The sequence below is a fragment of the Balaenoptera acutorostrata genome, chromosome 6 (assembly GCF_949987535.1).
Source record: "Balaenoptera acutorostrata chromosome 6, mBalAcu1.1, whole genome shotgun sequence".
In the NCBI taxonomy this organism is placed as follows: domain Eukaryota; kingdom Metazoa; phylum Chordata; class Mammalia; order Artiodactyla; family Balaenopteridae; genus Balaenoptera; species Balaenoptera acutorostrata.
In genome coordinates this window covers 45519645-45808002 of record NC_080069.1, presented here as the reverse complement: position 1 = coordinate 45808002, position 288358 = coordinate 45519645, and positions in this window count along the sequence as shown.

Genomic DNA, 288358 nt, shown 5'->3' with positions numbered 1-288358 from the left:
AAGCTATTTACAAAGAAAATGCATGAGTCCTGGGGAATGGAGGGGAGTATACTTATTTAAAATTACAGCAGTTGTGAAAAGAAATAAATGAAATATCCTGTCTTTGTCTTTTCCACACACACACAAAAACAACCTGTAATTTTGTCTGTGTTAATTCTTATGTGAATAATGCACTAGACATTCTGTGAGAGTTTGCCTGGGTCATTTTTTTTTTTTAGAAAAATCTCAGTTACACAGCAAGTAAGAGTAGACAATTTTACCATAAAATTTTTTAAAAGTTAAGTGAAAATGCATACATATATATATATGACATTGTTTGCATTAAATATGATTAGTGTGAAAGGGAAAATGAAAGCAGTCATGGGAGTTGTTTGGAAAAACCAAATAGATTCTGAAGCTTTGGTGAAAATTGAACTTGGAACTATTTTTAAAGAAATGCAGTTCTGGAAGGACTTCATCAAGCCTAGAGCTTGATGCTTTGGATTGAATATATATTTTGTAATTAGATTGTTTTAGGTAAAACTCATGTTTAAAGTTAGACAGCCAATCTCATATTATTTATTCTGGCTATTTCTCTTCCTTCGTTCCTTCATTCCTTCCTCAACCCATCTCTCTTTCTTTTATTGGTACACTGGAATTGCAGAATGGAATTAATCATAGTCTCTTCTGCATCAAATACTTTCATTACTGGTTCATGCAAAGCTCCATTCTCTTTTTCTTCTTGCCTTCCTCCCTTCCTTCCTTCCTAACTTCCCCTATTTTTTTCTCTCTCTAATTATGTAATGTTACACCATTTAACCCTTCTTATCCTCATCTTCTTGATTTGTTAAAATCAAAATACTAACCTCTATCTTACTGAAATGCTATGAATATTGAACTAAGTGAAGATTTGCTTCCTGCCTTGTGAATTGGCTGATGTGACTGGAACAAGTGTCAGAGCTGGCAGAGTTGGGTGCTGTGAAAGAGATTACAGTCCCCTAAGACACCTTGGCCATGGGTCACTGGGCACTTATTGAGCAAGCCCTAATAGCCTATTCAGTCCTGTTCAAGTCAATTGCAAAACACTTACCTTTGAAAAAGAGGAGGCCAAAATAAAATCTGGACTGAGAATTTATATTTATTGCCCAGCTAGACATCTGTTTCCCATTAGTCAATGACATCCATGATATAAAGCAGTTGCTTGATATCATTCTCTAAATTATCATGAGATTCAACTTATCATGGCTTGTGTTATTCTTATTACAACTACATACACTGTCATGTGTATAAGGGGGAAATCACCATAAAGACACAAAGAATATTGTATACTTTGCTATGGGAATTAATCATAGACAAAGAAACATTTTGATCAGTTCTTTGTTCTTGAAAAATATCTAAATACAGTTTATCTTCATGTTATTTAATTTTCTGAGAAGTCTAATACATTAACTTCAGAGTTTATGAATGTACAGATCACAATTGAATGTGACTAGCAATTTCCATTCTATGTCCTGACTGTGGCTCTGCATGCTGGTGTATGAGCATCATTACCAGACTCTCAAAATGCCAACAGTATGTCTCTTTCCTACTCTCTGTGCCAGCAGCAAGCTATGTAAACAGTGGTGCTGAGAAGAGCCACCCTCATCCTCAAGCCCCATGGAGATTTGAACAGGATGGGATACCTTTGCTAAGCACACATGCCCTCACCCGCTTCCTATTTAATTGTTTATTTTTCACCTACTTGTATGTGATTAAGAATGAAATTTGAAATGTAAAAACACATGAAAAAGGTTTAATTGAGTATATATTCATTTAGAAATTTTTAATCAACATCTATTAATTAGAGACCTCATTTAAAAGACTTCTTGTTTAAATCCATTTGGATTAAAGTGACAAAGTGATAATGTCACTTATTACAATTTATATTTTTGGCCACCACCCTTTAAAGTATCCCTTGTGCTATATTAATTTAATTCCAAAAAATGTGTTCTAAGTCCATCTGAACAACTTTTATCAGGAATTAACTCTAATAGTTACTCGTTTTCTAAGCATAAACCTTATCTTCCGTACTTAAAAAAAAATCCCAGACAATAAATATGATCAATTATATAAATGCCCTGTATTTCCTTATTGCTATTCATCTATATTTTGCATCCCCATTTCTAAAAACAGCATACGCTTTGGAGTGTCCATCTATTCCACATTGTACTGAAAGTTCTATCCAGTGAATACATGAATAAATAATTAAGAAATTAAAGACACACCACTTGAAAAGGAAGATAAAAATCTATCTTTAGGCACTTCAGACATGATCCTGTATTTAGAAAATCCTAACAAATTCACACACGTGCACATACTTGCACATGCACTCACACAACTACTAGAACAAATAAGTGAGAGGATCAAGGTTGCAAGAACAAATTAACATACAGAAAATAAACTGTCATCCTAAATACTAGGAGTGAACATTTGAAAATTCAAAATCACAAGAAATAATAAAATACTTAAGAATAAATTTAACAAAAGGAGTACAAGACTTCTACATTGAAATTTACAAAATACTGTTGAGAGAAACTGAAGATGATTTAAATTAGTAGAGGGATTTATTTTTTTCACGTTCTCAGAACTTTATTAGGTGGAGTTTGGGCAAAAGAGAAAACCTCTGAACAGTCACCCACTTGGTTCAGGACGACCAGAATAGAGGAGCCTTTGCTTGGAGAAGTGCTCTCACTGAGATGAAAGCATATCTTTGATTTTTTTAAAAAAGGGGAGCTGATGGGCTGAATATCTGTGAGCACAAATTCAGATTATTTTAAAAATGGTCATCCAGAGGAAGGGGTGAAAGACTCGGTTTTATAATGTTAACAATTCTCCCCAATTGATCACTACATTCAACACAGTATTTCTCAAAACCACAGCAGGCTTTGTTGTTGTTGTTACTGCTATTGACAAGCTGCATCAAAAAAATTTATATGGTTTAAAACATCAGTATGATACCACTACTCACCTATTAAAAATGGTCAATATCAAGAACATTGACAATATCAAGTGCTGGTAAGGATGTGGAACAATAGAAACTCTCATTTATTGCTGGTGGAAATGCAAAATGATACAGCTACTTTAGTAGACAGTTTGGTGGTTTCTTGCAAAACTAAACATACCCTTAACATGCAATGTAGCAATTGTGCATCTTGGTATTTACTGAGAGGAGTTGAAAATATATGTCCACACAAAACTCTGTACACAGATGTTTGTAGTAGCTTTTTTCATTATTGACAAAACTTGGAAGGGACCAAGATGTCCATTAGTAGATGAATGGATAAACTGTGAATACAACCAGACAATGGATTATTTTTCAGCACTAAAAAGAAATGAGCTATCAGGCCATGAAAAGACATGGAGGAACCTTAAATGTGTATTACTAAGTGAAGGAAGCCAGTCTGAAAAGACTACATGGTGTATGATTCCAAATCCATGGCATTCTGGAAAAGGTAAAACTATAGAAACAACATAAAGATCAGGAGTTGCCAGGAGTTAGTGGGGAGGGAGAGATGAATAGGCAGAGCACAAAGGATTTTGAGGGCAGTGAGACTACTCTGTATGATACAATAATGGCAGATACATGTCATTATACATTTGTCCAAACCCACAGGATATAGAACATCAAGAGTCAACCCCAGTATAGACTCTGGACTCCAGGAGATAATGATATGTCAATGTAGGTTCGTCAACTATAACAAAAGTTCCACTCTGGTGGGGGATGTTAATAATGGGGAGGGCATAAATGTGTGGAGCAGGAGCTATATGGGAAATCCCTGTACCTTCTGCTCAGATTTACTGTAACCTACAACTGCTCTAAAAACAGAATCTAATAAAAAATTATACAGACAGGCAAAGGACTTGGAACAGCCAAAATAATTTTGGAACAAACAAATACTACATGATTTCCAAACTTACTGTCATAATAATAATTATATAAATCAATGGAACAAAACTGAGAGTTCAGAAATAAATCCACATATTTCAGGTCAGTAGATTTTTAAGAAAGGTGGCAATGAAAATCAATGGGAAAGGATGGTCTTTTCAATAAATGGAACTGAGATAATTAAATATCCATATGCAAAAAAATAAACTCAGAGCACACACAAAATATTAACTCAAAATGGACCATATGGGGGCTTCCCTGGTGGCGCAGTGGTTGAGAATCTGCCTGCTAATGCAGGGGACACGGGTTCGAGCCCTGGCCTGGGAAGATCCCACATGCCGCAGAGCAGCTGGGCCCGTGAGCCACAACTACTGAGCCTGCGCGTCTGGAGCCTGTGCTCCGCAACGAAAGAGGCCCGCGCATCGCGATGAAGAGTGGCCCCCGCTTGCCACAACTGGAGAAAGCCCTCGCACAGAAACGAAGACCCAACACAGCCAAAATCAATCAATCAATCAATCAAACATTCGCATGATTCAAGATCCTCATTAAAAAAAAAAAAAAAAAAAATGGACCATATGACCTAATCGCAAGAGCTAAAACTATGAAATTTTTAGAAGAAAACATAAGAGAAAACCTTTTGACCTTGGATAAGGCAGTCTTATAAACAAAAAAGAAAAACAATGCCCAATCCAAAAAAAATTGGACTTCATTAAAAAAAATATTTTACATGCAGCTGTCCAGTTTTCCCAGCACCACTTATTGAAGAGACTGTCTTTTCTCCATTATATATTCTTGCTGCTTTTATCATAGATTAGGTGACCATAGGTGCTTGGGTTTATCTCTGGATTTTCTATCCTGTTCCATTGATTTATATTTTTGTGTGAAATTAGAACACTCCCTAACACTATAGACAAAAATAAACTCAAAATGAATTAAAGACCTAAATGTAAGATCAGATACTATAAAACTCTTAGAGGAAAACATAGGCAGAACACTTTTTGACATAAATCGCAGCAAGATCTTTTTTGATCCACCTCCTTGAGTAATGAAAATAAAAACAAAAACAAACAAATGGGACCTAATGAAACTTAAAAGCTTTTGTACAGCAAAGGAAACCACAAACAAAATGAAAAGACAACCCTTAGAATGGGAGTAAATATTTGCAAACGAAGCAACCAACAAGGGATTAATTTCCAAAACATACAAACAGCTCATGTGGCTCAATATCAAAACAACAAATAATCCAGTCAAAAAATGGGCAGAAGATCTAAATAGACATTTCTCCAAAGAAGACATACAGATGGCTAAAAAGCCCATGAAAAGATGCTCAACATCACTGATTATCAGAGAAATGAAAATCAAAACTACAATGAGGTATCACCTCACACCAGTCAGCATGGCCATGATCAAAAAAACTACAAACAATAAATGCTGGAGAGGGTGTGGAGAAAAGGGAACCCTCCTACACTGTTGGTGGGAATATAAACTGGTACAGCCACTGTGGAGAACAGTATGGAGGGTCCTTAAAAAACTAAAAATAGAGGTACTATATGATTCAGCAGTCCCACTCCTGAACATATATCTGCAGAAAACCATAATTCAAAAATATACATGCACCCCTGCTAGGACAACATGAAGTTAGTCAGCTACATTTTTCAAATCCCCTTATGCATCAGACCTTATTCTAGATACCTAAGAGCAAAATAATATAAAAAGGCCATTCTCTAAAATTTTTATGTTCCTGCTTCATTTAATGTCAATGGAGACAATAAATAGATGAATAAAGAAGATAATTTCAGGTATTAGCTAAGGCTGTGAAAGTAAAAGAGAATGATATGGAAAAACACCGGATGGGTTGCTTTTAATTAGTTGATCATGAAACACCTCAGTGGAAGGTAATATCAGAATTGAGGATAAATGGATAAAGAAGATGTGGTACATATATACAATGGAATATTACTCAGCCATAAAAAAAGAATGAAATAATGCCATTTGTAGTGGCATGGATGGACTCAGAGATTGTCATACTGAGTGAGGTATGTGAGACAGAGAAAGACAAATATCATATGACATCACTTATATGTGGAATCTTAAAAAAGGGTACGAATGAACTTACTTACAAAACAGAAACAGAGTCACAGATGTAGAAAACAAACTTACGGTTACCAAAGGGGAAAGCGGGGGGCGGGTGGGATAAAATGGGAGATTGGGATTGACATATACACACTACTATGTATAAATAGATAACTAATAAGAACCTACTGTATAGCACAGGGAATTCTACTCAATACTCTGCAATGACCTATATGGGAAAAGAATCTAAAAAAGAGTGGATATATGTATATGTAAAACTGATTCACTTTGCTGTACAACAGAAACTAACACAATGTTGTAAATCAACTATACTCCAATAAAAATTAATTTAAAAAAAAAAGAATTGAGGGACAGCCTTAAAAGAGGGACAAGACTTCCAAATAGAAGAAAAGTGAATGCAAAGTTTCCTAGAAAGGACTAAATTTCGTGTGTCAAATGTCTCTGAGGTTAGTGAATGAGGGGGAGAATGAAAGGGGACGTTTAGGGGCCAGCAAATGAAAAGCATCACATGCTTTACAGGTTAATGAGATGGTGAAACAGGTTTTATTCTGTTTTCTCTTAAGAAGTCGAAGAAAATTATCAAAACATTGAAGGGCCTTTTGACTCCACAATTCCTCCTTTCTTCCCTTCCTTATTGAATGAGATGTCATTATTTAAACTAACATCAGGGAAAAAGTTTTAAAGTTCTGTATAGCTCCTAGTCATCAGTAGCATTGATTGGGAAAAATTTAGGCTTTTGGATGTTGGCTTTGTTATGCAAAATATATAAATATAAATAAAATATAAATATGCAAGACAGATATATATGCAAGATATATATGTATATATGACATATATATTCACAATATATATATCTATGCCATATATATGCAAGATAGATATACATATACACAAGATATATATATCACACATATATAGAGGATAGTCCTTTTTATAGAAAGAAATACAGATTCCAGATCAGGTCAAATAAGATTCTTGACAAACCAATCTCTATTTACTTTCTAGCTCACTGTTCTCCTATCTGTTCCTCATACTTTATGCTAAACTAATAATGGATTTAAATTAATTTCTATTATGCACACACCATTCTATTATGGACCTATATGGGCCTTTATCTTCTTATGCTGAATGCTAAGCAGACTGGCTCTCCCACCTTCTACTACTTCCAGCACACTTAGCCATCCTTTAAGATTCAACTCAGGCACTATCTCCTACTAGATGTTTTCCTTGATAACCTTGCCTAAGGCAAACACTTCTTTCAGACCTCCTATGATGCCATGCCTAGTTCTCTACCACTACATTTACCCCATCGAAAGCTTCTGGTTATCATTGGTTATCATTCTATCCTAAAAAGAGCAACTTGTTTGCATTTCCGGTCCCAGCTGTGATTGCTGGCACATAGGAGCTCCCTCCCTAATGTTTGAAAGATGAACAAGTGAGTGAATGAGTGAGTAAATGATCCAGAGCATGGTTAGACCAATAGGCAATGAGAAATCACATTTCTATAAGACAGGAGGAAAATTATTTGCAATCTCATGTAGAAACCAGAATAATATATTCTTATTTGCTTTCAATTCCCAGGAGAGTCATTTATAACATTCTATGCTATGGACATAAGAAACTTAGCAAACTGACTCTGACAGAGAATTTTGTGCCATGGCAAATGCATCCTAACTCATTTGCAAACTGTTTTTTTTTCCTCTCATTCATATGCTAGATTTATTTCATACAACTATACCAATAATAAACACAAATATTTTTGGGGCCTCACGTATTTGCACTTTTTTTTCCTGTTAAGTCCAGCAAAACTGGATAATTCCTGTACCTTTCAAGAGGAAAACAAAATATCTGATATTACCAACTATTTTAATTAATTGTCCTCTTATGCCCCAAATTACTACCACTCAATAATTAAGAGAAAAAAGAAACAAAATAAATAATAAAATGTAAAAACCCTGCCATAATATTTCCTAATTTGAATCTCTAGCTATTAAATTAGGTTTTATGGGAATTCTTCAATAATAAAATGACAAAATATCAGTAAAATTGTAAATAATAAAAAGAATAGAAATATTGTGATCTATTTACTTTACTGTACACCCATTACAATTTTTATCACAGTCATGAGGAAGTCACTATTGTGTTTTCTGAGGTGTATAAAGGCAATACCCCTTTTTATTTAATCAATAAACATTTCCGTCATGTTTAATATTTTAAGCAATTTATTCATAGAATATTAACCATGGAATGAAATCACTAAATGTGTTTCTAAGAACTTAACATTTTCATCTTTTAGGCTTAATGTTGCACTCTGCATTAAATGTGGAATATAAACTTAAACATACATGTGGATACGTTATTTTTATAGAATGTGTGGCTTTTCTGTTTATCTCACCAAGTCCTTTGATTTTTCCTACTCATGAATTGGTACACCGAGTCAAATTCTTAATATGTTGAATGAGCACTACATGAATTTAGAAAATCTATATTTCTCACACAAAGCATCTGTTTCAAAACTCTTTTCTGGTTACAGGCTGTAGTTATTTCCTAGCCCATAATGCCAGACAAAAATAGTCCTGAAATATCTGAGATCCAAAACAGACAAGAAACAAATTTGTTCTATTCAGAAACTACGTATATTTCCTATTTTAATAAGACTTCTGGCTTATTTTTGAATGTAAAAGGCTGAGAGAAACATGATTTAAGTGATAAATAGAAATACATCTGTTATTCTAGAATAGACATCTGTCTATTCTAATACATGTCCCTAAAATCCTGGTTATTCTTAAAACTATGTCATTGAATAAATTAATCAATATTGATAGTTTCAGAGTCATACATTGCATAAATCCAGAAAAATACAACTTCATAAAACAAAGCAACGATTTGAATAGATATTTGGGAAGCAGGTTTGTCTAATTTATTATCCTTTTCCCCTCCACCTGCCGGAAGCACAAGATTTTTCTCTTATATTCACTGTGAGAACCAGGTCTAGCTCTCAGAAGTAAAACACACAAAGGTGTGGCAATCCCCCTATGACCGGGTTCCCTAGGGTTTTAAACTCACAGAGATGTTCACAGTGAGACTCCAGCAATTTCTCAATTACAGTTCAGACTTCCTTATGGCAGTGGTTTCTGCGGAGGCTTCTGCTTATGGGTCATGACTCCTGGAAGTCGTGATTCTCAGTAGTCGCCTGTAGTTCTCTCCACGTTGGAGGCAGCCATTTGCTCCATGACCTCACTTCTCTTATGAACCTAAGAAGCAGTTGATTTTTCAGTTTGTTCAGCTTCCTACTTCTTATTAGGACAGAGTGGAACTTCCAAGGTTCTTTCATGCCAGACTGGAAACTGGAAGTACCTTTGCCCGGCTTTGAGTTTAAGATGGTACCCCATTTACCCACTGTCATCTATTTTCTAGAGTTTCTCCTGAGATGTTATAATTGGGCTCTTTTGTGTATTTAACATTTGCCTCTTGCCCTGTTTTGTGTTTTACACACATTCTCTCTCTCTTGCTCTCTCCTCACACACACACACACACATTCTCTCTCACTCTAAATATTTGAGAAAAATATATATGTATTGCTTAACTTTCAGTCACATAGTAAAGTAGCATGAAGATACTTTCTACTACTTTTTCAAAGAATATAGTTAACCCATAACTTATTTGAGGTTGTTTTTGGAGAATATACTCCATCAAAATGACAAAGTAAATCAGGAAAGAAGAGAAAGTTTCCAGAAACTATAAGGCAACACGTAATACAGCCTGATTAAATATCCATATTGACAAATGTACAGCAACTATAGAGAGTCATCAATGCAAAGTGTAGCAGAAGGAAGCAGGAAAACAAGGCATCAGTGGGTTATCCAACACATTTCTCCACGTGGAAAATTACACTGAGAAACATTTAATGAAGCTGTTAGACAAAGAGAGAAGAAAACTGTAAGGACAAAAAAAAGAATATGAAGAAAAATGGGCACTAATAGCATCCATAAAAACTAAAACCTATAATCAAAAGCAAGCATAACCATAAGAAACATATTTCTTTCAGCAGTGATCAAAATTTATCAAATCATTATATTAACTTACTGAATAGTTACAATATCATATTGAGAGCATAAGGGGGGAAAGAGAAGGGGAAAGAAATGTAAGAAAAATAGGTTTAAGGGACTTAAAATTCTTAACTACTATAAGATAAATTAAAAATATAATGCCTAAACGAGTAATAAAAATTTCAGTATATTCACATTAAAATATGGAGAAAACTATGAAAAATAATAGCTAATATTATGATAAGGGTTACCTCTGGGGGGCAGGGTGGAGGTGATTGTTAGAAGCTGGCTGAATTTAGTTTAGCCTTGTAGCAGTAGTAGCATATAATTTTTAAAGTATATATGTATACACTTATTAAAATAATCATTAAGGGCTTCCCTGGTGGCGCAGTGGTTGAGAATCTGCCTGCCAATGCAGGGGACACAGGTTCGAGCCCTGGTCTGGGAAGATCCCACATGCCGCGGAGCAACTAGGCCCGTGAGCCACAACTACTGAGCCTGCGCGTCTGGAGCCTGTGCTCTGAACAAGAGAGGCCACGATAGTGAGAGGCCCGCGCACCGCGATGAAGAGTGGCCCCCGCTTGCCGCAACTAGAGAAAGCCCTAGCACAGAAACGAAGACCCAACACAGCCCTAAATAAATAAATAAATAAATAAACTACATTCCTTTAAAAAAAAAAAAATCATTAAGAATACCTCTCAGGGGCTTCCCTGGTGGTGCAGTGGTTGGGGGTCTGCCTGCCAATGCAGGGGACACGGGTTTGAGCCCTGGTCTGGGAAGATCCCACATGCCGCGGAGCAACTAGGTCCGTGAGCCACAACTACTGAGCCTGCGCGTCCGGAGCCTGTGCTCGGCAACAAGAGAGGCCGCGATAGTGAGAGGCCTGCGCACCGCGATGAAGAGTGGCCCCCACTTGCCGCAACTAGAGAAAGCTCTCGCACAGAAACGAAGACCCAACACAGCCAAAAATAAATAAATAAAAAAATAAACAACTTAGGATTTCTTAAAAAAAAAAAAAAAAGAATACCTCTCAGATAACCAGGTGAGGAATCTCTCACTGTAGTCTAAATAAAATACTTGATTTCAGAATAGATATTGGCATACCTCTCTTGCCGAAAATTGATCCTCATAACTTCTCCATTCCAATCACCATTTTTACTTTTATCTAGATTTCTGAAACTACATTAGCCTTAGGCTTTTACCTCTGCTTCCTTGATTCTGGGCAGACCGTGTGTGTGTGTGTGTGTGTGTGTGTGTGTGTGTGTGTGTGTGTGTGTGTGTGTGTGTGTGTGTGTGTGTGTAAAAAGAAAATACAATACGTGGTTATACATTTTGCTAGGTGTTTGTGTTCACATAATTGAATAGTGCATAGATCACTACATATAAGCACAGAGTCAATCTTCTTTATCAAGAGTAACTAATATTTGACTGTGAATATATCTTAATTCACTGTATATTACTTCATATGAAGATGGCTTTTTTTCTCATAATATCTTTTCAGAGTGCTGCAGTTAACAACTTTATTCATGTTTTTAATATTTACACAAATATTTAAATTTGTGTATAAATATACACAAATATAAAAATATTTATATTATACATAAATATATGTATATTTATATTTACACAAATATGTGTAAATATTAAAATTGCTAGAAGTGGAATTGTCAAAGGACATGAGAATTTTTAAATTAGATCATGTTTTCTAAATGCCTTTTATAAATAATTGTAACAATCCATTTCCAATCAACATAGGTAGATTAGGCAGATTTCCTGCCTATTTCCTCATACCCTCGCTGTTACTACAAAACATGTAAATATAAGCCCATCTGAAAGTTGAAAATAGCATCTAATTTATTTTGTATTTACTTAATGATGAGTGAAGTTGAGATCCTTTTAATATGTTGATTAGCGATTTTTATTCCTATGAACAATTGATTCATATCATTTATTAGGTTGTATGAGTCCCATTAATTTTAATGCCAGCCTCACTAGATATCAAGGTAGCTTGTATAATGTGTTTTCTTTCTTGTAGTTCTATATTATTCTTTTCCATTCATATTGATCTCTGTGCTTATTTATGCTTCACTTCTACGCAGCTTTAATCTATGCTTTTTGTTATATCATAATGTCAAGTGGGGCAAATTTCCTTTCATTTTTCTTCTTTACCGTCATTGTATGGAAGTCTTTCAGGAAATCATTAATATTGTGATTAAACTTATTGTTTAAACTCAAGTTACGTGGCATTTTTGTATAAGCAGTGATTTTCCTCTATACCTTTTTGAGTTATTGCATTAGTCCATTATTACCTGCATGTCTCAAGAAGAGTAAAAAGAAGTTGGGGAAAATCTAACATTATTTTAATAACTGAACAAACATAAATACCTTGTATCAGCTAGCAAACTAGCAGTTAGACAGTGCTCTGCTGTCCTGTTTAAAGCATACAAACCTGGGTTCAAATTCCAGTTGCACCATTTAATAACTTAGCAACAAAGGGGAAATGGTATCATTTCTTAGGATTCAAGTTTCCTTACCTGTAAAAGGGAGATAAAATATTTTGCTTATAAAGCAAGATATGTGTTTGAAGTCAGTGTCAAATACAGAGTTGGTATCTTGAAGACAGACATCCTTGGGTCAAATTCTGGTTCTAGCTCTCATTACTCTGAGCTTGTATAAGTCACTAGGTCAAAACCTTGTCTCTAATGACTTCTAACTCTGTGATCATGGTAAAGAATGTGTTCTCTAGTACCTTAATGTCCTCATTTGTAAATGGGGGATAATAGTCATTAAATGAGTTAATAACTAAAAAGTACTTAGATCAGGGCATAATGCTAAGTACTCAATAAATGTTAACTCTATTCCTACTCGGCATTTTTTTGACATTTATGTGTGTTTTTCTTAAACAAACATAAATCAACAAGTTAACTTTCACCCTGGAAGGAAAGGCTTTGCCCTGTTGTGATATTTACTTGAGTCCACATGAAAACACTTCCTGCTCCTAATACCTGGAAGAAAAGTGCATCTGTGATCCACAGCCTGTTTGACCTTGAAGCCGAGGGAGATCCCATGTGAGAAAATTCAACAGCCTAGACTCCTCTTAGTTATACATCTCAGGACTTCAAGTGAAACCCACCTATTGCATTTTCTTTCCAATATAGAGGGACGAAGATGAGTGTGGCACATATAGTGCTTTCCTCTACCTCTTTCCTAAGTCATTATAAAGAGAATTGTGTGTATATTTGTATGTGTGTATATTTGTGTGTGTGTAACAGGAAAAAAAATACATATTGACTGATCCCCTACATTTGGCCAGATCTACAGAACTGGTATGTAAAAAGGGATAGAAAAGAATGACAATGTGGATTGGTTTCCAATTTGTTTTTATTCTGGCTTACTCTGAAAGCAGCTAATAAGAAGTGCAAAGTTCCAAACAGCATGTACGTGGTTGGGCCTGGCTGCCATTTCCTCCCTTGTGTTTCATGAAGCCAAACATGGTGCTGCCCACAACTCGGCCCCAGGGGACTCATACCAGCAACACACTAATCTGTGGACTTACACCACCTCATAGAAATTACTTACACAATAACTGGAAGTAAACGTTTTACCAGGCCATGCACACCGGACTTAATGTTCAGGTTCTAGGCCTTGAATTTCTTGCTTTGCCTACACAGGATCCCTCTCTCCTTAACTGCATTCATGCCACAGTGACTAGAAGTTTCTTCTTTATGTTCACCTATTGTTTTCTGTGGCCAGGCCTGACCACAGCTCACCACAACCTCAGGCTCAATTTTTCTACCCCAGTACATAGTTGGTCAATGTGTTGCTTCACAGCAAGAATCCAAACCAAATAAGGATGAACAAAGCCTCTTGCGTAGGTGACTCCTATACTTGCTTTTGAACATAAAAGAGGAAAGAATAAAACATTGCTAAATGTGCCTCCTACAGTTTTTCGTAGTGCTGCCCTCCAAACCTGACCCATCAGAAATGAAACATCCATTACCTTTGGTCTAAATGTTTCCGAACCCTATGTGACAGAACCGGGAGCTTTGTGAGAATTGATTTTGCTGCAGTGCTCACTCCTGGGTGCTGCCTGCTTGTTATTTTGAACTCACTGGAGGCTTAAATCAGTCAGTCAGGGTAACTGAATAGTTGAACAAAGAACATATATACGTGGTTAAAGCAAAACTATTCCTTTTTTTACATTTGCTAATGACCTGTCAATAAAATTTCCACATTAAATCTGATATTCATTTTATTTGAGATTTCAGAAGTTTCATAGCTTAAAATATTTTACATAGAAATATTACTAATAGCATATTATCAAAGTCCAAAAGAGAAACTACTATCAGATGGACCATAATACCCACCCTAAATTAGAATAAATTATGGCCTACAAGTGCTATCACAGGACTACCTTCTGATCTGCTGAATATATATACAGGACAGATATTAAGGGCTGTAAAAAAAATGATAACCTATTTTGAAAGAAGTCACTCCATAATGTGACTATAAACTTTAAAATCTTAGGAAAGACGCTCTTGAAGTGAATAAGAAAGATGAGAAATGTTTATAAGGATATTAAAATGTCTTATGGAAATTAAGGGCAAGGATGCAGAGAGTTGGGCATGAGAAATGACTCCAAATCTAATGAGAACTTGCTTTCTATCACCTGACTCTTTCCCTCAGTACATGTCTACTTCATTCTTCTCTCCTTCTTCACCTACTTTATTTTTCCAGACCACATGGCCAAAGAAATGATCACTGATGGTTTTAAATTATGTCGGGGGGCTTCCCTGGTGGCGCAGTGGTTGAGAATCTGCCTGCTAATGCAGGAGACACGGGTTCGAGCCCTGGTCTGGGAAGATCCCACATGCCACGGAGCAGCTGGGCCCGTGAGCCACAGCTGCTGAGCCTGCGCGTCTGGAGCCTGTGCCCCGCAACGGGAGGGGCCGCGATAGTGAAAGGCCCGCGCACCGCGATGAAGAGCGGTCCCCGCACCGCGATGAAGAGTGGCCCCCACTTGCCGCAACTAGAGAAAGCCCTCGCACGAACCGAAGACCCAGCACAGCCAAAAATAAATAAATAAATAAATAATAAATAAAATTTAAAAAAAAAAAAATTATGTCGGTTACAAAAACAGAAACCAAGAGAAAAAATAATTGGTTAAATCTGAGTCAGGAACATGCCTGCCTCAAATCCTTCAACTATGTGAATGGATTAGAGAGTGTGGTATACTATTAAAAAGAAGAAAAAGGAAAAAGAAGAGAAGCCATAGCAGGTGATGATTCATGAAAGACCAAACAATAGATATCCCATTTTATTACTATGAACCTCCTTTTAGTTGTGACCTTACTTGTCACCTCTACGGCTATCCTCCAGTCTACCTATGGCCTCCAACCCAAAACCTATCTCGTGTATTTTAAAAGAAAAAAATAATTAGGCCTGAATCTGTGCATCGTGTTTGATCTTACTTTTAGAATACAGGTTTCTTCTTCAGAAGTCTCCCTTTATTCAGGCAGAGGGTCCTGGAAGATATTAAAAGCTCACCAGCATAGTTGCATGGTCTTAAATCAGAGACTTATAGCACAAATGTCAGTGTTATCTTTTAAACAAAGCATGGCAGACACTTACTAGATTTCATGGCTTGAGTTCCTACTTACTGAGATCATCACTCAAATATACTGGAAAAGGAACTGAAACAAAAATCTCACCCTATACAAACCCTTGTGTACATTTCCAGTCCCTTCTAGTGGCTGTTACACTGCTCTGAATATCTTCTTCATTGAAGATACAGAATTGTCCTTTCTTTTGTAAACCCCCTTCACATACGTATGTATTTTTAAAATATGAAGGTAATTGTTTTTCAGGTTTGCAAACCTAAGTCATTCAGTATGACTGGATTATATAAGCAACATTTAGGTGAAGGAACTAGGAAGGTGCCAGGGGAGTTGGAAGTTTCGAAAGCACTGACCAATGAAGAATCAGAAAGCAATCTAATTGGATATGTTGGTGTTTATCAAGACCAAATCTAATCATGTTTACACAAATAAAAATAAGTGGTTTAGCACTTCCATTAAGAAACCATGAAGAATTAATAGAATGTCAAATCCCTAAAAATTTCAGGGCTATTAAATCACATACACATGCCAAAAGCCTCTTTGAAGTGACTGGTACTATCAATCTATGTAAATTCAGTAAGACTAGTTATCAGGTCTATTCTGGCCCATGACTACATCCCCAGTACTTAGCCTGTACTCTGGGAAACAGGAGATATTTAATAAAATCTGTTGAATAAATAAATAAGCAAACACAAGAAATAAGATAGACAGTGAAAATAAATGTAATGAGGGAGAACAGTGATTTTGAAGAATCCACTCATGATATCTGAAGCTTTATTTATAATTATGGTTCCTAAACCAAGCCTGTTGAAGGGTTGTTTCCTGAGCTTGAAAACAGAAGCAAATATGACTTACTTGACAAAGTAAATGTATTTTTTTCTGTGATTTTCTGAGGCACACAGGAGTGACACAGGGAACATTCTGGACTGGGATCTAGTAACTATCTTTTGGCTCCCCCTAGGGTTTGAACTAGAAATGTAAAACTGAGGTTTCGAGTTCTGAGGTACAAAATAAAATGTATGATGTAATGTGATAGTTGAGTCATAAATGAGTTATTAATAAACCCACGGCTGCTATAATGAGCAAGGGTATTTAATGATATTATAAAAGTAATATCATGCATAATGGCCTGAAATCTGACTCAGCTGGGAATGTTACTTGCTCTCTCCCAACACCATAGTAGTAGATGAGGGTACAGATTCAGACAATTAGAGGCAGCTTTATAAGAATCATAAAAAAAAAAAAAAAAAAGAAGCAGTAAGAAAGGCAGTGAATTAATTAGATGTCATTAGCCTTATTTATTTCAAATTCTAAAAAACAACAGTATTTAACAAAAGTAAGTAACTGAATTATTCCAAGTTTTTGAGGACCTACCTATGTATTAGGTTGTTTGCTAACTTAATTCACTTATGTTTTATCAATTAATCTTCACAAGTCTGCTAGTCAAGTTTTAACACCTACAGCAACATAATGCAATATTTTTCAACCCATATTTGTTTTTGTGATATAAAATAATAGTTGAGGGTTTTGAACCCAGATATCTTATTTCATAGCCGGCGCTTTCTTCCATATTTGTTGTTGGGATTTATAGTTGTAGCTTTGACAACTTAGTGACCTCTTTAAGGATAACCATCTTTTTACAAATAGCTCCCTAATGGGTCTTTAGACACTTTCTAAGCTCATTTAGTCAAAGATTTTGTATTTTGCCTTGATTATGTTACAAATATATATACAGTTCAAAGTTCAAAGATCTTACACAAAAGAAGACAAAGAAAACAAATCCAATTTAATTTGCATGGCCTCTAGGTAATCTGTTGTTGTTTTTGTTTTAAATTTTGGTATGGCAGCTACATAATATTTACAAATTGTTCTTTCTAGGGTTACTTATTGTTACTTTAGTTTCCATAGGGAGTTAATTCTTAATATAACTGGGATGAAATACCATCTGGACTCCTTCTAAGGAAGAGAGTTAAATACTATATAAAAACACCTATAAGATTCAGAATGATTTACAAAGATAATGTATATCTGTTGATTGAATTCAAAGCTTCCAACTCCCCTTCCTTCTTCTCAAAGTGTCGCTAATTGTCATTGGGACTCTATTTGAAAACTGACTATATTCCATCTCCAAATTCTAGCCCACCTGAATTTGATTACGTTTGTTAGCAAATTCCTGGCCAGTGATTTATTTAGGCTGGAAATGTGACTTCCACAAATGCAGTAAGAGTGAACATCAGGGCTTTGTGTAGAAGTTATAAAATCTACCCAAGGCATCTCTATTCATGTGGGCTGTCCATTACTTGCAAGCAAAAGCATCTGAATTGATTTAGAACTTCGTACAAGGAAATAAGGATTGATAGTAACAAATGCTGAAATTTGAATTAACGGAACTAGGGAGATAGGGCAAAGGAATAGTAAGGACTCTTCCTCCCTTTCCTCAACTACGGAAGCTGGGTGATAATTGTGTGTTAGTAAAGCAGCTGTGAATCTGTGATCATTGCACATTGGAACTCAGGTGTTGTGTCTACTGACCCTGTAGAATTAGAGTTGAGGCAGGAAAATGCTGTAATGTCTGAGCTTGTTGGCTAATTCTGCAGTTTTAACTAAGGTCTTGAAAGATACAAGCCTTTTCCGAAGTCAGCTGATCTGAAAGCAGGAAAAAAAAAAAAAAAAAAAAAGTGGCGCTTTGCTAAAAGTATCTCCTTTGGCCTGGGGGCTGAAATAAAGAATGACCAAAATTCTGAACATCTGTAGCTTCACTGGGTTGGAAAAGGCAAATTCTACTCATCAAACAGAAGTTCGGACAAAGTTGGGTTAGCTAGCTTTTGGTAGGTAGAAGATTTGGCAGATCATAAGATTAGAGCCTAAGGGAAGCCTGACACTACCTCCTACCTACAAACTCACAGCCTTATTTAGAAGCTTGGACCCGATTATAAACCAAAAAAGAGAAAGAAAGGAAAAGAAAGCAGAGAAGGGTGGAGAAAAGGGAGGAAGGAAGGAATAAGAAAAGAAAGAAAATTATTTTGGGGATGTATACTGAAGGCAGGGACAATTTTAGCAGTGTCTCCCCACCCACTGCATTGAATTAAGAAAGACTGTGAAAGTCGGGGCTACAGTGCAGGCAGGAGTGGAGCTTTGAGACTAAGGTTGCTTATTTGCTTACCAAAATTCACAGGCCTGAATCCAGGTTCAAGTGTTATAATTAAATGACCTCTTTCTAGCTTTGGTTTCTAGCACACATAATTGTCTTAAATCAAATAGATGTGAAGCTTGTTAAAGTTTTAAGGGTGTTATTTTGAAAAGGAGACTCCAATTCTGGCAAATAAATACCTGTGATTATTCACCTCTCCAGGGGATGCTCACACACTAGAATTTGTGCTATAAGGAAGAGCCATTAGGGCAGGGTAGCTCCTGATAGGCGTGGTCTCTATTCAATGCACCTCCCAGATACAATCATGAAAGATGATGTAGACAGAGAGTTTCCTAGAACAAACTAAATCTCTGCAGCCAGGGAACTCCCTCCACAGCAGGTAAGAAAGACTCTTATTCCGAACAAGACATTAGGAGGTCCATGGATGAGAAACGAATATTTCCATTCTCCCATTTCAAACGGAAGTTTTCACTGCAGCTATCTTTTTGCCGACATTGACTACCAAATGTGTCCTAACTGTTCCATAAACTTAACTAAATATAGAGTTCCAAAGACTATATAACATAAAATATTTTTCATGTTCTTATATTGTGGTGTTTTCTCTTCTCTTTGTGTTAAAGCCATTATCAAAGTAATATGCAAGATTTTCTTTGATTATCTGTGCTTTATAAAACGTAAAAAGGGGAAAATCTATACTTCTTTGTCATATATTTTTCCAGGGAAGCATTACCCAATGTATATTCCGAGGAACACTAGATATATAATCCATCCTTAAAGATGGGAGTCCCCTCGTCAAAGAAATTTGAGTAACTCTGCATACACTTCATTTTTTTGTGACACATCACCATACTAAATAACCTACTAAACATTATGAGAAGTCTTAATTTTTAAAAATTGTCAAATTTCAATAAGCTCTAAATGCTTTCAATTTTCATTACAGTTTCTTCTTTGACCCTTGCATTAGTTAGAAATATATATATATATATATTTTTTTAATTTCCAGATTATAGACTATAGATTCACAGCTGTAAATGTAGAAATGAAATGAAAAAGGATATCATAATTCCATGTATTCATAAGAGATTCCCATTCTTAAAAAATACAGGTATTACAAGAAGACAAATACAATGAACAGAATCTAATTCAAAATATAAGATAATAATAAAACATTTCAAAAATTAAAATGTTTTACAATGCAGAATTATGAAAACTATAAGTTAAATATATGAATTAATGTCATTTAATAAAAATTCATCAATTATAACTATTTGCTAACATCAAGTAATGTGAACTTCATGTAGACTTCTGAAATATACTTATATAGAATACTTTCTTTAGAGTAAAAAGACTACTTTTATCTCCAAATGTAAATACTGAGACATTTCTTACTTTTTAATATTTTATAGTACCCGTGAAAGCTAATATATATAACAAGTAGGATTGTTGGGGAAGGCTCCTAGACAATGCTTGGCAATAAAATTATTCCTTTTCTATCTAAGCTACTGCAGCACAAAGAAAGACATTTTAAAATAGGAATTTTGTAGAAGATATTTACTTTGGTAAAGTCTTACCTTTTGTAATCCCCAATTTCATGTATTTGGCATTAATAAGTAGCAATAGAAAGATCTTTAACCATAGAAACACTGATGGTTATCACTATAAAGTTTGAACTATAAAAATACTTGGCTTCAATAGCTGAAAGTGACCTTTTTAGAAACTTGTATATTGTTTGGCAAAGTGATAAATGACCAAGTTGATCACTGATTAATATAGAACCACAGTGGCCATGGTAGAAAATAATCCATATCATAAACCTAAATTAGCTCTCAATGTTAACCCAAGGCAAAGGGATTTTATGCCAGATTTTGCTAAGATGCTCATAGCAGTTACCATCTGAACACCTCTCATTGTTTTTCTAATATTTGTGTCTGAAATTAAATAGTATTAAGATAACTTAATTCTTCACACTTTATTGTAGAAATATACACGTTTATCATATGATCTCACTTGCGTATAAAAAAAAATGTACAATTGTGTCCCCCAAAAGATGCATTCAAGTATTAACCCCCAGTAGTTGTGAATGTGACCTTAATGGGAAATATGGCCTTTGCAGATGTAATAAGTTAAGGATCTCAAGCAGAAATCATCATGGATTTAGGGTCGGCTCTAAATCCAATGACTGTTGTCTTTCTAAGAGCAAAGAAAGGAGATGGGGACACAGACACACCGAGAGACACAGATGGACACGTGAAGATGGAGGCAGAAATTGGAGTGACATGTCCATAAGCCAAGGAATGCTGGACCCACCAGAAGCTGGAAGAGGCAGGGAAGGATCCTCCCCTAGAACCTTCAGAGGGAGTGACAACAAGATTTTGGACTTCTGAACTCCAGAACTGAGAGAGAATAAAATTCTGTTGTTTTAAAACAAACAAACAAAAAAAGATAACAAAATGTGAGCATGCACTGGACAACACTCAATAAATTATTTAATTTAGATTTAGCATTTCTAACACTAAATGAGTATACAGAAAGCTAGAAAATAACAATGAATGTTCTATACTGAAGGAATGAAAGATTTGGGGTACTATGTGAACTAAATGTCTATTATGGGGACAAAGGTAAATGTAAAGAATAAGAAACTTGTTGGATAAACATGGAGAGAAACACAAAAATTCCAAGCTAGAGAATCTCAGGGTATATAATAGAATACTATTCACTAATTGACTAGTCTGAGAAGTAGCACCAACTTTGCACATGGTGAGGGGCTGATGAAATTCTGATTTCAAGAAATGAAGTACAGAAGGCATAACATTCTCACACAAAGCCAGCTTGTTGAGACCAATGTTGTTGAGCCTTGATTCCCTCATGAGTGTTCCAAATCAGTCAGATTCAGATCTTCCTCAATACTTCCATTCCTTCCCTATGTAAAACCATATTGTCTCAGAAGTAATTTTTAAAAGAAGCTAAGACTGACTCAAGAAATGCTCCTTTTATTTCATTGGCTGTTCCCTGGATCAAATGTACCTCAATCCTAATAGTCCCTGGCAATGAGAAGGGTCACGCCTCTCTCTGCAGAACTGAGGGGTATAGAAAGTTAATTGGAAGAGTCTTTCATGATATCTCTTCTGACTCCTTCACTCCAATTAATGCTCCTTTGCATTTGTCATCCAGAGTTTTACTCATATTAACCTTACTTGTGTTAAAATACCAAACATAACCAAACAAAACGTCGGAGTAGGTGTTAAGATTTGTCACCCAGAATAAGTCCTGAGCCATCTATATAAATGCTTGTTATACTGTACAATATTTCTCATTATTGTAAATAAACAATGTACTTCAGATTGTATATTAGTCATTCTCAATTAATTTTACATAACCTTGGGTTAAAATACTTTCTAGTTTTACTGAGAAGAGGAATTTGAATTGAATCCATCTCACAGATAATTTTAGTTAATATACTGGACACCTCATTTCTTCTACCTCTCATTTCTCATAGTCCACTTTTTACTTTGATCATTGCTGCAGCAACCATCTTCACACAACTGGAAGAGGCCTGTATCTATTTCAGCTGCTCCATGTAACTCTGGCTTTCTGCTTCTGTGCTTTTCTGATCCAGTAGAATAGAATGTCACTGGGAATGCACCCTAACCTCACATAGACACAAAGGACTGGTACAAAGGAGATGAGAGGGATCTTCCTTGCATTAATAATGGGAGATAGAAATTGTTGTTTAAATACTCCCTTTTCAGTTCCTCACACAGTTCATTTGAAGGATCTTTTCTATAGGTGCTTAGAAGATTCTGGCACGAACGAGCCCAGTTGCCCACAAAGGCAGCCTTTGAAAATGCTTCCTTATATTGGCTTTTCCTCTTTTCTTAATTATCCCCAGTCCTTCTCTTTTATTTGTTGAGATAACTTTCCAAAATAAGTTTACTTGTCTCATATTCTGCTTTCTCAAGAGAAGCCAGGCTGAGACAGTTAATATCTTGAGAGACCAGGTGGGGCAATAAGTGAGCAGCTACGCTAACAAAATGTTGGCTAGTCAGGCTTTCTTTTACTCTGAGCATCTACCTGTTCCATAAATATTGCAGGATGCTCCCACCAATATAACACAAGTAAAAAGCACAGTGGTTGCTTCTGGCTTTTAGTAACCCCAAACTCATTGCTTAAGGGTAACACGTGATGAGGGATGGTAGAGGCGGCTGCTCAGGAATGCAGGAATGGTCATAGGAGGCAGTGTATTGAATAAGTTACTGAGTCTTTGGGTTCCTCACAGTTTCGTTAATACATCCTTGGTAATACTTCGTCTTGCTCTTTGCATAACATTTTATGGAAAGACAAAAGTAAAACCACGGTTATAAAGACATCTGTGGAGAGATGGTGCTCCATCTGCTCTGAATGAAAAAAAAATCAAGCACACAGATGTGTCGTTTCATAAAGTAAGCATCTTGCTTAAAGAAAACCATGTTTGCCAGAAAGCAAGTGCTTTTGTGTTCTCATTGACTTGAAATTTCCTGTGAAATATATTTGCTAGACAGAGAATCTGACTACAAGATATGGCCATCAGCTTGCTCTCCAGCTTAAAGATCTGGATATACCAGCTGGCCAATGAACAGTTCAGAGTACTAACCTGGCGGTAACTCTACAATGTTCATTGGTGCAGCTAGACTTTTCTGCTGATCCCATTGGAGGGTAATGCCTGGTCTAGAAATAACTCACCTAGTCAAGAATGAGCAAACAAAAAATACGCATCAACAAAATAATATGAGACTTAGAGAAGTAGTCTATGATATGACAAGATTTATTGCCCTAACTATACTGTGACATCACTGGTCTAGAGAAGTAGTCTATGATACGACAAGATTTATTGCCCTAATTATACTGTGACATCACTTGTCTAGAGAAGTAGTCTATGATACGACAAGATTTATTGCCCAAACTATACTGTGACATCACTGGTCTCATCTGGGATAAGCGTTCTTGGTCTTGGCCTCTAAGCGCCTGCTGGGTCCTGCCATTCACTGTGCTGTAGTTCATCCTTCTGGTCTTTGGGCGTGATACACTGATTCCCACTGTTCATTGGTATCTGTGCTATGTGTTGCAAACACTCAACCCTACCACAGACTTCATCCGGTTTGTTGGCGCTCTGAATCTCCACAACATTTTGAACACTTCAACTCTTGTCTATTTTCCCTATAGCATTTTGAGTGTGCCATTATCCTATCCACGTCAATACCATACTTTGCCATTAATAATCTACCTCCTATTTGCCCTCTTTTTTGAGGGAGCATCTGAAAATTTCTAGGATTCTGACCTGGAAAATACATACAAGCTTCCTTCATTTTTCATTCAAAGTATCCTTGTTCTTATAAATAAAAAGTGTCTTGGCTTTCAGAAAACAGTGTCTGGAACGCACTAAAAGTCATAATTGAGTTTTCTTCTAGACCCAGACAAATTTTTCTGTGGGGTAATAACAGTCATGGCAAAGTTCTAATGTTGGATGTTTTGTAAGGGAAAACAATTATAACGTACAAACAAACGTTCAGACTATTCTGATACAAGTGCTAGGAAATTAATTCATAGTGGGAATACAGCAATCCACAATATAAGCAAGTTTTCTCATAGAGATTTATATTTATATCATGTGTTACTTCTTATTCTCAGAGGAAAGAAAGTTCCTTCCATTGTACATTGAAAATTAATGGAGAGCATCCATATTATATAACTGGTGAGATAATGAATATAAGACACATGATTAAAGGTGAATTTGTGTTTAACAGAAGAATAAAATTAAAGGTATCTTTTATTTTCATAAGTATTTATACTTGACAGAAAAGCACTTGATTTAAAAATATGTTTATGCATGTATTTATGTATATTTATGTGTGTGTATTCCATAATTATATATAGTAGTAGAATGAAAGAATCAATGTATTTGCTTCTAGATCTTTATACCCACACCTCTGATATGTAGAGACCACTGATTTCAAGGACAATAGAATAATGAGTAATGCAAATAGCACTGACCTCAAATAGTTTTTTTCTAAAAACACCAACCTGTAGCAATGACCCTTATTTGATGATGTGACCCCAAGAAAGTATGTTAATATTCCTTTCTAATGTTAGTAAAAGCCTGGGCCACTTAAATATCGAGAGATTTTTTGTACTCCACAAATACACTGGTCCCCAATTTCTCAATACAGTTACTATGTAATCATATTAAATTGGACAGGTCATAAACTGGATACATAAGTTACAGTACAGTATTCAATGTGATAGTATGCACACTGTTATAAGAATAAATCTGAGTTATATATACCTTTAAGTCATTCAGGGAAAGATATCCAACATCAAATAAAGATGAAATTAGTAAGGTGGCCGGTGATATATGACACAATGTAAATTTGATATTCACATATCAGTGCTAAAAGTTTCATAAATCTTTACCCTTTTTTGAAATGTGAAATATGCTAAAATTTCAATAGAATTCTAGAAGTTGGTATCTTTAAATTGTCCCCTTTTGTACTACGGTCTACTGCCTTAGATGAGTACATTATTACAATAATTATTATTATTCTTCCTTTGAATTCTTCCCTTTACTACATTATTGAAAGAACATGGCATCATGTATACCACCATTCTGTTTCACTCATCAAATTTTTAAAATGAATGTGTGGCAAAAATAAAATCACTTACAGAAGCAGTTTTTTTGGGAACACTCATCCTCATCAAGCCACAGTTCCAATGATCTATGGTAATTTCCCATGTGACACCATGAGTGTTCTTGTCGAATAACAACTGTAGCCAACCCAGTCCACTTGCTATTTTATTGAAACTTATCCTATGTGTTACAAAGCCACTGTTTTTCTGATAAACAGTGTCTACATAATTCCAGTCCTTTCTATTTAGGCAACTTACAAACTGAGTACAAGGTGATTTAGAGAAAAATACTTCTCTAAGATGGAAGTTGAGGTCTATGATCAAAATCATTAAAGTTCCCCACAGGCTTATGGGGGATAAAAGCAATTTGGATAAGGCCCTTATACTGCTGCAGAGTAGCTTTCAGCAAAATGATTCTACTGTTGTCTCTCAAGGGAATGAACAAGGGAGAATGACAAGGAAAACAAACATCTGTGTGCACACACATACAACTGGATATTTTTTCCTGGTAAACTGAGTTATACCCCTCTGGGAGCTTTTCTCAAAGGAATTACTTATAACTGCAAAGAGAAAACTTCTCTGACAATAACTATTCAAGAAGTACATATATAAAGGAAATTATGGCAGTGGTGCATGATTTCATTACTATAAGAGAAGCTCCTTCCCCTTTTTTGGTATGGGGATCCATGAGGGATCAAGTAAGATATTTTTAAATTTTTTCTTTATTTTTAAATTTTTTTCTTTAAACTTTTTCTTTTAATTTTTTTCTTTAAATTTTTTCTTTTGTGCGCCTATACCATATAATCAAATGTTAGCATTTTTACAAATGGAGTTAAACCAACTGTGATACTGCTTATCGCATGAGCTCTGTCTCATCCACACATATCTTCAGCAAATCTCAGCAGTTCCCACTCCTTTCCAGCTTGGGCCAGATCCCCTGCAGATTAATTGGTAAACTACAAGAAATCTATTTTGAATCCCCAGTAACACAGAGGGTGAATGAACTCTCTATACAAAAATAGCTCCCTGCCTTCTTTAGTGTTGGCAAGGAACATGCAGGGTATGGAGTGATAGTCAAGAGTAATTTCTCCAAATATATATACTTCAGTGGATGTTAGGAAACATCCACCGAAATAAGTTCTGGTTTAACTTTAAGAAGTTCAGGAACTCAATGCAACAATAATCAAAACAATTACACTTAAAATAATGCTATGAATTAAAACGTTACCATCAGCATGATTTCCTAGATGTGTGTGTACCTGCAAGCTGATGGCGTCTTTCCTTAGAAGATTTACACGCAGTCAAATGTCTCCTTCTTCTGTTTTCTTCACAACCTTCTGATGTTGAAATTACCTTTTTTTGAAATTGTGTTTGCAAATCACCTTTAGTTCCTGGAAACATAATAAAAATACATAGTAATTTTAGACTTAGGAATAATAATAGGTATTTCAGATTAAAGAACTCATTATCAGAAATTGCACTGTTTCTTATTTCTTTCTATTCAGCTTATTCAAATGATCCACAAAACTGATTCCACAATATCTTGACAAAATGTAATGGCTATTAATAGGTAATCTAAGTATTTGAAAATTTATTCATTTTCATTCCAGAGATTGATACAAGAGCACATTTTGGGCAAAATTATGAAAAAAATGATCCCATATATAATTTATGTTATATTAATTACTGAATAATAGAATATAGCTTTGTTTTAGGTTTTTATTATTCTGGATTTTCACAAAATAAAAAGGTCACATTCTTGAAGAAAGTAGAAAGTAGCAAGAGCTTTCTAAGCAGTGACTGGTGTCAAGTGGCCTATTTTAATAGGAAGAATGTTTAGAACATAGTATTATTTCCTAAAAGGGAAATAAAACCTGGTAAGAGTTCCTGATTAACAACATCAAAATTCAGTTATAATTACTTGAACGTTTTTTTCATTTGTTCTTTGTTTGCTTATTTTTGCATTTTACCTCATATTGAACATTATGATAGTTATCCTTATTTTACATATTATAATATGATAATGCTTAAAGGGTAAATTTGTAAGATCAATACCTCGATTAATCAATGAACTCTAATTCACAAATCATGATCTTAAATCCATCATTTCACAATTAAAGTCCATTATTATTTGGCTTTTGGGTTTTTGTCTTCACCATAACTAAAACCACTAAATTAAAGATGAATAAATGAATATACGTGTCTTTGATTTAAAAAAAATTAAAAGATTTTGAGAATAAGTAAAATCCATCACTACTAGTAAAAGAGTATGCTCAAATATGTCATTGTGGTTTGATGAGGGACAAGCAAATTTTAATTTTGTTTTTTGTTTTTATGTACACCATTTTAGGATTCAGTAATTTATTTTGACTTGGCTTTTAAAAATCAAAGTTAAAAAATAAAAATTGTTTTGATTGACGCATTTACGATCTTTTAACTATTTAAGACTTGGCAATGATTTTGTCATCAAAGAATATCACAGCCAAACACAGTCTACCCAATCTACATAAGAGTAATTTGTTGAAAATATAACTTGCAGTTATATTTTAAAATATCTTACTTGATCCCTCTTGGATCCCCATATCAAAAAAGGGGAAGGGGCTTCTCTTATAATAATGAAATCATGCACCACTGCCATAATTTCCTTTATATATGTACTCCTTGAATATAACTTGCTGAAAATATAACTTTGCTGAAAATATCTTCCCTTTATATTAATTACAAATAGTTCTTCCTTAACTGGGGTTATTATAAATTTGTCAAGAGCATTAGATTGTAAACACTAATAATGCATGCTGGAATGAACTATGTATGATTTCTTGAAATTTCAATGAAGTTAAGGATATACATCCATCAGAAATAGATAATATACTATTTAGATAAAGGGTTGTTCTGGCATTAATCTTAAACCTGTTCTTACTAGAGAGATTTCAAAATTACTGACCAGCAGAAATTTTTTTTTTTTTTTTCAGCAGAAATTTTTTCGTTCTGATGAAATTCTTTTTTTCACCTCATTTACCATTACCCATCGACACGATTCTGAGGCATTTGTTTGTATGTCCTTTTTGATCACTTTACTGATGTACTGGTTGTAACTCAACTAAAATTTGTCAAAACCCAAATTTCATTTACTTTTTTTCTTTATCAAATCTACTTTTTGTCCTTGTTATTCTTCTTTTTGCTCCTATCAAAATCCATGCAAATACTATAGCCTCAAACAGCAGAGTTTTCCATACACACTTAAGAAATGTATGGTCTTTTAAAGTGCTACAAAGTGTGTTTATTTTAATACTTTTGTAAGGAGCTATCCTATAAAGTTCCTAGGTCTTATAGCATGAGCTTTAGGTGGTATGCTATATTTGGAAAAATTCTTGTCCAGCCTCCATTTGATTATAAACTACATATAAGAAGCTATATTTGCTTGTTTTGTTTTTTGTTTCTGGGATATATGAGGACATCAAAGTGTGACTGGCATGTATGTAGTGGGCACAAAATAAGTATTTCTGAATGAATGAATTTAGAATTTATTCTGTTTGTAAACTGAGTTTAGCTGTAAATGTACTGTCTGCTCCACTGCCAAATAATCTGCTCCACTGCCTAATAATAATAATAATAATAATAATAATAATAATAATAATAATAATGTTTCTGGCTTATTTACTCAATGATGTTTGGTTGTTAAAGTCTGTTGTCTTCACAATGTCTGGGTTTCTTACCCTATAATGTGGATGATCTCCTACTCAGTCCTTAATACTTACCGTATGTTCTCTAAATCATCAAAATTGTATTTAATTTTGTAAAGTATATATATATATAAATAGATAAAGCTATCATCTCTAAATTGACTTCTAACCTAATTGATTAAGTAAAACTTCAAATTAAATCATTAAAATCAGTGCTTTAGTAAATTAGATGCAATAATATTTTAGTAAAGTAAGAGATTTGTGGGTTGGTACGGATGCATCCATTTTCACAGAGCAGGCCATATGTGAGCCAAGCTTAAATCTGGAGAAGATGAGGGGAAAGAGCAATTGCTGATGGGGTGGCTGTGAACAAGGGCCCGATAATGCCATCTTTGACTCAGTCTCTACACTTCTGGTCCCAAATATTGGCAAAGATTTTTAAATCTTTTTAAAGATTTTATACCCAAATTATGAAATATCATTTAACTCCATTCTCTAAACCCATGCCTCAGTAATAAGACAAATGTGAAAGAACATTTTGGCATGGTTATTTTATTAACACATCCCTTTGAAAAGGGTAAGATGTATCCCCAGCTTAATCAGTCTGATTAAATTTTCTTTAGTGAATATTGTCATTTTAAATGTAACATATTATTGGTCTACATTATGTACTATAGATGTGTTGAAAACTGAAAACTCTATAAAAACATGAGTATTTCTACAATTATTACTTAAATAATGTGCGTTTTAAAATTTAGAATAATGGCATATCTGATTTGGTCCCAAGGACTGATAGAGAAATTTCATTTAAGCCATGTTGTTTGTGGGGCAACAAAGAAGAAATGAAATAGAATGACAACCTAGACAGAACTGACCAGATGCTAAAAGCAGATGGAAAACTTAAAGTGAAGTATTAAAAGAGGAGGTTTATAATGCTACAGCTGGTGATTAAAATATCTTGGTATCTAATCAGGCAACAACATCTGGCCCACTGCTATTCAGAGGTTTTCAAACAGTAAGAAGCACAATATAATAGTCAAAACTGAATTTGTTAAGGTAGCCAATGAGTAGAAATTCAGAAAACCTTGCACAATATCTTTCAACTTTTCAAAACGAGACAAAGAAGATGCTAAAGCATGCCTTTTGATAATGAAATACTATATATTGCAAAACTGAAGTTGGATTAAAGTTTAATCAAACTCAGTGAATGTCATTAAAAGGGCAATAAACAAATAATTGCATAAATAATAACAAACTTTTGAGTTCCCTTCTACCTCTCTAAGGACAAAATAAAGCAAAGACAAATAGCACTTGAGTAACTGACAACAATATACAGTAGTAAAAAATACTCATATTTAATTGTAAAAAGTTATGATGGCCATAATTTCACCTAACACCATTTTCATTTGTAATTTATTTTCTATTTGAATAAGAAATATAAAGAAATAGGGAGTTAATGACTTAGTAATTGAAATAGAATGAGTTTAACATAGTTTAATATGAGGGAGTTCAACATTCAAAAATATTTTTATTCTGGAAAATCAGTTGTTTCATTAAATAATATTTTATCCTTAATTGAGAGAAAATAATATCCTACAAATTATGGTACATCTCTCCATAAATCTTGCTGTTGTTCTCAGTGGATTCAAAGCTTATATCTAAATAATTGAGTGGCATGTAAAAACGCTTTCTCTGTCTGGCCCTAGCCTAACTATCTAAACTCATCAACTAACAGGTTCTCCCGTGAATGGTAAGTTTGGCATGCACTAGTTATAATGTACAAGAATAACATCATCTTCCACTTCTTCATACTATTATTCATAGTGCCTAAGCTTTGTTTTTTTATATTACTATATCTGAGATACCTATTATCTGATCACATAGAAAATTAACCACTAAGAAAATAACAGTAGCAAAAGTTCACAAATATCTTACTTTTCAAAATTTCTTTTTAAGTGTAAAACTAAAACCTGATTTTTCCAGAGAGATGTTTTTAGCAGGGTGTGGGGGCTGAATTTCTTTCATATATTTGAATGAAATTCAGCCAAGAATACAGTAAATCGCTCACTTTGAAAAAGTAATAATCATCACCTTTCCTCCATCAAAAACTCTCCTCTCTGATTTAGTGACTGACACATTTGATAGCTCTATATCTCTATCAGATGAAGAAAAAGAAACACATCACTGACTTCCAAACATGACACTGATAAAAATTATCTCAGTGTCTCTGACACTAACAGTGATTTTCAAGTTGTTTTTTTAAACAAAACTTTAGTCCCTATATCTACATTAATCTAAATAATGTTAGAGTATTTCCAGAGTACTGCTAGATAGTTGCCATTTTGTCATAATCCATATATGTGTTATTTGCACTTCTGTGTCTCAGAAAATAACAAAAGAAAAACAAGGTTTACAGGTATGGATGATGGAAATTAAAAGTGACAAAGAAAAGACAAGTTGAAGAAGAAAACATCAGAAAGATTATAATACCAATGGTAAACTTCTCTGAGTGTGAAAATGCTGTGTCCAAGAAAGTTAAAACTTGAGTCTCTAAGATTTTATTGTACTTCAAAGAGAAGATGTCTGCTCTGTAAAAGCAATGTTTAATTTTGACCAACAGATACAAAACTTGAATACTCAACACATACTCCACTGGGTATCTTATTTTCCTGATAAAAATTAAAATTTCACCATACACCAGTTAGAGGAATATTGCTGTATTTTCATTATATGACTACTGGTGTGACATTATTAAGTTTTAAGGCACAGTTGTAGGACGGTCTGAACCACAATCTTTTTCCTGATGGCAGTCTCTACACACCCACTCCCACCACCCCAGACACACATAGTGATGCTCAGTCTTCCTACTACAATTAAAGAAGCTAGTGGGGAAAAGTGAAACAAGTGGCACCAATGTGTCTCTCCACAGAAAGCATCAAAACACTTCCCCTTTAATTTTAATATTCAATAGCTGTAGACATAAATCACATAAATCTTTGTGGCCAAATTGTCTACCGTGAGGAGACGACGTGGCCCACAGTGAAAGAGAATGAGAAGCAGAAATTGGAAACAGCAGAGAGATACTGTTCAAAGTTCAAGTGTTCTTGATGTACAGGAGAACTTGTGTCCTTACCTGAAGCTGTGTTCAATGACTTTTTGGATTTCATGAATTAATTCATTATCCTCAAAAGCTAATGTGGTTGAATGAAATTTCTGTCACTCACATTCAAGGTAATACTGATCCTATTACTGATATCTGTTCTCTGCCAAGAAGGAGAAATAGAGAACAGATTCACCTTATCTGGAATGGCCAAAAAAAAAAAAAAAAAAGATAAATTTATAAAACAAAGATGCTCAAGACAGTGGATATCAGGCTAATCCCTAAAATTTGGGAAAAAAGATGAGGTGATAAGTCTGATTGCCTCCAGAAAACTGCCTAGAGAGAGTTTCCAGACCAAGGCACAAGGGAATGAAACCAAGGCAAAACCAGGCAGACCCTGTGAATTGCAGACAGATCAGAGGCTGAGAACCTCAGGCACTCAGAGTTTATAGGCACTCCAGAATACTGGAGGAAACTCTGGACATATGTAGAAGATTCTCCTGGTTTATTCAGCTGAGTACTGATCAATACATGAATAGTTCAAGGAAGCTATAAGAGGCTTGGGAAATAGCACCTAAAAGGGATTAGAAAGAAAAATCATCAGAACTCACACAGGAAAGGAATTAATGCCTAATCCCACAAACTAGGGAGGAAACCCTCACCTGGAAGAGTAGTCCATAGTGGGGGGAAATTAACATCCAGTCTAAACACTATGATAATCCCACTTAACACAGTTTAAAAATCAACATCCCAAAAGATCAAATTGTTTTCAAGTAACTTAACCTCATCACAGAATAAACCTCAAGAATATTAATAGCAACTTGGAAATATCCAGCACTTAATAAGAGAAACTTCACAATGACTGGTATTTGAAACAAATAAAATATGACATAAACAGTAATACAAAGAAGCATGAAAAGACAAATAAGAATAATGAGAAAATACAAATCAACTGAAACTGATACAAAAGAGAAAAAAGAGAGACAGCACAAATTACTAGTACTGGAAATTAAAGAGGAGCTATTACTACTGATTCTGTTGACATTGAAAGGATAGTAAAGGAATATTATGAACAACTCTGTATCCACCAATTTAACAACATAGACAACACGGACCAATTTCTTTAAAGACACAGCTACCAAAACTCACACAGGCAGAATAAACTACATAGGCCTACAATGATTAAATAAATTGAATCAATAATTAATAAACTTTTAAAACAGAAAGTATCAGTGCTCACTGGTGAATTCTAACAAATATTTAAGGAAGAAATTAATTTTATACAATCTCTTCCAGAAAATAGAGGCAGAGGGAATACTTCCTAACTCACTGTATGAGTAAGCATTACCTTAATACCAAACCCAGACAGTGACATCACAAGAGCGAAAAACTACAGACTAACATCTCTCATGAACACTGATATAAAAATCCTTAACAAAATAATAGCAAATAAAATCCAATGATGTATAAAAAAATCATAAGCCACAGCCAAGTGGGATTTATTCCAGGTTTGCAAGATTGGTTCAGCATTCAAAAATTAATGAATGTTATCCATCATCAACAGCCTAAAGAAGAAAAATTACATGATTGTATCCATAAATGCAGAAAAAGCATTTGAGAAAGGCCAACACCTATCTGTAATAAAAACTCTCAGCAAACAGGGAATAGAGGAGAATTTTCTCAACTTGACAAAGGACATCTATAAAGCCCATAACAGCTCGCATCATATTTAACATGAGAAACTAGATGTTTTCCCAATATGATCAGGAAAAAGGTAAGGATGTGTGCTTTCACACATAATGTTCGACATTGTACTAGAAGTCTTAGATAATGCATAAGAGATATACAGATTAGGAAGGAAGAAATAAAATGGTCTTTGTTCTCAGATGACACTGCTGTATACGTAGAAAATTCTAAGGAATCAACACCAACAAAAAAAAACTCCTGAAAGTAATATGCAATTATAGCAAGGTTGAAGGATATGAGATTAATACACAAAAGTCAATTGCTTTTTTTATATAGCAGCAATGGAAAATTATTATTTAAAATTAAAAAAATATATATCATTTACATTAGTACCAAATATGAAATACTTTGGTATATATCTAACAAAAAAATGTATAAGATCTATATGAAAAAAACCATAAAGATGTGATGTAAGAAATCAAGAAGCTCTAAATAAGTGGAGAGATAATCTAAGTACCATGCATAGAAAGACTCATTATTGTCAAGATTTCAGTTTTCCCCAACCTGATATATATATTTAACACAATTGCAAACAAAATCCCAGCAAGTTATTTTGTGGATATCAACAAAATGATTCTAAAGTTTATAAGGAGAGACAAAGGATCCAATGTAGACAACACAAGATTGAAGGAGGAAAACAAAGTCAGAGGACTGATTCTACCAGACTTCAAGACTTACGATAAAACTACAGTCATCGAGGCAGTGTGGTATAGGCAAGAAGACAGGCAATAGATCAATGGAACAGAACATAGAATACAGAAATAGACCCAGAGATGTATGTTGTCTGTTGATTATCTACAAAGGTGCAAAGGCAACTTAGTGGAGAAAGCAAAAGAATGGCTTGTCAACAAGTAGTTCTGAAACAATTGGATATCCATATGACCTCATACCATATGGAAAAAAATAACTAAAAGTGGATTATAAATTAAATGTAAAACTAAAACTATAAAACTTCTATGAGAAAACATAGAATGAAATGTTTATATCTTGAGTAAGGCAAATATTTCTTAAATAAGGCACTGAAACAATGCATTAAAACAAAAAAAATGGTATACTGGACTTCTCAAAATTTGGAATCTATGCTCACTGTAAAGACACTAGTAGGAGAACAAAAAGGACAAGCCCCCAAATGGGAGAATATTTGCAAATCACATATCTGATAACACATGGGTATCCAGAATAATAAAGAATTCTCAAAACTCAATTAAAAGAAAGCAAACAGCTCAAGAGAAATGGTCAAACTGTCTGAACAGACACTTCACCAAAGAAGATATGCAAATGAAAAATAAGCACTGAAAATTATGCTCAACACTATTCATCATAGAGAAATGCATTGATTTTATTTATGTAATGATGAAATAAATATCATGGCTCATCTATTATGTTCCAGGAATTATGTTACATACAGAAGATCAGATGCGAGAGAGGTAAGATGATGCCCTCATGGCTACAGCCCAATGTGAGCATTGACAATAATTAGTGTTTTGACAAGTAGTAGAAAATGGAGGGTGCAAAATGCACATAATGAAGCACACAGGCAAACAAATGAACAGACAAACAAAAAATATTCACGGAGGTCCTAATTTAATCTTGGAGGAGGAGGAGGACATGCCAAGGAAGTATCTTTATACTAAGAACTGAAAGATAGTAAAGATGTAAGCAGGTAAGTTATGTGTGATTTGGGGTGGATGGGATGTGGGTCTAAAATTACAGCGACAACTTCTCAGAAGAAAATTCAAGATATTCAAAGACCTTACATTGTTTTCTTATGTTCTCTCACCTCTGTATACCTAAAAAGGCTGTCTTTATAAAAGCCTTTTAATTGGGGGGAACATAGCACTCAGTACATTATTTTTAATGAGCTAAGCAGAAAATTTTGCTAGAATCTTATTTTTAAACTTTTATGATATCATGTTTACAGTAATTTCTACAAATGACAATGCACCCAGTTCACAGAGTACACAGGTAAATTAAGGCTAGTCTAAGAATTGCCCCAAAGATTATCCCTAGATCTTTTTCCCCACACTTCCATTTTCTTTTGTTTCTCATTCATTTGCTATCTTTTTCTGCAGGCTACAGTGTGTTTAAATAAAATAAATACATTTCAGTTTTAACAGAGCCACATACTCATTAGAGGAAGTTTGAACTTTGTAGACAAGTTTACAGAAGAAATAATTACATTTATCTTTAGAGATAAACAAGATTGTATTTTCATGTTTTTCCATCCAATTTTTTTTTTTAGGCTAGCTAAAAGCCCGCTCATTTTATTTTTTATTTTATAGTGGAGTATAGTTGATTTACAATGTTGTGTTAGTTTCAGGTGTACAGCAAAGTGATTCCATTATACATATACATATAGGTATTCTCTTCCATCCAAATTTTTAAATGTAAGTTTTATTACTTTTGGAATTTACTCTGTACCATCTTAAACATTTTTTAATTTATGTTTTGTCATTCATTTTTCAATTAAAAATAATACCTAAGAGAACTATTTTTTTTGATCAATTATGATGATCCTGATAAATGGCCAAATATATGTTTAATTTTTAAGTAACTCTATGAAATAGGTATTATTGGCTTCATTAAGATGAAGAAAAGATGAAACAGAACTTAGTATCTTTTCTTGCACAGTTTGGAACCCATGATTATGATCCTAACAATTCTAAATTGAAATTCTACTTTCTAAATATTTTTATATTATTTCATAATTTTACTGTTATTTTAAATATTTTAATGTGAATTTTTAAAACTATAAATATAAATATTAACCACTATAAATATGTTTAAGGATAAAACTAGTAGTTCTGAGTCATGCAACAAAATCTGAGACTGAAAACTATAAAGTAACTGGTAAAATCTCACACATTCTTATACATTTTTTCATATACAACAGATCATGCTTTATAGGTGCATATATATGTGTGTGTATATATTTTACTAGCCAAATAATACTGCATAGATAAAAATGTACTGAATAAAGTAATTGAAACTTCAAATTTGAGACAAAATAGGCTCACATACAAAAGAAATATCTCTTCAAAACAGGTATATTTAACATGGTCTTCATCATGATCTCACAAGCAGAATCATAAATGAGTTTAAACAATTCTCATTGCATCTCCACATTGAACTGGCTGATTCTGCCCAGAATTGTTGCCATTTGTCATTCTTTAAATAGTTTTTCAATTAGTTTAAATTTGGATAATCTTCTGCTACAAATACAATGATGGAGAGTACAAAAATAATTTAATAAAGAACACAACATGCACTCACATTTTAATGTTATATCTAATTCTGCTATGGCGTATTTTATTTTATTTTAAATATTGTATTAATATTTTAATTTTATATCAATGATTTTTCATCTTATTTTAATAAACATAAAAGAAGTAATTGCAATTTTGTTAGACTATAACACAATATTTATTCTATGAAGCTTGTATTATATATTTTCATAAATTCTATTAATTAGGTTAGATTTACTAGTGCAAACAATGTCAACAAATATAGTTGGCCCTTTAAATCTTTTGTGTGTCCGCATTAACATAGCTAGTAACTGATGGAAAATAACAAATTATGATGTCATTGGTGAAAAACTACTAAAGTTTTGAGAATTGGCTCGTAGCCATAAATATGTCTAATTAGAACATATTCAATTGGACCTTGATAACATTTTAGACAAGGGTGACTTGTTTTGCATTGTTCTTGATGCTTGAACTATGATTTAAATCAGTTTTAGCCTAGCATTTAAAATAATAGCATACAGTCTTTATACTATATGCTATAATAGTTTATTTATGGATATATATATTTATATATATATTAGAGTTTTATTATAGTTTAAAATTACATATATAATTCTGGCAATGTCTGCTCCATGATTTTGGCTAAAATCTGCTTCCTAATGTTGTCATATAGTTTTAATGCCTTAACTGTATCAATAATTTTTAATTAATATGCTTGATACATTCATATCAGATGGACCCTAATACATTGTATAGTATACATCAACTTAGTTCTACCACAGAAAGAAAAACATATAAATAGTGGAAGGTAATAGTGGGAAATTCCTCTTATATGATGAATTTTAGAGTAGTCACATATGAATGTTAACATAGTTCAAATTTTTTAAATGCTTCCTGCTTTGAGGTCTTATATTTTGGAAAAGTGATGTGAGTGAAAAAGACACTGGAAGAATTTTGTTGTTAGTGCATACTATTTTAGGAGCTTAGTGACAATGGGTGAATATTGGTGCATCTTCTAGTGTAATTTCAGTTTTGCTTATTGCATGCTACTTTCAAATGTCGCCGTAGTTAGGGAGTACTTTTGGAGTCATTACTAATTTGAGATCATTAGAGAAGATTTATTGATTTTCATTTCTATACCAACCATATAGATGTAAGCTAGTTTGCATGTAAAATAATTTATCCATGTTGAAGTTAAGCTCAGGAGGTGAATGTACTATGGTAGCTATAAACTGCATCACTAGATCTTTCCCTTATACTTGTGTATAATTGTGTCAAAGGCCCATTATTAGCTAAAGGCTTTTTCTTTTCCCTAAAGTGGCTTATATTACAGTTTTCATGAGATCGCCTTTACCCTGTGTCATAAATCCTGATTTATAATAAAGCTCTAAAGCCTTCTAATCAGCAGTGTATGGTAATAAATAAAAGGACATTCAAATGACTCAGACATCATTTATTGTGTTTCCATTCTTCTAAATCAGTTGTTACTTCTCAGTTCTCCAGGCTGGGCCTCTATTTCAAACTCTACCATGTGGACACACATAGATAGACATGCCTTTCAAGTTAAAGTTTTGGAACATCAAGTAGGAGGTATTTTATAAGTGTAAAAGGCAAACCTGAGTGATGTTGAATTTTCCATGATGGTTAATTATAACAAATTTCAAATACAAATATGAAAATTTATCTTACAATTATTGTCTTATGCAATTTTTGAATAATATTTAATAATTTTAAAAAATATTGCTGGTTTGTGATAGCAACTTTGTCAAAGCTGTTTGTTATTTTTGGGTAAATTGACATCTGTCCTATATTTTGTCTTTAATACATAAGCAGGTTATATTTCTCCATTTATTTCAATCTTGTTTGATTTCTTTTTTTACCGTTTGAGGTCATAACATATAATGTTTGAGGTAACAGTACTTAATACCACCACTGTTGGGTAAATAAGAGTCAGTGTAAACTAAATGCTTTTGGAGGGTTCTGTGACTTCTTAAATGCTCATTTAGCATAATGGAATAGGAGTCAAAAGAAAATCAATACATTGTCTCGGTCTTAATAACATATAGAATGGACTCTGAGATGGCAAATTCATTTAGCAGTTTTTCAGATTTACTTAAGGTTGAGTTCTGGAATCCCAACATCCTAACTCCCAGTGGATTTTTAACCTACTGAGTTGCCAAAGGCACCAACCAAGTAGAGAGGTGCTGTGCCATCTGGTGGCCTGTCTGTGCCCACACTCTGTTTGCCATGGTGCAGCATGGAGTATATTGATAGCATCCCACTGCTACCCTCTGAGGTTGCTAAGGATGAAACCAACTTAGTCAACAATTCCATCTCCAAGAAAACCTGAACTATTACATGTGCATGTCTTCACATTGTGATTTTCTCTAAAACACGCAGTGAGTCAAAAAAAAAAAAAATCAATCTGGGCTTCCCTGGTGGCGCAGTGGTTGAGAATCTGCCTGCTGGTGCAGGGGACACGGGTTCGAGCCCTGGTTTGGGAAGATCCCACATGCCGCGGAGCGACTAGGCCCATGAGCCACAATTGCTGAGCCTGCGCTCCGCAACAAGAGAGGCCGCGACAGTGAGAGGCCCGCGCACCGCGATGAAGAGTGGCCCCCGCTTGCCGCAACTAGAGAAAGCCCTCGCACAGAAACGAAGACCCAACACAGCCATAAATAAATAAATAAATAAATAAATAATTTAAAAAAAAAATCAACAAACCAGACAGCAAGTAAACTTCATCCCTTCATGTACATACTAGAGGTTATAGCAATGATACCTTGGCTTTGGGCTATGTGTTCATTCCTTGATTCCTTTGATCTGTGTTTTGTAGCATTCAAGTCCTGTACATGCTTTGTTAGATGTATACCTAATAATTTCATTTTTGAGTGACTGTAAATGGTATTATATTTTTAAATTCAGTGTCTATGTGTCCATCACTATTATATAGAAATAAAATTGATTTTATATGTTTACCTTGTATCCTGAAAATGTTACGAACTCATTTATTATTTTTAAGAGTAGTTTTGTAGATTTCTTGGGATTTTTCTATATACATAATTATATCATCTGCAAATAGTGACAATTTTATTATTTTTAATTTGTGTGACTTTTATTTCCTTTTCTTGAGTTTTTGCACTGGTGAGAACTTCCAGCACTTTGTTGAATAAGAGAACAGTCATCCTTGACTTGTTCCCAGTTACAGGAGGAAACATTCCGTTTTTCACTATTAAGTATAACACTAGCTGGAGGCCTTTTCTTTCTTTTTCTCGCCAAGTGCTCTGACTAGAATTTCCAGTATAATGTTGAATAGAAAAGGTGAGAACTGACATCTTTGTCCTAGTCCTGATCTTAGGGGAAAAGTACCCAGTCTTTTATCATTAAGTATAATGTTAGCTCTGGGTTATTCATAGATTCTCTTTATTAAGTTGAGGAATTTTCCATCTAGTTTGCTGAGTGCTTTTATCATGAAAAGGTGTTGGATTTTGTAAAATGCTTTTTCTGTATCTTTTGATATGTGATTTTTGTTTTTTATTTTACTGATATGACATATTACATTAATTGATTTCTGGATGTTAAACTAACCTCACATCTTTGGAATAAATCTCACTTAGCCATTGTATATAATTTTTTAACATGTTGCTGGATTTAGTTTTCTAATATTCTGTTGAGGATATTTGCATCCATATGCATAAGATATAGTTGCCTGTAGTTTTTTTTCCCCCCCTCGGGATATCATTGATAGTTTTGTTATCAGAGTACAACTCACTTTATATTGGGTTGGCCAAAAGGTTCATTCAGTTTTTTCCATAACATGGCTCTAGCAGCACTTAGTTGTCTTTAACTTCATTTGAAACAATTTTGTTAGATTGTATGTGACAGCTGTCATATCAGTATGTATTTAAAAAAAGACATAAAAAGTGGTGAATTTTTGTGTAGCCATTTTAATATTGAAGATGGAAGAAAAAAAGCAACATTTTCGGCATATTATGCTTTATTATTTCAAGAAAGGTAAAAACGCAACTAAAACGCAGAAAAAGATTTGTGCAGTTTATGGAGATGTTGTGACTGACCGAACATGTCAAAAGTGGTTTGTGAAGTTTCGTGCTGGAGATTTCTCGCTGGACGATGCTCCACGGTCGGGTAGACCAGTTGAAGTTGATAGCGATCAAATCGAGACATTAATTGAAAACAGTCAGCATTATACCACGCAGGAGACAGCTGACATATTCAAAATATCCAAATCAAGCACTGAAAATCATTTGCACCAGCTTGATTATGATAATCGCTTGATGCTTGGGTTCCACATAAGTGAAGAGGAAAAAAAAAACCTTCTTGACCGTATTTCCGCACGTGATTCTCTACTTAAATGTAATGAAAACGTTTCGTTTTTCAAACAAATTGTGACAGGCAATGAAAAATGGATACTGTACAGTAATGTGGAACGGAAGAGACTGTGGGGCAAGCAAAATGAACTACCACCAACCACACCAAAGGCCAGTCTTCAACCAAAGAATGCGATGTTTTGTATATGGTGGGATTGGAAGGGAGTCCTCTATTATGAGCTCCTTCCAGAAAACCAAACGATTAATTCCAACAAGTACTGCTCCCAATTAAACCAAATGAAAGCAGCACTCGACGAAAAGCGTCCAGAATTAGTCAACAGAAAACGCATAATCTTCCATCAGGATAATGCAAGACTTCATGTTTCTTTGATGACCAAGCAAAAGCTGTTACAGCCTTGCTGGGAAGTTCTGATTCATCCGCCTTATTCACCAGACATTGCGCCTTCAGATTTCCATTGATTTCGGTCTTTACAAAATTCTCTTAATGGAAAAAATTTCAATTCCCTGGAAGACTGTAAAAGGCATCTGGAACAGTTCTTTGCTCAAAAAGATAAAAAGTTTTGGGAAGATGGAATTATGAAGTTGCCTGAAAATTGGCAGAAGGTAGTGGAACAAAAGGGTGAATATGTTGTTCAATAAAGTTCTTGGTGAAAATGAAAAATTTGTCTTTTATTTTTACTTGAAAACTGAAGGCACTTTTTGGCCAAACCAGTACAATAATTTGGAAAGCAATCCCTCCTGTTTTACGTTTTTGAAAACGTTTGTGAAATTGGTATTCATGCTTTTTAAAAAGTTTGATAGAATTTAGCAGTCTGGGCCTAGGCTTTGCTTTGTGGGTAGTTTTTAAATTACTATTTTATTATTACTAATAGTAAATAACTATTTAAATAAATACAAACTATTTTATTACTATTTTAATCTCTTCACATGCTATAAGTCCATTCATGTTTTCTGTTGTTTACTGTCTTATTTTTATTTCTTATTATTGAAATACTTTTGGTAGTTTGTGTCTTTCAAGGAATATGTTCATTTCACCTAAGTAATTAATTGGTGTACAATTTTTTATAGTATTCCTTATATAATCTTTGTTATTTCTATAAGGCCCATAGTAATGCCTCCTCTTTTATATCTGATCTAGTTATTTGAGGTTTCTCTCTTTTTTCGTGGAAATCTATATAAAGTTTTACCAAGTTTGTTGATTTTTTTCAAAGAAACAATTTTTGGTTTCACTAATTTTTATAGTTTTTCTATTTTTTATTTTATTATTTACCACTCTGGTATATACTACTTACTTCCTTTTACATTCTTGCTTTAGATTTAGTTTGCTTTTCTTTTTTCCAGTCTCTTAAGGTGGAAGGTTGTTTATTAGAAATCTTTCTTCTGTTTTAATATAGGCATTCAGAGCTATAAATTTCACTTTATGTACTGTATTAGCTTTATCTCATATGTTTTGTATGTTGTGTTTTGATTTTCAAAGTTTCAAAATTTATTTCAAATTATTTTCTGAAATCCCTCTTTGTACCCTCATTGACTCATTTGTTAATTAGGAGTGTATTCAATTTCCACATATTTGTGAGTTTCTAAATTTTTCCCTATTATTGCTTTCTAATTTTATACCACTGTGTTCAGAAAATACACTGCATATTATTTCCATCATGTAAAATTTATTGAAGTTTGTTTTGTGGCTTAGCATGTCATCTATTCTAGAGAAGGTTCTAGGTTCACTTTAAAAGAATATATATATCCTGTCATTATTGGGTGGTATGTTCTATAGATGTCTGCTAGTTATAGTTGGTTTATAATATTGTTCAAGTCTCCTACTTCCATGTTGAATCTTCTGTTTAGTGTATATATATTATTGAAAGTGGGTTATTAACATCTCCTATTATTATTGTTGGATTTTATATTTCTCCATTCATTTCTTTCAGCTTTTGTTTCATGTATGTTGGTGCTTATTGTTAAGAGCATATATGTAATATAATTGTTACATCTTTCTGATAGCTTGACCATTTTATCTTTATAAAATAAGTCTTTTTAACTTTTAATATTTTCTGTTTTAAAGTTTATTTTGTCTGATATCAATATAGCCACTCCAGCATTCTTGTGCTTGCTGTTTGCATAATATATATTTTTCATCCTCTTAATTTTAAACTGTTTGTATCTTTGAATATAAAGTGCATTTCCTATAGACAGCATATACTTGGATCTCATTGGGCTTTTTTCCATTCTAATCATTTCTACCTTTTGTTGGATTGTTTAATACTTTCACATATGATGGTGTTATTAATATAGTTGGATTTAACTCTGCCATTTTAAATTTTGCTTTCTATGGGTCTAATATATTTTTTATCCTCTCCCCTCTCTAGCCCTCTTCAGCAAATTAGCCAGCCTACAGTGTAACATGTATTTCACATGTACAGTTTAGCAGTCCACTAAATCCATAAATGTTCCAATTAGTACCCACAACCACAACCTCCACTGTTTTTGAGTGCACCCTTAGAAATTAGCCTCTCTACGCTCTTTTGTTAATGAACTCAGTTCCTTTGCAAAGAGATTAGCAGCTATGTATTTTATTGCTTGCTTCTCTCTCCATGTAACATTTCTGGGCCAAGACTCTGAGGGTGTGCACCATGGCATGCTTCTCTTGGGGTGACACCCTTGATCTAGGAATTGAAACCTGAGTGGATAGAGGCAGGAGCCTTAATTCTTTTTGGACTGCTTCACCTAGTGTGGGAACTCTAATTAACAACTCAGAGCAAGAATAGAATCTCAGTGATTTCATGTCAAAGACAGAGCCTCTGTTACACAAATGGATCCTAAGTAGAAGAAGGTAGCCCCTGCCTCTCAACTTTACTCACTCAGAACAGAGCCTAGGCAGCAGGTAGCTGGGACTAGTATGGTGAATTCTGAATGAGAAATTTCCTCCTGGGAAGCTAACCCTCTGACAGGGAGCTAAGGGGAGAGAGAGAGACCTATGTTCTTGGCTACCCCTTCTGGAATGGAATTTCTGCTTTGCTAATCTTACTGAATTGCCATACATGTTCTTGAGTAAATATTTATTCACTTGATGTAAGCTCGTTGGAGAATTTTCAGAGGCTATAAATACTTGTTATACATATAATTTATATATTTATATATGTATAAACTTGCTATTTATATAACTGTAATATATAATAGTTATATTTATATATGTATATATAAACTATATAAATGTTATTTATGTTTATATATTATGTATTACATATAATAAATATACTATTATGTATATATATTATCACATAAACATATCAATATACAAAATTATATATTTTATATAATTTTTATATATACATACTTTTATATTTATTGTTGTATATTTTAGATTGAGTATATATCAGGCTCTTAAGCTGGGAGCAGATCTCTGTCCATGTGTTTGGGTGTTTTGTTTTGTTTTTAACTTAGTGGGAGGAATAGGGAAAAGTATGTCTACTTCCTAGGATCAGAGTTCTCAGATTTGTTTTTATTTTTAAATTTTATTTATTTATCTTTTTATTTATTTACTTAATATCCTAGCGAGCCGCCATCTCCCCACGGACTCCTGCTTGAGAGCTGGGGGAACAGGGCAGGCTGCACCTGCGCACTGATGGGAGGGGTTGTGCACAGCCATGCTGGAAGAGGGCGGGGCAGAAGCAGGAGATTTGTGTTTAATTTTATGCAGTATAATGTACCAAGCTGTCTGTTTAGTGCTTCTGATGTCCTTAGAAAGTGCTTCATTATCCCAATATCGATAATAAATATTTTATCCAATTTCATTTTTGTACTTCAGTAATTTGGTTAATGCAAATCTTTTATTTCTTTGGAAAATATTTTTACATCAGTATTGATCCAACCTAGCTGGTTTTCTTCTAGATTTCTCTCAATATAATTTATTAAATAATCCAGATTTCCCTCTCTAAATTGAAATACTAGGCCAAATACACAGTAACATTCAATATGTTTGTCCAAATAGGCCTCCTATTCTTTCATTAACTGTCCTATTTCATCAGGCATCCATACTTATATATATATATATATATATATATATACACACACACATATATATTTAATTATGTTATAGATCACTATAGTAGGTTGCTCTCCTCTCTCGTCTATGACTATTTTTCTCTAAATAGTCTTCTCTTTAAGAACTATTCTGAACATTATAATTACATTACCCACCAAATGGAACCACAATAAGTTTAAATTTACTTCTTAGAGTAGTGAAATATTTCAATATTGAATCTTTCTAACCAAAATTTAGGTATGACAGTCCACATTTACTTGATTCACAATTAGGAGAATTGAAAGTTTTCATAATATAGCTATTTAACAAATTTCTATTGTAAATACTTTCTATGTAATACTTTCATATAAGAAAATCATCAAATTTTAATACTATACTGATAATTTTTCATATTACTTCTAATAATGTTTTTTTAGTTCACATGACTGCTACAATTATTCTGTTATATCACTGACAGATATTGATTTATTTTATTAATTTCAAATTTTTATATCATTCATTTCCCTAATCTAACTGTAGTGATTATAGTATCCAGACCAATAATAGTGGTAACTATTTTGTCTGCTCTTCAAGAGAACTGCAAGATGTTTGCATGTGTCAAGTACCATGCTAGTTTCAAGTAATCAAATGTTAAACATAGATGTGACAGCATGATAAATGTTGCATACATCACCATATATAAATATATATAAATATATTTTTATTTAAAAAATATTTTATCAAAAGAAATTATCAAAAAATATTTTATCAAAAAATATTTTATCAAAAGAAATATTTAATTTTATCAAATCTATGTTTGCCAACTGTTGACTTTTTTAAAATTTTACTTTTGACTCAATAGTAAACTGAAAAATATATATAGATTCTAAATGTTTATCAATTATTGAATCACAGCTGCAAATTCTGCTTGACTATATATACTATTACTTTTATGTTGCTGCACTGTTTTTGCTAATATTTCATATGTGATTGATATTAATATGGAAAGTTGGACTATAATGTAGCATTCTTATACTGTGTTTTACCCTGGTTTTGAAAATTCATTAGTCACAGGTTTTTTTAAATAGCTTTTCCTTACATAGCTTATAAAAATCTTAGTTTGTTTTTATCTATTTTATCCCCTTCAGTTCCATGCTCTAGTTGCCACACTTGGTTCTTTAAGGTTTTCTATATATATTTGCTAATTCTAATATACTTGCTTTGCCCAAACACTCTTTAATACCATTTGCATTGTAAATACCATGTTGCATGTGTAAAATAGGATATTATGTATACCTTACAGAACATACCTGCATGGAGAATTTAATGATATGGCAAAATTCTCATATTACATGTATAAATAAAAATTTTAAAACAGCGGAAATAATGACAGAAATGTGAGTTAAATTATTTGGAATTTTTATGTGTATATGTATTTGAGAAACAAAAATAATCAACCAAAGGAAAAAAAAAAGGCATTATCCCTAGATTTGTCAATGAAACTGATTTTGTTTCTAATATTGTCTACCATGTGTTGAATGCTCTGTGTCAAAACATAAGTATGCAAGTTAATATGTTTTAATCTTATAATTACTTATTTAAGATAAAACATCATAATTTTTAATTTCAAATAATACTTAATAGTAAATGTGACTTTTTCATTAAAGTTATCTGGCCAGTCACAATGGCATTAACAGTTGCCATTTAGCCCATATATCATACCAGGACCTTTTCTAAGCACTTTGTGTGAAATTTATCATTTAAACCTTACAACAAATCTGTGAGAGTGACATTTTAAAAGTACAGTTTATTAGGAAGCAGTGTGATTCAGTTGATGAAATTTCAAAATTATAAAGCTATAGTACTGAGATTTTTTTTTTTTTTAAAACAAACAGAAGTATAATAACATGTGTACCCTGTATGTATGGAAGATAACCAGGGAAACTGAGTAACTTCTTGAAATGGCCCAAGCCATCACCTTAAATACCATCTTCATCTAAAAACAAAAGAAAACAAGGGTATGGTTGTTATGCACATTTAAGTCCAGGCCTTCTCCACTGATAAGAGTTTCTTGAGATTTAGTCATCCTACTATTCCTGGTACAGAAAGGGACATATCCTTTCAAATTGTGATTTCCCTTACAAATGTAAATTTCCCTCACAAAAGGGTAACTTCTATCAATTTTCAGAGAGTCTCCTGTGTCTGTGGTTTTAAAAAATGTGTCAGTCCAAAATAATCCTTATGCCAAAGAGGCATATTTTGGGGTGGCACATTATGCTCCCCTTGACATGGATGTACCCTAATTTGCTTATGCATTAATCTACTGAAGGACATTCTGATTTCTTTAAGGTTTAGCCATTGTGAGTAGAGCTGTTGTACATAATTACATCCTAGTTTTGGTTTGATAACAAATATGTATACAAAACTATGCTCATCATTATATATCATTAGGGAATTAAAAATTAAAACAATAATGAGATAGCACTGCACACCTATTAGAATGGCTAAACTCCAAAATATGACAACGCAGATAGCTGGGAGGGTGAGTGACAACAGGAACTCTCCCTCCTTGCTGGTGGAATGCATGTACAGCCATTTTGGAAGACAGTTTGGCAGTTTTTTCCAAAACTAAACAAGTCTCACCTCAAGATCCAACAATTGCACCTCTAGTATTTATATAACTGCTTTGGTACTGAAAATTTTATCCTGTGTCCCTGTGCTCTAACGTCCATGCTTTATACCACTAATCTCACTGGTCTTTGTTCCTTTTTTTTTATAAAAATAAAATATTTTTTTCTATTTAGTATAAGTGAAATATGATCCTTAGTAATAGATAATATATTGCTTTGCTTTCCTCCCCATGGATGATGTAAAAATTTTCTAATAATTATGTTTTATTATTATTATTACATTCAATAGATTATGTAAAGCCTAATGAACATTAATAAGTAGAACAAATTTGTTACTGATGAGCCATTATCCCAACTGCTAAGGCTGCAAATTTGACTTCTTTTGCAAAGGCAAATAAATGCTTTTGGAATATGGAATGACAAGTAGAAAGAGATTTCTGTTGCATTCAAAGCTTAAACTGCAGCCCTTAAAATATTATCTGGATTTTTATGATTGTTCTTTTGTTATCCTTTCTGTCTTTCTTCATAGCCTTTATTAGATCAGCACCAGAGGTGATCTCTACTGATTAAAAGTTATGACACTTCATTTTCATAACAGAGACTCATTTCAATTCTACAACCGGAAGAGTTTGAATGAATAGAAAAATTCTTAGTAAAAAGCATGTCTTCAAAGAAGAATGCTTTACAAATCTGAGCTGACAGTCAAACCACAAACAAATTTCTAAGAGGCTCATATTCTGTCCACAGATTTATATGCTTTGAAATTCAATTATCTATTATGTAGAAATACTGCTTTCAGATTTCTTCATGTCCTGAAGACCTTGGCTTATACACTCTTTCATTTACAAATGAGACAAAATTGTCTCCCTTTGCCTCTTAAATGGCTGGGACTGCTTCCTCAAATGTATGACAAATATGAGAATGATTGATAATTTGTGCAAATCTCAATTTTACTCAGCTGTACGTCTTAAAGGCTTGAAGCCAGAGTCAGATTCAGATCTGTCTCTTTGTTGACAAATGAAAACCAAGTTTGTATGAATATTAGAAAGGTCATCCTCCTTAATTAAATTATGGACAGTCTTGAACTTTCTAGAATTTATAACCAGTGTATAGAATAATGCTCTATGACTGTATGCAAATGAACCTGTAACCCTCCTTTCTCTGACACTGCATGTCCCACTGTGTGTAGAAGATTCACGTAATAGACATTCTTAGCAGTTTTCTTGCCTGAGAAGGCAAACTTGGTGATGTTACCTTTAAGAGGTTGAATAGTGTCATGTGAACACATAGGGGCAGGTGCCAGATTGCCTGGGGTAACAATTTGATGTTACTGTGTGACTTTGAAAATTAATTATATTCTTGAAAGACTCCCCATATGAAAAATTAAACTAGTTTTAACATCTAAATATAGGAATTTTGTGAAGATTAAATAAGTTACTGTAGGGTAAGATGCTTAGAAATGTCTGACTCATAACAGGTGCTTAATACAGGTGTAATGATTTTAAAAATATGTACTCAAGTTATTTGAGTATCCTTTGACAATTGGGTAGAACCTAATTCCCCAACCCTTGAGTGTAGCCAGATTCAGTGACTTGTTTCTAGTGAGCAGGTTTGTAGAAATGACAAATTCTGGTTTCTTAGGCTAGGTCGTGAGATATTGTAGCTTTCATCTCTGTCTTTTTTGGATCACTTGATCTGGGGGAAGCCAGCTGCTGTGTTAAGAGGACAATCAGGCAACCCTACAGCAGGACCCAAATGGCCAGCATCTAAAGCCTCAGGTCAGGACCCAATAAAGAACTGAGGCATTCTGTCAATATTCTGATTGGAGGAAGCCATGCATACACCCAGCCAAGCTGTTTTTAAATGCCCAACTGATAGAAAATGTAAGACAATGGAAGTTTATTGTTTAAAGCAATCAAGTTTTCAGGTTAACTGGTATGTAGCAATAGATAATTAATACAATGCTTTAGCTATTATTGGTATTATTTTCCTGCTAACATTTCTCATCCAGGCCCAGTGAACTATTTTTCAGCACTTGGTTCATGCTTATCTGCACAAAGAAAACCCAGATGGTTTAATTGGTGAATTCTATCAAACTTTAAAAAAGAATTAACATCAATTCTTCACAAACTATTCAAAAAACTAACTCTTTGTGTGCGGCCATTATTACTCTGATACCAAAACAAGATATCACAAGAGTAAAACAAAACAAAACAAAACTGCAGGCCAATATTCCTTACAAAAAAACTAGAAATCTAAAAAACAACAACAACAAAAAAAACCAACCTAGAAAACCAAACCTAGCAAAATATAAAAAGGATTATAAAACCTTACCAAGTTAGGATTTTATCTCAGGAATAAAAGCTTGGGTTAACATTTCCAAATCATCAATGTAATATAACATATTATATTAGAAGTATAATAAAATATTATAATAGAATAAAGCACATAAAACACATGATCATCTCAAGAGATAAATGCACTAGAGAAAACTAACACCCTTTAAGATAGACATGTAAAAAATTAGGAATGGAAAAGAACTTCCTCAACTTGACAACCAGCATCTACAAAAACAAACAAACAAAAGAAGCCACAACTAATATGCTACTTAATGGTGAAATAAGATAAGGAGACAAACATGAAGACTTTCTTGCCATTTCTATTCAACATTGTACTGGAGGTTGTAGGGAGGGAATAACGCAAAAACAAGAAATAAAAAGCATCAAGATAAAAGGAAAAATTTAAACTAGCTCTTTCCATTGAGGATATCATCTTATATAGAGTAAATCCAAAGGAATCCACACACACACACAAAACCCTACTAACTCTAATAAACAAGTTCTACAATGCTATAATATACAAGGTCAATATGCAAAAATCAATGGTATTTATATACACTCACATATAATAATATGAAAATGAAGTAAAGCAATTCCATTTAAAATAGCACCTAAAGTAAATAAAACAATTATGAAATTTAACCAAAAAAGTGCAAGGTTTTCACTCTGCAAACCACAAGACACTGTAGCAAGATGTTAATGGAAATCTAAATAAATGACTAAACTTTCCATGTTTATGGATCAGAGGATTTCATATTAAGGTGACAACCCTCTCAAAATTGATCTATAGAACTCATGTGATCCCTATCAAAATCCCAGTTTTTATTTTGCAGTAATTGACAAGCTGATCCTGAAATTCATCTAGAAATGTAGGTGAGCCAGAGTAGCCAAAAAAGAACTTAAATAAGAATACATTTGGTTGACTCACACTTTACCATTTCAAAATTTACTTAGATGTAAAACTTAGTTACAATTTACAGTAATCAAGACTGTGTGATCCTAGCACAGGGAAAGTCATGTAGAATTGAGATTCTTAGCTGAACCACTACATGTATTATCAACTGATATTCCATAAGGAGGGCAAGACGATACCATGATGGAAAGAAAAGTCGTTTCAAAAATTGTGCTTGAGGGAATGGAATAAAAATGGTCAAAAGGTACAAACTTTCAGTTATATGATAAATAAGGACTAGGGATGTAAAATACAACATGATTTATATAATAACATTGTTTATATTATATATGAAAATTGTTAAAAGAGTAAATCCTAAGAGTTCTCATCACAAGGAAATCTTTTTCTTTTTAAATTTTGTATCTGTATGAGATGATGAATATTCACTAAACTTACTGTGGTAATCATTGCATGATGTATGTAAGTCAAATCATTGAGCTATATACTTTAAACATACAGTGCTGTATGTCAACTATATCTCAGTAAAACTGGGAGAAAAAATGCTGTTTGATAACTGGATACCTACATGAAAAAGAATGAAATTGGACCCTGACCTCATACCATACACAAAAATTAACTCAAAATGGATCAAAAGCCTAAATGTAAGTGCTAAAACAATAAAACTCTTAGAAAAAAATGAGTTAATATTTGTGATCTTTCATTAAGAAATGACTTAGATATGACACCAAAAGCACAAATGATAAAGGAAATAGATAACAGTGTACTTCATCAAAATTAAAAATGTTTTCACCTGAAGAAAGGGCAAAGTCAACACAGGAATAAGATAAAATATTTGCAAATATTATATCTAGGAAGAAACTTATATGTAGAATATTTAAAGAACTCTTAGAACTCAAAAGTACAAAGAATTTTTTAAATGTAAACACAGTACCTAATTTTTAAGGTGAGCAAAGGGTATGAATATACATTTTTCCAAACAAAGAATACAAATTGAAAATAGGTACATTAACTCAACATCATAAGTCATTAGGGAAATGCAAATCAAAACCACAAGGGGATACCACTTGATACCCACTAAAATGGCTATTTTTCTAATACATAAAATAAAAATTTTGGTGAGTATTGACAGTAATTAAAATTCTCAGAAATAGCTGATGAGACTGTAAAATGATTCAATCACTTTGGAAAATAGTTTGTCAGCTCCTCAAAATGTTAAATGTAGAATTTCCATATGACTCGGCATAACACTCCTAGGTATAATAAGTTCCCTACATATGAACCTTCAAGTTGCAAACTTTCAAAGATGTGAACGTGCGTTCACATGTCCAATCACGTAAGTTAGTTCACGTGTCTGGCGTACATTGTCATGTGCGTGCATCCTCTACAAGTGGTTGTGCTTTTGTGTACTTTACAGTGCAGTACCGTAAAGAGTACAGTATATTTATTTCAAGCCCAGGATGTCCAGAAGCAAGCATAAAGGCAGTGGTGATGTAGCTGGTACTGCTACCAGCCAGCTGTTGTACTGTACTACTATACTTTTCAAGGTACTGTACCATAAGATTAAAAATGTTTTATTTTTTGTGTTTGTTTTTATGTATTATTTGTGTGAAAAGTATTATAAACCTATTACAGTACAGTACTATATAGCCAATTGTATTAGTTGGATACCTAGGCTAACTTTGTTGGACTTAATGAACAAATTGGATTTACAAACATGCTCTTGGAATGGAACTCGTTCGTATGTAGGGGACTTACTGTATCTACCCAAGAGAAATGAAAGAAAAATATCTACACAAAAAGTTGCACACAAATGTCCATAGAATGGCTATTCATAACAGACAAAGAATGGAAACAACAGAAATGCCCATCAACTGATGAATGGGTAAACAAAATGCATATGTTCTCCTAAAGAAATATTATTTGGCAACAAAAAGGAATGACACACTGATACATGTTACAGCATGGCTGAACCTTGAAAACGTAATGCTAAGTGAAAGAAGCCAGTCACAAAAGGCTACATATTCTATGATTTGATTTACATTAAATATCCAGAATGGGCAAATGCATAGAAACAGAAAGTATATTAGTCATTACCTGGGGCTGGAGGAAAGGAGAAATACAGGGTGAATGCACATAGGTATGGGGTTCTTCTTGGAGTGACGATGTTATTATGTAATGAGATAACAGTGATGATTTTATAAATTTGTAAATATGCTAAAAACCACTGAGATTTACCTTTTAACTGTTTGAATTTTATGGTATCTGAGTAACATCCTAATAAATTGTTATTTCAAGAAAAAAACTTAAGATAGCCAGGACATGGAAGCAACCTAAATGTCCATCGACAGAGAAATGGATTATGAAGATGTTGTACAGATATGCAATGGAATATTACTCAGCCATAAAAAAGAACAAAATAATGCCATTTGCAGCAACATGGATGGACCAAGAGATTATCATACTAAGTGAAGTAAGTCAGACAGAGAAAGAATCTGCATACATTGTTGATGGGATTCTTAATTAGATGAATTTTGAAAAAATATGCTTAGCAGTACTTACTAAAACTAACATATATATCCTCTAAACCCATACCACTCCCATGAAAAATTAGCGCAAAACTCCAGCAAAAGATATTTGCACAAATATTTATAGCAAGTTTATTCATATAGAAGAAACTGGAAAGAACCCAATAGTATCAAGTGATAGACAATTTATAATATATTTATAATGACATTCTCCTACACAGCAATAAATAAAAGACCAGTCTTTTAATATATGTTATAATATGGATGAATCCCAAAAGTGTCATGTTGAACAAGAGGAAAACAGAAAAGAATACACAGAGAATTCATACTTTTATTTGAATTTCAAACACAGCAAAACCAATATTTAATAATAAAAGCCAGAATGGTTATTATAGTAGTTACCTCTGCAGTTTACTGATAGTAAAAAGGAATCTTCTGGGGTGGTGAAATTATTATGTCTTATTTTTTTCATCAAAAATAAACAATAATGGAAAACAAAATATACTACTTAACTATGGATCAGTATTGAAAAGTCTATTAACATTAAAATATAAAAGCAGATCAAATACATAAGTTTATAATTTAGTGGAAACACTTTCTTATCCTAGAAAAAAATAAAGGACCTTTTTCCAATAGCAACAATAACTCTAAGGTATTTAGAAATAATTTTTTAAAAATAATGTCTCTAGGCCTTCTGGAAAAAGTTACAAAGCATTATTAAAAAACAAAACAAACACACCACTGTAAAGCAATTATAATCCAATAAAGATGTTAAAAAAAAAAAATGGATTAAAGACCTAAATGTAAGGCCAGATAGGCAGGACGCTTGCTGACATAAATCACAGCAATATTTTTTTTTGATCCACCTCCTAGAGTAATGAAAATAAAAACAAAAATAAACAAATGGAACCTAATTAAACTTAAAAGCTTTTGCATAACAAAGGAAACCATAAACAAAATGAAAAGACAACCCACAGAATGAGAGTAAATATTTGCAAACAAAGTGACCGACAAGGGGTTAATCTCAAAAATATGCAAACAACTCATGCAGCTCAATATCATAAAACAAATAACCCAATCAAAAAATGGGCAGAAGATCTAAATAGACATTTCTCCAAAGAAGACATACAGCAGGCCAAAAAGCACATGAAAATATGCTCAACGTCACTAACTATTAGAGAAATGCAAATCAAAGCTACAATGGAGTATCACCTCACACCAATCAGAATGGCCATCATCAAAAAATCTACAAACAATAAATGCTGGAGAGGGTGTGAAGCAAAGGGCAGCCTCCTGCACTGATGGTGGGAATGTAAATTGGTACAACCACTATGGAGAACAGTACGGAGGTTCTTTAAAAAACTAAATATAGAGCTACCATATGATCTAGCAATCCCACTCCTGGGCATATAACCAGAGAAAACCATAATTCGAAAAGATGCATGCACCTCAATGTTCATTGCAGCACTATTTACAATAGCCAAGACATGGAAACAACCTAAATGTTCATTGACAGAGGAGTGGCTAAAGAAGATGTGGCACATATATACAATGGAATATTACTCAGCCATAAAAAAGAATGAAATAATGCCATTTGCAGCAACATGGATGGACCTAGAGGTTGTCATATTGACTGAAGTAAGTCAGACAGAGAAAGACAAATATATGATATTGTTTATATGTGAAATCTAGAAAAAATAGTACAAATGAACTTATTTACAAAACAGAAATACAGTCACAGATATAGAAAACAAACTTATGGTTACCAGGGGGAAAAGGGGGGTGGCATACACTGCGAGATTGGGATTGACATATACACACTACTACATATAAAATAGATAATAAGGACCGACTGTATAGCACAGAGGACTCTACTCAATACTCTGTAATGACCTATATGGGAAAAGACTCTAAAAAAGACTGAATATATGTATATGTATAACTGCGTCAGTTTACTGTACACCTGAAACTAACACAACATTGTAAATCAACTATACTCCAATAAAAATTAAAACAAAAGAAAACAAAAACAAAATAAAAGATTTGGAATTATCTGTTAAAAAAATAATTAAATAAAATAAAAAATAAAAAACAAAACAAAGCAAACACATAAAGAAGGCTAATGAATAAGTAGATGTTACATGTTCATGGGTGGCAAAATACAGTATCTAGAAGATAATAATTGTTTCAAAAATTAATCTAGGTATTCAAAGCAATTTCAATTAAAATCTAGTCAGGGTTTTTTATGAAACCCAAAAGGGATGAGGAGCATTCTTTATCAGATATCAAGATTTATAATAAAACTTTAGTAATAAACACAGTGTAATACTGCACTTAGGCTAACAGACAGATGAATATAACAAAAACATATAAACATTATAATACATAATAATTTGATATATGATAAAATTTATAGTTGTAAACAGATGGTAAATGATAGACTACTCAAAACCAAAATGGGAGAGGCAAACATAACATTTAGGAGACATTACAAGAAAATATGATGTTAAAATTGCTAACTTGCCTTCTTAAAAGAGAATATAGACACAATTATAAACAAAAAATAATGCCACAGTGCAAATGAATAAGAAATACTGAGTCTCCAAAATATATAATAAAAAGAGAAAACCCCTATAAAGTATTGAGGAATCAACGCAGCATGAATGGTAATTATAAAGAGAAAGCCTGTGTAGTCAATAAGATTTTTTTTCAATTTTTGTAGTCATATGTGAAAGAAAAAGTATAATGAAATAATATTCCACACATAAGATCAACTAATGATACTCTTAGAATACATAATGTTGATAAAGATGTGAAAAATAAGAAATTTTCATTCACTTGGATAACAATTTTGATAATTAACAAAGTTGGAAATGATCTGTTTCAAGTAGAAGAAACCATGGGGACTTGATCTGTTTCAAGTATAAGAAACCATGGGAACTTATCCATAGGAAGTGCCATTTGTGTTGGGCCTGGATATCAATATTGCAGAGTCGGGGGAATGACAGGAGAAAGCTTCATGACGAGATTTTTAGAAAAACCATCCAAACATCGTAGGAATGAATGCTCCCCCACAAGGTATCTTGAGTGTTGACTCCTTCAATATGTGGAGCCTCTCAAGTGGAGAAGGATACATATTAAAATTATTTTTATAACCTTGGTTATGTGAATTCCCCTTACTACAAACAGAGGTGAAACAATGGTATCTGAGGTCCTTTCTAGAGACAGCAGAGGATGACCAAAGCTCATCTCCCCACAATGTTGCTTTGACCAGAGGTGTTTGGCTTTTATTAATTCTACATATTAGATTCAGCGTGCTATTTTAATATAGCGCTGTAATGCAAAGAAACAACTTTAATAACCACCTGTTCATATTTATAATGTCAAAAGGAAGACTTTGGCTCAAGGTCTCCCAGGCAGGTGATTGAATGGCTAGAATTAGAGATATGATCTCCTGATATTCAGCCCTATGTTCATTACAGAAAAAAATCTGCAGAAAAACCAGTGAGCACTATAGAGTGAAATGAGCCAATGCAACCTATTTTGGGCATCTCTGCCCTGTATGTATTTGATCATAAAAATGTAGGTATAGGTGGAAGGTGCTGTAGGGGAAACACCGTGGGCACACAGACCTGGTTAAGGTTTGCAGACTATCCTGTGTATTAGCTGGGACTAACAATTTCAGTTAAAATGGAAATTTTGAAAAACATTTGGCTGAAATGAAGCTAAACAAATGCTTTCTAGTATTTTTACTTCTAAGATTTCAACCTGCAACTTTCATAGTGCTACCAGGTTATAGCTATCTATCTTTCTCTCCTCATTCTCCACACCACACTCCAGAGTGTTGTAGTACTGTAGCACTGTAGCTCTCAAGCATGTCATTCTGTTTGAGGTTTCCTTTCTTCCACAAGCTATATGTTCCCTGTGACTTTTTCACTAGTTTGACTTCCGCATAAAGCTACCTCCCATATATTCTTCAAGGTATAACTCAAGCTATTTTTATTCTACAAAGTTTGGGAGTCCTAACCAGAGCAATTAGGCAAGAAAAAGCAATAAAAGGCATCCAAATAGGGAAGAAAAAAATAAAACTGTCACTAGTTGTGGATGACATGATTTTATATAGGGAAAATTCTGAAGACTGCACCAAAACTGTTAGTACTAATAAACAAATTCAATAAAGTTGCAGGGTACAAAATCAATATACAAAATATATCATGTTTTTATACACTAACAGCAAACTATGAAAAAGACAAATTAAGAAAATATTCAGGCCTCCCTGGTGGCGCAGTGGTTGAGAGTCTGCCTGCCAATGCAGGGGACACGGGTTCGAGCCCTGGTCTGGGAGGATCCCACATGCCGTGGAGCAACTAGGCCCGTGAGCCACAACTACTGAGCCTGCGCGTCTGGAGCCTGTGCTCCGCAACAAGAGAGGCCGCGATAGTGTGAGGCCCGCACACCACGATGAAGAGTGGCCCCCACTTGCCACAACTAGAGAAAGCCCTCGCACAGAAATGAAGACCCAACACAGCAAAAATAAATAAATTAATTAATTAAAAAAAAAAATAAGTGTGAGCTACTAATAATAACTACCATCCTGTAGGAAAATCCAAATGAATGTCTCCATTATTAAAAAGAAAAAAAGAAAAAGAAAAAAAAGAAAAAATTCCATTTACTACTACATCAAAAATAATAAAATACCTAGGAATACATTTAACCAAGAAAGTGACAGATGAGTACACTGCAAAGTATAAGATAGTGATGAAAGTAATTTAAGAAGGCAAAAATACCTATATATTCTATATTCATGGATTGAAAGAATTTGTATTGTTAAAATGTTTACCCAAAGCAATCTACAGATTCGATTCAATCCCTATTAAAATTCCAATGGCATTTTTCACAGAAATAGAACAAATAATCCTAAAATTTGTATGGAATCAAAAAAGATCCCCAATAGCTAAAGCAACCTTGAGAAAGAAGAACAAAGCTGGAGGCATCATGCTCCCTGATTTCAAACTGTATTACAAAGTGATAGTAATCAAAACAGTATGGTATTGGTATAAAAACAGATGCATAAAACAATGAAAAAAAATAGAGAGCCCCAAAATAAACCCACACATATACGGCCAATTGGGTTACAACAAAGGAGGCAAGAATATACAATGGGGAAAAGACAGTCTCTTCAATACATAGTGTTGGGAAAACTGGACAGCCACATGCAAAAGAATGAAATTAGACTACTACCTTACACCATGCACAAAAATTAACTCATAACGGATTAAACGCTTGAATGTAAGACTTGAAACCACAAAACTCCAAGAAGAAAACATAGGTGTTAAATCCTTGATATCAGTCTTGGTGATTTTTTGGATATGACTCCAAAGGCAAGAGCAACAAAAGCAACAAAAGCAAAAAAAAAAAAAAAAAAAAAAAAAAAGGCTTCCCTGGTGGCGCAGCAGTTGCGAATCTGCCTGCTAATGCAGGGGACACGGGTTCAAGCCCTGGTCTGGGAAGATCCCACATGCCGCGGAGGAACTAGGCCCGTGAGCCACAACTACTGAGCCTGCGCGTCTGGAGCCTGTGCTCCACAACAAGAGAGGCCACGATAGTGAGAGGCCCGCGCACCGCGATGAAGAGTGGCCCCCACTTGCCGCAACTAGAGAAAGCCCTAGCACAGAAATGAAGACCCAACATAACAATCAATCAATCAATCAATCTTAAAAAAAAAAAAAAAAACAAGTAGGACTACATCAAACTAAAAAGCTTCTTCCCTAGGATGGAAACCATCAATAAAATGAAAAGTCAACCTATTGAATGAGAGAAGATATTTGCAAATCATATATCCATTAAGGAGTTAATATCAAAAATATGTAAATAACTCATATAACATAATAACAAAATTTTTTTTTGATTTAAAAATGGGCAGAGAATTGAATAGACATTTTTCCAAAGAAGACTTATAGATGTCCAACAAGCACATGAAAAGATGATCCACATCACCAATCATCAGGGAAATGCAAATCAAAGCCACAATGAGATACCATCTCACATCTATTAGAAAGGCTATTATCAAAAAGATGTGGAGAAAAGAACTCTTGTGCATTGTTGGTGGGAATGTGAATTGTTGCAGACACTATGGAGAACAGTATTGAGGTTCCTCAAAAAATTAAAAAATAGAATGACCACATGATCCAGCTATTCCACTTCTGGGTATTTATCCAAAAATATTAAAACTCTAATTCCAAAAGATATATGTACCCCTATATTCATTGCAGCATTATTTACAATAGCCAAGATATGAAAATGGCCTAAATATCCATTGATTGATGAATGGATAAAGAAGATCTGATACACACACACACACACACACACACAATGGAATAGTACTCAGCCATACAAAAGAATGAAACCTTGCCATTTGCAATAATATGGATGGGCTCTGAGGGTATAATATGCAAAGTGAGATAAGTTAGACAAAAACAAACACCATATGATATCATTTATATGTGGAATCTTAAAAAAAACACATGAACAAACAAAACAAAACAAAGAAAAATGATACAGAAACAGATTGGTGGTTGCCAGAGGGGAGTGGGTGAAATGGTGAAGGTGGTCAAGAGGTACAAATTTCCATTTATAAAATAAACATATCTTGGGTATGTAATATAAAAAAAGAAAAGAGAAAAAAGTGATACAACTTAATGTTTTCTTTCTAGAAAAGTTTACCTAGCCTTGTTTCGATATCCATCTATTTTGCTCCCATAGTGCTATGTGCATTACTTTTTCATGTCATTTATCTTACTATAAAGTAAATATTTATTAATATTTTCATGTCTCCTATTAGACTGAGAGTTTATTAAAGTAAATGCCCAGCACCACATGGTATTTTGTGTGAATGTAGTAATCCCTTTTTCTAAAATGAATATACCAAAAAAGAGGTAAAAATACTGTATGGATGATGGTGTGGGTCATCAGCAAATAGAATTGCTATTTATGTAGTGACAAACTTAGACAAGGTACTGACTTAAGTTTAAAAGATAATGTAAGATCAGTTTTAGTTTTGCTATAAAGAGTGATCAAATAATAGAGAGTTAAAAACATACATTTATATTAGACAAATTTTCTGTTATTTGAAGTGATCACCCAGTATGTACATCAGACTATCAATACCGTACAAAGAAATTATATACATATATGTATATATGTGAAATTCATATATTTAAGTTATCTATATATATTTATATGACTATACGACTATATGACTATATATTAATTATGAAGATATATTGAATCAAAATATGTGGAGATGGGCCCAGAAATTAGGCTCCCCCAGCTCAAATCAGTCACTGACCACATTGTTCTTATCTATGGATGGTATATGATTAACAACAGAACATTCAGTACAAGAAAATAAAATACAAATTTTTTATTATAAAAAATGCTAGGGGGCTTCCCTGGTGGCGCAGTGGTTGAGAGTCTGCCTGCTAATGCAGGGGACGCGGGTTCGGGCCCTGGTCTGGGAGGATCCCGCGTGCCGCGGAGCGGCTGGGCCCGTGAGCCACAATTGCTGAGCCTGCGCGTCTGGAGCCTGTGCCCCGCGACGGGAGGGGCCGCGATGGAGAAAGGCCCGCGCACCGCGATGAAGAGCGGTCCCCGCACCGCGATGAAGAGTGGCCCCCGCTTGCCGCAGCTGGAGAAAGCCCTCGCACGAACCGAAGACCCAATACAGACAAAAATAAATTAATTAATTAATTAAAAAGAAAATCCTTAAAAAATGCTAGGAGGTGGCGTGGTCTATAATAGTACCTTAGACACTCTCTACTTTCCATGTTTCTCTAGTCCAGACCCTTGTTGACATTTCTACTAGATTAAATACATTTGGCTGAGAGCAGTTATAGGACCACTCTAACCCAGCAAGGTAACTTTTTCCCTTAGAATCAGCATGTTTCTCTTTGACAATTAATTCAAAAAATGACTTAACCAACATAACTGACTAAGCACATCTTGCCTTGAACCATTCTGTAGACTGGGTAAATTTAATTCTCTTCTTAAATTCAATTATTTATATTTCTCTCCCGAACACTGTGAGAAAGACCTCCAGTGTTATTTTTATTCATATGTCTGTATAGTAAACTCCACAGTAGTTAAGGTTTGCTCTAAAGCCATGTTTGATAGGACGATCAGGTCACCTCATATTCAGACATATATAATTATCTTTTATGGGTGACTGGTCACAAATTCAATAAAATTTACATGAACGCTTCACATAGTTCCCCATAGAGAATGATCATGACCTATCAATTGCCCAGAAACAGTACATCTAGTTGGTCATGTACTGCTGCACATATTCTTTTTTTCATGGAAATCAATATTTCTATGGGATCTTGGATTTGCGTTTGCATATATTTCGGCAATAATTGTTTGGGTAGTAGAATTATGCAAAGAGGTAAATAGTTTCCAACTCAATCAACATCTAGATTGCTAGTCTAGCTGTTCATTGATTTTTGAGTCATTTTTTTCCTATTGTCAAAAGAGAAGTATAGAAAGGTAATAATTATTCTGATAATGCTCCTAGGACAGATTTACTCTTGCGTCAGTGATTTACAAAAATCAAATATGTTTGAGAGATGTAACGGTCTTTTCCTTCTTTTATAATTTTTCACATATATAGCAACCTAAGTGTATCATATATATTTCAAAATGACACTCAATTTTATACACTTTTAGAAAACACATGTGGTTAGGATAATATCTTATAAAAGGCTAAATAAATATCATTATGCCTTTCACTTTTTGGCACATAAGATAAATGGAAATGTGACTTGGAGATCATATGTGACATCTAAAATTTTGGTATTAATTAGGTGTATAGGATGTAAGTTCACAGAAGTTTAAGGAATGTTAAATGTTTACTTTCCCAAGGTTACATAGGAACTTTATAAGTCAAAGCAATGCATGGAAAAATAAGTATAATCATAGACATAAAAAGATATATGTGTATATATTTTTTAATAACTATTTCTAAACTCCTCTAACCCATGTAGCAATTTAGCTTGGTAAATCCTGAGCATACTTCATTCAAGGGATTGCCAGTAAGGAGAGAGATACAAGTCTAGGAAACAGTTTTTGTAGTTTTTTTTTTTTTTTTTTCAAAGTGAACAATGTTTTTCTAGGGTCAAAGATTTCTTTTGAAGTAAATATTGTTTTACTGTACAATGTCTATGACAAATTCATATGCTAATGTTTATTGGGAATAATCTAGCATGAGAAAAGGCATAAAAGCAACAGAATTTTCTCAACTTATTTGATTTTGGCATCCCAGTTTCAAGGAACACTTCATTCGACTAGTGTTCTATGAAACACATTTTGGGATACATTTATTTAATGCCATACGTAGTTTTATGACCAAGTCTAGCTAGAGATGTGCAAGGAATTAAAGCAACAGTTTTGTAATTTACAATGAAAACCATGCCCAGTGCAGCTTTTGAGTGAAGGAGAACTATTCATACCTATGATCAGAGACAAGGACAGAAATGGAGTCATTGATGAGACTGAATAGGGAGAAAAGGCAAGAGTTAAAAGACATAGCCTGATGGAAAATAAAGTGGAACAAAAGAATTATGTAATCCAAAATGTACATTAAAGGTAGGATGAACAGTACAATGAAAGCAGACAAACCCAGATTAGAATCTAGACTTTGTAACTAGTTTACTTTGACAAGTAAAATAAGCTCTCTGACTTCTATTTCCTTGTGGATAAATGAGACTACTATGTCACAAAGATTAAACAAATAAAATCATATAAGCCACAGTTTGGCACATGTCAGTTGGCCAGTAAAAGGCTGTTATTACAGATATTGTTTGATGTGCAATATTAAAAGGCAATGATTATTTTCTGACTTCTTAAGAACGTATATTCTTAAAACTGTAAACTACATACCCAGTGCCATTCATAATCTTGCAAGCATGTATTTGTAACTGCTACAGTACTGTTGGAAAAACTGTGGCTGGTCTATGGAAATCTGCCCCTATAACTGACAGTGAACCTGGTAATAGAACAGAAAATTTATGGGAAAAAGAAAACAAGAGCAAAAGGTGGAAGATAAATGAGAACTTACCAAGTTCATTATAAACATGGCATTCCTCTCTGGACATTCATATCATTATCTGTATAATAGAAGGGGAATATAGCGACAAAGCACAGAAACTTTATGTGATTGCAATATATGATACGGAAATTCCAAAGAAAGAATATAATACAAGTGACAATATCATATGAACACAAATGAGAACTCTCAAGAATGTCTGTTTTATCTGGGTAATTAATATCTCAGGACTGTCACTCCTGCAGATCTCCTGCTATACTCTCCACGTGCCTTAATGTTTTCTCCTGGGATGATTTTCCACATTTAGTTTTACCTTTTTGTACTATTCCTTATAAAGGTTTGAATCTAATAGGCAGAGTTGGACATATTCAGATATCAAAACTTTTTTTTAATTAGAGGTAATTAACATGCATTTTGCTTCAAGCATCATTTTCCTTTGTAAATTTCCTGAACTTCCAAGGAGACTGTTACCCTGTTGTTCTCCATTTTTTAAATGCATAAAGATGCTCTTAAAACATGGTCAAAAGTCAGTACACTGCTTGAATTCCTGCATGATTTCCTATTTTACAAAAATCCTTCACATGGTCTACAAATGTGTGCCAAGCCAGCCCCTAAAACATTTTCTTTTCCTCTTGCCCTCTTGCCTACACTGCCACTACATTGTCCTCTTTTGCTGAGGTCCATTTCCTTAAAAATAATTTCCCTAAAACCAATAACACGACTGTTCCCCCTCTGTTGTTCACAGTATCCTATATTGAGCTTTCATAATATATATCACAGTGCATAATTGTTTTTGAGATTCCTTGAATGACTACTGCATTCTACTAAGACAAAAGATCCATAATGGTAGACAGTGACACATAATAGTCAATTATATAGTTTAGGATGAATAAACATGCTGTAATAATTTTATAATAACTGGCCAAATCTATTATACCTTCAAAAACTATAGAAATCTTCTTATATTGAAAAGAGGTAATAAAAATAAAGACAAAGATATTTAACTTATTATTGGAAATAAATCATAATTTGAGCCTAACTATTCAGAGTTTCATATTTCTTGGTCTTTTTTGCCTCATGAACTTGAGGTTCTGATTCCATTAAAACTGAGAAAATTCAAGACTTATCTAATTTCCTTTTGACACCAAGAAATGAAAAGAGATCATCAAGGAGGGCTTCTTAAAAGTACTAAGGATCTGACCTTTGGTTATATAAAAAATCATTTCACTTTCATCTCAAGGTCTCCAGAAATTTTCTCTACCTGTCACTTCTCTCTCTCTCCTAAGTAAATTGTTCTTGCCATGACTGCTGAGGACTGTCATCTCTTCTTCTTTATAAGCATATATCAGATCAAGATTTTTTCAAACTGGTTTTGTTTGACCTTCCAGGCAGACAACATATTTGAAGAAGTCCTTGTGAAGAGGGGCACAGTGCAATCCTCACTAGTGGGTGCCCATAAAATTCTGATATTGGCTCTCTTGCTTTATGTAAAAATATATCTTACTAACCAATTTTTAGTTTTATGAAATATTTTAAAGAGTGTGAAGATAGGTAAACTGACATATTATCATGTCAAAGTATTATCTTTGATTTGACCATTTATAATGAATTGTGAAGCTTTCATTCAACATTGAAAAAATATTTCTGAAAATACAACACTTAGGAAAGTGAAATCAAGTGAAATCTAAGAAAAATCTTTTTTTCATTTATGTCTTTCTTCAACCACATGCACACATGCACACACACACAGCAAGTGAGTTGTATATATACATGTAATTTCATATATATTATATTCATGTTTATATAATAAAAACAAAATATATGATGCATATATAACTATATACACTCCTCAGTAATCTAATACATATGTCTATATACACACATTTAATATATATCCATATATATATGTATGCACATATATATGTACACACTATCAACTTTCTGTTCAAGGTATTTAGAAGTACACTAAAGAAAGAGTAACATATCAGTTGCTTGTCTGAGAGTGGGTTATGATGGAAAGGATAGAAAGGAAAAAGGGAGGGTGGGAGGCCAGCATACATCTGAGTAGGAAAGGGGCCACCAGTGAAAGAGGAGGTAATTCAAAATGTACCCTGGAACACAAAAGATGCGTTTCCTGCCTTCATAATTCTGCTTCAGGCTACATGATTATGCAGGCACCATGAGGACCTGGTAACTACATCAAAATGCACTCATTCATCCCCAAATTTGTGTCTAACATATTAGAAGCTCTAATGCATTACCAACTGATGATTTTATATTCTAATTATCACTGAATCATCTTTTTTGTCCCTTTACTATTGCTAAACTACCTCAAAAAGCATAAAATGGCTCCCTCTTTGTGACTAATAATAAAAAAAAAATTCACAGAGAATCCAAGAGTTGAAGGAGACAATGCCCTTGCAACATAACCACTCATCTGCAGTTTCTATTTCAATATTTTCTCTGGAGATTCAGACCTTCTTCTTTTCAGTTCAGAGATGAAACCCTCAAGGGGGAAACTACGCACAGGGCTTCACAAAACTGTCTATATACTTCTGGTCACCAAAGAAATTCTCCAGTTACTAAGTCATCCTTGTCCCTGGAAGATCCAGTCAGTCACTCATTCAATGAACACCTACTTAACAGTGTGCAAAACATTATTGTCAATAGTCTTGGGAATAAAAAGATGAATGAGCTCTAGGCCCTTCCCTTATAGGTCAAAATAGAATTTTTGTTGGAAGGTGTGCTAATGTTCTTCCCAGTCTCCATATACTTAGCTATATGATTGGGCATCTCCTGATGTGTCAAGAGGTATCAAATACCTTTAAAATATGTATTTTTTAATGAAATCTAGTCTTACCTTTATGAATTTATCTTGAGGAAAGAATCAGGCATATATACATAGGTTTAACCCCAAAAATACTCATTAAAGCATCATAAATACTCCAACTGACCAGCAATGTATAATTGGTTAATAACAGCTAACTTATTTTTTCATTTGCCAGAAAAGGTACATTACTTTTGTCTATATAATAATGTGTATTATTGTCTCTTCAGAGGCAAATAACATGTTAGGTACCTTTCTCAGTATCGCACAGCTGATAGATACAAGGGCAGAATTGTGCTCCAGAACCAATGTGGTTAGCCAGGGGGCTGTTAGCCTAGTTCACACAAGGCTAAATCTTACCTTCTGAATTAGAGCTCAGCCTCAGCTTAAAGGCCACCTCCTTAGCAAGGGAGCGTTTCCTGAGAGCTGTATCTAACTCTCCCCTTATCCTTGCCCTTGTTCTTTATCACAATAGCCAATTTATTTCCTTCACTGCATTTACCTGAGTATTTTTCTTCCTTAAATCATTTTTAACAGTTTTATTGGGATGTACCAGAAAATTACCGTATCGTAAGAGTACAATTCAATGTTTTTTATGTAAATTTGTAGAGCTGGACCACCATCGCCACAAACCAGTTTTAAAACATTATTAATCCCATAAAATTCCATTGAGCCCATTTGCAACCAATCTCAGTTCACACCCCCAGCCACAGGAAACCAACTGTATGAAATTTGTTTTTTTTCTATACAGTTCACGTAAACAGTCATACATGAGTTTGGTTTTTTGGTTTGGGTTTTGCATCTAGCTTCTAAACTTAAGTTGTAGCTTGTATCAGTGGTCTGTTTTATTTCTTTATCAGTGGTCTTTTTATTGCTGAATAGTATTTCAAAATATGTCTACACCACATTTCATCCATTATTTTGGGGCTGTAATGAATAATATTATGAACATTGGCATATAAATCTTTGTGTAGATATAGTTTTTCTAGCAGCAGAATTGTTGGTTTGTACACTAAGCTTGTGTTCAACTAAGAAAATGCCAAAATGTTTTCCAAAGTGGCTAGGCCATTTTACATACCCACCAGCATAAAGGCTTCAATTTCTCTATATTTTTGCCCACTCTTGGTATGCTCTTTGGATTATAGCCACTTGAGTGGATGTACACCGGTATCTCATTTTGGTTTTAATTTTCATTACCTTAATAACAAAGAATATTTTTAACTTATCATATAGTCAGTCTTCCACAATAGAAGGTAAGCCTTTTAAGAACAGGGACTGTAATTGTGTTTTTCTAGGAGGGTGGTTGTACAGAGAAGGCATAAAATAATCATTCAGTGATTAAATGCATTCATATAATATGTAGGAATTAAAGTGACTCATATAGTGTTAAATTCCCTTAATATTGTGTTATGTTCAGTGAATTAAAAATGGCTCATAAAATATGTGCAAGCTGATTATATAAATTGCAAAATACATATCTAAATTAAAATGTTAATGATTATCCCTAGACTGTATACTTAGTTTCAGTTTGTTCTGACATTACGTTTGTTATGTGTAATTTATAAATTAAAATGCTTAAAAATCAATTTCTAACATTTACTCAGTTTGGGAATATCCATGAGGCGATCCAGCCTGTATGTGAACATTTATTGACAAGGAGCTCATCTTCTACTTAGCCACATCACAAATTCTGTTGAATTTCTTTACAGGGTACTAAAGTTGGACTCCTTGTAGATTCCTCTGTCTCTATCTACCCTCTAATAATACAGGATTCTGCATTTATACAGAGTCTTTCTGACTTTAGTTTCTATTTCTTCAAGTCCATCATTACCAGATTCTTCAGTTAGGGCTCAACTGACATGATTCCCTGATAGCTCACCATATACTTTTGCTAACTCAAAACTCATAAAAGACTTGTGACATATAATAACCGTATCTGGAAGACGATATACAGAAAAGCATATTAGTACTAATAATAAAACCACCATTTTGGAAATGTACTATATGCAATACACAGTGTCAAGTGTTTTGGGTACATATGTGATACATTTTACAACAATTGCTTGGATCCATCATTATTTCCATTTTACAAAGGAAAACACTGAAGTCTGGTGAAGCAAGACAATCACACGATATCTAATAGTAAGTGAAAGCATTTGAATTTTTATTCAAGTGTGTTTGATTCCAAAGCTCTCGTTTTCCTCTTGACCTGAACACTGGGCTTGTGTTCTACTCTTCTGAACCTTTATGATTTCAAGATACAGACCTCAGTTGGGCTAAGGTAGAATGGCTTCTTTAAAGATCAGGATCTTTTGTTGGATGATCAGATTCCCATTCTTAGCCCTGTACCAAAAATTTGCAAAGATAAAATGTGTTACTAAGGAAATACATTTTAGAGCAAGTGGGTTAGTGGCAGAACTCTAACAAATTTGATCCTTTCTCAATCTGGTCACTCTGGCGTCTCTAACATTTAAAAGAATTAGTTCCTGCAGAAGCCAATAACAGAATTTTTTTGTTAAGAGATTGCCCTTACTCGAAGTGCACATTTGCTTATCTCAAAGATGTCCTGTTCATAAGCTCAAATTCTCGGGCCTGACAAGGTCCAGGATACCCTGTGACTTCTCACCCTGAGACAGCTTGGTTGCCTCCTTCCCATTTGGGGATATTATTGCTTCTTTGCCAAGGAAGGCAATGTGTCTTTCTTCCTGGCTCCAGGCAACGGTAGACACAACTTGGAAATACTAAATCTAAGCCCCTTCTGCTTCTTGTTATACCAAGGGCTCTCTCCTATCTGAGGGCTACTGCAGTGGGACACCACAAGTCAGGATCCTTCAAGCCTTTGCAAGCCTAAGGGCTCAGGGGTCTGTAACTCAAGGCTGCCTCTCCCACACTCTTGGGTTCCAGCTACATTCTGGTCTCTGGGCTTCCATTACTTTGAGGATATAAACGTGAACAGCATGCATAAAGCAGTCAAACCTCCCAGTGACCAATCTCTAAGAAATCTTCAAAGACTCCCTGAAAGAGGCAAAAGACAAGTGAGGGTTTTTCTGTTTTTCTTTCAAGGGGTGTTCAAGACTGCCTCAGAGGAAAGTGCTCATGGAAAGAAAAGAGATTGTCCAGTCCTCTCTTGTCTGCTGTCAGTAACTGTTTCTTACAGCACTTGGACTGTGAGAGCTGGGACAAGAGTGTATGTATTTTCATGTGGAACAAGAGTTTCCACATGGTAATCAGCTACTCAAAGAAGATAACTCCCTACTCAATGACCCAGCTGAAATTCCCAGGGAACCTGCCTTAATTTTGAGACCCTAAGAAATATGTAGACCAAATATTCTCAGAAATAATTGCCTTGAGCAGCTACAAATTTCTATAGGCTATGAATTCCATGTTTATCCTGCATATGGAAATCCACAAGGAAGCCAGTGCCTCTACTTTTCCACGAAAAGCCCGAGCTGGGACAGGCATTCACATCAGTGTCAGGAGCCATAATCTGGGCTGAAATCGGATTTCTAGATGGGCTTAGATTTCCCACTTAGGAGGGACTTACAAATTGTCCAGCAAGGGTGGGCATCTCCTCTTCTACTGGCTTAGCTCTTGGGCTTCTCTTCACTTCTGTACAACTTTCTCTTCTAGGCTTTAGCATTATTCATTCACTACCATTTAATTTCCTATGCCTGTATCATCTGAGGAGCGAGAGAACACGTCTTTTATTTTCATTTTCTCTTCCCCAGAAATGCCATTGAACAGAAGTGCTCTTTCTTTCCTCCTACCAAGACATGATGAGAGGCCAGTCCTGGTCCCCTCTGCACACTAGACCCACAAGAGACCACAAGACCCACACTGTTTCAGTGTATGTGGCCATCGTCCTCTGTTTTAGTGTGTGCTACAGCTCAGCTCCACCCTGAGACAGAAGCCTACTTCTCCTCCAGAGGTGTCTGCCCCTTCTCTCTCCTAGAACCGCTGCTTCCTACCCTTTCCCTTCTCTCTGCTTTGTCCTCTCCACCCTCTTTCTCCTCTGATCGTTAGTCATCTTAGTGGTTTCTACTGTCCCTGTTTTTCCTTTAAAGACACTGATTCCTGGGCATCTGTACATGAACATTACTATTTTAATTCCTTGTTAAATTGATATCTCTTCCCTTATTATCTCTTTATGTGCCTGGTGCCCCTGGAATAATGACAGTAGAAATCACTATCTCAAACCAGGACCCAGAGGACAAATGAGGAGAAGCCTCAGTTGATACACACCTAAAAGAAATTCTTAGGTTAAATTTCAAGTAGGTAAACCTTAGCTTCTAGTACTATGACTGCAAAAGTGGGTGAGAGCATATTATACACGATTTATCACACAGTCTAAGTAGCAAGTTTTTCTGTTCTATTGCACCCTATAAGTTTGACCTTCTGCTACCTTCTCTTATTTTGGTAGAAAATTATTCAGTATTTAACCTAGCCAGCAACTATAGTGACTTGCCCCAAGCCCTATAGCCTATGGGTAAGCAATGGTCCTGCTGAAAGACTGTTGTGAGAGCAAAGGGGGCTCCACACTTAATTCCTGAGTGAATTTTTACTGTGTTTATTGCAGCATCTTTTATGACACCCAGATTGATGTGAATAATTTACCTATCCAGAGTCCCATTTGTAAATCATAGCCATACTCCCTGGTTCCCATATAATCCATAGGTCTCTTTATTTGCTTTGTCAAGCATTCCAGCATACTCCTTTCCATAGCTCATTTTTAACCTATCTTCTGCTTATTAGCACTTTTGCATTCATGGTACTAATGCAAAATAGGAAGTAATTAAGATTCACCTTCAAGATGACCTTGATAAATTTTTGAAATATTTCTTCCTTAGGTAAAACTATATTATCCTTAGTAATTCACATGAAAACTCCAATATCCCAGGAAACCAGAGAAACCCAAGCTGAGAGTTTACGTGGTCCCTCAAGACACAGTAGCATCGCTGTTGGAATGATCGAGTATGCCGAGCCCAGTGCAAAATGAGCCTCTTTGTGCTTAAGCACTTACCTTGCTTCCCATGGAAAACCACCTGCTTTTCTCCTTCTTGCACACCTCTCTCTGAATCTGAGATGGGGATGGTGACAGTGGTGCCGGCCATCTGAAGCAAGTCTTCTTGCTCTCTTTAAACTTTGGAGCTCAAAGTAGCTGAGGATGTGTTGTAGGGAGAGGGAGTTTCCATCTATGCCCTTTGCTCAATGTCGTCCTTTTCCACATAGGTCTCATTTTGGGGGTGGAAGATGTGCAGCGCACAGGAGTAGGCGAAGTGCCCCTCAGAACACCAAGAACCACTCTTCTTGTGTATTAAATCCTGCCTCTAAGTTGTCTGCGTACTCTTTACCATTTGGACCTGCATATAGTACATTTGTAGGTAACTGCTCCCTTTAATGGTTGGACAGAGGAGAGGTACAGGTGTTACAGGAGATAAAAAGAAGAATCATCTCCACAATTACAATGTTTTTTGGTCAGGCTACCTCCAGCAGATACAGTATGGGCATCATCTTGTAGTCAGGTTAGCTAAGAAGAAAAAAATGGGAAATGAGTGAATCTTTATACACACACACATACAAACCACACAGATACTGAATATTTACAAACTATTAGGCACCACGCTAGAGACTTCTACATGTACACTTCAGCTTTGGTGAAAACCTGGTATTGGCGGGGAAGAGAAATGTTTCTTTCTTTTGTTCTTACCTTCCTTCCTCCCAGACACCTCTGCTAGGAAACTCACCAGAGCATAGAGCCTTGTTGGCCAGACACTGCTTCAGACTAGGTTGGAAATAGGAGGGTTTCTCCATGAGAGCAGCCATCGCCTGTGGAACTCTTATGTGTGCTCCATTCTGTTCCCCTCCTAACCCTTTCAACTCCCATCTGACAGTTATTTTTCCTTCGACAGTTAACCTCTGTCCTTTCTGAATCCAGCAAACACCTCTGGCTCTCAGAGCTGCACAAGCTCCCCAGATAAGTGTGTCTTTTCCCATCCTTCTTATTCTACCACCCCCCACCCCCCAGTAGAGTGATTCCTCATTTAAGACTGTTCTGACCCTTCGAGAAAATAGCCTCAAGATTTTGATATGATCTAAAACCAGAGTAAAATCTATCTATCTATCTTTGTATCTACCTACTTAGCTATAATTCATTTCCCATGATGCATAATTTTGGGTTTCATCATAATGGCTCCCACTAAAGAGAATTTCTATAGATATCCATGTTTTCTTCAGCCCAGTCTTTTAAAAGTTGAAGTGAAATTCTAGTCTCGCTTCAGGCAATAGCTTTCTGGGCTGAATTTTCCCCTTCTTCAGGCTTAGATAATTTCTCATCATACCCCCCACTTTCCAGATCATCCCAGGTGAGAAAGAAAATAAACCAACATAAAAGTCAGTAGCCATCACTCAGGTAGACAGCAAATGCATGGCACAATTACCTCATGAAAATTCTGGTGGACTTGAAGCTCCTACAGAAGAGTCATTATTTGTAGGTTCTGTTTCCTCAGGTATAGTTGATCTCCTCTGGAAGGAAAATGATAACCTCAGCCTTTCTCCACTAAGTGACCTGAGTCTTCTATACTCCCTTCCTCCTTATAGAAAGCTTATTTCAATCAGCCCAATCTCTGTCCAAGAGGGGATACCCCAAAACTCACCTCTACACCAGCAGGAGGCTTCTCTGATATCCTCAATTTCCAGATGCTTCTCCATTCAAAAGCGTCTCACTGCAGCTGGCTTTTCAATGCAGCGCACACTGATCCTGTAGTTGGTCAGTTAATGATGCTCAGATATTCGGCTGAATACAGTCCTCTTGCACACCTCTAAGACGTCATGGGTGTACAACTTCCAATATTCCTTTACTCCAGATAACTGTTGTGGTAGGAATATTGCCCAGGGTTCTGGAGCTTTCTTTATCTTGTCAGTTACTCCCCAGAATTCTGCAGTCCTAGATTAAGTTTACCAAACCAATGGCCTCTCAACAATAATTTATTTTTCTCAAAGGAAATGCTCTCACATTCCCACTTTATATCACACCCTTAACTACATCTGTATTTGGACATGCATGAATATTTGGCTTCGGGAAAAGTTATCCTCCTGGTGAGAAATACCCTAAACCACTGTGTTTCTCCTGCATGTCACTTCAGGAAACACCTGTTCAATCATTGAGATAGCTTCCTCAGTTACCAAACTGAGATGAGTGGCATAATTTTTTCACATAAAATTATAGTAATATAAGAACTTATTTTAAATTGTACAAATATTATTATATAGAAAAATTAAGACTGTATTATTCAAATCCTATCAACTTCACAATTCTATTTTATATATATATATATATATATATATATATATATTATTTTTTTCCTGTCCTCATCTTAAAAAGGGGGTGTTTATGTAGTTTTTAAGCAGCAATGTGTGAAATTTTAGAGCCTTCATTTCTTCACTATATCATGTTTTCATATGTCATAATACATACGAAATTTGTATACGAATAATCTAAATTTCAACTTATTTGAATGAAAATATTTTTAATATGAAAAAGATTATAACATTTATGTTACATGTTATTTTCCTTCTTACTGTATCCTTTAGCTCAATTCTTACAAGTTAGAACATGCAATGAGAGTTTGAACATTTTAGTAATCCTTAAAATATCTTGCCCACCACCCTTCCAAAGATGTACTAATTGTTTTTCCTACAACCAACAGAGTATAGGTATAACTATGCCCTTTGAGCAGTGGATTGAGGAGAAAAGTTAATAAGGATCCCAAGGTAAGACTGATAAAAATTATTTCACAACTTCACAGTCTAAGATTCAAAAATTCTCTAAAGTATGGCAGGTGCTTATTTAATCAAATTCTTCCTTGAACTGTCTACATGCCAATTCTCCTTGTTCCTTTATTTTACAAAATCAACAATTCTCAGACTCATATCTAAATGACAGTTTGGAAATACAATTCTCTTTTTTCCTCGTATCCTACCTTTGATCTGAAGAAGAAAGCAAAACTTGAAAAACAATTTTTTCAAAAATAAAAATTATCTACTCTTATGGAAACCACTGGGCAACTTTACAACTTTATTTCAGAAAATATTTGAAAATAATCAAACACATTTCTAAAAGTAAATATGTAATATTTTCCAGTATATATATATGTGTGTGTGTGTATATCCCATGTTTACAGTATGTGAAGATTCAAACATATGTAGACAATGTCTGACATAATGTTACAGAAAGCCAACCTTCTTGACGTCTTACAATGAGGCACTTTCTGATCTCTAGAGTAGAGGATATTGATCAGATTAAGCTTGGCTCAATAGCAAAGCCACTATATCACAAGACTAAATTAATTTTAATAACTATCTCCTTAACTTTTCAGCCTTCTAAATCTATCAGACAATCATGTTTGCATTTTACGAACTAGAGTCTTTAAGAAAACACTGAATGAAGCTTTCAAAAGTGATGTTTCACTTAAACTTTATGAGTCACATATGCATAGGCAACACTGCTTTTGTTCCTTAAAAATTAACAGGCATAGAAGATTTAGGAGAAATAGGAAGAAAAATAGAGAAGGAGAAAATAGACTTTCTCATTTCCCAATTAAAAACAGACTGATGTGAAGCAGTGGCACCAGGAAAAAGAATGAACTAAGTTATGGTATCTTTCACTTACATAATTACTGTTAATATATTTATATAGTTATATCTAAAATTCCTCCAAGTGACACCATTTGTTCAGATAAAGCAGTATGAAGTGCTACGGATAGATAGCTAGACAGACACATCAGTGTTGATGCTGAATGGAAGATGATGACTAGAAATATGGATAAGAACCCTTGAACTAATCTTTGAAAACTGAATTTCAAAGAGGAGAGATGAGTTGAAATCTGATTGGTTATATTCAAATCTCTGCTTCTGAATATTGGTCTTGTGATTTGTACTTGGCTCACTCCTGTCTATTTATGGGAGATACAGTAAATAAGAATAAAGTACTCTTTTAAAGTTTATTTCTAAATTTTGAAATTCCTTATAATTTAGCATGGACATTGTTTTGAGGGAAACTTCAGCAAGTTAAAGACAGCTAATCTTATGCTATTGCATTTTCTAGTAAGTGAACTCAAGTCACTTGTGGAACAAGGGCCATATATGTGAAAATAAAGAGAGAAGGGGAAAAAATAAATGAAAGAAGGAAAGAAAAGGAGAAAAAAAGAAAATGAGGTTTCTTCTTTAGATTATTTTCATCATAGATTAAGGTCATGTGCCCAGGATTTTTAATTTCATAGAACTGTAAAAAAAAATTTTCTTCCCTCTTCTTATCACCCACTTCTTTGCATAAAGGCTTTATAAAAAATACATTACTGTCAGTATCTTCTTCCTTTTTTTCAAATCACCAATAATTCTTTGTAATTACCTATGTTAATCTTATGTATGATTTCTCTGGTTATCCACAAATGAGTTTAGAGGCTGTATATAATTCATTGTTTCCTCACTTCATTCATATCAATTTTCTATTATTTTTGTTACTACCACTCTCTTCCTTGTACAAAATAAGAAATAACTATATGACTTTTAAGACTTTTTTATCTTTCAAGAAAGAAGGACTTACCAATTTGCTCTTATTGGTCAATGTAATGATTATAATTTTTCTCTTCAGTTGAAACTTACTTTTTAAATTAAAAAAAAAAACAGTAACCCAACTGCTTGGAAAAATGGTAATTTAGACTTAGTAATCAGCAATAACAATTGACTGGTCAGAATTGTACCTGTGTTATTACTAGAGAAATCAAACTGAGTGTGTTGTAGTCACCCCACAGGAGCAGGAAAGATTCCCAAATTGGTTTAGATACTGAGATTGATGATGCCACACACACACCAAGAAGACAAGAAAATATTTTCTCCCAGGTATTTCCAAATATGGTTTGAGAGAGAAGGAGGGGTTTAGGGTGTTATGGTGATTGGGGGTATAGGGAAGTAAAGCTTCTAGGATGAGTTTGGGAGTTCTTAACTTCTCATTGGTGTCATGGGAGGGAACACTCAGTCTTTCTTATCAGATTGTCCAAATAGAAGAGGAAAGGGGAGGGGTGGATCTTGAAAGCTGTCAGCAGTCAGAAGTCAAAAATAGAATCAGAATCTTTATTACAAGTGATAAAAAAAAATACGGGGGCTTCCCTAGTGGCACAGTGGTTAAGAATCCACCTGCCAGTGCAGGGGACACAGGTTCAAGCCCTGGTCCGGGAAGATCCCACATGCTGCGGAGCAACTAAGCCCATGTGCCACAACTACTGAGCCTGTGTTCTAGAGCCCACAACCCACAACTACTGAAGCCCGCATGCCTAGAGCTGGTGCTCTGCAACAAGAGAAGCCACTGTGATGAGAAGCCTGCACACCACAACGAAGGGTAGCCCCCGCTCGCTGCAACTAGAGAAAGCCCACGTGCAGCAAAGAAGACCCAACACAGCCAAAAATAAATAAATAAATTTATTTTTTAAAAAAAGAGTCCACATGCCACAACTAAGAAGTCCACGTGCCCCAACTATGATCCCGCATGCCACAACTAAGACCCGGTGCAGCCAAAAAAAAAATACTAAGGAGACTTCTGGAATGGAAGAAACTATAGAAACTTATGAACAAATAAAGTAAATTAGCTTTGGGTTCAACAGTTGCATGCGATTGATTACATCTTGCCTCTTAAATGTTTCATAATTTTCTTTTTTTTGTATATTTAAGATATGGATGTGAAGGTGATTAAACTGCTCTGGAATCTCTACTCCATTAACTTTCAGAGCTCATTAACTCATCTGGCTGGTTGGAGAGTTATCTTTTTATGCACTTATCACCCTATGATCAATGAGAATAAAATATGCAGAGGGAAAAATTTAGCTGAAATATAAGCAATACTAAAATATAAATTATGTCTGCTTAAAAAGGGCTCCCCTTATTCTAGATAATAATTTTGTAAAGGTTAGAGGTCACATTAATCAATGGGTTAACAAATATTCGTAAATTAAAAGTTCTGGGAGAATCGGTTACAATTTGAAAGGGGAAAAAACTTAGATTCTTACCTCATAGGAACACTGACAGTGATTTCAGATTTAACACGTATATAATAAATTTTTAATGCTCTAAAGCTGAGAATATTCAGCAAACATCTACAGAAAATATGACTCTCCAGGTTAGAAATCAGCATAATGGAAGATGGACAGACTTGACAACATAAAAACATTTCTTATGCTGCTAGCAGCACTGGTAATAACAATGATAAGAGTACTAACTCCTCTGAGGCAATCATAATGAAAAGAAAATAGCAAATTGGAAAAATGTGTACAATTAACATTTTATCTATAGAGCTTAAATGTTATAATAAGAAGACTTCAGTAGCTAACTAGACAAAGAAAAATTATAAACAGACCATTTTAAATGAAGAAAACAAAAATAGAAGATGACCTTAACACAGAAAATAGACATAAAAAAAGAGGGGGCGGGGAGAAAACACTGGGATAGCAGGTTTTAATGACAGTAATTAGAGAATAATTATATAATACTCTATCCAGACCAGTGTAAAGCAAGATGGATACTCCCGTGTGTTGCTATTAGAAGCATGGGGGCTCCAATCAAGATGGCAGAATAGAAGGATGTGGAGCTTACCTCGTCCCACAAATATAGCAAAAATACATCTACATGTGGAAAAAACTCTCACAAAATGCCTACTGAACACTGGCAGAAGATCTCAGACACCCAAAATTGCAGGAGAGATTTCCATGTAACCAGGTAGGATGAAAGAAATAAAAGGGGGGGATCAGGACAGGACCTGTGCCCCTGGGAGTGAGCTGTGTAAGAGGAAAGGTTCCCATACCCTATGAAGCCCCTTCACCTGTAGGGAGATCAGTTGGGGCAGAAAGGGAGCTTCAGAGGCTCAGAGGAGAGCACATAGCCAGTTTGTGAAAGGCAGAATAGAGAGAGACCTGCGTAGATGGTCTGTGCTGTAGCCCTGCTCTCCTCAGCCTGAGACGTGTGTCCACTGGTGCACACAGGGGCTGAGTGCTGAAACTTGGGCTTCAGAGGACAGATCCAGGGAGAGGACTGGGGTTGGCTGCATGAAGACAGCCTGAAGGGACTGGAGTGTGGTATGGCTGCAACCAGGGGGGCACACAGAAGCTCAGGTCCACCATGGAACTGAAGTGCCATTGTTAAAAGAGTTTGGGAAGGGAGGGGCAGGGCCCACCAAGCAGCCTCTCTCTCTAAGCACTCTCAGCCAGCGCAGCACCACCTCTATGAGCTCTGGGAGTGCACAAGTGCCAGGGGGTTGCCCACACATGGAGGTGGGGATGAAAACTGAGCCCTTTCCCCATGGCTGTGTGATCCGTGGGTTTATACCACCACTGCCAGCTTTGTAAATGCAGTGCCTGCAAGACATCTGAGTGGACTATGGGTACTCCTGTGGCTGGGACAGGTCTGGCCTTAGCAGCTGTGGATTCTGTGGGTGTGTGCACTTGGAGGCTGGGCCAGGGCCTGGGATGCTTCCATAGTAATGAAAACACAACCATACAAAAATCTATGGGATGCAGCAAAAGCAATTCCTAGAGGGAAGTTCATAGTGATACAGGCCTTCCTTAAAAAACAAGAAAAATCTCAAATAAACAACCTAACCTACCACCTAAAAGAATTAGAAAAAGAAGAACAAACAAAACCCAAAGTCAGCAGAAGGAAGGAAATAAAAAAGATCAGAGGAAATAAATAAAATAGAGATTAAAAAACAATAGAAAAAAATCAACAAAACCAATATCTTGTTCTTTGAAAGGGTAACCATATTGACAAGCCTCTGGCCAGGCCTACCAAGAAGAGAGAGGATCCAAGTAAACAAAATAAGAAATGAAGGAGAAGAAATAACAAATGATACTGCAGAAATGCAAAGAAAAAAAAAAAAACCCTAGGAGAATTCTATGAACAATTAAATGCCAACAAATTCGACAACCTAGAAGAAATGGACAAGTTTCTAGGAACATACAGCTCACCAAAACTGAATCAAGAAGAAATAGGTAATTTGAACAGACCAATCACTAGATATGAAATAGAATCTGTAATAAAGAAACTCCATACAAACAAAAGTCCAGCACCAGATGGCTACACAGGTGAATTCTACTGAACACACAAAGAACATAAACCAATCCTTCTCAAACACTTCCAAAAATCTGAAGAGGAGGGAACACTCCCAAAGACATTCTATGAGGCAAATTCTATTTACAGGCCAATATCTTTGATGGATATAGATGCAAAAATTCTCAACAAAATATTAGCAAACTGTATCCAAAAACACATAAAAAAAGATCATACACCATAACCAAGTTGGATTCAGCCCAGGGTCACAAGGAGATTCAACATACACAAATACACAACATACACAAATCAACCAATGTGATATACCACATCAGCAAAAGAAAAGACAAAAAACACGTATTATCTTAACAAATACAGAAAAAGCATTTGATAAAATTCAACATCCATTCATGATAAAAACTCTTAGCAAAGTGGGTATAGAGGGAACATATCTCAACATAATAAAAGCCATTTATGACAAACCCACAGCCAATATAATACTCAATGGTGAAAAGCTGAAAGCCTTCCTGCTAAAATCTGGAACAAGACAAAGATGCCCACTCTCACCACTTTATTGGAACTCTTAGCCACAGCAATCAGACAAGAAAAAGAAATAAAAGGTATCCAAACTGAAGGGGTAGAGGTAAAATTGTCATTATATGCAGATGACATGATACTACATATAGAAAACCCTAAAGACACCACACAAAAGGTACTAAAACTGATGAACAAATTCAGCAAGGTAGCAGGATGCAAGATTAAAATACAAAAATCAGTTGCATTTGTTTACACTGACAATGATATATCAGAAAGTGAATGTAAAAAAAATCCCCTTTAAAACTGCATCCAAAATAAATAAATAAATAAAAGAAAATACTTAGGAATAAACCTGACCAAGGAGGTAAAAGATTTATATGCTGAGAACTATAAAACATTAATAAAGGAAATTGAAGATGATTCAAAGAAATGGAAAGATACCCCATGCTCTTGGATTGGAAGAATTAATATTGTTAAAATGGCCATACTACCCAAAGCAAACTACAGATTTAATGTGATCCCTATCAAATTACCCAGGATGTTTTCACAGAACTAGAACAAATAATCCTAAAATTTATATGGAATCATAAAAGACTCAGCATTGCCAAAGCAATCCTGAGCAAAAAGTTGGACAACCACATGTAAATTAATGAAGTTAAAACACACCCTCATGCCATACACAGAAATAAACTCAAAATGGCTTAAAGAATTAAATATAAGACATGACACCATAAAACTCCTAGAAGAGTATATAGGCAAAACATTCTCTGACATAAATAGTACCAATGTTTTCTTAGGTCAGACTCCCAAGGTAATAGTATAAAAACAAAAATAAATAAATGGGACCTAATCAAACTTACAAGGTTTTGTACAGCAAAGGAAACTATAAACAATACAAAATGACAACCTATGGACTGGGAGAAAATATTTGCAAATAATGCAACTGACCAGGGCTTAATTTCCAAAATATATAAAGAGCTCATACAACTCAATAATAATAATTTAAAAAAACCAAAAAAATGGGCAGAAAACCTAAATAGCCATTTCTCCAAAAAAGACATACAAATGGCCAATAGGCACATGAAAAGATGCTCATCATCACTAATTATTAGAAAAATGCAAATCAAAACTATAATGAGGTACCACCTCACACTGGTCAGAATGGTCATCATTAAAAAATCTACAAACAATACATGCTGGAGAGGGTGTGGAGAAAAGGGAACTCTCCTATACTGTTGATGGGTATAAAAATTGCTGCAGCCACTATGGAAAACAGTATGGAGGTTCCTCAAAAAACTAATAATAGAGTTACCATACAATCCAGGAATCCCACTCCTGGGCATATCTGGACAAAACTATAATTCGAAAAGATACATGCACCTTTATGTTCATAGCAGCACTGTTTACAATAGCCAAGACATGGAAGCAATGTAAATGTCCATCAACAAATAAATGGATACAGAAGATGCACCATATATATATAGTGAAATATTACTCAGCAATAAAAAAGAATGAAATAATGCCATTTGTAGCAACATGGATGGACCTAGAGATTATCATACTAAGTGAAGTAAGTCAGAAAGAGAAAGACAAATACCATATGATATCACATATATGTGGAATCTAAAATATGACACAAATGAATTTATTCATCAAACAGAAACAGACTCAAAAACATAGAGAACAGACTTGTGGTTGCCAAGGGGGAGGTGGGGTGGGGAAGGGATGGATTGGGAGTTTGGGATTAGCAGATGCAAACTATTATATATAGGATGGATAAACAGCAACATATAGCACAGCGAACTATATTCAGTATCCTGTGATAACCATAAGGGAAAAGAATATGAAAAAATGTTTATGTATAACTGAATCACTTTGCTCTACAGCAGAAACTAACACAACATATAAATCAATTGTACTTCAATAAAATAAATTTTTAAAAAAGAAAAAAGGATACATGAACCTCAATGTTCATAGAAGCATTGTTTACAGTTGCCAAGATATGGAAGCAACCTAAGTGTCCATCAACAGATGAATGAATAAAGAAGACATGGTGTGTGTATATATATATATATATATATATATATATATATATATATATATGTATATACACAACAATGAATAAAGAAGACATGGTGTGTGTGTGTGTGTGTATATATATATATATATATATATATATATATATATATATATATATGTATATACAAAACAGAATACTACTTAACCATAAAAAAGAATGAAATTTTGCCATTTGCAACAACATGGATGGACTTGGAGGGCATTATGCTAAGTGAAATAAGTCAGAGAAATACTTATATGTGGAATCTAAAAAATACAACAAAGTAGTGAATATAACAAAAAAGAAGCCGACTCACAGATATAGAGAACAAACTAGTGACTACCAGTGGAGAGAGGGAAGGGGGAGGGGCAATATAGGGGTAGGCAAATAAGAGGTACAAACTATTATATATAAAATGGCTAAGCCACAAGTACAAAAGAGGGAATATTGCCAATATTTTATAATGACTATAAATGTAATATAAAACCTTTCAAAATTGTGAATTACTACAGTGTACACCTGTAAAATACAATACTGTACATCAATTATATTTCAATTTTAAAAAGTCCCTGCCTTCATGGAAAACAAACAAACAAAACAAACAAACAAAAAGAAGCATGAACAGGGATACTTGGATAAGCAATTTATCAAACTATATCAGAGCCTCAAAATATAAATTCATTAAGTCTCAGTAACTCAATTTCTGGTACTTTCTTAGGGTTAAATAAAACACAAATCTAGAATAAAATAACTTTATGGACAAATATTCAAGTTATTTATAATAATATTTTATTATTGAAGAATTGCATAACATCCAGTATTGGATATTAAACACTCAAATAGTTTTTTAATATCTATCATGTATCCATTGTATGTACTGTAATGCATGTATTAAAATACTCCCTTTAAAATCAGGTAATAACATGAAAATTCTTATGGTACGTTTTTTAAATGAAGCAAAGTAAACATTTGAACATTAAAGATAATCACTAGAATGTGAGCTCCACAAAGGAGGGAGGATTTTGTTTTCAAAATCCTTGTAGATGTAGTAATCATTGTAGATTACTGCTATATTCCTACCACATAAAACACAGCCTTGTGACAAAGCTGGTATTCAACAAATATTTATTTAATTAATTACAAAGATGTTTTGTATTGCTTTGGCATATATAAATAGACCAAAATATTAACTATAATTATGAGTATGTGATGAGATTATGGACATTTTTTTCTCCATAATTGCATTTCAAGAATTTTAAAAACTGATGTGCAAATATAAAATCACTTTTGAAAATACTGATGTTTTATTATAATATCAATATATCATATTTTGTTATAAAAAATAAAATAAAATTCCTACCACATAATTTCAATTATTGTTATTACTACAAGGCATTGTTTTTAAATCTCATTCATGGGCATACATAATCAAGTATTAAACATAGATCATACCATTTTTACTTTCTAGAATAGTTATTACACTTTAGATAGCACCTGTCCTAGTGTCTGCATTGTATTCATAACCATCATTGTTAATGGTTGTTGAATAGTTCTTTGAATGAACTGTTATTGCTTAACTCATCTTCACTGTTGAGTCTGATGGTTAAGTTTATGTGTCAGTTTGATTGAACCATGCAGTGCCCAGATACTTGGTCAAATATTATTCTGGGTGTTTCTGTGAGTGTGTTTTTGGATGAGATTAACATTTAAATTGGTAGACTGAGTAAAGCAGATCACGTCTCTAATGTAGGTAGGCCTCATCCAATCAGCTGAAAGCCTGAATAGAACAAAAAGGCTGACCTTCCCCAGAATAAGCGAATTTCCAGCCTGACTGCCTTTAAACTGGGACATTGGTTCCTCCTGGGTCTCACACCTGCTGGCCTTTGGACCAGAACTACACCATCAGCTCTACTACATTCAAGTTCCCAGGCTTGAATCCCCAACAACACACACACACACACACACACTCTTCCAAGATTAATTTATACCCAGCAAAAACATCATTCATGGTGACGGAGAACTAAAGATATTATCAGACTAAGGTAAAAAAATGGAGATGCTATCCATCATGCCTACCTAAAAGAAAGGCTAAAAGTTCTTTAAACAGAGAGGAAACAATAAAAGAAGTAAACTTGGGACATTAGGAAAAACGTAACTTGGTAAACATAATATGGATAAATAGAAGAGGCATGCGTCTGTCTCTTGAGTTTTTTAAATTGGTTTGCTGGTTGAAATTCAAAGTATAATGCTGTCTGATGTGATTCTAAATGTATGTAGAGAGAAAATTTAAGACAATTATATTGTAAATGGGGAACATAAAGAGAAGTAAGATTTCTACTCTTCACTTAAACTGGTTAAGTGACAACCCTAGTAGACTGTGATAAGCTATGTATATGTATAATATAATACCTAAAGAAACCAATAAAAATGCTATACATAGTGATATGCTCAAAACCACTATAGATAAATCAAATAGAGTTCTAAATTTGTTCCAGAAACCTACAGGAAAGCAGAAGGAAGAAAAACTGGGAAGTGAAAAACAGAGAAAACAAAACAAAAAGTAAAATGGCATACTTAAGCCATAAAATATCAATAATTATATCAAATATAAATTTTCTAGATACAGCAAAAAAAAGAGATTAGCAGAGTGGATTACAACACATGACCCAATTATATGCTGTCTATCATAAACTCACTTCAAATATAACAATATAAGCAGGCTGAAAGTAAAAAATAGAAAAAACATACCATGCAAATATTAATCAAAAAAGCCAAAGGCGTGTCTATGAGTATAAGACAAATATGATTTAAAAGCAAAGAATATTACCAGAGACACAGAGGGACATCATATAATGACTGAAAAGGGACAATCCACCAATAAGACATAGACTCCTAAGCGTGCATATATCAAATAATACTATGTCAAACTCTATGAAACAGAACTAAAAGAACGAAAAAGAAATATAGATAAATTCCCAAATCTAGCTGGAGAATTCAACACACTTCTCTTAACAACTGATGTAACAACTAGAGAGTAAATCTGCAAGGATATATCAATATTATAGAAGAAAAACACCACCATCAAGCAACAGATCAATTGACATTTAAGGAACACTTCACACAACAGAACACATGCATTCTTTCAAGTGCCCATGGTATATATATAAAGATATACCATATGATGGGACATAAAACATACCTCAGCAAGTTTAAAATAATTGAAAGTATATAGAGTATGTTATTTTACCACAATAGAATCAAACTAGAAATCACTGAAAGACAAAAATGTAATCTCCAAACACTTGGAAACTAAAAAACACACTTCTAAATAATCCAGGTGTCAAAGAGGAAGTCTCAGGAAAATAAAAATTCTATTGAACTGAATGAAAATGAATATAAAACATATCAAAATTTGTGAGACATAACTGGAGTAGTGCCGAGAGTAACATTTTTATGTAATTACAGACATGTTACTAAAGAGCAAACAACTCATAACAAATCTTAGCTCCCATGTCAATAACAAAGAAGAGTAAAATAAAACCAAAGCAAAAAGAAAATAAGTATTAAACATAAGGATAGAAAGCAATAAAATTGAAAATAACAGCAATAAATAAAAATCAATAAAACAAAGACCTGGTACTTTGAAGAGATCAGTAAAATCAATAAACCTCTAGCAAGAATGACAAATAGAAAAGATAGAAAATTCAAATTACTGATATCAGAAATTAAATAGAGGATATCACTATAGACCCTGAAGATACCAAAAGGATGATCAGGAAATGCTACAAACACCTCTATACGCATACATACTACAATCTAGATGAAATGAGCCACTTCCTCAAAAACACAGGCTATCACAACTCACCTGATATAAAACAGATAATTTGAATAGCTCTATAACGATTAAAGACATTTAATTTACAATCATCCAAAGAAATCTCACCCCAAATAAATCTCCAATCCCAAAGTTCTCACTGGAGAATTCTACCAAACGCTTAAGAAATAATTAACACTAATACTCTATAACATCCTTTGACAGAGACTTAAATTATTCTTTTTTATTCCACCATACTTAGCACAGTGTCTGGTATGATATATATAATATTTATAAATAAACTAATAAATGAAACATAATACTTTACATATTGAAAATTTTTGTCTACTTAATTTGTGTTAATTTGTCTTTAGTTATGCATAACTTCTTACTGTTGAAAAATATTTCAAAAACTTTTCCCTGCTTTTGGATAGCTCCATTGTCTTTGTTTTCTTTCAAAAAAAATAAAAGAAAGAAAGAATGAATCAACTGTACCAATACTTATTAAATAGCCATATTTTGTCCTTGATTTAGATTATTCTTTTGCCTCAATTAATATTATTCAATACTATTTGATTTAACATGCTTTAACATGAGGCACAGGAAATGCAAGATTATTAAGACAGGGTCCTCCTTTCCCTTTTTCAGAGTCTTAAAATGTAATATAAGAAAGAACTGAATATAACATTAGGTTTCAGAGACAGAAATTTCACTTTCAGACAGATTAATTTTCATCCATATGGAAATTCTCTTCAGAATTAGGAACTATATCAGTTATCTATTGCTGCTATAACAAATTACCACAAACTTATTGTCTTAAAACCCTGTATTTCTTATCTTATAGTTTCGGACATCAAAATCCAAAATCAGCCTTACTGAGCTAAAGTCAAGGTCTTGGCAAGGATTGGTTCCTTCTGGAGAGTGAGAAGAGAATCTGTTTCTGTAACTTTTTCAGCTTCTAGAAGTCATCTTGAACATCCTTGGCTCATGGTCCCTGCTTTTTGCTTCTGTTATCACATCTCCTACTATCACTCACTCTGATCCTTCTGCCTCCCCCTTATGAGAACCCTTGTGATTACAATGGGCCCACCTAGATAATCCAGGATATTCTTCCCACTTCAAGATCCTTAACCTAATCACATCTGCAAAGTCCCTTTTGCCCTATCAAGTAACATATTCACAGATTCTGAGAATTAGGACATGGACATCTCTGGAGCCATTATTCAGCCTATCACAGCTACGGGATATTGTGTTTGGGGGAGAGGTAGGGTTTGAGATAAAGATTCGAGAGTTATTAACTTGGTCTAAGAGTTAATACTCTACATGCAAATAAAATCTTCAGAATAAAATACTAAAGAAAACAGAAGGAGGAAAGGGCATTGGAATGACTACAGTTAGTGGGAAGAAGATGAGGAGTTGGCGTTATGGAAATGTCAAAGTGGAGCCTGAAGCCTGATGCTATTCAAGTGAGTTTTGTGAAATGATTTGATCAACTTTGCCAGGCAATGAGAGATTAAGAAGAGAGAGCTGGTTAAATCTTACTGAATTTAGCCTAAGAAGCTCTGTTTCAAAGCATAGTTGTAGGGATGGGAATCAGACTGATGAACAAGTTATAAAGTGGAGAGCGTGAATTCTGACATGATCTTGAATTATAGTGAATGACAGCTCTTTTAGTTGTTAGTTGTATAATTAACGATAACTGCTCTGAATGTCACATTTATCACATTTAAAATAGAAATAATGATACCTTTCTTGCAGGATTGTTGTGGGAATTAAAAGTGATAATAATTATGAAAGTGTTTAGTACATCATCATCAAGTAGAGGCTTGCCACTAGAAAGACTGCCATTATAGATTTAAAACAAGAAAAGATTCAGTCTTATTCTCTGACAGAAAAATTACATATGGCAGGTTCAGAGACGGGAATGTTTTAGGAAACATGGAAAACATTAACAGAGGGAATGACACAGGAGAGTATATTATTAAAATAAATTCAGCAGAAAATCTGGTTTGGGATTGTGGTAGATATCATTGAAGCCATGCATGTATAGAGAGGTCAAGACCTTGAGTATGGCTAAGATTACTACTGGGAGAACTTATTAATCAGAAGTCCTAGTAAAACATTCTCCTGCTTCTAGAGGAACTGAACGATGGACTGTTGAATTCTGTGATTTTTAATTGAAGAAAAAATCTTAGGATGGAATTGTTTTAACTTCCTGGCACTAACTATGAATATTAAGATTTATGAAAACAAGAACTAAAGGAACATTAAGTTTGAGGGTCCATGTGGATCATCAGTAGAGATGACAATGTGTACTGGATGTAAAAGGAAAGAAGGAAGCATGTAAATCATAGAAGGGTCATACTTATTAAAGATCTATTCTGTACTAAGCACTCTGCTAGTTTTAGGAATGTATCATTTAATCCTCAAAACAAATCTTTGAATTAGACATTATTACTCCCATTTATTGTGTACACAGTTAAGAGGCTAAAACATATATCCAAAGCCACAGGCTAAATGACAGAACCAAAATTTATATGGTTTGCACAAATTCCACGTTTCCACTCACATTCTCAATCAAGTGCTAAAACCATGTAGAAAATTGGAACTGTAAACAAAGGAGAAATTTCTTTGATCTAGGACCTGGGGATTTCATAAACAATTGTAGATAGACTAGAAGTGAAAATGTGGGTTTTCATTACTTAAAATCAAAAGGTATCTCAGTTATCCAAAAGATACTTGGCCTTTGTATGATGATTATTTTTAATTGCTTGAATTATAGTTATTTAACTACTGTTTTCTAATACTCAAGAACATTTCCTTGTTGGGAGACAAAGACCCCTCACAGCCTGTCCTGGGTTTGTCGGCTCGTGAGGGAATATCTTTCCCTGTTCCAGACTTGGTTTATACTACTTTGTTCTGCGTAAGCATGTGCATCTATGACCCTCAGGCATGACCCCGCCTTTCTGTATTTCAGATCTTATGGGGGAGGAGCATCCTTCTACGGCAGCGCCAGGGGAGGTGTGTGCAGCTCCAAGACCCCAGTTGGCTGCAGAGCAGAAATTTGGCCGTGGATGGGGGGCCAAGGGATGCAAATGGCTGAATCTTGTGCACTCTTTCTCTCCTCTTGCTGTAAATAAATGCTGTTCCACTTGCGCCCAGTATGTGTGTTTTCTATTCTCAGCAACCTCTAATCACCTTCCCTGGGTTGCATTCATCTACCTTTTAACCATGGCCACACAGTCCGGCCACTTAGTGAACTGGAGAACAGCATCTAAAAGCTTAGAACCACGTTGAAGATTATCTTAAATAGAGAGCAGTACAGTAAGTATTGAGCTAAGAGGGCATGTCTCTCAGAGTTTCTGTGAGTCATCAGAAATGCCGTTGAGTTAGTAGTCAAGGAATACTGTCATCCTTAGTCTTTGCATATTCTTTCAACAAAACACCAACCATGATTTTACATCAAACCCAATTTGAAAGGCTTATTTTATATTTATTTCTTTACTCATCAACATGGCAATATTAGCAAATATGTAAAGCTACTCCCCTGGAGGAATGAGCTATGAGGGTTAGCTTGGGAAGATAAGATATAGGAAAGCATTGCTCTCACAGAGCTGTAGGGAACGCTGAAATCAAAGTAGCCGGGTAGACAAGAGCAAAAAGAAACTAGGTCCACAACAGAGGAGATCTAAAAAGGCCATCAATACCAAAGACCCCCAGAGAGAGAGAGAGAGAGAAAGAACTGGATTTGGAAAAAGAAATCAGAGAGCACAGGAAATAAGTAGGGAGTGGTAAGTCTAGAGCAATGGCTCTCAAATCTGGTCTCACATTACAATAACCTGGAATGCTTTCAAAAGCAGCCAATGCTTAGGTCCCACCCAGAAATAATTAAATCTGAATATCTGCAGGTGAGGCTTAGAGGGCACGTTTTAAAAATCTCCCCAGGTGATTCTAATGTGCCGCTAGGGTGGCGAATCACTGAGCTAGAGCAAGTACAGAATGTTTATGGGCAGTTATCTGGAAAAGAGGGTACTATAATACGCCTGATACTTCTTGGTTGATGTACAAGCAGTAAAAATCTGAGACCATTGGACACCTTTCAAAGTGTTCGGCAAGGTGCTGTCTTCAACTTTAATACTCATGTTAATGAAGCTACAGATTTGTTGCTCTCAAAGTTAATTGACCTCTATTACTTATGTGTAGAAAATTGTTCTACTTAATGAATCGAAAAGAACATAATTTTAACATATAACCCTGAATTTAATTGACTTTAATTCTTACCATTAAGTCTCCTGTCCTCTAATATCACTATTCTTTTTCAATTATAAAATATTGAAGTATAAGAGCCATAAAAGAAATACAATGAAATCTTCTATAGCCACAATAATTTTAAGAATTAAAAACATTACAAACACAGGTGAAGATTCCTATGTACCATGTCTCAATCTCTCTCTTTCACTAAATACTAAAATTAAAATCACTAGTATTGATCATTACCATATGTCTTAAATTTTCCTTATCCACTCAACATTGTTCTTAAATCCAATGCTGTTTGTATATATAACTCCAGCATATTCATTGTCTAAACATTCCATTGTGTAGTTATGTCATGATCATTATTCATTCTCCCCCTGATGGTATTTAGGTTGTTTCCAGTTGTATTTTTTTAAACAGAAATGAAATACAATACACATATCATAACATCTACCTTTTAAAGTATACAACTTAGTGTTTTTTAGTTTATTTATAGAGTTATAAAACCATCACCACTATATAATTTTAGAGCATTCATCACCCAAACCATATTCACTAGAAGTCACTTCGATTGCTTTCATTCCTAAGTGCCTGGCAACCACTAATCTAGATTGTGTTTCTGTGAACTCGCCTATTCTGGACATTTCATATAAATGAAATCATACAAATGTGGTCTTTAGTGACCTGCTTCTTTCAATTAGCATAATGTTTTCAAGGTTCATCCATGTTTCAGCATTACCAGTACTTTATTTTATTCTTTTTTATTGTCAAATAATATTCCATCATGCAGCTATGCCACATTTAGTTTATGGACATTTGGCTTTTTTCCACCTTTTGACTATTTTAAATAATGCTGCTATAAACATTCAAAGACAATTTTTTTTTGTGGGACATGTGCTCTCATTTCCCTTGGGTTTACATCTAGGAGTGCAAATTCTGGGTCATTTGGTAACTCTATGCTTAATATTGCGAGGAATAGCAAAATCATTTCCCAAAGCATTTCATTTATCAACATCACCAGCAATATACATATGGCTATTCTGTTTTCTCAGCATCGTCAACAACATTTGTTATTATCTCTCTCTCTTTTTTTTAGCCTTCCAAGAGGGTATAAGTGGTATCTCATTTTGTTTTGATTTTCATTTCCCTAATGATTATTGACATTGAGTAATCTTTCATGTGCCTATTGGCATTTCTGTGCCTTCTTTAGAGAATTATCTATTCAAATATTTTGCATACTTTATAATGGCTTTTTTGTCATTTTAGGTAAGAGAAGCCACACAGTGGAGATAACAATATACAGTTGATCCTTTAATAACATGGGTTTGAACTGCATGGGTCCACTTATACACGGAATTTTTTCTGTAAATACTACTACGATACTACATGATCTGCTTTTGGTTGAATCTACAGATGCAGAAACGCAGATTCAGAGAGCTGAATATGAAGTTATATGCACATTTCATTGTTCAAGGGTCAAGAGTACATCCCGCAAAGGGCTCATATTCATAATGTGTAAAAAATTCTTACCAACCAACAAAAGCAAATGCTTCAATAAAGAACTGTAGCTAACTAGAGCTATTTAGCTGATAGCTACATAGAGAAGAATACTAACTACTACAACAGAGAGTTCGTAAATGTGAAAATCCTAATGGTTAATAAATTTAAGAAAAAATAATCAAATACATTAATCAAAGGGAAATAAAAATTAAAGTCACAATGAGATACCAATACACATCCACAAGAATGGCTAACATAAAAAGGTAGAAAATACCCAATTTTCAAAAATTGTTAATTGAAATATAGTTGATTTACAATGTTTCATGTGTGCAGCAAAGTGCTTCAGTTATATATATGTATATATATGTATTATTTTTCAGATTCTTTTCCATTATAGGTTATTACTAGATATACTCCCTGTGCTATACCTAATGTTTTTGATGATGAAATTTGAACTTTCATGTGCTGCTAGTACAACCACTTTGGAAAATTGTTTGGCATATTTTCAAAACTGAATGTGCCTCATGATCTAAGCATTCCGCTCTGAGTAAATATAATGCCCAATAGAAATGGGTGTATATGTTTTCTCCTTAGAAAATATAAGTATTCATAGTAGGACTATTAGTAATATCTAAAAACTGTGAACAATCCAAAAATGACCACTGACAGTAGAATAGATAAATAAAATGTGGTATATTTGTCCAGTGAAATACTATTCAGAAATTAAAATAAATGAATTATGACTTCACATAGTATTATTGACAAATCTCACAAAGGTTGAACAGAAAAAGCCAGACACAAAACAATCATTCTTCATAAACATATAGAGTTTGACATAGTTTCAAAAGTCATACTACTAATTATCTCATGATCCAGGTGTTGGCTGTGTTTACTCTGCAAAGATCCATTGAGCTGGACTCTTATGATTTGTGTACTTTATGTATGTATATATGCATATGTGCATGTATATATACATATATTTTCCTTTGCAGAAAATTTGCCGCTCTCTCGCTTTTTTAATCCTTCCCCTTCAAATGCCTTTTTCTATCCTATTTTAAAATATAAATGTTCTGAAGACATGATCCTTCCCCTTCTGCTCTTCAGTATTGAAACTGGAGCCATGAATGCCTACTAGGAAATTAATCTGGTAGGAAAGGAATGACCGGATATGGTCCTAGACCAACGGTGGTAGCAGGGGATTTTTAAAAGAAAACAGTCATGAGAGAGGAGAAAAACTGCACTAAAATATGATGGAATCAGTAAGGGAGAAAGGAGAAAAGTGAGTCAAAACAAAGTGTCTTTACTCCAAGATCCCTAATGGACTCACACAAATTGCACTGAACACACAATAAATCCACGCATGGGTAAAGGCGTATAAATTCCCACATTATTCAGGAGCTCTGTGTAAGCATGGAAGAAATTCTCATCATGAGTTCACTCAAGATTCCTGTGCATGTTTCATAAAACGCACTTGCTGTTAAATGTTTACTAACTGAAAAGAATCCTAATGGAATCAAGAACAAACACATCGGGGCTCCATCAAAAAGTTTCCTTGAGAATATATGGGACTCCAAGCACCAAAATAGTATCTGTGTTATAGAGTTAGTATGTTATATGTGAAGTTCTTCCTAAGCATATGTGATTAGAGAGATTATATATTTAGAGACTGGCTATCATAAAGCAAGGAGAATGTACTGCTCAAGTGGCTCTCTCAACAATGGTCTACATTTTATCATGCACTTATATATCCTTTCTAAAAGACAGGAGAGTAGAATTAAGGCTAACAGATAGAGGAAGATTGCAATTGGAGACACATCCCAATCATCTTTTATTGCTAAACTCTGCTCTGCCTCTGTTTTGATTTTTAGCAAAGTATGCTTTGTAGTCTCAGCACTTACATGTTTGAAGCAGATGACATTATTTACACTGCTTAAAACGGCAATGGAACCTCAGAACAGTATTATTTCAAGAGACATCCTTCTTTATATACAAATGCATATTGGTTCATTAGATGACTTCACCTATCGCTTCATTTTGCTTTTTGTTTTGTTAAAGAAGCCATGTGTCATAATCACCAGAATGGCCATGGAAGTATCACATATTGCAGATAATGAAGCAATTATGAAATTCATTTAGGGCTTCCGAAAAGGGTAAACAAGAATATATTTACAACACACCAGATGGCAAATGGATATCATGTTTATTTTATATTATCATACTAAAATCTTCTGTGTAATGTGCATTCCACTCATCAAGGTGGCTTTAGAAAAAACACAGTGCACTTGTTTTTAAAGGTACCTCTGCAATTTTTGAAAAAGTATATAGTCCTATCTTTAGAATCAGATATGTTTAAGCAAATGTATGTAAGTTGCCTTATTTGGTAGTAGTATATTCAACAGATAGTTTAGCAGAGCCTTCTTTCATATGTACCTACTGTCTCATTTAGTCTCCAATCATGGGTATTGCTTTCTTTAATAGTAAGGATCAGGAACAAGTATACTCGTAAGGTCATTCTATGCTCAGTAAAGGGCTCAGTTCTGATTCCACCAGAGACATTTCAGCATGTCTCTTAGACTGTCTTCTTAGGCTAAGTGAGCTTTTCAAAAATTGTTAATGGATAGTCTTTCAACAAATGGTGCTGGGATAATGGAATATCCGCATGCAGAAGAATGAAGCTGGACCCCTACACTTCACACAATACAATAAAATTAACTCCAAATAGATAACAGTTGTAAATATAGGAGCTAAAGCTATAAAACTCTATCAATAAACTGAAAAGATAACTCATAGAATGAAAGAAAATATTTTTAAATAAACTAACTGTGGAATTGTATCCAGAATATATAAAGAAATCTTCGAACTCAATAATAAAAAGATAAATAACTCCCTTTAAAATGATCAAAAGATCTGAATAAACATTTCTTTAAAGAATATATACAAATGGCCAACAGGCATATGAAACTATGTCCAACATCATTAACTATCAGCTGAATTTAAGTTAAAACCACGTTGAAGAACCACTTCACACTCACTAGGATGAGTGGGATCAAAAAGATAAAATAGGGGCTTCCCTGGTGGCGCAGTGGTTGAGAATCTGCCTGCTAATGCAGGGGACACGGGTTCGAGCCCTGGTCTGGGAAGATCCCACATGCCACGGAGCAGCTGGGCCCGTGAGCCACAATTGCTGAGCCTGCGCGTCTGGAGCCTGTGCCCCGCGACGGGAAGGGGCCGCGATAGAGAAAGGCCCGCGCACCGTGATGAAGAGCGGTCCCCGCACCGCGATGAGGAGTGGCCCCCGCTTGCCGCAACTGGAGAAAGCCCTCGCACGAACCGAAGACCCAACACAGCCAAAAATAAAAATAAATAAATAAATAAATAAATAAATAAGAAAATCCTTTAAAAAAAAAAAAAAAAGATAAAATAATGAGTGTTAGTGAGAATGCAGAGAAACTGAAACCCTATTTATTGTAAAACGGTGCAGCCACTTTGGAAAACGTTTAGCAGTTCCTCAAAATGCTAAACATAAAGATACAATATGATCCAGCAATTCTACTCCTAGGAGTATACTCAGGGAACTGAAAATACACATCTATACATATATTTGTACCTGAATGTCACAGCAGCATTATTCAGAATAACTGAAAATTGAAAACACCATAAATGCCCATCAAGGGATGAATGGATAAACAAAATATGGTATAGGTATAAAATGGAATATTATTTGGAAGTTAAAAAAGAATAAGGTACTGATACAACATAGATGAACCTCAAAAAGGTTACACTAAGTTAAAGAAGCCGGTCACAACGTTAACACATCATTCAATTTAGATTAATTGCTCAAAACCAGCAAATTCATAGAGACAGAAAGTGAACGGGCAAATGGGGAAACAAATGGGAAGAAATGAGAAACAATGGGCGAATGGGAAGTGACTGCTAATGGATATGGGGTTGCTCTTTGGGGGTGATGAAAATATTCTGAGGTTAGATAGTGGTGTGGTGTTGGTTGCACAACTGTTAATATACTAAAAGCCACTGAAGTATACATTATAAAAGAATTTTATGTAATGTGAATTATATCTCAGTAAAGCTGTTATTAAAAAAAAAAAAACAGTAAGAAATCTGTCTATATACTGCCATTGAATGAGTATACCAGAATATATTAATTAAAAAAAAAAACAAGCTTAAGTGTATATAATACGTAACTGGCAATCTAAAATAGAAAAAAGGATGTGACTACATATACATATTTGCTTATTTTTTAATACAGGAATAAATCAAAGTTTTAATTTAAAAATAATGGTTACCTGGAGCAGAGAAAAGAACCAGGCTTGGGAGGATAGAGATAGAAACTGACACTCTCTAAATATACTTTGTTTTGTAGATTTGACTTCAGAACCCTGTAAATGTCTTACATAGTTATACAACAAAACTGAATTAAAAAAGCAGTCCCTAAATATTGAAAGTAAAATTAAACAAATGAACCTGTGTACTAACTTAATGGCATAACCACATAGAGAGATTATTTCACGTCGGCTAAAGAGTTCCTAGTGGGATATGCTTTAAGGATAAAAATAATTAAAAGAAAAATCTTCAGCTGTTTTCAGTAATTCTTTTGTTGGTGGTACTGTTGGTATTTTTACACTGACACCGCTCTATGTGTATTGTGGGATAAATTAAATGGTTAATTATACTGGAATCATTGAGAACTGGAATTTTTGGAGTGAAAAAAAGAAAATACAGATACAAGATTATTGAGGTTAAATATATAAAGCCTCTGTAGTCCTGAGTGGAAGTACCAATGTAAATAACTCATGGTCTGTATTTCATCATAAAATAAAATTCTACCTCTATTCATCAAGTAGGAAATTGTCAAACTTCCATTGTTAAACTATTTTCAGTTGGTCTCAAACTTCACCCTAACTGAATTATCTGGGTGGACTAATACTTACTGTGAAACCACGTTAGACACAAACAAAAGGTAATTCTTGGTACCTGCTTCCCCTCTGCAAGTGTCTTCATTTCCAAGCACCTTTGAGAATTTCTGGTCCTTAACATTCATCACAGAGTTTCTTACCAAGGAATAAGAAGACTTATTCCTATTCACACAGATCCAGAGGCACACTAATACAGTGCATACCATGAGTTTCTTATATTTCAATATAATTAGGGAAAAGTGTGTTGAATAAAAAAAGAGACATAGGCATCAGAGGAAATGAGCTCTAACTAAAATCTGTAATTTTCTAGACATTTTCCTCTGGCAACTCGTATCACCTCTGTGGGCCACAGTTTCACCATAAATAAAATATAAAATATGAAATAATAGTATCCAAGACATTCTTTGTCTCTGAATTCCATGATTTTAAATAGTTACCCTGATATGTAAAAAGACATCAGATACTCCTCACCAGAAATCCCTTCTTAGCAACGTATAAGCAGCATCAAGTCAATGAGATGAATTTAAGTTTCAAAAACAATGCATCATCAACAATCAAAATATGTGGTAGGTATCATGACAGTGGTGATCATCAAAGTATTTACTGATATTTCTCTACACATATGACAAGAAAAAATAACAAATGCATCTGTAAATGCAGTTTCCTGCTTATCATATTTATGGGTGAGGCAATCTGTTACATGCAAGAGATGCACAGGGCTATGTCTTGTTCCTGGCTTTATAAGATTGTTTACACTTGAAAAGCCATTGGTTAGATGGTGCTATTTCCCAGAGATGATAATAAAAATATACTCAAGCTCATTAGTTAATCATTGGCTTCCCTGATTTATCACTAAAAGAATATAATAAAATCTTGTTCAATCTTACTTTTGATTCTTTGAAATATTTAATGAGATTTGATTGGTAAGTAATAAATTCATGATTATTCGCTAATGACCTTGAATTTGTTACTCTTTCACGTATAAAAGCAACAAAACTTATATTTTGCATAAAAATATTCTTAAAGTGAGTAGATCTTCAGAGGTACCTCTGTAAGAGATGACATTTCTTCTGTAAGAAATGTCAAAGAATTTCATTTTATTGTTATTTTTAATTTGGTCTAAAATGAATTTGTTTTAAATTTAGAGATAATGTAAATTTTGGTTTTAAAGAGCATAATCCTAAGGAAGGAAACACTATGTATTTAGCAACATTTTGGCAAAAATGGAACTTGACAATGTATATAAAATTATTTTTTATGCAGAAAAACCAAGCATTCAGAAATTGATCAAGCATGCAGCTTACTTGCTAAAGACTCTTCTTAAAGATTAGTAGAATTTATTCATATGCAAGTGTTTCTTATATCCTAAAAAAAAAAAAACAAAAAAACCCACTGAATCTAAGTCTGGTTAATTTCTAGCATATGGTATAAACAAGTTTATAGTTAATTATTTAATTTAAATTTAAGAATAAAAATCACATGTAAGTGACAGAAATAGATTGTTTAATCATACAACAGTGGGGAATTATGAAAAATCTGTATAGATTTTTATTAAGGTATACTTTGTTGAGAAATAATTAGTTTGAAAATATTGAAACATGTACCTTTTAAATGTTAGTAAGGAAAGTATACTATTGACTTAGTTTAGAGCAAGGTTTGAAGAAATTATTGTGTGTTGCAGTCTCTAAAATGGAAATCTCTTGCTTCATTATTATAAAAATGGTTATTTTTTTTAACATCTTTATTGGAGTATAATTGCTTTACAATGGTGTGTTAGTTTCTGCTTTATAACAAAGTGAATCAGCTATACATATACATATATCCCCATATCTCCTCCCTCTTGCGTCTCCCTCCCATCCTCCCTATCCCACCCCTCTAGGTGGTCACAAAGCACTGAGCTGATCTCCCTGTACTATGTGGCTGCTTCCCACTAGCTATCTATTTTACATTTGGTAGTGTATATATGTCCATGCCACTCTCTCACTTCGTCCCACACATATATATGGAATCTAAAAAAAAATGATTCTGAAGAACCTAGGGGCAGGACAGGAATAAAGGCTCAGACGTAGAGAATGGACTTGAGGACACGGGGAGAGGGAAGGGTAAGCTGAAAAATGGTTATATTTTTAATATCTTAAAGTGTAAGTTTACAGGAAAATGAGCTCTAACCTCTATTTTAGTTAATCATACATATGGGAAGTCTAGCTTTATGATATCATACATTTTATCTTATTGAGATAATTATTTGCAATTCTCTATTTTGTCTATGTTATTCCTTTCTCTTGTAGTTTTATACCTGCAAATGTAAATTTTACTTACTTTACCATCAAATGTGCTAGCATTTTTTCCAGTCTTTTTAACCATGCCTTGTCTTGGCAGGGAATGAACTTTTTTCTGGGAGTTAACATCTCTTTTTCCCTCTGTACCCTTGTATATTCTTAGCCAGGAACATTTCTGATAAGGAAAAAGAGAAGTCAAAGGAGAGAGGGAAAGAGAATAAAAAAGAAGAGAAGGAAGAGGAGGACAGACAATTGTAATCTAATGAATAATGAAAAGAGCAGCCTGCTGTTTGTACGGAAAAGTCTATGTGTGATAGGTATTATGTATATTGCCTCAAATACAACACAGAATTTCACTCAAACCTAATGGCAACCCTGTAATACAGGTGTTGCTATCCCCTTTTTCTAGAGAGAAAGATAAGGGTTAGAGGGTTTTAAGTATTTCCCTGAGTTAAAAGAGACATTCATCTGTTTTTATGATGGTACTTTATAAATATTTTGAGACTTATCCAATTTCCAATGTCACCTCATTGTAGACTGTTTGATTATTTGGGGTGGGTGTTGGAGGGAATTTAGATTTAAAAATTGTATGCATAAAAATCACATGCACAAAAAGGGACAGCAATAATTTAATAACCTAATACTTTAAGCCAGATAATCTTGACAGATATAACCCTTTCTGTCATATCAACAGCATTAAAGTAGGGACATCATCTTTTAAGAAATCTGCTGCTTACTATAAAGATGTGATACCGATAAAGAACCGGTGTGCCAACTTGTTCTAAAATGTTTTCATGAGTATGTCAAACTAAAAGGAAATCAAAAATTTACTTAAAGAATCTGAATAAAGTGGAATCATATTTTGTTGATGATTAATATGGTGGATATTATGTCACCTTGGATTTATTTCCTTACTCTTCATTTGAAAAAGGAAGGTTCAAAATGTATACCCCTTGGGCACATGAAAAGATGCTCAACATCGCTAATTATTAGAGAAATACAAATCAAAACTACAATGAGATACCACCTCACACCAGTAAGAATGGCCATCATCAAAAAGTCAACAATAAATCCTGGAGAGGGTGTCGAGGAAAGGGAACCCTCCTACACTGTTGGTGGGAATGTAAATTGGTACAGCCACTATGGAGAACAGTATGGAGGTTCCTTAAGAAAACTAAAAATAGAGTTACCATATGATCCAGCAATCCCATTCCTGGCATATATTCATATGCCCAGATAATAAAACCATAATTTGAAAGGATACATGCACCCCAATGTTCACTGCAGCCCTATTTACAATAGCCAAGACATGGAAGCAACCTAAATGTCCATTAACAGATGAATGGATAGAGAAGATGTGGCACATATATACAATGGGATATTACTCAGCCATTACAAAGAATGAAATAATGCCATTTGCAGCAACATGGATGGACCTAAGCAAAGTCAGAGAAAGATAAATATACGACATTGCTTATATGCAGAGTCTAAAAAAATTGATACAAATGAACTTACTTACAAAACAGAAACAGACTTAGAAAACAAACATATATGGTTACCAAAGGGGAAACTTGAGGGGGGAGCAATAAATTGGGAGTTTGGGATTGACATATACACACTACTATATTTAAAATAGACAACCAACAAGGACCTACTGTAGAGCACAGGGAACTCTGCTCAATATTCTGTAATAACCTGAATGGGAAAATAATTTGAAAAAGAATAGATACATGTATTTGTATAACTGAATCACTTCGCTGTACACCTGAAACTAAGAGAACACTGTTAATTAACTATACTCCAATATAAAATAAAACTTTTTAAAAAATGTATACCTCTTGGGAATATGGTATCTATCAATATACCTATAAAATGCATTTGAATATCAAATTTATCATTAAAGTCATGTGGGTAATCTTTGGATGCCCCCTACAAATATATAGCATAAATTTACACTAAAAATATATAGATTTGGTCTTCCCCTAAGGAATTCAGGGTGCTAATCTAGTATTCACTCCTTTCCCAACTGAAACAAAATTATATACACTGTCAGGAAATCATTTTCCATACTACTTATCTTCATACAATACTGAATATGAATGTTTTAACAACAGACCTGTGACTCCTTTTAATTTTCCAGCTAAAGCTGGGCAACCAGTTCATGAGGGATGCGGCAAATAAATAAGCAAACCTCCCTCTGTGCATCGTTTCCTTTCAGCAGAGCTTTCCCTCTTGAAAGAATGTTTTTCCCTTAAAAAAGTGTGAAGGTGACATTCAATTAATCGCAGGTGACTATTTGCCAGTTTCCCCACAGGATGTCATCTAGGCTTTGTTTACATATAAAAAGCCTTAGTCTAAATCCATGTAAGGACTAGGTGCTGTCAGCAGATCTCCAGGGATTTTTTTGCTTCAAAACTTAAATACCTTGGCATTCTAGTTGCAATAACATTCCCAACACCTCTCCCTTGATTAAAAATGTATATTCCCCGGGGCTAATGGTCATGATTTTAGATCTTTCTCCAACTTTCCCTTAGGCGTTGAGATCAACTTGAGAGAATAGTTTCTCTTTCTGGTGAGTTCAAAGACATCTGGTCAGAGGTGCAATTTAAAGGAAAATAGTAAAAAGCATTTTGACATATTTACCTCAGGTCTTTCCCTGTTTCACCAGCCAGAAGGTTTTTCTATACAGCTTTCTCTTCCCAGAACTTTCTCCAACTTCAGTGTACCCTGTATCTATCCAGTGTGAACATTATCATAGGAGTACATTGTAGGTTAGGCTGCTTTATGTTTCCTCCGCATGATTTATTTTATATCATCTATGTTGATTTGGGGTTTGATCTCATAGAATGTTACAGTCAATAAATATTTTAGAGCTTTAAGGAAACATATTTTCAGATGAAAAACTGAGGCTAAGAAAAGTTAGGGATTATCTGTAAGACTCACAGAACACATATCAGCTACTTCTTCCTAGGCCACCGAGGTAAGAACCGTCCTAGGCCACTGCTGTGTTTCCTAATTTTGCCAGATCAACTAATCTGCTTGGATCCTCACACTCAGGTTGCAAAGTATATTCTCATCCGCATAAAGTTCCCATGAGCACCTGGTTTCCGTGCTTACCAAGAACAGAGAAGCTTAGTCCTAACATCTTTCAAACCAGAGACATAAAGGTTCTAAAATTTCTTTTGATCCACCAAGGGTAGAGATGGAACTCAACCAGACTACCTAGAATCTGTGGTCCTTAACCCTGGAAACAATCAGGGAATTCAGACAAAGCAGATATCACATCAATGCTCTGAAGCCAAAGCAATTTTGGTTCAATGCTAGTTCTGTGCCCGGTCATGGACTGTGGTCTGAGAGGTTCCTCAAGGTCTTGTCTGTCTCACCCAATCCTACATCTCTTCCAAATGATTTGCATTATAAATGGTTTAGAAAAGGAGACTAAGAAGTTGCCTAACAGCTGGTTTGAATATACACACGAGGTGGACAATATTGCTATTAACAACAATAAACATTTATGAAGGCAACTCTGTGCCGCTGTTCTAAATGCTTCTCATAAATTATTTACTTGAATAATCAAGATACCTATGCATTTTGCCCATTATCTTTTTTAATGCTCCAAACAACCCAATGAATTTTTCCCGCTTTAAAATGAGAGAAGTTAAATTTTAGGGGCACACAGCTAATATGTAACAAGTTGATTTTCAACCACTGGTCAATCTGACCCCAGGCCATCATCATTTGCCCTCATTCATAAAATTTATCGAACACATATTTGTTAAGCATCTGTTCTGCTAATAAGGGAATGAGATATCTGTAGCAAGAGCCTCAGGAGTTTCTTGATATATGCAAATTATTCTTCCAAGAATCCATGGGTCGAGTCAAATATTTTAGTTACCCTGATAAACTTAGAAGAGATGAACAGGTATTGGGCATGAGAGGAATGCCCCCAAAGAGAGCCAGCAACTACTCAATGAAATGACTGAATTACATTGAGAGACATGCATACTTAAATATATGTGGAATATTGTAATTTAACCTATTGTATAACAAAATTCACAGTCAAAAAGAGTATTTTATCATTGGATTTTGCCAGACCTCTTCTCTAAAATAGTTAAAATGAACAGCCAAATCTTAGAATCTAATAAACAAATTCCTTCGTTCCTTTTCCCAGAAGGAATGAAGGAATTTGCACAGTGTAAATTTCCTGTGATTGGAAATAATTTAAGGCAGAGGGAGTGATTAGAACATTTTGTGGCTTTGGAATGATACAAATTTGTAGAATACAATTTTGTATCAAATATTTAGCATGTTTTTCATCCATCATTATAATGCACATGCAATATAATATTTTCATATTTAGAATAGCAAATTCAGTCTCTTCATTAAGTTATTTTTAATCACATGTTTGACTAGAATAAATACTTTGGAACTGATAAAAATAACAAGCATACTGACTTCTAGTTAGCATGTCTCTGTATTTCTAATGCTTACATTTTGCCCCTTACAAATGTGTATAAAATCAACCTGAGAAGAGGAAAATTAATAGTAAGGCAGGCTTTTCACAAAGCAATAGGGATTCTGTTAAGCAGTCTAAGTTAAAGTCAGAGCTATACACTGACCTAGAATTTTGGCATTAATTTTATATATTCACTCATTCAAAAAGTTTTTATGGAGGACCTTCTGTGATCAGGCATTTTACTAAGGTGAGCAAATAGAGACAGGTCCCTATCCACAGAGCGTCCAGTCTATACAGATATAAAACATTTGCCTACTTTTCTTTCCTTAACAATATATATGTATATTATCTGTGTATGTGTATGTAGGCATTACTGCATTTAATTTGTCTTCGGTTTGTAGCGGATGTTCTAAGCCAAAACCGCAATTGAACTTTGGTTGAATAGAGAACTATTCTTTCTCCACCCCTACTACAGTGTGTATTTGCATGAGTTGATGTGTAGAGGGGTTTTAGTTTTCTAACTAAGGCAAAATAGAAGGGCAGTTCCAGATGCCTTGAGCTAGAGTGTAAGGTGAGAGATGAGCCTGGACAGACAAAATTGGGGAATATCTTGAATAACCATAAGTAATCCATGGTGAGGAGTTGAGACTTGATCTGAAAGCAATAGTGAACCTTCCTGGATTTTTAATGGGGGACTTTCTCTATCAAATTTGAATTTTTTGAAAGACTATACTGCAGATTAAGCACACAATAGGAAAAAAAAAAGTCCTTGCGACATGGAAAGGCGGGATTAGAAAAAAGTTTTGAGGCAATGTGGAAATAGTTAAGCCCAAATACTTACAAAACCTAGTAACAGACATTTTTGGGTGCATAGTTTTATATTAAAAAAATGCTAAACTACTTAATATATCCCTACTTCTTAACAGTTTATAACAGCATAGTCGATAAGTTTATTTTTTATTATAGAAAAAAGACATGTTCACATAAATACATATATTTTCATGGTTTTGTAGGTTCTATAATGGCTGGATTCTTTTTAATGTTAGATAGAGGCACTGATTCAGAGATCTGCATATTTACCATACCATCATTGCCTGGTTACTTTCAAATGGTTATTTCAAACTAAGATTGTCTTTTGCTGTAATTGCAACTTCTTAGAGTAGATTCATATTTAAGGTATACCTGATTACCACTAGAGTTGGAGTGATACTGAAATAACTTTCTTTTGCAACCAGAGACAGCATAAAAAATAGATCCATCTGGGGATAGAGCTTTCAGAACCCGATATGAAAGGGAAAAAATAACTGCATTAAATTACACCAAAGCTTGTGCTTTAGATTACAGTTCAAAGACATCAAACCATCTAAAGAATTTGCTTCTGCCATCACCCAGGTACTCTCTCACTATTCAGGGTGACCTTTACAGAAGTTTTAAAATTAATTCTAGGAAAATAATGTCTATAGCCTTCCATGATATTCATTATCAGGGCTACTAATAGCCAAAATTCTCAGCTAGTTCAATTTTTCTTTGAGTTTCTGCATCTTGTGCACATTTGCCCACTGTAAACTTTGTCCATCAGCCCCATGAAGCATTCAGGGCTATGAAAGTGCCTAGAAACCCCTGCTCTCACATTCTGAGTATCTCTCTAAGGCATAATGCCAAAATATGGAGCTTATCTGGCCTTTCACCTGCAATAAAAAAAAAAAAAGACTCGCTTTCTTTTTCTCAGATTCAATTATCTCCTAGTTGGCAGATAACGAATAGACAAACTAATTTAAGCTAATGTGATAATGGGGACAGCAGGGAAGCCTTCATTATACCAAGGCCTAGAAAATAGAGTCAAATTATTCTATTCATTGTAGACTGCATCTCATATTAGATACAACATAAAGCTTCCCATAGAATTATATAAATGACTCTTAGTAGAGAAACTTTACCCTGAAAATACTGTTTGTTTCAAAGTCTCTTTTATCACATCCCATCTTATTCCTTATGCTTCCCACTCCTGCTTATACAACTGTCTAAAATACACACTAATACACAGATATGCCTGCTGGGTCAATGCAATCTTTGAGCTTTCTAGTTACATTCCCATTCACATGTTTCTCTTCTTCTCTTATCTACTCTTTCCTTTCTCTCACTCTCTTTCTATTTCTCCATCCAGATAGTTAAAATAATAATAGTGTCAGTATTCTTCCAGTTCCTAGACTTTTCCTGTTTTCTCAGGTCAAAAATGACTTTCATCATTTTAGTGGAGAATCAGGAGACAGTACTATAGGGAGCGTAGTGGGCATTAATACAACCACATTTCTGGGTGAAAGAAAGTGTTTTTAAGTATATTTGATTTCTAGCTAGTACATGAAATGAGACTACAGATATTGATAGAAAAAAACAAAGAGCAATAAAAATATATACCTTAAAAACTCAAATACCCCTTTTTCATGTTATCAATGGTTCATCTTAATGGGATATCTGATACACGCTAGGTATATATCACATACACACACACACACAGACACACACAGTATAATTCTTGCCATGAATATAAAATGGTTATGATAGTAGAAATACAGATTATAGAATCAAGATGCCATCCAGAGTTCTTCAATTAAAGAATACATAAATACAAAGCATATATTAAAGGAAAATAATACCTAAAACAAAGGATACATTTAAATATTCAAAGGTTTTTAACTAAAACATAGTTTTTAAAATCAATAAAAACAAACCTAAACAAATGATTATTTATGTTTTATCATCCCCTAAATGATTTATCAAAAAATATTAACTCTGAATTTTTAATAGAGAAATACTTTCTCTTACAACTTTCTAGAGCAATTCATCCAATTTCTTCCTTTTCTCCTATATCCAATAAATGATTAGTCCCTTAAGTGCAACCTTCAAGCTTTATCCAACTAACTTGTCCATTGTTAGCCCATAATCCAAATCACTACTATCTCTGTACTACCACATTGGCCTCCTAAATGGCCTCCCTTGCCTATCACCTACACAGCAGCCAGAGGAATCTTCAAAAACATATATCTGGTCATTTACTCCATAGCTTAAAACTTTTCAATAATTTCTCATTATACTTGAAATAACACCAAACAGTTTAATTCAGTCTATATAAGGATGTAAGTGAATTAGTTCATTTCCTCTGACATCATCCTTTCACATCTGTTTTATGTTTTTTTTTGGTTTTTTTTAAGTTTATTTATTTAATTTATTTATTTTTGGCTGCGTTGGGTCTTTGATGCTGCATGTGGGCTTTCTCTAGCTGCGGTGAGCTGGGGCTACTCTTTGTTGCGGCGTGCGGGCTTCTCATTGTCGTGGCTTCTCTTGTTGCGGAGCATGGGCTCTAGGCGTGAGGGCTTCAGTAGTTGTGGCACGTGGGCTTAGTAGTTGTGGCACGTGGGCCCAGTAGTTGTGGCACACGAGCTCTAGAGCACAGGCTCAGTAGTTGTGGCACACGGGCTTAGCTGCTCCACGACATGTGGGATCTTCCCGGACCAGGGCTTGAACCCGTGTCCCCTGCATTGGCAGGTGGATTCTTAACCACTGCACCACCAGGGAAGCCCCTCTGTTTTATATTGACTTTTCCATTCCTCTTTGTTTTTCCCCTACTGTGCTTCAGTTGAATATTCTCTACTGCTCTGTCTACCAGTTAACCCATCTTGCTTTCTCATGGGTCTCATATTTGATTTGAGATATTACATTTCATTCAGAAAGTGTTATATAATTTGTCTTAATAAACATAATTCTCTGGTGAAATTATCCATCTTTTAATCTCTTTGTCATTTGCTTACCTTATTTTCTTGAACACATTAATGATAACTCCTTTCAAATCCTGGTTTGATCATTTCAATATCTAGATTTCTTATGGGTCCATTCCTGTTATCTTCTTTTTCTCTTGTTTTTAGCAACATATCCCTGTCTTTTGGCATGCCAAGAAATTATTTTAATAAATATTATACATTATTTTCATTTTTTGAAGGATCCAGGTTATATTTTCTTTCTTGAAGAAATGTTCACTCTTTCCCCTGCTGCGGAATAACTACTTTAATTCCATCATGTCTGAGCTAAATCAAACCTAGGTTAAACTTTTGTTAAGGCTTCATCCTACCTCTGTTTCACCTCTGTTCCTGGAGTGTAGCTAACCACACTCCTTTTTCCTGTGATCAAGCTATTATTTTATTTGCATTGCATCATTTTCTCTATTAAATCAGAAGTACATTAGATACATGAAGAGGAAGGGACATTGGCATGCCCAGTGCATGGTATTGGAGTCTGTTTTAAAAGAGTTCTGCCCATAGACAGAACACTCTGACATGAACTGCAGCAAGGTCTTTTATGATCCACCTCCTAGAGTAATGGAAATAAAAACAAAAATAAACAAATGGGATCTAATGAAACTTAAAAGATTTTACACAGCAAAGGAAACCATAAACAAAACAAAAAAACCCTCAGAATGGGAGGAAATATTTGCAAACGAAGGAATCGATAAGGGATTAATCTCCAAAATATACAAGCAGCCATGCAGCTCAATATCAAAAAACAAACAACCCAATCAAAAAAATGGGCAGAAGATCTAAATAGACATTTCTCCAAAGAAGACATACAGCAGGCCAAAAAGCACATGAAAATATGCTCAACATCACTAATTATTAGAGAAATGTAAATCAAACCTCCTGTGTTCTTTTTACTTCCAGATTTTCTGAGATATAATTGACATATAAGATTCTGTAAGTTTTAGGGGTACAACATGATGATTTGGTACGAAAAATATTGTGAAATGGTTACCATGATAAAGTTAGTTAAGGCCTCACCTCACATAATTACATTTGTGTGTGTGTGTGGTAAGCACATTTAAGATCTACTCTCTTAGCAAATTTCAAATATATAATACAGTGTTGTTAACTGTATCACACTGAATATAAGATCTCCAGAACTTATTCCTCTTATAGCTGGAAGTTTGTACCCTTTGACCAACATCTCCCTATTTACCCCACTTCCCAGCCCCTGGCAACCACCATTGTACTCCCTGTTTCTTTACACATGGAAACAACCTAAGTGTCTATCAATAGGTGAATTGATAAATTATACACACACACACACACACACATTGTGTGTGCATATGGAATATTACTCAGCCATGAGAACGCAGGAAATCCTGCCATTGGTGACAACATGGATGAAAGTTGAGGGCATTATGCTAAGTGAAATAAGTCAGAAAAAGATAAATACTGTATAATCTCACTTATATGTGGAACCAAAAAAAAAAAAAAAAAAAAAAAGCACATTCTTTAAACAGAAAGCTTGATATGTTCAATGGGAAGTCTTCCTCCTTTTCCAGTGGGTCCTGAACTACAATCTCAGGGTCCTTGGCAGTGGAAGAATATTTTTTTAAATGCTGTTATCCTTTTCATATATCCTGCTTATAATTCTTAGCTTCCTTCTAATATAACTTCGTATTTCAGTGAATAACTTATAAGAAAATGATAAGTACATTAGAGGCCCTGCAAATCTTTAATATATTAACTGTAGTTCTGTCAGACCTATTACTCGCCCTGCGACAATGACCTTTGCCCAGACAAAGCTCAAAATTCTTAGTCACTTGCCAGTATTGAGAAAACTGGTAACTTCCTTTAGAAAAAGAAGCTGCAGTTCAGCAACAAATCTCTGCGTGCTTCTATTCTCTCCAAAATCTTACCCTGTCTTTCATAGACATATTTAAGGTCAACATTAAATGTTTTTAACTGACACATACGAAAAGCACAGTAAATGTTGGCTTTTATTTTTATTACTACTACTTCCGTTACTACAATACTATATCATTATTACCCTCATTTGTTCAAACCACACTACCGTCCAGAATAGATAAAATGTAACTCCAAGCAGTATTTTAAGTAACACACTTCTTCGTATCAAATATATTATTATAAACAACTGAACCCCCAGACTTTTCAAGGTTCACTCTTTATTAACTGACATTTGGATAAGAGGGTCACTTATGCTGTAACTATTATAAGCTGTATCTTGAAATGAATTAATAATATGGTTTTCATTATTTTTTGTTTGTTTGAGCATCATAAAAGCTCTCTGACTACTTCTGATTATACAAAAGAACACAACGACCTACATTTGAAGAACACTGTTCTAAGGATTGCAGCCTTCAGTGATACAATTCAGCAAGTTCTACATGACACTTTGTAAGATATGTCACAGCTAATATATCATGGTGAAGATTTTTCACGGTTATTATTAAAGCCCTTAAAACCATTGTCTCATGCTGTCCTTGATGTAATAAACTTTTTGTTCCTTAAAAATTTGCTACATGTGTGCAGTAAGCCAGAATTATGTTTGTAACTTCCATTTCAATCTTTAACACAGAAAAACACGTTTCCCTCAAGTTCGGTGCATCTATTTATTATTCACCTCCTCTCTTCCAGAGCTAAAAAAAAAAAAAAAACCAGTTGGTAAAAATATAATGTTGGTCCTCTTCTGTTGCTTTTCTATACAAATTTTCAGTCATAGTATAAAATGTGTATTATTTTCATAGGAGATGAATTGGAAGGAAATAAACCTTGGGGTAACTGAACAAACTTTAGAGTAACTTAACCCCAAAACAAACTAAAAAAACCTTGCCTGTCCTAAATATATAATTACCACCCATGAGAAATACTTCTGAGGAAAGAAGAAATGGACACAGCATGAGACAGTGTTATTTGTTTTGCTACTGGCATTAAGAGGAGACTGGTCCTATAGATTTTAATATCAGGAAAGAGAGAGCTTATTTTTCAAGCAGTAGCAATCACATCACCTAACCTCTAAATTCATTTTGCACACAGATGTCTTAGGTATTTAAAATATTGATCATCTATCAGTTTATCCAAATGCATTGTTTTATCCTTAGTGTTTCTCCATGTAACCCAGAGTTTTAAATATCCTTTACCATGGATCCTGGCCCATATAGAAATGGCAAAACTGTAATCTAGGCTCCCTATCTCTCTCCAAGTTCTGGCTCTGACATTATGTAATTCTAGGCCTACTTAAACTTTGTGCCTTAGATTCCTCAGATATGTGCCAGTGCTTTTACTGAATAATATCAGATAGAATCAGGGAAAGTATGTATAATCGTAAAGTATATGGATCTAATAACAATTACACTATCAACAATTCACCTTCCCACTGATTTCCACTGCATTACAATATACGAAAAGAATCACTGTTTAATTTTACATCTCTGGAGCTCCACTGACTCTTCTCAATGACTTTTTAAAGATATTTAGCAAGTTGATCAGCAATGTGAACAGCTAGTGCAAGGGAATTATGTTATGTTTAAAAATAAAAACAGTTTTCAGCCACTGCAAATGAAGACTAATCAAAAATGGAAATAAGTCATTCCTGCAACTGTGATCTACCTATGCAAAATTATTATCCGATTTACAAAAATAACTTGATTTGTCACAATACAAAGATAAATACTATAATTAATCAGTGCCGTCTTTACCAGCAAATCTACCAGGCACGTTCACTTCCATTTACTCCTTTAATCTTAACAAGAAAATATGAACTAACAATCATTACTTCTACTTGTAAAATGAGATGAAAGCTTAGGAAGTTTAAGTAATTTGAAGAATATACACATTATAATTAATGTAAATGGAACTTTTTTTTTTTTTTTTTTTTTTTAAAGAAATTCACGTTCTTTTATTTATTTATTTATTTATGACTGTGTTGAGTCTTCGTTTCTGTGCGAGGGCTCTCTCTAGTTGCGGCAAGTGGGGACCACTCTTCATCGCGGTGCGCGGGCCTCTCACCATCGCGGCCTCTCTTGTTGCGGAGCACAGGCTCCAGACGCGCAGGCTCAGCAGTTGTGGCTCACGGGCCCAGTTGCTCTGTGGCATGTGGGATCTTCCCAGACCAGGGCTCGAACCCGTGTCCCCTGCACCAGCAGGCAGATTCCCAACCACTGCGCCACCAGGGAAGCCCTGTAAATGGAACTTTAACCATGATATATTTGAATCTGAAAGCCCATATACTCTCACAATACAACTTAATCTCCTATCCATTAAAAAATAGCAAAGACATCTGAAAAATATATACTATTACAAATTACACTAGATAAAAGCTATAATCCTTTTCTTGTTTTCGAGTAGGAATAGTAAATAAATATCAATGTCATCACTACAACCCCAAATACAGTAGTCTTAAAAATTAAAAAGGACATATTCATTTCATATCCTCTTTTGTTTTATTATCCAGATATCACTAATTAGAAACAATGTAAAAGCTTCAGCTCTAAAATTTTCATATGAGATAGAATGTTTATTTCTAGCATAACTAGTTCCAAACTAACCCTCCAACTATAAGTAACTATAAACCTTGACAAAGTAAATAAAGCAATCCTTTTGTTTTCAGTTATTAGCCAGAAGGCTGCTCAAGACTATGATCCATGGCAGAAGGGTAACACACCAGGTGAGTCTCCTATTCATCCTGGCTTTCTGCACGAAGCTACTTTCTGGACAACAGATGAGGACCATGAAGAACAAGCAAAACACAGTGAATTCACTGAGTTGAGGTGGTAGATGATGGAGTTAGATTCTGCTGCTGAAGCAACTAACGTGTAATGTAGGCCACCAGAAATAAGGAAAATTGCAGAAGCTGGCACAAGAAGTCTGTGTGGTGTCCCCAATAGGTATTTGACAGACAGCTTCTCATTCAGAAGAGGAATCTTAATTTAGGAGACTGCTGACCCTCAGAAGCTGTGAAGTAAATGAAGATAAGATATTGCTAAAGGCTGGGAGCATTGTGATTCTGATCTTCCTAGAGAGTAAATGTCTTCGTGAATTAATTACTTGTGAATTAAAGGTAGGTTCCAGAACGGTCACATCTTATGAATAAAGACCACAAACTTAGAGTAATGATTAAGCTCTAGGACTAAAAATAAAATTAAAGTAGAGTAGCCCTAACATGTAATAAGACCAAGCATAACAAATCCAAAGGATATTGCCAGTAATTTAAATGACTGCTCATGACAAAACTCAACACCTTTTAAAGGAAGGAAACATAATTCAGACTCCATCATTAAAAATCTCTAAGATGCAATTAAAAATCCCTAATGAATGTATAAGTTGGAAAATATCAAAAGAGAAATCAGTGAAAACAGACATCATGATGATACAGATAGTAGGATTAGCACATAAAAATATTTTTAAAGATATTAGAAATATCTTTTAAAATCTAAGGGAAAACACTGACAAAATGAACAGATGGGAGGTAGCAGAGAAATAGAAACTATAACAAAGAACCAAAGAAAAATTCTGTAACTTAAAATTATAGTATCTGAAATGAAAAATTCACTGAATGGGCTTACAGAGGATTGGAAGCTACAGAAGTAAGTGAATATGAAATTTAAGAGATATCAATAAATTGATTCTTCTCAAAAGAGAGAAAGAAAATAGTGAGAACAAGTAAAATGAATACTCATATCCTGTAGGGCAATATCAAGTGGTCAAAGATGGACAATATCAAGTGAACAAAGAAAGAAAAAAGATTAAATAAGGCAGAAAAAATTGAGTAAATAACAGCCAAATGTTTATTAACTTGGAACTATGGAAGCTCAGTGAATACCAAGCAAGATTGATAAAAAGAAAACTATACCATGGGCATCACTGTAAAACTTCAAAAAACTAAAAAAATAAAAGAGAGAGGGAGAAAGAGGGAAAGAGGAAGGAAGGAAAGAAGGAGGAAAGAAAGGAAAAAAAGGGAGAAAGAAGAATCCAGAGAAAAAGGACAATTGTACATAGAAGGACAATGAGAGAAATAATTCATGGATTCTTGTAAGAAAAGATAAAGGCCAGATGACAATGGTGTATCTTTAAAGTGCTGAATAAAGAAGAGTTTCTCCTAAAGAAGTCTCTGGGTGTGGCTTTTGTCTACAGGGTTGTATTATAACTGCATAGGGTAAACCCACAAACTTTTTAATCAAGTTATATCAGCTTTTACTAAAAGAGATAAGACAGTAAAAACAAAAAGAAGCAGTTAAACCCATGGAGTACCACAGGCAAGAAATAGGCTGAAGAACTACTTAGTTGCAAACACAAATATTTTCTTATAGGTAAGGGAGAATGACTCAAACTCACGAGGTAACAACAAGAGCTCAGAGGGCAGAGTAAAAAGCCATGGAGAGTCATTTCCCAGAATTGGGACTAAATTGTGTTTAGAGAAGCAAGCAACTCGCAACCAGAACTCAGTTGGATTTCAGAATTGCTAGGACCAGTGACTACTGTAGCCCTCACATTTCTTCCTTTTTGTAGGGAATGTCTATTGCAGTTATCTCATGCCTTTCTCTCTACTTTTTGTTGAATATAGGGAACAAATAATTTGCCTTGTTCACAAATTTTCAGACTGAGAGAAAAATCAATGGAGCTGTAATTGATGTACCACCCCCAACAAAGCTCATCCACATCTGGTCCTGATTTAGATGATAAGATCCTGAACCTCAGCCTGAGCCTGATTATCTGATGGAATGAGATTTTTGGGGGTGCGGGGTTGGAACACAAGGTGATTTTATTTAACACGTGGGGTGGATAAGAGCTGTTTTGATGAGAAGGCAGACTGTGGCAGATTATATTTTTCATAAAGTCCATAGTAATATTTCAGTCCAATCTTTTCTTCCAGAACCCTGGCATTCTCTTTCAAGAGGTGAGGGACTCTGGAGACCCAGATTAATAAATAGAATATAGCAGAAGGGACACTGAGTGATGTCTTAGGACAAGTTAGAAAGAAAATGCAGCTTCCATTTGGCTTTCTCTCTTTTGGGATGTTTGCCATTTGGAACCCAGACACCATGTCTGAGGAAGCCTAGACCACATGGAGAGGTCATGCTGAGTATCCCTACTAAGGTCCTGCTGACAGACAGCATCAATTGCTAGATACATTAGCCAACAAACTTTGAGGTGATTTAAATTCTAGACTTTGGGTAAACCAGGTAATGCTGATTAAAGCAATAACAAGGTGTTCCCACTAAGCCCTCTCAAATAGCAAATTGATGAGGACAAAATTATTGTGGTTTTAGACTACTAATTTTGTGGATGGTTTATTTTACTAATAGCATCTTATTATGCTCATAAGCATACTAAACATCCTCAAATTGATATCACATCCATAAAAATAAAGTCTGATATAAAGTGGAAGTAATACACTTTTGGAAATCAAAAATGTAAATTATGTAAAATATAAAATAAAATGTTATATATATATGTTTATAAACATGGATAGGCTTTAAAAAGGTAATCTTAAATAAAATGGTCATTCGCTGAAGAAAATATACATGGGTAGATATACACATTATAACATTAATATGTAATATAATGAATTGGTTATGAAACATAGAATTAGTAAAACATATAAATACTAACTGGAAGAATGTCTATCAAATGTAGCAGAATAGTTGCCTTTGAGTAGAGAGTGAGGGAAATGGAAAAGGAACTTTAAATTTATTTAATGTGCTATTTAACTTATATAAAAATTATGGGAAGAAAAATGAAGATATATGAACTTTTATTAATGAGATTGGGAGTTATGTTTTCAGGATCTTTCCTGGTTTTTTACAGATAAATATTTATGAAAAAAATTCAAAACCTGGAAAAGAGCAGAATTCATATGGCTAATCAGCCCTGGGATCATCTCAGAAGGCATAGCAAAGACACAAGAAGATGGAGAATTAAGTGTTCCTAAAGGTGAAAAGAGGCAGTAATGATGAAGAAATAAATTGTATTAGATGAATTATTTCAAGTGAAATAAAATACATGATGATTTACTGTATTTTAACTTAAAAAACACTGCCCATTTCTCAGATGAAATTGATTTTAATTGTGTCCTTAGACTATAATTTTCCTATTTAAAGCTCATTCCAATCCTATATGGAAAAGGAAATCCATAGAGAAAGCAGGAATTTCATACAGAAGTTATAGCATAAGTTAAACTATAGATAGCTACATAAATTGTCAATACTATTCTGTATAATGCCACCATAAAAAAGGTAATTTGAAAATAAAATTGAAATTGAAAAAAAGAAAAAGAAAAAGTCTGCTCTCTACCTATGGAATGTTGTGGCTTTACATTCACACTGGATAACATCTAAAAAGAGTTCTAAGGGGGCATCATTATACACGCACACCTGCATTTCTAAAATTGCTTAAGCACTACGTCTAGTGGCAATTTGACTGCAACATCAGGTGGTTTATTTTTAATTGCATTTGGTGTTCTCAATGCTCTCAGTGACACAGAATCTGGTGTGTGAGCAATGCCATGCAGAAACTATGTAATGTGAATATTTAAAACCATTAACTACTTTTTGCAGTCACTGGGTCTTATACATAGAATCATTGCTTTGTTAAGGTGAATGCAGATGTTTGTAAATTTGTATTCTAAATAAATGATTCTCTTTTTATTTTTTCAATTTAACACATGTTTACTGAGCACAGCTGGTACAAAGAGAACTGAGAAAATCAAAGGAAAATTGAATACAATGACTATCCCAGCAAAGTTTCTAAACTCATAGTCCAATAAAGATAGTAGATATATATATATTTCATCCTCATACTAACAATTATCAAAAGATACATAATGAAAACAACAACAAGAAACTATCTTCTGGATCAACCCACATCATTTCCGCATTCAGGCATAAGTTATTAATATCAAACATGAATAACAATAACATTCACTTGAAAAATGCACTTAAACGATCACAAAATGATTTTGTGGATTTCTTTAGATACAAAAATTGAAAGTGACAGATTTAGGAAAGCTCTGGGTTGGAGCTACATTTTAGTATTATTACAAGTCTTGATCTCTCATTGTTGAAAAATTCAAAACTTTATTGAGGTTGATAATTACTCAGCAGCCTCAAGATAGAAATAATTTATGAGCTATACCAACTCATTAAGTTTTGTCTCTGAAATCATTTTTAATAAATTTATACAACACGGTTAGTACACGTCCTGAAGATTATGTAATAAAAATTATGGAGATATAAATACATAATTTCTCTTACATACTTCTTTATTTGTATGTCCTTCTTCCTATTATTTTGCCTAATCATTAAAAATTATATAGACCTCTCTCAGAACTTGCATTTTTAGAACTTCTATGTGCTTCTTCTTTGAGGTCATCTAAAATACTAAAGTAAAATTCACGTCAGAAAACAGAAAACTTAAATCACTTTTCTTTACAGTATCTCATGCCCCAGACTCTTTTATATCTTTCCTCTAAATTGTTTCAAATCTGTCTCCCATAATTTGGGGCTATATTTTGATAATATCACCTTTCACTTGTGTAGTTATTTCAAACTACTAACTGCCCAGGTCAATTACTTCCCTATAAAAATGATTACCTTACGTTTATTTTCCTGGGTTCGGTGGAGTTTGAATTAACCACACATTTTCACTTTTGTCAGAATGATTTCTATGAGTTTAAATTTATCTTTTGTCAAATAACCTTATTTTCCTCATTTTATGTAATACATATCTATAACAGAAAATGTAGGAAACCCCAAAGAATTAAATGGAAGAAGTAAGCTATGCATTGCCCAACTATCTTGAACCATCCTTTGTACATACAGTTCAGTACACATGATATCAGTTTTTGTATATGTGTATGTGTGCATTTAATTTTCTACTCTGTTGTGTTTTAAATGAGTTCCACATAATACCCAAGGTAATATTTCTATATAATTAGAGTTGCATCAAAGAGTGTAATAAATATTTTGAATCCTCAATAATTTGGATATAAATTGCATATATGTATGCATCATACATATACAATGTGATATACATATATACATATGTTATACATATATACATGCGTATACAATATATAAAATATCATATTGAGTCAACTAAGTCATTTTTTGTTTTATTTCCATTTGCTTTCTTTTTATTATTTTTTAATGGAGAAGATTAATAAATTACGTATCAGCCATCACTACTGGTCATCCAATCATTCTTTATATATTCTTCCAATTATCACTTATCAAATTCCTTTCTGAAATACATTTAAAAATCCGTATGTGTATAGTCAGACCTGAAGTAGTGAAGTAAGAATGAAAGTATATGGAACACCTTAAAATGTGTTATAAAACCAATTGTTTTTCTTTTTGGTTTTCCCTCAAACATCCTTCCCCCCTCCAAATGCAGGTAAGAACTCAAACTGGGTTCTTATTTGTAATGATAAGTGTCATTCTGGTGGTCATGTGGCTACACGACATGAGGTAGCTATGATGAACCGTGATTAAAAACGACAGGTGCAAAATGAGAAAAGTTTGCACACAAAACCCTCAGCTTTATGAAGGCTTCAGGTTTACCCGTCATCGCAAAACCCTGATCTGCTGTAGCTCAAAACAAGGAAGGGAGTCCACCTGTTTTGCCTGAAGCAATAATTAAGATCAAACAAAACATGCTTTGCAACAGTAAGACATGACAAGCAGTAGAGGAAAAAGCTTTTTCAGCAATGGCAATAGAAGTCACTTTCCCCCAAAAAAGAGTCTAGGTTATTATCAAGTTAAGCACAATGGTAATAACCCAGCGGCAAATCGGGTTAAAGAAAAGCAGATATCAGCAGGTGGTAGAACAATATTTGCATTTCCACAGAATAAATAATTTTAAATATTCAGGTAAAATAAAGGGACAGAGGACTAATAGGAATATTTTGAGCTATTTCCTGTGGCCATGATATCGTCTCAGTTTCTATGGCACTTCCCAAGCTTTTGAAGAAGCATGTTTGTTAAATCATAACTATCAACATCTGACAGGTGAGCTAGTTTTAATGGGTTGATATTTTTTCCAACATAATAGATATATACATTTGTAAAATACCTATAATCACATTGTGCAATGTGGATGAGACAGTTGCTTATAAAAAGTTTTCTTTAGCTGCATCCTTTCGACATGAGATTAGAACACTGACTTGGTGACTGGAGTACACAGTGAATGACTCCACTCCACGCCTCCCGCTGAGTGAAAATGTATTTATAATGACCATTCCATATCCTCTCCTTAACAAATCTTGTTTTTGTTGCCAGAGAAGCATGGGTGGCAGTATTTGCAGCTGTGAGACATAGCAAACTGCCACATAAAGGCATTAGTCTCAATGCCCAATCCCTTCTACAGATTCTAAACAACTCTGATAATTGGACCTAAAAAATAAAAGGTGCCTATGCACACAGATAAAAACCATGATGAATAACAGCATAATCGAATCAAGTCTAAGCAGAACCTAAAATCTGATGACTTCAAACTCCAAAATTTAAAAATAAATCCCCAATGCAAAGACATCACCACACTATTCTTCTTAGCTGGAAAACAGAAATCATAAAATGTCTGCACAAATGAAAGATGCCTGTTGTCTATTCACATTAAGTAGAAGAGTAAATTAACACTTCCTAAAATGTTAATTAATTTGAATTTTAACAATGAATGTAATTTAATTTGAAAGTATAGAAAACAAAAAGTAATTTGTTCACAATCCAATACATGCAGGATGACATTCTGAGTATTTGAGGCTTGTTTCTTTTCAATATTTTTATATGAACATGAGTTACAATGTGTAAAGCACCTGTTAGAGTTCCTGGTGTATCCTAAGGGCTCTGCAAGAATTTAAGTAAAAATGTTCAGTAAAAATGAAATTTATTTATATTTCTAATCATGAGGTATATATAATGTTGTGGAATACACTTTTTAAAAAACTTTTCTCATTATAATCATTTTTATGAAAAAAATAAAAAGACTGTATAAAGTACATGTACGAAAGGGTAGAGAATAAAAAAATCAGTTTTACTCTAAGAATTTTTAGCCCACTTAAAAGATATAAACACTAATCTATTTTCTTGTATATCCTTCCACAAATATCCTTTACATACCTCACATATATATTCATATGTATGTATACATGTTTGTGCATGAATGCGTGTATTATATTTAAGCAGTAATTTTTAATAAAATCATTTGTATTTTTACAAACCAATGTTTTAGAGATACATCATATATATATGTGTTGTATGTATATGTATATACATATGTATATATATATGTATGATTATAGCTAAGTACCAACAAAAGAAGAAAATTCCTACTCTGAGAAAAGGTATCTCTAAAAAAAAAGAAACTAACTTTATACTTATATGCCAAATACTGAATTACCCTCCCCGGAATATTCACTATCACTACTTCTGTTCAACTGGAGGAACTACACAGTACAACGAGAAAAATAATTAGAAGTACAAAGATTGGGACCCAAAGAGCAAAGCTGTCATTATTACAAGACGGCATAACTGCATACATAGAAAATCTAAAATGCTCTAGAAAAAAAACATGAGTATTGATTAATAAGTTTAGCAAAATTCCTGGGTACAAGTTCAACGTATAAAAATGAATTGAATCCTCTACGTGACTGGCAAACTTTCTTTTAAGGACAAGACAGTAAATATTTTAAAGCCTTTGTGTACAACATGATCTGTCATAACTACTCAATTCTGCCGTTGTAGCATTCCTTTGGTTCGGGCTCCACACACTGCTCATACTATAAGATTTCTGTAAGTCTCTACTGCCTTATATTTGTGGTACTATTGTGGTACTGTTTTCTATTCACGTTTCAAAGTTTCCTGTCCCTACCTATTTTTGATACCAACCAGTTTTGTTTGTCTCACAATATAATTCAATCTGCAACATATTTTTAGATCTCCACTAATATATCTAGCCAGTTGATAGTACCTTTACCCACTTGCTGGATTTAATAATTTAGTGGGGTTTTTTCCCCTTGGTTTCACATACATTTTATTTCAATAGATGTCGGGGATTTTAAGCAGGTGGGATTGAACTGTCATTTTGAAACCATTAGTCTGGCCCATCAATTACTCATTAAGAAAAACACTTATGTTTATTTTCAGCAAAGAGAAATACTGTAAGATAGCCTCATTATCAGAGGCTGAAATGGCAAGGAGCAAATCTACTTGGCATCTAGCTCCTGCCTGATTTTACAAGCATATTTTGAGAAACTAATCTAATAATTCCTACACTGAACAAGAATATTAACCCAGTTTTAAATACTAGCATCTCCTTGCTCTTACCGTTGCTGAAACACCTGTAGGAAACTGAGTGCAGAAGGTTCAATCAGCTAACACTTTGTCTGCAATACTCCATGACACAGAGACACAAGCTCTTTCACATGTGTGTATTTTAGTGCCACAGTCATCTCAGAGAAGAAACTAGGTCATACAGAGCAGGTTCTCCCTAATTTCTGTCTTTATGTAGTGACTTAAGAAAATATCAGCAAAAGGCTTCCCTGGTGGAGCAGTGGTTAAGAATCCGCCTGCCAATGCAGGGGACACGGGTTCAAGCCCTGGTCCGGGAAGATCCCACATGCCGCGGAGCAACTAAGCCCGTGCGCCACAACTGCTGAGCCTGTGCTCTAGAGCCCGCGAGCCACAACTACTAAACTTGCGTACCACAACTACTGAAGCCCATGCGCCTAGAGTTGGTGCACCGCAACAAGAGAAGACACTGCAATGAGAAGCCCTTGCACTGCAATGAAGAGTAGCCCCCGATCACGGCAACTAGAGAAAGCCCGTGCTAAGCGATGAAGACCCAACACAGCCAAAAACAAAATAAATAAATTTATTAAAAAATATATATATCAGGAGAAAGTATGCTAAGCATGCTAATAAACTCATTCTTTTAAATTCTTAAAAGAATGACATTGAAAGAGTAACAGAAATCCATTCTGTTAATAGGATAGGTGGACAATTTTGGTTACCAGCAAAGGCATATAAGACATGGTCCAATAAACCACTGACAACTATATTAGCAGTAACAACTCTATCCAGTCCTGAAAACAGAGATTTTTATCATTTTTCCACATAAAACCCAAGGCTAAATGCTTACATTTCCAGTCATAGCTAAACTGGGATGTACTGACTGGGCTTTGCCTGACCCTCTAGTCCCAGCATCATTCTTCTCCACGTAGCTGAACCCACTTGATCTCAACAGTAGATTCTATGTCTCTAAATTTCTAGGTTAACCCTCACTTGAGACAGAAAGGATGAAAAAGGCTGTGACCTATTATTCTGCAACTTTTCCTTTCCATACTTTGAAAACTCTTCAGAAAGAATATTTTTCTTAGTTTTTTTCAAAGCACAACATTTCCCATTTTATTTATTTATTTTTATATGTACATATATTCAGTCTTTTTTTAAAAACATCTTTATTGTAGTATAATTGCTTTACAATATTGTGTTAGTTTCTGCTGTATAACAAAGTGAATCAGCTATATGTATACATACATCCCCATATCCCCTCCCTCTTGCATCTCCCTCCCACCCTCCCTATCCCACCCTTCCAGGTGGTCACAAAGCACCGAGCTGATCTCCCTGTGCGATGCACCTGCTTCCCACTAGCTATCTATTTTACATTTGGTAGTGTATATATGTCAATGCTACTCTCTCACTTCGTCCCAGTTTACCCTTCCCCCTCCCCTTGTCCTGAAATCCATTCTCTACGTCGGTGTCTTTATTCCCGTCCTGCCCCTAGGTTCTTCAGAACCATTTTTTTTCTTTTTTTACTTAGATTCCATATGTATGTGTTAGTGTATGGTATTTGTTTTTCTCTTTCTGACTTACTTCACTCTGTATGACAGACTCTGGTCCATCCACACCACTACAAATAACTCAATTTTGTTCCTTTTTATGGCTGAGTAATATTCCATTGTATATATGTGCCACATCTTCTTTATCCATTCATATGTCGATGGACACTTAGGTTGCTTCCATGCCCTGGCTCTTGTAAACAGTGCTGCAATGAACATTGTGGTACATGACTCTTTTTAAATTATGGTTTTCTCAGGGTATATGCCCAGTAGAGGGATTGCTGAGTCATATGGTAGTTCTATTTTTCGTTTTTTAAGGAACCTCCATACTGTTCTCCATAGTGGCTGTAACAATTTACATTCCCACCAACACGGCAAGAGGGTTCCCTTTTCTCCACAGCCTCTCCAGCATTCACTGTTTGTAGATTTTTTTGGTGATGGTCATTCTGAACCAGTGTGAGGTGATACCTCATTGTAGTTTTGATTTGCATTTCTCTAATGATTAGTGATGTTGAGCATTCTTTCATGTGTTTGTTGGCAATCTGTATATCTTCTTTGGAGAAATGTCTATTTAGGTCTTCTGCCCATTTTTGCACAGCTTTCCTGTGCAACAGCTTTGAAGTTTCATTAGGTCCCACTTATTTATTTTTGTTTTTATTTCCATTTCTATAGGAGGTGGGTCAAAAAGGAACTTGCTGTGATTTATGTCACAGAATGTTCTGCCTATGTTTTCCTCTAAGAGTTTGATAGTGTCTGGCCTTACCTTTAGGTCTTTAATCCATTTTGAGTTTATTTTTGTGTATGGTGTTAGGAAGTGTTCTAATTTCATTCTTTTCCATGTAGCGCTCCAGTTTTCCCAGCACCACTTATTGAAGAGGCTGTCTTTTCTCCATTGTATATTCTTGCCTCCTTTATCAAAGATAAGGTGACCATATGTGCGTGGGTTTATCTCTGGGCTTTCTATCCTGTTCCATTGACCTATATTTCTGTTTTTGTGCCAGTACCATACTGTCTTGATTACTGTAGATTTGTAGCATAGTCTGAAGTCAGAGAGCCTGATTCCTCCAGCTCTGTTTTTCTCTCTCAAGATTACTTTGGCTATCCAGGGTCTTTATATTTCCATACAAATTGTGAAATTTTTTGTTCTAGTTCTGTGAAAAATGCCATTGGTAGTCTGATAGGGATTGCATTAAATCTGTAGATTGCTTTGGGTAGTATAGTCATTTTCACAGTCTTGATTCTTCCAATCCAAGAACATGGTATCTGTTTGTAACTCCATCTGTTTGTATCATCTTTAATTTCTTTCATCAGAGTCTTATACTTTTCTGCATACAGGTCTTTTGTCTCCCTAAGTAGGTTTATTCCTAGGTATTTTATTGGTTTTGTTGCAATGGTAAATGGGGGTGTTTCCTTAATTTATCTTTCAGATTTTTCATCATTAGTGTATAGGAATGCAAGAGATCTCTGCGCATTAATTTTGTATCCTGCTACTTTACCAGATTAATTGATTAGTTGTAGTAGTTTTCTGGTAGCATATTTAGGATTCTCTATGTATAGTATCATGTCATCAGCAAACAGCGACAGTTTTACTTCTTTTCCGATTTGGATTCTGTTTATTTCTTTTTCTTCTCTGACTTCTGTGGCTAAAACTTCTAAAACTATGTTGAATAACAGTAGTGGGAAAGGGCAACCTTGTCTTGTTCCTGATCTTAAAGGAAATGGTTTCAGTTTTCACCACTGAGAATGATGTTGGCTGTGGGTTTGTCATATATGGCCTTTATTATGTTGAGGTAGGTTCTCTCTATGCCTACTTTCTGGAGAGTTTTTGTCATAAATGGGTGTTGAATTTTGTTGAAATCTTTTTCTTCATCTATTGAGATTATCATATGGTTTTTCTCCTTCACTTTGTTAATATGGTTTATCACATTGATTGATTTGCATATATTGAAGAATCCTTGCATTCCTGGGATAAACCCCACTTGATTATGGTGTATGATCCTTTTAATGTATTGTTGGATTCTGTTTGTTAGTATTTTGTTGAGGATTTTTGCATCTATGTTCATCAGTGATATTGGCCTGTAATTTTCTTTTTTGGGGACATCTTTGTCTGGTTTTGGTATCAGGGTGATGGTGGCCTCATAGAATGTGTTTGGGAGTGTTTCTCCCTCTGCTATACTTTGGAAGAGTTTGAGAAGGATAGGTGTTAGCTCTTCTCTAAATGTTTAAAAGAATTCACCTGTGAAGCCATCTGGTCCTGTGGTTTTGTTTGTTGGAAGATTTTTAATCACAGTTTCAATTTCAGTACTTGTGATTGGTCTGCTGATATTTTCTATTTCTTCCTGGTTCAGTCTTGGAAGGTTGTGCTTTTCTAAGGATTTGTCCATTTCTTCCAGGTTGTCCCTTTTAATGGCATACAGTTGCTTGTAGTAATCTCTCATGATCCTTTGTATTTCTGCAGTGTCAGTTGTTACTTCTCCTTTTTCATTTCTAATTCTGTTGATTTGAGTCTTCTTCCTTTTTTTGATGAGAATGGCTAATGGTTTATCAATTTTGTTTATCTTCTCAGAGAACCAGCTTTTAGTTTTATTGATCTCTGTTATTGTTTCCTTCATTTCTTTTTCATTTATTTCTGAGCTGATCATTATGATTTCTTTCCTTCTGCTAACTTTGGGGTTTTTTTGTTCTTCTGTCTCTAATTGCTTTAGGTGTAAGGTTAGGTTGTTTATTTGAGATGTTTCTTGTTTCTTGAGGTAGGATTGTATTGCTACTTCCCTCTTAGAACTGCTTTTGCTGCATCCCATAGGTTTTGGGTCGTCATGCTTTCATTGGCATTTTTTTCTAGGTATTTTTTGATTTCCTCTTTGATTTCTTCAGTGATCTCTTGGTTATTTATTTGCATATTGTTTAGCCTCCATGTGTTTGTATTTTTTACAGATTTTTTCCTGTAATTGATATCTAGTCTCATAGCATTGTGGTCAGAAAAGATACTTGATACGATTTCAATTTTCTTAAATTTACCGAGGCTTGATTTGTGACCCAAGATATGATCTATCCTGGAGAATGTTCTGTGTGCTCTTGAGAAGAAAGTGTATTCTGTTGTTTTTGGATGGAATGTCCTATAAATATCAATTAAGTCCATCTTTTTTAATGTGTCATTTAAAGCCTGTCTTTCCTTATTTATTTTCATTTTGGATGATCTGTCCATTGGTGAAAGTGGGGTGTTAAAGTCCCGCACTATGATTGTGTTACTGTTGATTTCCCCTTTTATGGCTGTTAGCATTTGCCTAATGTATTGAGGTGCTCCTATGTTAGGTGCATAAATATTTACAATTGTTATATCTTCTTCTTAGATTGATCCCTTGATTCTTAGTTCTTAAGATGTAGTGTCTATTAGGTTCCTCCATTTTATTGAATGATTATTGTTCCTAGTGCTAAAGTCCATATTCCAGTTACTTTCACGGTCCTCAATCAGCCTGTATCTAACACTTGGTCTTCCTCTTGACAATCTGATCTCCAAGGAGCCCTACTGGGGAACTGAAGCCATTCCTGATAGATCTCTCCAAGGCCCTTGCTATATTCTGGGTCAGCTCTTCTAGGCTTTGAAATCTATCGTCTCTTTCCTAACAAAAAATGTCTAATGTTAGTCCTGGCTTCAAAGTAAGCATTATACAATGGTGTCTTCACTTATAATAATAAATGTCTAAGACTAGATAAGTAAATTACATCTTGGAAGCATCTTTATGATGATAATATAAAATATATCATGTAAATAATGTCAATAAAATCATTTGTAAAAACAAATTCTTACTATGCATACTCTAATTATACAATCCAAAAATCGCTCTGATATTTATCCCAAGTATTTGAAAACATATAGGCAAAAATACCTACACACAGGTGTTTATATAGCAGATTTATTCATAACTGCCCAAACTTGGAAGCAACCCAGATGTTCTTCAGTAGGTGAATGGATAAATAAACTGGTAAATCCAGATAATATGTTATTCAGCACTAAAAAGGACTGAACTATCAAACCATGAAAGGACATGGAGGAACCTTAAATGCATATTACTAAGAGAAAGAGGCCAATCTGAAATGGTTATATACAATATGATTCCAACTATATGACATTCTAGAAAAGGCAAAACTATGGAGACAGGAAAAATGTCAGGATTTGCCAAGGGTTGGTGGGTGGAGAGGGGCAGAGATAAACAGGCAGAACATAGAGGATTTTTAGAACAGTGAAAATGGTCCATATAGTGGCGACATGTCATAATAAATTGGTTCAAACCCATAGAATGCACACCACCAAGAGTGAACCCTAATGTAAACCACTGACTTTGGATGATAATGATGTGTCAATGTAGATTCATCAATTGGAAAAAATGTACCACTATGGTGGAAGATGTTGATGATGGGGGATACTATGCATGTGTCAGGGCAGGGAGTATATGGGAAATCTCTATACCTTCTGCTCAATTTTGCTGTAATTCTAAAACCCCTCTAAAAACAAAGTGTGTTTTAAAAAAACTGACTATATGTCAAAGTCCACCCAAAATCATACATCATTTATAAATTCTCTATCTTTTCCATCCCGCTAAAATGTAGTATTACTTAACAACGCTAAATATCATACCTTTCATTAATAACTATCAATTGAGAGAAAACCATTTTATATGATCAGAAATCTAATTATTAAATAATAGAAATCAAATTTCAATATTTGAAGATATATATAGTAGCTCAATAACACTATATTTCTAACTTCAGATACTACAAAGAATACGTTTATTGAATAAAAGAAATACTTTTTCCTTGCCTGTCAGACATTTGAATGTCAAGTGATGATTCCAAGATACCTTAAAACGTTTATAAAGCAATCATGCCTCTCTCGTAGCCTTGTTAATATCATTGATTGGTTCATTTTAAACCTTTTTTAGTAAATGACAATAAAACTTTGTTATTTCCTGTTTGAATAATAAAGAATTCTTAAATTTCTAGGGTGTGGAAAAAATAAGACTGTTTTGCATTATAACCTTCCCAGCGTAATGGAGTTTTCTGAGCCTGGCACAAAGTAATCATTTAGCTTTTAGAGCAGCAGTTTAAAAGTAATTTTAAAGTTAAGAGATACAGTAATAATGAAGACTATTATTGTGTAGTTCAAGTAGTGATTTAATTAGGCATAATTTTATCAAGTTAATTATATTGTTTTATTTAATTATATAATACTTATTTAGCTATATTAATCATATTATATAACTATGTGATTAACTTCATGAGTATATAATTATCATGACCATCACTAAGCATCAGCAGATATAGCCACAGAAAACACACTGTTCTAGGAATAATAGGTCAAAAGTAACTATAGACATAATAGATAATATATTTGCAGACGCTTGAAGCTCTGGTAAGAGCTATTCTATGTTAAGATTAGCCTGTATTATCCCAAAGTCAGTGACAGTTCAAATTTAACATTACCAATTGAGACCTTGGCTGGAAACCTTGTAAATGTTAAAGGATGTTCACTGGATATTAAATAGAATCTATCCTTTGAAATAGGAGATCACCCAGTGTCCCTGTCTACCTTGATTAGAAAAAAATCTGTATCACCTCACACCTCGAGTTATTTTTTTTTCATCTTTACCACAGAGCTCTAAATTTTATTTTACAATTGCAATTATTTTCAGCTTTTTAATCCATTAACTCCTGCTTTTATATATTGTATTAATACCACCTTTAGGTTATGTCCTTGTTGATTTTAGGTGCTCAATTAAATTATTTTTCATCTATTTTCAATTGTTCTTTATAATAATCAAAACATTTATAGCTATGGAGATTTATCCAAGTAAAAATTTGCTCACATTTCATATATTTAATATATATTTTTTTACTTTTCCTAAATTTCTTCTAGTGGTATTTTTTATTCCATTTATGACCCCAAAATTATTGAGGAAGAAACATTTAAAGTAAAGTTTAAAGTGTTTGGGCTATTCTTTTTCTTGGCTTCTCTATGTCTTATTAAATTAAATTTTAGCTGTATTATGATCAGAGAATGCATACAATTCTACCTTTCAGAATAAATTAAGGTTTTACTTAAAATGTAAGATATCAATTTTCTAGGTATTCTGGGTACATTTGAAAAGAAGTATTTTGTAGTTGGTTGAATAGGTCACCAGAAGAACACAGTGTGATGGTGAATAATTTATGCCAATCATTCCCAATGCATCTTTATGGATCAATTACTGATTCAATGATAGGCTTGTAAAAAAAAAAAAAAGGAAACAGTGTATATATATTGGTTTCAGTTTATGAAAAAAAAAAAGTAGAAATTTGTATCCTAATCTACCAATATACAGTACATTGATAAGACCGTGGCAGTCTACCTCAAGTTGGATGTGACAAATGAAATTTAAGAGACATCTTTACACCATGATCTGCCTACAGTGGGTTCCTTATTATATGACTGTCATCTACAAAGAAAAAAGTTAAAGGTAGAATAGGATTTCATTCTCCAAACAACCAAGGAATCACAATAAAGTGGTAGACCCACACCAAATTTGCATCTTATTGATCTTAGTCTACTTGCCCAAAAACAACATCAGAAGTCGGGCTCTCTGCTCATCCACAGATGCGGCGCACTCATGCATCTCCCCAGAGCTGTACACCAAAAGTACGCTTTTAACTTCAACTAGCATATATATGAGCAGGTAATGGGGGCTAATTATTATTAGATCAAAGACTCATCTTTCACTGGAGCATAACATGACAGTGACCTTTTAATAGTAAGGCTATCAATGAAGAATAGAATATGAATTCTCAGTTATAATCATAAGGCAATTCTTAAGATATTACATCACATTTAGCATTTGTATGTGTTTTTAGTTGTAGGAGATGAAGGCCTATCAGCTCACTTGGCAAAGCTGATAAAAAATTAAGAAGTCTGGAATGATTTTTATGACTTTAAGCCCCACCTCCAGGAACAATCCTAGTCATTTATACTCACATTTCTTACCAATATGCACACTGTGTACTCTTCAATGGATATATCTTTAACATGCATTCGATTATGAGATTGAGAAGAAATCAAAATAATTTGGTCTATAGTGACTAACCTGCCACATCTCTTCCATAAGGAGTTTGTTTATGATGTTCTCACTTCAATACTTCAAAACTTTTATTGCCCTATAATTCTGGAAGTTTTAGTTCACAGACACACAATTCAGAATTGTAGACCCAGGGCTCAGTTATTTAATGTGTTATTGTTATGCTCCATTTGAATCTTTTTCTCCCCAAATTTCCCACTGAAAAAAATAACAGCAAACTCATCAAAATCTCATAACATGCATGGCTTTTCCGTTCATTAACCCCTTTAACTGAACATAAATGATTGTACCTAAGGCATACATAAGTTGGGCATCAGAAAAAGTATACCCAGACACAAACAGAAAGCAGTGAGAATGTGTTTTTCTCCACTGAAATTAAAAACATCATGCCAATGATAATACAGGTAAAAATTATCATGATATGTTAGTATTGCTGAAATAAGATATTAAGTTGCTTCTTTCTTGGGTCACTTATCATGGAAAAGTGAATGGTTTACAAGTGAAAATTAAGATGATCAAGTAGGAACACTTGTGAGTGGAGGGTAGAAAGTTAACCCTATTATTTCTTTCTTCATTCTTTCCTTCCTTTCTTACTTCCCTCCTTTCTTCTTCTATCCTTCCTTCATTTAATTCTCTTTTAATAAGTACTACATTAAAAACTAATGCAGGACTGCAACTTCTAAGAAAGTTTAACACAGATTTATTATTCTATGCCAGACAACAGCAATAAGAAGGCATATATGCTCTATACTTCAGTCGTTTGTAATCTAGTGAGGAGAAAGACATATAAGTTTAAAAAATTATAGTGGATAAATATAGTAAAAGAAAACTCTTCACACTAAAATCTCACTATAGAGAAAAGATAAAGTGATAAAGCGAGTTTTCAAAGAAGATACTATTTCGTCATGCTTTGGAGGGGAAAGAAGTTTTTCAGGTTGACGGAAATAGCAAAGCATATTCAGGCAGAGGAAACAGAGGGAAGATACTAAGAAAGAGCAGATTTCCTCCAGAGAAGTCTGTGTTAGTGCATCAAAAACCTGGCTGATCATTAGAATTGGAAACACCTGGAGATCTTTGGTGGGCGGTGGGGGGGACACAAACAATAACATACATGTCGTTCCTTACTCAAGGCCCAACAAATCAGAATCTTTATTTTGGGGGGCGGGGTGGTGAGGGGGCTGGGGATCTGTGTTTAAACTAATTTCCAAAATGATTATGGTAATGACAGATATTTGAAAACTATTGCTCTAAGGAATTCAGTATCTCTAAGTACAAATTGTACAGGTGGGGGTGTGGGGATGGGCAAGAGTAGGGAGAAGTAACAGAGCAAGAGGCATAGATAAAGGTTTTCATTAAATTCTCACAGCCATTCTGAGATGGAGTATTATTTTTAGCTGCCTATGACATATGAAAAGTTAGTAGTTGAGTGTCACTGAATAGCTTCCTCTCTGAGATCAACCAGGAAGGTCACTGGCTATGAGGCAATTTGGGTTTAAAGGTTGATGTTGGTTTAAGCATGGTTAAGTTTGAGGTGCCGATGGTATTTGCAGGCAGAAAAATTAAATAAGTCTATCAATATGTATGCTGGGGGCTCAACAAAGCGCCGTAAGGTGGCAATATAAAGGTTTGGTTTCTTTCCGTTTATCTTTGAAATGTACCTAGAATCGGCAATTTTGTCACCTCCCATACTGCTAAGATCTTATTCCAAGCACCATTATCCCTTGTTTTAGCTATTGCTATAATTTTGTATTTAGTCACCTGCTTCAACACTTGCAAACCTATACTCTAAACTCCAAAGAGCCACCAGGGGAATTCTTTAATTGAAAAATCAGATCACAGCACTCCTCTGTTCAAAACTTGTCACAGATTCCCCATATCACACTGAATAAAATCCAGAGTTTTAACATAGCCTAACAGCCCCTAAATGATCTCTCCCTCATCTCTTAGTATTCCCCAAACATTTACCTCACCACGACCACGTTGTCCTGCCTGATGTTCCCACACAGAGAACCTACACACAGTCTTCTGTTTGTTTGGAATGTGTTTCCCCCAAATATCATCCGGGTCATTCATTCACCTCTTTCAGGTCACTGCTGAAATTTGGCTTTATCATATAAGTCTTCTGTGACCACCTTACAAAAAGAAAACACACTACTTGCCAGTCTCTGTCACCTAAATCTGCTGTATTTCTCTTTACAATTCTTTTCCCACTTGATGGTTACTTTTTTTTTGTCCATCTTCCCTCCTTAAATTTAACCTTCATGTATAGGCAGAGGATCCTGTTCCCCTTGCATACTGCTGCATCTTTAGCATCAAGAACAGTGCTCAACATATAATAGATATTTGGTATATAAAATAAACAAATATAACAAATAAACAAAATACCAAAAGCTTATAAATGAGAGTGGAGGCCACAGATGAAAACACTCAGAGAGTTGGATGAGTGAGAAGAAAATATATGTATTGAATAGATTTGTGAGGTTGGTTGAAAAGCTATGTACATAGCAAATACTGATACAGGACAGCCACAGAAGCCAGAGGAAAACCAGAAGGAAATTGGGTCAGAGAAAGCAGAGGAGAGACAGCATTTGATGGAGGGGAGAATCAGCAGTATCTAATTCCACAGAAACCTAGAAAATTTCATATGGTGCTGTGGGAGTCATTAGGAAATGCATGGCATTTTATTTGAGAAGAGAAAGACCTGCTAGTTCATTTGGCCATATTACCGAAAAATAAAGCTCCCTGAACAGCTGCCTTTATATGGCTTTAGAACCCACATCCAGGGACAAGTATCTAAACTACAGATGATGACATGACGGAGACTTACATAAACCAGAGAGAAGAGAGGAGAGGAGAGGAGAGGAAAAGAGAGAAACAAAGCAATGATAATTCACCAACCCAGTGAAAAGGAAATGCACTGGAGTTGTAAACTAAAGATAAAATTCTAGTTTTATTGCTTACTAGCAATGGGATTATTTGTATGTGCTATCACTTCCTAAACAATAGTTTTTATTGATTTATTTATTTAAATAAAATGTAGATAATACCTTTCTCTCAGGGCTGTTTGGAGAAATAGATAAAATAGTAATCTATCTTAAGTACCTAGCACCATTCAATAAAGAAAGAACAATTGATTAATCTTTTAAAGAGAAAATAGAGAAAGAGTCGTTTCTATATATATATATATATATATATATATAAAAGAGTGGTCTCAGAGGTAGTTAAGGGGAAAACCAGAGAAGTGTTAAATCTTTGGAAACTGCAGAGTGTGATTCCAAAGAACAGAGAATTTTCAGTGGGGGTTATGATCTTCTCATCTGAGCTAGAGGGTTTTTAATGTCTGCCCTAGGACCTCCTTATCTCTCAAGTTAGCATATATTTCCCTTTCTCTTCCAATTATTTTCCTATCAATTCATTCATCCATTCAATATATTTATTGAGGACCTACTATGTGATCTCATCTCTGGCTTAATCAGTGAAGATAGGAAGAGTGAAAAAGAGGTGCACAGCCCTGTCTTTCTCAAAGCATAATTTCTGGTACAGACATATAGAATTCCCCACCTGCATCAAACTTGCCACCTACCAGAAGCCACACAGAATATTTAGGGGAACAAGAAATTAACTTCTGTTTTCTTCAAACCATTATACATCTTGGAGTGATTTGTAAAATCAGGTAACACTCTAATAATCAATGCAAGAGACAATTTATAAAAGTGAAATAAAAATTCCTACCAAACAATTAAGCTATTTGAACATTTGCATCTATCCTAAGAATGTATTTCAAGATGTAAGAAAAAATGCACAGTTATTAGTTGTTTCACCATTTATAACCATGAAAAATGAAAATCACCTAAATAAACAATAACAGGAGACTAACATAATAAATTAAGGAAAACCTATTAAATGTAACAGTTTGCAGTAATAAATGAGCATTTCTAACAACACTGGAAAATTCAAGCCAATATGAGCAAGAGCTATTGTGAAGCAAACTGTTCAACCAAAAGAACACTGGAAGCAAAGGTGTAGCTATGTTCCGAATTTGAAGTATCTTTATGAAGAAGAGAGATTAAGTTCTTTTCTATATTGTTTCATAGGATAAATACTGAAAATGTGGGTGGAATTATAAGCAAATATCCAATGGAATGAAACAGAAAGAATTCTTTTTCAAACAATGAGAGTGGAAATGCTTCATCCAAAGCTAACTGGTCAATATTAGGGGTATCAAAGAGATGCTTCTTCTGTTGGTTCTAACATCCTTCCTGAGATTCTAAAACCCTATGAAATGTATGAACAACAGTTGAGAAACTGCTAATTTGAAAACAGCCTAAGATTTGTTTGCTATGAGGCACAAATCATAAAAGATCCTAAATTATTCTCATTTAATTAAAAAAAAAAAAGGAAGTAGAATCACAACCTCCTTTCCCCCTTTTAGCTGAAGTACAGGACCACCACAGAGCATCGTATTTGAGGAGCACATTTTTCAGGGATATGCGTTCCCAGAGGATGAAGGAGTAGGAAGGCATGGATGTTAACGGGGTATAAGACTTAGTGAATCTCTGAACATTTGTAGTGAGATGAAGTTGTTAAGATTACCCCTTTGACCAATGTGTACTAAGGCAAAGGTAGTTATACATTAGAACATGCATATATATGTGTGTCTATAACTCAATTCCAGTGAAGAATATTAAAGAGAAGAAATCTTATAAAAGAAAATTTTAAAAAAAGAGATATTGAATATGAACATTATTTGGTGATGAAATAATGATTGTATTCTACAATGTATGTACATTGGCTAATGTAATAGTGGATTTTATAAGTAAACTTGAAAACATGCCATGGAAAAGCTCAGTTAAAACAATTAAGGAAGACAAGATAATATATTCTAAGGAAGTAGGCAATACATATCTTTGGAGGTCTAACATTTGCATGGCATCATGTTTTGTATCGTAGGGGTAAAAAATTATTATCACTGTTTGTTTGTTTTCCTTTTTCCTCTCCTTCAGTTTGTTTTCTTTGTTTCTTCTTTCCTTCCTTCCTTCTTTACATTCCTGGTAATGTAAAGTCCAAGAGAATAAAAATTAAATATTCATATTGAGAATTAAAGATTCAATTTTCTATACTAAGGCTATATATATATTTCCGAGTTTCCCAGAAGCCAACGAAAAGAGAAAAACCTATTTAGTTACATGCCTTTAAGTTTTAATGTTGGAGTTTGCCTATTTCTCAATGGAATCAAAATATTTCTAAAATTCTAATTTTAGTTATTTCACTTTTCAGTTCTGGAATTCCTATTTGGGTCCTTTATATATATTTTTTCTCTTTATTGACATTTTCATTTAGTTTATACATTGCTTTCCTGGTTTCCTTTAACTTTTTGAGAATACTAAAGCCAGCTGATTTAAAGTTTTTGTCTATGAATCCAAACACTGGGCTTCCTCATTGATGTTTTCTATAATTATTTTTTCCTTTGGTGGGCCATATTTTCCTGTTTCCTACGGAAATGTATTCATATAGCCCAGTTGTCTGAGTATTAAACAATATTCAACGATACGGCTACTACTTTGTTTTTGTCTGTTTTGCTTTGGTTTTTATAAGAAGATGGTATAAAAGTAGATAGCAGGTAGTTAAATTAACAACAAGTAAAAAAAGAATAAAAATACACAGACAAGATTCCAAATCACAAGTTACAAGTTGATGTTAATAAGATATTAGTGGGAAAATATTTAAAGGCGAATACAACCTCACATACTCAGAATTTTAAACTATTAATGATTCTGAGAATTTCCAGGACTGAAATTTCAGAACAATTTAGAATACATCACTAATTAGCCAAAAGAACACAAGCTCGCTCACGTTTTCATGTGCAAAAAATCATTCTGGTGTAGTTTCAAGTGGTAACGGTGAATATTAGGTATTATATCACCGACTTAAAGATCATCATGGGGATTTGGTGAGGCTCTTGTGAAAAAGAGTAACCAGAGAACTTGATCTTCATTGAATTTCTAGATCACTGATCACCACTCAAATCTGGATGACGGCTGTCACTCTGTAATTTCATCCCTTTTTCTCATGCTGCCATATTTTAAGAGTTAATAGTTTCAGTATGTTGGCATATACATAGACAAATAATCCCATTTTTTCCCAATGGTGTAACATAAAAATGGATGTCTATTTATTTTCACCATTCTTAACCTTTCAAGACAAGGTCAGCACTTGTGCAAAGTGATAATATTAATTACAAATTAGTCTTGTAGAAAAGATGATGGCATAATATACTTTGGAGGGTCTCTTCAAATCAAAATTCTTTTATTAAGCCAGTTATTGAGAGATATCAAAGAGAGTCAGTATATGAATAACCTAGACTCTGTGTTGTATGAATGGCCAAAAGTCTAATTAAATCCTTCCAATATATTTCTGTAGACATGCCTTCTTTTTAAACAATTTCCATTCAGCAGTTTTCAATGTAGGTATTACTGATATTTTAGGTGTCCCAGTTCTTTATTGTGTAGAATTATTCTAGGTATATAGGAAGTTTGGTATATCAGGACCCTGCCTATTAAATGTCAATAGTAAACACCTACCTCATGTTACTCCCCAATTCTGCTCTTTCACTAGGAAAACAAAGATTTCCCCAATACATTTCCAGTCCTGCTCCCACATGAAGAGTACTCATGGGGACTTCCCTGGCGGCACAGTGGTTAAGAATCCACCTGCCAATGCAGGGGACACGGGTTCAAGCCCTGGTCTGGGAAGATCCCACATGCTGTGGAGCAACTAAGCCCATGCACCACAACTACTGAGCCTACACTCTAGAGCCCACAAGCCAGAACTACTGAAGCCCATGCACCTAGAGTCTGTGCTCTGCAACAAGAGAAGCCACCGCAATGAGAAGCCCGCACACCGCAACAAAGAGTAGCCCCCGCTTGCTGCAACTATAGAAAGCCCACACACAGCAACAAGACCCAACACAGCCAAAAATAAATAAATGAATTTATTTTTTTAAAAAAGTACTGATGAGTTGACATTATTTAATATTTGCCGTTTTATCTCTTTCTTCACCCTCTCCCCCCTCCTCTCCCCTTCCCCCCTCCCCTTCATTCTTCTTGTTCTCCTCTCTCTCTCCCTCTTCCTCTCTCTCTCCCTCTTCCTCTCTCTCCTTCCCTCCATTTCTCCCTCTTCCCCTCCCTCCCCCCTCTCTTTCTCCCCCTCTCTCTCTCCCCTTGTCTCTCTCTCTTCTCTCCCCTTCTCTCTCTTTCCCCCTCTCCACCTTTCTTCTTAGGATTACAATTTATTTGTCTACTCTACCCACATCTACCATGGCATTAAATCTTTACAGTTGGGCATCAATTATTAAATATATCTTAGAAGACAGAGACTGTAAGAATTTACCAGATGCTAGACACTTGAATTGCAACATTCCTGTTCCACATAGACTCACAGTTTCTAATGAATAAACAAATAATTGGATTATATCATTATGCTACATGAGATATTAAATTGTGCCTATTAATTTTGCCTCTTGGAAAAGTGGCCAAAATTCTTGGTTGATATTAATTGTATTGACTTCTGTTTAGAAATTTATAAAAGGAAATTAATGGCTATATAAACACTGACAATTGCTTAGAGTGTGCAAAACAGTGTTTTAACCAATATTAATATATTTGTATCAGTTAGCTATTGTTTCATAACACATCGCCTTAAATCTCAATGGTCAGTTGGGTGGTTCTTATCTGTGCTCTGTTTGATCTCAACAAGTCTTGATCATGATTCTGCAGTCAGCTGGCTGGTCAGCTGTGCCTGGTGTAGGATGGTCTGACTACCTGTTTGGTGGTTGGCTGGCTGTTCACTTGGGTAATTGTAATGGCTGGGCCAAGTTTCTTAACAACATTCATTAGGCTAGCATGGGCTACTTTACAGGGTGGCTGGACTCCAGAAAATGTGTTAAAGCAAGCAAGTGTTTCTGAAAAGTTTAGAACTGGAACACCATAACATGTTCTCAATTCTATTGGCCAAAGTGGGTAATAAGGCCAGCCCATATTCAAGAGTTGGAAAAATAGAGCCCACCTCTTAATGGGAGAAAATGCAATATAATAAATGGATGCAGAGTTGGATAAAAAAAAAATTCAACCCTTTTAAAATCAATATACCACAATATAGTTTGTGCTTATTGGTATTTGGAAAGCTTTGCAGATCTAAAAATATATATATATGTAGCTTGGAAGATATTAATTTGGTTCCACCATCTAGTGTTTTTCTAAGGTAAGTGTATTGACCTTTGTTATAAGGGTGATGACATTAAAGCTCTTTTATTCCACTTTGTATTCTAGTCTTTTCCTATACAGAAAAAGCAATTTTCATTACAGTAAACACTTGACATTTTCTAGTAGGTATATGAACACTTTGCCAATCTCTAAATTAGTAAGCATCAGAATAGCACATAAAAAAAATCCTAAAGTGACTTTTGTACTGTAACATGTCATTTCTAATATACACAGTTCATAGAAAAAAATTATTCTTTATTATTCCACACTTAAATTTATCAAAACTGTACATGTAACACTAAGATAAAATGAGTTATAAGGGCTAGCAACGTTATATTGGCATCAGAACCTCCCATGTCTTGAAGTAAGTTTCAAGGTCACTTGGGACATGATAAAAAATAATTTCTCCAGCATTAGTTCACCACCTTTGAGCCAAGTTATCAGTTGGAATATCCAATAGGAAGGTAATTAAACAGAACAAATCTTTATGTATACATTTGAATATATTTTTATATATCCTTGACAAAGGTGATTATGATGAGTGGTGGGTAGAGGGGTGTTGTGTGGGGGTCTTTTTCACTTTAAGCCAACTGAGAGGAGTTTCAAGGAATCTTATTGAAAATATCTGTTTCCTGGAGTTGTGCAAGAAAGAAATAGTCTAGATGGAGAAAGATAGAGGCAAGGAAGCCAAACATCCGACTGTGGACTTCTAAACCTAAAATAAAGCTGAACTAGGATAGGGGAGAAACGTTAACTTAAAAGCACCTTGATCTTGGACTTCTAACCTCTAGAACTGTGAGAAAGTAAATTTCTGTTGTTTAAGTCACCAGTCTGTGGTATTTTGTTATGGCAGATAGGGGTTAAAATCTATAAAGAATTAGAATTATTTTTTAACACTATAAGGATAACTGTAAGTGCAATATTGACTTGATTAAGCATATACTATATGTCAGCTAAGTCTCCTCTCTAAGTAAACTACTTCTACAGAGAAGTCTAGTCATTCAAATGATTTAATTTAATACTTCAGGTGAAAGTAAGAGATGGGGGGAGAGAGAGACAAGAGGGGAGAGAAGGGGCAGGGAGGAGGTGGGAGAGATAGTAAGCGTACTATAAGTCAAGTTGTTGAGTAGCTCCACGGGTATTTGTGAACTGTATATGAATGTTAAATATGAAAATACTGATGATATGCTATATCTGATATATTGATGTATATTTAGGCAATTAAGTCAAGTCCCGTTTCTTTGTCTTCTACATAATTACAAATGATTTAATGTCTGAATTTTCTAAAGACTGTTCCTAAACTACATGGCTTAAAACATATCTCAGTATTTTACATGAGAGGATGTTCACTGAAAAAACCAGTTAAAATTGTTGATGCTCTATCTGGCTGCATATGATACCTGCCAGATGTTTATGCAGCTGAAATTCCCAGGAGTACTATAACGTAGTCTGGAATGTCTGGAGAATTATAGAAAGAACTTTAAATTCCATTGTAAACTGTGATGAATAAAATTAGTAAGTAACAACACTTTATTATTTCCAACATTATGTATGTCACAACTGTTTACCAGTAATAGAAATCACCTGGTCAAACTATACTTACATATATTACATTTTATAATTATTTCCCAGTAACTAAAAATCATTTAAACTTTTATTAGATGTAGGTAAGTGTGTGTGAATGGAGGCTATGTGAAATATTCCAAAAATTCATAATCCCTCTGTGTCAAATTTAACATCTACATATTTCTCTGTATATTTACAATTCATATTCTGTGTATCATATGACACCTCAAATTTGGGTAAAATTATAATAACATATTATCTTAAATATATGACAACCCTTTAATATATTTGATTGCTATGATATTCTTGCGGATCAATGAGACTGACTGCATATTTTGTCACAATCTTCTAACAGTAACTATTCAACTTATCACCAGTCTAGAGTACCGAGGTATTACCTATCATTGCCAATAGTATACGATGCCCCAAGCTAATGATGTGAATGAAATATATATAGCTTTACTCCTTCTCTAATTTAGTGTTTAGTTTCACGTCTAAGTACATTTCTAAATCACCACTGCCTCCTCCATCAGCCCAAATGGCTCTCTCTCTTGAATCATCCACCTACGCTACCCCCAAACTTACCATTACACACTATGCTAAAACTAAGGTAAATACTCCATTGGCCCCATTGACAGGAAGGATTTGATTTTACTGGACATAGAAAGAACTGAGATAAATACAATTTTTTAATATGTGAAAATGCAAGATCATACATTTATAACCTCTATCACATTGTGTAGTTGATGAAATATGAGGCACCACAAACTCTCAGAAGTAAGTAATATTAATCAATTTTTGTCACTTCCCAAAGTAATAAAGTTAGAGATATTACATTATAAAAGGTTTAATTTAGGATGTTATAATATTTTGTCACTGATTTGAATGCTTTTAAACATAATAATGATTAATTTTATATTTTAAAATCTTATTCCTGGGATAAGAATATACATATATAAAGAAATAAGACATTGAAAATACTAATCCAATATTATTACTTTCCCAATAGGTAGATAATAAAACTGACCTCAGAGAATGTATCAGTTCCTAATTCTAGTAGAATAAAACAGCAAGACCAAATCTGGAAGAGTAATGTTCAGTGTAAAGGTAGGTTAATCTCTAATTAAGCTATTACATACAGATTGTTCCTACTTTTCAAAATCTCACTATTACCATCCTATTCCATGTCACCATCACTTCTTGCTTGAATTATTGCATAGCTTCCTGCTTATACTTCTCATTTCTGCTCTTTCCCTCAATAAATTCCATTCTGCAGCCATATTTGTCCTTTTAAAACAGAAAGCTAATCATGGAACTCTACCGTTCAAAATATTCCAATGGACAGACTATTACATTCATGTTAGTCTTGGTAATTTTAGCTACCTCACTTGCTGAGAGTTAGAAATAAAGCCATACAAAACAGTTTTACTACAAAAAATTTTGAATCTATCAGAGTATATTAAGGATATTAAGAGTTCTAGGAACAAGATATGAGAGAAGAAAGAAACTCAAAAGGGTGATACTAACATTTCATATTAACATTTGAAGTCACTCTATGAAGTCATGTGTAGATTCCAAAAATGACTGATATGACACTATAAAACTGATGGAAGCTTTTGGCAGATTCATGGGCTCACATGAATAAAATTAGATTTCAAAGCCCACCAAGAAATAGTGGTCCAGGTAAAACTCCCAGGTATTATGTTGGAAACCGGATGCAGAAACCATAGGAACAAGAATAAATTGGAAAACTTCAGGCCCTCAAATGGCCCTAAGAAACTCTTTAATAACATTAAAGTGATAAGGAAATATTATTGTCCCTAGCAGAGTTTCCAGTCAATAGGAAAAAAAAAAAAACCCTGAACAAGGATCAAATCATTCAGATTTTTATAATGTTTCTAAATTGTTTAATATACAATGTCTGCCACTCATACAAAATAACTAGTCATAAAGGGGAAAAAAGACAACAATGTGAACAAAATCCAACAGAAACTGAAGACAGTAGAAACAGACCCACAAGAGATCCAGGTAATGGAGTTATAAAACATAGACAAAAAAAACCTTCTTATAGTTAATATTTTTCAAGCACTAAAAGACAAGATAAAGAATTCAGCAAATTGGAATTTTGAATAAGCAGTTTGGAAATTATATAAATAAAAATATAATAACTGAAATTAAGAATTCTATTGATGGTTTCAACAGTAGATTTTACACATCTGAAGTAAGAACTGGAGTATACACTACAAAACACACACACACACACACACACACACACACACACACAAAGAAACATGAAAAAACCAAAGGATGGATAACTTAAAATGTCTAAGAAACTATAGGAGATGGTACGAAGTCATAGCATGTGTATAACTGGAGTCTGAGAAAGACAGAAAAAAGAAAATTGGTAGAAACAATATTTAAAATGATATTCTTCTGCAAAGAATAACACTTGCACACAGACACACCCCACTGCCAAGCAACTAAACACCAAATCTGTATAAAATTTGTAAAGAAATAAATTTTTAAAGACAATAAAAAATAAATCTTGCCACATACCATAAACAATGCAAACCTCTAGGGAATGAAATAACATCTTCAAAGTTGAAAACTAGAACTCTATACCCAGCAAACATACTTCCTCAAAATAAAAAGTGAAGTAAAGACACTATCAGAGGAAACAAAACAAAACAAAAATCTGTGAGATCAACACTACAGAAATATCAAAACCTGTCTTTCAGGATAAAGGAAAAGAGTACCTGGAGCTTCAGGAAGAAATAAACAACAAGAGAGGACAAATATGTGGATAAATCTAAATCTATACAATATAACTATACAAACAATAATAATTATGTTATAAAAATTGACCATATAAAATAATAATGTTATGAATATATAACTTCAAATTGCTATGACTGTTTTAAAAAACTTATGAATATTGACTATATAAACACAAATACTTATGCTGGTAAAATGCTACAAAAGTTGCAGCCGGGAAAGTGGATTTAAGGTTTCGAAGAACAATGAATTGTATGGGGAGTGATGAAAGTACTAATTAACATTAGATACTAAGAAGTAAAGCATCCACAACAAAATTTCTAGAAAATTCACTACAAGTCTATTAAATAATGTATAACTATTAAGTTAATAGATGGTAATAAATTCAATAATAAACAACACCAATCAAGTCAAAAGAAAAGAAGGAAAAAAAACAGTAATGTAGAATGGGAAGAAAAAATAGAAAGCAAAAGATAACATCATAGGTTAAAAATAAATATAACATCCTAGGAGACCTTTCCCTTTTCTGCCCCTGCCCCATACACGTATATAGCACCTGGTAAAGTCTGAAGGGAGAGAAGAACTAAGAGGAGCCCTAGCAGGAGTCAAGTTATTGAACTGATCATTCGGTAGCTGTTCCCTGAGGCTGGGGAAAGGCAAGAGAGTTTAGAGATATTGTGTCCAAACGGACAAGGTCCATTATGTCCAAGGTCCACTGGCCCTGCAGAAGGTTAGGAGCAGGGCAAGAAAACAGTAACAACAGTGGCATGTTCTTAAATCCCAAACCTACTGAAGGGAAGTTTGTGATTCTGTTCTCAAACGATTTTAAGACCATAGTGAATTATCTAAATAAAGCAAAAGGAAAGTCTTGCCCAATGGGAAAAGATTCAATAGACTCAAATCACCACCCCAGTCTACTAATGACCTGAAAGAAGACACAGACCCTAATGTCCTTTGTGGGGAAAAAATTGTGTTTCCTTCAGTCTTCAGTGTTTTTTGGGTTTTTTTGTTTGTTTTTGTTTTGTTTTGTTTTAACACCCAATATCAACCATCCAATCAAAATATAAGATATGTGGAAAAGTGAGAATATATTACCCATTGACAAGAGAGGGACCAAAAAACAAAACAAAACCTACAAATGGCTCAGATGTTTGAATGATCAATTATGGAACTTAAAGTAGGTCTAATAAACAGGTTTCCACCTTGTAGGATAGGTGGAAAACATGGTTTAACAGATGAAAAATTTCAGCTGAGAGATAGAAATTATTAAAAAATTCAAAATAATAGAAGTGAAAAATGAGATGAGAGATAAAGAAATATTTTAATTGACTTCTCAGTAGACTGTACTCACCAGAGAAAAGAATTAGTGTATTACAGACAAGTCAACAGAAAATTTCCAAACTAAAATACAAATTAGAAAAAGGATGACAAAAGGTAAAAGAGCATACAAAATCTGTGAAACATTACCAGACATTTTAAAATATGCATAATTGGAGCTCTACAAGAAGAGAGAATGGAGCAAAATAAACTGTTGAAGACATAATGATCAATGATTTTTCAAAAGCAAGGAAAAACACTGACCTACAGGTCCACAAAGCTTAGCAAAACTTTTAAATCTGTCTCTAAATTTTATCATGAATGTTTTTTTATTATATAATATTAATTAGAACCTTTAGCACTCCCCATATAATTCATGGACCTAAGAACACTTAAATCCAATTACTCACTTCCTGACCTCTGCAGCATTTTAAAAATACAAGTATTATTATTATTCCATACAGTTAATATTCACAACATAATTATGGTAAACAATAAATATTAAATAAGGTACTCTTTTTATATAGCCACATCAGTTTTATACTCAGTATTCATCATATATTGTTGTTTTACAGAGTCAATAATAATAACTGTTATATTATGAATTAAATATAAATTTAGATTTACCCACGTTTGCCTTCTTTGTTTTACATTTCTTCCTAAAACTCTGGATAACATTTGAAATAATATTTCTTCATCCTGAAAAACAGCTTTTAGTATTTCCTTTGGTTCTGGTCTGTTTTTGACAGTCTCACAGCATTTTTTGTAGCTTCTTTGTTTGCGTTCTGCTAATATCTTTATTTCATTTTTATTTTTGAAGGATATTATTGCTGGGTAGAGAATTATACGTTGACACCTTGATATTATTCCAAGAAGAAACAATAGGTTCCAATAGCTGGTAAATGTTGTTATTGTTATTAACAATATTTACTGCACCTGAATTTTTGCCTGAATTTGCTTACTGGCATATTTGGAGTTTGGGTTTCTCCCAAATCACTTCCTTACTCTCTGATTTATTTATTTTTACTCTTCTATCTTCCTTTTTAATACTTAATACTATCTTCCTTTTTAATACTTCCTTTTTAATACTTAATTAAATACTTTTTAATACTTATTTTTTGTGTGTACTCAAAAACACATAAATGTACCATCTTAACAATTTTAAATGTAAAATGTAATTCTATTATCCACATGCACATTGTTGTGCAACAGATCTCTAGAAGTTTTTAATCATGCTAAATTGAAACTCCATACCCATTGAATGGCAACTCCCCTTTTCCTCCTCCCTCCTTACCCTGGCAACCAATAATCTGCTTTCAGTTTATAAGTTTGACTACTTTAGATACATCATATAAGCGCAATTATACAATATTTATTACACTTAGCATAGTATCCTCCAAGCTCATCCATGTTGCAGCATATAATAAGATTTAATTACTTTTTAAGGCTGAATAATATTTCACTGTATGTATATACCACATTTTCTTTATCCATTCATCTGTTGATGGATATTTAGGTTGCTTCCACCTCTTGGCTACTGTGAATGATGCTGCAATGAGCATGAATGTGCAAATATCTCATTGAAGTCCTATTTTTCAATTCTCTTGAATATATACCCAAACAGGAGTTGCTAGATCATGTTAATTTTCTTTTTAACTTTTTGTGCAGCTTCCATACTGTTTTCCATAATGACTGAATCATTTTATATTCTCACCAACAGTGTATAAGGGTTCCCATGTCTTCACATCTTTACCAACACATTTTTTTGTTTTGGTTTTATTTATTTATTGATGGATGGATGGATGGATGGATGGATGGATGGGGGCCATCCTCACAGGTGTGAGGTGATATCTTATTATGGTTTTGATTTGCATTTCCCTGATGATTGCTGATGAATCTCTTCATAAGCTTGTTGCCCATTTGTATATCTTCATTGGAGAAACATCTATTCAATTCCTTTGTACATTTTAAAATTAGATTGGTTTTCTTGTCATTGAATTATAGTTCTTCATATACTGCATACTAACCTCTTATCAGATATATGGTTGCAAATATTTAATCCCATTCCATAGGCTGCCCCTTCACTTTGTTATTTCCTTTGCTGTGCAGAAGTTTTAAAGTTTGATGTAGTACCATTTGTCTATTTTTTGCTTTTGTGTCTGTGCTTTTGATATCACATCCAAGAAATCATTTCCAACACTAATAGTATGAAGCTTTTCCCCTGTGCTTTCTTTCAGCTGTTTCACAGTTTCAGGTCTTACATTTAGGTCTTTAATCCATTCTGAGTTAAGTTTTGTACATGACATAGAGTAAGGGTCTAATTTTTTTTTTTCCTTGAGGATATTCGGTTTTCTCAGCAGTATTTGTTGAAGAGACTATCCTTTCCCCCATTCAATGGTCTTGGATCCCTTGTCAAAGACAACTTGAGCATATATGTGAGGGTTTATTTCTAGGATCTCTATTCTGTTCCATCAATCTATATGTCTGTCTTTATGCTAGAAGCATACTGTTTTGATTACTGTAGCTTTGTAATGTATTTTGAAGTTAGGAATTGTGAGGCCTCAAACTTTATTTTTCTTTCTCAAGATTGTTTTGGCTTTTGGGGGTCTTTTGAGATTCCATATGATTTATTGGATTTTTTTCTATTTATACAAAAATGCTACTGGGATTCAATAGTGATTCATTGAATATGTAGAAAACTTTGGATAGCATGGACATTAGAGCAATATTAATTCTTCCAATATATGAACATGAGGTGTCTTTCCATTTTTCTGTGTCTTCTTTAATTTCTTTCAATAATATTTTGTTGTTAGAGTAGAGGGGTTTTTTTTTTTGTCTCCTGATTTGTTTATTCCTAAGTATTAATTTTAATGCTATTGTAAATGGGACTTTTTTCTTAATTTCCTATTCAGATTGTTCATTGTTAGTGTATAGAAAGGCAACTGATTTTTGTGTGTTGGTTACTCTCCTGATTTCTTGATTATTCTCATGAATACCCTGTGATTTACTGACTTGAGCATCTTCCTAGTGGCATTTATATCTTTAAAAGTCCAGAAAATGACCTGAGGTGGTGCCCAAATTATTAGCTGTTTCATCAAGAATTCTATTTTGAATAGACCTTTTTAGGAGTTGAATCCTTCTCTTTGGTGCCTTCTTGTGAAAATCATTTTAAAAAGGTCAACCTATAGATGCCACCACCACTTCACATGAAGTTAGAAATTCAAAGAACTAATTGCTTTTATGTTCTTAGGAATAAGCAGATACCTAAAAAAACTTTGAGCAATGCCTATAAATGACTTCTCTCCCAAGTCCCAGGTTGCCATGAAATGTAAAATTGTATCGATTTCCACTTCTCTAAAGCCATTAGATTATGATGATTCCTTGTTTATCAGCTTCCCTGGATTCCTGAGATAAATTTATCAGAGTGATAATTTTTCTTTAGCTCCATGTAAATCCTACTCTCCTCATTAAATAAAATTCTAAGGCAGCAAAAGTCTGTGTTTCTTTCAAAAACCATTGTTTGTCTTTTGAAGATAATTTCTCCAGAACAGTCTATTCCAGTGATAATCCAATAGTAAGTAAGTCTAAATGCCCTGTGAGGACAGTACAATATAACACGCATTTCTTTTTGGCCAAGGATTCTAATTCTGTTTCATTGCCTACAGCTACTTTTCCCTGTTTTTACTATTTACTTTTTCAAACTTGCAGAGAATTGTGATTAAAACGATCTCTGCTAATTTGCAAGGATTCTATCCCTGTAACTGCAATTATCCCAAAGCATCATGCTTTGGGAAGAAAGTGCACATTATATTTACTTGGGAATATATTTTCCCAGAAGTTATAGTCTGTGTGACTTAAAGGGAAGGGAATCTGCACAAAAATACACTTCCCTGAACTTATACCCCAGAACTGCCACATGTTAACTATGTGCCTTGAACAAATTAATTTCCTCATGTAGATATGCCTGTCTCAACAGCATATGCAAAATGTTTAACAGTAGCAACTGTCATTAGATTGGCTAAGGGTGTCTTTCTGGTTCAACCTCTTAGTTCTATATCCTCATCTCCAAGCCACTCAACCTCTCAGAGGCTCAGTTTCTAAACTGTGGAATAGGTGTAACCCTTGCCCGTTCAATACCCACACAACTGATGTCCAGGTCAAATGATATAAAAATACATGAGATCAGTTTGTAAATTGAAAAACTACCATATTAATTGATGAGCAACATAATGTGTTATGATGAGATGATAATGATTATGATCATGATCACAATGAAACAATATCCTGAGGAAAACTGCTGATAGCTTCTTCTCTGTTGTATTTGAAAGAAATATTATCGCAGACATATTTCCCATATTATAATTACCACTAGCAGGGTGAGTTCAAGTGCAAATTACTGCAATTATTATGCACATTCATATTATTAAGGCCAAAATAATTGTAACTAAGTGTTTATTTAATCAGACAAAGGGAAAAATACTCTGAGGCAAACACCTCCTTAAACAATTGGCAATTTTAAAATTAAATTATAATCAAGAAACTGTATAAAGGATATGATCAAATTAATTGTTAACAAAGATTAAGCACAAAGTAGATGGCATTTGAAAAATCTCATATTTTTCAGAATAATCTGGATAATGTCATATAGTTAAATGTCTCTTAGTTCAACGTGATAGACCCGGAATAAAATAATTCATATAGTTCCTTCACATGCCTCAGGTTGGATGTTTGTCAAAAAAAAAATCCTAAAATATGTGGAATCAGAAAATTATAAATCCTGTGCTACTTAATTGAATGTTTGTTATAAATTAGAATTAAAGCTGCTTTCAGAAGTTGTCAGTGATAATATTTGAAAAGAATGGAAAGCAGATGACCCAGGTTCTTTAGGAAGACACACCTTGAGCTACAATTTACATTCTGTTAGGCAGTAAAGAAAATGTTAGCCAAGATTTATAAATTAATTCTGTATCTTGACAACAAAAATTTCAATTTCTGTTTAAAGTGCTTTGCTGAGGAGAACTAAGAGTTTTCTCATGATACTGAAATTTTTGTATTGAGTGAAAATTTGAGAATACACTGAATTTATTAGAGGAATATATATTGCTTAGAATTTTTAAAAAGTATATATAGCTGGGTTGTAAACTACAACATCCATCAGAGCATCATTTTATCCAATAACCCTAGTGATAACCAACTGATTAAATAATCATTGATTGGGCTCTAAGTAACCAAGTTTTACAAAACGACTATGCAGATGCTCTGAAAACTAAGAAAAGCATGAACATCTTCTCCTTTTTCTGAATGTGTTTTCAAAGTAAAAATAGTGTCTTAAGAAATTAACTTCAATAAGGATGTAGAGTCACAATTTGTTTCAACAAAGCTAGGTTACCTTTTTCCAGAAAAACTATTATAATTGGTTTAAAATTTTCAGTCATTATGCTGAAGAACAGATGGAGTTATTTACAGCTGATCCTAAGCTTTTATGGTACGCTGTGCATTCTCATTGTTTTTCTTTTCCCCACATAGATAAAATGCAATAAAACTGATTGAACTCTTCTATGAAGTTAAGGATAATCTAAAAGTTTTCTAACAAAAATATTTAAAATCAGTATACAGAATATCAAAAATATTTACTTTATTTTTATTTTTTTTAACATCTTTATTGGAGTATAATTGCTTTACAATGGTGTGTTAGTTTCTGCTTTATAACAAAGTGAACCAGTTATACATATACATATGTCCCCATATCTCTTCCCTCTTGCATCTCCCTCCCTGCCACCCTCCCTATCCCACCCCTCTAGGTGGTCAAAACGCACCAAGTTGATCTCCCTGTGCTATTCGGCTGCTTCCCACTAGCTATCTATTTTACGTTTGGTAGCATATGTATGTCCATGCCACTCTCTCACTTTGTCACAGCTTACCCTTCCCCCTCCCCATATCCTCAAGTCCGTTCTCTAGTAGGTCTGCGTCTTTATTCCCGTCTTGCCTCTAGGTTCTTCATGACCATTTTTTTTTCTTTTTTTTAGATTCCATATATATGTGTCAGCATATGGTATTTGTATTTCTCTGACTTACTTCACTCCGTATGACAGACTCTAGGTCCATCCACCTCACTACAAATAACTCAATTTCGTTTCTTTTTATGGTTGAGTAATATTCCATTGTATATATGTCCCACAGCTTCTTTATCCATTCATCTGTTGATGGACACTTAGGTTGCTTCCATGTCCTGGCTATTGTAAATAGAGCTGCAATGAACATTTTGGTACATGACTCTTTTTGAATTACGGTTTTCTCAGGGTATATGCCCAGTAGTGGGATTGCTGGGTCATATGATAGTTCTATTTTTAGTTTTTTAAGGAACCTCCATACTGTTCTCCATAGTGGCTATATGAATTTACATTCCCACCAACAGTGCAAGAGGGTTCCCTATTCTCCACACCCTCTCCAGCATTTATAGTTTGTAGATTTTTTGAGGATGGCCATTCTGACCAGTGTGAGATGATAGCGCACTGTAGTTTTGATTTGCATTTCTCTAATGATTAATGATGTTGAGCATTCTTTCACGTGTTTGTTGGCAATCTGTATATCTTCTTTGGAGAAATGTCTATTTAGGTCTTCTGCCCTTTTTTGGATTGGGTTGTTTGTTTTTTTGATATTGAGCTGCATGAGCTGTTTTTATATTTTGGAATTTAATCCTTTGTCCAATGATTCATTTGCAAATGTTTTCTCCCATTCTGAGGGTTGTCTTTTCGTCTTGTTTATGGTTTCCTTTGCTGTGTAAATGCTTTTAAGTTTCATTAGGTCCCATTTGTTTATTTGTGTTTTTATTTCCATTTCTCTAGGAGGTGGGTCAAAAAGGATCTTGCTGTGATTTATGTCATAGAGTGTTCTACCTATGTTTTCCTCCAAGAGTTTGATAGTGTCTGGCCTTACATTTAGGTCTTTAATCCATTTTGAGTTTATTTTTGTGTATGGTGTTAGGGAGTGTTCTAATTTCATTCTTTTAAATGTAACTGTCCAGTTTTCCCATCACCACTTATTGAAGAGGCTGTCTTTTCTCCATTGTATATTCTTGCCTCCTTTATCAAAGATAAGGTGACCATATGTGCGTGGGTTTATCTCTGGGCTTTCTATCCGGTTCCATTGACCTATATTTCTGTTTTTGTGCCAGTACTATACTGTCTTGATTACTGTAGCTTTGTAGTATAGTCTGAAGTCAGGGAGCCTGATTCCCCCAGCTCCGTTTTTCTTTCTCAAGATTGCTTTGGCTATTCAGGGTCTTTTGTGTTTCCATACAAATTGTGAAATTTTTTGTTCTAGTTCTGTGAAAAATGCCAGTGGTAGTTTGATAGGGATTGCAGTGAATCTGTAGATTGCTTTGGGTAGTATATTCATTTTCACAATGTTGACTCTTCCAATCCAAGAACATGGTATATCTCTCCATCTATTTGTATCATCTTTTATTTCTTTCATCAGTGCCTTATAGTTTTCTGCATACAGGTCTTTTGTCTCCCTAGGTAGGTTTATTCCTAGGTATTTTATCCTTTTTGTTGCAATGGTAAATGGTAGTGTTTTCTTAATTTCACTTTCAGATTTTTCATCATTAGTGTATAGGAATGCAAGAGATTTCTGTGCATTAATTTTGTATCCTGCTACTTTACCAAATTCATTGATTAGCTTTAGTAGTTTCCTGGTAGCATCTTTAGGATTCTATGTATAGTATCATGTCATCTGCAAACAGTGACAGCTTTACTTCTTCTTTTCTGATTTGGATTCCTTTTATTTCTTTTTCTTCTCTGATTGCTGTGGCTAACACTTCCAAAACTATGTTGAATAATAGTGGTGAGAGTGGGCAACCTTGTCCTGGTCCTGATCTTAGTGGAAATGGTTTCAGTTTTTCACCATTGAGGACGATGTTGGCTGTGGGTTTGTCATATATGGCCCTTATTATGTTGAGGAAAGTTCCCTCTATGCCTACTTTCTGAAGAGATTTTATCATAAATGGGTGTTGAATTTTGTCAAAAGCTTTCTCTGCATCTATTGAGATGATCATATGGTTTTTCTCCTTCAATTTGTTAATATGATGTATCACATTGAATGATTTGCGTATATTGAAGAATCCTTGCATTCCTGGGATAAACCCCACTTGATCATGGTGCATGATCCTTTTAATGTGCTGTTGGATTCTGTTTGCTAATATTTTGTTGAGGATTTTTGCATCTATGTTCATCAGTGATATTGGCCTGTAGTTTACTTTCTTTGTGACATCTTTGTCTGGTTTTGGTATCAAGGTGATGGCGGCCTCGTAGAATGAGTGTGGGTGTGTTCCTCCCTCTGCTATATTTTGGAAGAGTTTGAGAAAGACAGGTGTTATCTCGTCTCTAAATGTTTGATAGAATTCGCCTGTGAAGCCATCTGGCCCTGGGCTTTTGTTTGCTGGAAGATTTTTAATCACAGTTTCAATTTCAGTGCTTGTGATTGGTCTGTTCATATTTTCTATTTCTTCCTGGTTCAGTCTCAGAAGGTTGTGCATTTCTAAGAATTTGTCCATTTCTTTCAGGTTGTCTATTTTATTGGCACAGAATATCAAAAATAGAGTACTAAAATCTGATGCAAAGTGCAGAATCCTTAGAACATAGAGAATTATATGAAACCAAATGTCTATTTCATTTAGTTCCTGAACTTAAATGTTAGCATTACTATTCCACAGTTGTCACAAAGATATGTGATCCATAAAAGTGGTCCATGTTAAGTGAAGCTCATTCACATGTAAGTGTGGGAACTGATACACCCATATAAATATTACCTGAATATGCATAAGCCTTTCATTTGTCTTCACAGTATTACTTTTTATAAAGGTCACATTTTATTATTTTTTGAAATGAAAAGTAGACAAAAAAATTTGACCCAAATACACTGTAAATACAATACTGTGTGACAATGAAGACTACTAGAATCTTACTTTTAACCTAAGTTTCATAAAAATGATTCAGAAAATATCCTTGATAATGATAAAATCATCACAAGGAATTGAGTCATAGTTACTTTTGTTGTCTCACAGAAAAAAAAAAAAAGCCTTTAGAAGGCAGTATCCTACACTCCATTAAGAACCCTATCTATGAAATTAGATATACCCTGGTTTAAACCATTTGTTGTATGAGTTTGAGCAAATTAACAATATAGTTTGATCTTCGGTTCTTGTCTAACAAATGAGGACATAAAAGCCATAATGTATGTAAAAAAATTTGAAAATTGTCTGTAATACAGTAAATAACAATTGCTGTTATTATCAGCAGCATTATCAAAACAATTACCATTATAATTTTAATAGCTTGACGGTATTTAGGCTTTTCTTTCAAAGCACTATGAAAAGTAAATCAAATGTTCTGTTAGTAAATCAGATGCTCTGCTAGTCTCATCGTTATGACAAATGCATGAGAAGATTAATTTATACTGAAACAGCTACAAATCAATATATTAAAAATATCCTTACTCATTAGACAAATGATGCACTAAAATGAAGGTGCTTATTTTTTCTATAGAGGTCAATGTTTCATGAGATGCATGTTGTGAATTTTAAAAAATAAAACATATTCTGTAGCCTAAATAGAAATGGTTTCTTTCAATGACAATAAATAGATTTTATGTTACAAAGAAAAAAATATAACTTGGATTATCAAGTACCCTAGCTCACATCAAAGAGGTTATCAAACTAGAAAATGTTGAGAACTATGAATATCCTTATAACTCATCACTTTTAAGTTACTTTCCATGCATTGATAGCAACCAGATGATCATACAAGTATACAATTTAATGTCAAGGGACACTACTGCATATTAGGCAAAGCAAAAAAGAATAATAGAGCAATACCTTCCTTATTTGGAATGCATCCAGAAAGCATTTAAAATTGACTTTTAACAGTGAAATTATAAATTACTAAGTCTATACGCTAAAACGTATGTAATTTAATTATATGCACATTCACTGGCCTTCATTCAGAGACACTTATTCTTATCATAAATAAAATTACATTTGGTTAGGGTATTATAACTACTGAATGAATTGTCATAATTTACTCCAATATTATATGCTGCATTCAAAATGACTTCAAATGGTTAAATATCTGCAAAAATAAGCCACTCAGCTTAAAAATGCACAGGCTTAGTTAGGAAAAAGGTATTATAGCACATAACAGGAATTGATATTTATAATAATGACCTTAACTTATTCAAAAGGTCAAGTTACATCTAGTACACTAGGTTGAAAAATAACAAGAAATGTACAGTACATTATCAAAGAAATTCCATCCAAAATAGTCAAAACCCAGGTTTTTACTTAAAGATATCACACACTCCATGATTTGGAAATACTATCAAGAATGATTTGTTGGGCTTCCTTGGTGGCGCAGTGGTTGAGAATCTGCCTGCCGATGCAGGGGACACGGGTTCGAGTCCTGGTCTGGGAAGATCCCACATGGCGCGGAGCAACTAGGCCCGTGAGCCACAACTACTGAGCCTGCGCGTCTGGAGCCTGTGCTCCGCAACAAGAGAGGCCGCAACAGTGAGAGGCCCACGCACCGCGATGAAGAGTGGCCCCCACTTGCCACAACTAGAGAAAGCCCTCGCACAGAAACGAAGACCCAACACAGCCAAAAATAAATAAATAAATAAATAAATAAATAAAAATTAAAAAAAAAAAAAAAAAAAAACAACTCACATTATTATTAGCCCCAGCTTAAGAACTTGGCATTACCTTACAAAGAATAGGCTTCAGATGTGGCAGTGACTGCAGTTGCTCCCTATGATTCTATCACTGTGATTGTGAAACCTTCACTTTAAAAAAAAAAAAAAAAAAAAAGAATGATTTGTTAACAAAGAATTTTGGAAAAGTAAAATGTAGCCCTATCTGAATAACAAATGCAATACTTAAACTTAAGTAATACATATAATAATAAATAATCTAAAGACAAGATGAAATAGAGGGTAAATATGTGTGGTAGACAGAATTATTTATATCAATATTTGCTTCCCTTTAGTTGTAAAATATATCCACAACTGTGCCATAGACTTACATGGGATAGAATGTTCTTTCCCACCACTTGACTTTAGTCTTGCCCATGTGTCTTGCTTTGGTCAATGGGATATTGGCAGACATGAGGCAAACAGAGACCTGAAATATACTTGTGCAGCTGGGCTTCCCAGCTTTTAGCTCTGCTACCAGCATAAAAACATGCTGTGTGAAAAAGCTGCTCCATCAGCCTGGATCTCAGATTTGTAACATGTAGTAAAGTTGCTGCCAACCCACAACTCTGGATCCTGAAGTAGAGCTGTTTCAGTTGACCCACAGATATGCAACATTAAACAAAGCCCTCTCAGCTGACTTACAGATCAATGAGTATAAGAATAAATGCTTGGGCTTCCCTGGTGGCGCAGTGGTTGAGAATCCGCCTGCCAATGCAGGGGACACGGGTTCGAGCCCTGGTCTGGGAGGATCCCACATGCCGCGGAGCAACTGGGCCCGTGAGCCACAATTACTGAGCCTGCGCGTCTGGAACCTGTGCTCCGCAACGGGAGAGGCCACCATAGTGAGAGGTCTGCGCACCGCGATGAAGAGTGGCCCCCACTCGCCGCAACTAGAGAGAGCCCTGGCACAGAGGCGAGGACCCAACACAGCCAAAAATAAATAAATTAAAAAAAAAAAAAATCAGGTGCTCTTGGGGTATGTAGAAGGCCAGAGCAGAGCGAAGTAGCATCTGGTATAATCTGATGAAGTGCAAATCAAAGCTCAAGAATTTTAGGAAAGAGAAAGGCAAATGTTCCAGAAGCCCTCGCACAGAAACGAAGACCCAACACAGCCATAAATAAATAAATAAAAATAATTAAAAAAAAAAAAAAAAAAAAGAATAAATGCTTGATACAAACTACCTTGGTATTGTTATGCAAAAGATAACAAAAAAGAATAGCAAAAAATCAATGATTCACCTTAAATGAATCATTTCCCTTTCTCATGGGAGTTTTTCTTCTTCTTAGGAATTGGGAAAGGAGGTGGTAGTTCATGTCTCTCTGTTTTCTAGAGACTATCATGGATTCTTTAAACATCAACAAAATGAGGAAGACATTATGGCTGGAGCAAACAGAAACTATTAAGACTACTGGCTTATCTTCAAGGATTCCAACAATCGCTTGCACATGAATTAATTCTTTTTTACGGCCTCAGTGAAGACTACTGAAAAATGGTCATTCTTTTCAAGTAAGGCACATTTATATAATCTTTTTGACTACCTGTAGCTGGAGATGATACCCAGTTAACCCAGTTAATTTTTTAAATGAAAATAAGACAAGGAAGTACTTATAATAGTAGGAGCTCACTAGAATTCAGAGCCTTTTGCTTTGCAATTTTAAATAACTTTTCTTCATAGATCAGAGTGGAATAGGAACAGACTTAATAGAAAGAAGTGTCAGAGAGAAGAATGATGAGGTAACTTGTTTTAGGTCTTAGAAAGCATATAGCTTTAGCAAGTTGTTGAGATATATTTTCAGTCATACTAGTAACTAGAATTTGGTCTTTGAATTTTAAGCCTATGAAGTGACATGAAAATTGTCAATATTCTTAAATTCCTAATAGATTAAGAGTGATACAAATGCTGAGAAAAACAGTATACATATAATAATTTTACAGATGAGGAAATAGAAGCTTAGAGAAGTTAAAAACTTATACCTGGTAATGAGCCCAGAATTCCAGCTCAGACCATCTGATTCCAATGCCTAATCTCTTAACCAAAACATCATACCACTGAATAGTTTCTGTTTTTTCCTCCAATATGATATTGTTGGATAGAAAACAAAGAAACAAAAACAAAATACACAACAGATGACCAACTATGTACTCTGATTCAGTCTGAAGGATACCTCATAGGATTAATGAGGAAAATTGTATTATCCTCCTTTTGTAAATGCAGTAACTAAAATAGAAAAAGTTAGGAAGCTTGAGTAGAACTACACATCTTTGAAATAGCGTATTTTTCAAAAATAGTCATATACTTTTCAGTATTGGAATTCAGTTAGATTTCACCTAACCTAGTAATTTAAAGTACAGATGGACCTAGAGACAGTCGGAGAAAAGACCTATAAGATGCACCTGAGGCACAGTAACCAACCACTAGAGCATGAGACCTGGTAAACCTCCACCCCGGAATTAAATACCAATCCTCCCTGACAAGGAAAAGGTAGAAAGTGAAACAACTGATGTGTCTCTAGAACTACCTTGCCCTCTAATCCTCTCTTCTCCAATTGTCTTTTAATATATGGTGGCATCATGAGTAAGACCGATTTTGATAAAATGTTTCCTCTGCTTAGAAAATAAGTTGGGTTTTTGTAATCAATGTATACCCTTTAATCTTATAATTGATAAAGTTAAAATAAAATGAACATGTGCTCTTTCCAGGACTCATGGTCTAGCAAAAGTTAATAGGTCCTTAGAATTAATTTGGACCTTTCTTGAACAAAATCACTATTAGAGCTCACCTCATCATTTCACCTATATATAAATTCAAGTGTGATTCTAATTATGTTTACAGAGTTTAAGTTTATTCTTATAAAATACAGAGATCCCTTGTCAGTGTTAGGATATTTATTTTTTGAAAAATAATAATCAATAACATATACACTATATATCCCTGCTTAATTCTTAATTTTCTTCTGCTAAAAGGAAACACATATGTGACCCTAACACAAATGTTTATCTAGAATTTCATATTCTGAAAATAGAAGTGTTAACTGATATTAGAAATAAACCTTCAAAATCAATAAAAAATGAAGGAAATGACCAAAATATTAGATTTTAACAAATGATTTCTCTTCTCTAAACTCCTCTTCCTCCTTCCTGCCCCCCCACTTCTGTCCATCAATACAGCATTAACAGTCTATCAATATAAATTCTGTCATGCTGTCAATATTATATTTACTAAGACACTACCAAATGCCAGTAAATTGTTTAAAGTAATCCAAAGACTTAAAAAGAAAAAAAAAAAAAAAACTTAAAATATTTGTCTTCAAGATGCATGCAATAAACAGTTAGCTAGAAGTTGTACTCATTGAGCCAACCATATCATTGTAAAATATTCAAACATATGGAAGAAAATTTTATCCAGGGCCTCTGAAATATTTCTTTGTTAAACAACTCTTCCATAATGGTCACAAAGAAACAATGTAAACTATTAATATTTTAAGTGAGTTGATAAATCCAAAAAAATTTGGAAGATTTCAAAAAAGAAATGATATCAACAATCAAATGTTTCAGGTGAACTAAGAGAGAAATTGCACTGTAACTGTTTCAAGAATTTGTTCTTATGAATAAAGACAGAGTCCTCTGGGACAATTTTTGTGGGCAGATGAATAATTCTGAATAAAACATTTCCAAGTACTGTCAGAAGCCACCTACAGCTTTAAAAAGGAGTTATCACCTTAGCTCTAAATAAATTTACGCCTAACATTAAAGTGAGAAAAGCAATCAGATAACCTACTACAGCATTTTAAATTTCAAATAACTATTTACTTGGAATCATTTCTCTGAAGGAAAATAAAATGATTATATGAGAGCACATTAGGATTGCCCATTTTTACAAAGGACTTTCTATTCACACAGCCAACGGTGTAAAGAATAATCAAAGAGTCAAATATTCTTTGGATCATGTTGTTTTTTAGAGAGCAAGGTGGTATTTTACTTACTCAAGGGAAATATTCAAAGTCTTAAGGTGCTCTTCACACATATATTTCAAGTGATATTTGTAATTAATGTGTTAAGTAGAAAAATCTCAGCCCTATAGAATGGGCACTAAATTGGAGAAATCTGGATTCTCATTTCAAATCTGTCTTTAGTTGTGCATGTTTATGCAAACACCTTAACTAGCCTTAAGATATCTTTTTTCTCATACTAAAAAAAAGTTTTTATTGGCGGAATATTCTCTAAGGTAAATTTTTATACTGATTCTTTTGTTCTCTGGCTCTATAGGATTTGCCTTTTCTGGTTATCACCTGGGAGTATCAATTTTACTTTAAAGACAATCATATTCATTTTAACTGACACAGAGAAGTGGGGCATGGATCTAATGTAACCACAGAACATTTTTTAAAAAGCCAGTTTCCAGAGAATTGAGCACCCTATAGGGAAAGATGCCAGAGAGGCAATATTGCACATTTTTATTAGGAGCCAAACACGTGAATAAACATTTCATTATACCTTAGCTGCTTCATTTACTCCACAATAGTTTAATACATTCTATTCAGAAAAAAAAGTGATTGAGTAAGCATGACATTTTCTGTCCCAGAATATATATAGTTGGACAATCTGGAAGACATATGAATAAAATTAACATTTGCCATAAATCAAACGTGTCTTTTATAACTGCCAGAGAAAAAAAACTCCAGAAAAAAATGCTATCGTCCACCCATTGCTAAATAAAAAAATTCCAGACTAATCAGAAGAGGCATACTTTAACTATGAAAACATAGTATTTATGGCAATTAAGTTTCAAGTTTTTATTCTAAATTGTATACAAAGGATGAACTATAAGTATAGATTTAAATAGTAGTTGTAGTTATCCCCATGTGAATACTCAAGTGTTCAGAAGTATTATATAAATTAGTATATAAACAGAGTAAGCAGAGACATAGCTAGAAATTTAATATATCTGCATTAGGTCTGTAAAACTATTACCAAATATTTATTAATGCACCAAGGAGTTTCTACATACTTTTCTTGTATTATCTCATTTAATCATTACAGGAATCTTATGTGGTAAGTTAAATTATCGTTCTAAATTTAGAAATGAGAACACTGAAGCACAGAAAGTTTAAGATATTTGCCTTAGGTCACAAAGCTAGTAGTGATAGAAATGGAATTCAGATGGAGTGGGCAAAAACAAACTTCTTACACTGTTGATTGGACAATAAATAAACACCTTTGCTAAAAATAATCATCTGATAGAAATTGTTAAAGTAAGAATTGTCTGTAACTTTCAGTCCTGTAATATATGTCCACTCTTAAGAAATCAGATTATAATATGTAGTGATACAAGTTTAAGAATGTTTAATAAAGCTGGGTTTACAACAGCAAACATAAAACAAAGCAAAACAAAATGTGTATATTGACTGTAGAGAAACGATTTGGTAAGCCATGTAATAGAATAAAACACTTCAGATGGTGAAAGATCTTTAAAGTACTGAAAAAGCAAATACTATATGTGTGTATATATATATTATATACATATACACATGTGTATATACATACATATGTATGGTGTATAACTATGAAATATATATACACTTTTATTTAAAATATCATGAAAAAGATGCACATTACATCTTTAATAGAACTTATATCAAGGAGGTAATACTGTAGGAACTAGAGGAAACTATTTTTCTTTAGAAACTCTCAATTAGACTATGATAGAACTTGGAAATTATTTGTCCTTATTTATAAAATAATCCTCATCTTCCAATACAATTAAATATCAATACCACTTTGTGAGCGCCTGCTATATAGAATTATTCTAATTTCTATATGAATTAGATGTTTTAAGGAAAAAGAAAATACAGCTACTTTCATTCCGATTCTGGAAAAAAATAACAATATTCTCCTCAAAGATTACACAAATTCTTTAAAAGTCCAGGACATCCACATACAATAACAATGAAAAATGAGATGCATTTGAAGTAAGAAAATCGGGGCTATGTCTACCCTGGAGACTTCTTCAATATGAATAACCTTCTCAGGAATGCTTGGAAGGTGTGCGTTGCCTTGGGAAATATTTTCTGTGGTGTCCTTCTGTGAATGAATTATTATTTGATTAAAATTTACTATAAAATTTATATGCTCATGCAAGGCCTAGTGAGGTATCAACGAAGACTTAGAATAGTATGTAGAAAAGGGATAATTATTCATTTGTTTTATTTTCCAGTCAGTTCATGTGAAGGTTCTCAGTCCTGTGTTCACATAAATGACAGTCACTTAAAATCAGCATGTCCCAGTGTCATATAATACTGCACAACCTTGCAAAAGAAATACTACTCTGCCCAAAAGGTCATGCATTTACCATGCTGTACTCCTAAATCCAGGGCCTGGACATTGAAATACAAAGAGAAAAAATATAAATGATTGAGAGCATAAGAAGCATGGAGAATAAATTGTGAAGTTATACTATAGCTGTGTTTAGCTTAGCTTTGCAAATGGAGAGAACAGAAAAGGGAGAGAAAATATTAAAGAGAAAATGCCTGAGCATATTATGGAATTGACGGAAGACATGAAACCTCCAATTCAGAAGAAACAATCCCCAAATAAAATAAATTAGAAAAGAAGAAATATCAATAGAGATACATCACAGCAAAATGGTTAAAAAAAAACAAAAAAAACTAGTAGCCAAAATCTAAACTAATATTGATTTTAGTCTAAAACATCAATGATAATGGGTAATTTGGGTGGTAAGTAAAAATACAGAATGGAAATACTAAGAAAATATTATAAAACAATAGAGAGGCAGACTAAAATTCAAATATCCTAAGTTCGAATATTTTTTGAATAAATTAAAAATTTTGAAGCTTGTTAAAATATTAAAAGAAACCATTAAAAAAGTTCAAATACACTGAATACCTGTCAATGCCATAGAGGAAGAAAACAACATCATTTTTTTTTTAATCCCAAAGAATTAGAAGAGGGAGAAAAAGAACTTTCCTAGTGGAATTTAACTATTTAAAATGTTTTAAATTGTCTCTCCAATATAAAAAAAAAAATTTATCATAAGACTGTTATTCAAAGGGCAGCATCCCTCCTTATGGCATTGTTCTTTTCTTAATGTTGCTAGATCTTAATAACAGATTGTAAAACAAGTTGAAGTTTGTTTGCCTAATATCCCACCTCCTTTATTCACATTGTGCCCAGCTAAAAGCCTGTATTTTTCTAGCAATTTTTCTTATAAAGAAAAAAAAAAAGGCACAAGAAAAAAGCCATTGAGCAGTGGGTCTTCCAGGAAAGCTTTATCAAGCATGCTTATGGAATTGATAAGTCTATATATTTGAGCCTTTTGAAATACTTGCTTTCCTTCTTTGGAGCACAGACATGGCAGCTAAACCATCTTATGAATGGAATCCTCATGCTTAGGATGACAGAATTGAATGATAGAAGGAATCAGGCACAAGGGTGTTTCCATGCCAACCAGCCTTAGATTTGCCTCCTGCAGACTTTATAGTTTGTGAAAGGAAAACAAATCTCTACCTTGTTTAAGACACCCTCATTGTGTGTCCCCATTAATATTGTCAAATGGAGTCTTAACAGATACACATATATTCCAGCTGTTTTTTAATTTTAAAGTTCTTATAAACTTTTATGTTTAAGTTTTTGTTTTAAATTACATAATTCTTTGTGTCAGATGGATTTTAATTGTAGGTTCTGTAATTATTCTAATATGTTTTCACATCAACTTTTAATATGCCAACCAAATATGAATATTTAATTAAAAAAAATAGGCCAAGGTTTTTGTGCAGAGAACTTTTAACAGTATATACATGGGCCCATTTCTGACATAAAATCTTCATATAGTAATAATGTTTCATAAATCCATGGTCATTGATATGGTGTTTTTTCTGAGTATGCTTTTATTTCATTTTCACCGTTGCTATATTTTATATACTTCCATGAACAGTTATATTCTTATGAGTAATGATTATCACATTCTCAATTACCACAATAAGCCTGCTTGTTTGCTATAAATCAACTGTCACAAATCTTAAGTATACCAGTGCATTATGTGAAGTATTTTCTCCTTCCTATCTTCCTTCTTTTCCTTCCTTCCTTCTCTTTTAAAGATGTAAAGTGTATTTAAGTTTACTGATATGTGTAAGGGACTTATAATCACTACTTCTTGTACTGAACTAGTAAAACTATTCATATAAATGATGCATTTTATACTATCTTTATGTGCAATACAGCCTTGTTTGTATGTTACTAGCAACAGTTTTTTGTGTGATATACTGATGCAGTATTTTCTTTTGAAAAATTTTAAATGACACACATTAAAGCCAGTACTACCACTTTAAAAAGAAATGTCTATTCTCAGTTTAAATTGAGCCAGAATATCAACCACTTATAAACATTTTGCCAGTGTCCGACCACAGAAATCTAAAAAGACAGCTAAAAGAAGTAACCGGTAACAGTCTTGTATACTAAAAAATATGCACATCCTGACATTGTACTAAAATAATTTCCATTATTATTCCATTAACCATATGGTTGATGAGAAAAAATAATTCTTAACCTATCTATGCTGATCCTCATGAAACAGCTCAATATCCTAATAGAGTAATACCCCTGAGGACTGTACCTTTAAAGAGACTCCTTCACATCCGTCCTACACCATCCACCAGCCACCATCAATTGGTCACTACTTCCTTTGGATAATACAATCAACAATATATAATGCACTTGAGTATATAAAAATATATCATCATCTTTAAATACTAGGGTCCTATCCATTGTCTTGGCTGAACTTTGTGCTCTGCCATTGCTTCTACCTACCCTACCTCTTTCTCATTTCTGTTCCGCCATTATTGTGGGGAAAAAAAGGTATCTTTCTAAGGCTTTTCTTAGCATATAACCTACCACATTGTCATTCTTAGGTCCTAGAATATACTGTAAATCCATAAATCTTAGGGTTTATCTGGAAATTTAACACATGTGTACACACACTAAGGTATATAACAGGTTAAGGTATATAACAGGTGTTCCGTTTTCTTTCGCTTTACAAAAAATTTGTACATATAATAAAACCATGCTTTAATGAAAAAATTATATAATCTCTTACAGTGGCTTATTGCACAGCAGATGTTAAATAAATATTTATTAAATGAAATAAAAGAGTCATTATTTGGGTAGAAAGCCATTCTAAACTAATCAAGATATAGAATCATGAAATTTTTACAAATTCAGGATTTTTTCAGTTTTACTTAGTGTTTATCAAACACAAAATAAATAAACTTGTGCTTGGTTGCTGTCCATAGGGTGATGCTACAATTGCTAGATGAGAAAAAGTTCAATTTAACACATCAGTTATTTGCAAATAAATTGTTTTATTTTATTTGATTGTTTGAAAACACTTTATCCTCTGAAGAAGTTTTAAATACTCTCCTTATAATCTTATTTGCATTATTAATCTCCAGAACTAAACCTAAGTAAACATCAGTTTGCCCATATTCCAATTAAGGCAAGTTTAATTAGCTTTCACTGTATTCCACCATTTTCCTTTTGTCAAACTAGGGAACAGGGAATATGACTTGGTTGCTTGTGTAACAGCCTGTAATACCCCAGTGCCTTGTCACTGTTAAAAGAAACAGGCAACTGCTGTTTTGTGAATATTCTATATAGAATGCATTTATTGCTTGAGAAACTACTTACAAAGTACTGGTTTGTGTGCTGAAGATTGCCAACAATCAATCTCTCTTTTCTTTTTCCTTTGTCATATCCTTGTCTCTAATGTTTTAGTAGCATATGTTCCAAGTCATGATGTAGGAAAGTTTAGGAAAGGATTCTTGTCTTGCCATAAGTATAAAAAGTTGCCTTATAAATCTACCCAGTTTTAAGAGGTTATTGACTTAACAGAAGGGTGCAGTGTGCAAGAGTGCTAGTCAATCTAAGAAAGGCAATGGGGAGAGATAAGTGTAACAAAACATACTCTAGAAGTACTTAAAAGACTAAAAAATCAAGGCCTCAATCATTAAGTTTCTAAATAATTTCTTTTTTTTTTTTAACAATGGAGCAGTAACTCATCAACTTCAAGGTGCTCAAATCATTTCTCCCACTGATATAAGGAAGCCAGGGTGATTCATTTAAAAAGTTAAAGGAAGACCTTTACATACATTCTGTGAAAAACATAGTGGCCAATCCCAGACTCCCAAATGAGAATGAAAAAAGGTCACAACTGCCTGATTAAAGCATCATTCCTCTCATTTTTAAAAAAGCACTGAAATAAATAACAAATCCTCAAATCATGAAATCAACTACGCTCGTTTCCTGACTTCCTGAATATGCCTTCCTTGATTTTTCCACATTTAATATAAAGAAACAACAACAGGCCTTCCCTAGTGGCACAGTGGTTAAGAATCCGCCTGCCAATGCAGGAGACACAGGTTCAAGCCCTGGTCAGGGAAGATCCCACATGCTGTGGAGCAACTAAACTCGTGCACCACAACTACTGAGCCTGTGCTCTAGAGCCCGCAAGCCACAACTACTGAGCCCACGTGCCACAACTACTGGAGCCCATGTGCCTAGAGCCCATGCTCCAGAACAAGAGAAGCCACTGCAATGAGAAGCCCGTGCACCACAATGAAGAGTAGCCCCTGCTCACCGCAACAAGAGAAAGCCTGTGTGCAGTAACGAAGACCCAATGCAGCCAAAAATAAAACAGTAAAATAAATAAATTTTAAAAATAATAATAAAATAAAATAAAAAAACAACAATGGTGCAGTCATTTACTTCGAGGAAAGTAAATGTGACTTGAAAGGAAAATACTCAATTAAGGACTGGTCAAACTTTTAAAGGCAACAGATAGACATTCCTAAACAGGAAATAACATCCCTGAGTCCTTCTTCAAAAACAAACAAAAGAGAGAGAGAGAAAACAAAACAAAAACTTTATATCAAAATCCAGACAATTCAGTGATCAATTAGAACAGATAAATCTATATAAAGAAGGGAGAAGCTATGACTACGTGACATGGCAAGTCCACATCTAGAATGAATACTAACAACTCAGAGGAAAAGTGTTAACAACCTAAATCATGGAGATATGTAAACATTATTGAAATAAAAAAGTTATCAACATTCAAACATGAGGAAAAGGTAGGTGTGAATCAATGTGAGAGGAGTAATTGTTTATCTTTCACAACAGGGGATAAAACAGTACTTTCTAAATTTGAAACATAATGTTTAAAAATGACTATAACACATTAATATGTTCTATAAACTTCTCAATTTGCCTTGGAGAAATATTCAAGTAAACACCATCTATTAAGATGAAGAAATATTTATTTGAAACTTAGCAATTAATTTGGTTTCACTTATGTTGCTTGTTTCTTATAAATTTAAGCAAAACTAAATTTGATGGTTTTATATTAAACATGGTCTTTATAGTATCAAATTTTCATTTGAATGTCTATCTGTCTAGTTTTCTCAGTGTGTTTCATCTGCGTAGATGCAAAGAAGTATCTGAAAGCATATTCACCTGAGTTAATGATGGTTATTTCTCAGTGGAGGAATTTTGAGTAATAGTTTACTATTACTTTACTTATTCTGTATTGTTTGAATTCCTGAAATTGAACATAAGTAATATTTACAGAATCATGGAATCATTATTCTTCAAATAAAATGTATACTCTGATAGAAGATCTATGTATAATATGTCTTAATATAAATAATGTAAAAAAAGTTTTTTACTGCATCTTTGAAATATACCTTAGTCTTAAATATTCAACTTTTCTCATCTAATTTTTTAACGTGTTTTTGGGAAATTTTTCATACCTTCACAAACATGAGCTGTTTCTGTCAGTGAGGAATAAACAGCTTATACTGAAAGTTTATGATTTCACATAAATTACTAATTTTCCATTTGTCAACTAATCTTCTAAAATACACAGTGATACATTTTTCCTCTCTCTCACCTTCTCTTTACCACAAAAAAAAGAGGGGGAGGGGAGGAAAGAAAAGATAAGAAAGGAAAAGAAAAGTAAAGAAAAGGGGAAGGAGGGAGGGAGGGAGTGGGAGGAGGAGAAGAAAAGGGAAAAAAAAGAAACCTCTATTAGTACTAAAACTAGCCTGATAAATAGTAACTCGTTTTTCTATATCTTATTTAATATTTTACAAAATATTTTCCTTTGAATGAGCTTTCATGCTTCCTAGACACACACACACACACACAGTCACATACACACTCTGAACGCAGTTAGAGGAATTAACTCATTATAATTAAATGCGAATTTCTATGTAATTGGTTTAACTTAGGCAAAATAATACACAATAAATTAAAAATGATATAGTACTCTGATATGAACTTCTAATACTTCTCTCTAAGGAATTAGTGAACATACTTTATCAGCTGTAACACAAGCACATTCTGCAATTGTTTCCTCTGCATTTTTTACCCACTTTCCTTTTATTTTTAAAATAACCTTTTTTTCCTAATAATCCTTTGAAGACAATCTAAGGAACATAAAAACATTTTAGCCAGTAATGGTTTGTCATATTCATCTATTCCATCCATTTTTTTCATGTATTACAATCTCTGAATTTGAGATGCAATTTACAGTCAATGGTTTCATAGCATTTTGCCATAACAGAGTATGACTGGCAATTTATTTTCTTTAGTGTTTACATAACATAATGGTACATCTTAGAAATAATGGCCTCTTTGTTTTGATGAAACACAGTATTTGATAGCTCAAATATGTATTACATTTTAATTGGCAACTGGTTGTTGGGATATGTTTGTAATACAAATTTTGGCTTTAGGGTTAGTTTCTTTGTTCAGTTTTTAAAAATTGGAATTGCCATTTTGGTATTAATTTGCAAGATGCATTTATATAATAAAGTAAAATCCATTATGCTGCAGGTTTTCTCAGTTTATTTTTTCCACATACCTTTTGAATGGCTGTCATATTTTGACATAAAGTATGTGTTGTTCAATTGTTGTGTGTGTGTTCTGTTTGTTTGGTGTTTTTCCCCCTCAGATTTCTAGGCTCTTTTGAATATGTTTTTATTTATCTTGGTCTGCTGGTTAGGACTCAGATCTAGAGTACAGGTCAAAGCATTTCCTCTTACTTTGATTTGTTGTTGAGCAAGCAGGCTTAGCCTCTAGTTCCTTAATCTATTCCATGGTGTGGGGCCTCAGGGGTAAAAAGTGTTTATTTCCTAACTCAATCATTCAGGTATTTCATGGCTATGGAGAACAGAGACGACTCGAAGGAACCGCTGTTAGCCATCCTTCAGAGAGGTCACAGAGATCTGAATCAAGCATTCCCTGAAACCAACATTCGATCTTAATTCTGAACATATCAATGTCGATTTCCAGATGCTAGCCCAGCCCACAAAAGGAAGATTCGGCTCCCTGCTAGAACATCAGTAGCACCCAACACTTCACTTGCATTCCACTCCTTGTTGCCCAGCAACTAATTTACCCTGGAGAAACAGATAATCCAGACTTGAGAGTACAAGAGGTAAGAGTCAAATTGGTTACATTTTTTCTGAGAACTTTGCATCCAGTGTGTCTGCAATTTTTTTAATGATTCATTTATCTTTAAACAAAGAGAGCCTACTGAACTCAAGGATATAATAAGCATTCACCTCATATTCATCTGTGTTTTTTCCAATATTTAAGTGTTTTCATTTTGCTTTCTCATTTATCTCTTCAGTCCATCTGCTATTTTTTAAAGATGCTGGATGTAGAACTTTTTCATATAAATATATTTTATGTTATTCTTATTTTCCCAAACTTTTTCTGAATTGTTCCATACCATATTTTAAAAACAGTCATTAACCCCTCTGATTTATAATTCTTTAATGTGTTAAACTGCATCTGGAAAATATATTAAAATATCTGCAATGAAGCTTCTTCCTCATTTTACTTTCAGTATGTTCTTGACTGACTTTGTTCCATTATTTGTGTGATTATCTGTGGAATTATTTTGTAAACCAAAAATTCTCAAATTAATAAAGTACATGAAAGTTATAAAATAATTTGGGAGAAGTTTTGAAATCTTTCATTTTCCATCCAGTAACTGATATGTATTTTCTTTCAATCTGTTTTCATGATTTCCTTTATTAAGCTATTGCTAATATTATTTTTCAATTTTCATTTTATTTATGAGGACTATGACTAATTTTGAATGTATGATATATATATATATATATATATATATATATATATAGAAAGAGAGAGAGAGAGAAAGAGAGGGAGATACCTTTAAAGCTTAACTTGGCTAACAGAATGCCTCCCATCCCCCCTCAAAAAATTCTCCTTACACATTTAATGAAGGGAATATGTAGAAAGATTAATGATATGTTCATTTTTATTTTTTAAATTCAGTTTATAGAATAATTTACTAATTCAGATCATTTAGGGATGGTTTTCTTGTCTCAGGTTAAAATATATTCTTACATACAAATAAAGTTGAGTTATCCTTTCTTAAAGTCATATATAATTTTTTATATATGATTTTTTATATATTTTTTATAGCTTTATTACAGTTTAGAAAAATCAAGACAGTGAAGAAAAAGGTGTTGATTTATAGTATGTGTGACCATGCACTGAATGTACATGTTTACTATGAATTACACGGTGCTACGTTTAATAGGCATATATATTTTATATTCATGGGTAATCATAAATCAAGAGATGGTCATAATATGGGTATTCCATAAGGAAATAAATATAGATCTCTAATATCATTTTAATGGTATTTATAAATAAAATTCATATTAAATATAAAGTTAATAAAATTTAATATTACTTTAATGTATCACATAAACACATGAGTATTTCTTTAACCAAATCTGGATTCATTTTATCCTTCTGCAAGAGAAAAAATTTTGAGTAAAACAAAATTTTCTATTATGGTATAATTAAAGTTGAATAAAATTTACACAGTGCCTATAATTAGAACTCAACTAATATAAATTATATGTGGATAATCTCTTCTACTGCACCCAGAAAATTGTATGAAGATCATGGTATACTGAGACCATGCTGGGTCCTCTCTTTCACCCACTGTCCATCTCCTGTCCTGATCATTAGACTCCTCTGTTTACCCCATACTGCTTCTGACTTACCTTGCTGTACAGATTTGTTTGTCCATTTGTTTGTTCGCGTTCATGATTCATTGACCTCAACCTCATCCCCTCCTTTTTTTCTTTTTTTGCTTTGGGTTAGAGTACATCTCTGAGTTAACAGCAAAATTAACTTTTTATCCTGAAAGGGTAAAACTGTAGGTTGTGTCTAAGTGTTTGTATGATTGGGATATTTAAAGAAGCATAAAAAGGATGCATAATAAAAATGATAGAACAAAAAGAAGCTTTTAAATATTTACCTAGAGAGGAACAGCATCTTCTTAACAAATGCTATCCTGGACCTTCCATCTACAGTATAACTTCTGTTCCCAGAATATCACTTCTGGGGTGGTATAAAGTTCAAGGTGGTGGCTTAGGAAGAATCTGAACCCACCCTCTTCCCATGGACACACCAAATACACAGCTACATATGGATCATTTCCCTCTGACAAAGATCTGAAAACTAGATGAACTGCTCTCCACAATGAAGAATAAAAGGACCACATCAAGATGGGTAGGAGAGGCAAAGACAAGGTCTGGCAAAAAAAAACCCATCCCCGGTGCAGCAACACACAATGGCGAGGGAGCTCATGAGACAGGTGCTTCTCCCTGAGGAGTGAGGGGTTGGTGCCCCATATCAGGCACCCCAAACCCTGGGATCTGCACCAAAGAGAAGAGCCCACAAAACATCTGGTTTAGAAAACCAGCAGGGCTGACATCCAAGGGTCCCAAAGGGCTATAGGAAACCGAGATTCCTCTTTTAAGGGCTCACATGTGGTCTCACTCACCCTGAGACTGAGGGGGGGGCGGGGGAGAAGAATGTGGGGAGGACACTAGTTTGAAAAGTGCCTAGACTATGTGTGAATGTGATTCATTTGCTAATCTAAAGGCTTCAGCTGGAGAGGCAGGGGACAGTTGAAATCCTCCTTGGAGACAACGGCCTGGTGGTGGCAATATTTTTGTACTCTCCACCTAGCCTGCTACTGCAAGGGGGCAAATTCTGAGGCTGCACCCTCCTGCCACCTAGCTAAGACAGCTATGGGCAAGTTGTTGCAGCACTATCCTGCTGTCCTGCTGAAGCTGGAGAGCATAGGTGGTTGCAGCACTCTGCCACCTCCTGGCTGGGCCTGGAGAGCGCAAGCAGTGGAGGCATTCTCCTGCTCCCAGACTAAAGCTGGAGCACAGGCATAGACAAGGCACTCTCCTACTGCAATGCTGAAGCCAGAGCGTGACCGCTCCCTACACTCTCCAGCTACCTTGATAAACCCAGCGGCCATGCACAATCCACACAGGCAACACCACTTGACTGGTCGGGGCAGCGGCCAGGGACGCTGGCATTCCTGACTTCCATGGGACTGTAACAATCGGAAAGACAGCTCCTTCCAGGCCACAACCTGAGCACCACCACTGCACACACAGCTTTCCTTCTGTGAAAAAGGCCTACGTACTTATCCTGGCGTTTCCACTGGAAGGACAGGCTTCAGGTTTCCCACACATCTAGAGGCTAAGGAGGCACTGCCAGTGAACGTAAGCAGGGAGACACCATCCTTGTGCAGCCCACTGGCCTCACTACTGCTCAATAAGACTTCAAGAAAGGAACTTATACATTCATCTGGAGCCCCGGTTTTCACAAATATCACCCAGGGGATACCTTCAGATCTCTTTGATTCGAGGCCAGCAGGGATTACAACTGTGGGCCCACAGTACTGTATATATTTGCATACTTTAAAGGCTGCTGCCTGAGGGTTTGCCACCCAATCAGTCTGAAACTAGGTGCTAAATAAGAACCCTCCTCTTGGAACACTGACAGGTCTGGCACACCCTCAACTGTGGGGGTATATCAAAAATAAATCAGGCAGTTAGACAATCACAAAGGTTTGAGAGACAACCAAGAGTTAGGGCATGGTTGAATAAAAAGGATCATGATCTACACAAGGCCACTCCTTCAAGACTGAGGGAGGTGGCTGCTTTGCCTAATACATAGAAACAAACAGACAGTCAAGCAAAATGAGGAAACAGAGAAATACATTCCAAACAAAAGAAGAAGATAAAACCTCAAAAAAAAAAAAAAAGACATCAGTGATATGAAGATAAGTAATCTCCCTGTAAAGAATTCAAATAATGGTAATAAAGATGCTTATCAAACTCAGGAGAAGAACACAGTCAGAATCTCAACAAAGAGATAGAAAATCAAAGAGCTGAAGAATACAAAGCTGAAAAATACACTAAAGGGGTTCAACAGCAGACTGGATCAAACAGAAGGACAGATCAGCAAGCTAGAAGATAAAGCAATGAAACTCACTGAAGCAAACCAGCCAAAAAAAAAAAGATTAAAAAAAAAAATGAAGATAATTTAAGGAACCTCTGGGACAACATCAATTGGATTAACATTCACATTATAGGGTTCCCAGAAGAGGAAGAGAGAAAGAAAAGGGCAGAATCTTATTTGAATAAATAAAATTTCCCTAACCCAGGGAAAGAAACAAACATCTAGGTCCTGGAAGCCCAGAGTCCTAACTAAGATTAACTCAAAGAGATCCACACCAAGACACATTATAATTAAAATGTTAAAGGTTAAAGATAAAAAGAGAATCTTAAAAGCAACAAGAGAGAAAAACAAATTATTATATACACAACAATATGCCAACAAATTGAACAACCTAGAAGAAATGGATAAATTCCTAGAAATTTACAATCTTCTAAGACTGAATCATGAAGAAATAGAAAATCTGAATAGATAAATTACCAGTAAGGAGATGGAATCAGTAATCAAAAAACTCCCAATAAACAAAAATCTAAGACCAGATGGCTTCACTGGTGAATTCTACCAAACTTTCAAAGAAGATTTAATATCTATCCTTCTCAAACTTTTCAAAAAAAAAAAAAAAAGTGCAGTGGAAGGAGAGCTTCCAAACTCACTTTATGAGGCCAGCATTACCCTCATACCAAAACCAGACAAGAACATCACATACAAAAAAGAAAGACTATTACAGACCAATATCCCTAGGGAACATAGATGCAAAAACCCTCAACAAAATTTTAGCAAGCCAAATTCAACAATACATTAACACATTTTGACCACAGAGGTATTACGGCCACAGGTGTTAGTTTCTGCAAAAGTCCCCCAGTCAATAATGGACCACATACCATGAACAAGAGAGATTTATTCCAGGGATGCAAAAATGGTTCAACATCCACAAATCAATCGACAATGATATACCACATTAAAAAAATGAAAGATAAAAATCATATGATCATTTCAATAGATGCAGAAAAAGTTTTTGACAATATTCAGCACCGATTTATGATAAAAATTCTCAACAAAGTGGGTAGGGAAGGAACATACATCAACACAATAAAGGCCATATACGACAAACCCACAATTAGCTCATATCATACTGAACACTGAAAAGCTGAGAGCTTTTCTTCTCAGATCAGGAACAAGATAAGGATGCACACTCTCCCCACTTTTACTCAACATAGTATTGGAAGTCCTAGCCACAGCAATTAAACAATAAAAAGAAATAAAGGGCATCTAAATTGGAAAAGGAGAAATAAAACTGTCACTATTTGCAGATGATATGAGACTATACACACAAAATCCTAAAAAGACTTCCCCCCAAAACTGTTAGAATAAATGATTTCAATAAAGTCACAGGATACAAAATTAATATACAAAATCCATGGCATTTCTATATATTAATAATGAACTATCAGAAAGAGAAACAAGAAAAACAACCCCAATTACAATCACACCAAAAGAATAAAATACCTAGGAATAAATTTATGCAAGGAACTGAAAGACCTGTACACTGAAATCTATAGAACACTGATACAAGAAATTGAAGGAGACATGAACAAATGTAAAGACAATCCATGCTCATGGATTAGAAGAATTAATATGGTTAAAATGTCCATACTTCCCCAAACAATCTACAGATTCAATGCAATCTCTATCAAAACACCAATGGCATTTTTCACAGAACGAGAACAAATAACTCTAAAATTTGTAAGGAACCACAAAAAAACCCCAAATAGCCAAAACAACCTTGAGAGAGAACAAAGCTGAAGGTAACACTCGCCCTGATTTCAAACTATACTACAAAGCAATAGTAATCAAAACAGCATAGTACTGGCATAAAAACAGAAACATAGATCAATGGAACAGAATAGACAGCCCAGAATTAACCCACACATAAATGGACAATTAATTTATGACAAAGGAATAAGAATACACAAGGGAGAAAGGACAGTCTCTTTAATAAATTGTGTTGGGAAAACTGGACAGCAACATGCAAATGAATGAAACTGCACCACTACCTTACACCATATACAATAATTAACTCAAAATGAGTAAAGACTTGAATGTAAGACCTGAAACATTGGTGGTAAGCTCCTTCTCATCAGGCTTAGTGATTATTTTGGATCTAACTCCAAAGGCAAAGGAAACAAAAGCAAAAATAAACAAATGGGACTATATCAAACTAAAGTGTTTCTGCATAGTGAAGGAAACAATCAACAAAATGAAAAGACAACCTACAGAATGGGAGAAGATATTTGCAAATTATGTATCTGATAAGGTGGTAATATCCAAAGTATATAAAGAACTCATACAACTCACTAAAAAAAAAACAATCAGGTTAAAAAATGGTCAGAGGATCTAAACAGACATTTTTCAAAGAAGAGAGACAGATGGACCAAAAGGTACATGAAAAGATGCTCAATATTACTAATCATCAGGGAAATGCAAATCCAAACCACAATGAGTGGTCACCTCAAACCTGTCAGAATGGCTATTATCAAAAAGACAAGAAATAACCAGTGTTGGCCAATGTGGAGAAAAGGGAACCTTTGTGCACTGTTGGTAGTAATGTAAGTTGATACAGTCACAATGGCAAACAGTATGGAGGTTTCTCAAAAATTTAAAAATAGAGCTAGTATTTGATTCAGAAATTCTACTACTGGGTACTTAGCTGAAGAAAATGAAAAGATTAATTGGAAAAGATATATGCACCCCTACATTCATTGCAGCATTATAATAGCCAAGATGTGGAAAGAACCCAAGTGCCCATCAGTAGATGAACTGATACAGCAGATGTGGAATACACACACATGCGCACGCACACACACAATGGAATATTACTCAGCCATAAGAAAGAATGAAACCTTGCCATTTGCCATAACATGGATGGACCCTGAGGGGATTAAGCTGAGTGAACTAAATCAGACAGAGAAAGACAAATACTGCATGTCACTTATATATGGAATCTAAAAAACAAAGCAAAACCCAGACTCCTAGATACTGATGGTTACAAGAGGAGAGGGGAGTTGGTAGGAAGTACATAGGTTAAAGGGATTAAGAAGTACAAACTTCCGGTTATAAAATAAGTCATGGGGATAATTCAAAAAGAATCACGTACCACAATGTTCATTGCAGCACTATTTACAATAGCCAGGACATGGAAGCAACCTAAGTGTCCATCAACAGATGAATGGATAAAGAAGATGTGGCACATATATACAATGGAATATTACTCAGCCATAAAAAGAAACAAAACTGAGTTATTTGTAGTGAGGTGGATGGACCTAGAGTCTGTCATACAGAGCGAATTAAGTCAGAAAGAGAAAAACAAATACCGTATGCTAACACATATATATGGAATCTAAAAACAAAAAAACAAAAAGTGGTTATGAAGAACCTAGGGGCAGGACAGGAATAAAGATGCAGACGTAGAGAATGGACTTGAGGACACGGGGAGAGGGAAGGGTAAGCTGGGACGAAGTGAGAGAGTGGCATGGACATATATACACTACCAAACGTAAAATAGATAGCTAGTGGGAAGCAGCCACATAGCACAGGGAGATCAGCTCAGCGCTTTGTGACCACCTAGAGGGGTGGGATAGGGAGGGTGGGATAGGGAGGGTGGGAGGGAGACGCAAGAGGGAGGGGATATGGGGATATATGTATATGTATAGCTGATTCACTTTGTTATAAAGCAGAAACTAACACACCATTGTAAAGCAGTTATACTCCAATAAAGATGTTAAAAAAAAATAGTCACCAGAGGAACATATTATCAACCAAAATTTTAAAGTGATTCTAAATTAACTGCTTCTAGTGTGTTAATAGTCTTGCTGTACTTGAGAGGGTGGGGCACAACCTGAGTATGCTTTTTAAACTTTTTATAATTTCAAATAGTACTTCTGTTCCTGCTGAAGTTTGTCACATGCTGATAGAAAAATCAAGAGCACATATGTAACTTTAATTTATTTTTTTATCTCAGTAATCCCAGGCTGTAGGACAAACAGACTAATAATTTTCTTCTTTTAAAGGAAAGAGATTTCTCTTCAAGTTCTCTTCATTTTGTGAATCATGGCTGAGACAAGTTCAGAGGCTTAAAGAATGTATTTCTTTAAATATTTACTGAGGAACAAGATGTATGTATGATTTCCTTCCCATCATCCAAGTCCCCTGAGGATTCCTATATGGCAAGCTTTTCTACAGAAAGAATTTCATCCCACCATCAGCTTTTGTAGATACAAACACATCATGGAAATTTCTGAATGAGAAGGAATACTGCATCACAGGAAGATTGGTTAGACATAAGGGCTAATCCTTAATTCCAAGCATATCATGACATATTATATGAAAACAGTTTGACTTGACCTTAGAGCAAGTGGTTTATTATATATTCCATTCCTTTTAAAGCAATAAACAATGTCCATGTTCAAAGTAAGAGGGCAAAAATAAACCAGCTTTTCTAGACTAAAACAAAATAAAAAATAAAATAAAATAAGTCATGGGGAGGTAATACACTGCATGGGAAATACAGTCAATAATATTGTATAAACATTGCAAGGTGAGAGATGATGACTAGATTTATTTTGTGATGTACACAAATGTTGAATCACTATGTTGTACACCTAAAACTAATATAACAATAATATAAGTGTATGTCAATTATACCTCAATTAAAAAGAAAAAAAGAATATTACTCCTCTCCTAACTCTCCCAACTTTCCTTATTGTCTATAAATCCTTCAAATATCCCATTTCAAACAAACCTCAATAAAAGGAGGTTCTTCATCACCACCACTTTTGCACATCTAGCCTCTAAAGAGGAATGTTCAACTGCTCAATCTGTTGGGAAGGCAACTGTACACATTTTATCCTAAACACAAAGGTATGAAGCCCTCAGTAAACCAAAAGCTCATGAAGACAACAGTACAGGAAGTGCTAGAAATCCCACAGGACACATTTTAGATTCAAGACTTCTTCAAAACTCCCTAAGTGTTCTTCTACCTGCCCATACCACTGCAAAGTAAGGGTCAGGAAATCTTCGGTGCTACTCACCAGTCAGGTTTTTCTTTTCTTTCATGCATCACTTGGCTTTTATATTGTCTCAATTTGTTCACATGTTCCCTCTTACCATTTCTGTTTCACTTTTCCATTACAGTGATCTCTCTTTCCTCCCTCTTTTACACACTTATTTTTCATAAGCCTGCTTTCATTTTACTAATAGAGAATATTTTTTCATCTAGAAAAGAGCTACCCTCAGTCAATATAGAAGCCCGCTTTCTGGCAGCACTCAACACCCCTTGGTAGAGCAGAGTGGTTCAGAGCACACAGGGTGGCTAGCCAGATATTATGGAATGAATCCTCCAGCCTAGCACAAACTGTGTTTTATCTGGCAAATTACTTAAACTCTATGTGTCTCAGTTTCTTCATATTTAAAAAGGAGGTGGGGCTTCCCTGGTGGCGCAGTGGTTGAGAATCTGCCTGCCAATGCAGGGGACACGGGTTCGTGCCCCGGTCTGGGAAGATCCCACATGCCGCGGAGCAACTGGGCCTGTGAGCCACAATTACTGAGCCTGCGCGTCTGGAGCCTGTGCTCCGCAACAAGAGAGGCCGCGACAGTGAGAGGCCCGCGCACCGCGATGAAGAGTGGCCTCCGCTCGCCGCAACTAGAGAAAGCCCTCGCACAGAAACTAAGACCCAACGCAGCCAAAAATAAAATAAATTAATAAAAAAAAAATAAATAAATAAAATAAAATAAAAAGGAGGTGATAATAGTATCTACTTCACAGTATTGTTGTGAGCATTAAATAAATTATGTATGTACACATTTGGAACAGTCCCTGGCATATGACAGTGTCAACTGTTGTCATTATTACCACTGAGAAGGAACACACACCTGGAAACAAACCATCTTTTTCTAGGATCTACTGTGCCTCTGAAACAAAACAACAAACAACAGAGAATTTCTCAGTTTTACAACACCCCAGAATATAGCCCAATGTCTGGAACCAAACAGGTAAAAGCAAACTGGTCACAATTTGAAAGCAACTGTTGAAGGATGCCATAGGTATCAACTGAGAATTTAAAATTCCAGGGCATGCCATCCATTACACACAAGTAACTGCTTCAAACACCAGTTTTGCTACTCAAAGACTGTTCTTCCTCAACGTCCAGGTACTTGATACATAGCTTTTGAATTGTGATATAATTTGTACTGCCCCCAAATCATTTCTGCAAATACTATTTTCTTACTTCCTTAGTGAAAGAAAAGCTTTGAAAACTACTTGCTTCACCTATGGTGTAATTATAGCTTTTATCTACATAAACAAGTTACTTTTATATTGTTATTTTGTTAGTAGTTATTTTTTATTCTCACAAGTTTAGATTCTATCATGGTCATGTTTAATGGGCAAGTAAAAAAATGAATGTTTCGTGCAATCTAAAATTGAAAAATAACACTTTTTTTTCCCCGAATCTGGCTGTGTTTATTGGCAAAGGGGAATTACAACAAAATGCTTTGGCAAGATTTTATCAATCCATGCTGCTAGAATATGTCACACTGGAGAACAAAAGCAGCATGCAGGAAAAACCCCATGAATTAAATACTTTCTTTTTTTTTCTAAATAGGCTGGAAGATAAGATGTTTTGCCAAATATTTTAATTGCACCCTGAAATTAAAACACAAATCCAAATTCCAATCCCCATAAGCACTTCTCCATATCAGTATGAACTGTGCATTGCTACTGAAGTTTCTTATTATTGGGGGTATTTCACCTCATACTCTTTGCCATGACTGGGCAGCTGGGCCTGAAGCAGAGCAGCATCGAATTGATGACATTTTGCAACACAGTAAACTTTTATAATTAATTGGAGCTACAGTGGATGGGGCAGATGCTGAGACCCTTTTGCTCCACAGACATATTTCCATAGCTATGCATCATTAGCCAAGCATGCATGTTTGGATACTCATCCACAACACACAAGCACAATTTGTGCACCTGCATCCTCCAATCTGTCTCACATGTGCTAACTGACTGGTTCAATGAAAAAATTATTCCCAAATTCAAGGTTAATGAAGGAAGCGTAAGAATTGACATTCATCTTATCAAAGCAAAAATTCCAATGATGCAGACACAGATTGTAGTATAGGTAGGTATATAGTTATAGATTTCATATGTGAACATATTATGTAGAAATAATTTTTATGAATCTTCCAAATCAAGGATATAGGTATATAGAAATATGTAATATATGTACATGCAGATAGATAGATCTGACATAGAAGACCTTTAATGAAATACTGGATAAAAATCACAGTATACTTTGATACTATACTCATTAGTGCATATGTTTCAACAGGGGTAATACATTATAGTTGGTTTTCAAATGCTCATTTTAGAAAACTAAGATGACTTGAGAACTAACTAGGCTCATATAACTATCCTTGTTAAACTATTCAATATATTCTATTTGGAAACATTTTTGTGCAGAAAAAAGTTCATTTATAAAATTCTTTTAAGTGAATAATTGAGATTGATTGGAAATCATTTCCATGCATTTTCCTTTAAATATGAATCAATAATTTTCATGAGCCCAGGGCTCCCAGTTAAATTTGAATAATTAGAAAAAGTATCAAGTTTTGCCTAGTACAGTTACTCAAGAAACCATTATATTCAATAACAATGATGATAAGAATGATAACATTTATTTAGTGCTTAGCAATTGTTAGTCACTACTCTTAGTGCTTTTAAATGTATTAATGCTTGTAATTGTCCCAACAATCCTGTAAAATAATTATTTCTCCCACTTTACAGTTGAAGAAACTGAGGAACAGAGAGCTTAGGTAATCTGGCCAAGATCCAATAGCTACTAATTAGTGTTTGGACCCAATCGGTTTGGCTACCAGCTCTCCAGCACTTTGCCTTGCTGTTCCTTGTGTGGAGAAGAACGAACAATCAAGGGTTTTTATCCAATGACTGTTGATTTTCAGCACAGCAGTGTATTTCAGAAATACTTATCTAAATTTTAGTTTCCATAATTTATAAAATGGGTGTATTATTATTAACATTGTTACAGAGTCCGAGCTCGCTCTGCTCGCCGCACAAAAGGCCAGTGAGTCAGAGATGACGTGTTGAGGCAAGGAATACGACTTTATTCGGAAAGCGGGCAGACTGAGAAGATGGCGGACTAAAGTCTCAAAATAACCATCTTATCGGGGTTTGGATGCCACTTTCTTTTATAGCACAGAGAGGGGGAGGAGATGAGGAAGTAAAGTAAAAAGGCCATAAGTTTTGCAAATATCACCTGAAATGGCCAACCTCAGGGAGGGGATGTGTTAATTTCTTCTTTCTTGTAGCCATCCACATGCGGACAGGTTCCGGATGTTTCGCTGAACAAAGGCACTTTGGTTCAACATTCAGGCAGAGGGGCAGGGTTCCCAGAGGCAGGCCATTAAGTATAGAGAGTATCCTTTTAGTGAACAAAAGCAGCAGAAAGCAAAGGTTAAAGTAAAAGAAACAGATCCAACATGTAGTCAGATTTGGCTCTTCCCTGTTACAGTATAAGAAGGATAAGACAGAGTTTGAATGAGATGATCTATATGAAAAGTTATTTGTAAGATCTTGTTTCTTTTGTTATAAGTATTTTCAATAATAAGAAAAAAAGGAAAGGACATCTCAGTTTCTTTTAAGACAGAGCACATGCATGCACGCATGTGCACACACACTCTTTATAGGAAACTTGCTACTTAAATAATTTATCCTATTTTCTTACTTGTATTTTCTTTTAGCCTTCCCCCATGACATGCAATATTATTTTTCAAAAAAAATCACTAGCTACATAATCTCTGTATAACTACTGTTTTTTTTTTTTTTTTTTTATAAATATGTGCTTTTTTTTTTTTTTTTTTTAATTGTATAGCTACTTTATTTATTTATTTATTTATTTTTGGCTGTGTTGGGTCTTCGGTTCGTGCGAGGGCTTTCTCTAGCTGCGGCAAGCGGGGGCCACTCTTCATCGCGGTGCGGGGACCGCTCTTCATCGCGGTGCGCGGGCCTCTCACTATCGCGGCCCCTCCCGTTGCGGGGCACAGGCTCCAGACGCGCAGGCTCAGCAGTTGTGGCTCACGGGCCCAGCTGCTCCGCGGCATGTGGGATCCTCCCAGACCAGGGCTCGAACCCGTGTCCCCTGCACTAGCAGGCAGACTCTCAACCACTGCGCCACCAGGGAAGCCCACTACTGTTTATTTAAACATCAGCGTCTTGTAGAAAATGCAAGCCTTTTAAAAATATGTGATTAACAACATTGTAAATAAATCTTAGTCCACATTTTATGAAGTCTTCAAAATACATTTCTAGATGAGTAATTACTACAGCAAATGCCATAAAACTGCTTGTGACTCTTGATATGTATCACAAAATTACCTCCAAAAAAAGAATGCTTAAATTTATAACAGTGTGTGAATGTTTTCATCACCACTAATAATATATTTCAAAGATGTTTTGCTAATTTAGAAGAAAAAAAAATATGCAATCCATACTTTAATTCACATTTCTTTCATTCCTACTGAGGGTGTACATATTTTCCCACATTCTTAGCTATTTGCATTTCATTTTCCGCGAGCATCTATTTGTGCCCTTTTATTTGTAATGCGAAATTGATTTGAAAGTGTATTTTTATGATAAAGATAGCAACCATTTGTTGTATGTGTTATATTTTTTCTTTGTGGGTTGTCTTTTCATTTGTTTATGATTTAAAATACTTTATGTTTTATCATAAAAGTAATACATCTACCTTGTAGAATTGTCAAACATAACTAAATAATATAAAGGTAAAAATGAAAGTACCTCCTTTTCAAATCCACTGATATTTCCGTCCATCCAGATTCTCTCTTTGCTCGTTTCTCTATTCCTTTCAACTGCACCCACCTCACCTTACTCCACTCACCCTCTGTCCTCCTCACTTCACATCTCTCCTCCTGTCTCTTCCCCTTCTAACTGAGCTCTCTCCTTCCTCACTCTTCCTCCCTCCCCTGCCTGCCCTCCCTCCAGCCCTCCCCCGCTCTGAAAACATCTACATGTTTACAAGCATATTTTTATAACAAAATGGGATCACTGGTGATCACACTAGTTAACTCTTCCACAATTCACTTTTTCCTCCCCCCCACTTAGCCATGGGCATTGTTTTGTGTCCTTAAATACAGTATCACCTCATTAATTCTACAAGTTGAGTAGTATATCATTGAATAGATGTATCGTAAATTTCTTATCCAGTCTCATAATTATGGACATTTGGATTATCTCTAATGTTTAAGCTTTTATAATCAATGCTAGTAATGAACATTATCAAACATATATCCTTGTGTGTTTCTGTTATTATTTTGTTGTGATTCTTAGGTGTAGAAAATTAAAGCTTTATATCACAAAGTTTGATCATCTGAAAAAAATATGTATATATATAACTGAATCACTTTGTTGTACAACTGAAACTAACACAACATTGTAAATCAACTATACTTCAATAAAAAAAGAAAGAAAATATCTTAGATCAAAAAAATTTTTGATTTTACAAATTTTCCTATTAACAAACAATACTTAATGGAAATCCTTATACATATATATTTTTGTACATTTGCTAAGTGAAACATTTTATAAATTTTGAGATGCAAAAGTCTTAAAATTTATACAAATTCATTTTTCATTTGTGTAAAAACAAAACCTGCCTTTACTCTATAGCCTGATTTTAGAACATTTAATAAAAATGGAACTACAAAGCTTAGATAAAAATAAGGCTTGAATAAGAGGAAAAGGTCAATGCCTATTTTCTTCCATGTTATTTCTGGGAAAACATAAAATTAATCCAAAATCACAATTCAAATTCAGCATTTAAAGTAGAATAAAGAGCTACCTATATGTTTTTATTTTTAAAAGCTGATTACTTTTAAACCATTTTTTTTTTCATATAGAAGTATTACATGTTCCTTTTTTGGAAATTTAGAAAAAAATACCAAAACATATAAAGAAAAAACTTAATTTCACCCATAATCATGACACTCAAAAGTAATCCTGCTCACATCTGAGTATCTCCTTCTAGTTGTTTTATTTGTGCATACATATATACGCAAACAAACTACTCACACACACTATGTATACACACATACACAAACATTATACTACACAGTTGACCCTTGAATAACATGGGGGGTTAGGGGCGCCAAACCCATTGCTGTCAAAAAACCACACTGGCCCTCTCAATACTTTACCTCCTTCCTATCCTTAACTCCATCTCCTCGGATTCAGCCAGCCATGGATTGTGTAGTGCCATAGTATTTACTACTGAAAAAATATGTGTATAAGTGGACCCATGCAGTTCAAACCCACGTTGTTCAAGGTCAGCTGTACTGTATTTATTATATTGTATCTTGAGGGTTTTATTCTTATCAATGTCCAATTTTATTCTTTAAAATATACTTACAGGTTATTAAAATATTTAGGGGAAAAGTCATGATTTTCTTTTGGGTCACCAACTGATGAAAAGGTTACAGTCTAGTTAATTAGTCCAAACACAGCACGTTCGAGACATGCCTGTTGCGTGTGTGTGTGTTCACTAACTGCATTCAAATGCTTGAAAAGAGAATGCTCATGTAAGTTCTCAAGCCTAAACATCAGGCCCATGGCAGTGACAGGACTTAAGCTACATGAAGGCTTCAGAATATTGAAAACAGAGTTAAGTTTTATTAGACAACTGTTATCATTACATTGTCAAATACTATTAAACAAAAAAACTATTTTAAGTCTGAAGGAGAAAATACTGTAAAGCAGTAAAGAGATGTGTTTAAGAAAAATGAAAATAACCAAGAGAACTAATCAGTAGATTGTTGTATATATTTTATTTATATGAGCAAAGAAATACTTGTGAATTTATGTGTATAAAGAATCTTTTCTGTTTCTCCAAAGACTACAGGTAGCAAAGGTTTGAAAAGTATTAATATAATACTTGTTCCATAATATTAAAAATTCCAGGTGATTCTGAAAAATAGAAAACTGAAAGCCCTAATCCCAAAATAAAACTGACCATTAGAGTTAGAGTCACAGGGGACAGGGAAACTGGAAGAGAACCAAGAATAGTTGAAGCAGCAAGAACTTTAGTACTAATAAAGGAAGAGGGAAATTCAGAAAAGCTATGAGGATCACACTGTGGTTGAAGTATCATAAGCTGCAAACATTAGACTAAATCTATTAACTACGCACTCTCTGGAAAAGCAACATTTCTCAATATTCAAACAAAGAGATTGACAGTCAAATATTCAGGAAAACAACCATATAATTGCTTATAGCTTGTTTAGGCTAATAGTTGAGAGTATGTCATTCAATCCTGAGTGATACACTGTAGTGTCTTATAGCAGGTTGAAAGTAACCTGATACTAAATATTTATCTTTTATAATCTTAGAAGCAGAATACAAAGTATCTAGGAAAATTGGGGGCTAGCAATTAATGGAAAAGATGAATGTGCAAGAAAAGAGAGTACTGAAGTAAACATTACAGCATCAGTAGATACTGACATTAATGAAGCTAATTCAATTTGATCCTAAATCCCAGGGAAATTTAATTACCAGTCTTTAGTATGAAACCTATGGTGAAGGTTAAAACAGCAATTACGGAGGGTAATAGACAAACAATTCTGTATTTTGAACTCTGCATCAGAATGAGACCTGGGGTACCTTTCAGGTATGCATACTTTATCCACATGATTTTTAAGGAAGAGACAGAAGTGCATGGGGATTCTATACAGGGAGATGAACAAAGTCCTTTCACTCTAATCTACTTCTGCTCTGTGTATGGTCTGGAAAAAGGATGGAAGCAATGCTTCCTTTAACTGAAAATATCCTAAAGCCTCAGAAACAATATGCGATATGGCAATCCAGTACCAAGGAGGGCAGTTATGTGAAGCACCTACCTACAAATTAAAGCTAAAGTAAGCTGTGATGATACATTACTCTGGTAACATGTACCTCACCATGATAGTTTATTTAGATTTATTTAATTTTAAATTAGAATGTTTTTGAGGGCAGTTTACTTTGATTTCAACCGAATGAACAATTAGGCAGTATTTTCTAACTACCTTATGAGATATTAAATTGTGTTAAAAATCACATGATTTACAAACTTTAATATTTAAATTAAATGAACATTTTAGTAAATCTTCATTTATGTTTAAATTTATTTAATGTTCCATTTTATATATGTACTGAAAATGGAGTCAATAGTCAAGAAAAAACAAGGAATCACCCCTTAATTTCTGTTTCTGTTTGAAGGTCGGAAATATAAGAGGAAAACCATTCTAGCATAAAAAATACTATATATGAATATTCTGAGTCATTATTGAGATATGCTTTAGAAACCATGGCTGATGTACCATACTTCCCTTACCATTTTATTCTAAATGTATTGGGTTCTATAGGCAATGCTTCCTTTCTGGATTATTTTCATTTCTCTTCATGTGAGTATTTACAGCATTTCACTATCCCTTCTCCCTGCTAAATAAACTAATGCTGCTGTGAGTACTATTCCTGATTCAGAACGCTTTTCTTTTCACCTTAATCATCAAGATTTGCTTATAAGAATTTTCTGAATTTGGATTCACCATTCTCCCAGTATGGCTTTCCCTTCTTCTTTCAGGTTGATGAGCTATTTAACTGATGAGTAAGTTCCAAAAACTATTGAACTATAGACTGGCCTTATGCACCCCTCCTTTAACATGCAGTATAGGGATGTCATGGTCATAGGAGTTTTCTTTTTAAATTGCCACCAGGTGAATGTAAATCCTATGGAAAATGAAATGGGAATGTGTGTGTGTGTGTGTGTGTGTGTGTGTGTAAAGTCATAAATCTTAATAAATTTTGACCCCTCGATCATAATTCTTAGAATTTATGCTAAGAAAAGCTTTCAAAATATATGTATTAAAATATTTATTATAGCATTATTTATAATAGTGGAAATGGAAAGTAGCACACGTTGTAACATAAATACGTCAGGCATTTAGCCCAATATCAGAACTTGATTAAATAGTTAGTGGTTATTTACTTAAAATGGTATTATGAATCTTCCTGTTTCAGATAAGATGATGAATTGACAAGGGCACCTGGATCCCTACCTCAACTAAACATGGAAAAATTATAGAGGCAAACATAGGATAACAGACGTAATAACAAGAATAAGCTCATTCTAATACATCACACCAGTTCAAGTGATTTGTTAACCATTCCACTGGTTTCTCCTTATACCAACAGAGTCCCTTTATGTTTGGCAGGCTTGATCCTCTACCCACCCATGTCCCAAGACTGAGTATATGCCCAAAAGAACTGAGTGCCACTGCTGTCTGGTTTTCTGGAAAATTCTGGTACCTCTCTGAAATTCAATCTTTAGTTTCTTTAATCCCCAGTTTTTGTTGGCTTTAAAAAACATATGATTTTTAATTTTTCCAGTTGTTTTCTAATTCTTACAATGGAAACAATTCTATGTTGGGAATTCAATATTCTAAATGGACGCAAAATATCTGGAGACTGAAGGGGAGCCAAACTTGCTGCCCCCAAATGCATCTTGGCATGCCGATTATTTTGAGCTGAAAACAATGAAGGCCCAAAAGACTCAGGAAGAACTTTGGATTTCCCCCTAATTGCCTAAAAAAATTTTAGATAGATGGCCTGTTCCCAGAATAGAGCTATGATCAGAGACATCTGCAAAGAGTATGCGTGAGGTGTGGTGGGGGGAATTCTAGGCAGGGACTAGACATCAGAGTCCACTCTGTGTCCTATTGTCTCTCATGGCCCAGCAAACATTTATTTACCAAACCTTTGCTTTTCCATCTTCATGTAAATTGCCTTCCTTCTCTTGGAAGTCCCAAACCACTACCCTCAACATCCTCTTTTGTCTTTAGCTGAAAATGGTATTGGGGTGAGTTTTTCAGCCACTTTGGCAAGTTACTCAATTTTCCTGGGTCTCTCCCAGGTATACATGTTACTAAACTTTGATTTGCTCCTGTAAATCTGTCTCATTTGCTCCTGTTAATCTGTCTCATGTCTATTTAATTCTTAGGCCAGAAAAACCTAGAAGGGTAGAGGAAGATGTCTTCCTCCCCAACAAAGAGCTTTAATTCATTATAATAGTAATAACTGCTAGTGAATTTTGACTACTGCCATCTGGCAAGTTCTACACTAATCACTTTAAGCACAATATCTCAATTAATGCTTAAAAACAGGTAGTTTTTAAGCATTAATTGAGATAATCAAGGCAGAAGAGAATAATAGGTGTTAATAACTTTATAAATATCACATAACTAGAAAGGTATGCCACAACTTGAGCTTTGAAACCAGATAGAATTTGCTCCAAAGATAAAACATGATACTGGCTTTACTTTTTGTAAACATGTAATATAGTGTTATCAGCCTGGAACCCATCAAAAAGTTCTATGTATAGAATTAACAGGGGCTTGAGGAGGTAGAGCTGCTGCTTAGTGTTTATGGAGATACACATGGACTGCATCCTGGCACATCTGAGATGAAAGAACCATTTGTCTTAAGCTATTGGTGATGCTGAAAGTATCCTCAGTATGCTGACCAACGTTATATTCACTGAATCAGAAAATGGGAGGAATCAACCTTACGTGTTACAGGCTTTTCTCTCCTGTAGTTAGACAGGACAGGGATAGGCAGGAATGGACAAAAGAAAATTAACAACTGATTCTAGCATTCTATAGATGATTATTAATTTGGGAGCATCACTGAAGTATACTGATTTACATTTTAGAGCTAAGTATCAGAACAGTAGAAAAAAATTCCACTGGACCTGAAGGGAATTGGAGCAACTGAGGAACAGATTGAATTTTGATAAAATTACAGGAGATATAAGCATCTTTTGTGTAAAATTGATCCAATCCAAACAACTGTGTTTTTAGTATTAGCATGAAATAACGTAATAATCTGAATGAGAGGGCTCTTAAAAAAAAAAAAAAAGTACCCCAAGAGGAATAAAACTCTAAGAAGGAAAATGGAAATTGAAATATTTTTCTCTGAATCAATATTTTACAGTGGGAGAATGATACTTCCCCAAAGTGACATTCAGATTTTCAAACTAAAATGTAGATCTTTATCTTTCTGGCATTCATTTTTTCTTCCCTGAGCCAACACTCGTAAATGCAACATATGTTAGAAATGGAAATGATCATTTTGGCAATGTCTACAATATCCTGAAGCTTTAGCCAACTTGTATCAGTTTTAGTTGTTTTTCTCACATTGGTGTAAATTATCCAGGAGGGAGAGAATATTCCTTCAAAATTTGAAGAAGTTTGCTTTTAATCTAAGAAAACTTCCACACACTTGTCTTTCTATATGCTTGATTTAAATGACATTACATTTAAACATTCTCATTTTTATTATAAAACAACTCCAAATAAACTCTTCCTTAATTTCCTGTTAATAATTACTTGGTGTGACAGACCAATATATAAACATTATACACTAAAAATTATACATGATGACTTGACCACTATGTCATTAAATTCTCTGCTATCCAGCCTTCTACTCCACTATCTCTGGTTCAATAATCCCTAGATCTCTCCAGATATATTCCCTCATTCCTACCACAACATATGAGTTATGTATACCTTAATCAACTTTTTTAATGAGTAAACTATTTCTTAAAATAGCAAGGACTGTATTCTCCACTTTCAAAATATGCTGTGAAGTGATTTGAAGTGTTGGTTGGCAGGCAAAGATTAGATACAGTGCCATATCTCATGCAAGGCAAGCACTGATTTGTGAGCTAGTATCTCAGTGAGGTTCTTGTCATCTCTAAACCAGGGATGCTCATCTCATCTAAACAGAGGAGGAAACTGCAACCTATGGCTGCAAAGCCCAGGAGACACTGGGGTTTAAAGTTCTTCAAGCATTTCTACCAAAATATCTACATTCCAAGTTACAAAGCCACATTTTTTTCTTTATCTACGGCACTAAATTTGGCCCAGAAGACCTATAGAGACCAAGCCTTCCATCTCTTCTGTGTGGTCTGGTTGTACGCTACGCTTGCGACTGCTAACTGGGCCAGATTTTCATCAAAGGCTTCACTGCAGTTGCAGAAATAAGGTGCTCCTTATACACTGCCTTGGAGGTTTTCTGATTTTCACCAGGTGCCTTGAGCTAACAGTTAACTAGTATGATACACTGGCCATTTTCTTATCTTTCAAGGCTACTAAGACTACTGACAAAAGCCAACTAATCCCACAGTGCTTAAAAATATCACTGCCCAATAATGTTTAAGAGGTCACCACCATTACAGGAACCAGAGTTTCAAACTTTGCGTGCACAGGATTCCAATCTACCACAAATGATTCTTACGTTTTACAACTTTCCTGAGATTTTTGATATTGCCATAAGTCAGGGACTGTACCCTTCCCACTTTTCAGCTGCAGCGTCCTTGTCACTTACATTGAAGATCCAGATCTAGAATCCCATTTTGAGAGGCTGCTTTCTGTGACCATTCTCCTCACTCTCTTAGCCTGGGCTCTCCCTGAAAGGTAAGGCTTAGACAAACGCTTGCATGCAGATTATTTATTCTCTGAACTGATCACCATGAACAAAAATCAGTGGGGACTAAATAGTGAATTGAAGGAAGGAAAGCAAAATCAAAGTGTGTTATGGAGTAGGTTATCATTGTGAGAAAGTGGGACATGATTCCTCTCAGGACACTCTTAAGAGCATGTAGATTACACCCTGGAATTTTAATCCTGAGACAAGAAAGAGGAAGATATTTTATCCACTAGTTTTCACATCTCACTAATCAAGTCTTACTCTTGAAAATTCCAAGTTTGTGAATATGTCAAAACGATTCGGTGTATTTCCACAACAGTTATCATGGCAGCAAAACCCAGAAAATCTCCAGTGTGGGAGAAAGATGAAGTCCAAATGAAATGAGATGGATGGCAGGTCACATCTGCATAAAGCTGGTTGCTACATCAATTGTGGAAGCAAAAACAAACAAAAAAAATGGTCTAAGGAGACTCAAGACAGTGTACAAGAGGTATACATTTTCTACCCCATAAATCTATGAAGAGATTCAGGGCCTAAATTAAAATGATCTCACCTGCTTTGTCATCTATAACCTTAGTACATTTTAATTTTCAATCATCTGTTATGAAACATCATCTTTTCCTCTCTGGGTCAGTAACCAGATTCCTCAAATTTGTTAATGCCAGTAAACTATCTTATCCTTTGGGACCAAGAAAACTGCAACTTCATTAGATGATCCAGAGTCAATGTAGGAAGAGAATAATATCTCTTTCAAATTTCAATGCTGTAGAACTCTTCTTTCCGAAGCAATTTCTTCACTCATCAGTATCAACATTGAATGTGGCCTTGGAATCCGTCTTCTGTCCTCTTCGAATGCTACTTTCATCCTGTCTGGGATTGCTTCATCTATTCACACACCAGTGCCTACAGAGGATTTTCTCAAGACTTCAGGTATGTATAAGCTAACGATGATATCAACCTGGTTATTGAACACATAATTAATTGCTCTCAAAAGCAAAGGCATTAAACTTCACTTCCAATTTTCATTAACTGCAACACTTTCCTTATTGACAGTATTTCCTACAGTTTCTTAGCTTTCTCTTAGTTACTCCCTAGGAATATAGTCTTTGTGTTATTTCCTAGGAATTCATGTTCGTGAATGTGTCCACTTTAAAACAGTAGCTTTTAAAAAATAAAAAAATAAAACAGTAGCTTTAAGTTGCATTGCCTACTCATCTCCACTTTTCTGTTAATAATAGTTAGCCTGTTATTCCTGCTTCTTAAACTCAACTAAAAAAATAAACACCTTCTCTTTTCCAGGTACTATGTCAAGAGTTAGGAATAATAAATATACTACACCCAGCCTCTTCCTTGGAGGATACTACCATTGAATTAGGAGAAGTACCTATACTTGAAAATGAAACCATAATGTGAAAAAGGGTACAGGGTATGACGTCATTATGCTTAAAAACATCAAATTCTGTATTTAGATTGGTACATAGTAATTTAAAAACTCTATATGAGTATTTTTAATGAAGAATACTTTTTAATGAAAATAAAATCATTCATACAATATTTTAAGGAAACAGATGGAAGAAAAACTATTTCTTTACATCAAGGGTCCAGTATTGTTTTGGATGCTTGTCACACACTATGATATTTCATTCTTATGTGAGAATACCAAACTATCACATATAAAATTATGCATTTTGTCTTATAGATAAGGTAACAGAGATCAATATCAGATTTTTCAAGGCCACACAACTATTATGTGGCATCTCAGATTTTTTTTTTTTAACAGTATCACATTTCCAACTAAACAACGACTAAACAATCTACTACTTTTCTAGTTTTAACTTTCTACTGTCAACTACTGGAAACCTTAATTGTATTTGTATTCTGCCATGATTACTATTTTTGCTTCTTCTACAAGCACTTCTTTGTTGGCTTCCATTGTTCTTCTACCACTGCCATTAGTTCTATTATTACTGCTATTACTACCACTATGAACACTACCACCATCACAAAACAAGCAACCACAGCTATTTACTGAGCACTCAGTGAATTTCAGGCAGATCCTAAGTGTTTAAACCCATCTTCTACTATCCACAGGATACTGTTGTGCAAAGTACATACTAATAAACATGAGTCAGACAGACCTAGGTTTGAATCCCAGTTGTGCTGTGTTTTTTGCCTTTGTAAGTTATTACTTGAAAATGATTTATAAAGTTATATAAGAAAATTTGCTTATAAAAAATGTGTATCATTTCTTCATTCAGAAATATTAATGTTAACATTCTCATGTATTTATTTTTTCCTAGTTTGTTTTTAAAAATGGGACCATGCTATAAATATGTAAAGAAAATTCTTGTATTTGTGCATATTTCTGATTGTTTTCTCAGGATAAATTCTTGGAAGTGTAAATATTGGATCAATGTTTATAGAAATGTAAGAGATTCCTTTTAATATTTCCAAATTGCCTTCTACTAAGATTTTACCTAAATTTATTTCTTAGTAATGCTTTTTCCTTCTATCCTTGCCTACATTATCATCTGTTTCATATGTTATTAATTAATAAAACTGTATTTTGTGTTTGTTTGATTTAGCATTTCTTCAAATATTAGTTTGAATATGTTTTAGTAACTGTTGGTAGTTTGAATTTCTTTGAAAAATTTGTTTTCATATTTTGTTCACTGTTATCAGTGTATTATTTTCTAATTTTCAAATCTTACTCCTGACTTGTGAAATTATTAGTATCTTTATGACATTAACCCTTATGTTTCTAACACCTTGAAGACACTTATCCTAATTCGTCATTTGAAAGTTGACTATTTTCTTTGTTGTGAAATTATTTTTCATGTCAGTGTTTTGTTTTCCTTTATGATTTCTTACATAATTTTTATGCACTTATAATCCCTTGCCTTTTATTTTATTTTAGATTTATGTTAATTTATATATTCTTCTGTTTCTCATGAGATTTTATTATTTAAAAAACAATTCTTGGAGCCCTCGGGTTTAATTTTACCTTGGCACATAGTATAAGAATGGAATATAACATTGTTTTTTATTTTTTAACTATTCTAAAATGGTAAGGATATTCTTCCTTTCCTATATGAAAAAAAGGTCATCTTTATATATAGTAAATACTGTTGTATGGATCTGTATCTACTTCCCAGATTTCTATTATTCTGTCTACTTTTGCAACACAACTAATATATTAATAATTATTTATTATATTTTAATTAGTTTAAACATATGATTATGTTATCCCACTCATTACTCTTTTTAATGTCTTTCAAAATGTTCCTAGATGTTAATATTTAAAATCACATGAAAACTACTCATGAATGTGGCCATCACCAATTTATTAGTCTTCCTCCTCCAATTTAATGAGATCTGAGTTCCTCTGAGGACAGATCACTAATTAACCCTGTAACCGTGGGCAGTTTATAAAACCTTTCTGATTTTTTTTCAACTGCAAAGGGAAATATGTTGAGTATTTCTTTCATGGAGTTGATGAGAATACTAAATGAGATAAAACATGGAAGTACTTCAATTATTGCTTGGGATAAACTTGGAGTTCAGTAACTATCACCTCTTTTAAAATTACAGTGATGATGAGGAGAGTCCAGCCTGCACATGCTAGCAAAGCCCATTACCTTTAAGGCAACTTTCTTTTTCATCTCCCTTGCCCACAAATGCGCAATGACCATTTCAAGGCTTCTCGCTTCTCAAAGTCTTAAAACTGGCACCACCCAATGAATTAAATTTAAACTTATTCATTATTTTCTCCAGCTAATCAGGTCTGTCCCTATGCCAAGACTGGGTTCACTTGTTTTCCTTTGTAGTGGGAAAAGACTGAAGCCTTTCTTTCAGCTTTCATCAAACCCTACCCAGATTCTGATTCCCACCACCAGAACTCCCATGAGTACAGTAGCCCTTTATTCTGATTTTCTGCATTTCTTTTTTATAGTTTTTTTAGACAGATTTAATGCTTATGTACATATTGTTTCCCATTAGTCACTGAATTATGTCTGTTATTTCTATAAACTTATTACGTCTTTGAGAGGAAATAAAAGAAAATCTCATGACTGCTTATCATAGAATACACACATTACTCAATAGATAATAATGTTGATATAAACACATTTCAATCCATGAAAGATGGAGGGACTGTGCTAGCTCTAAGAGATTATTGGTAGAAAACTAAGATGAGCTAATTTGTCCCTTTTTTTTATCATGCTTCCTCACTATCTCATAATTTCCAAAGATTGTTATAGGCCACTAATTATTTTAATTTAAAAAATAAACATTAACTCATGGATTGCAGTTTCCATGGGGAAGCAAAGACACAAGAAGCAAATAGTAAAAGTAAAGGATTTAATTATAGCCGACTTACTTAAATTTAAATGATAACTCTCAAAATTGATTTGTATTGGATATCCCACACTCAACATGTTGTACCTAAACATTATCTGGTATTTAAAAAAGGTTTCTGGCACATAAAGGTAGTCCAGTGAGGCAGTGAAGAAATTAACAAAATAATTCAAAGAGAAATCCAAGAGAATATATGTTATAAAAAGAGTATCACATTAATATCTCTTTTTTTTCTCATTATTGGTTCCGTTCTAGTCATTGTAATAAAAGAAAAATAACTATTCAACCCACAGAAAGAACATTTACATTCCTTATTTATGCTCTGCATTAGTAGTGTCATGTTTCATCATTATTGCCCTTGACCATGGATGTGAAATTATATGAATCTTATTGTGTTTACAGGTGATAGTTATGTCTGTAAATATTATTTTATTAGGAAAAGAATAAAGAAAGAAAAAAAATGAAGTGTCCTGTGAAGGTCACTATTTACACAGATGTATTCATTTGCAAGAACATACATAACAAATCTGTTCCTTTATGTATTAACAAAGTAATTTCGTGGTTGAATAAATTTATGTAATTAGCTATCATGTTTTAGCATAATAGTGCCTTTATCCATAGTTGGTGAGTGATATTTAAACTGGGAACCCTGATATGTAGCCTATGAATAACATAGTAGCAAGTGTTTCTTAATAAAGGTAAAATGTGTGTATAGCACACTGTGTCTTACAAGGCACTTTCATGTGCATTATTGAATTTAATCTTCAGAATAATTAAGACATTTGGTTACTTAGGGTGAGAGTTTAATTTCTAGTGAACAGGTGTAGAAAATGAAGCACAGGAATATTAAAGACATCTTTCCCCAAAGTCACTTGCAACAAAGCTAAAACTAAAGCATACTTCTGGTTCCTAATTGTACTGTATTTCCCTTACAATTATAATCCTCATTTTTCCTTTTCATTTTGGGAAAATGTTAATAAGGCCTATATGTTAGGCCTATTAACATATAATCAGGGAATAGGGCTTTGATTTATTTTCTGCTTCAGAATTGGAATGAATACCCCTCCCCTAGCTTTCTAGATCCTTATTCTGACTTTTAAACTGTCCACTGTTTTAAGTTCTATCCAACATTATTGGCTCACATTCACCCCATTCACTAACAGCTCCTAGTTAAGATAAATTTTGATATCCCTGATAATTTACAGTATATTGGGATTTAAATCTAACACACCTGATTTTAATTTTCTGCTTTGCCCTTAAACAATCATATGGCAAGGAATGTCTCTTGCCATATTTTTTGTCAATATATTCTATTCCTGTATATTGTATTTATAAAAACTCTCCCACATAGAGTGATGGGGATACATTCTACAATAAGATTTTTTTTTCTAACTGTCACATGAACCTGTAATTAGTTGATAAAATTGTCTTGAATTGAAAGTATTAATTCATGAAGAGGATTTTATTTTAAAAACAGCAAAATCATTGCTATTTTTGACATCATCTCATTTCTTGTAAACAATAATAATGTTTAGGCATAAAAGTTAAATTACTTCCATTACTATCATAATAATATTACAATTCTTATTATGTTAAAAACTTTAGCATGTTTCTGTTATCAAGAAATGATAAGTAGATAAGACTAATACTTTTTACTGAACTATAAATAAATATAAGTGGCCAAAATTATAAGACATGAGGCACGTCAAAGAACAACAAATTGTCCAAAAGAGAGTGATGTTCAGCGAGCCTGGTTATTTTTGTTGTTTTAATTTTACTTTATTTGGTTATTGATTTTTGTACCCAATAATTTGTTTGGTTACTTTAATTTTAAGCAATTAATCAAAAAAATATACTAACAGCCCTGAATATAAAAAGTATGACCATTTTCAAAGTTTAAGAATATTATTTATTTATGTATGCTCACATTAAGAACATGCCAACCACTTTTTATACAGTGTATGGAATGATATTATATTTATCCTTTAAAACAAATTAGAATCCATCTTGGAAAACATTAGCTTAGCCTTGAATATATCATGGCCTTGAATGACATGAGGTATGAAAAACTCTTTTGCTACTAAATGTAGTAGATTCACAATTAGTTGGTGTTTTACTAACTGGTCTTTGAAAATGGTTCAGATATGCAAAAATACGTTTCAAATAATTAAGTAGCCCACTCTTCAAATAATTAAGTAGCCCACTGTGAACGTCTACCTCCTGGGCTGATCCTGACACCAGTGACTATTTAGGTTCCAGAAGAAGGCAGATGGTATGCTAAAATGCTTAACTGAGGAAAGTTTGAGGAAGAGATTATTTACAGATGTGCTTGTTAAGCACAGGGATGTTAAATACTCAAGACTAAAAGCAACACATCATAACTAACCTGGCCTGACAGAGCAAGGGCAAAGGACAGTGCTGTCAGAGCATGAAAACCACCTGAAGCCTAGAATAGAAGCCATTTAATAGGTGGTGTAACCATAGAACATGACAACGCCAATGGGACAAATTACCGTCCTAATTTCTTGTTCCACAATCACTTCTAATTTCTACTTAAGTATATTATTAGCAAAATCCAAACAGATACTTAAATACAAGAAATACAAAGTTGCAATCCATAGAAGCCGAACTCCTAGCAGTCGAGACAGAACAGAAAAATGCAGAGAATGGATTAAATGAGATGATACAAAGAGATAATACTAGATACCAATTAGAAAGTTGAATGTGAAAAGAGAGACCAGGAGTCACTGCATTCAAGTATACATTCACTATACACATCTATTTTCTCATCATGCAGAGAAATTTAAATTTACTTCTTCTTTTACCTTGTGCTGGATCTCTTCCACCATCAATAATTGTAAAAAATAAATAAATGAAACCTGTCCACATTTACATCTTTGTATATCAAATGTGAATATGTAATTTAATGAAACAAGATTTTCTGACTCTCATTCTATGTTTTAATTTTATTTAACAACAGTGATTTGTCAGACAATTAGAGTGAACAAAGCCATTGAATAACTACAGTAATTAAAGTATGGTTTTGAATTTAACCACAATAAATTGATAGATAAGGCTTTTTACTATGTTAAATGTTTTTCCTTGGTACAAACCAAGGTATATTATTGGTATATTTCTTTGGTATATTATTTTTAACCTATTTGCATAGTTATTTCTCTTAAAAAATCTCAGAGAACATTTTAACTATATCATTTCTTACCAAGTATAATGTTAACTAATTACTGTACATTTATATAGTAAGTTTTGTAGTGGAAAAACATATGATACATAGTGGAAAGCATTTCTAAAAAAAGAAGGAGAGCTGGCTGGACTCAAAAACACTTCATCTTGGAAAGCTTGATTACCTTGCTGGTCTAGAAACTGTATTTTGTCACAACAAACACCAAGGGATAATGAGACTTTTCTGGCTAAATTCAACATAATTAAATTAACTAATAGGAATTAATTGTTTTTCATCAATAAGAGAAGAGTCATGGGCCTTTTCAGATATGGGAATGCTTATGCCCCCATGAAGTTACATTTTTTTTGATCTGGGAAAATCATTAAGGATGCAGGCATTGCTTATTGGATTAATAGTAGATAGATAGTTAGCGACTGATACTTCATTTGGAACACAGAGGAGTTAACATGACATCTAGGGTTCATTATAAAGGACTTGTCAAGATCATTGTTTTCTTTCACCCAATACAATTTGCTACCCTAATTAATTATGCTTTTTTTTTTCAGTTAATTACTACCTATTATAACAGCAAGGTATTCCCAGACCATTAATAATGGCTGATAGGTTTATATTCGATCAATTTCCTTTATAGGAGACAAGCTTTTACTCATCTTCTTCTAACCTATCAGGGAATAATATCTCCGTATTATGGACCAACACTCAAACACATTTAGTGCATATAATCTGTGTTTGAGTGTCGGTCCGACACTGGATGCACCATCATAGGCTTTGTTTTTTCATCACCACAATGGCTTGGATAGTACACACCGTCATCCTTGTGTTGAAATTAAGTTAAATGAAGTAGCAGTTATTAAAGTAAACTCAATATATTTCAGTTTTCTTTCTAATTTAGAATATGCATTTAAAAAAATTCTACACAGGAGAAATGATGACTCATGGTTAATATTCTTTAAAGCAAAGCTTGGGTCTGAAGTTAGAACCATGCTATTATCTACTTGGTTTACATCAAAATTTTACTTTCCAAACCAATTTTGCTGTTTTCCACAGGAAAAAAAACCCAAAAACTCGGGCTTGTTTTTGTACCTGATGTATCTGCCATTCTTTGCTATTTTTCTAAAAATAACAGCAATTTGCATCTTCAAAAAAGCCACAGATTATGGCTTTCCATGATGCAGGACTGCAGCAAAATCTGCTTCTTTTGTGGAAGACTGATTAAAAGTCATTTTTATTTTGATAGCTGATTTCCTCCCTACACAATTTTTAGTTGTGAGACCTCAGGAACTGGTAGAAATCTAGTAATATAATTTAATAACGACAACCTTTGGTAAGTTATTATTATTTCTCCATTTCCATCTTTGTACAATAATACAGAAAGAAGCTTTTATAACATTGCCTGGTATGTAACAATAGTTTTGTCTTATGGAGGTAAGCTATGACAATCATCACTGTATAAAATAGATTCCCTTCACACATACATACACACACATAAGTAAGCATGAAAATTCATAAATATCATACCAAGTACTACTCATTGAGATCTTAATACACTGTGTCTTCTTTAAAGGTACATTATGAATTCACTAAGGCATTTTATACATCTTTTTATTATAATATGCCTCCATATAGAAAGATAGCAGAAGACCAAAATGCCATTATTATGTGAGGAAGCAGAATAAAGCAGTTCTAATTATTTAGTCTTATTTTAACTAGAAGTATTTTTGACCCGTCAAATCCACCTTGAGTACTTTTATAAGGCAAAAATGAAAGGTACACAAAGATATGTGCTCATAATTGTTCACTGCAGCCTTGTTTATAGCATTAAAAATTAAGAACTAACCAAACAATTCCATAGGAACTTGTTAAATAAGTTATGGTACATCTATCCATTTCATGTTTTAGTCATTAAAAATGCTTCAGAAAAAAAATTCATGTTATTGATTTAAAATAACCAGATACACAACCAAGTATCCACATGTGATCTCTTCTCTCTCTCTCTCTGCCTTCCCCCTCTTTCCCTTCTCTCCCCTCTCCTCTCTTTTTCACACACACACACACACGCACACACACACACACAAATGTATGGAGGCATATATCAAAATAAGCATGTTTGGAAGAATCTTCAAATAACAGTATGAGTAGTTACCTTTAGAGATGCTATTTCAAGTGATTTGCAACTTTTTTTCTGTTCAATTGGAATATTATTTCCTAAATGAGTCCACCCCATTTTGATGATCACAATAAAAAGTATAGTTTTGCTTATTTAGCAATAGAGTAGAAAATTCTGCCATTAAAGAGCAACTAAATGGTAACTGAACAGGAAAAAAATGCAAAAAATGATAAGACAATTTGATGTTGTCTTAAAACATAGGAACTAAACTGAAGGAATCCATACAGCTCAGCATGAACTACATTTTAAAGTAGAAATGCATACAGAGATCGCCCAAAAGAAAAATATCAACAATTAACAATTAAACCATGAGTAGGAGAAGATATAAGTGCAAGAAACCAGAATGCTATTTTAATTTACACAAAAGAAATGAATTAGAGAAGAATCACACTACATAAATGTAATTTCTAATATATATGTTTTAGCCCAGAATTCCAAAAAGGATTAGAGATACCCATATGGAATGGAAAGCAAGGAATGTTCTGTGAGAGGAAAATGAGTTATATTTTAATACAGTAGAAAATAGCCAATGTAGGTCCTTTTCTGGACTTGGATGGAGAGCAAAGTTCAGAGATAAAATGAAACATTCTGACAGAGGTCATAATACTGCCAAAGTCAAGTCAACATAGATAAACATGGAGTCCATTTATAGAAGGTGATCAACAACAGTGGAAAATACACATTGGGCAACAGTGGAAATGAGGTTGGAAATTTAAGATGGGTTAATTTGAAGAGAAACTTGAAAAACATACCTCAAGCTTAATTTGGTAGACAATAATATCATAGTATCATAGTGTGTTAATGCTGAATGGAATTTCGGTCATTCACTCCAATTTTGTGGAATTTTTAATGAGAAAACTGGTGTTATTAAAGGTTTAAATGGCTTGATCATAATGATGGTGTAAATATCTAAGTCAAATCATATTCCCATGAACAGAAACAATGAGATCTTATAATGATTATTTTGGGAATAGTAATCTCTAAATATTTCAGGATTGTATAGAGGAAATATTAGCAGGATTGAATGGAAGTAAAAGTGAACTAGAAAGATCAAAAAGCACTTCCAAAGGAATGTGTAAACATAAAAATTGAATGTATTATTTGCAAATGAGAGGAAAGTGTGAGTCTCAAGAATTTTCAACTGAAGTTGTGACAAAATTTAGTGAATGTAAGAACTGTAAACTGAAGAAAAGCCATCAATGCTAGATTTCCAAACTAGAGGACTTTGATGCAACCAGGCATTATTCAAAGCTAAATTGTGGAAAGCAATGACATATTTATCAGAAACTAATCTACAGGTTAGTTCTTTTAAGGAAGCAATAATGTCAATTTAAGTTAACTCTTCAGAGATATATGTGGGATCAAAATAATTTGATTTTGCACTGCTTCTGAAAAGAGATTCCTTTTTAAAAAAAGTTTAATTTCCAGAAAATCTTGACCCATGCACATCATCAGAAAGAAACTTGGGCTTCAAGGAATGCATTTCCCAATATTTAATATGTTTGTTTCTTGGAATTAGCAATCTTCCTGGGGAAAAAAAAGATTAAATGAAATGGCAATTATCATGTCATTGGGACTTTCATTCCAAAATGGAAACCAAAGACCAAATTGGGGTTTTCAAAAGATATAAATCTCTCTTTCTCTCTCTCATTTATTCCCATCCTTCCTCCCCCCCCACCCTCCCTCCCCCTCCCTCCTCCCTCCTCCTACTCCCTCTCTCCTTCTTCCTTCCCCTCCTCTTTCTTCTCCCTCATTCCCTTTCTCCTTCCTCCCCCCTCTCTTATACATACATGCTACTGCCAGGAGTTTTGTAGAAAGTAAATGCATTACACCATGAGTAATATATTGGGTTGACATGTTATAGTTAAGTAATTTACACAATATAACATTAAATTCAAATTGCCAGTATGCTCAGGCTTTACCCCTTTATTTTCTTCTTCATCAATTCTCAATTCATCCTTGCTTCCCTGAACACCCAACACATAATATTATCTATTTTCTTTTATCTACCTTCATCCCTGGGGAAATCAAATGCTCTTATTCTGGCTTCTTGAGGTCTTGCCCTCTGTTCAGGCTAACCTACATGTAAATCAGGCCTTGACAATGCATGATGCCGTCTCTTAACAAAATTTCTTGTGTCGGGTCTCTCCTTTTTCTGGCTTTGTTATATTTTTCATGGTTTATCTTACAACTTCTATAACTGATGTGCTTCTTTTCTCCTTTCTCAAAGATCTATTTAAGAACGAGTGCAGTGCCTTCTTTATAGCAGAGTAATGGTAGAGGTATAAGTACATTTATGGAAGGTACAGGCATTCAAATTATGATGTATAATTTTAAACTTAATAAAAATCAGATGACAAGAAGAAGCAAGAAGGCAATGAAAACTCTATCAATGAAATGTACTCAAAGAAATATTCAAATCTTTTAAAAATGAGTGGAACATGTGAATACATCATTTTGACCCAGAACATATACTCATATTTGTTAAACATTCCATTTACTTCTTTCTTATTCATTTTAAAATACACTACTGGTTATATATTTTTACTCTGAAAAAATCATTAATAATAGAAAATTATCACATATTTGGAAATATAAAATAGAAAGTCACACTGACTTTTATAGGCCCAATAAAAATATCTATGTATAAATATAAAAATTGCAATATAATAAGCAATCAGAAAGGTTAAAAATAAATTAAATTAAGATTCATTTCTCTAATTAGCAGAAAGCCAGAACAAGAAAGTAATGTTTTATAATGTTTTGTAAAATTGTTACTTTCTATTTGGGAGGTAAAATATACTTGTGATCAACTATAACTTGATGCATAAAGTACTAATTTTTCTTCTAGAAGTCCCTGAAGTAATAGCCATAAATTCTCAATTTTTAAACAGTAATTTTTATCAGTAGACAATATATAGCAGTTCATATCTTTTCTAAATCATTGATTAAAATTGGAGAGGATGAGTCCAAGGAAAAATTCCTTCTTCCATTTGACAAGAATTGATCATCTATCCATTTTTTTCTGGGTAATATAGGCCAAGCAAAACTTTTTAAAATTGTGTATATCTATATTATATACTTCATTGTTTTCAGCCTCTCACCCAAATATAACAGACTTAGAGAGTACTTTGATAAAATATAGAAATGCATCTTTTTGTATATTAATCCTGCTGGAAATCATATCACCATGGCATTACTTATACCTTGTGGCTGAAGTAGTATGGGTACACTAAGCTTTTTAATGGTCTGTCCAATTTCAAGGTATGGCTGATGACTCATTCTGCCAAAAGGGCTGTGGGCAGAGATGTCATGTGTCTGCTCTATGCCAAAGCATTAAAGAGTCAGCATCATGCCTCTAGAGTGTCTTCCCTTGATGCAGCAATTAGCAGAGTGCATATCCCAGATGGTAAAGTTATTAGATGTTGGAGCTTTTATCAGACTAGATCCCTGAGTGACAGTGTGGAGCAAAGAACCCCTGGAATACGGAGATAAACTTTCATTGTGTTAAGCCACTGAGATTGTGGGATTGTGTGCTATCACCACCTATCCTAGCTAACAAATATGTACAGTACTTTAATGTTACTACTTTCTACATACTATGTGCCAGATACTTTTTCATTAATCTGTGTTAAGATATGTCTGCAGTATGTATCAATCTTACTCACTTACAGTGTGTCTTATCTAATTATTTGCCTTTATTTTACTTTTAATCATTTAAATTTGTAGAGTCAAAATAACATTCCTACTTTTACTTCTCTATCCTGCCATAACCTAGAAAATAAACTTTTATTATACGAACATCTATACCAATAAACTTCTGAATCCAAAACAGACATAAAGCTATATGAAAGCAGTTGTCATTTTGCTAAAATTCTTGGGGTTACACTGGGCCAACTTCTAGACAAGAGATGTAGCAGAGCCGACGAGATATTTATACTGTTAGAGAGTAAGAAAGATAGTTCCATGTGATTTCTTGGAAAGTTTTCTAATGTAGAATGATATAAAGATCATTTATATTTAGACCACTTGAATTTTTGCAATAGGGACATGTTTTATTTTTAAAATATATATTCTTAATTTCCAGTATTTTGAATAAAATCATGAATAAATTTTGTAGAAAAATTGTCACAGACACAAAAACATTTGAGAGAGGAGACGTGAATAACCTCAAACCTATGAACAATGTTCAACTCATGAGATATAAAATAAATATAAATTAAAACAGCATATTTTACTGTTACTGGCAAACACTGAAAAGAATTACAGGAAACAGAGTTGGCATGGTGTGAAGAAATTCACTATTTAAAGATAGCTTTTGGGAATGAAGAGTGGAACAAATTTTCCCTCAATTTACGTCAAAATACAGCAAATATTTTCCAGAAAATTCTAATTATAATGGAAATAAATGGAAGCAGCTATAAAGTCCATATTAGGAGATTCAAAAACAAATTAAGAGGAATTCATATGGAATACAAGGCACTCAACTTATAGATGGAGTAGAAATACATTTAAAAGCAAGTAAATTTATTCATTTTAACAAGTATTTATTCATCCTTTAGTATTTATCCTTTAACTGTGTGTGACACAGATGTTCTAGTCACCAAGGATGTCATGGTGAACAAACACATCCCTGTTCAAAGGTATAGCATAAATTCAAACAGTAATAAAAGTAATGAAAATGGAAATCGGAAAATGTGATAGGGAATCGTGGGGTGAGGATGGGACCCCAGGGGGAGGGGCATTCAGAGTGGACAGTGAGGTGAGGCCTTACTGACAAGGTGCCATTTAACCTGAGATTTAAAAGACAAGAAACAGCCTGACATAGCTGAAGGAAAGTCATCTAGACAAACAAAATGCAGATGTTCCACAATGGAAGTGAGCTCAGTGTTCAAAGGACAGAAAGAAAGCAAGGGTCAGAGCCTAGTAGTTCATGGGAAGAGGGCTGGTGAACAAATTCAGAGTTAGATGGCCATATCTTTAGGTACTTGTAGGCCATGATAAGGAGAATAGACTTTATTTCAGGTGCTGTGATTAAGAGGCAGAGGGCTTTTACTAAGGGAAGTGATCTAGACTTGTTGACATTTTAGAGATCATTCTGGAAGCTGTGCAGAAAATGGGCTGTAGAGGGAGCTAAAGACAGAAGAGTGCAACCAGTAAAGGAAAGAAGTAGAAGTGGTTTGGGCCAGGACAGTGTCTGTAAAAATGAAGAAAAGTGAAGTACCTCGATATATACATGGTTGATGAAGTCTTATGTATGGGATTTGGTGGCAGGGAGGATTCTGCAGGTTTTGAATAGAGCTTCTAGATGGTTTATTTGTTGCAAGGGGGAAAACTAAGAGGAGAATACATTAGGGGTCTCTAGAGGGGAGAAATTATGAGTTCTGTCTTGCTCACTCTGAATACAAAATGGAATTTTCTAAGTAGGCTACTGCATATATAAATTTGGGGCTCAGGGATGAGTCAGAAAATACATTCGGGAGCCCTCTGCACACGAATGGTTTCATCAGCAAAATAACATATGAGAACACTACAGGAGACAGTGTAGATAGAGAAGAACAGAGAAATCTTTTAGAAGTCTTTTAATCAAATCCCGCCTTTAAATCTAAGCTTCTTAATATACACCATAAAATCAATCATGTTTTTTTTTCAGAAAAATATGAAATTGACACTATTATTTTATTTAATAAGTTGTAGAGAGTCCCACAATTTCACATTTCATATGAGGACTACTCATCAATATTTCTATTTTTCTTTTCTTAATAAGTAATTCAGAAGTGAACGCTTACTCTGCTTTCTATTACGGTGGAATAAATCTAATAGAATTCTTCTCAGGTTTTATTTTTCAAGCAGTATGCAGCATAGGCTTTTCTTCTTCCCTAAGACTAGACTGACTAAACACTCCCCCTGTGAGCAAAAATCACCCTATTCTTGATTTCATTTGAAGAATTAGATGATAGCATTCATTTGGATGCAAAGATTGTGAACTTTTATTGTCAGAACTAATATGATCAGTGGTCATTCTTCACAAATTTCATGTTTCTATTGACCATTCTCCTTATGAGAACCCAGACATGCTCAGCACTGATGTCTTTTGAGAAAAAATCATCTTGCTTTGCTGAGGGGAATATAAAACTAATATTTAGAAATGTATGTGGTGGAGTTGTAGTGCCTCAGACATGGACTCACTTGTCTCATTCATGTGCCTCTCCTGAAATTGTCTCCAAGCTCTGCCTCTCCAGAACACACAGATTTTACTTTTTTCCCCTACATTCTGGTTGAATCATTAGGTTGTAATAAGATCTTCTTAAAAAAAACAGTATATCATTCAAAAACATGTATAAGTGAGGATGTCACCAAGGCAGAATGAGTATTAGCTGACACTACAAAGTCAGAAATGGCTTTAGTGGTTAATGTGCTTACTTAGTTTTGATCCTGCTGTTGTTTTTTATTTTTATTTTTGTTATTTGACCTAATTTCTTAGATCCATTGTCTTTAATGCCTGAGATCTCTAGAGTAGAAAAAACAATGGTTTCATTGTAGGGACTGACCTGGGAGCAAGTGACTTCATCTTTTTCCTTGTCATTATTACATTTAAACATGACTTAGTACTTAATACAGAGAAAATAAAACTAAGTGAAGTTATAGAAAAAGTAAAAGAAACAAACATTGCACTGAAACTACACAATTTGATGTAATATCCAAAAAAACGAACTCATAGTTCTACATTTTTACTAAGCATATCAACATGGAGATAAGCAACACTTAATTTTTAAAAAGGCATGAATGATATCCTTATATATAGAACTCTGAGAACATAAACTACTCATTCTCTTTTTCCTTCATATGTTGCAAGGACTTGAACTTCTGTGTTTAATTCTATTTAGGCAGCATGTGGAACTCTAAGCACTGTCAGTTGCCATTAGAATAAATATAAAAATAAACAACCTAGAAATATCATTGACTATCTCATCTAGATGGTAAATTCTAAAATCATTCGCTGTACTCACACATATTGTATACTGGCATTATAATCACATATCTTTAAGAGTAATTTCAAAGTCAGCCAGACCCTTCTTACTTAGAATATAAGCGTAATTTTTCATGTTATTTTATAATGGACACTAAGACATTCTTTCCTCACTCTAAAGCCTAGTCCTTCTTCTTTAAGGAAGATACCGCTGAATGAAGCCAGACATCCCAACCTCTCTCCAAGTTCACGTAAAATGAAGGATGAATAACATAAGTAGCCATGTGAATCTCAAGAATGCTGAGTCTGTTATGAAATATGCCCTCTTCAGTGTCTGGATATGATTTGGTACTTCCCTTCCACTCCATTGCCTGGTGGGATTATTGAGGGCAGTCTGAATTGCTCCCTAAGTGTCATGCTATAAATTCCACAATCAATGCACTCATCGGGATGGACAGCTGACATTCAATGGTGGAAAGGAGCAATAATAACATTGTAGAGGCTGCTCCTTGAAAGAAAGTTCTGAATATGGGCGCTTAAATTGTACTTGAAGCATTCCCCTATGATCTCTGGAAGAAAACTGCTTGCTTCTGTCTTATCATGCCTTTCCCACGCATTGAGAAATAGCTGGACATTAATATTCAAATGATTATGAGATTGTTTAGTAAATTTCAATTTTTATCCAGATTGCAGTGCCTTCTGGAATCTCCCTAATTATAAGTGACCAAGTCATCTCCAAAGACACCTTAACGTGTTTCAATCACTGCAACTCATACCCAGGAAGGTGACTAATAAAATGCGATTCTGTTACTCTCTGGTCTGTCAAAATTTGAAACTTCAAAAGTTTCTCTTAGCGGATCAACTTGGAACCCCTTTAAAAATCTATTAGCAAGTCAGAACATGGAGGTGATTATGTTTTACTGTTAAAAAGTGTCTAAATGATGTTACCAGTGCAAGTGAACTCTTGCTGGCTTATGACAGTGCCTCTTGTGCGAGGCAAAGAGCAGATTATAATCTTTCTGGTATCTTCTAGTATTACCTGGGTTTTAACAGACCTTCTGCTTATTGATTTCTCAACCTAAGTAATCATTCTTGAATTAATGTATAATGCTGCTTGTGCTAAATAATGGATAGTGTGGAGATTTACTGGGAAAGCTATGACAAGCCAGAGGATGTGGAAGAAAGAGGCTTGGCAGTACAGCAATAAATGTAGTCAGAAGAGGCTGGTGCTGTCAGAATAGGAATATCATATGATTAACTGCTCTTTTATTTCCCCTGGGTCTACAGAAAGGCAAGAGGAGATTTAAAAAGGAGTAGAAAATAAAGCAGTTTGTTGAATGTGGCTTCCTCTTATTTATTCATTGGAGTAGAGTGAGCGCAAATGCCTTAGTTTCTGTTATATCTTTACTTACCAAAGGCAGATTCAAGAACTAATTCTGTTGAAGTTTTATAGAGCAGCATTGTTGTTCCATAATTGTAGATTCATTATATGAATGCTACAAGGCTATTCATAAAGAACGTCATTTTTCAATGAATAGCCATCATTTTGAATGGGTTACTGACAGGATGTTGCAATGCCAAAACTGTTACTACAGTGACCATGAACTGCATCAGAAAACAGTTATAGCATCAAATAAGATGAGGTTTTGTAGTTAAAATATGTGTTGATTTTGTTTTCCATTACTGATAAGTTGTATTGATATTTGCCATGTGTATGTGTTATTATAAAGGCATACTCTAGCTTTATTACATACACATACACACACACACACACCTTGATGGCTTTAACAGAGGGAAAGAGAAAAATTACATTATGTTTTACATTATGTTTTACATTATGTTAAAGTTTTACATAAGTTTTACATTATGTTTTACATAAGTTTTACATTATGGATACATTATCCATAATGTAAAGTTTGTAAAGTTTTACATTATATGTAAAAGTTTTACATTATATGTATACATTACATTATACATTGTTTTACGTAAGTTTTACATTATGTTAAAGCATATAATTTCAATATCATGAATTTTTCAGACTTAATCTTTATGTAATGATACAATTAATCAAAATTATCTGTATTGAAAGAGCAAATAATTTTTTTTCTTCATTTCTCAGAAAGTCAATTCGACATTGTAATTCAATTTGTATCAATGCTATCAAGCTTCCAGAAGTCTTCACCAGAGGGATAGGCCTGGTTATATGTGTATTGTGGAGATCAGACAGAAGGATACACATTAAAACCACATATAAGTGAGGATATTTTAGAACCTTTCCTTGCCAAAATAAGAAATTGGTACCTTTGTTCTGATAGGATAGGCAGGGAGGGAATAGAGCTTCATGTATACCTCTTATAGTTACTTTATTTATTTTATTAGTTTGGTTTTTTGGTTTCCCTACTAACCACCAACTTCTAATATGTGCAAATGTTACCACCTAAACTACCCCCAATTACTTTCTTGTTCACAGAATCATCTTTTAAGCAGATTATATCACAAGAGAAAATGATACAGATGATCTATTCAGCACAGTGCAGACTATAACCATGGATCATTCTCTCCCATTCATAAAAATAGTATACATTTCTGATAAGATATTATTTCTTTGACCCATCTCCTGCCAATTCTATGAATTTTTACCTATATATTTAGGAAATAAGTCTTGTGAAATGGTTAATGTCTATCCATAAATTTAAACAATAGCACTGGTTTTGAACATTCCCATATAGTATGATTAATTGATTTTCTTCTTATTTAGCTTTAAAAATATGATGGGGTACCCCAGACACTGTAAACTGGGATTTGTTAAAAATACATGTGAATACTTTGTCTTATTCCTACTTGAACCTGTGAGGTGAATGCCAAATAACAGAATTACTTCTATTGAAGGAAGAATACTTAAGTAAAATAAATAAATGTTTATCCAATTTTACTTATCCATTCCAAATCTCATACTGGTCCTTTGGATCCTTTTCCAAACCTAATATTAATTACTGAAGGAGTATTTTGTTAAATAATGTTAGAAGTTTGTTAGTTTACTAATTTAGGATATAATAGCCAAGGCCTGTATTAGGTTCTGTGTAGGATAGACAACTGCACTTTATTATCCACAAAGCAGCCAGATGTTATTTTTAAACATAAATCAGATTATGTCTTTTCTCTCCTTAAAGCCCTCTGTTGGCTTTTCTTCACGATTGATACAAAATGAGTAAAACAGAGTAAATCAGACTCTATATGAGCCAGTAAACCTGGACCCTAACTCCCCAGTTCATGGGCTACCACTTTCCCTTTAGCTCATTAGGATCCAGCCCTTTTACCATCTTTCTATTCCCCCACTTTGGGCATTTACATTAACTTTGCCTTTACCAGACATGATCTGCCTACGGAACTTTGCAAGTTAATCTCCATTTGTCTGAAAATTTCAATTTAAATGTCACTTCCTTAGTGAGGTCTTCTCTGAAACACACGTTGCAAGTAACTGTCTATTGTATCACTACTTTATGGATTTTTATGGTACATCTGAGTGTCTGAAAGTATCTATTCCGCTTATTTATTTGTTATGCTTTTATTTTTTTTCTCCCACCATTTGGCTATTATCGTAGGCAGAATAATGGCCCTCCAAAGATGTCCACATCCTAAACCTTGGAACCTGGGAATAAGTCACCTAACATGGCAAAAGAAACTTTCCAGATATAATTAAAGTTAAAGATCTTGAGGAAACGATCCTGGTTGGTCCAGCTAGGCTCAATTCCATCATCTGAATCCTTAAAAATGGAGAACCTTTCCTGGGTGTAGTCAGTCACAGGGAGATGTGACTACTAGAGAAGAAAGGCACAGAAGAATGCGGCATTGCTGGCTCTCAAGATGGAGAAAAGGAGTCATGAGCCAAGAAATGTAGGCGGGCCTCGAGAAGATGAAAAATGCAAGCAAACGGATTATCCCCTATGGCTGTCAGTAAAACATGCATTCCTGCCAACACCTTGATTTAAACCCAGTGAGAGTCATGTTGCATGTCTGACCTACAGAATTTTAAGATTTTCTATTTGTGTTGTTTAAAACACCAAAATTGTGGGAATTTGTTATAGCTGCAGTAGAAAACCAATACAACTATAAAACCCTTAAGATCAGAAACCTCATCCATGTGTTTTACCCGATGGCCAGAGCCTGGAAGTGTGCCTGGTACCTAGATGGTGCTCAATGAATAGTTGTTAAATACGTAAATGTATGTAGAGATTAACCAGAAATAAACCCATCCTTAAATGTATACAACGGATAAAACATCTGTTCTTTTTTTAATACAGTTAACTAATATTTTATTAGGTAATTTCTATTCTCCATTTTTCTCTAGCCATCATATATTAGATGAAAATAATATAATTACTGTACTAAAGGGAGTAAATTTATGCTAAAAGTAGCCCCTTTTAGTGCAATGAAAGGCTAATACAGGTTTGTCCCCCCTCCAAGCATTTGCAAAAGTAAAGAGAATAATGTAATACACACTATATAGTCATCTCCCAGCCTCAACAATGATCAACTTATGATCAATCTTGCTTCATCTCATTCCTACCATTTCTCCCTTTTCATATTATTTTGAAGCAAATTAAAACCTCATATAATTCCAACTGCAAATATCTCAGTTTGTATCTTTAAAAGGTAAGGATTCTGAATACTTTAGTGAACATTTTCCAAGGTTACAAGTTGTTTTTGCACCCCTTGATTCTGAGTTAGGCCATCCCTGTGATTTGATTTAGTCAGTGAGGTATGGGATGCACGAGCTTTCGTATGTTTCCTCTGACTATGCTTTCCCTCTGTGAGAACTGCTGTGGGAACATGCCCAGAGTAGCTCACTAGAGGATGTGAGACATGTAGAACAAAGACAAGTCACCCCAGCCATCCAGGCTAAAACCATCCTTGCTCAGCTTCCAGCCAGCTGACCCCAGACTTGTGAGTCCAGCTAAACCAGGCTGAAATCACTCTTCTACAGACTCATGAGCTAAGTAAGTGCTTGTTTTAAATCACTAAGATTTGAGGTTGGGTAACATTATGATGGCAGTAAATGATACAGGGCTCTATTTTATAAACCAGTGATGGGGGTAGCACATACCCCCAAACTCATTTTCCCTGGGGAGAAGATCCAGGTTTGGAGAGATCAAAATTTTATGAAAGAGGGACAGCCTCATTTAAGAAAAAATAATAATAAATTACTATTTTTTTATGGTAAATTACAAATATAAAACTAGGTATGAAAGTGAATATACTTTTAGAATGAGAAAATAATTAGCCAAAGCCTTAGAAATATAACTAACTTTCTTCTAAGAATTGTTTAGCAATCCTACCAGAAATGGTTGCATAGAAATCCTTCTTAATTGCACTCTGGTTTTCCCTCTCCAGCTAGAAAACTTTACAAACTCCAACTCTCACTGAGGCCCATGTGCATAACCTAAGCTTTAATTCATTAGTTTCACAGTAAATCTGCCTCTCTCTTCATTTTATGATATAATTTATCTAAAGAGAAGGTTTAAGAAAATACTATTAAAATAAGGTAGTGTTGTAGCAATTGCTTTTCTGGTGTTCTCCATGGGTGAAAGGAACAAAATTCCTGGGTATACGTAGAATTGTCAGGTTCATGATGGAAGCTATTGTTGTTCATGTTTCAGAAGGGCTGCAGAATACCAAGTAAAATGAAGAGGTTTGTTTTGCAGTTCCATTAGTCCTGCTTTTCATCTTCTTCCAGACTTCTGAGACTTTTATAAATTTCACCTATTTAAGGATGAACTCCATTTCAGGGTTGAGTTGTACTATGATACTACTGAAGACCTGCCAGGGCCACTGAGAGAAACAGCTTATTGGACCTTAACAGTGTACAAATTATGTATGACATTTATGTAAAAAGGCAATTGTGCCCGATAAAAAAAAATCTCAATGTATGCTTTTTACTGATTGCCTCCCTAATCTCAACTGTGTACATCACTCGAGGTAAGAAGAGTATTCAAAATATAGAAAACACTTCCTGAAAATGCCAAAATCATTAGCTTGATTTGCATCAGTAAAGGAGAATACAAAGCTGAGCCCTTATTGATTATTGATTAGAGTATCAGTGATTTGAAGGTTGATTTTTTTTTTATCTCCACATCTTTGATTTAGCAGCACCTGATCTTTTTCCTTTCAGCATTTTGCAATGGGTATCAAAATGTGGTACCTAAAATTTGATTATGTAAAAAGAAATTGGACAGTCTTTCTTAGGGAATCCTTTGTTTTAATCTTTATTTTTCCTTATGCGTAATAAAGCAGATACTTCTTAATAGAATAAATGTATTTCAGAAATATGAGACAAAGAACATAAAAGTGCCCAATATTTCAACTCTCACTCCATTCTGTTAACAACTAGAATTGTGTTGAATTTATTAGTGTGTTGAAAACTTTAATGTTCCTTATCATCCTTGCCTTTTCTCAGTGTATATGTGTCTAGTAAAACGGGCACTAAAAGTACTCATAAAATTCTCTTGTAAGTTTTTCCAAGTAGATGAAAATAAATTATCTGATTTGAGTCTCAGAAGATTTTGGGGGTTTATTAGAAAGGTTATTCACATATTTATTATTACTTTCCTGCTAAAACAGACTGACAATCAATTATATTTGACAGTAAACGAGCCATTTTTGTTGTCCTGGTTCTATTTATTTTAAACGTGTTCTGAGTATGTCTTCTCTTACCTCTGAACCTCACATATTTCTAACGACCCCAGGAGTGTAACAGCAAATATGGGTTAATTAATGCTGTGGTTAACAACTGCAGCTCTCAGTGGACTTAACTAAGAGTGGACAATTTCTCTTTCATACAACGTATTCGCACCGGTTTCAGAGGATTGTTTCTCGGGGCTTCTCAGAGACCTAGGCTGATGGAGGCCCTACCATTCCATGATACACCATATGTATCAGCCTAGCTTCAAGGTCTGCCATGGGGAAAGGAACAAAGAAAATCCTCTAATGCTTCCCTGGCACATCTAAGAGAGTGGGAAGTTCAGTTCTCTCATGTGCCAGAAAGGAATGCAAACCAGGAAAATTGCTGAATGATAGTGATTCGCCCCAGGATTTTATTCCCAAGGTTGTGATTCATTATCTTTCCTCTTATCCCCTTCCTGTGAATTAGTCCCAGTTAAACTACTGGATTTGAACCTCTTGTGTATGATTATCTCTATTATATGGAGGTGAAAATCAAATATAAAAATTTAATTAAGGACAAAATCACAGAGCCAGCTAATTATGCTCTTGGCCAACTCTTCCCAAACTCGGAAGGGAGGACTCTCATTCACACCATTGTTCCAAAGTAAAGAAACATATTCTACCACACTATATCAGTTTTTGCTTTTCCGTTCAATAAATCACATGAATAATTGTACTGCTGTTTAAAATATATTTCAAAAATTATTTGCACAATTAGATTATGTGGAAAAATGATCTATTGGTAATAAAAAGGGGTATGGTGATATCAAGTTGAAGACTTCATAACTGAACCATGTTAACAACTATTACATATGTATTACAATTAAAGATGTCTTATATATAAAAGTTAATCAAACCTGCTTAATAATACAGTCTTTTCTAGTAGAATTTATCTAGTTTCCTTCTCATAACTGAATTACACTTTTCTGTTTTAAGGTTTATGAAATGAATGTTAGGGTAGCTGAATGAAGACAACATTTCTGCCTAAAGTCACATAAATCATATAGAGTTTTTTTTAAAGATAATGACAACCATTCTCTTATATAATATTGTCGCTGTTGATAAGCTAAGTTCATCATATTTTAACAACTATTTTCTTAAGGATATGGGTTTCAATAATCTGATCGGTCTGGGTCCAGATAGCAAAAATGTTTTAGGCTCTACCTATAGGAAAACAGAAACCAAAGCAAAACTGTGGGTTCCAAGAATAAAGCAGAGGATTTGGTCACTGGAAAACTTAATTTAAGTATTATTAATCCGTCTTCCATTTTGGTAATGTGTAAATCAGCTAATTTTGTGGTATCAAATTAAAACCAAGCCCTTGAAAGAGATGAGGTTATTAACCCTTGTTCCCTGGCCAAGTCCCATTTAGATAATTGCACTGTGCTGCAGAGCTAAATTCTTCCAGTAATTTCATTTTGAAAAATAAAATTAGACAGCAGATGCTGGCACCCTTTTGCAAATTGTACTGTAGTTCTGTAAGTGTACTGTTCAACAGCTGCTATGTCCCACCCTTTAAGTGGTTTTGTTCCCAATTTTCCAAAATAATTCATTTTTGTAAAAATAATACATCTTATTTATATAGAGCACTCCATCTCATGATGTCAATGTTATTTTCATTCAACCCACATAAACAGAGTCAGTATGATACTGAGAATAATTTCACAGATAATGACACACGCCTAGAAAAGAGAAAGTAAAGGGCACATGGTGAGCTATGGCTCTACTTTTCTAAATCATCTCTTAAAACTTCTCTAGGATGCTTGTATTTGCCCACAGTGTTTCTGTTTATTAGATCTCTACAGAGAATGATAAGGGAGTCACCTATATCTCAGGGCAGATGAAATTAGGAATACAGGATGCATGAAAAATGAAAACAAATATATGCAGAAGTCCAAGAATATTAACTAGTCTTCTAACACGCTTAATATCCAGGATTAATTTGGTAATTCTAAAAGACGTAAATGACATGCTTTTCAATTTAATGATAAAAAGTAAGTAAAATCCACTTGATGGTGCCAAGGAAACCATGTGGTTATGCAGTTAGGTCCAATAATGGGTAGAGGGACAAGGTTGCTAGAACAATGAAGCATGTGCCCTAAATGTGATGTTCTTTTATCCTCTTTCCCCATCAACTCCCTCAAGGCACCTTATTTATCCAAATGTTTATCAAAACTAATACCTACTTTAGCAAAGAGAAAAATGACTACAGTAGTCTGTGTCATCTCTTTCTCCCTAATTAAGTGTATTTTTGCTCTCTTTCTTTACAACTTTTATGCCTTTAATACTTTCCCTTTGCCTATTTAACTGGCTAATACTTCCAAAAGTATGTTCAATAGTAGCAAAACATAGGTTGGCCTTTTCTTGGAATTTTGGACAAGTATCTCATAATTTCTATAAAGTAAGATATGAGCTTTTGAGCTAACATTTGTATTTTATCATGTAAAAATCAATCTGTTCCTATCTTATTGAGTATTTTTTTTAAGGAAATAAATTTCAGCTTCTAGTAAGATGATCATATGATTTTTTTTTCTATCAGATCAATGAAGAAAAGATAAATTAAAAGATTTAACAGTACTGAATTACCCTAGCATTCTAGAATAAATCCCACCTGGCCATAATGTGTTATAATTTTAATATACTCTTGGATTCTTTTTGATTAAATGACAGCTCAGATTTTTGCTTTGTTCTTCATATAGTTTAAGTAGCATTTGAATAAAAAAAATTGTTTTTTAAGTATCTGAGAATCCCCATGTGAAACTTTTTGGGCCCAGCACTTTTGTGCAGGAGAGCTATTTTCCCCATTTTTCTACTATGAAATTTTTCTGTTTGAACTTTCTGTCTCTATGAGTATATCTCAGTTTGGGTATATCTTATTTTCCTAAAAAGTTAAGCATTTAATCTAGACTTTCAAATTTATTTGCATACAATTTTACACAGAAGTCTTTTGTGATATTTGGTTAATGTTCACTCTTTTGATGCCCATTTCTTCTTTTTCATGACTTACTCTGTATATATCTGTTTCTCCCCCTTGTTCTGTAAAAATGGCTTATTTTATTCTTTTATGTTTTTTAAAAAATTGCTCAGCTCATCTTTTTGTCATTAATAACATATTAAATTCTGCTTTTGTAATTGTTAAGTTTCTTCCATCTACTTTTTTGATTCAAATTTTTTGAGTCTCTTGAGCTCTTTGTGTTTGACAGGAATTAGTCTCTTTTTAAATTCTTATTGCATAAGTATGTCCTTTGATGTTGATAGTAGATTCTATTTTTATTGCATTATGTTTAGAGAATACTTATATCATTTTTGTATTTTGAAATTTATGGAGATTTTCCTTATGGCTTAATATATTGCCAGGTTTGTAAATGTCCAATGTGCAGGTGCATTCTTTATTGCTGGGGCTTGGAGTTCACTATGTATCTCTAAGACCTACTTTGCTGATTATGTTGTCACTGTCTTTCATTTCTAACATTCTTTTTCTACTAATTCTGTCTTAGACTGAAAGACGTGCTAAATTCTCCTATAACTGTTGAGATTTCTTCTGATTCTTCTTGCATCTTATTACTTCCATCTTTATGCAATTATTTCTGTATTACTGGGTACTTGGATATTAACAAATGTCTTCATTGTTAATTTTTGCCTTTAGCATTATAAGGCTTTCTTTATATTAAATACAGTAAGTCCCCTAAATATGAACGACTTCCATTCCAAGAGGACGTTCGTAAGTCCAATTTGTTTGTAAGTTGAACAACGTTAGCCTAGGTACCCAACTAACACAATCGGCTATCTAGTACTGTACTGTAATAGGTTTATAATACTTTTCACACAAATAATACATAAAAATTAAATACAAAAAATTAAGAAAATATTTTTAATCTTATAGTACAGTACCTTGAAAAGTACAGTAGCACAGTACAACAGCTGGCATACAGTGGCACATTCACACCTTTGAAAGTTCTCAACTTGAAGGTTTGCATGTAGGGGACTTACTGTAATACATTTTTGGCTTGATTTATATCATGCCCGATTAGACTTATGGCCACTATTTATTTTATGTGTGCCTTTTATTTTTAACCTTTCTGAATGTCTCTATTTTATGTATGTTGCTTTGTATGGGGGAATAGAGATGGTTTCTGCTATAAAGCCTTTCATTATTATTATTTTTTATCATTTTTCATTCAGGAAATTTCATATATTCTTTTCTAAAATTTGCTTCCATATATATGACTTCACTTTTCTATGTGGGGGCTGTACTCAAAAATAAATACTGAGCTCAATACATATTAATTAATTTATGTATTAGTGTAATGAACTAGGAGAGATAATCCCCAACTTAGCAAGCTCATTTTTAAAAATAGGACCTAAAGTCTGTATTTCTCTGATTTACTGCATATCAACATGTCCTTAGTAAAAGGGAGCAATACACTAAAATTCTGAGGAGCCTGTGCCATTTTTTCTATTTTACAAATTAAAATTCCAAGTACTTTCATTTTAAGATTAGTTATTTATAACACATTTGAAAACCACTACTCTAGAGAATCATCTAAATACTGTAAAATGTAAATAATATAGATGCAGTTACATATATTATGTACATATATACTTATTTATTTATAAATTTGCATGTTTTTAAAAAAGTCAGAAATAAAATAGGAACATGCAATAAGTAGCTAAGTGTGATGCATTACAAACTCACCATGAATAATGGAAAACAGAACAGCAAAGATATGACTTAAATTATAAGAAAGCTAAAATCTCCTATCATTTGCCATTTGCTCCACATACATGATATTATATGTTTTCTCCTCAGAAAGTGACAGAGGTTAATGCCATATTTAAAGCAGAAATACCTGTGAGTGACCAGCTGTATGCATGCACTTATATGCTTACATAACTATGTGCTTGACGTGCTATTTTTCTCCGCCTAAATTCTATAGAGTACTTCAAAATCAATTTTCTGGTCTATATTTTACTGCTTCTGTCCACGAAAACAATAAAAGAAGGCGTCAAAGGCTCTCTTGAAGTTACATTTACATATTCATGCTGCTAATAGCTCCTTGCCCCGTCCCCAGAATATAGATATTGCATCAGCTAGTCTAGATCCCCCCACAGGTGAATGATGAAAAGCTACACAGAAAAACTGCGTTCATTCTTACTATACAAAGTACAAATGTCATCTAATTATTGCTTCTATTTAAATTTCTACTGTTCTAAACTCAAAAAACAAAAATATCTTCTTATTCAACCTATTATCTGTAGCAAGGAACTAGTTTTAATGACTAACATATATCATAAAAACCTATGTCTGGAAATATTCATTTTTACCTGATTAATCATTTTAGCCAATTTATTATTTCAACCAATTTGTTTTAAAATTATTTACATATAGTCATACTTTCCTACCTTGCAAGATGGTGAATGAGGAGGAAAATAGATGTTTGCAAAGTGACTAGATCAGAATAGACACTTAAAGCATAGTTCTCCATACATTCTGAGGCTCAAAAAACTTGATAGCATGTCAAAAAAAAAAAAAGTATAACAAAAAAGGGTAACAAATTGAAATAAACTTCAGGATTTTAAAAGAAAAGAAATAAGCTAATACAGTTATAAATTATTCTAAATTCACTCATAAATTATGCTTAAAATATGAATATAATTTAGCTCTAAAGTTATATTTAGATTAATTTGATTTTATGTGCTTAGGAACACAAAATAATTAAGCACTACCTACGTCTCAAAATTTATTCCATTTCTATTACCTGACTCTCATCTGCCAGACCTTCTTCCAGTCTTCATCTTTTGTTCTGCATGCCTTTAAACACTACTTCTTGAAACCAAAATAGGATTTTAAATGTATACTACAGAACTGCTTCACCTTAACCACTTTGAACTAGGTCAACTTGAAGTACTGACTTAGAGGTAAAAGATTCTAAAACCTATTAATCTCCAAAGTCCCCCAGTGCTTGCTTGCCATTATTCTTTGTATTATCATTTTATATGTAAGTCACACATCTGACAGGCAGATTCTGAAAAGGTTGGCTTGAATCTGATACCCATGGTCCTCTCTCCTTTCAGGAGAAAAGGAAACTCATTGGAGAAAGTTTTTTGTGTTGCATTATGAGTGGAGAAACAGTTATTTTCCCAAAGGGCAGAATAAATAAGTCCAGATCAAATAAATTGAACTGAAAGGGCAAAAAGCTCTCCCCATTTCCACTGTGTCCACTGAGTCACTCTGCCATGTTTGTGAGTTCCTTTTTGTTTTTAACAAAAAGAAACTTTTTGGTCATAAATTGCTCCAATTAGCCAACATATCTGGATAACTAAGCACTGAACTCTTAGACACAGATTTTTATAATTAACAATTTTAATAGGAATATTTTCATTTTAATTGCATGCCTTTTTTAAAAAGAGAAAGCTGAATAGAATATTGCTTAATTTACCAAATTTTTTCAACAACTATTTTTGCTCATCAATATGTGTCAGCACTATTTTGGGCAATGGGTTTACAGTAGGGATAAGTAATAATCCTTGCCCTTACTGAACTTACATTCTAGTGGGGCATGACCTAGTATGAGGACTGAGATCTCTCATCAAAAGTCACCTTTCAGAGAAAGTTGATCAACTTACATAATTAAGATGTGGTACATATATACAATGGAATATTACTGAGCCATAAAAAGGAACAAAATTAGGTCATTTGTAGACACGTGGATGGACCTAGAGACTATCATACAGAGTGAAGTAAGTTAGAAAAACAAATTTTGTATATTAACGCTTATATGTGGAATCTGAAAAAACTGGTATAGATGATCTTATTTACAAAGCTAAAATAGAGACACAGACGTAGAGAAGAAGCATATGGATGGATACCAAGGGGGAAAGGGGAGGGTGGGATGAATTGGGAGATTGGGATTGACATATAAACACTACTCATAATATGTATAAAATAGATAACTAATGAGAACCTACTGTATAGCACAGGGAACTCCACTCAGTGCTCTGTGGTGACCTAAACGGGAAGGAAATCCAAAAAATAGGGGATATATGTATACGTATAGGTGATTCACTTTGTTGTACAGTAGAAACTAACACAACATTGTAAAGCAACTTTACTCCAATAAAATGTTTTAAAAAAAATACATAAATTACCATCACCCTCTAACATCTTATCCTCCTTTATTTTCTTCATGACAGTTATCATTTTCTGACATATATCATGTTTTCACATTTATTTATTTATGTATTTAAAGGTTGGATTTCTCAGAAAACAGGCATTTACAGATATTGCATGTGAGCTATTTGGTTAAAGCTAAGGTGAAAAGATGGTTCACCCTGAGCCTAGAACCCCTGCCTTGTTCTGACTTCATGATGAGTTGAGGAAACAATGTACAAAAACACTTGCCAGCCCTCCTAGATTGTACATTCCCAGAAGAGGGAGATATACTATCAAACTAGTTTGTGAGACCTACAGAGCAAAAAAGGGCTCAAAAGACTGCTCTAAAAAAACAGAAAAATATTTCCAGTGTAAGATTGTCCCAGAAGGTGCTTTACGTGTGACAGCAAACCAAAGCTCACATGTAAGTAGGACAGGCAGAGTTGTTAGTGGTGAGAGCCCTGGGGCTCTGAGTCAGGTAATGGGAAATACAGAGCTGACGACCAGAGAGACAGGTCTCTAGAGTTTGATGACTGGTGAACCCTCAGAATGTTGAGAGTCATGATCTTCCACACAGAATGTAGTAATTTACATTGAAATTCTAGACCATCTTCCTGCCACTTGTGTACTTGATAAACCTAGCTTCCTGTGTTTTTCTGTAAAAGGTCCACAGCCATCCGTCAACTGCCTACCACTCAGAGACAACTTTTTGGCTGCCTGCCACCTCTTACTCTTAATGCATCCATCCTCCTAAACAAGTTTACTTTTGTGTTTCAAAGGCCCTGCTGAGAGTGCACAGAGATGAGTTCATCAAGAATCTGGGAAATGCATGTGAGACAAAGTGAAACGTCCAGAACTAGAGGCAGAAAGCTGAGAGGGGAAGAGATAAAAATACAGTAAAAGAAGAGTTCTAACAACAACAAAAAATATACGGTATCTGGTCCACTCCCTCAGTTCATTCTCTGTTGGTCCAAGCACATTAGCAACATCTCTGAAACACAGTATTATAGATAAAGGAGGAAAAAAACAAGAGCTGGGATATTGAGGGGAAATGCAGCTGCTTTCTGAAATCAATGATGGGCTTTTTTGTTCTAGCAGTCTCTCCCTGTTTGTGTGGTTCCTGTGCTCATTTATTGCTGAGAATTTAGTGTTTATTACAAATCAAATATCTCCATTTATTCTCTCCTGCTGTTTTTCTTTTATAGTTACCATTTTATTGTTTAATAATAGAATGTAAAACCCAAGTATTCAAAATGATTGGTAATTTATGGTTATTAATATAAAATTTGCCATCTTTGCATGAGTTATATTGTATTGAAAGTACTGTAAAGGCCAACATATTTCAATTTAGCAGCTGTTCAAAAATGCTTACATAATATACCATCTGCTTAACTTAACCTTTTAATGCTAATATTCAAAATGCAAAAACAGTCTCTTTTCTGAAATGGAACTACCAAAATGGAATGGTTGTACTGACTATATAAAAAATAGTGTATACATTTTACTTAATAATAGATATATATTAGGCACATTATGTGGGAAAAAACTATCACAGGCACTGGAAACACGGCAGTGAACAAAACAGATGAAAAAATCTGTATTCATAAGACTTATCCTCTAGCTGGGGTGGGGGTGTTGACCAAAAAAAAAACCAAAATCACATAAGAAATATAAACAATGTAGAATGTGCCAGATGCTCATGAGAAATAATTAGAAAACTAAAGTTGGGGAGAGGATTCTGGAACTGGGGGATAAAAGGAATTTGAGAGATCTCCCCTAAGGAGGAGATATTTGGGTTCAGACCTAAAGAAAATGGAGAAAATCATGATGGCATTTTGAAAGAAGAGCTCCTCCAAAGAGCTGTGAGCGTGTGCAAAAAGGAGGCCAGTGGCTAGAGCAGAGTAACAGCGAGGAAAAGTAGCAGGAGAGAAGGTGAAGAAGAAGAGCGGGCCAGGCTGCACAGGTTTTTACAGGTCATTTTAGATATTTTGTATTAGAAATATTTTGTCCTATCAGCTAGCATTTTCTTTTCTAAGCTAAATGTCCTAATTTCCAGAGTGAACTAGGATATCAGGGGACGTATTAATACCTTTGTGTATTAAGAGTTTTTTTTTTCCCATGTCAGCTAGCATTTTCTTTCCCAAGAAATATGTTTTTCAAGTTTCTTGAGACCCCACATTTTCAGTAACTCCAGTTTTATAAATGGTCTTCTTAATTTATGGTTTCCAAATGGCGTTCTAGATACTGGTCAAATGGATCAACGTAACTGTCTGGGAGGGGGCAAGTATCACGTAAAAGCCAACACTGTCTTCTTTCCATAAGGACTCATTTCCTTCAGAAAACCCACTATTATGTTCCTATTGCATCACATATACTCTATTTACTGTGAATGGAAGTCCTGACTGAGACTAAGAACGCCCTTTCATCATCTGAATTGTTCACAAATCATCTTACATTCTCTTGACATGGGAGAACAGGCCCAACATACTCACTACTCCTAAAAGGTGGAATGAGCAAGGGATGACAAGGAGAAATCTTGTCATCTTGTATTATTTTATTTCCTAACACAGTGACTCTCCAAACAGGAAGTGAAGAAATGTATAAAAACATGCTTAATTATTATTGGTTACTTTATTATTAAAATCATCATAATTATTATGTTTTATTATGTTAAGGCAGCCTATGAATGTGGTAGATAATGCTTTGGTTGCCACATTTCACTTGGCCTGATTGTAAACTTGTAGTCAATCGCATTCCCAATTAGCCAATTCTTTACCTCTGGAGACTTTTTAAAATATAAATGCAAATCTTTATATTCATCTTAATAAGTTTGATCTAGTTAAATTGGCTCCACTCTTCCATCCCTCTGAGGTTATTTTAGATCCTGAATATCTCAATCCATGTGAGATATTCATAATCAAAACCATCACTCTAGTTGCCTGCCATCTGATAATTTGTTGTGCCATCTAAGACCTCGTTCACAGTAACAATAACACAATGCAACTAGCAATAAAACCCTGCCATTTAAACCTAGATTATTCCCTGTCCATTAAGGTTGGCTTACATCCTTACTATAGTATACCAGATAAGATTATTTAACCAGTTTAAAATTCTCTGCAAATCACCTTATGAGTCTCAAATTCATTTTTAACACTTATACAAGTGATATAAGTAGCTTTTTTTGTCACATATCTTTCCAAAATCCCAATCTTGTATTTTTTATATTATGCCATAACAGGACATTAAATCTGGATGGTGCATGATATTGCAGTATCTCTAGCCCTTTGTGATTTCATGCTGTCTGTTGGGGATTGCTCTTGCCTTTGTATACAAACACAATCAATAAGCTTTTTCTGAAATTCATTGATAATTGACAGATATTTTGTTTGTCCTTCATATCACTTCCTGATTATGATTGGCACTTCTTGAGATATAATTTTATTGTTCACAAATGGAGAAATTATCCTCGCTACCTACTCATCTCAGAGGCCCAATAATATTAACTAGGCTCTTTGTGCGGCCTATGGGAAAAGGGCATTGCTGTAACGACGTGCTATTATTGTTACAACCTCTAAATAACTCATTTCCTCGAAGATTGCTATGATTTGGATGTTCCCCAGCTCCTTAAATACCTATAACAGCTGCATAACCACAACTAATAAATGTGATAAGAACTTAAAAGCCATCACGTGTTTCAAAATCCCTAGTCTACAGCTGTTCTGCTGACAGAGTACAAAATTATGTCAAGCGGCCAATTTCAAGGGATTCCCAGGAGACTTCCAAGTGGCTTAATTTAGAAACCCTTGAGGTTACCAAGTACACTGACTTGGACTTTCATCAAATTTGTACAAAAGCATGGCTCTGTCCCAGTTTTAGGGCATATGTGTTAGATTTAACACACTGTGAACTCTGCTAATAGACCCTGCATTGGTTAAAAAAGGTGCCATCTCATGAGTTGCAGAAGACTAACAATTAAGACATTATGACAAATATGCATATTTGGAAGAAAGTTTGGTTAGAGTCACTTTATTATTCTGATCTCTGTTGGGGTCAATATACATTTTTATATTCATAACAATTTTTAGACTACAGAATTAGGAGATAAATATCAGGCTTTACCTATTTTAGAAAGAAATTTAAGATGAAAGAAAAATTCAGTTAGTTTCCTAACACCAAAAGAAAAGCAATTTTTATTATATACACATTTCGGCTATTAAAATATTTTATCTAAAATTAGTATCCTGATCTACACATAATTTTAGATTCTATCTTTTTATATTACATGATAACCTCTCAACAGTAGCAGACATTCTACAATACACTCTAATGGTGATGTTACACTTTAACATTTTCCTATCTCAAAATTAACTTGACTAATGATTAGACACTTGAATTGTTGCCCTTTTTCAATATTGTAACTATTTTAATAGAGAAAATCTGGAAACATAAAACATTATGTGTATATCTAACATTTTTACAAGATAAATTCTCAGAAAAGTTATTTAAATAACTGAAGCCATGTTTTTTAAAGGTCTCAGTATAAAATTACCAGATTTTCTTACCTGAAGTGTTTACACTGCTATGCTTTTATTGATAGCAGTAAGTAATCATGTGTTTCATCACCAAGACTAACCACGGTAATTTTAATTATGTTTATGTTTGCCTTCATTTGCATATTATTGATTACTGACAAGATTAAAAACATTTGCAGTTTAGTTAGCAATTTATATTTCTTTTTAAGTTTTCTATACTACTTTTATACTATACGGAAGTTCTTTGTCCATTTTAATGTTTCCTAGCTTAAGCTTTTTGTTATTAATAATAAAAACTGCGAAAAAAACACATGGAGGCTAAACAATACACTAGTGAACAGCCAATGCATCACTGAAGAAATAAAAGAAAAAATCAAAATATACTTGGAAAAAAAATGGAAATGAAAACATGACAATCCAAAACCTATGGGACACAGCAAAAGCAGTTCTAAGAGGGAAGTTTATAGCGATACAGTCTTACCTCAGGAAACAAGAAAAATCTCTAATAAACAACCTAACCTTACACCTACAGGAACTAGAAAAAGAAGAACAAACAAAACCCAAAGATAGTAGAAAGAAGCCATAAACATCAAAGCAGAAATAAATGAAATAGAGAATAAAAAAAACACAGAAAAGATCAATGAAATTAAAAGCTGGTTCTTTGAAAAGATAAACAAAATTGAAAAACCTTTAGCAAGACTTATCAAGAAAAAAAAGAGAGATGGTCCAAGTTAATAAAATCAAAAATGAAAAAAGGAGACGTTACAATCGACACCACAGAAATACAAAGGATCATAAGAGATCATTACGCACAATTATACCTTAATAAAGTGGATAACCTATCAGAAGTGGAAAAATTCCCAGAAATGTGCAATCTCCCAAGACTGAACAAGGAAGAAATAGAAAATTACGAACAGACCGATGCCCAGTAATGAAACTGAATCAGGAATGAAAAAATAACTTCCAATAAAACAAAAGTCCATGACCAGATAGCTTCACAGGTGAATTCCACTAAACATTAAGGAAAGAGTTGACACCTCTCCTCGACCTACTGCAAAACATTTCAGAGGAAGGAACACTTTCAAACTCATTCTATGAGGTCAGCATCACCCCAATACCAAAACAGAAAATATCACACACACAAAAAAAATTACAGGCCAATATCACTGATGAACATAGATGCAAAATTCCTCAACAAAATTCTAGCAAACTGAATTCAACAATACATTAAATGGATCATACCATGGTCAAGTGGGATTTATCCCTGGGATGCAAGGATGGTTCAAAGTATGCAAAACTAATATGAAACACCACATTAACAATTTGAAGAATAAAAACCACATGATCATCTCAACAGATATAGAAAAAGCTTTTGACAAAATTCAACATTCATTCATTGTAACTCTCCAGAAAGTGGGCATAGAGGAAACACACCTCACATAATAAAGGCCATATATGACAAGCCCACAGCTAACATTACACTCAACTGTCAAAAGCAGAAAGCATTTTCTATAAGATCAGGAACAAGACAAGATGGCCACTCTTGTCACTTATATTCAACATAGTATTGGGAGTCCTCACCACAGCAATCAGACCCAACCTAAAAACTATTGAAACTCAATGAATTCAGTAAGATTGCAAGATATAAAATATATATGCAGAAATCTGTTGCATATCTGTATGCCAACAACAAACTATGAGAAAGAGAAATTAAGAAAACAATCCCATTTACAATCACATCAAAAATAGTAAACTACCTAGGAATAAATCTAAGGATGTAAAAGACCTGTACTGCGAAAACTATAAGACAGTGATGAAAGAAACTGAAGGTGACACAAAAGACAGAAAGATACACTGTGTTCACAGATTGCAAGAATATTGTTAAAATAACCATACTACCCAAGGCAATCTACAGATTCAATGCAATTCCTATAAAAATATCAATGGCACTTTTTCACTGAACTAGAATAAATAATTCTACAATTTGCTTGGAAACACAAAGACTTTGAATAACCAAAACAATATTGAGAAAGAATAACAAAGCTGCAGGTACCATGCGCCCTGATTTCAAACTGTACTACAAAGCTACAGTAATCAAAACAGTATAGTACCAGCACAAAAACAGACACATAGAAGAGGTCAATCAAACAGAATAAAGAGCCCAGAAATGAATCCACAATTATATAGGCAATTAATCTCGACAAAGGAGGCAATAATATCCAGTGGGAAAAGACAGTCTCTTCAATAAGTGGTGCTGGTAAAACTGGACAGCTACATGCAAAAGAATCAAACTGGACTACTTGTCACACCATATACAAAGGTAAATACAAAAGTAAAATGCATTAAAGACTTAAATGTAAGCCCTGAAACTAAAAAAAACCTCTAGAAGAAAACATAGTATGCTCTTTGACATGGGTCTTAGTAATACTTTTGGGACATGTCTTCTCAGACAAGGGAAACAACAACAAACAAAAAATAGGACTACTTCAAACTAAAAAGCTTTTGCACAACAACGGAAATTATCAACAAAACAGAAAGGCTGCCTACTGAATGGGAGAAGATATTTCCAAACTATATATCCAGTAGGGGTAAATATCTAAAATATACAAAGAATTCATACAACTCAACATCAGAAAAACAAACAACCCAATTAAAAACTGGACAGAGGATCTGAATTGACATTTTTCCAAAGACATACACATGACCCACAGGCACATGAAAAAATGCTCAACATCACCCATCATCAGGCAAAAGCAAATCAAAACCACAATGAGATATCACTTCATTCTTATTGGAATGGCTAATATAAAAATGACAACAAATAACAGCTCTTGGTGAGGATGTCAAAAAAAAGGAACCCTTGTGTACTCTTGCTGGGAATGTAAATTGGTGCAGCCACTATGGAAAACAGTATGGAGATTCCTTAAATAATTAAAAAGAGAACTGCCACATGATCCAGCAATTTCACACCTGGGTATTTATCTGAAGAAAAATAATAGTTCAAAAAGATACATGCACCCCAATGTTCACTGCAACATTATTTACAATAGCCAAGGTATGCAAGTAATCTAAGTGCCCATCAATATATGAATGGATAAAGATGTGATACATACACACACACACACACACACTGAAATATTACTCAGCCATAAAAAGTATGAAATCTTACCATTTTCAGCAACATGGATGGACCTAGAGGGTATTATGCTAAGTGAAATAAGTCAGACAGAGAAAGACAAACACTGTATGATTTCACTTATATGTGGAGTCTAAAAAGCAAAACAAATGAACATAATGAAGCAAACAGAGTTAAAGATACAGAGAACAAACAGGTGGTTGCCAGAAAGGAGGGAGTTGAGGGAAGGAAAGAAATAGTGAGAGGGATTAAGAGGTACAAACTTGTAGTTGCAAAATGAGTCACAGGTATGTAATGTACAGTTGGGGAATATAGTCAATAACTATATAATACTTTTGTATGGTGACAGTAACTAGACTTATCTTGGTGATCATTTTGAAATGTGTAGAAATATCAAATCACTATGTTGTGTAATGTGAACAAACATAGTGTTGTAGGTGAATTATGCTTCAAAAACCAACCAACAAATTCATGGAAAATGAGATCAGATTTGTTGATTACAGAAATGGCGTGTGGAAGGAGGGAGAATTAGATGAATGTAGTCAGAAGGTACTAACTACAAGTTATAAGATAAATAAGTACTATGGATGTCCTTTATAACATGATAAATATAATTAACACTGCCGTATGTTATATATGAAAGTTGTTAAGAGAGTGAATTCTAAAAGTTCTCATCACAGGGAAAGATATTTTTTCCATTTCTTTAATTTTGTATCTATAGATGACAGATATCCACTAAACTTAGTGTGATAATCATTTCATGATGTACGTAAGTCAAATCATTATGCTGTATACCTTAATCTTATACAGTGCCGTGTGCCAATTTTATCTCAATAAAACTGGACGAAAAAAATAAAATGAATCAAGTCTTTTAACATGAGAATTTTAGCATTTTATGATTATATACTTTGCTCTGTCTCATCTCACCTCCTAGTGTTTCCCAGCATTAGGTGGTCTTTTATATTCATGTTTTTATTAATTTTAGTTTGAGTAGTCTTTCATCCATTATTTTTGATATTCACTTTGAATTCCATGTTCATACTATGCCCAAAAGACAGTTTTCTGTTTTCATTGTATTGGCTTTTATTTTATGTCATCTCTTTCTCTTTCTTGCTTCCTACATTGTATTCATTTCTAAGTTGCCTGGTGTATTTTCTCATCAATGTTCATAAATGGCACTGTGGAGTTATTCTCAGTGTCCTTCCATGTCTTAGCTATATTTCTACTGACTTTACATATCACTAACAAACATAATTAATTCTCAAATTGAAATCTTCCCCAACCTCACCCTTCTAGAAATCATTGTGAACATATTCCATCCTGTTTCAACATTTCAGGAAGTGAGGTCTAATGTATTTTTTCCTCTGTGAATAACTTTTTGTTCTGCCTTCATGATTTTTGAGTTAACAAAAAGGCTACAAACAGGGAAATGTTTATAGCCTAGGCTCTAGAATAAAATACACATGAGTTTGAAGTTTGCCTCTGCCTCTTGCTAGTTATGTCACTATGGGAAGCTGACTCAAATTCTTTAAGCTTCAGTTTCCTCTCAGGTAAAGGAAGATGATAGTTGAGCTCTGCCATAAGACTGCTGAATGAAAGAAAGAAGGAAAGAAATGGAGGAAGGGAGAGAAGGAGAGGAGGGAGACCAGGGAGGGGAGGAAAGGGGGGGAAAAAGGGGGAGGGAGGAAGGGAGAGACAAAGAGAGGGAGGGAGAGGGAGAAATGATATACTGAAGACAGAGAACTTAACACTCTGCTCAGCAAATAGTACACAATACACATACACAATAAATATGAACTATCACTATACCTTAAGGTGAGGTTTTTTCATTAATTACATTTATAGTTAGTGAGCTCACTTCATCTATATACTCAAGGTTATCTTCAACTTAGTTATATTTTTTCCATTACATTTTCTCCTTGAATTTAGCTCATGTGGATCCTCTCTCTCTCCCTCTCTCTCTCACACACACACCACACGTTAAATTATCTCACTGTTTTTTTTAAACTAGTTAGTTTTGTTTTTGTGTGTTTACTATCTTATCTGCAGTTCACATCCTCCTTTCTATTGTGAATTTAGCAATTTAGTTTTTCATCAAAAATCAAGCTACTATATATAAAATAAATAAGCTACAAGGATATATTGTACAGCACAGGTAATACAGCCAATATTTGATAATAACTAAAAATGTAGTATAACGTATAAAAATTTTGAATCACCTTAAACTTTTTAACACTGTAAATCAACTACATCTCCATTTAAAAATCAAATAAATCAAGTTTCCCTTAATTATGTCTTCCCATATATAGTCCACACTTTCACTCCTTACCTCCTTACTCTGTTTTAATCTTTGTAGCACTTAAAACCACTTACATATTATAAACTTATCTGTCTACTGTCTACTGACACTCTTTAGAGTAGGAGGTCTGCTGCTCTGTTCATTGCTGTATACTCTGTGTCTAGAATGGTTTCTGATCAACTGGTCATTCAATAAATATTTGCTAACTAATAAAAATCAACAAATGAATACTCAACATTTGATTTACAACCATTAATTAGTATACTATTGATTGTTGTCTGTTCCACTGAAATAATTTGCTTTAATTCCTGAGCTTTATCCATTTCTTGAGCTTTGCCATAACTTTACTTTGACAATTTATTCATACACAAGCCTCTGTTATAAGGAAGCTAACTTCACTGATGTGCACAGATTTTCTTTGCTTATTTCAAGGGTACCTTGAAGATAGCTGGAGAACTTCCCTTCTTCTCTAATTGACATGATTATCCTCAGGAGGAGCACACTGTGAAAATGCTCTTGCTTTATGTAGAACCCAAGTTGCCAAGAGTCAGCGTTTTATACTCTCTGTCCTAGTTGCAAGTACACTTTCCACAGCCACGTAATACATAGTCCTCAGGTAGCCAAACCGTAAATCACATAATGCCCATAGACTGACCTAAAATGTAGCTCTTAGCACACAAAACCCAATGAGCATGGAGTGCTTTCTGTTTCTTTACAAGCCATTCCATTTTTTTATGATGATAAATTATAGTTCAATATTTCCCCCCCAAATATAAACTCATTTGAACAAGTCTTGCAGGGGGAGAAAAATTCAGAAGGTTTAATTTCACTGGTGCATGAAAGGTACCCTTCCCTATTTCAACTAGCAAAGCACATTTTCTCTCTTTTCTGATATTCTTTGGTAATTTTCATTGAAACAGGGTGGGAATTGGTGAGAAAACTGAGAATTAAGTAGTCAAAAATAATCACCATGAACTAGTAATTCATATCTAAAGTGTTCTCAATGGCTCCTACCGATTACTACAGCTGTTCTAATGATTCAGGAATGCTCATAATTTTATTTTGATCTTAATATATCAACAAGCCATATTTTATTACAGAAGTCATATCCATTTCAAAAGTCTTACTAATGAATACATCATTAATTTAGTTGTATAAAACAGCAGATACCACCAACAGAAAGAAAAGGAAGATGTTGTTATCATGCTGGGTAGAGCAAGAAGAAGCTGTTGCTCAAATGAACATTATCCATTACATGTTTCCAGTGCCAAAATGTCTGACTACATCTTTAAAAAAATGTAGCAAAAACCTAAGGTATAGTATAGTAATATATGCTTGATTTGATAAAGATTAGTCATATACTTAGCAAGTTAAAGCTATTGAATGCAACCAATTTGAAATTCCTATGTAGTTTGACACAACAGAGTAATATAATGAATATGCTGTATCCTTGAAAATGAATTAAAAAAAAACACTCCAGCTGCATGTATCAATACTAATGGATGTTTGAGCTAAAAGGGAAAATAGAAATACGGTACATATATTATCTGTATAGAGTTTTAAAACAACCAAAATGAAACTATTATTATATTCAGGCATGTGAAAGATACAGGGAGAATAAGAAGATGGGAAACAAAATTCAGAATCATTACTTTCTCTAGAGCCTTCAGCTATATGAGGGAAGTGCTATAGATTTTGCTGGGACTTCATGAGAACTGATTTAATAGTCTGTTTCTTAAGTATAATGCTGGGTATATGAGTATTTTCTTACTCTTCTACTTACAAATATGTAACATTTTGTATTATGAAAAGTAAATAGAAAAACCTTTGCATCAGTTAAATAATGTTGTCATTTAGCAAAAATTTTAGTCTAAATGAATTAATAAAATAATTTATAATTTCCTGTAGCTACTTACGCCATTTCTTTGCTTTTACATTATTTCTATTTTCTCAGTCTCTGCATTCCCAGTATCCCACCAGTTTCCAAATGATATAGGGAAAATATCACCCACAAAGTCTTCATAATTTGCCTCGTGAGGTGTAAATCACTGACATTTCTTATCAATTTACCTTGTGTTTAAAATATTTTAATATCTTATTTCCTTATACATTTTCCGTTTGTTTTAAAAAGGTAATGTGCTTTCTTAAACATGGACTTCTTCACAGAAGCTAATATAAAATCTCACATATGAGGGCAATCATAATATTTTGATTTCAATGAGTAAATATAAAACAATCTGAAATGTGTTTCTTGCTTTTATTAAAGATGATTTTTAAATGAAACACTATGGTATCAATTCGAAGATGAGTTTTTTCACATATTAATGCCACATTTAAAATCAAAGGCAGTATAGATTTAATAAAATATCATACATGGACTCACATGTAGAATTTCATATTCCAAACAGAAATTTCTATTTACCTGCTTTTGTGGGGCTTCCAAGACCATTTTACTGTAGAGTTTTTAACATGCGTTTATATTTATGGGGTTCTGTGTGTGTGTGTTTGTGTGTGTGTGTGTGTGTGTGTGCAATGCTTAAAATTAAAGGGGAACATCCCTCCATGGAAAAGGAGAGTTTACAGGAAAGAATTACCTAGGCATTCCAAAATACCCTAGATTTTTATTTAGATAATTAATCCTGATAAATATCTTTGTCTATAAAAATAGATAAGCTGACTACTCCATTAATAGTTTTACTGACAAGGTCATCATTCCATACTCTTTATTAGCACCACTTCTCCCAATACATGTTCTAGATATGATTGCTTGTAATACCTAAATATATGTATACAGCAACTTTCAAGGTAGCTGATCATTATGTGTTTGCTCACCTCAATTTACCACTGCAAAAGCAACATTCTCATTTCATGAGGTGAAAACCATGTTTTTCTCAGTAACAATTAATTTGATTTAGGAATTCAGCACACGTTTCAGTGTAACCCCACGTGGAAAGTGAGCACAAGGGAACCTAGCCAGCTTTGAGGTAACTGGTCTTGAACTCTGCCCAACACAGGTATTCCTTGCTGAGTTGTGCCAATATAACCCATTCAGGTACCCTACTTTGGCCTATAAACCACAGAGAAAATAAACTGAAAATGCATAATTCCTCCCAAGGCTACCTTCTTGAGTGACACTGCGAGATACTCCCAGTGTTTCATCCCTCTGCACATAAAGTAACAGAAGTTTGGGAACAAGATAATTACACTGATGCAAAACAAAGTTTTTCTACCATTTCATGATTTTATTCTTCCTTATATGTTGTGGTTTCATATAAAATAGTTAATCTGATTGTTCACTAAGAATGACCTCCTATTTTTATTTTTCACTGGCACTCTGAGAGAAATAGAAAAAAAGTTCAGGTATGATCTGACTTAAATATGTGCAAAAGATTCTGAGTTTTTGCAAAACCAGTTTCTCATTCTCTAGGGAAGATGTGGCAGGGACTTGGGGAAAGGAGGAGAGAGGTCCAAGGGGTTAATACACAAGAGGGAAAGATAGAATAGGTAAGAAGGAGAATATCTGAATGGAACGAAGGAGTATTTCCCAACTTCATGACCAGTTAATAGAATGAAAGGGACTCAGGAAAAGAAGTTTCCTCAAATGCGGACTCCATCAGCACCATTGACAAATATCCTATCATTGCACATGTCAGCAAACCTCTCCTCCCTCTATAAAACAAAAATGTTTGAAGATATATACACCTTGTGTATAATAGGACATGAAGTGAAAAACATCTCCCTCAACAAAAGAGAAATGAACACAACAGCTGTTCTTTGGCTTTTGAGTCAGGTAGTAGGTATCCTGCCCTCCTTACGTTGTAATTGACTTCCACTGGGTAAGCACTCTTTGCCTATCCCTTCTTTTTGAAAAGGAGAAATTGATCATCACTAGTAGTCAACACTTCATGCTCCATGAGGAAGCAGATATGACTACCGGGTGTAAGTACACAAACACACTGAATACTACTCACTGCAGCTTCACTGGTTCAATAAAATGTTTTGAAAGTTATGGTGTCAGCCAAGCTATATTACCAAAGAGGTCTCTTTTTTTTTTTTTAATTTTCCGATCTATTTCTACACTAAGCCTTGCCTTCCACCCTATATGTCTTTGCCTATCATTGACTATGATTGTATAAGCTGTATAGTCTGAAATAGATCTTAAAATGTTCTTGTTCTGGCATCATCATGATCTCGCCTATTTCCATTCTTATATGAATCATAGCCAAAAAGAAAAAAAAAAGGAATTCCCCTATGATCTTAGATCCAGGGCAGTAATTATACTTATAGTCATCAAGGAACAAAACTTCATTCCCAGGAATCTGCATGTCTGCTTCTGGCTTCCTCTAGAATTTCAGGTCTATAGAATGTTGCCATTAAAATTTATATGAGTGTTTTGCTTCTGACAATACTGAAAGATAATCTGAAAAAATGGCTAGTTATGAAAAACCTGCACATACAGGAAAATGTAGCAAGCATGCCTTAATTTGCACAGTAGATCTTATGTCAGTAACAAAATTCATTTGTTTTGTAATATCAAAGTAGCTGATATAGACATAACCTTCCCAAAGAATTATAGAGATTGGACAAAATCTCTAAACTCTCTAAAAAACAATTGTTTGAGGCACTATAGAGTTATAAAAAACTAAGCAGAAAATTGGGGTAAAATGATCTTAAAAAGAAGGGACCCTGTAATAGTTTTCTAGGGCTGTTGTAACAAACTACCACAAACTAAACAACTTAAAACAACATTCACTTATTGTATCACAGTTCTGTAGGTCAGAGGTCTGAGCAAAGTATGGCTGAGCTCTCTCTTCCGGTTCTCACAAGACTGATAACATGGTGCCAGATAGCTGTGTTCTTCCCACATAACCCCCTCCATCTTCAAAGCTAACAGGGCAGGAAGGATTGTGTGTACATACAGTCCTTTCCTATTCTTTCAGTATCTTTCTTCAAGAAAGAGAGATTCTCCGGTTCTTGAGTTTGGGGTTAGCATATACACACTACTATATATAAAACAGATAACCAACAATGGTCTACTGTATAGTACAAAGAACTATACTCAATATCTTGTAATAACCTACAACGGGAAAGAATCTAAAAAAGAATATACATTGAACAATCACTTTGTTGTATACCTGAAACTAACACAACATTATAAATCAACTGTATTTCAATAAAAATTTTTTAAAAATAAAATAAAAGCTCATCTAATTAGGTCAGGCCCTCCATGGGTAACCTCACTTTCTTAAAGTTAACTATGCTATATAATATAACCTAAGTAGAAAAGTGATACACCATCATACTCACATTCACGGGGATTTATACAGGCCTGTATACCAAGGAAAGGAATCTTGGGGGGCCCATCTCAAAATTCTGTCTACCATAGGACCACCTTGGACAAATGCTCACTTATGTGGCTTTTTCCATGAAAACATTCTGCAGAACACAAGAATGCCGGGTGGCTAGAACTCAAATAGAAAGCCAGCAGTTTTACTGGCTTAAAATATGAAAAGACAATGATCAGAAATTGCAAACCAGCTGGAAATTGAGGGGATAAATTTCAGAGAGGAAGGAATCACAGAAAGGAACAAAACATCTACATACCAACAGTTAAATTTTTGGTTGACCTCTTATTATGTCAATATAGTAAACAATATTTACTTTCCAATTTTGAATCAGTCTTGTGTTCCTGAGATAGATCTCACTTGGTCATGGTGCATTATTTTCATATATTCCCGAATCTAAAAATATTTTGTTGAGGATTTTTTATGTATACGTTGATGAGGGATACTGATCTATAGTTTTCTTATAATATCTTTATCTGATTTGGCATTAGGGGAGTACTGACCTTATAAAATGAGTTGGGAATCATCCTCTCTTCTTCTGTTGTCTAGAAAAGATTATTTAAAAAAAGGTACTTTTTTTTAATATGTTAGGAAAAATTTGCTAGTGAAGTCATCTTGGCCTGAAGTTTTCTTTTTTGGAAGACTGCCTTTGCTTTTGATGTCAAATCCAAAAAATCATTGCCAAGACCAGTATTAAGGAGCGTACCTGCTATGGTAACCTTAGCTTAAGCTTATGGAGTTTACATTTCTAAAAGAAGAAACTTTTCTTCTACAAGTTTTATAGTTTCAGGTCTTTAATCCATTTGAGAGTTTTTTATGTATGGTGTAAAACAGGGATCCAGTTTCATTCTTTGTATACGGTTATCTAGTTTTCCCAACATTTATTGAAGAGACTTTTGTTTCCAAATTGTATATTCTTGGCTCCTTTTATTGTAAATTAATCGACCATATATGCATAGGTTTATTTCTAGGCTCTCTATTCTGTGCCATAGATGTATGTGTGTGTTTTTATGCCAGTATCATACTGTTTTGATTAGTATTGTTTCATAATATAGTTTGAAATACAGACGTAAGATGCCATTTGGGGTGGGGGGTTGTTTTTGTTCTTTCTCAAGTTTGCTTTGGCTATTCAGGGTCTTTTGTGGTTCCATACAAATTTTAAGATTGTTTTTCTATTTCCATGAAAAATTCCATTGGAATTTTGATAGAGATTGCATTGAATCTGCAGATGGCTTTGAGCAGTATTGATATTTTAACAATATTAATTCTTCCAATTCATGAGCAGGGTATCTTTCCATTTATTTGTCTTCTTCAATTTCTTACAGCCATGTCTTAACATTTACAGTGTGCAGATCTTTCAACCAGTTGGTTAAATTTAGTCTTGGTTATTTTATTCTTTTTGAAGCAATTGTAAATGGTACTGTTTTCTTTATTATTTTTCAGATCAGACTATCTTTTCTGACTCATCCCCCACCCTCCCATAACTACTGAAAACTTGTCTTCATGTCCTTTGGAACTTATGTTCCATCACTGACATAATCCTCCATATTCTTAACTTATTCTCTCAATGATTCTTTTAGCTTATTATTTTACCTAAAGGTTGTTTTGTTTCATTTTTCTATGAAGATACTGCCTCTCCTATGTTCAATATTAAATATTTTTATTATCACACCACATTTTATTACTAGTTTTTGAGGTCAGTAGGTATCTTCTTTCTTTTTAATATTATTTTCAGACCATTTTCTCTTCTTCCTCTCTAAAAGTACCTAGGTTTGAAATTCAGGTCATGCAATTAATACCACTGAGAACTCCTGATTTTGGTCATCAACAAACTAAAAAGTCACTCTCCTCCTCATTTCTCTTATATATTAACTCCTGAATTACTGTCACTCTCTCCTATATAACACAAGTCCTATTTCTTGTGCTATAAATATCTAGATGATCTGTCCCATCTGGTCTCTCTGACCCTGAACTTTTCTCCTCCAGTCATCTTATTTCGAGCTGACTTCAGCCCTTACTTTCATGACTATACATTGGAACTCATCATTTCCAACGTCTTCAATGACTCTATAATTTCAAATTCCAACATTCCATTCTGTGAACATAACCTCCTCTCTTTCTATCTCAGTCCTTCTAGTTCCACATATCCAGGAAATACTCAACTCCATTGCAATTTAAAATCTATATCACCACCCTTTTCTCCCCTTCACCTACTCATTTTCTCTCCTTTACACTACTGAAGTCAATAGTTAAACATTACAAACTTTCTGCATATATCCATAATTCTCTTGCTCTTCCATTTCTTCATCTAATTGCACTGACAAAACTGCATCTCTGTTTATATCCAAGTCTCTACTTCTTCCATATCTGCACCACTATAGCAAAATATGGCTGGATAAAATCAATATCATATTGACTGGCCTTGCTTTTAGTTCAAAACCACAGCCCTTAATGATGTTGTTACAGATAATATGACCACATATTTTATTGTCAAAACTGGAAAACTTCTAAAAGTGAAAAATCAGTGTCATTGTTACATACTATAGGCATAAATCAGGACAGTCTGAAGTAAATTGGGACTGTGCTTGGGAAACTGTGATGTATGATCACTCAGATTTTTGGTGAAATGCCCACAATATTGTCTAGGTCAACTGGGTTTCTTTTTTGTAACTGACTTTACTCAAAGGCTGAACTGCAATAATTCACCCCTCCATCCCATACAATTTTCTTCATTCAAAGGACTGTTATTCTCAATGACTTTTACATTAGTAAATCTAGTGCCCAATTACCAATGCTCATATGACTGTACTTCCCAGCAGCACTTGACAATTTGGCCACTCTCGCCCTCAAAACACTTTCTTAACATCTAGAACACTACACACTTCTAGATTCTCCTTACTTTACTGGCTACTTTTTCAGAATCATTTGCTACTTCCTCTTCATTTCCCAGACTTCTTAAGGCTTCTTAAGGCTTTCCCTATGACATAAACCTTAATCCTTTTACTTTCCCTGTCAACACTCACTCCCTTGGTGACTTAATCTTGGTTCTTGGAGTTAAGTTCTATCTAGACAGAGATGACTTCACATCTATGTCTCCTATCTAGATAGAGATGACTTCACATCTATGTCTCCAAACAATCTCTTTCCCCTTAATACAAGATGCTCATATTCAACTGCTTCTTCTCCCTACTTGGAGGTCTCAAAGTTATCTAAATTTAACAAAATTAAGATTTCCAAATCTAAAATCTTGACCTTCCCTCCAAAAGTGCTGTTATCTCAATCTTATCTCCCATCTTTGTTAAATTCTTGCAGTTGTTCAAACCAAAAACTTAGAGTTAGTTTTAAACTTTCTTTTACTATCACACTTCATTTAAAATCCACCAACAAGCTGCATTCGCTCTACCTTCAAAATATTTCCAGAGTCTGACCACACATTGCCACCTCTACTGCTACTACTCTGGCTTAACTCAAAATCATTTCTCAGCTGGATTATAGGAATGGATCATCTTGCTTCCTTCCATTTTCCTCTACATTTTATTCAACATAAAATGTAGAGTGACTTCATAAAATCTGAAACACTGTTACTACTCTGCGCAAACTTTCTGTAGGCTACCTATTTACTTAGGCTACCTATTTACTTAGAGTAAAAGTTGAAGTTCTCCCACAAGCTCCTTCCATATCTCACTACCACTCCCCACTACCTCTCTGACATTACTAGTGTCCTCAGATTATTTTACTTCAGTCACAATTGCTGTTTCTCAAACACCCAGAATGCTTCACCCCCAGAGTGCTAGCATATGCTGTTTCCTTTACCAGGAATACTTTTCTTCCAGATACCCACATACCTTATTTTCTCATCTCTTGGCTTACATTTCACTATCGCAGAAGATTCATTTATTGAATTTCCAACCTCTAAAGATGCAGTTTCCATAAGAACACCAACCACTAAAGATGCAATTTCCATAAGAATATCAATTTTATCAATTTTTTTCCATTGTTCTATTTCTAGTGCCTAGTGGGTTCTCAATAAATATTCATTGAGGGCTTCCCTGGTGGCGCAGTGGTTGAGAATCTGCCTGCCAATGCAGGGGACGCGGGTTCGAGCCCTGGTCTGGGAGGATCCCACATGCCGTGGAGCAACTAGGCCCGTGAGCCACAATAACTGAGCCTGCGCGTCTGGAGCTTGTGCTCCGCAACAAGAGAGGCCGTGACAGTGAGAGGCCCGCGCACCATGATGAGGAGTGGCCCCCGCTTGCCGCAATTAGAGAAAGCCCTCGCACAGAAAGGAAGACCCAACACAGCCATAAATAAATAAATTAAATTAAAAAAATATTCATTGAATAAATGAATGAATTCAATGTTTCTCTGCCTCTTAGTAGACTCTGAGAGCTTCACGATTTTATAGCAATATAAAACAGCAGCTGATCTTCATAACAGTTGATGACATAGTTGAAACTTAACCCCGATGACTTGGAGCAAACATATGGTTCAAGACAGAGGAAAAATTTTTTTAGACGATGAGTATTCTAGAGAGATTGAAACACCAGGGTCTTTGTTGGTGTTCAGGCTCTTCTCACACGACTCTTTCCTGGTCTTTCCTACCTTCAGATAGATATGCGACCAAGAGCCAAATTCTAAATATAAGGCCTAGACCCAAAGCAAATGGGATCTCAGAGGGTATTTATCCTATTTTAAGCTCTGTAACAAGTTTAATGAACAAAATATTTACTTATATTTCATAAATGCCTGATTAGGCAACCACACTGACTGTTGTTCTTATTCTTAACGTGCACAAGAATCCCTTTGTTGCTTATTTAAAATGCAGATTCTCTGACCCCATCCCTATAGATTTTACATACTCAGTTGTGGGTGGGACCAAGGAATTTGCATTTCTAACAAGTAACCAACCCTTGCCCCTGATATCGACCAAACAATACAACACATTGAGAAAAACTGACATAAGGCTTTGAAACTAAATCCATTACTAATAAATAATGATTTTTTAAGAGAGTTTGCCTTTTATCTTCCTGAAGAACCTATAGTTATAGCACCCAGCTAAGGATGCAGAAACTCATATTTCAGCCTTATATTTTCCATTTGAGACATGTCTAACAATAACATGATACCTAATTACTAAGCAAAATGTTAATTATCTTCATTATCACCCACTTATTTAAGAATTGGTCATATGGGCTTCCCTGGTGGCGCAGTGGTTGAGAATCTGCCTGCCAATGCAGGGGACACGGGTTCGAGCCCTGGTCTGGGAAGATCCCACATGCCGCGGAGCAACTAGGCCCGTGAGCCACAACTACTGAGCCTGCGCGTCTGGAGCCTGTGCTCCACAACAAGAGAGGCCGCGATAGTGAGAGGCCCGCAGACCGCGATGAAGAGTGGCCCCCGTTTGCCGCAATTAGAGAAAGCCCTCGCACAGAAACGAAGGTAAAAATAAATTAATTAATTAAAAAAAAAAAATTGGTCATAAATTTGAAATTAAAATTACCTTTAAATTAAAATTAAATTTAAATTAAATTACCTGAAATTAAATTACCTTTACACAGGTAAAAATAAATTAATTAATTAATTAAAAAAAAAAAGAATTGGTCATAAATTTGAAATTAAAATTAACCCACCCTCTCAAAGTTGGTATTTCTAAATACCAACTCCACTCCAAAAGAAATGACTTACTTTAAAGCACAACAAACCATATAAACCATATTACACCCAATCATCCCTGGGGATTACACTGAACTCAAACAGAAAGTAGAATATAATTGAGAATCAAAGAAGTTTTTCTGTGATGAGTACAGGTTAAGCTACTGGGAATCAACATGAAATATCAAAAGGAATCTCATTAATAGTGTTCATTCCGCCACTGACAGGCTTTATTTTCTTTAGCTGTAAAATCAACAAGCTTGAATAAATATTTGCTGAAGCGTCTGCCTTGCTCAAAGTTTTATCTTCAATATAATATGTTTACAAAACAAGAAAATAAATTCATGAAATTTTTTATCAAAATTTTAAAATAAATACTGGTACTTAGATGAAATAGTTTTAGTGATCTGGAGAATTAATTCCTTACTTGATTCCTTATAAAGATAAGTACAGGACATCTCACTGTAAGTTTATGCAAACTAACTGACAATATATGTTCAAATTCTTCATAATTATAAGCATTTATCAGAGGAGTAAAATGTATTAGAGAATACATCTATGATCTCTTTTATACTGTAAGCAAAATAGCATTGATTCTCAGAAACCACAAACTCTTTCAACTAAAACGTGTAAACCTTTTTACTTCAGAACAAAACCCACATCAGTTTATTTTAGAAGGCCTAAATTTGTATACTTGACCTTAAGTCAAGAAATTATAAAAATCTGTTCAACTGGTTGCATTAAAAAAGAAACACAAAAAGACTCGTAGAGAAAAATCACTAAACCTTACTGCATCAAACCTGGATTGTGGTGGTAGTTTATGCTAATATGAGTCCTATGTGTATACTGAAAATTGCATTTAAAAAAAGAAATCTATACAAATATCCTTGAAATCACACCACATCTTTATTGTTCACTTATAAATCTCTAGTGACCATATTAGATCATTATTAATGGTGATTATAAATAGTACCCAATAACCAGCTAGGATCATTATTTTACCTTTTATGAGACATAGAACTTTGTGTGGAATTGTCAGAATTTGTACATGTATTGGATTTTTTTCCTTCTCTCAGAAAGCTCTGGCATACCAGTTGGCAGGATAGTCTGGAAAGATTTAGAATTTGGAACCTAAGAGAGCTTTAAGGCACCACATACAGTCTCTAATTGCCCCTAAATTATAGTTTGTAGCAATTTGTAAAATACTGAGTTAACCCAGGTGGCCCTATTGTTTCATGATTCCCTCCAGGATCCCCTGAAGCAAGTTGGATACTCTGTTGAATTTATACAACAACCTACTTTCCCATGAGTTCTTTGGACCAGCCCAGATGCCAGGAGTGACTCCTCGAGTCATACAGCAATGTACTTTATTGTTCGTGAGGCCTCATCATTTCTGGTGCAAGGAGGTAAGCAATAAATAAATAGACATTGATCGTATTGCAACTGAGATGCCCACTGTAAGATATATAAGGATTAATTTGCTCTGATATTTACAGTCAAGGAAGAGGTGATTAAATTTTATCATAAATCATGTAATATAGTATTAAGTGCCAAAAGATTGCTTCAGATGAATTTATTGTTAGTTCAGAGATAATCATGTATTTCTCTGGAAATAACTGCCTAAGGGGTAGCATGAATTTGACTTAGGACTCAAAGGATGTGTAGATTTTGGACATATCAGAATTGAGTGGAACATATACTAAAGAGATAAAGGAGAACAGAGTAAAAGAATGTAAGTCATCTATGTGTAGGAGAAAAACAAACTGATAGATAAAGAAAATAAAAGAAAATTAGTAGAAATGCAATATATTTTAGGTTGAATAATTTGAAAAAGATGGAAAGTCATATTCAGGCAACATCATAGACCTTCTTTGAATGACAGAGTAAGAAGAAACTTAAGAGTTGTGCAATTTAGGGTCTGACAGTTAACAATTTGTGGTTAACTTCTGGTGGCCTCTTTATCTGTATGTTCCTGATATTTGTTTCTTGTCAGTATGAAGAATCAAACCAAGACATGTCAGTTTGGCATGATTATAACTGCTGCAACAATTTGGCCATTTTCTTTGACCCTCATGTCACAACTTAAGAAACACGGATTTGCTTTATAAATGTGTGCTGAAAAATGGAAGAGATGAAAAATATGAAATTTATAGTATTCATTTCCTCATACTTCTTGTAGCTCAAGAGCAGTTTGTTTTTCAAACACCTGTGTCATGCTGTGAACTGACAGCCAGTCTTTAAAGTGAAATTCTTCTTAAATAAGGACAGTTCAACATCTTTCTCCTTTTGGCAAGGAATCAATAGTGCACTCAATTCTAGAATGTGCCTTCTGTTAGAAAAACATTGTATTTTAGTGTATTAATTTGTTGTTACAGTAATACCTGAAATTTATAAGGATGAGAAGATGGCTTCTGTCTTGAATTAGGCAAAGCTAAGAGAGCTAATCTAGTTTTATAAATGTGTGATCCTGATCCTAATTTTCCCTATTCTTAAAACATCTAGAAAAGCTCGAAGTAGTGAAGATGCCATATCAGGATTTGTGTGTCTCTCTCTTAATCTAGGAAGAAAAAGTTCACTAATATAATAAATAAGACAGAAAAAAATGAGATATTAATTTTTGTTCTGTTTTTGCTGAATTAGGAGTTATGGAAAAAGGACAGAGAAGAACAGTCAGGCCTTTGTTATCTACTCTCTTGCTATGGGTAACAGAGAGGGGGGTTAACAGACTCTGTTTTAGAAGCTGTCTTGAAGAAAAACCCCACTCAGCTCACTATTAGGTAACAGAAATCACTGAGAAAAGAAGAACCTAGAGCATGGCTCTTTGAGGTCAAAGCTAACATAAATCAAAGCTGGGTAAAAACAAAAACATACCAGGATGTGGTATGGACCTTTAGAAAACTAGGAACAGGAAAAAAAAAAAAAAAAGAGGACAATAATTACATGTTTAGCTTACTATAGAAGTGGAAAAAGCAAGTATGAAGTGCTACTGGTATTTTCATCTTAGATGATCGTGAGATGGTGTGGACCAGGATTTGTAGAGGGATTATGAGCCAGTGTTGGATTGATGAGGTTATTAAATAATTGGAAATATTATACTTGCCACACTACTTTCATCCTCCCTCCTGTGAGCATGATGAGGATGAGATGGTATGATCTATATACAGAACAATATGGTGCAATATTATAGATAGAAGAAATGAAACAGAGTTCTTTGAAATGAGGCTAAAAATTTACTAAAACTCTATATGGACTATATATCATGTCCACATATAAGACCCTCATTTTTTACTCCTTTTCAATCTTCATGTTAGTTAAGAAACTTCCCTCTAATGTTTTATTTTATTGATTGTAATTCTTTTGCTTTCTCCCATGAAAATGCAGATGGGGGTCAATAATTTGTTAGTTTCTGGGCAAAACACTGATTCTTCTATTTGATTTTTCTGTTGTCTTTGTTTCTCTTCCAATATACACTTATCTCCTTGAATAAAATTTTTCTGCAGTAAACTGATATAGTCTAATATGGAATTTAATTATATCTGAGCTGAATAATAGTTTGGGTAGTTTATCTGCTTGAACTCAAAGTGAACCTGAATATTTAAAGCTGCTCTTGAGACCAAACTGCTGATGGAAACAAAATTTTGCATCTCTGGTTACTCATTAAAGGCAAGAGCAAATATTTTTTAAAACGTAACTAGGAATTCATAATCATAAAGCTCTTAAAATTCCTATATACATAGTGAATATGACTATTAATGGTGTAGTTTCCTAAAAATTCTAGTTTAACACTATTAAATTGGCCAGAGTGCTTCACAGATTGAGTAATTTTTTTAAAAACCTACATCGGAAATTAATTAACTGAAAAAATTTTTACGAGGAAATAATTTCTGTAATTGAACACCATGTTCCCAAATTTTTTTTTAAGCATGTAATTTAAGTTTTTAAAAAAATTTAATTTATTATTTTATACAGCAGGTTCTTATTAGTCATCAATTTTAAACATATCAGTGTATACATGTCAATCCCAATCTTCCAATTCATCACACCACCACCACCACCCCCCGCTGCTTTCCCCCCTTGGTGACCATACGTCTGTTCTCTACATCTGTGTCTCAATTTCTATCCTGCAAACTGGTTCATCTGTACAATGTTTCTAGGTCCCACATATATGCGTTAATATACGATATTTGTTTTTCTCTTTCTGACTTACTTCACTCTGTATGACAGTCTCTAGATCCATCCACGTCTCAACAAATGACCCAATTTCGTTCCTTTTTATGGCTGAGTAATATTCCATTCTATATATGTAACACAACTTCTTTATCCATTCATCTGTCGATGGGCATTTAGGTTGCTTCCATGACCTGGCTATTGTAAATAGTGCTGCAATGAACATTGGGGTGAATGTGTCTTTTTCAATTATGGTTTTCCCTGGGTAAATGCTCAGTAGTGGGATTGCTGGGTCATATGGTAATTCTATTTTTAGTTTTTTAAGGAACCTCCATACTGTTCTCCATAGTGGCTGTATCAATTTACATTCCCACCAACAGTGCAAGAGGGTTCCCTTTTCTCCACACCCTCTCCAGCATTTGTTGTTTGTAGATTTCCTGATGATGCCCATTCTAACTGGTGTGAGGTGATACCTCATTGTAGTTTTGATTTGCATTTCTCTAATCATTAGTGATGTTGAGCATCTTTTCATGTGCTTCGTGGCCGTCTGTATGTCTTCTTTGGAGAAATGTCTATTTAGGTCTTCTGTCCATTTTTGGATTGGGGTGTTTGTTTCTTTAATATTGAGCTGAATGAGTTGTTTATATATTTTGGAGATTAATCCTTTGTCCGTTGATTCGTTTGCCAATATTTTCTCCCATTCTGAGGGTTGTCTTTTCGTCGTGTTTATGGTTTCCTTTGCTGTGCAAAAGCTTTGAAGTTTCATTAGGTCCCACTTATTTATTTTTGTTTTTATTTCCATTACTCTAGGAGGTGAATCAAAAAAGATCTTTCTGTGATTTATGTCAAAAAGTGTTCTTCTTATGTTTTCCTCTAAGAGTTTTATAGTATCTGGTCTTACATTTAGGTCTCTAATCCATTTCGAGTTTATTTTCATGTATGGTGTTAGGGAGTGTTCTAATTTCATTCTTTTACATGTAGCTGTCCAGTTTTCCCAGCACCACTTATTGAAGAGACTGTCTTTTCTCCATTGTATATCCTTGCCTCCTTTGTCATAGATTAGTTGACCATAGATGTGTGGGCTTATCTCTGGGCTTTCTACCTTGTTCCATTGATCTATGTTTCTGTTTTTGTGCCAGTACCATACTGTCTTGATTACTGTAGCTTTGTAGTATAGTCTGAAGTCAGGGAGTCTGATTCCTCCAGCTCCGTTTTTTTCCCTCAAGACTGCTTTGGTTATTCGGGGTCTTTTGTGTCTCCATACAAATTTTAAGATTTTTTTGTTCTAGTTCCATAAAAATTGCCATTGGTAATTTGATAGGGATTGCATTGAATTTGTAGATTGCTTTGGGTAGTACAGTCATTTTCACAATATTGATTCTTCCAGTCCAAGAATATGGTATATCTCTCCATCTGTTGGTATCATCTTTAACTTCTTTCATCAGTGTCTTATATAGTTTTCTGCATACAGGTCTTTTGTCTTCCTAGTTAGATTTATTCCTAGGTATTTTATTCTTTTTGTTGCACTGGTAAATGGGAGTGTTTCCTTAATTTCTCTTTCAAATTTTTCATCATTAGTGTATAGGAATGCAAGAGATTTCTGTGCATTAATTTTGTATCCTGCAACTTTACCAAATTCATTGATTAGCTCTAGTAGTTTTCTGGTGGCATCTTTAGGATTCTCTATGTATAGTATCATGTCATCTGCAAACAGTGACAGCTTTATTTTTTCTTTTCCAATTTGTATTCCTTTTATTTCTTTTTCTTCTCTGATTGCCGTGGCTAGGACTTCCAAAACTATGAATAGTGGTGAGAGTGGACATCCTTGTCTCATTCCTGATCTTAGAGGAAATGTTTTCAGTTCTTCACCATTGAGAATGATGTTTGCTGTGGGTTTGTCACATATGGCCTTTATTATGTTGAGGTAGGTTCCCTCTATGCCCATTTTCTGGAGAGTTTTTAATCAAAAAATGGGTGTTGAATTTTGTACAAAGCTTCGCTGCATCTATTGAGATGATCATATGGTTTTTATTCTTCAGTTTGTTAATATGGTGTACCACATTGATTGATTTGCATATATTGAAGAATCCTTGCATCCCTGAGATAAACCCCACTTAATCGTTGTGTATGACCCTTTTAATGTGTTGTTGGATTCTGTTTGCTAGTATTTTTTTGAGGATTTTTGCAACTATATTGATCCTTTTTTTTTCTTTCACACACACACACTGTATTTTATTTTTACAAGAGATAAATAGACTGACACCAAGCATTGTACATGGATGACCACAGCAAAAGCAACAATGATTGCAATTACCAAACATGAAACACACTCATACTATGTCATAATATTGACATTCAGTCCAGTAATCCTCCACTGTAACAGCTCCTTTACTTTGCAGTGAAAATTGATTTGTATATTCTTTGCCTCTGAGTCCTTGTTGGATTTTTTTTTTAATTCATTTTTAGAAATTTCATGTAATATCTGAAACACTTATATTAACATACTTCCATACAAATAACCCAATGAAAGTTTAGTATTAGTTGTTTTGTTTGTTTGTTTGTTTATACTGCAGGTTCTTATTAGGCATCAATTTTATACACATCAGTGTATACATGTCAATCCCAATCGCCCAATTCAGCACAACACCATCCCCACCCCTCCGCAGTTTTCCCCCCTTGGTGTCCATATGTCCGTTCTCTACATCTGTGTCTCAACTTCTGCCTTGCAAACCGGCTCATCTGTACCATTTTTCTAGGTTCCACATACATGCATTAATATACGATATTTGTTTTTCTCTTTCTGACTTCCTTCACTCTGTATGACATTCTCTAGATCCACCCACGTTTCAACAAATGACTCAATTTTGTTCCCTTTTATGGCTGAGTAATATTCCATTGTATATATGTACCACAACTTCTTTATCCATTCGTCTGTTGATGGGCATTTAGGTTGCTTCCATGACCTGGCTATTGTAAATAGTGCTGCAATGAACATTGGGGTGCATGTGTCTTTTTGAATTACGGTTTCCTCTGGGTATATGCCCAGTAGTGGGATTGCTGGGTCATATGGTAATTCTATTTTTAGTTTTTTAAGGAACCTCCATACTGTTCTCCATAGTGGCTGTATCAATTTACATTCCCACCAACAGTGCAAGAGGGTTCCCTTTTCTCCACACCCTCTCCAGCATTTGTTGTTTGTAGATTTTCTGATGATGCCCATTCTAACTGGTGTGAGGTGATACCTCATTGTAGTTTTGATTTGCATTTCTCTAATCATTAGTGATGTTGAGCATCTTTTCATGTGCTTCGTGGCCGTCTGTATGTCTTCTTTGGAGAAATGTCTATTTAGGTCTTCTGCCCATTTTTGGATTGGGGTGTTTGTTTCTTTAATATTAAGCTGAATGAGCTGTTTATATATTTTGGAGATTAATCCTTTGTCCGTTGATTCGTTTGCCAATATTTTCTCCCATTCTGAGGGTTGTCTTTTCGTTGTGTTTATGGTTTCCTTTGCTGTGCAAAAGCTTTGAAGTTTCATTAGGTCCCACTTATTTATTTTTGTTTTTATTTCCATTACTCTAGGAGGTGGATCAAAAAAGATCTTGCTGTGATTTATGTCAAAGAGTGTTCTTCCTATGTTTTCCTCTAAGAGTTTTATAGTGTCCAGTCTTACATTTGGGTCTTGAATCCATTTTCAGTTTATTTTTGTGTATGGTGTTAGGGAGTCTTCTAATTTCATTCTTTTACATGTAGCTGTCCAGTTTTCCCAGCACCACTTATTGAAGAGACTGTCTTTTCTCCATTGTATATCTTTGCCTCCTTTGTCATAGGTTAGTTGACCATAGGTGCGTGGGTTTATCTCTGGGCTTTCTATCTTGTTCCATTGGTCTATGTTTCTGTTTTTGTGCCAGTACCATATTGTGTTGATTACTGTAGCTTTGTAGTATAGTCTGAAGTCAGGGAGTCTGATTCCTCCAGCTCCGTTTTTTTCCCTCAAGACTGCTTTGGCTATTCGGGGTCTTTTGTGTCTCCATACAAATTTTAAGATGATTTGTTCTAGTTCCGTAAAAAATGCCATTGGTAATTTGATAGGGATTGCATTGAATCTGTAGATTGCTTTGGGTAGTATACTCATTTTCACAATGTTGATTCTTCCAATCCAAGAATATGGTATATCTCTCCATCTGTTGGTATCATCTTTAATTTCTTTCATCAGTGTCTTATAGTTTTCTGCATACAGGTCTTTTGTCTCCCTAGGTAGGTTTATTCCTAGGTATTTGATTCTTTTTGTTGCAATGGTAAATGGGAGTGTTTCCATAATTTCTCTTTCAGATTTTTCATCATTAGTGTATAGGAATGCAAGAGATTTCTGTGCGTTAATTTTGTAACCTGCAACTTTACCATATTCATTAATTAGCTCTAGCAGTTTTCTGGTGGCAGTTTTAGGATTCTCTATGTATAGTATCATGTCATCCGCAAACAGTGACAGTTTTACTTCTTCTTTTCCAATTTGTATTCCTTTTATTTCTTTTTCTTCTCTGATTGCCGTGGCTAGGACTTCCAGAACTATGTTGAATAATAGTGGTGAGAGTGGACATCCTTGTCTCGTTCCTGATCTTAGAGGAAATGCTTTCAGTTTTTCACCATTCAGAATGATGTTTGCTGTGGGTTTGTCATATATGGCCTTTATTATGTTGAGGTAGGTTCCCTCTATGCCCACTTTCTGAAGAGTTTTTATCAGAAATGGGTGTTGAATTTTGTCAAAAGCTTTTTCTGCATCTATTGAGATGATCATATGGTTTTTATTCTTCAATTTGTTAATATGGTGTATCACATTGATTGATTTGCGTATATTGAAGAATCCTTGCATCCCTGGGATAAATCCCACTTCATCATGGTGTATGATCCTTTTAATGTGTTGTTGGATTCTGTTTGCTAGTATTTTGTTGAGGATTTTTGCATCTATATTCATCAGTGATATTGGTCTGTAATTTTCTTTTTTTTGTAGTGTCTTTGTCTGGTTTTGGTATCAGGGTGATGGTGGCCTCATAGAATGAGTTTGGGAGTGTTCCTTCCTCTGCAATTTTTTGGAAGAGTTTGAGAAGGATGAGTGTTAGCTCTTCTCTAAATGTTTGATAGAATTCACCTGTGAAGCCATCTGGTCCTGGACTTTTGTTTGTTGGAAGATTTTTAATCACAGTTTCAATTTCATTACTTGTGATTGGTCTGTTCATATTTTCTGTTTCTTCCTGATTCAGTCTTGGAAGGTTATACCTTTCTAAGAATTTGTCCATTTCTTCCAGGTTGTCCATTTTATTGGCATAAAGTTGCTTGTAGTAGTCTCTTAGGATGCTTTGTATTTCTGCGGTGTCTGTTGTAACTTGTTTTCCATTTCTGATTTTATTGATTTGACTCCTCTCCCTCTTTTTCTTGATGAGTCTGGCTAATGGTTTATCAATTTTGCTTATCTTCTCAAAGAACCGGCTTTTAGTTTTATTGATCTTTGCTATTGTTTTCTTTGTTTCTATTTCACTTATTTCTGCTCTGATCTTTATGATTTCTTTCCTTCTGCTAACTTTGGGTTTTGTTTGTTCTTCTTTCTCTAGTTCCTTTAGGTGTAAGGTTAGATTGTTTATTTCAGATTTTTCTTGTTTCTTGAGGTAAGCTTGTAAAGCTATAAACTTCCCGCTTAGAACTGCTTTTGCTGCATCCCATAGGTTTTGGATCATCGTGTTTTCATTGTCATTTGTCTCTAGGTATTTTCTGATTTCCTCTTTGATTTCTTCAGTGATCTCTTGGTTATTTAGTAACGTATTGTTTAGCTTCCACGTGTTTGTGTTTTTTACGTTTTATTCTCTGTAATTCATTTGTAATCTCATAGCATTGTGGTCAGAAAAGATGATTGATGAGATTTCAATTTTCTTAAATTTACTAAGGCTTGATTGGTGACCCAAGATGTGATCTATCCTGGAGAATGTTCCGTGCACACTTGAGAAGAAAGTGTAATCTGCTGTTTTCGGATGGAATGTCCTACAAATATCAATTAAATCTATCTGGTCTATTGTGTCATTTAAATCTTGTGTTTCCTTATTAATTTTCTGTTTGGATGATCCGTCCATTGGTGTAAGTGAGGTGTTAAAGTTCCCCAGTATTATTGTGTCACTGTCGATTTCCTGTTTTATAGCTCTTAGCAGTTGCCTTACGTATTGAGGTGCTCCTATGTTGGGTGCATATATATTTATAATTGTTATATCTTCTTCTTGGATTGATCCCTTGATCCTTATGTAGTGTCCTTCCTTGTTTCGTATAACATTCTTTATTTTAAAGTCTATTTCATCTGATATGAGTATTGCCACTCCAGCTTTCTTTTGATTTCCATTTGCATGGAATATCTTTTTCCATCCCCTCACTTTCAGTCTGTATGTGTCCCTAGGTCTGAGGTGGGTCTCTTGTAGACAACATATATATGGGTCTTGTTTTTGTATCCATTCAGCAAGCCTGTGTCTTTTGGTTGCAGCATTTAATCCATTCACGTTTAACGTAATTATCGATATGTATGTTCTTATTACCATTTTCTTAATCGTTTTGTTTTTGTAGGTCCTTTTCTTCTCTTGTCTTTCCCACTTAGAGAACTTCCTTTAGCATTTGTTGTAGAGCTGGTTTGGTGGTGCTGAATTTTCTTAGCTTTTGCTTGTCTGTAAAGCTTTTGATTTCTCCATCGTATCTGAATGAGATCCTTGCTGGGTAATCTTGGTTGTAGGTTTTTCCCTTTCATCACTTTAAGTATATCATGCCACTCCCTTCTGGCTTGTAGAGTTTCTGCTGAGAAATCAGCTGTTAACCTTATGGGAGTTCCCTTCTATGTTATTTGGCATTTTTCCCTTGCTGCTTTCAATAATTTTTCTTTGTCTTTAATTTTTGCCAATCTGATCACTATATGTCTTGGCGTGTTTCTCCTTGGGTTTATCCTGTATGGGACTCTCTGCGCTTCCTGGACTTGGGTGGCTATTTCCTTTCCCATGTTAGGGAAGTTTTCGACTATAATCTCTTCAAATATTTTCTTGGTTCCTTTCTTTCTCTCTTCTCCTTCTGGGACCCCTATAATGCAAATGTTGTTGCGTTTAATGTTGTCCCCGAGGTCTCTTAGGCTGTCTTCATTTCTTTTCATTCTTTTTTCTTTATTCTGTTCTGCAGCATTGAATTCCACCATTCTGTCTTCCAGGTCATTTATCCGTTCTTCTGCCTCAGTTATTCTGCTATTGCTTCCTTCCAGTGTATGTTTCATTTCAATTATTGTATTGTTCATCTCTGTTTGCTTGTTCTTTAAGTCTTCTAGGTCTTTGTTAAACATTTCTTGTATCTTCTCGATCTTTGCCTCCATTCTTTTTCCGAAGTCCTGGATCATCTTCACTATCATTATTCTGAATTCTTTTTCTGGAAGCTTGCCTATCTCCACTTCATTTACTTTTTTTTTCTGGGGTTTTATCTTGTTCCTTCATCTGGTACATAGCCCTCTGCCTTTTCATCTTGCCTATCTTTCTATGAACGTGGTTTTTGTTCCACAGTCTGCAGGATTGTAGTTCTTCTTATTTCTGCTCCCAAGTTTTTAATAATATCAATTTATATACAAAGAGAAAAAAAAATAACTTAAGAAGTTTTAGTTCTGGTAATGATAGTATATCTTTTATCAGAGCAATTGTCCTTCATTTGGCGATTAAATACTTCAAGGGGGATCCTCTTTCAAGTCAGTGGAGAAGAAACAGAAGTATCTCCCCCTAGGAAGAAAGGAACCACACTCGCCAGAGACAAATTCATATGGGTCTTCAACTGAGGGAAACGTAGTATCTAAGAAGTGCTCTATCTTAGGGTTCAAGTCAAGAGCTACAGTCTGAATGGCCTCTAAAGTCAGAGGACTGCCTAAGTGCTTGGAAATTGGAGCTGGATAAGTCAGGAAAAGGACGAAGCCAGAGTGCAGGGGCGTGGAGAGTAGGGAGGACAACCCCCTAATCTGTGTAAAAACTTCCACTAAATACTTCACTAACCCCTGAACTGCTCATACACAGGCAATATTCTAAGGAGGTGGGAAAAACAATATACGGAAAAGTAAAAGAGCTGAACAGATTTAAATTGCTGCCCAGTTTATAGGGAAGGCAAAATATTTGATTGCATTGCATATTTGATTCCGTTCAAGTAAACATAGTTTAGGAAAATAACTCTTGTCTTCTGTTGAAACCTGAAAGAGAACAGCCTTAGGAGCAAAAAAATATATCCATGCACTATGGATTCACTCTAAGATTATGGGCAAACTGAAATAGAACCACCCTAACAAAAGAAAACAAAATACAAGCTTACAGGAGTCCAAGGTGTCCCCCCTGTAAGGTAACTTCCAGAAAAATAAAATGGAAGCAGAGTTTCTAGGTTATAACAGATAAAGTGTCCAGTATATAATACAAAGTTAATACCCATTAAGAGAAACAGAGAAATATGAACCATGGGCAAGGGAAATAACTTTCAATAAGAAAAAAAATCCACAAACTACAAAGTTAAAATTAGCACAGAAGGATATGAAAATGATTATACTAAATATAAGTTTGTAAAAGAATATGGATAAAATAGGTGAGTAAATAGAATATTTAAGGAGAGATTCGGAATCTGTAAAAAGGAAAAAATGGAAAACCTAGCACTGAATACTAAACTAACAGATTTTTTGAAAGTCACTGGATGATACTAACATCAAAGGGGACACAAAAGAAGAAAGAAAATCAATATAGGATATAGTAGAGAAGACTAATAAATATGTAGTTAAACCAAAGATGGCAAAGAAGAGCAGAAAAAAAAAAGTGAAAAGATTCAAAAAAGGTATACCATGCAAAAGTAATGACAAGAAAAACTGGTGATAATATAAATTAAAAATAGAATTTGATCTGAGGAATAATACAACTAAATAAAATGATTTTATTATGTTAAAGAGTCAGTTAAGAATACATAAACTAAATGTGTATTATAAGTATAAATACAAGTCAAAAAAAAAAAAGAAAAATAAATAAATTTTCTCTGGTGAAAGAAGGCAAGAGATGTCCCTTCTCCCCATTCCATTTCTTAGAGCATTTACTTTAGAAAATTTGTAATTGTGAATTTTTTTTCTTTGCCCCTTCAAGACATATGTAAATCTTTTTAAAAGATAAATAAATCCTTTGCCAGTTTTACAACCCAGGAATCTTTTCCTCGAGGACCTGGAAACCATCTGGAAATATAATCACCTAGAAAGATAGTGCCCCTTCCTCCCATTCTCCTTGGGAGGATAGGAACCTTAATGCAGCTGACTCCAAGTCATAAACCTATGGCCTGTCATAAAGATGGGAGAAATTCATTTTTCTTTAGATAAAGGCAACTAGCCAACACAAGTGGCTATCCAATTATCAGATGAACAGGATAAACTATATGTGACAAATGATGCTACCAAGTCCTCTTCGAGTTATCATTTATCTTGAAAACATGTTTCAAATGGGTTACATCTGCTTGACTATATAAAAGGATGAGATTACTTTCTGTCTTTGCAGTTCTTTGGTGGACTGCCTGTGATGCACAGCACATGCTAGATTAAAGCTTATTCAATAATATGACTTTTCTTTTTCCTCTACTTTTGTGGAGGTCTGTAGATTGTCAAGAGATTTTGTTTTAAATTATGTTTCCCCAACTGTATGCACCTAACAACAGAACTTCAAAATACATGAAGCAAAATTGGTAGGCCCAAATGGAGTAACAGAGAAATCCATACTCATATTTTGATGTTTAACTTCCCTCTCTCCCCTCAATGACTGATAGAAAGTTGACAAATCATCAATAAATGTTATACATGACTTGACAAACACAATGAGACAAACTGGTAAAATAGAAAGTTGACAAATCATCAATAAATGTTATATGTGCCTTGACATAATGAGACAAACTGATAAAATATAAAATACATATAATATAAACAACAAAACAGAAATTGAGATATATAAAACATTACATCAAGTATTTGCAAGGTACACATTCTTTTCAAGTGCAACTAATATAAGATGATCTATAAAATACTCTCAGTAAATTATTTCAGACATTGAAATGTAAAATATGTTCTGACAAAAAAAAGTAATGAAATTTAAAATAAACAACAAAATTTCCAAGAAACCCCAAGATTTGGAAATTAAGCAACACACATCTAAATAAATCAAGGTCAAAAGTGAAATTATAATGTGTGGTTCTAAGAGGGAAACATATAGTTTCATATGCTCATATTAGAAAAAAAGTATTAAATCCATTATCTAAATATCAACTTTAAAAAAACAAAAAGAACAAATTAAAAGTAACCAATTAGAAAAAGGAAATAATAATGAGTGCAAAAATTAATGATTAGGAAATGGAAAAACAGTAGAGAAAATGAACAAAGCCATAATTTCATATTCTGAAGTTTAACTGATAAACATCTAGATAGACTAATCATGAAAAATGAGGAATATTAATATTATAACATAAAGAATGAGAGAAAGGATATCATTACAGACCCTATAGATATTTAAAAGGCTAATTAAAGGAACCATTATGAACAAACATACGATTATAAATTTTGTAATTAGGTGAAATGAACAAATTCTTTCATATAATTATTTGGCAAAATTAATACAAGGTTTAGAAGTATTGTCTCTTTTCATGTCTGTTTGAACATAAAATCCACAATCCTTGTTATTTAACCATCTTTGTTGCTACGAGTCCTAAAATCGTCATGCATCATCCGTTGATCACAAATTTTATTTTTACACTTAAAACATTTTGTTTTTTAGTATGTATTTTAATATATTTATATATTAAATATATTTACATTTTCAGTACATATACTTAAGTTATTTAATTTATATAAATATTTGCTCTTTATATTTATATTTATAAATATAAATTTATATTCACTCTTTCCCAATTTATTTACTACTTTATTAAAAGCCTTATGTTTGGTTCTACCTTTTTCATTTCAATCTGATTTGAGAATCTCTGTTTCTTTAAAGCTCTGACTGCTTATTTAAGACACATAACTGACATTTCAAACCAAGCAAAGACATTCTATTCAGGTAGTCATTTGATCTCAAAGGAAATAAAAGACATAGGTATTTACACACAAGTGTGTATGTATGTACTTAATACATATTAAATGTTATAACGTGGATCTGTTAGTACAACTGGATTCCATATCATCTAGATAAAACAATTATCATATCACTAGTAATTAACACTTGAAATTGTGATACTTAATATTAAAAATAATTTAATATTAAAAATATTAAATTGTAATACTACATATTAATCTTACAATCACACAGATAATTTGTCACAATTATCATTAAAAATTGAACTACTAAAATTAAGAGCAGAGGTAGACACATGATATTCTGTGGACAAAGCTATTGATGCATTCCAAACAAATAAAAGCCACATTACCATGAAATTCTGAATCAGTATCCTCTCTTGACATAAACTCATGTGAAAAAACAGAATACTATAACATCTCTTAATTTGCTCAGCAGCTTCTACTGGCATTAAAATATACTGTCCCATCATGGGGAAAAGCAAGCTTATTTACACATTCACTCACTTAAATAGAAATTCAGAAGTGGCAGATTACCTGTAACTGTCATATGCTGCTTTGTAGGAGATATTGACTTCCAAAACTCCTTTGAACAAATCTGATTAGGATATAGTCTTTCACATACTATTTTTGTTACACATGGTAAGAGAAAACAAAGCTTCCAAACTGCACAAATGAGTAAAATCTTTAGTACATTAAATGCACAACTTTCCTAACTGGATAACAAGAATTTTTAAAACTTAGAATTCCTATTCAGTAAAGAAAACAAGTTTAAACTTAACTAGTCAGTAAAAAAAATAAAATTTTAAGTCACATTGTGAAGCAAAAAGGTGATTTCCATTCTATTCATTATTTCAGAAGCCCAGTGACTCCATCTTAGGTAACTGGTTACAGCAGGAAACTCCACAAGTGAACTGTTCACTCCCAAATTACAAATGATTTCCCATTTACTTTCTACAGAAACACAGCTGAATAATTATGGGATGGTCTTCAAATCTCCTAAGTAAACAGATTATTTTCTAATAGCCCACATAAAGCAATAGGAGGTTTCATAGCCAGCTCAAAGTTACATTCTTTTACATACAGTTGCTGAAATGCAATTTCAGTTTGGGTTAAACCATGCAAAGTCAGCTTTATACGGAAAGAAGGGATCTGCATTAACTTTCATATGTAAATACTTATGGTGCATCTACTCTCAAAAACAGGTGATGAGGAGAAAATAATCTATTTATTAAACAAACATGACAATGATATGATTATCACATTTCTAGACACTGCTCCTTTTTAAAGCACACCATATTTTTCCAGACTCATATCTTATCTTTTTTTGTGTTTATAGAATATACTCAATATATCAAGTATTGACAAGAGTTTAATTGACATATTTAGTCAAGAAAATGAAGTAGACAAACAAAGCCAAAATTGAAAGAATAGGTAAAAGCAGGATGTTTATCCTGGGGGTGTAAGTGAAAATCCATGATATACTGTCTAGGAGCATTTACTTTATTTTACTTTACTTTACTTCTTTTATTTTATTTTAAAATTTGACTTTTCCTAAAATGTAAGTTTCATGAGCTGTTTTGCTCACTACTGTATCCAGAGTGACTAGAATAGTGCCCAGAACATAGTAAGTGGTCGATAAATATTCACTGAATGAATGAATTTCTTTCAAAGAGCAAAGAAGACAATAAACGTAAAAGCACTACACAAAAGGCACAGTATTTTATTATTTGTATCAAAATGAAATTTGCTTTCACAAGGGCTACACCAGAAGGATTTGTGATACTGGGAGAAAAGGAATAAAAATTAAAATAGGATCATTTAGAGATCTTCAACAGCAAGGGACTTTCTTTCGAGAGAGGAGTGACTATGTAGTTTATATTAAACTAGTGGGTCCCACATCTCTTGGAGATTCTTTTTTTTGTTTTTAATGAATCTTGGAGATTCTTGATCTTAGAAGACTGTATGTAAAAAGTTATGGCAGAAGTAACATTAATAAGGAACACTAGATATGGAGTGTTTCCAGTTAAAGAAAACAGTGGTAGAAAGAAAGGAAGTTGATTAATTCAGTAAGCAGCTGCCAGGTAACGCCTGGTCCAAGGGTAGTAAGAGGAGAGTGGAAGGGTACTCCCCAGATTGCTACAAGTTAGTGGGCTGATACAGAAGAAGGGCTATTAGGTCCATAATTAGAGATTATTCTAATACAATCAGAATATATCATACCATGAAGATGCTACTGAATACATTTGAGAATTGGGTGGGATTTATGTACAGTGAAACATTTTATCTCAAAGACATCAGCACTATGGATGTTAGTTCACAGAGAGTGAACTTTGGGATTGATCACAGTTCTATGAATAGAATTACCATATGATCCAGCAATCCCACTCCTGGGCATACATCCAGACAAAACTATAATTCAAAGATACATGCATGTTCATAGCAGCACTATTCACAATAGCCAAGACATGGAAACAACCTAAATGCGTATCGATGAATGGATAAAGAAGATGTGCTACTCAGCCATAAAAAAGAACGAAATAATGCCATTTGCAGCAACAGGGATGGACCTAGAGATTATCATACTAAGTGAAGTAAGTCAGACAGAGAAAGACATATGTCATAGGATATCACTTATTTGTAGAATCTAAAATATGACATAAATGAACTTATCCAAGAAACAAACAGACTCACAGAAATAGAGAACAGACTTATGGTTGCCAAGTGGGGGTGGCAGGGCAGGAGGGATGGACTGGGAGTTTGGGACTAGCAGATGCAAACTATCATATATAGGTTGGATAAACAACAAGATCCTACTATACAGCACAGGGAACTATATTCAATATCCTGTGATAAACCTCAATGGAAAAGAATATGAAAATGTATATATATTTATATAAGAATATATATATATATATATATATATATATATATATATCTGAATCACTTTGCTTAACACAACATTGTAAATCAACAATACTTCATTAAAATTTTTTTTTAAATTTGTGCTCCTAAAATTTTGGGAACTTGTTGAAGTTAGTAGCCATGTTGCAGGGTAGGTTATGCATCTTCTGGCCCTATCCGTTATCTACTGAGTGCCTGACATAGGGTTACAAAAGATCTATCCCTGTCTCAAGGCAAGACAGACATGAGGAACAATTTATGCTCCAGGGATCCCCATGGGTTCAGGCTGAGTTAGATTCCAGGTGAGACAATGCCCTTGCTTAGCTCGTTTCCCTGCCCCATCTTGATTCCCTCACTAATTTTTTCCTGAAAAACCTCACCTCACCTCAATAGGTCATATGCACTTGGATCCCGTGTCAGTTCAGGCTTCTCCAAAAACAAACCTAAATCAGGCCACACATCTATTGAAAACGAAATATGAATCTTATGAAATTTAGGTTTATTTTCCATAAGAGGATGAACAAAGGAGGTCAGGGAACCATGCTGAAATGTGTTCTGGTATTAAACAGACTTTGAAGATCTAGATGGTAGTAAGATATGAAACTGAAATTCATGCTGGGGTACCTATCACCATCCTGGGGTACCTATCACCCTTGTCAGTTCCTGGTCATCATGGAACAGTGCCCTCTGCTGGATCACTTTATGTCTAAGCTGGATCCGAAACTTTCATTCATTCCTTCTCCTGTGCTCTTCCATCTATGTAGATCTGAGAGTTTGATCTATATTATTCTATACTATTTTCCTCCATTCTAAAGATTTTCTTTTGAAATGTCTTCCAAGGCAAGTCTACTGGCAAAAAAACAAAAACAAACACAAAAAATCCTTAATTTAGTTTTTCTGAAAAGGTCTTACTTCTCCTTCACTATTGAAGGGTAACTTTTCATGGCATGTTGTTTCATACTGAATTCAAATATTGTTCCATTCTTTAAGTTCAAATAATAAACATTTATTAATATATCAACTTCAAAAGGAAAACATGGCTAATGACTTGCAATCCATGTAACTATCAACATCCTTAAACTGATTTATTTTTCTTCATAATACTTCTTTCTTACTAACACTGTATCATAGGCCTAGTATTAAAAAAAGTATCTGATCCATATTGATAATAAAAATATCTCATTTGAATGAATAAGTGTAAGAATGATTAATTAACCCACATATAAGGGATGAGAATATTTAGAAACAATTTAAATATTCAAAACACTTGTTTTTATTTTTGTTTTATGTCAGAGGAGGTTTCAGTTCCGTCTAATAAAGCTAAGATATTATTTTTGTACTTGTAGATCTTCTTTGATAATTTCCAGGTTGTTAGATATGTTTAATAGTTTTTCTTAAGATAACTATTCTATGCTAATGGAATTCATTATCATGTTGAATTTTCACAAGGTCATACAATTGGATACTTCATGTGCTTTTAAAAATTTTTAAAAATCCACTTTCTTTCATATATCAAAGGAGTTGTATCAGATTCTAAATTTGTATGTGGGAATTTCACTGTCTTATCATTTAATTGCTGAGAAAATACACATTTAGTTGGATTTATCCTACATTCTCCATATAATATATAATTTGGAATCTCCTCTACTCTTTGCCATTACCACCATCTTTCTCTTATTCTTCATCTTTTTATCTTTTGCCTTTCCATGGTATGAAGCTTTTCTTAGATTTATCTTCCATGATACTAATTTCATTTTCAAAAGGGTCTGCTTTCTGCTCTTCTTACTTGTTTTAAACTTTGCTAACATCATGGCTTATATTTTCACTTTAGGTCCTTGCCATTTTCTTATTTTTTTCTCATTGTGAAGCCTTATCATGTATGATTTATAACGGTTTTGCTTTAGTTAACATTTTTGAAGTTTCTGAGCTAGTATAGGTTTAACTTCTCTTCGAATTCCTGGAAGAAATTTTGTGGATGTTATTTTCAATGATGATGGTGGTGATGAGTTTTACTTCTATTCTTTGAGCATTATTTTTTGGATGCTTAATCATTTAATTGAGACAGTGTTATGTATAGGTATACCTCAGTTTATTGCACTTTGCCTTATTACTCCTTGCAGATATTGCACAAATTGAAGGTCTGTGGCAACCTTGCATCAAGAAAGTCAATGGTAGCATTTTTCCAACAGCATTTGCTCACTTCATGTCACATTTTGGCAATTCTTGCAATATTTCAGCCTTGTTAATTATATTTGTTATGGTGATCTGTTATTTGCGCAGTGACTTCCTGAAGACTCAGATGATCGTTGGCATTTTTCAGCAATCAAGTATTTTTTAATTAAGGTGTGCACATTGTTTTTTAGACATCATTCTATTGCACTTAAAAGACTACACTATAGTGTAAAGATAACATTTATATGTACTGGGAAGCCAAAAAATTTGTGTGGCTCACTTTATCGTGATATTGGCTTCATTGCAGTCGTCTGGAACAGAACCCACAGTATCTCCAAGATATGCCCATAGTTAGTCTTAATTCTTGTCTAGAAATACTAAGAGTTTGTATTGGTTTATGCTGTGTCACTTTGTTTAATCCAGGAAATATGTTTCACAGGATTCCTTTCCTTGTATGGATGTGTTAGCCAACAGAGGAATTTGCATGACATTTTTTGTCAGAAGTTACACATTGCCTAATACTCTGAAGCCCACCTTCTTTCCTTCTCATGGAGTCAGAAGTGGTGGCAGACAGAAGTAACCAGTGGCTTCCAACTTTTCTTTGCTCTCTTCCACTCTGTATCCAAATTCTTCCCAAATGCTGTCACTGCTCTGACCTTCAGTGTTTCCCCTGCCCACTGCCACTCACTCATCTATACACCTACAGAGAGGAAATAACTTCTCACAAATTACCCAGGAACTCGCCATTCATGATTCCATCAGCCGGACTTGCTTGTCTTCTCAGATTGATCATCTGGTGACTTCTTTTCTGATCCTCCAGTAAATCCTTCTGGACCTTCACTTCCCAAAATTCTCCTACCACTGTGTGCTCTAATTCATGTAATAAATTTTTTATTCTTAAAACATATGTGCTTCAGGAGAATGAGAAGACAAGCCACAGACTGGAAGAAAATATTTGCAAAGACAAATCTGATAAAGGACTGTTATCTGAAATTTACAAAGAACTCTTAAAATAAACAGACAATAAAAATGTCTATTCAGGTCTTCTGCCCATGTTTTAATCAGGTTGTTGTGTTTTTGTTGTTGAGTTGTATGAGCTGTTTATATAAGAGGGCATGCAGATGGCCAGAGGCATATGAAAAGATGCTCAACATTTCTAATCATCAGGGAAATGCTAATCAAAACCACAGTGAGGTATCACCTCACACCAGTCAGAATGGTTATTATCAAAAACCCTGAAAATAACAAATGTTGGTGAGGATGTGGAGAAAACGGAACCCTTGTACACTGTTGGTGGGAAGGTCAATTGGTGCAGCCACTGTGGAAAACAGAATGGAAATTTCTCAAAAAATGAAAACTAGAACTACCATATGATCCAGCAATTTTACTCCTGGGTATGTATCTGAAAAAAATAAAAACACTAATTCGAAAAGATACATGCACCTCAATGTTCATAGAAGCATTATTTACAATAGCCAAGATAAGGAAGTAACCCTATGTGTCCAACAACAAGTGAATGGATAAAGACGATGTGGCATATAAATATCTATCTATCTATCTATATATACACACACACACACACACACATACATACACAATGGAATACTACTCAGCCATAAAAAAGAATGAGATTTTGCCCTTCGCAACAACATGGATGGACTTGGAGGGTATTATGCTAAGTGAAAGAAGTAAGACAGAGAAAGAAAAATACTGTATATTATCACTTATATGTGGAATCTAAAAAGTACAACAACTTACTGAATATAACAAAAAAGAAATAGAGTCAGATATAGAGAACAAGCTAGTGGTTACCAGTGGGGAGAGGGAAAGGGGGAGGGACAAAATAGGAGTAGGGGATTAAGAGGAACAAACTATTATGTATAAAATTATCTACAAGGAGATATTGCACAGCACAGGGAATATACCTAATATTTTCCAATAACTATAAATTGTGAAACCTTAAAAACTGTGAATAACTATACTGTATACCTGTAACATATAATATTGTATATCAACTATACTTCAATTAAAAAAAACTCAACCATAAGAAACCAAACAGCCTGATTTTTAAAATGGAGCTTAACACCTCACCAGAGAAAATATACCGATAGAAAATAGGCATACAAAAAGATGCTCCATATCATCATCAGCGAAATGCAAATTAAAGCATTAATGAGATACCACTATACAACTATCAGAACGGTCAAAATCCAGAACACTGACAACACCAGTGCTGACATGGATGTGGAGTCATGAGGGCTCTAATTCAATGCTGGAAGGAATCAAAATGATAGAGTCTCTTTGAAAGACAGTCCGTCAGTTTCTTACAAAACCAAACATACTCTTATCGTAAGATCCTTGGTATTTACCCAAAAGAGTTGAAAATATGTCAACACAAAAACTTGTACGTAGATGTTTATTGCAGCTTTATTCATAATTGTCAAACTTGGAAGCCACCAAGATGTCCTTCAGTAGGAGAAGGGATAATTAAATTGTGGTACATCCTGACAATGGAATATTATTTAGTATTAAAAAGAACTGAGCTATCATGCCATGAAAAGACATGTAGAAACCTTAAATGCATATTACTAAGTGAAAAAAGCCAATCTGAAAAGGCCACATACTATATGATTCCAACTACAAGACACTGTGGAAAAAGCAAACCTATGAAGACAATGAAAAATATCAGTGGTTGCTGGGGGTTGTGGGAGGAATGTATGAATAAGTGGAGCACAGAGGATATTTAAGGCAGAGAAAATACTGTTTATGGTACTATAATGGTAGAAATACATCATTATACTTTTGTCCAAAGCCACAAAATGTATAACACCAAGAGGGAACCATACTGTAAAGTACAGACCTTGAGTGATTATGTGTGTCAGTCTAGGTTCATCCTTGGTAAAGCATGTACCATTCTAGTGAGTGATGTAGGTAACAGGGGAGGCTGTACACATGTGGGAGCAAAAGGCATATGGGAAATCTCTGTATCTGCCTTTCGATTTTGTTTTCAACCACAAACTGCTCTAAAAAGTAACAAGGTCTTAAAAAAAGAAGTATACTTAATGAGCTAAGAGAGGAGAAAAAATGGAATCATATAAAATGCTCAGTTAAACTAGGGAAGGCAGAAAAAGAGGGGGAAAAAAGAAAAAGAACAAGTACAATGAATAGGAAACCATTGTGAACATGCAGCTATTCTACAACAATACCATGTTAAATGTGATTGGTCTAAACATAGCAACTAAAAATAAATTTTCAGAGTGGATGAAAAAACAAGATCCAACCATATATTACCTACGAGAAACCCACTTTAAATATAGATACAGATAGGATAAAAGTAAAGTAATAGAGAACGATATACCACACTAACATTAATAAATATTTTGAACTAAATTAAATTAAAATAAAACTTAAAACCTGTGGGATGCAATGAAAGCAGTGAAAAGAACAAAATTTATAGCATTAAACACATAAATTAGAAAAGAAGATCAAAAGCTAATAATCCAAGCTTGCACTTTATGAAAATAGAAGAGTACATTAAGCATAAAGAATCACAAAAATATAATAAAAAACAACAAACCAATGAGATGGAAAACAACAAAGAGAATCAACAAAACCAAAAGTTAGTAGTTCTTTGAAGACATAAATTAATAAACCTACAGATAAGATAACCAAGACAAAAAGAGAAAACCACAAATTACCAATTTCAGATATGAAAGCAGGATCATTGCTACTGTTACCATGAACATTCGAAAAGGGATAAAGGCATACCATGAACAACTCTATGCCCATAAATTTGGTAATTTAGAAGTAATAAACCAATTTCTTGAAAGCACAAAGTGCCAAAATTCACACAAGGAGAACTATTGTGGAAGTAGGAGGAACACCAAAGAACATAAAAAAAATAGTAAGATTTAATTGCAGATAATAAGGTTTTAAAATATTTTTAATAGAAGTGTAAGATATAACAGTGTTAAAAAACCCAACTGAATTGACTTTGTTGCTCCAGTGTTTACTACCTGATTTACTAGTGGCTACTACTGACTAAATAAATTAAAATCAGAGTTTTTTCCAATAGAAAGTAGTGGTTTATAAATGTCCTTATTTATATTAATTATAAGGCAGTTGCTATTACTATAAATTATTTTTTAACTGAAAAACATTTTACAAAGAAATTTATACATTTAAGTTGCTAGAAGCAAACAATGTTGCTTAATCATAATAAATCAGTGTTTGACATGTTTCAGACTGTTTTTGAGACAATAAAATGTCAAAGTGAGGCAGAGCAACTGAATGAGATATTTTCAGAAAAGAGCAACATTGCTATGTATTAGAACCTATTGTTTGACACATAAATGTGATATGTGATCAACAACTACTGTTTCATAGAAATTGGAATGGTACCTTTGATTATATTTCTTTAATTGTTACAGTTCTGAAAGTAAGGTATAATCATTTTAGAGATGAGAAAACACAGGTTCAGAGAGATTACATAACCTTCTCCAGGCCACTCAGCAAGTAAGTAGGGAAGGTAATATTAGAATCTATTTCTATGTAACTTACTAGTACAAGCTCTTTCTACAGAATAATTTTACCACCATGCAAATGATTCTACTGACTGATATTTTTTTGTGATTTATTCCTCCTACATGGATAGTTGTTAACATATAAATTAATCTTTAAGGCAAAATATTCTTGTTTAGAGCTTAAAGACATCAAACTTCTGGCATAATTTTCTTTTTTTTTGGTTCAATACTCCATTATTTTTCTCATGCATGTCACCAAAATATTTTAGATATTTCAATGTATATTAAGTGGAATGTTATTGTAGTCAGCATAGTTTTAAGTTTTTAAGACCTTTAAATAACAATTTAGAGTAATTTTGTAAATGGACATTTAGGAAGAGATTACGTATTTACAAGAGTTTTGTTTATTATAAATTCAAAGTTTCTGTTTCCAACTAAGTACTTAGTGTTTCCAACTAAGTAGGATGGTTAAATATTTACCCAGAGGGAAAATGTCTGTTCCTCCCACTTGTACAGTTAATGTTGACAAACACCCTTTCCTTCTTTCTATAGAACTATATTGCCCAATAAGAACCACTAGCCATGCATGACTATTGAACACTTAAAATGTGTTTTGTCTAAATAGAAATGTGTGGTGAAATAAGTCAGAGAAATACAAATACTGTATGTTTTCACTCATATGTGGACTCTAAAAAATACAACAAACGAATGACTATAACAAAACAGAGGGGCTTCCCTGGTGGCGCAGTGGTTGAGAGTCTGCCTGCTAATGCAGGGGACACGGGTTCGAGCCCTGGTCTGGGAAGATCCCACATGTCGCAGAGCGACTGGGCCCGTGAGCCACAATTGCTGAGCCTGCGCGTCTGGAGCCTGTGCTCCGCAACAAGAGAGGCCGTGGTAGTGAGAGGCCCGCGCACCGCGATGAAGAGTGGCCCCCGCTTGCCACAACTGGAGAAAGCCCTCGCACGGAAACGAAGACCCAACACAGCCATAAATAAATAAATAAATAAAAATTTTAAAAAGTCCACTGTTTCAAATGTTTCTTTAAAAAAAAAACAAAAAAAACAAAAAAAACAAAACAGACTCACAGATATAGAGAATTAGTGGTTACCAGTGGGAAGAGTGATGGGGGAGGGGCAAGATTGAAGTAGGGGATTAAGAGGTACAAACTACTATGTATAAGATAAATAGATACATGGATATATTATACAGCATAGGGGATAGAGCCAATATTTTATAGTAACTTTAAATGGAGTACAATCTATAAAAAAAATTTGAATCACTATGTTGTACACGTGAAAATAGTATAATATTGTAAATCAACTGCACTTTAATAATTAATTGATTAAATTGAAATGTATGGTAACTACAAAATACACCCCAAATTCTGAAGGCTTAGTATAGAAAAAAATTTCATTAATTTTTTTATATCGCTTGCAATTAAAATAATATTTTGAGTAAACTGCTTAAATTAAGTGCATTATTGCAATGAATTGCACTTGTTTTTTTTCTACTTTTTAATATGCCCACTAAAATTTTCAAATTAGACATGTAGCTCACATATATAGTATGCTAAAATACATAATACGTTCTACAATATGTTCTAATGCATTCTTATACACACACACACCTCTCCTTCCCATATTATAACATTTATGCATGAATATGTCTTTAATATAATGCTTCCACCTTTGACACATATCTATATTTATTAAAATCCAATTTTAACTTGGGTAGTTTTAGGACTGCTTCCAAAGAAACAAGTAAACAACTTGTATTAAGTCTGTCTCTCAGCTAATGATACATTTCATTTTCTTTGCTTATACTGCCCTGGAAGAACTGTTTAAGTTAAAAATTATATACCTACATGAGCTGAAAATTAGGTATGAGAACAAGTGGGTGGTTTATTAAGAAGGAAAATCCACTTTACTTTCCAGTTTCAAATATAAACTAAAGGAAATCTAAAACACCAGTAATCTATTAAAGAAGAATCAGCAATTATATTTTACATACTTTCTATCAATTTTCTTTTAAACTTTATAGCATAAAATGTAAAATTTAATGATACATATTTTCTAAAGCACTCATCTTGAAAATAACCAAGCAAAATCCCAAATTTGTTTTTACAATTGACTGTAGTTTTACTTGAAATAAACCAAGTGCCTATTTGCAATGTTTATTAGCTGAAAACTTTCCTTCCTTTAAATTACTGCACTTGAAATAACACTATCTCTAGATATTTGTTAACTGAAGTATGTTTTTATAGAGTTACAAAGGATGTTATGGATTTAAATTTGACTAGAAAACATTAATTTTAAAGAAATATCTTTACAATCTTACACTTTGAAAAACTTTTACTTAAGAAGCTATTTCTGAAATCCTGCTTAGGACCTCTGGTTTAGTTCACATCCAATTTTTGTTGACTCAAATCCCAGTTATGCTGCTAAAAACCCATATTCAGCCTTGCAATTTTTAATCCTGCATGATAGGTCTAGTTGAAATAGAATTATACATTTACATGGATAGCACGTGGCCATTAACCCATGTGTCTACTTTTAAAAAAACTTCCTCTCCTGTGTGAAGATTCCAACAGCTCTGTTCAATCATGTGAAATCTACTGATATTGGTAATTAGTTTAACTGTGTGATTGCTACCTCACGATAACCACTTCACCTGTTTTCACATGATTTTCTGTACTATAGACTAGAGAGGAAAAAAGAAGACCACTGAATATTCTCCTGGCCAAAATGTTATTTTGTACTCTAAAAATAAATGTCACAATACCCTGGGGCTACTAATTCATCTTTCATCAAGGAAAGTCAAGTCTATTTTTCTAACAATTGAATGTATTAAATTAGAAAAGTTCATGGTATCAACAGACAATCACCTTAACCATGCTCTTAGTAACCACAAAGATTAGTATTTTTTATTTCCAAAGAAGCAGTGATAGATAAGTTTTACCAGACAGATTTATTTACAAATGCATGTTCCAATCATGAACTGGAAGAGACTTAAAAAGCATCACCATATTTTATAAACCTCATTTCCAACAAAACGAACTGAAAATAACCTGACAGAAAAAGAAGATAGTGGCATAAAATGAACTAGTATGAACAGCCACCAACTTTGATTTATTAAAGCTAATATGATAACTTTTTAAAGTGCTTTTATTTCATAAAAAAAGAATCTGTTTTATTTAGTGTAATGAATTCTTCATGAATGTTTTTTGAAAATTCAATTTACCATCCATATTGATCCCATTTCTGGCTGCCCCTAAAATCACATGAATAAATGCCAGAAAATTTGGAATTGAATTGCATCATTTTGCAAAGTGCACATAGTTCAAAACAACTTCTTTTTAAAGCCGTTCTCTCTGCCTCCTTGAAGTTCTTTCCAATTCTGATACTTTGGAGCTGCAGTGCCTTCTAATAGCTGACCTCTTTTACAGCAATTTTATTTTTTTAACATCTTTATTGGAGTATAATTGCTTTACAATGGTGTGTTAGTTTCTGCTGTATAACAAAGTGAATCAGCTATATATATACATATATCCTCATATCCCCTCCCTCTTGTGTCTCCCTCCCACCCCTCTAGGTGGTCACAAAGCACCGAGCTGATCTCCCTGTGCTATGCAGCTGTTTCCCAAGAGCTATTTAACACATTTGGTAGTGCATATATGTCAACGCTACTCTCTCACTTCATCCCAGCTTACCCTTCCCCCTCCCCATGTACTCAAGTCCATTCTCTAGGTTTGTGTCTTTATTCCTGTCCTGCCCCTAGGTTCTTTAGAACCTTTTTTTTTTTTTTTTTAGATTCCATATATATGTGTTAGCATATGGTATTTGTTTTTCTTGTTCTGACTTACTTCACTCTGTATGACAGACTCAAGGTCCATCCACCTCACTACAAACAACTAAATTCCATTTCTTTTTACAGCTGAGTAATACTCCATTGTATATATGTGCCACATCTTTATCCATTCATCTATCGATGAACACTTAAGTTGCTTCCATGTTCTGCATATTGTAAATAGTGCTGCAATGAACATTGTGGTACATGACACGTTTTCAATTACGGTTTTCTCAGGGTATATGCCCAGTAGTGGGATTGCTGGGTCGTATGGTAGTTCTATTTTCAGTTATTTAAGGAACCTCCATACTGTTCTACATAGTGGCTGTGTCAATTTACCTTCCCACCAACAGGGCAAGAGGGTTCCCCTTTCTCCACACCCTCTCCAGCATTTATTGTTTGTAGATTTTTTGATGATGGCCATTCTGACTGGTGTGAGGTATAATACCTCACTGCACATTTGATTTGCATTTCTCTAATGATTAGTGATGTTGAGAATCCTTTCATGTATTTGTTGGCAATCTGTATATCTTCTTGGGAGAAATGTCTATTTAGATCTTCTGCCCATTTCTGGATTTGGTTCTTTGTTTTTTTGATATTGAGCTGCATGAGCTGCTTGTATATTTTGGAGATTAGTCCTTTGTCAGTTGCTTTGTTGGCAAATATTTTTTCCCAATCTGAGAGTTGTCTTCTCATCTTTTTTTCTGGTTTCCTTTGCTGTGCAAAAGCTTTTAAGTTTCATTAGGTCCCATTTGTTTATTTTCGTTTTTATTTCCATTTCTCTAGGAGGTGGGTCAAAAAGGATCTTGCTGTGATTTATGTCAAAGAGTGTTCTTCCTATGTTTCCTCTAAGAGTTTTATAGTGTCGGGCCTAACATTTAGGTCTTTGATCCATTTTGAGTTTATTTTTGTGTATGGTGTTAGGGAGTGTTCTAATTTCATTCTTTTACATGTAGCTGTCCAGTTTTCCCAGCACCACTTATTGAAGAGGCTGTCTATTCTCCATTGTACATTCCTGCCTCATTTATCAAACATAAGGTGACCATATGTGCATGGGTTTATCTCCGGGCTTTCTATCCTGTTCCATTGATCTATATTTCTGTTTTTGTGCCAGTACCATACTGTCTTGATTACTGTAGCTTTGTAGTATAGTCTGAAGTCAGGGAGCCTGATTCCTCCAGCTCCATTTTTCTTCCTCAAGATCTTTGGCTATTCAGGGTCTTTTGTGTTTCCATACAAATTGTGAAACTTTTTGTTCTAGTTCTGTGAAAAATGCCATTGGTAGTTTGATAGGGATTGCATTGAACCTATAGATTGCTTTGGGTAGTATAGTCATTTTCACAATGTTGATTCTTCCAATCCAAGAACATGGTACATCTCTCCATCTGTTTGTATCATCTTTAATTTCTTCATCAGTGTCTTATACTTTCCTGCATACAGGTCTTTTGTCTTCTTATATAGGTTTATTCCAAGGTATTTTATTCTTTTTGCTGCAATGGTAGATGGCAGTATTTCCTTAATTTCTCTTTCAGATTTTTCCTCATTAGTGTACAGAAATATGCATTAACTTTGTATCCTAATACTTTACCAAGTTCATTGATTAGCCCAAGTAGTTTTCTGGTAGCATCTTTAGGATTTTCTATGTATAGTATGATATCCTCCACAAAGAGTGAAAGTTTTTCTTCTTTTCTGATTTGGATTCCTTTTATTTCTTTTTCTTCTCTGATTGCTGTGGCTAACACTTCCAAAACTATGTTGAATGATAGTGGTGAGAGTGGGCAACCTTCTCTTGTTCCTGATCTTAGAGGAAATAGTTTCAGTTTTTCACCATTGAGAATGATGGTGGCTGTGGGTTTGTCATATATGGCCTTTATTATGTTGAGGTAAGTTCCCTCTATACCTACTTTCTGGAGAATTTTTATCATAAATGGGTGTTGAATTTTGTCAAAAGATTTTTCTTCATCTATTGAGATAATCATATGATTTTTACCTTTAATTTGTTAATATGGTGTATTAACATTGATTGATTTGCATATACTGAAGAATCCTTGCATTCCTGGGATAAACCCCACTTGATCATGGTGTATGATCCTATTAATGTGCTGTTGGATTCTGTTTGCTAGTATTTTGTTGAGGATTTTTGCATCTATGTTCATCAGTGATATTGGCCTGTAGTTTTCTTTCTTTGTGACATCTTTGTCTAGTTTTGGCATCAGGGTGATGGTGGCCTTGTAGAATGAGTTTGGGAGTGTTCCTCCCTCTGCTAAATTTTGGAAGAGTTTGAAAAGGATAGGTGTTAGCTCTTCTCTAAATATTTGATAGAATTCGTCTGTGAAGCCATCTGGTCCTGGGCTTTTGTTTGTTGGAACATTTTTAATCACAGTCTCAATTTCAGTGTTTGTGATTAGTCTGTTTATATTTACTATTCCTTCCTGGTTCAGTCTCGGAAGGTTGTCCTTTTCTAAGAATTTGTTCATTTCTTCCAGGTTGTCCATTTTATTGGCATATAGTTGCTTGTAGTAATGTCTCATGATCCTTTGTATTTCTGCAGTGTCAGTTGTTACTTCTCCTTTTTCATTTCTAATTCTACTGATTTGAGTCCTCTCCCTTTTTTTCTTGATAAGTCTGGCTAATGGTTTATCAATTTTGTTTATCTTCTCAACGGACTAGCTTTTAGTTTCATTGATTTTTGCTATTGTTTCCTTCATTTCTTTTTCATATATTTCTGATCTGATCTTTATGATTACTTTCCTTCTGCTAACTTTGGGGGTTTTTTTGTTCTTCTTTCTCTAATTACTTTAGGTGTCAGGTTAGGTTGTTTATTTGAGATTTTTCTTGTTTCTTGAGGTAAGATTGTATTGCTATAAACTTCCCTGTTAGAACTGCTTTTGCTGCATCCCATAGGCATTGGATCATCGTGTTTTCATTGTCATTTGTTTCTAGGTATATTTTGATTTCCTCTTTGATTAATTCAGTGATCTCTTGGTTATTTATTCGCGTATTGTCTAGCCTCCATGTGTTTGTATTTTTTACAGATTTTTTCCTGTAATTGATATCTAGTCTCATAGAGTTGTGTTCAGAAAAGATACTTGATATTATTTTAATTTTCTTAAATTTACCAAGGCTTCATTTGTGACCCAAGATATGATCTATCCTGGAGCAAGTTCCATGAGCACTTGAGATGAAAGTGTATTTTGTTGTTTTTCGATGGAATGTCCTAGAAATATCAATTAAGTCCATCTTGTTTAATGGGTCATTTAAAGCTTGTGTTTTCTTAATTATTTTCATTTTGGATGATCTGTCCATTGATGAAAGTGGGTGTTAAAGTCCCCTACTATTATTTTACTGTCAATTTCCCCTTTTATAGCTGTTAGCATTTGCCTTATGTATTGTGTGCTCCAATGTTACGTGCATAAATATTCACAATTGTCGTATCTTCTTCTTGGATTTATCCCTTGATCATTATGTAGTGCCCTTCTTTGTCTCTTGTAATAGTCTTTATTTTAAAGTCTATTTTTTCTGATAGGAGAATTGCTATTCCAGCTTTCTTTTGATATCCATTTGCATGGAATATCTTCTTCCATCCCCTCACTTTCAGTCTGGATGTGTCCCTAGGTCTGAAGTGGGTCTCCTGTAAACAGCATATATATGGGTCTTGTTTCTGTATCCATTCAGCCAGTCTATGTCTTTTGGTTGGAGGCTTTAATCCATTCACGGTTAAGGTAATTATCAATATGTGTACTCCTATTACCGTTTTCTTAATTGTTTTGGGTTTGTTATTGTAGGTCTTTTCCTTCTCTTTTGTTTCCTGCCTAGAGAAGTTCCTTTAGCATTTGTTGTAATGCTGGTTTGGTGGGGCTGAATTTTCTTAGCTTTTGCTTGTCTGTAAAGGTTTCAATTTCTCCACTGAATCTGAATGAGATCCTTGCTGGGTAATTTTGGTTGTCGGTTTTTCCCTTTCATCACTTTAAATATGTCCTGCCACTCCCTTCTGGCTTGCAGAGTTTCTGCTGAAAGATCAGCTGTTAACCTTATAGGGATTCCCTTGTATGTTATTTGTTGCCTTTCCCTTGCTGCTTTTAATATTTTTTCTTTGTATTTAATTTTTGATAGAGTGATTAGTATGTGTCTTGGCTTGTTTCTCCTTGGAGTTATCCTGTATGGGACTCTCTGCGCTTCCTGGACTTGATTATTTCCTTTCTCACGTTAGGGAAGTTTTCAACTATAATCTCTTCAAAGATTTTCTCAGGCCCTTTCTTTTTCTCTTCTTCTTCTGGGACCCCTATAAATCGAATGTTGGTGCATTTAATGTTGTCCCAGAGGACTGTGAGACTATCCTCAGTTCTTTTCATTCTTTTTTCTTTATTCTGTTCCACAGCAGTGAATTCCACCATTCTGTCTTCCAGGTCACTTATCCGTTCTTCTGCCTCAGTTATTCTGCTATTGATTCCTTCTAGAGAATTTTTAATTTCATTTATTTTGTTGTTCATCATTGTTTGTTTGCTCTTTATTTCTTCTAGGTCCTTACGTTTCTTGTGTTTTCTCCATTCTACTTCCAAGATTTTGGATCATCTTTACTATCATTATTCTGAATTCTTTTTCCGGAAGGCTGCCTATTTCCTCTACATTTGTTTGCTCTGGTGGGTTTTTACCTTGCTCCTTCAGCTGCTGCATATTTCTCTGTCTTCTCATTTTGCTTAACTTACTGTGTTTGGGGTCTCCTTTCACAGGCTGCAGGTTTCTAGTTCCCATTGTTTTTGGTGTCTGCCCCCAGTGGGTAAGGTTGGTTCATTGGGTTGTGTAGGCTTCCTGGTGGAGGGGTCTGGTGCCTGTGTTCTGGTGGGTGGGACTGGATCTGTTCTTTCTGGTGCGCAGGGCCATGTCCAGTGGTGTGTTTTGGGGTGTCTGTGTACTTAGTATGATTTTAGTCGGCCTCTCTGCTAATGGGTGGGGTTGTGTTCCTGTCTTGCTAGTTGTTTGGCATGGGGCATCCAGCACTGGAGCCTGCTGGCCATTGGGTCCAGCTGGGTATTAGTTTTGAGACAGAGATCTCTGGGAGAGCTCTCGCTGATTGATATTATGCGGGGCTGGGAGGTCTCTGGTGGCCCAATGTCCTGAACTCGGCTCTCGCATCTCAGAGGCTCAGGCCTGATGGCAGGCCAGAGCACCAAGACCCTGTCAGCCACACAGCTCAGAAGAAAAGGGAGAAATAAAGAAAGAAAAAAATAATAAATAAATAAAAAATTTTTTTATTATTGAAATAACAAAATAAAAAATTAATAATAAAAAGAAAGCAACCAAACCAATAAACAAATCCACCAGTGACAAGAAGCGCTAAAAACTATACTAAGATAAACATAAAAGTCAGAAACAAGTCAGTCACAGACAGCAAACCCCAAGTCTACAGTTGCTCCCAAAGTCCACCACTTCAATTTTGGGATGATTCATTGTCTATTCAGGTATTCCGCAGGGTACATCAACTTGCTTGTGGGGATTTAATCCACTGCTCCTGAGGATGCACGGAGAAATTTCCCTTTCTCTTCTTTGTTCGCACAGCTCCTGGGGTTCAGCTTTGGTTTTGGCCCCACCTCTGGATGCAGGTCGCCCTCAGGCATCTGTTCCCACCCAGACAGGACGGGGTTAAAGCAGTGGCTCATTAGGGGGCTCTGGCTCACTCAGGCCAAGGGGAGGGAGGGGTACACTAGTTATAATTGGAATGCAGGATGAGCCTGAGGTGGCAGAAGCCGGCATGACGTTGCAACAGCCTGAGGAGCACCATGTGTTCTCCTGGGGAAGTTGTCCCTGGATCACAGGACCCTGGCAGTGACGGGCTGCACAGGCTCCTGTGGGTGTGTGGATAGTGACCTGTGCTTGCACACAGGATTCTTGGTGGCTTCAGCAGCAGCCTTAGTGGTTCATGACCGTCTCGGGTGTCCGAGCTGATAGCTACAGCTCGCGCCCATCTCTGGAGCTCGTTTAGGCAGTGCTCTGCCTTCTGTGGGCAGACAGGGAAGAAATCCCCTCTTCTTGCACACCCCGAAACAATGGTCTCTGCCTCTTAGGCAGGTCCAGACGTTTTCCCAGACTCCCTCCCAGCTAGCTGTGATGCACTAGCCCCCTTCAGGCTGTGTTCATGCAGCCAACCCCAGTCCTCTCCCTGGGATCCCACCGAAGCCTGAGCCTCAGCTCCCAGCCCCCACCCGTCCCGGCAGGTGAGCAGACAAGCCTCTTGGTCTGGTGAGTGCTGGTCGGCACCCATCCTCTGTGCGGGAGTCTCTCCGCTTTGCTCTCTGCACTCCTGTTGCTGCGCTCTCCTCCGTGGCTCTGAAGCTTCCCCCCTGCCCATCCCCTGTCTCCGCCAGGGAAGGGGCTTCCTAGTGTGTGGAAACCTTTCCTCCTTCACAGCTCCCTCCCAGAGGGGCAGGTCCCGTCCCTATTCTTTTGTTGCTGTTTTTTCTTTTTTCTTTTGGCCTATCCAGGTACATGGGGATTTTCTTGCCTTTTGGGCAGTCTGAGGTCTTCTGCCAGCATTTAGCAGGTGTTCTGTAGGAGTTGTTCCACATGTACATGCATTTTTGATGTATTTGTGGGAAGGAAGGTGACAGCCATGTCTTACTCCTCCGCCATCTTGAAGGTCCCCCCACATCAATTTTATATCACAAAAATGATCTATTACCTCACATCAGTCACAAACCTTTTACACGCTGTTCCTATTTGTATCACTCTTATGTCCCATACGCCACAATAATATTTCATTCTTACCCTCACAAATCCAATTCAACCCTTTATAAATCAGCTTGCCCTTTCCTTCATCTTTCAGTTCTGCTCTCTTTTGTAGTAAGGTAGGTGCCCAAAAGTTTCCACCAATTTTCCTACTCCACAGCTCCTATAACTGTATCGACAAAGAATCCTACAAATTTAAAGCAAGAAATCATACTTGCATGTAAATATGAGTTAAAATATTCAGAATGAGTTTGTAGTATATGACCTCAAGGATTTGGTTTACTTGGTATTATTGGTCAGTCAGTAGCAAGCGCTAATATGTTGCCTGAACAGATCTCTAGTTATTTGGGTCACAAGAGGATTTGGAAAATATGAAGTTCAACTCAAGTGAAATTCATGACTACTACTATTATAAAAAATAATGTATAAGTTTACACATAGAGCAGGAAGAGACCTTAGAACACAAACACTCTAATTCTCATCTGTTCCAGTTTCTTCTACAATGTGTCCATTAGCTGTATGTCAAATATCTGCTTGAATACCTCCACGGAAAGTGTACTCAGTACCTCCTCAGTCCGTTTTAGAATCTGTCACATGCTCAAATGCTCAAATCTGTCACAAAATCCCTGATCACCCAAAGTCCTAGGACAACTAAAATTTTAAAAGAACCTCTTTTTTTCACTAGCCAGCCTCTTTATTCAGGAATATTTATTCAGGAATATTTTGTTATTTATTAAAATAAATAACAAAATGCCCAAATAGTTTTTGAGTATTTTAAAGTACAAAAGCTCTAGATATACACCATGTAAAAAAAATGTTTTTTGAAAGTCTGCTTCTATAAATAGAGAAAGGGATCACCATGTATTTGAATACAGGGCACTTGATCTTAGGTAAGAAGGATAGAAAGATATGAAAAAAAGAAAATGTTGAGAGGATTGTCATCCACTGTCAAAGTAGCAGAGGGAAGCTCAGGCTGGGCTACATGTGAGCCAGGATGAGAAAAACGGGATGGGTAGACATAAGAACTATGATGCTTTCTAATCTGCCCGTTCCCACAGGAAAACAAGCTCATGAGGAATTCCCTAAAAATTAATTAAGGTGTTTCCAGGTCCACAAATAAGGAGCTTTGGAAGCCTCCATTCCATCCTAATAACAAGTAAAAAGCTGAACACCTTTTCTTGGATCAGTAAGAGAGAGGAAGATTCAGGGCAAACTGCTACCCCCAAAATAGGAGAGAGAGGAAAAACAAGGAGTTATAGCTTACCGGAGCTGAGAATCATGAGTAGAAACTGCCACAGGAGCCAGTGCCAGCTAGGAAAACCTGACCCGTAGTTGACAAATTGCTGGAGGCTAAGTGTAGACACCTCTGAGAGTTATGTAGTCTGGGGGAACCCAGTCATTAAGCCCCCCACAATTTCCTGAGAGTTGCCTCGAAGAGCTCAACCAGGTCCTCTCAGTGAAAATCAAGAGAAAAATCCCCTAATGCATCTGGCAAGAGGAGGGGAAATGTAACAACCTTGAAATACACCAGAGCACTCAGTTATTAACAAGAATGCCTTCAGGAGAAACTAGTTAAGGAGATCCTAACCTTCTGGGATATTATCAGAACCTAAATGACCTGGGGGAAGGGAAATACCCAACCTCCAGTCAGCTGTAGCCTTCTACTTCAGAGAAGGGAAAGACTCAACTCCCTTCAGAGAAGGGAAAGACTCAACTCAACTCCATGCTAGCCATCCCATTTTAACTGAAGAGGGAGAAATAAAAAGCTAAGAACACTTGTGAAATTCACCATCCAGAGGCATAGGCTTACTAAAAGACTGAAACCAAATCACAGAATGTGTCCCATCCCCCCAACATCAACACCACATTACTAAAGTCCTATTTACAGCAGTTCTTTTTACCCATAGATCATGTCTGGCTATCAAGAAGAAGTTACAGAGCATAATAAAAGGCAAAAAACACAATTTGAATACACAGATCAAGCATCAGTACCAGAGTCAGATACAACAGAGATACTGGGATAATCAGACCAGAATTTAAAACAACTGTGATTAATATGCTAAGGACTCTAGTAGGTAAAGTAGATAGCATGCAAGAACAGATGAGCAATAAATTCTAAAAAAGAAACTAAAAGAAATGCTAGAGATCAAAAGCACTGTTACAGAAAAGAGGAATTCGGAAGAAACATTTTGATGGGCTTATTAGTAGACTAGACACAGCTGAGGAAAGAACTCTTGAGGTTGAGGACATAGCAATAGAAACCTCCAAATTGAAGGAGTTTGCTGCTAGTAAGCCTGCCTTGCAAAAAATGTTAAAAGACAATCTTTTAGAGAGAGGGAAAATAGCTCAGACTCAGATCTATATGAATTATGGAAATGCGTCAAATAAGGAGTAAGTGAAGATAAAATAAAAACTTTGATTTTCTTATTCATAATTGGTCTAACAGATAACAGCAAAATAATAACAGCAACAATGTATTTAATTGTATATGTTTAATATATATTATATATCACTGTGTCTTCATTACAGTAGCTTTATAGTAAATTTTGAAGTTGGGTAGTTTCAGTCCTCCAACTCTGTTCTGTACCTTCAATTCTATGTTGGCTATTCTGGGTCTTTTGCCTCTCTATATAAACTTTAGAATTAGACCATCAAGAGTGAATTGTAATGTAAACTATGGACTTTGGGTGATTCTAATATGTCAATGCAGGTTCATCAGTTGTAACAAATGTACCACCCTAGTGGGAGATGTTGATAATGAGGGAAACTATTCATGTGTGGTGGCTGGGGGTATATGGGAAATCTCTGCACCATCTATCCTCTAAGAACCTAAAGCTGGTTTAAAGAAATGAAGTCTCTGAATAAAAGTGATTTGAGTTAAAATGATGCTGTTAGGGTGGGCCCTAGTCCAATCTGACCATGGACCTTATTAGAAGAAGAAATCTGAACACACAGGAGACACCAAGGATGAAGACTTGCAGAGGAAAGATCATGTGAAGGCAAAAGGAGAAGACAACCATCTGCAAACCATCTGCTGACACCTTGATCTTAGTTCCAGCCTCCAGAACTGTGAGAAAATAAATTTCTTCATTTAAACCACCCAGCCTGTGGTATTTTGTCATGGCAGCCATAGCAAAATAATACAAAACCCAAGACATGGTATGATGAACATGGCACTTCTTTTTGTGTCCCTCTTCCAAAAACTGATAACCACAGTACAGTTATGAAAATAAACATCAGGCAATTCCCAATCAAAGGAAATTCTACAAAATATCTGACCAGCAATCCTAAAAATTGTCAAGGTCATCCAAAAAAGGGAAGCCTGTGAAACTTTCACAGACAAGAGAAGCCTAAGGAAACATAACAATTTATTCTGGATGGGATTCTGGAACATGAAAAAGACCTTAGATTAAAAAAAAATGTGGAAATCTGAATAAATATGGGCTTTAGTTAATAATAATGTATCAATATTAGTTCACCATCTGTAACAAATGTACCACACTTATATAGAAGTCCATAATAGGGAAAAGAGGGTGCAGAGTATATAAGAACTCTGTATCTTCACTTTTTTTGTAAATCTAAAATTGATTTAAAATAAAAATTTTATTTAAAAAAGAAGCCATGGGGGGAGCTTCCCTGGTGGCGCAGTGGTTGAGAATCTGCCTGCCAATGCAGGGGACACAGGTTCGGGCCCTGGTCTGGGAAGATCCCACATGCCGCGGAGCAACTAGGCCCGTGAGCCACAGTTACCGAGCCTGCGCGTCTGGAGCCTGTGCTCCGCAACAAGAGAGGCCGTGATACCGAGAGGCCCGCGCACCGCGATGAAGAGTGGCCCCCACTTGCCGCAACTAGAGAAAGCCCTCACACAGAAACGAAGACCCAACACAGCCATAAATAAATAAATAAATAAATAAATAAATAAATAAAAATGCCTGTAAAAGTGTGTTTAAAAAAAAAAAAAAAAAGAAGCCATGGGGACTGGTCTAAATTAAAGAGTCTGAACAGATGAAGCATCCGAATACAATAAGTGAAATTTGATTGAATCATGAATTGAAAAGAAGCCCCTAAAACCCAGTTTTTCATTTACAAAGGTGAAATTTAAATATGGTTTGAATAGCAAATGATATTTGAAAAGTATCATTATTTTTCCTAAGGTGAGATGATGGCTATGTGGAAGATTTATAGTTATGTGCTTATAAAGAGGAATATCCTTATTAGAAGATGCACATTGCAGTATTTAGGGCAAAAGTAACATGATGCCTCCAACTTACTTTCGAATGGTTTGAAAATATTTTCAAAATTGTTCAAAAATATATTGAATTACACATATATAGTAAAATGTAAACAACTGCTAAATCTGGGTGAAGGATAAGTGGGTGTTTGCTGTACTATTCTTGGAGATTTTCTATGGATTACAAAAAAAAATTTTTTTTTTTAAATCAAACAGATTGGTACTGAAAAGTTTAGGATCCTTCAGCATTGTTTTAAACTAAATCATATTATGTGTTAATATCAAAATAAAGGTTAAGACTCCATAGTTACATTATGTAAGTACCATGGTTATATTATTATACCTCCACTTCAGCTGCCATGCTTCCCCTCTCTGAGTCAGGCCAGGTATCGGTCGTCCTGAGTGTCCTCGTTGAACGTGCAACACTGAATGATTTCGTTTGATGTTCTTTGTAGATTTGAAGGATTTCTCTGAACAAGGCATCAGAGCAACTGGGACCTACTCTGGGGACCTGGGTAGTGAGAATTTGGCACGTTACCTTGTCACTCTGGGCCATAGGCTGGAAGAAGATGGTGTTATCTTCCCTGCCCTCTTTGTGTGTGGTAAAAACAGTTGGCAAAAAACAAGTTCTAAATAAACATATTTATCATTTTTGGAACAGCCTCCCCTTTGACTTTTCTTCATTTCTTTTATAAGCCCTTTCTACATATTATTTTCATCCTAAAAAAAAATGTTAATTTTACAAACATTAAAATATCCAGAGAGGTAAAATGAAATGGAAACTTCAAAATATCTTTAAACTTATTGCCCTGTAGAGATTATTTCTAGTCCTTTTAGAAACTTTCATATGAAAATGTATAGCTATTTAAAAAAAACAGTATAATAGCAGAGAGATTCTGTTTTGTTTACCAAGTGCCTAGTACTCAGTACTGTAATGAATACTATGTTTTTGTAAATGTCACTTTACTTAAGAATGTATCATTAACATCTTTCCAGATTAGAAAAGACATATCAAAAAAAATCACTTTTAGTGGTTGTATTGCATAGAAATGTCTTCTGGACCTTTCTATTATTACCTTAGACTAAATTATCTTGAGTCTTATGTATTTAAAATCTACCCAAGAATATCCCAAATATGACCAGTATTAGTTGAGTAGGCAATAAATAATCAGGATATGACTTATTTAGGCTGAATTCTCAAAGTTCAATCTCCCTGTATAAATCTTATTGAAGACAAATCCTATTTGATGTAACCATTTGTACCTTACTGCCTAACTTCCAAGAGACCCCCAAAACATTAAAACTAAAGCTAACGTTGCAACTATATTTGTCACTTTTCCTAGTTGTTTTTCCCATTCCACACCAAAAGGCTACTCAGCCCCCAGTCCACTGCCAAGTCTTGATGAAGCAGGTAATTTGCTACACAATGCTTTCCCTTTCAGTTTCCTTATTTCAATACGTTTCAGGATTTCTCATGAAATATGACAACCTTCCAAGTGTTTTCAAATTTCTGAATAATACCATTCTAGGGTGACCTCACATGTGGGAGACTCTTCAATCTTTGTTCTAGATACTACATATATCCGTTTGAAAGTTTTCTATGATGGCATATTTTATTGCTTTTAAAGTTTTCTATGGTGTTTTCTTATTTTTGCATTAATAATGTAACTCTAAGGCTCTTTCAAGCAACTAAAATCACTAAGGTTTTCTTGACACGAGTTCTGTTTTTATTTTTGAACTCATCCGACAGCTTGCTGTCTGGCTCATTGGTATATTTAGACATTTCTCCCTATTTCTTTCTCAACATATTTGTATGCATTTTCATAATTTCCTTTTTATACCCTCCTATCCCAAAACTACTTCTTTTTTCTCATAAGAATGTAAATAGGCTATATCTCTCTGTGGCAGACTGGTGAGACACTCACAACTCCATTTCCTTTTCTTGGTCCCACTTGAACATTACAGTTCTCAGCCTTGCACACGGTAGGTTTGGACCATGAGTCAAGAATTTTCTTTTGCATCGCCAAGGAAAAGTATAAAAAATACATGATTTCAAGAGAGAAGATCTGAGTGGGAGTTCAGTTCTGACACTTGTGAATTTGGTTGATTGTTCACTCTTTTCTGTTTTTTTAATACCTCTTGTATCATTTGACCTAAAGATGGAACAAATTACCTTCTAATCCCTCATTCACATTTCCAGATTATCCTTCATTCACACTTCTGGAACATTTGCCTTTCTCTTTCCTAAAATTCTTGAGCTTTGATTTGCACTTCATCAGATTATGCCAGATGCTACTTCGCTCTGCTCTGGCCTTCTACATACCCCAAGAGCACCAGATTTTTTTTTTTTTTAATTTATTTATTTTTGGCTGTGTTGGGTCCTCGCCTCTGTGCCAGGGCTCTCTCTAGTTGCGGCGAGTGGGGGCCACTCTTCATCGCGGTGCGCGGACCTCTCACTATGGTGGCCTCTCCCGTTGCGGAGCACAGGTTCCAGACGCGCAGGCTCAGTAATTGTGGCTCACGGGCCCAGTTGCTCCGCGGCATGTGGGATCCTCCCAGACCAGGGCTCGAACCCGTGTCCCCTGCATTGGCAGGCGGATTCTCAACCACTGCACCACCAGGGAAGCCCAGAGCACCTGATTTTATTCCTTTAAGATTTTAGCACATCAGTCACTGTCAGTCTCTCCAGCACTACTGTTATCTTCATCTTTGGTGATTTTAATATCCACTTTGATGATTCTTCCAGTATACTAAAATCTAATTTTTTGAATTCTTTTCTTCCAATGGCTCTGTCTTCCACCCTTTCTTTATTAGCCAATCTCATCTGTGGTCAAAGCCCACACTTTCATCACTAGCAAAACCAATAATTTGCCAATATACTCACTCATGCATCATATTCTTTTACTAATACCTCCTGTCTTCCTAGCTTACTTCCTCTAGTACTCTAGCAGAAATAGTTTATCTACATTTAGACTTACAGTCTATATCATCTATTTCCATTCCTTGCCTTTACTTCCCTCCTGAAACTGTTTAAAAAAATCCAGTGTTCAAAACTAAAATTACTCTCTTGCATAAATGCTCAAACTTCATGCCCTACTATTCCTTTTTCACATTCAACCTTGTTAAGAACAGCTGCCAACATCTTCTGCAACTACCTTAACCGCTGAAGATAAGTAGAAATAAGACGAAATCATGTTAATTGGACCTCTTTTCAACTGATGACCAAAAAAACCCAAGTGGGCCTTAATACTGCAAGGCATTCATAATGCATTTCATAATGCATAGTGGGAGGATATGATCATTTCAGTCGTGGATGACTATTTAATAGTATTTCATAGAGGCACAGTATTTCTTAGAGGCTGTATAATGTAGTTGTTAATATTCCAGATGTCTATTTGACATCTTCTCTTGAATCTCTAATATTCAGTTTGCACTTGTCATTCTATATAAATGAACTCATCATCTTTCCTCCAAATTGGTCCCTTTCTTCACATCTTACTTACAGCCCACACGGTCTGCCCTCCCTGCTGATATTGAGGACATTGCCTCCACATGTTCACTCTCCTCCAGCCACAGTAGCCTCCTTGATTTTCATAAATACCTTACTGATTTCCCACCTGCTTGATCAACCATCAATTTATCAAAAAGACATGTTAAAGCCTCCAACTATAAAAGTGGAATTATCTATTTCTTATTTCAATTCTATCAGATTTTACCTGAACATCACCATCAATCAAGTTGATCTAATTAACATTTATAGAATATTTCATCCAACAACCGTAAAATATACACTATTTTCAGATCACAAAGAACATTTACCGATATAGACCATATTCTAGGCCACAAGTACACCTTAACAAAATGAAAAGCAAAGAAATCATATGAAGTTTATTCTAAGACCATGATGAAATTAAATTAAAATTAAATTAAAAATCAATAACCGAAATATAGCCAGAAAATCCCTAAATATTTTGAGATTAAACAAAGGATTTCTAAATAACATTTGGGTCAATAAATAAATTCAAGATAAATTTACATTATTTTAAAACAAATTAAAATGAAAATACAACTTATAATTTGTGAGATGCTGTAGAAGCAGTGCATTGATAGTTTTTTAATGACTATATAAGAAAAGAAGGGTGATCTAAAAGCAATAATCTAAGATTTCATCTTATGCAACTAGAAAAAGAAGAAAGAAAAAGAAAGAGTAATTTAAGCCTAAAAGAAGCAGAAGGAACTAAAAATTATAAAAAGAAGCAATGAAACTGAAAACAGGAAAACAATATAGAAACATAGGAGAAAACAGAGATGACCATGGGTATGGTGATGACTATTTAAATACAACACCAAAGACACAATACATGAAAGACAGAATGAATAAGCTGAACTCAATTAAAATTAAAAACTTCTGCTCTTTGAAAGACAATGTCAAGAGAATGAGAAGACAAGCCACATACTGAGAAAAAAGATTTGCAAATAAAACAAAGTAAAATAAAATAAAAGTTATTAAAATAAAAAATAATTATTAAGAAAAAAAATTTCTGTAAGTAATAAAACAACAACAACAATAAACGGACAGACAGAACCCTAGGACAAATGGTAAAAGCAAAGCTATACAGACAAAATCACACACAGAAGCACACACATACACACTCGCAAAAAGAGAAAAAGGGGAAAAAATATATATATCGATTCTCCCAAAGTCCATCACCTCAATTTGGGATGATTCGTTGTCTATTCAGGTATTCCACAGATGCAGGGTACATCAAGTTGATTGTGGAGATTTAATCCGCTGCTCCTGAGGCTGCTGGGAGAAATTTCCCTTTCTCTTCTTTGTTCACACAGCTCCCAGGGTTCAGCTTTGTATTTGGACCTGCCTCTGCTGTAGGTCGCCTGATGGTGTCTGTTCTTCGCTCAGACAGGAGAGGGTTAAAGGAGCAGCTGATATGGGGGCTCTGGCTCACTCAGGCTGGGGGGAGGAAGGGGTACGGATGCGGGGTGAGCCTGTGGCGGCAGAGGCCGGCGTGACTTTGCACCAGCCTGAGGCACGCTGTGCGTTCTCCCAGGGAAGTTGTCCCTGGATCATGGGACCCTGGCAGTGGCGGGCTGCACAGGCTCCCGGGAGGGGAGGTGTGGAGAGTGACCTGTGCTTGCACACAGGCTTCTTGGTGGCTGCAGCAGCAGCCTTAGTGTCCCCATCTCTGGGGTCCACGTTGATAGCCGCGGCTCTCACCTGTCTCTGGAGCTCCTTTAAGCGGCGCTCTTAATCCCCTCTCTTTGCACACCAGGAAACAAAGAGGCAAGAAAATGTCTCGTCTCTTCGGCAGCTCCAGACTTTTTCCCGGACTCCCTCCCTGCTAGCTGTGGCACACTAGCCCCTTCAGGCTGTGTTCACGCAGCCAATCCCAGTCCTCTCCCTGGGATCCGACCTCTGCAGCCCGAGCCTCAGCTCCCAGCCCCCGCCTGCCCCAGTGGGTGAGCAGACCAGCCTCTCAGGCTGGTGAGTGCTGGTCGGCACCGATTCTCTGTGCGGGAATCTCTCCGCATTTCCCTCCGCACCCATTGCTGCTCTCTCCTCCGTGGCTCCGAAGTTCCCCCCCCCCCACCGCCACCAGCAGTCTCTGCCCGCGAAGGGGCTTCCTAGTGTGTGGAAACCTTTTCTCCTTCACAGCTCCCTCCCACTGGTGCAGGTCCCATTCCTATTCTCTGTCTCTGTTTTTTCTTTTTTCTTTTGCCCTACCCAGGTACGTGCGGAGTTTCTTGCCTTTTGGGAGGTCTGAGGTCTTCTGTCAGTGTTCAGTAGGTGTTCTGTAGGAGTTGTTGCACATGTAGATGTATTTCTGATGTATTTGTGGGGAGGAAGGTGATCTCCGCATCTTACTCTTCCGCCATCTTGAAGTTCCCCCACATTCTTTATTTTAAAGTCTTTTTTATTGGATATGAGTATTGCTACTCCAGCTTTCTTTTGATTTCCATTTGCACGGAATCTCTTTTTCTATCCCCTCACTTTCAGTCTGTATGTGTCTCTAGGTCTGAAGTGGGTCTCTTGTAGACAGCATATATATGGGTCTTGTTTTTGTATCCATTCAGCGAGCCTCTGTCTTTTGGTTGGAGCATTTAATCCATTCACGGTTAAGGTAATTATCTATATGTATGTTTCTATTACCATTTTCTTAATTGTTATGGGTTTGTTTATGTAGGTCCTTTTCTTCTCTTGTGTTTCCCACTTAGAGAAGTTCCTTTAGCATTTGTTGCAGAGCTGGTTTGGTGGTGCTGAATTCTCTTAGCTTTTGCTTGTCTGTAAAGCTTTTGATTTCTCCATCGAATCTGAATGAGATCCTTGCTGGGTAGAGTAATCTTGGTTGTAGGTTCTTCCCTTTCATCACTTTAAATATATCATGCCACTCCCTTCTGGCTTGTAGAGTTTCTGCTGAGAAATCAGCTGTTAACTTTATGGGAGTTTCCTTGTATGTTATTTGTCGTTTTTCTCTTGTTGTTTTCAATAATTTTTCTCTGTCTTTAATTTTTGTCAATTCGATTACTATGTGTCTTGGTGTCTTTCTCCTTGGGTTTATCCTGTATGGGTCTCTCTGTGCTTCCTGGAGTTGGGTGGCTATTTCCTTTCGCATGTTAGGGAAGTTTTCGACTATAATCTCTTCAAATATTTTCTCGGTTCCTTTCTGTCTCTCTTCTCCTTCTGGGACCCCTATAATGCGAATGTTGTTGCGTTTAATGTTGTCCCAGAGGTCTCTTAGGCTGTCTTCATTTCTTTTCATTCTATTTTCTTTATACTGTTCCGCAGCAGTGAATTCCACCATTCTGTCTTCCAGGTTACTTATGCATTCTTCTGCCTCAGTTATTCTGCTATTGATTCCTTCTAGTGTATTTTTCATTTCAATTATTGTATTGTTCATCTCTGTTTGTTCTTTAATTCTTCTTGGTCTTTGTTAACCATTTCTTGCATCGTCTCTATCTTTGCCTCCATTCTTTTTCCAAGGGCCTGTATCATCTTCAATATCATTATTCTGAATTCTTTTTCTGGGAGGATGCCTATCTCCACTTCATTTAGTTGCTTTTCTGGGGTTTTACCTTGCTCCTTCATCTGGTGCATAGCCCTCTGCCTTTTCATCTTGTCTATCTTTCTGTGAATGTCTATGCCTGCAAATTTCATAATTTGATTAAATAGACCAATAACTTGACACAAACTACCAAAACTCACACAAAGTGAAATAGATAATCTGAGTAGGCCTGTATCTATTTAAAACTTGAATCAGTAATTAACAGCATTCAAAAAAAAAAAGTATGTACCAGGCTAAGATGGTTTCAGTGGTGAATTCTATCAAGCATTTAAGAACAAAATGATATCAAATATCTATAATCTCATTCAGAACATATCAGTAGAGGGAATACTTCCTAACTCATTCTATAAGGCCAGCATTACCTAAAAGCAAAAGCAGATAAAGTCATTATAAGACAAAAAGTCTGCAGGCCAATCTCTCTTATGAGCACAGATAGGAAATTCCTTAAAACATATTAGGAATTTATTTCAATAATATATTAAAAATATTATACACACATCCAGGGGAGATGTATCCAAGTATGCAATATTGGTGTAACATTCAAAAATCAATAAATGTAATCCACCATATCAACAGGCTAAAGAAGAAAAATAGTATGATTCTAACAATTGACACTGAAAAGTGACAAAATCCAACACCTATTAATGATAAAATCTCTCATACACTAGGAATAGAGGGGAAGTCTCTCAATCGGATAAGGAACATTTAAAAATATATAGCTAACATTATACTGGGCTAGTATACATACATATATTTCTCAGCTCTGTC